This window comes from Musca autumnalis, unplaced genomic scaffold (genome assembly GCF_047663935.1).
Source record: "Musca autumnalis isolate F117 unplaced genomic scaffold, ASM4766393v1 scaffold_5, whole genome shotgun sequence".
Taxonomy (NCBI): Eukaryota; Metazoa; Arthropoda; class Insecta; order Diptera; family Muscidae; genus Musca; species Musca autumnalis.
The window spans coordinates 125,801,436-126,089,793 of record NW_027412088.1 but is presented as its reverse complement, the minus strand read 5'-3'; the positions used below and the strand labels follow the sequence as shown (position 1 = coordinate 126,089,793).

Genomic DNA, 288,358 nt, shown 5'->3' with positions numbered 1-288,358 from the left:
CTTTGGGAATTATCTTGTCAATATGAGGTGTGAAACATAACTTGTAATCAAAGATTACCCCTAAATCTTCAATTCAATTTACCTTTTGTTCGTTTATCATATTGTTCGTTAGTTTAACTGTTGACAACAAAATTTATTTTTATATTTTCACTATGTACACATAAAATACAACGGTGACTTGTTACAAATAGATATTGAATACAGTGTTTAAGTAAGTATATAATCCAGTATATAACATACTTTTATACTTGTTCTCTATAAGAAGTTATAATGTATTCTGTAAAAGGACCTGTCCGACTTCTAAGAAAGACTTTGTGGTACTATAAAAGATATCGTACTGAAGACCAATTGGACTTTTATAGAAGAGTATAGCAGTCTGGTATAGATTGTACAGGAAAACACAAGAGCATTGTTGTTGTTGACTGCCGGAGGAACACTTTGTCTCCTTGTGGCCTTATCTGATAGTCATAACATGTTAGAATGGAGATCACCCCTTATGATCTTATCTGACGCGTTAGATTGTAGATCAACAACTGAGCGGCTTACTTGAATTTTATTCTTCTTAGGTACTGGTTATGAGAATCGACAAATACGTCTACTACAGAGTTATCCATTCTAGTAGTAATGAGTAATAATTAGTTGCATTACAATATTAATAGTATAAACAATTTACATAGATGCATTTGGTCAGTTAACTTTCAAATTAAGTGGATCACTCTCAATAGAAAAGGGGAATAGTTACAAATGGACAATGAAAAACGTACAAAAATATTAAAAAAGATTTACTATTAAAATGTAGAGGGCTTAAAATTGTAATTATTGAAATATGGATTGCTTCTTCTTTTTCTAAACATGGTTCATGGTTTATTTTGCAGGAGTAAAGGTGGATAACTAACTGCAGTAGCGGATGCATGATTTTCCTCCCCTGGAGTAAAGCTATATCGTTTACCCTCACCGGGGATAACAATCTTGAAGCGATGTGAGGGCTTAAGTGAGCATTTTCTCTCTTTATCTAGGCGACGTATTTATAATGCATATTCTGCTTCCAAGTACATTGTCCTGACACCCCTAACACCGGGGTGTTAAGCGACCTCATACCCATCGGTGTTCCAAGGTTTGCAGTTAGGGTACCAACTGTATTAGAACAGAGCCTCGCTTGATACCTGACCGCCTCAGCGAGTAGTTCAGCCCTAGTCATGGTGGTGGAGGGCTATGCCATGATTGTCGTCAGCTTGCAACGGTCCTCACCAGACACTACTTCTTCTGACTATTGCTACCTTTAAATCGGCCGTGCTCAGGGCTTGACGGGTGTTCTTGTCAAAAGATGTATGTCCCAACTAGTTACAGAAAAATTTAATTTTTTTGGTAGCTATTTATTCTTACAAGAAAATCGCGATGGTTATTGTCAATATAAGGGTTTGTTTATATGGGTTGGAATCTAGGTGTTATAGATTCGTTGTCGGACGTCCCTCCCAACCATGCCGACTATAACCTTTGGTCGTTCCGTCAGCCCATAAACATTCTAAATGCCTACGTCTTCAATTTCGTGGAACTACTATATGTCCTAACAAGAGTAAGATGCCATTTTAATTTTTAATTATAGTATATTTAATAATGAATAAGAACAAATGACATTTATCAAAATTGGTACAAAAAGATTAGGTAAATGAGAAAATGAGATCTAAAAGATCGTGCTATATTTTACTTGTTCTATTATAGTTTATGTTATCGTAAGAAAAAGTAAAGGATATAGGTATGTCGCGGAAAAAGAATAATTGTATTAATATAATTTATAAACGATACTTATACGCTATATAGTGTTTGAATTATTATGTGTTACTTACAATCATTATTGGTCTTTGACGACAAGCGCTTGTTGATCTTGCTGCAACATTAACATCTTTTATAAATTAATAGTGTTTTTATAAAAATCGATATAAAGAAAAAAATTAAATCATGATCGTAATGTACGAACTGCAGAATGTTTATGAAGACTTCATATTCAAATTCAAACAAAATACATATATACCATCTGCTTTAATTGATTCGTTCGTAGATGTCATACTTCTTTGAGAATATTTACTTTTTATAAATTATTGTTTCTTGAACTGTCACACAAATTTATAGTTGCTTTTGGATTTTTATTTAGGAATTTAACTTGGATGGACCTTTCAAATATACGCTTCTTCAGATTAAATTTTCACAATTTAAAATTATCAGGAAATCAGCACACGCTCCCCCCTAAACTCTTTTTCTTATGAATGAAAACTTTAAAACCCCCCAATTCCGATTTAGCCTCGTTATCGACCTTGTGCTAGTACGACCCTATCCTTGTGCGGGGACGACAGCAAGACAACAATGGACGAAGTTAATGACGCCATACACCAGCAGAGCAGGGAGTTGCTCGACCTACTGAGGGATAGTGAGATCCTCCGACTGAGTCAGGAGAGCCCTCCTCCATGGGACTGGGAGAGCTGGGAGGACGACGAGATGAATATTACAATAATCCCATCTCAGTCGTCCAAAGAAGTTCCCTCATGTGCCCTGGAGAGCTCCAACCTTACGGTCGTGGATCCTGCTCCCTCAGGGGCTGAAGGGTCCGTCTGATCCGACAAGCCTTCCTTGTGCAGGCAAGATGCCTAGGTGGAAGAGGCCATACACCAGCAGAGCAGGGAGTTGCTCGACCTCCTGATGGATAGTGAGATCCTCCGACTGAGTCAGGAGAGCCCCCTCCATGGGACTGGGAGAGCTGGGAGGACAACGAGATGAATATTACAATAATCCCATCTCAGTTGTCCAAAGAAGTTCTCTCTGTGCCCTGGAGAGCTCCAACCTTACGGTCGTGGATCCTGCTCCCACAGGGACTGAAGCGTCTGTCTGATCCGACAAGCCTTCCTTGTGCAGGCAAGATGCCTTGGTGGAAGAGGCCGTGGACGACGACGACCTCTCCCATGTCCCCTTCAGCCAAGACAAAAACGGTCAGGCTAAGGAAGGATATACGAGTATATAACTACCGTAGAGCCGTATTTTACAGCACAAAATTTATTGGCAGGAACCCAACTGAGGTAACTCAGGCGGAATTCAAGGAAATTGGACTGAAGATTCAATTTGTGAGGCGTTTCGAACGGAAATATCCTCACATTGAGAAGCTCTTCCTGCTGCCGGACCTGTAGGGTAAAAGAAGGGTGGAGAGCGATCAAGGGCAAAGGACTGGTCAACAGACCATTGGAAAATCGTGTGCAACTGATAGATCTCACTCTTCTGGAGGCAAGGAGGATGAAGTGAGGAACAGGGATGGTACTGCGAAGAGTCATGTGGGTGGTTCGAGTGATGACCCATCGACCTCAAAGCAGAGCGGATATTCGAGGACATCTGCGCAGGAATGAGTTAAGAGGGTTAGGTCCTCTGAAGATCCGCATCCTGTCGCTAAGAGGGTGGTGGAATACCGTTCGAACAACCACATCAGAGGCCTGCGTTGAATCAACGCAACTATGTAGTGTATCGCATCATTTCGTAAACAAATCATTCATTTTACCAAAAATCAGCATACGCTAATGACTACCACAAGAATGCGTTTCTTATCTCAAACAATCGGTTTGATTCATTCATAAATGTGTGTGATCTACGAACTACTAATGTGTGATCGTTAATGTAGAAACAAACACCACATGAAGAGAGAGTAGTAATCCTACAAGGCATAAAGTATGAGAGAACTGAAAACAAAAACAACACAGTTGTCTAAACATAGCTGTCTACAAATATGGGGAATTAATGAGAGAGGTGTGTTGTTGTGGTATACAAAGGCTGTGTTAGCTAAACAGAGAATGCGTTTGTTTTGGTGATACGACAACGTACATAGGCGGACATAACTGTGATTCATTTGATGCGTTTAGATTTTTTATGTGGTTTCGATTGTTTTTCTTTTCGCTAGTTGCGTGCATAAAGTATACTCGAAACGAAGTTAACACGAACAATTCGAGCAAGAGGTAGTAATTTGTACGAAGCAGTAAAGTCTTTACATACAATGCGTTAAATATGAATCAGCAATGTTTGTGTTTGACTTTCAACAGAATATTGATTACATTCTAACGCAAAAAAGAGAGTGGTGGTGCGTACTAGTATCGCTTTTTCTTGTGTCTACCGCAATTCATAAAATTGGCACCGGTAGCAGGTCACTGAACCACATGTCGTCCGCAAAGGTAGCCGTTCAAAAGAAGGTAGAGAGGGCTCAACCGTGGAAGGCCAGCCAAGCCGACCAAGGTTTGAAACCTCCTCAGCCTTCTGTTGAACTGACAGCGATGTCAGCGGGTTCCGACGAGATGATCGCTCCGAGTGGCGATCATCAACAGAGCTGATCTGGAGGATCAGCGATACACACTGGCTCACGGTTGATCATCTTCTTAGGAAGTCCATCACTTCTGACGAGGTAAACGCCAGGAAGACCGGTCAGGATGAGGAGTCTAAGGACTTACTCATCCAGACGATTGAGGGCGCTGGTGAACTCTGGGAAGGCTGCAGGCTGGCCGCGGTTTCTGTGGAAGAGATACCTCTAAGGATTGTAGCCACAACATGGGTGCCTCCTCCAGACTCAGACGTAGAGGATGTGATGAAGATGATCAGAAAACAAAACAGAGGTCTCTTCATCGGCAGTTGGAGGTTGCTAAACTTCTTTAGGGAAGGAGAAGGTATGGTGATGAGAATCACCGTAGATAGCAAGAGCGCTAAATATATACTAACTTGGCCTGCGAGTGGTGCAGATCATTGCAAGGCTGCGGCTGCTGAACTCCTTCTCTCCTTCACAGTCTCTGAAATAGACATCGCTTTGGTCCAGGAACCCTATTTATATAAAAATAGGATTTCAGGACTAAACAATAAGCGTTTTTCACTATTCTTCGCAAACAATGGTGAGAAGGTAAGAACCTGTATTGTAGCCAAAAAAAGTCTAAATCTTATTTAAATCTACAAGTACAGTGATGGCGATACGACTGTAGTGAGGCTGGACGAAGATACGGGTAGGGCTTTGGTACTAGCCTCGGTCTATATGCCGTATGAAGCACCCGACCCACCAAACGGATTGGTGCGCAAACTAGTGGAGGAGACTACGGGTATTTGCATGCGAATGCTCATCACTTCCACTGGGGAAACATTGACAACCAATGCGAGAGGTGAGTATATTCGATTTTATTTTAGCTAATAATCTTCGAGTATGTAATAGGGGTAATACTGCCACCTTCCATAATAGGGTAAGGGAGGAAGTCATTGACTTAACCCTTACAAATATGGAAGATACATCCATAGTAGACTGGAGAGTATCGGAAAAGTGTTCCTTTTCGGACCACAGGGCGATGCACTTTCGAGTCTGCTATGAGTGTAAACGGCAACCGCCTCATCGCAACCCAAGGAGGACAAACTGGGAAAACTACAACTCCCTTGTTTCCTCGAAGGTTGTGGGAGTTCTCTGAACCACGCACAACGGAGGAATTAGATGCCCAAGTTATAGATCTCACGCGTGTCCTTCAGTGTTGCTATGAGAAGTCTTGCCCATTATCTTATCCTGGTAGGAGAACTCTACCATTTTGGTGGAACAAAGAGTTAGCCAAACTTAGGAAAAATAGCCGGGAAGCTTATAATAAAGCTAATAACACTAAACTTGATACCGATTGGGATCTATAGAAAGATCTTCAACGGGTATAAAAGTGAAATCAGGAAGGCTAAGAGAAATTCATGGATTAGCTTTAGTGGGTCTATAGAGGATATTAATGCAGCAGCTAAGTTTCGTAAGGTGATTTCAAAGGATCCTAAACCCATTGGGAGCATCAAGCGAGAAGACGGTACCTGGACTAACTCCGCTCTAGAGACTTTATATCTGCTGACAGGAGCCCACTTTCCTGGGAATGAGGATGCCAACTCACAACATGCTTACATTAAAGGGAACTCGACAAAACAGCGCTACATAGTGTCGTAGGGTACATAGAAAAGAATCTGGATGAATCGAATTTCACTCTGGCAGTCTTTCTGGATATAGAGGACGCCTTTAACAATGTGAACCTGAAACCAACCATTCTTTTCTATAATTACTGGGTGTCCCCTCTATCCTAATAAACTGGATTGATAGCATGCTTGGAAACAGGCTAATCAATTCTAATATTGGGGAGAGCACCATTAGGAGATCTGTTACCAGAGGCACTCCTCAGGGGGAGTTTTATCTGCCTTACTTTGGCTACTGGTGATAAATGGGATACTCACGGAATTCGACAAACTAGGAACTACGGATGACGTAGTTATCCTGATTAGTGGGAAATTTTTGTCTACATTGTGCGAACTAATGCAAGGAGCACTTGCCAAACTCTCACGCTGGGCTCAAATCAACGGACTTGGTGTTAATCCGGCCAAGAGCTGGTGCTATTTACCAGAAAAAGGAAAACCGCCGAGTTCGTACCGCCAATACTGGATGGAGTGCAGCTAAATCTCTCTACTGAGACGAAATACCTGGGAGTGGTTCTTGACCATCGTCTCAGACGGAAAAGGAACACAGAGGTGCGCAATAAGAGGGGTCTAGTTGCTCTATACTCCTGTAAGAACTCCATATGTAAGAGTTGGGGTCTGAGACTCAGAAGACCAAGGAGAATAATAATGCAACAAAATAAGGAAGTGTAGCTAACTGCATGATGATGAAGGCTTGTGGAGTGGATTAGTTGTGGCAAATGTTTTAGAGTTGATTCATTCAACTGTCTTTGTATATTATTTAATACTTCTAGATGGACCTTGTAAGAAGTAGTGTTAGTGCGTATTAAAACCTTTTCTATTTCTTGTGGTGGACTAATAGAATGTATGTCTTTTAGTCTCACATAAGAAGTATGCAGGCTGTTTGAGGCTTCAAAATCGTTTTTCATAAGGCAGTTGGAAGCAATATCCCCTTATTCCGCCGTTTTTAATGGTGATAAGATCAGTTTCCGTTCCGCATACAATGGAAGATTGCTCTATACTCCTGTAACAACTCCATATGTAAGAGTTGGGGTCTGAGACCGCATGTGATGCAGTGGTTGTATATGACAGTGGTCTGTCCCATTTTGACCTATGGATGTCTTGTTTGGTGGCAGGCCCTGAACAACAAGTCCAATTTGTATAGGTAACTTACTGTGCAAAGATCTGCTTTACTTCTTATTACAGGAGCAGTGTAACATCCAACCCCTGGATATTCTTGTTCAGTATCAAGCATTACGTAGTGCCTTGAGGCTCAAGGAGCTTAACCCGTGGCGCTCTTCAGGGTCTGGACATGCTAGCATTGTAAAGCAGTTAAGCAGTCAGATGGGACTTAGAAACGGGGGGAGTGAATCCGACTACATCTAGCCTTCACTGGACTTTGATGCAGCGAAGGTAATAATCCCTGACAGAAGTGAATGGGAGCATGGCAGACCACTATACGATAGCCTTTCCATCTTTACTGATGGTTCAAAGATGGATGAAGGTACTGGAGCGGGAGTGTACTGCGAAAAGCTAAACATCAAACGTACGTCCAAGCTTAGTGCAAATTGCAGTGTTTTTCAGGCGGAAGTCTTTGCAGTATTGAAGGCCCTAGAATTAGTGGTAGGTGTTACTCTAACTAGGATTTAGTTTTAGTCCATTCAAGCACATAAACTTGAATTGGCACTTGGAATCCACCTTTTAATTGTTCCTTACAAGCACATAAACTTGAAGGAAACCGTCGACTAATAATTAAGAACAAATGGTTGGTTGTAGTACTAAAAGACGACTGCTTTTCTTTATTGATTTCAATCTTTTATAACAATATTTTCATAAAATAAATTATGACATGCATAAAGTATAACTAGGTCATATGTTATGCATACAAGAAGTAAAGAAATGAAATTGATAAACATTGCAAAAAGTCAGTGAACTTAAATAAAATATATGTCACATTAACGATAAAATTATTGACTGTTACTTTGGTTAATGACTTACATTAAAATGCTGTATTAGCAATTTGGACAATTAAAATATAAATTGTAAATATGTGACAACTAAAATACAAATAGTAAATATGTGCATAGCTATGTGCGTAAATATGTATGTTTTAACATTATCCGCCGCGTTGACAGTGTACAAGTAGTAAGTGTAGCTGAAGCGGGTGTATGAGTGGATGAATCAGCTGGGACATTTATCTTTGATTGGTGAGTTCTTACGGCTGGAGTAAATGTAAATTGAGCCATTTTGCTTAACCTTGAATGGATTCTCCAACTCAGAAGACCAAGGAGAATAATAATGCAGCAAAATAAGGAAGTGTAGCTAACTGCATGATGATGAAGGCTTGTTGAGTGGATAAGTTGTGGTAAATGTTTTAGAGTTGATTCATTCAACTGTCTTTGTATATTATTTAATACTTCTAGATGGACCTTGTAAGAAATAGTGTTAGTGCGTATTAAAACTTTTTCTATTTCTTGTGGTGGACTTATAGAATGGATGTCTTTTAGTCTCACATAAGAAGTATGCAGGCTGTTTGAGGCTTCAAAATCGTTTTTCATAAGGCAGTTGGAACCAATCTCCATTATTCCGCCGTTTTTAATGGTGATAAGATCAGTTTTCGTTCCGCATACAATGGAAGATTGCTCTATACTCCTGTAAGAACTCCATATGTAAGAGTTGTGGTCTCGGACCGCATGTGATGCAGTGGTTGTATATGACAGTGGTCTGTCCCATTTTGACCTATAAATGTCTTGTTTGGTGGTAGGCCCTGAACAGCAAGTCCAATTTGTCTAGGTAACTTACTGTGCATAGATCTGCTTTACTTCTTATTACAGGAGCAGTGAGGAGCACCCCTCAGGCAGCATTGAAAGCGGTACTGAACATCCAACCACTGGATATTCTTGTTCAGTATCAAGCATCCCGTAGTGCCTTGAGGCTCAAGGAGCTTAACCCGTGGCGCTCTTCAGGGTCTGGACATGCTAGCATTGTAAAGCATTTAAGCAGTCATATGGGACTTAGATACGCGGGGAGTGAATCCGACTACATCTAGCCTTCACTGAACTTTGATGCAGCGAAGGTAATAATCCCTGACAGAAGTGAATGGGAGCATAACAGACACCTACACGATAGCCTTTCCATCTTTACTGATGGTTCAAAGATGGATGAAGGTACTGGAGCGGGAGTGTACTGCGAAAAGCTAAACATCAAACGTACGTCCAAGCTTAGTGCAAACTGCAGTGTTTTTCAGGCGGAAGTCTTTGCAGTATTGAAGGCCCTAGAATTAGTGGTAGGTGTTACTCTAACTAGGATTTAGTGTTAGTCCATTCAAGCACATAAACTTGAATTAGCACTTGGAATCCACCTTTTAATTGTTCCTTAAAAGCACATAAACTTGAAGGAAACCGTCACTAATAATTAAGAACAAATGGTTGGTTGTAGTACTAAAAGACGACTGCTTTTCTTTATTGATTTCATTCTTTTATAACAATATTTTCATAAAATAAATTATGACATGCATAAAGTATAACTAGGTCATATGTTATGCATACAAGAAGTAAAGAAATGAAATTGATAAACATTGCAAAAAGTCAGTGAACTTAAATAAAATATATGTCACATTAACGATAAAATTATTGACTGTTACTTTGGTTAATGACTTACATTAAAATGCTGTATTAGCAATTTGGACAATTAAAATACAAATTGTAAATATGTGACAACTAAAATACAAATAGTAAATATGTGCATAGCTATGTGCGTAAATATGTATGTTTTAACATTATCCGCCGCGTTGACAGTGTACAAGTAGTAAGTGTAGCTGAAGCGGGTGTATGAGTGGATGAATCAGCTGGGACATTTATCTTTGATTGGTGAGTTCTTACGGCTGGAGTAGGTTGAATTGAGCCATTTTGTTTAACCTTGAATGGATTCTCCAACTCAGAAGACCAAGGAGAATAATAATGCAACAAAATAAGGAAGTGTAGCTAACTGCATGATGATGAAGGCTTGTGGAGTGGATAAGTTGTGGTAAATGTTTTAGAGTTGATTCATTCAACTGTCTTTGTATATTATTTAATACTTCTAGATGGACCTTGTAAGAAATAGTGTTAGTGCGTATTAAAACTTTTTCTATTTCTTGTGGTGGACTTATAGAATGGATGTCTTTTAGTCTCACATAAGAAGTATGCAGGCTGTTTGAGGCTTCAAAATCGTTTTTCATAAGGCAGTTGGAACCAATCTCCATTATTCCGCCGTTTTTAATGGTGATAAGATCAGTTTCCGTTCCGCATACAATGGAAGATTGCTCTATACTCCTGTAAGAACTCCATATGTAAGAGTTGTGGTCTGGGACCGCCTGGGAATGAGGATGCCAACTCACAACATGCTTACATTAAAGGGAACTCGACAAAACAGCGCTACATAGTGTCGTAGGGTACATAGAAAAGAATCTGGATGAATCGAATTTCACTCTGGCAGTCTTTCTGGATATAGAGGACGCCTTTAACAATGTGAACCTGAAACCAACCATTCTTTTCTATAATTACTGGGTGTCCCCTCTATCCTAATAAACTGGATTGATAGCATGCTTGGAAACAGGCTAATCAATTCTAATATTGGGGAGAGCACCATTAGGAGATCTGTTACCAGAGGCACTCCTCAGGGGGAGTTTTATCTGCCTTACTTTGGCTACTGGTGATAAATGGGATACTCACGGAATTCGACAAACTAGGAACTACGGATGATATAGTTATCCTGATTAGTGGGAAATTTTTGTCTACATTGTGCGAACTAATGCAAGGAGCACTTGCCAAACTCTCACGCTGGGCTCAAATCAACGGACTTGGTGTTAATCCGGCCAAGAGCTGGTGCTATTTACCAGAAAAAGGAAAACCGCCGAGTTCGTACCGCCAATACTGGATGGAGTGCAGCTAAATCTCTCTACTGAGACGAAATACCTGGGAGTGGTTCTTGACCATCGTCTCAGACGGAAAAGGAACACAGAGGTGCGCAATAAGAGGGGTCTAGTTGCTCTATACTCCTGTAAGAAATCCATATGTAAGAGTTGGGGTCTGAGACTCAGAAGACCAAGGAGAATAATAATGCAACAAAATAAGGAAGTGTAGCTAACTGCATGATGATGAAGGCTTGTGGAGTGGATTAGTTGTGGCAAATGTTTTAGAGTTGATTCATTCAACTGTCTTTGTATATTATTTAATACTTCTAGATGGACCTTGTAAGAAGTAGTGTTAGTGCGTATTAAAACCTTTTCTATTTCTTGTGGTGGACTAATAGAATGTATGTCTTTTAGTCTCACATAAGAAGTATGCAGGCTGTTTGAGGCTTCAAAATCGTTTTTCATAAGGCAGTTGGAAGCAATATCCCCTTATTCCGCCGTTTTTAATGGTGATAAGATCAGTTTCCGTTCCGCATACAATGGAAGATTGCTCTATACTCCTGTAACAACTCCATATGTAAGAGTTGGGGTCTGAGACCGCATGTGATGCAGTGGTTGTATATGACAGTGGTCTGTCCCATTTTGACCTATGGATGTCTTGTTTGGTGGCAGGCCCTGAACAACAAGTCCAATTTGTATAGGTAACTTACTGTGCAAAGATCTGCTTTACTTCTTATTACAGGAGCAGTGTAACATCCAACCCCTGGATATTCTTGTTCAGTATCAAGCATCCCGTAGTGCCTTGAGGCTCAAGGAGCTTAACCCGTGGCGCTCTTCAGGGACTGTACATGCTAGCATTGTAAAGCATTTAAGCAGTCATATGGGACTTAGATACGCGGGGAGTGAATCCGACTACATCTAGCCTTCACTGAACTTTGATGCAGCGAAGGTAATAATCCCTGACAGAAGTGAATGGGAGCATAACAGACACCTACACGATAGCCTTTCCATCTTTACTGATGGTTCAAAGATGGATGAAGGTACTGGAGCGGGAGTGTACTGCGAAAAGCTAAACATCAAACGTACGTCCAAGCTTAGTGCAAACTGCAGTGTTTTTCAGGCGGAAGTCTTTGCAGTATTGAAGGCCCTAGAATTAGTGGTAGGTGTTACTCTAACTAGGATTTAGTGTTAGTCCATTCAAGCACATAAACTTGAATTAGCACTTGGAATCCACCTTTTAATTGTTCCTTAAAAGCACATAAACTTGAAGGAAACCGTCACTAATAATTAAGAACAAATGGTTGGTTGTAGTACTAAAAGACGACTGCTTTTCTTTATTGATTTCATTCTTTTATAACAATATTTTCATAAAATAAATTATGACATGCATAAAGTATAACTAGGTCATATGTTATGCATACAAGAAGTAAAGAAATGAAATTGATAAACATTGCAAAAAGTCAGTGAACTTAAATAAAATATATGTCACATTAACGATAAAATTATTGACTGTTACTTTGGTTAATGACTTACATTAAAATGCTGTATTAGCAATTTGGACAATTAAAATACAAATTGTAAATATGTGACAACTAAAATACAAATAGTAAATATGTGCATAGCTATGTGCGTAAATATGTATGTTTTAACATTATCCGCCGCGTTGACAGTGTACAAGTAGTAAGTGTAGCTGAAGCGGGTGTATGAGTGGATGAATCAGCTGGGACATTTATCTTTGATTGGTGAGTTCTTACGGCTGGAGTAGGTTGAATTGAGCCATTTTGTTTAACCTTGAATGGATTCTCCAACTCAGAAGACCAAGGAGAATAATAATGCAACAAAATAAGGAAGTGTAGCTAACTGCATGATGATGAAGGCTTGTGGAGTGGATAAGTTGTGGTAAATGTTTTAGAGTTGATTCATTCAACTGTCTTTGTATATTATTTAATACTTCTAGATGGACCTTGTAAGAAATAGTGTTAGTGCGTATTAAAACTTTTTCTATTTCTTGTGGTGGACTTATAGAATGGATGTCTTTTAGTCTCACATAAGAAGTATGCAGGCTGTTTGAGGCTTCAAAATCGTTTTTCATAAGGCAGTTGGAACCAATCTCCATTATTCCGCCGTTTTTAATGGTGATAAGATCAGTTTCCGTTCCGCATACAATGGAAGATTGCTCTATACTCCTGTAAGAACTCCATATGTAAGAGTTGTGGTCTGGGACCGCCTGGGAATGAGGATGCCAACTCACAACATGCTTACATTAAAGGGAACTCGACAAAACAGCGCTACATAGTGTCGTAGGGTACATAGAAAAGAATCTGGATGAATCGAATTTCACTCTGGCAGTCTTTCTGGATATAGAGGACGCCTTTAACAATGTGAACCTGAAACCAACCATTCTTTTCTATAATTACTGGGTGTCCCCTCTATCCTAATAAACTGGATTGATAGCATGCTTGGAAACAGGCTAATCAATTCTAATATTGGGGAGAGCACCATTAGGAGATCTGTTACCAGAGGCACTCCTCAGGGGGAGTTTTATCTGCCTTACTTTGGCTACTGGTGATAAATGGGATACTCACGGAATTCGACAAACTAGGAACTACGGATGACATAGTTATCCTGATTAGTGGGAAATTTTTGTCTACATTGTGCGAACTAATGCAAGGAGCACTTGCCAAACTCTCACGCTGGGCTCAAATCAACGGACTTGGTGTTAATCCGGCCAAGAGCTGGTGCTATTTACCAGAAAAAGGAAAACCGCCGAGTTCGTACCGCCAATACTGGATGGAGTGCAGCTAAATCTCTCTACTGAGACGAAATACCTGGGAGTGGTTCTTGACCATCGTCTCAGACGGAAAAGGAACACAGAGGTGCGCAATAAGAGGGGTCTAGTTGCTCTATACTCCTGTAAGAAATCCATATGTAAGAGTTGGGGTCTGAGACTCAGAAGACCAAGGAGAATAATAATGCAACAAAATAAGGAAGTGTAGCTAACTGCATGATGATGAAGGCTTGTGGAGTGGATTAGTTGTGGCAAATGTTTTAGAGTTGATTCATTCAACTGTCTTTGTATATTATTTAATACTTCTAGATGGACCTTGTAAGAAGTAGTGTTAGTGCGTATTAAAACCTTTTCTATTTCTTGTGGTGGACTAATAGAATGTATGTCTTTTAGTCTCACATAAGAAGTATGCAGGCTGTTTGAGGCTTCAAAATCGTTTTTCATAAGGCAGTTGGAAGCAATATCCCCTTATTCCGCCGTTTTTAATGGTGATAAGATCAGTTTCCGTTCCGCATACAATGGAAGATTGCTCTATACTCCTGTAACAACTCCATATGTAAGAGTTGGGGTCTGAGACCGCATGTGATGCAGTGGTTGTATATGACAGTGGTCTGTCCCATTTTGACCTATGGATGTCTTGTTTGGTGGCAGGCCCTGAACAACAAGTCCAATTTGTATAGGTAACTTACTGTGCAAAGATCTGCTTTACTTCTTATTACAGGAGCAGTGTAACATCCAACCCCTGGATATTCTTGTTCAGTATCAAGCATCCCGTAGTGCCTTGAGGCTCAAGGAGCTTAACCCGTGGCGCTCTTCAGGGACTGTACATGCTAGCATTGTAAAGCATTTAAGCAGTCATATGGGACTTAGATACGGGGGGAGTGAATCCGACTACATCTAGCCTTCACTGAACTTTGATGCAGCGAAGGTAATAATCCCTGACAGAAGTGAATGGGAGCATAACAGACACCTACACGATAGCCTTTCCATCTTTACTGATGGTTCAAAGATGGATGAAGGTACTGGAGCGGGAGTGTACTGCGAAAAGCTAAACATCAAACGTACGTCCAAGCTTAGTGCAAACTGCAGTGTTTTTCAGGCGGAAGTCTTTGCAGTATTGAAGGCCCTAGAATTAGTGGTAGGTGTTACTCTAACTAGGATTTAGTGTTAGTCCATTCAAGCACATAAACTTGAATTAGCACTTGGAATCCACCTTTTAATTGTTCCTTAAAAGCACATAAACTTGAAGGAAACCGTCACTAATAATTAAGAACAAATGGTTGGTTGTAGTACTAAAAGACGACTGCTTTTCTTTATTGATTTCATTCTTTTATAACAATATTTTCATAAAATAAATTATGACATGCATAAAGTATAACTAGGTCATATGTTATGCATACAAGAAGTAAAGAAATGAAATTGATAAACATTGCAAAAAGTAAGTGAACTTAAATAAAATATATGTCACATTAACGATAAAATTATTGACTGTTACTTTGGTTAATGACTTACATTAAAATGCTGTATTAGCAATTTGGACAATTAAAATACAAATTGTAAATATGTGACAACTAAAATACAAATAGTAAATATGTGCATAGCTATGTGCGTAAATATGTATGTTTTAACATTATCCGCCGCGTTGACAGTGTACAAGTAGTAAGTGTAGCTGAAGCGGGTGTTTGAGTGGATGAATCAGCTGGGCATTTATCTTTGATTGGTGAGTTCTTACGGCTGGAGTAGGTTAAATTGAGCCATTTTGTTTAACCTTGAATGGATTCTCCAACTCAGAAGACCAAGGAGAATAATAATGCAACAAAATAAGGAAGTGTAGCTAACTGCATGATGATGAAGGCTTGTGGAGTGGATAAGTTGTGGTAAATGTTTTAGAGTTGATTCATTCAACTGTCTTTGTATATTATTTAATACTTCTAGATGGACCTTGTAAGAAATAGTGTTAGTGCGTATTAAAACTTTTTCTATTTCTTGTGGTGGACTTATAGAATGGATGTCTTTTAGTCTCACATAAGAAGTATGCAGGCTGTTTGAGGCTTCAAAATCGTTTTTCATAAGGCAGTTGGAACCAATCTCCATTATTCCGCCGTTTTTAATGGCGATAAGATCAGTTTCCGTTCCGCATACAATGGAAGATTGCTCTATACTCCTGTAAGAACTCCATATGTAAGAGTTGTGGTCTGGGACCGCATGTGATGCAGTGGTTGTATATGACAGTGGTCTGTCCCATTTTGACCTATGGATGTCTTGTTTGGTGGTAGGCCCTGAACAGCAAGTCCAATTTGTCTAGGTAACTTACTGTGCAAAGATCTGCTTTACTTCTTATTACAGGAGCAGTGAGGAGCACCCCTCAGGCAGCATTGAAAGCGGTACTGAACATCCAACCACTGGATATTCTTGTTCAGTATCAAGCATTACGTAGTGCCTTGAGGCTCAAGGAGCTTAACCCGTGGCGCTCTTCAGGGTCTGGACATGCTAGCATTGTAAAGCAGTTAAGCAGTCAGATGGGACTTAGAAACGGGGGGAGTGAATCCGACTACATCTAGCCTTCACTGGACTTTGATGCAGCGAAGGTAATAATCCCTGACAGAAGTGAATGGGAGCATGGCAGACCACTATACGATAGCCTTTCCATCTTTACTGATGGTTCAAAGATGGATGAAGGTACTGGAGCGGGAGTGTACTGCGAAAAGCTAAACATCAAACGTACGTCCAAGCTTAGTGCAAATTGCAGTGTTTTTCAGGCGGAAGTCTTTGCAGTATTGAAGGCCCTAGAATTAGTGGTAGGTGTTACTCTAACTAGGATTTAGTGTTAGTCCATTCAAGCACATAAACTTGAATTAGCACTTGGAATCCACCTTTTAATTGTTCCTTAAAAGCACATAAACTTGAAGGAAACCGTCACTAATAATTAAGAACAAATGGTTGGTTGTAGTACTAAAAGACGACTGCTTTTCTTTATTGATTTCATTCTTTTATAACAATATTTTCATAAAATAAATTATGACATGCATAAAGTATAACTAGGTCATATGTTATGCATACAAGAAGTAAAGAAATGAAATTGATAAACATTGCAAAAAGTCAGTGAACTTAAATAAAATATATGTCACATTAACGATAAAATTATTGACTGTTACTTTGGTTAATGACTTACATTAAAATGCTGTATTAGCAATTTGGACAATTAAAATACAAATTGTAAATATGTGACAACTAAAATACAAATAGTAAATATGTGCATAGCTATGTGCGTAAATATGTATGTTTTAACATTATCCGCCGCGTTGACAGTGTACAAGTAGTAAGTGTAGCTGAAGCGGGTGTATGAGTGGATGAATCAGCTGGGACATTTATCTTTGATTGGTGAGTTCTTACGGCTGGAGTAGGTTAAATTGAGCCATTTTGTTTAACCTTGAATGGATTCTCCAACTCAGAAGACCAAGGAGAATAATAATGCAACAAAATAAGGAAGTGTAGCTAACTGCATGATGATGAAGGCTTGTGGAGTGGATAAGTTGTGGTAAATGTTTTAGAGTTGATTCATTCAACTGTCTTTGTATATTATTTAATACTTCTAGATGGACCTTGTAAGAAATAGTGTTAGTGCGTATTAAAACTTTTTCTATTTCTTGTGGTGGACTTATAGAATGGATGTCTTTTAGTCTCACATAAGAAGTATGCAGGCTGTTTGAGGCTTCAAAATCGTTTTTCATAAGGCAGTTGGAACCAATCTCCATTATTCCGCCGTTTTTAATGGTGATAAGATCAGTTTCCGTTCCGCATACAATGGAAGATTGCTCTATACTCCTGTAAGAACTCCATATGTAAGAGTTGTGGTCTGGGACCGCATGTGATGCATTGGTTGTATATGACAGTGGTCTGTCCCATTTTGACCTATGGATGTCTTGTTTGGTGGTAGGCCCTGAACAGCAAGTCCAATTTGTCTAGGTAACTTACTGTGCAAAGATCTGCTTTACTTCTTATTACAGGAGCAGTGAGGAGCACCCCTCAGGCAGCATTGAAAGCGGTACTGAACATCCAACCACTGGATATTCTTGTTCAGTATCAAGCATTACGTAGTGCCTTGAGACTCAAGGAGCTTAACCCGTGGCGCTCTTCAGGGTCTGGACATGCTAGCATTGTAAAGCAGTTAAGCAGTCAGATGGGACTTAGAAACGGGGGGAGTGAATCCGACTACATCTAGCCTTCACTGGACTTTGATGCAGCGAAGGTAATAATCCCTGACAGAAGTGAATGGGAGCATGGCAGACCACTATACGATAGCCTTTCCATCTTTACTGATGGTTCAAAGATGGATGAAGGTACTGAAGCGGGAGTGTACTGCGAAAAGCTAAACATCAAACGTACGTCCAAGCTTAGTGCAAATTGCAGTGTTTTTCAGGCGGAAGTCTTTGCATTATTGAATGCCCTAGAATTAGTGGTAGGTGTTACTCTAACTAGGATTTAGTTTTAGTCCATTCAAGCACATAAACTTGAATTGGCACTTGGAATCCACCTTTTAATTGTTCCTTACAAGCACATAAACTTGAAGGAAACCGTCGACTAATAATTAAGAACAAATGGTTGGTTGTAGTACTAAAAGAGGACTGCTTTTCTTTATTGATTTCATTCTTTTATAACAATATTTTCATAAAATAAATTATGACATGCATAAAGTATAACTAGGTCATATGTTATGCATACAAGAAGTAAAGAAATGAAATTGATAAACATTGCAAAAAGTCAGTGAACTTAAATAAAATATATGTCACATTAACGATAAAATTATTGACTGTTACTTTGGTTAATGACTTACATTAAAATGCTGTATTAGCAATTTGGACAATTAAAATATAAATTGTAAATATGTGACAACTAAAATACAAATAGTAAATATGTGCATAGCTATGTGCGTAAATATGTATGTTTTAACATTATCCGCCGCGTTGACAGTGTACAAGTAGTAAGTGTAGCTGAAGCGGGTGTATGAGTGGATGAATCAGCTGGGACATTTATCTTTGATTGGTGAGTTCTTACGGCTGGAGTAAATGTAAATTGAGCCATTTTGCTTAACCTTGAATGGATTCTCCAACTCAGAAGACCAAGGAGAATAATAATGCAGCAAAATAAGGAAGTGTAGCTAACTGCATGATGATGAAGGCTTGTTGAGTGGATAAGTTGTGGTAAATGTTTTAGAGTTGATTCATTCAACTGTCTTTGTACATTATTTAATACTTCTAGATGGACCTTGTAAGAAATAGTGTTAGTGCGTATTAAAACTTTTTCTATTTCTTGTGGTGGACTTATAGAATGGATGTCTTTTAGTCTCACATAAGAAGTATGCAGGCTGTTTGAGGCTTCAAAATCGTTTTTCATAAGGCAGTTGGAACCAATCTCCATTATTCCGCCGTTTTTAATGGTGATAAGATCAGTTTTCGTTCCGCATACAATGGAAGATTGCTCTATACTCCTGTAAGAACTCCATATGTAAGAGTTGTGGTCTGGGACCGCATGTGATGCAGTGGTTGTATATGACAGTGGTCTGTCCCATTTTGACCTATGGATGTCTTGTTTGGTGGTAGGCCCTGAACAGCAAGTCCAATTTGTCTAGGTAACTTACTGTGCAAAGATCTGCTTTACTTCTTATTACAGGAGCAGTGAGGAGCACCCCTCAGGCAGCATTGAAAGCGGTACTGAACATCCAACCACTGGATATTCTTGTTCAGTATCAAGCATTACGTAGTGCCTTGAGGCTCAAGGAGCTTAACCCGTGGCGCTCTTCAGGGTCTGGACATGCTAGCATTGTAAAGCAGTTAAGCAGTCAGATGGGACTTAGAAACGGGGGGAGTGAATCCGACTACATCTAGCCTTCACTGGACTTTGATGCAGCGAAGGTAATAATCCCTGACAGAAGTGAATGGGAGCATGGCAGACCACTATACGATAGCCTTTCCATCTTTACTGATGGTTCAAAGATGGATGAAGGTACTGGAGCGGGAGTGTACTGCGAAAAGCTAAACATCAAACGTACGTCCAAGCTTAGTGCAAATTGCAGTGTTTTTCAGGCGGAAGTCTTTGCAGTATTGAAGGCCCTAGAATTAGTGGTAGGTGTTACTCTAACTAGGATTTAGTTTTAGTCCATTCAAGCACATAAACTTGAATTGGCACTTGGAATCCACCTTTTAATTGTTCCTTACAAGCACATAAACTTGAAGGAAACCGTCGACTAATAATTAAGAACAAATGGTTGGTTGTAGTACTAAAAGACGACTGCTTTTCTTTATTGATTTCATTCTTTTATAACAATATTTTCATAAAATAAATTATGACATGCATAAAGTATAACTAGGTCATATGTTATGCATACAAGAAGTAAAGAAATGAAATTGATAAACATTGCAAAAAGTCAGTGAACTTAAATAAAATATATGTCACATTAACGATAAAATTATTGACTGTTACTTTGGTTAATGACTTACATTAAAATGCTGTATTAGCAATTTGGACAATTAAAATACAAATTGTAAATATGTGACAACTAAAATACAAATAGTAAATATGTGCATAGCTATGTGCGTAAATATGTATGTTTTAACATTATCCGCCGCGTTGACAGTGTACAAGTAGTAAGTGTAGCTGAAGCGGGTGTATGAGTGGATGAATCAGCTGGGACATTTATCTTTGATTGGTGAGTTCTTACGGCTGGAGTAGGTTAAATTGAGCCATTTTGTTTAACCTTGAATGGATTCTCCAACTCAGAAGACCAAGGAGAATAATAATGCAACAAAATAAGGAAGTGTAGCTAACTGCATGATGGTGAAGGCTTGTGGAGTGGATAAGTTGTGGTAAATGTTTTAGAGTTGATTCATTCAACTGTCTTTGTATATTATTTAATACTTCTAGATGGACCTTGTAAGAAATAGTGTTAGTGCGTATTAAAACTTTTTCTATTTCTTGTGGTGGACTTATAGAATGGATGTCTTTTAGTCTCACATAAGAAGTATGCAGGCTGTTTGAGGATTCAAAATCGTTTTTCATAAGGCAGTTGGAACCAATCTCCATTATTCCGCCGTTTTTAATGGTGATAAGATCAGTTTCCGTTCCGCATACAATGGAAGATTGCTCTATACTCCTGTAAGAACTCCATATGTAAGAGTTGTGGTCTGGGACCGCATGTGATGCAGTGGTTGTATATGACAGTGGTCTGTCCCATTTTGACCTATGGATGTCTTGTTTGGTGGTAGGCCCTGAACAGCAAGTCCAATTTGTCTAGGTAACTTACTGTGCAAAGATCTGCTTTACTTCTTATTACAGGAGCAGTGAGGAGCACCCCTCAGGCAGCATTGAAAGCGGTACTGAACATCCAACCACTGGATATTCTTGTTCAGTATCAAGCATCCCGTAGTGCCTTGAGGCTCAAGGAGCTTAACCCGTGGCGCTCTTCAGGGACTGTACATGCTAGCATTGTAAAGCATTTAAGCAGTCATATGGGACTTAGATACGGGGGGAGTGAATCCGACTACATCTAGCCTTCACTGAACTTTGATGCAGCGAAGGTAATAATCCCTGACAGAAGTGAATGGGAGCATAACAGACACCTACACGATAGCCTTTCCATCTTTACTGATGGTTCAAAGATGGATGAAGGTACTGGAGCGGGAGTGTACTGCGAAAAGCTAAACATCAAACGTACGTCCAAGCTTAGTGCAAACTGCAGTGTTTTTCAGGCGGAAGTCTTTGCAGTATTGAAGGCCCTAGAATTAGTGGTAGGTGTTACTCTAACTAGGATTTAGTGTTAGTCCATTCAAGCACATAAACTTGAATTAGCACTTGGAATCCACCTTTTAATTGTTCCTTAAAAGCACATAAACTTGAAGGAAACCGTCACTAATAATTAAGAACAAATGGTTGGTTGTAGTACTAAAAGACGACTGCTTTTCTTTATTGATTTCATTCTTTTATAACAATATTTTCATAAAATAAATTATGACATGCATAAAGTATAACTAGGTCATATGTTATGCATACAAGAAGTAAAGAAATGAAATTGATAAACATTGCAAAAAGTCAGTGAACTTAAATAAAATATATGTCACATTAACGATAAAATTATTGACTGTTACTTTGGTTAATGACTTACATTAAAATGCTGTATTAGCAATTTGGACAATTAAAATACAAATTGTAAATATGTGACAACTAAAATACAAATAGTAAATATGTGCATAGCTATGTGCGTAAATATGTATGTTTTAACATTATCCGCCGCGTTGACAGTGTACAAGTAGTAAGTGTAGCTGAAGCGGGTGTATGAGTGGATGAATCAGCTGGGACATTTATCTTTGATTGGTGAGTTCTTACGGCTGGAGTAGGTTAAATTGAGCCATTTTGTTTAACCTTGAATGGATTCTCCAACTCAGAAGACCAAGGAGAATAATAATGCAACAAAATAAGGAAGTGTAGCTAACTGCATGATGATGAAGGCTTGTGGAGTGGATAAGTTGTGGTAAATGTTTTAGAGTTGATTCATTCAACTGTCTTTGTATATTATTTAATACTTCTAGATGGACCTTGTAAGAAATAGTGTTAGTGCGTATTAAAACTTTTTCTATTTCTTGTGGTGGACTTATAGAATGGATGTCTTTTAGTCTCACATAAGAAGTATGCAGGCTGTTTGAGGCTTCAAAATCGTTTTTCATAAGGCAGTTGGAACCAATCTCCATTATTCCGCCGTTTTTAATGGTGATAAGATCAGTTTCCGTTCCGCATACAATGGAAGATTGCTCTATACTCCTGTAAGAACTCCATATGTAAGAGTTGTGGTCTGGGACCGCATGTGATGCAGTGGTTGTATATGACAGTGGTCTGTCCCATTTTGACCTATGGATGTCTTGTTTGGTGGTAGGCCCTGAACAGCAAGTCCAATTTGTCTAGGTAACTTACTGTGCAAAGATCTGCTTTACTTCTTATTACAGGAGCAGTGAGGAGCACCCCTCAGGCAGCATTGAAAGCGGTACTGAACATCCAACCACTGGATATTCTTGTTCAGTATCAAGCATTACGTAGTGCCTTGAGGCTCAAGGAGCTTAACCCGTGGCGCTCTTCAGGGTCTGGACATGCTAGCATTGTAAAGCAGTTAAGCAGTCAGATGGGACTTAGAAACGGGGGGAGTGAATCCGACTACATCTAGCCTTCACTGGACTTTGATGCAGCGAAGGTAATAATCCCTGACAGAAGTGAATGGGAGCATGGCAGACCACTATACGATAGCCTTTCCATCTTTACTGATGGTTCAAAGATGGATGAAGGTACTGGAGCGGGAGTGTACTGCGAAAAGCTAAACATCAAACGTACGTCCAAGCTTAGTGCAAATTGCAGTGTTTTTCAGGCGGAAGTCTTTGCAGTATTGAAGGCCCTAGAATTAGTGGTAGGTGTTACTCTAACTAGGATTTAGTGTTAGTCCATTCAAGCACATAAACTTGAATTAGCACTTGGAATCCACCTTTTAATTGTTCCTTAAAAGCACATAAACTTGAAGGAAACCGTCGACTAATAATTAAGAACAAATGGTTGGTTGTAGTACTAAAAGAGGACTGCTTTTCTTTATTGATTTCATTCTTTTATAACAATATTTTCATAAAATAAATTATGACATGCATAAAGTATAACTAGGTCATATGTTATGCATACAAGAAGTAAAGAAATGAAATTGATAAACATTGCAAAAAGTCAGTGAACTTAAATAAAATATATGTCACATTAACGATAAAATTATTGACTGTTACTTTGGTTAATGACTTACATTAAAATGCTGTATTAGCAATTTGGACAATTAAAATATAAATTGTAAATATGTGACAACTAAAATACAAATAGTAAATATGTGCATAGCTATGTGCGTAAATATGTATGTTTTAACATTATACGCCGCGTTGACAGTGTACAAGTAGTAAGTGTAGCTGAAGCGGGTGTATGAGTGGATGAATCAGCTGGGACATTTATCTTTGATTGGTGAGTTCTTACGGCTGGAGTAAATGTAAATTGAGCCATTTTGCTTAACCTTGAATGGATTCTCCAACTCAGAAGACCAAGGAGAATAATAATGCAGCAAAATAAGGAAGTGTAGCTAACTGCATGATGATGAAGGCTTGTTGAGTGGATAAGTTGTGGTAAATGTTTTAGAGTTGATTCATTCAACTGTCTTTGTATATTATTTAATACTTCTAGATGGACCTTGTAAGAAATAGTGTTAGTGCGTATTAAAACTTTTTCTATTTCTTGTGGTGGACTTATAGAATGGATGTCTTTTAGTCTCACATAAGAAGTATGCAGGCTGTTTGAGGCTTCAAAATCGTTTTTCATAAGGCAGTTGGAACCAATCTCCATTATTCCGCTGTTTTTAATGGTGATAAGATCAGTTTTCGTTCCGCATACAATGGAAGATTGCTCTATACTCCTGTAAGAACTCCATATGTAAGAGTTGTGGTCTGGGACCGCATGTGATGCAGTGGTTGTATATGACAGTGGTCTGTCCCATTTTGACCTATGGATGTCTTGTTTGGTGGTAGGCCCTGAACAGCAAGTCCAATTTGTCTAGGTAACTTACTGTGCAAAGATCTGCTTTACTTCTTATTACAGGAGCAGTGAGGAGCACCCCTCAGCAGCATTGAAAGCGGTACTGAACATCCAACCACTGGATATTCTTGTTCAGTATCAAGCATTACGTAGTGCCTTGAGGCTCAAGGAGCTTAACCCGTGGCGCTCTTCAGGGTCTGGACATGCTAGCATTGTAAAGCAGTTAAGCAGTCAGATGGGACTTAGAAACGGGGGGAGTGAATCCGACTACATCTAGCCTTCACTGGACTTTGATGCAGCGAAGGTAATAATCCCTGACAGAAGTGAATGGGAGCATGGCAGACCACTATACGATAGCCTTTCCATCTTTACTGATGGTTCAAAGATGGATGAAGGTACTGGAGCGGGAGTGTACTGCGAAAAGCTAAACATCAAACGTACGTCCAAGCTTAGTGCAAATTGCAGTGTTTTTCAGGCGGAAGTCTTTGCAGTATTGAAGGCCCTAGAATTAGTGGTAGGTGTTACTCTAACTAGGATTTAGTTTTAGTCCATTCAAGCACATAAACTTGAATTGGCACTTGGAATCCACCTTTTAATTGTTCCTTACAAGCACATAAACTTGAAGGAAACCGTCGACTAATAATTAAGAACAAATGGTTGGCTGTAGTACTAAAAGACGACTGCTTTTCTTTATTGATTTCATTCTTTTATAACAATATTTTCATAAAATAAATTATGACATGCATAAAGTATAACTAGGTCATATGTTATGCATACAAGAAGTAAAGAAATGAAATTGATAAACATTGCAAAAAGTCAGTGAACTTAAATAAAATATATGTCACATTAACGATAAAATTATTGACTGTTACTTTGGTTAATGACTTAGATAAAAATGCTGTATTAGCAATTTGGACAATTAAAATGAATGAATCAACTCTAAATATGTGTCAACTAAAATACAAATAGTAAATATGTGCATAGCTATGTGCGTAAATATGTATGTTTTAACATTCTTCGCCGCGTTGACACTATTCAAGTAGTAAGTGAAGCTGAAGCGGGTGTATGAGTGGATGAATCAGCTGGGACATTTATTGTTGATTGGTGAGTTCTTACGGCTGGAGTAGGTTAAATTGAGCCATTTTGTTTAACCTTGAATGGATTCTCCAACTCAGAAGACCAAGGAGAATAATAATGCAACAAAATAAGGAAGTGTAGCTAACTGCATGATGATGAAGGCTTGTGGAGTGGATTAGTTGTGGCAAGTGTTTTAGAGTTCATTCATTCAACTGTCTTTGTATATTATTTAATACTTCTAGATGGACCTTGTAAGAAATAGTGTTAGTGCGTATTAAAACTTTTTCTATTTCTTGTGGTGGACTTATTGAATGGATGTCTTTTAGTCTTACATAAGAAGTATGCAGGCTGTTTGAGGCTTCAAAATCGTTTTTCATAAGGCAGTTGGAACCAATCACCATTATTCCGCCGTTTTTAATGGTGATAAGATCAGTTTCCGTTCCGCATACAATGGAAGATTCAATATAGATAGTAGTAGAAAAAATCCAGCTATTTTGATGGTGCAATTGGCTCCAAACTGTCGTTTCAATAATTCTGTTGAGGTTGTAATTGGTAGTTGAATGGTTATTAAAGATATCGACCTCGCAGTGGTTGGCGACTGCGTTTGTCCGGAGTTTGGACTGCAGATTTTCGCAGATATATTCATCATCCTTCGGTTTGAGGCATCTTGATATGTCCTCAGATTGGAAAAGTATGTATTCATCTCTGTGTACATCTGTTGCCATTTATGATGTTTCTGGTTGAATGGCAATTAAAGTGTTATTTTTTTATATTTGGGACGGGTGCTACCTTGAATAGTTTATTGACTAAGGGTATCTTGACCTCGAAGATGACTTCATATTTTGTCACTGCTCCCTTGACTTATAGAGTTCAATCAATTTCTCACCGGCCGTTGGTAGAGCATGTGAAATTGGAACATTCGCCTTGATAACGTTAATTTCTTCTTTCAATTGATGAGGAGACAATAATAGTGGGCTTATATTGCCGTTATGTGTATCGGTAAGCACACTAATGATTTCGGAATCTATTTTCTGTAGGTTTATTGCGGATAATACCAGGTAAACTGACCAGAGTCCAACAAGCTGTGAGTTGCTTCCTTAGTAACATCGTTCTTGATTTTCTCAGCCATTTCTGAGATCTCTGGTATTTTTTGTTGATTGTTGATCTCATCCTATTTTATGACATTAATGGTTGAGTCAATTATTGATGTTTGATTTTTTAGTAAACTTGTCAAGTGATCGTGCTCAATTCTTGCCTTGTTGATAGTTTTGACATTTCTTCTGCATAATCTGCATCAAGGACACCAAAAAGTGAACGCGCAATGTTGCCAACTATGTTAAATGGAGATCTTTTAAAGCGTCGGTTGCTAAATAATTCCTTTTCTTGTAAGAGTTCATTTTTTATCTGTTTGAGATTGTTTACGAATATGTTGCACATCTCGTGCTGATGAATTACGGGGCACATTTGCTGCAGCGTTTGTAAGCCGTATGACAGCGATTTTATTTCTGATACAAAAGGCGTTAAATCATAATACACTAACATTTTCCATTCTGCCGTATTAAGCTTCCCTAATCCCTAAAAATACAGTCCCGGATCGTTCTGAAATTGTGCAACTTGCAGGTTGTTCCATAGGACCATAGGCATCAGGAATAAAGCTAACAGTACTGATAGTATTGTCGGGCTATACGCAATCTTCATTCTTTTTGTCGGAATGGTATCTCTTTCATCTCCATCTTCTAAGGATTGTTCCGCTGTAGAAATTGTCTCGTCTTGAATTCCTCTCCGTTGACACTTCATCTTGAGTTTCTGGAAATAGTCTGTGAATGGCCCGCTTGAATATTCCAGAGGGCGTTTTTACTTCATCAACTCTTACAGCTCCGTCCTGACCTGTAAACACATTAAAGATTCTTCCTAATGGCCACTTCATAGGAGCCCAGCAAAAAAAGTCCTCCCAAAATCATGGATATTGTAAGGGATTCTTGGCAGCCGTATCTACTCGCATTATTTTTACAAGGGCATGTCGCACTTGTAATGGACTTCGCTAGATCTATACTTTAAAATTAACGGTTGCCCCACTTTTATTTCTCTCATGCGATTTTTTTTGGATACGCAGTGTCTTAGCTATATTTCAAGGTAAAATGATAACAACCAGATTGTATAGATCGCTAAGAAAACACCTGTTTTGATGAAGTACTCATATGTGTGACAGTTCTATGATTGAAGCAAACGCTTCCTACATTAAGCAAATCACGAACACTTCCTTTTCCAAGTCAAGCATTCAAGCAGAGAAGATCGAAAATTGTGAAAAAAAAACTACATTAATCTTTAAAATCTACAAAGATTTGCAAAACCAAGCTTCATATCTTCAGTTAACATAATATTTAAATTGAAATAAAATCAAAGTTTCCTTGGTGGCATACGATTTATAAATATAAATCAAAAACTCCGAAAGGAGTATAAACTGGCTTGTCAATTTTTTGAGGTTACAGGTAATTAAATGCTTTCTAATATCCTTATACCTCGTTATCAAATTCCTTTGTCTTTATTAGACATTACATATTTCACCAACTGCCGTATTTTTATACTTTGGGCTGTTCCATTGATATGAAATACAGAGGTGGTAAAACACGTGGAACTTGGAAGAATTGGTTATTGCACTGAGTTCACAAAAACATATCACGAGCAAAGAAATCCAAGTACCTGACATTGATTAACAAAATTTCGTCTCCTGTAACAAGTCCCATAGTGTAAATTCTTCGTCTCTCATATTTACTTTGCATATATTTGTCCAGTATAGAAGGGCAATACCATAAAAGGAATACCAGCCAAAAAGCATTTCTATGATTGCAGACTACCGAAAAAGAGGACAAGATAAAAACAGAAATACTGTACATCTGCAAACTCAACAAGCAGTTATCAATCAGACCTCAACGATCTTCATCGAACACACATAACAGTCAATGACTAAAAATTGAAGCGTCGTCAGTTGAATGTCAACCGGTGTGGAAATTTCCATAATTATTTCATAGAACTTAAAAATAGTAGTCTTAAAGTCGTTAACAAAAGGAAAAAATGTGAAAATAAGTGAAAGTGCGCGGAAAATAATTACTTCAGTTCTATGCAACAATATAAGAGTTGAAACGTTGTAGAAATTGCTAAATAGATCCTAAAATTTCCGTGAAACAATATTAAACTTCCCTGCCGTTCGTGATGCTTCAAAATTATGAGAAAATATAAAAAGTGCAAATTGAAATAATAATATTAAACCGTATTTTCACGGCTTCATGTTTTTTTCTTTTGAATCGACAAATTTTTTCATGAGTGTATAATCACCATTTTGTTCATACCTAAAATAGTTACTTTAAAGAAATAGTTAACTAAAAGCAACAATAGCAAGCACGCTCAGTACCTAACGTGGATTTATAATAATTTACCTCCCCCCCCCCAAAGTAGCGGTAACCAACGAACCTGGGATAGATAAGGCCTTCTTGATCATCATTGTGTTGGTAAGTCTGCAAACAATATTACATGATTCTGTTAACAACTGAGTACTGAGCTAGTTACTGTTAAATTAATGATTTATTTTATAACATAATTCAGTCGATGCTAAGTGAGAGAATAATTCTCACCGCCACATATAATTTAGATTACCTAGCAAAAAGAAATCAGAAATCTGTTTTGTTTTGATTCACGATTCTCTTTGCCTTACATTATTTCTGTAGACTTTACTATTACTTGATTAATAGCAAACCCAAAATTACAATTTACATTTTTTGTTTTGATTCATAATTTCTTTTCATCCACAAATTGTCTTTACCATTGAATTAATTCTTTAAGAGCTTTACCCTTCTTCATTAGCGACAACAGATATAAACACTATTACTTCCAAATTATAATTTGATTTTTTTTTTTAACTATCACCCTACATGAGGCAATAGTCAACATGTATTTTTTTCCAGTTGATTAATTCAAATACAACAATAGTATATAAGAAATTTTATAGATAAATAAGAAATTAAAGAATGTACACTTATCCTGAAAAACTATTTACATTTTGAATGAATTGAAATTAAAAATGGATATGATATATTAAAAATCTACAAGAGTTTCTCTATGACGACGACGATCACGAGGAATTGAGGATGTGATTTAAGTACGTATAGGGGTCCTCAGAAACACTTACTGCCACGAGGACATTGGATAGGGTTGGGTTTAGAGGCAGGGCCCTCCGACTAATACCAGCGATTTTATTTCTGATACAAAAGGCGTTAAATCATAATACACTAACATTTTCCATTCTGCCGTATTAAGCTTCCCTAATCCCTAAAAATACAGTCCCGGATCGTTCTGAAATTGTGCAACTTGCAGGTTGTTCCATAGGACCATAGGCATCAGGAATAAAGCTAACAGTACTGATAGTATTGTCGGGCTATACGCAATCTTCATTCTTTTTGTCGGAATGGTATCTCTTTCATCTCCATCTTCTAAGGATTGTTCCGCTGTAGAAATTGTCTCGTCTTGAATTCCTCTCCGTTGACACTTCATCTTGAGTTTCTGGAAATAGTCTGTGAATGGCCCGCTTGAATATTCCAGAGGGCGTTTTTACTTCATCAACTCTTACAGCTCCGTCCTGACCTGTAAACACATTAAAGATTCTTCCTAATGGCCACTTCATAGGAGCCCAGCAAAAAAAGTCCTCCCAAAATCATGGATATTGTAAGGGATTCTTGGCAGCCGTATCTACTCGCATTATTTTTACAAGGGCATGTCGCACTTGTAATGGACTTCGCTAGATCTATACTTTAAAATTAACGGTTGCCCCACTTTTATTTCTCTCATGCGATTTTTTTTGGATACGCAGTGTCTTAGCTATATTTCAAGGTAAAATGATAACAACCAGATTGTATAGATCGCTAAGAAAACACCTGTTTTGATGAAGTACTCATATGTGTGACAGTTCTATGATTGAAGCAAACGCTTCCTACATTAAGCAAATCACGAACACTTCCTTTTCCAAGTCAAGCATTCAAGCTGAGAAGATCGAAAATTGTGAAAAAAAATCTACATTAATCTTTAAAATCTACAAAGATTTGCAAAACCAAGCTTCATATCTTCAGTTAACATAATATTTAAATTGAAATAAAATCAAAGTTTCCTTGGTGGCATACGATTTATAAATATAAATCAAAAACTCCGAAAGGAGTATAAACTGGCTTGTCAATTTTTTGAGGTTACAGGTAATTAAATGCTTTCTAATATCCTTATACCTCGTTATCAAATTCCTTTGTCTTTATTAGACATTACATATTTCACCAACTGCCGTATTTTTATACTTTGGGCTGTTCCATTGATATGAAATACAGAGGTGGTAAAACACGTGGAACTTGGAAGAATTGGTTATTGCACTGAGTTCACAAAAACATATCACGAGCAAAGAAATCCAAGTACCTGACATTGATTAACAAAATTTCGTCTCCTGTAACAAGTCCCATAGTGTAAATTCTTCGTCTCTCATATTTACTTTGCATATATTTGTCCAGTATAGAAGGGCAATACCATAAAAGGAATACCAGCCAAAAAGCATTTCTATGATTGCAGACTACCGAAAAAGAGGACAAGATAAAAACAGAAATACTGTACATCTGCAAACTCAACAAGCAGTTATCAATCAGACCTCAACGATCTTCATCGAACACACATAACAGTCAATGACTAAAAATTGAAGCGTCGTCAGTTGAATGTCAACCGGTGTGGAAATTTCCATAATTATTTCATAGAACTTAAAAATAGTAGTCTTAAAGTCGTTAACAAAAGGAAAAAATGTGAAAATAAGTGAAAGTGCGCGGAAAATAATTACTTCAGTTCTATGCAACAATATAAGAGTTGAAACGTTGTAGAAATTGCTAAATAGATCCTAAAATTTCCGTGAAACAATATTAAACTTCCCTGCCGTTCGTGATGCTTCAAAATTATGAGAAAATATAAAAAGTGCAAATTGAAATAATAATATTAAACCGTATTTTCACGGCTTCATGTTTTTTTCTTTTGAATCGACAAATTTTTGCATGAGTGTATAATCACCATTTTGTTCATACCTAAAATAGTTACTTTAAAGAAATAGTTAACTAAAAGCAACAATAGCAAGCACGCTCAGTACCTAACGTGGATTTATAATAATTTACCTCCCCCCCCCCCAAAGTAGCGGTAACCAACGAACCTGGGATAGATAAGGCCTTCTTGATCATCATTGTGTTGGTAAGTCTGCAAACAATATTACATGATTCTGTTAACAACTGAGTACTGAGCTAGTTACTGTTAAATTAATGATTTATTTTATAACATAATTCAGTCGATGCTAAGTGAGAGAATAATTCTCACCGCCACATATAATTTAGATTACCTAGCAAAAAGAAATCAGAAATCTGTTTTGTTTTGATTCACGATTCTCTTTGCCTTACATTATTTCTGTAGACTTTACTATTACTTGATTAATAGCAAACCCAAAATTACAATTTACATTTTTTGTTTTGATTCATAATTTCTTTTCATCCACAAATTGTCTTTACCATTGAATTAATTCTTTAAGAGCTTTACCCTTCTTCATTAGCGACAACAGATATAAACACTATTACTTCCAAATTATAATTTGATTTTTTTTTTAACTATCACCCTACATGAGGCAATAGTCAACATGTATTTTTTTCCAGTTGATTAATTCAAATACAACAATAGTATATAAGAAATTTTATAGATAAATAAGAAATTAAAGAATGTACACTTATCCTGAAAAACTATTTACATTTTGAATGAATTGAAATAAAAAATGGATATGATATATTAAAAATCTACAAGAGTTTCTCTATGACGACGACGATCACGAGGAATTGAGGATGTGATTTAAGTACGTATAGGGGTCCTCAGAAACACTTACTGCCACGAGGACATTGGATAGGGTTGGGTTTAGAGGCAGGGCCCTCCGACTAATACCATGGAGTGGCCCGAAGTAATCAAGACCAAACATTCGCCAATATAGTTTTTTTTCTCACATCAGCCCCCCTATTCAGTAACTTTTTAACAACTTTACTCATTGTTTATTTTACAACAATTTCATTTGTTTGTTTTGTAGTTGTTACAAAAACAAAAGAAATTTTAACAACTTTTCAATCGATAAAAGTTACAGAATAGGCCTACAGGTCGTTATAATCAGGGGTTTATTTAATGCATGTAGTTTTTCTATACGACTGTAACTTTTAATCATCCAAAACATTCACTTGTTCTTTAAATAAATAGGGAGTTATTTTATTGTTGTAATTATAAACAGGATATCTAAGGAAAGGACGCGAATCCCCCAGCCAACTGCTAAGCTAGCATATTCAAAACTCCCACTGTCCTACTCCCTTTGATTGACTAATTGTCTCTTCGAGAGAACAAAAACATAATTTCCAACGAAATTTTCCAATCTTTATGATGTTTGTTACAATAATTGGCGCCCAACGTGGGGCATTAAAGGATAATAACAACCTTTTCTGCTCATTTTTTTTAATTAGTAGAGTTCCTTTATACATACACCATAAAGTCAGAGATCACTGATATGGTGAAGTTGCCAGAAAAACTTATATTATCACTCTATCGGAATATTAGTTATTTGAGGTTTAACAGATCGAATAGGCTAGTTGCTAATATATGTTCTCTAGTAGTCCGATCCATATTTTTTGAGACCCTTACTTTATGGTAGCTTTTGGACCTATTTGTTAATTTTTATATCTCTTGGATTGAGGTATCAGCATCTACTTGAATTATGGAATACAGAAATAATGCTGTTTGCGAATTCCTGTCCTAATACAAGTAGAAACTTGAAAAAGCGTAATTAATAGCTGGTTGTTCGAGAGAGGTGAAATAGGCAAATAACTAAAGGCTCCATAGACTGGTTTTGTTAATATTATATATTATTATTTTGGTGAAATGGTCTTGAATCCTCTTCCCCTGTTCTGTCGTCGTAAAGAGAACTCTTATTTATGAAATTTTAGGATATATTTTATAATTGGTATAGTGTTGATTTTTCCACTTATTATATACCTTTAAATTTAGAATACATATTTTTTTCTGCGACAAAATGTCATTGGAAAAAACTCCCCAAAGGCATCAGCAGTCCCTCCGGTTGTTGATCCCGTGAACTTATTTTCAATTTGCCAAGAAAATCTTCTGGAGGACCAAAGTTGCTTGATTATCCAAGAATGCAACCATGTGTTCTATAAAGCTTGTATTGAAACATCCCTAGATGCAAGTTTTCAATGTCCTACATGTAAACGGTCGTGTCAGCTTTCCGATTTGCGAGAGTTTAATTTAACTTCCAATTCAAATCTAGCAAATGTAATCGATTCTCCTATGAATGCAATTTCGACTAATAGTCAAGCTCATAAACCTAGTGCGCGTGGTAAGCCAAGAGGTGCAAAAGCATATGTCACACGTAGCTATACCCGCAATTTATTTAATGATGGCCAGCAATCCTTGAATACAACCCAGGAAATCAATAATCCCAATCAATTTCCAAATTACAAAAATAACAAGCCACAGGTAGACTATGAATATATCAGCCGTATGATTGATGATAAGATGATACGCTTACTAAGTTCTATAAATATAAATCCCACTGCGGGATCAAACCAAAACAATAACCCATTACCTCAACTAGAAAATCCAGGGAGGAATTCACCCCTGGGTAACCAAAATATCCCCAATAATAATGATATTCCAATTGATTCCCAAAGGTCGAGAGACCTTGGTGCAATAGATCAAAATCATAACTCCAATACGTCATCTAATTTCCGCTTACCCTATACGGTGGACAAAATATCCTCCATTATACAAGGGTGGAACCTTCGTTTCGATGGTTCACAAAGTGGATTGAATGTCGAAGAGTTTTTGTATCGAGTAAAGTCTCTAACTTCCGATTATTTCGAAGGAGATATGTCACTAATTTGTAAAAATTTACAAATTTTACTTGCGGGTAGAGCAAGAGATTGGTTATGGCGATACAGAAAACAAGTCTACACAATCCAATGGGATGAATTCTGTAAAGCTCTTCGTTCCCAATATGCAGATTTCAACACCTCTTCAGACCTAAGAGAAGAAATCCGCAATAGAAAACAAAAACCAGGGGAAACTTTTGATGTTTTCTTTGACTCAATATCAGGTATAATAGACAGGCTAGATACACCCATGACAGAGACTGAAATAGTTGAGACCTTAACAAGAAATTTGCGGCCAGAGATCCGACAGGAACTCTTATATATTCAAATCCGCTCAGTTTCACACTTACGTCAATTGGTTCACAAACGAGAGAACTTTCTCAACGACGAGCATGTTCGCCGGAACATGGCAATTCGTCAAAACCAAAACCTGACAACAAGAAGGCAACTAGCTGAATTGGATGGTGATGAAGCGTCAGAGGATTTTGGATCGAAATTTGGAAGTGATACCACAGTCAACGCCTTACAAGGACCACCGTACGTAGCTCTTTGCTGGAACTGCGATGGTAAAGGTCATCACTGGCAGGACTGTGTTGAAGATCGCCAAATATTTTGTTACGGCTGTGGCGCAAAGAAAATATACAAGCCCAACTGTACAAAATGCAAACATAATTCGGCTAAAATGTCAAAAAACCAGCAAGCCTCTGTTCCACCAAAGGAACAGATGTAGATTTACCTTCTTGCACCAAAGAAACAGATGTAGATTCACCCTCTTCGGTATCCAACTCCCAAAAACAGAACGTAGAAGTTGAACTAAATACCAAACTCGTTATTTTAAAACGACCTCCAGACGCTGAAGTTTCCAATTCCCGAGAGGAACGCATTTTATTTCCACGTTTTCCTTATCATAAAAGGTTAGAAAGGTATATCCAAACTCGTAACGAAATTTTTAATGTTGATTGTCTCCAATCACAACTAAATCACAAACCAAAAAGGTCGACGTTACGACTTCGCCAATTTCATAAACTAAAGAAACTTTCCAAGAAATTTCTTATTTCAGCCATCATTTCTAACCCCAAAGACAAGCGGTTTTACGCCAAAATATCGTTTCTTAATTTTGTAGAATATGGGTTAATAGACACTGGGGCAAATATTAGTTGTCTTGGTTCAGATTTGGCTCTGGCCAAATTTCCCAGTTATACTAAATGCAAGTCATTAGTTCGGACGGCAGATGGGAATCCCCAAACTGTAATAGGGTGGATCGATGTGGAGGTAAAATTTAAAAGTCAATCTCAGAAAGTTAAATTTTTCCTAATACCATCCATATCCCAGAGACTTATATTGGGCGTTGATTTTTGTCAGAAATTCCATTTATTTGATAATATAATAGGCTCTGTGGACCTAATCAGTGTTGATAACTCGCCAGACTCATCCCCAAATATTGTCGATATTCCAGATTTCATTCCTGACGACAGTTCTAACGACGAAATTCAGTTTCCTCTAGACGAACAACAAAGATCTCATCTTGCCACTGTTATGTCATTATTTCCGAGTTTTGAGAAGCAAGGTATAGGTCGTACCAGCCTTATAAAACACCATATTGATGTGGGAGAAGCTTCACCCATCAAGCAACGGCATTACCCCGTTTCACCTGCCATTGAGAAGCTGATGTTCAAGGAAGTTGATCGGATGCTTTCTCTTGGTGTCATCGAGCCATCATCGTCACCTTGGAGTTCTCCAATGAGACTCGTTGTGAAACCCAATAAGGTACGGCTATGTCTCGATGCCAGAAAAATAAACGGGGTATCCAAAAAGGACGCTTATCCTCTTCCGTCAATCGAAGGGATATTTTCAAGGTTGCCTAAGGCCAACATTATTACCAAGTTGGATCTCAAGGATGCATATTGTCAAATTGCCCTTGACGAATCCTCTAAAGCCTTAACAGCATTCACCATTCCGGGGAGGCCACTTTACCAGTTCGTCGTGATGCCCTTCGGTTTATGCAATGCGCCATCTACGATGTGTAGATTAATGGACCAGATTATACCTCCTGATCTGCGTCATTGCGTATTCGGGTATCTCGACGATCTGGTAATTGTAACGGCCGACTTTGAGACACATGTGGGGGTGTTAATTCGAATTCCTTCACAATTCCGAAAGGCAAACTTGACTCTTAATATTAATAAGAGCAAGTTTTGTGTAACGAAAGTGAACTACCTCGGCTATGTAATAGGAAATGGTGGAATTCAAACAGATATGGAGAAAGTGAGCGCTATCAATAATTGGCCGGTACCCAAGAACCTTAAACAGGTTCGCGGTTTCTTAGGGTTAGCCGGATGGTACCGCCGATTTATTGATAACTTTGCGACTGTTGTCTTCCCCATAACCGAGGTAGTATCCACGAAAAAGAAATTCCACTGGACGGCAGAAGCGCAAGCGGCGTTTGAGAAAGTCAAACAGCTTCTTACTTCTGCCCCTGTCCTTATAAACCCCGACTTTGACAAAAAGTTCTTTCTCCATTGCGATGCCAGCGACTATGGCATAGGAGCCGTCCTGGTGCAATTGGATGATGAGAACCACGAAAGACCGGTAGCATTCATGAGTCGGAAACTTAATTCCGCTCAAAGGAATTATTCAGTTACTGAGCGTGAATGTCTAGCGGCTCTAGAAGGAATAAAACGTTTTCGGTGCTACTTAGAGATGCATGAATTCGAAGTCATAACCGACCATAATAGTTTAGTATGGCTGATGCGCCAACCTAACCTTACCGGTAGACTTGCACGATGGGCTTTACAGCTACAGGGCTATAAGTTTACTGTAAGTCACCGGAAAGGTAAGGATAACGTCGTTCCCGACGCGCTATCCCGAATTCCTGAGTCGGAGATTGCATCCCTAGACGAAATTGCCCCTGAAATTGACCTCGAATCTCCTCATTTCCAAGATAGTGACTACAAAGAACTGAAAGAAAAGATTGCCAGTGATCAAAGTAAATACATATCCGGATATAAAAATAGTCGATGGCTTCGTCTATATTCGAACAGAACCCTATTCCGGCAATGAGGTGCAAGAACAGCTAGCTTGGAAGCTGTGGGTACCAAGTAATCTTCGAACTCAAGTCCTATATCGGGCCCATGATTCCCCAACTTCAGCTCATGGCGGAATTTGTAAGACTTTAGAGTTAATAAGAAGAAATTTCTATTGGCCTGGTTTGGTACGCGATGTGAGGAATTATATTCAAAAATGTGACATCTGCAAGGCAACTAAAGCGCCAAATTTCATTATGAAACCCCCAATGGGTAACCAGAGCTTCTCCATACGTCCATTCCAGCGCCTATACATCGATCTTCTTGGGCCTTACCCCCGCAGTAAGAACGGTTATACGGGGTTATTAATCGTTCTTGATCATCTCACGAAATTTCACTGGGTGTGTCCCCTACGAAAATTTACTGCTAGCTCTGTTCAGAAGTTTCTAGAGAGCCAGATATTCCACGTATATGGAGTGCCGGAGATAGTGGTAAGTGACAATGGCAGTCAATTCAAGGCAAACGACTTCAACGCCTTCTTGACGAAGTATGGTATAACTCATACTTATACTGCCATTTACTCACCACAATCCAACGCCTCCGAAAGGGTGAATAGGTCACTCATTGCAGGAATGCGGGCTTATCTAAAAAATGATCACAAGATGTGGGACGAAAATCTTAGTAGCATATGTTGTGCTCTAAGAAATTCGTATCATCAGACTCTGAATGTTTCCCCGTATAGATCTCTGTTTGGGTTCAATATGATAACCCACGGTTCCTCATATTCACTCTTACGAAAACTACACCTGCTAGACGAACCAATTGCTACTGTGTCCAGAGAAGACCAGTTGCAAACGTTACGATATAACATTCGTAAACAAATAAAGGAGGCATATGAAAAAAATAAACAAACTTACAACCTACGTACTAGAGTACCTACCTTTAATGTCGGAGATGAAGTTTTTCGTCGAAATTTTGTCCAAAGCAATATGGAGAAGAACTTCAATGCTAAATTAGCACCTATATTCTTAAAGGCCACAATTTCACAAAAGCTTGGAAATCATTATTATATCTTGGTAGATACCGAAGGGAAAACTATCGGAACCTTTCATGCGAAGGATATCCGGAGATAAAGTCCTTTTTTCCAACTAATTCTTACGCTCATAGAGCAAGAATTATTTGGTTTTGTAATGGACTTCGCTAGATCTATACTTTAAAATTAACGGTTGCCCCACTTTTATTTCTCTCATGCGATTTTTTTTGGATACGCAGTGTCTTAGCTATATTTCAAGGTAAAATGATAACAACCAGATTGTATAGATCGCTAAGAAAACACCTGTTTTGATGAAGTACTCATATGTGTGACAGTTCTATGATTGAAGCAAACGCTTCCTACATTAAGCAAATCACGAACACTTCCTTTTCCAAGTCAAGCATTCAAGCTGAGAAGATCGAAAATTGTGAAAAAAAATCTTCAGTTAACATAATATTTAAATTGAAATAAAATCAAAGTTTCCTTGGTGGCATACGATTTATAAATATAAATCAAAAACTCCGAAAGGAGTATAAACTGGCTTGTCAATTTTTTGAGGTTACAGGTAATTAAATGCTTTCTAATATCCTTATACCTCGTTATCAAATTCCTTTGTCTTTATTAGACATTACATATTTCACCAACTGCCGTATTTTTATACTTTGGGCTGTTCCATTGATATGAAATACAGAGGTGGTAAAACACTTGGAACTTCGAAGAATTGGTTATTGCACTGAGTTCACAAAAACATATCACGAGCAAAGAAATCCAAGTACCTGATATTGATTAACAAAATTTCGTCTCCTGTAACAAGTCCCATAGTGTAAATTCTTCGTCTCTCATATTTACTCTGCATATATTTGTCCAGTATAGAAGGGCAATACCATAAAAGGAATACCAGCCAAAAAGCATTTCTATGATTGCAGACTACCGAAAAAGAGGACAAGATAAAAACAGAAATACTGTACATCTGCAAACTCAACAAGCAGTTATCCATCAGACCTCAACGATCTTCATCGAACACACATAACAGTCAATGACTAAAAATTGAAGCGTCGTCAGTTGAATGTCAACCGGAGTGGAAATTTCCATAATTATTTCATAGAACTTAAAAATAGTAGTCTTAAAGTCGTTACCAAAAGGAAAAAATGTGAAAATAAGTGAAAGTGCGCGGAAAATAATTACTTCAGTTCTATGCAACAATATAAGAGTTGAAACGTTGTAGAAAATGCTAAATAGATCCTAAAATTTCCTTGAAACAATATTAAACTTCCCTGCCGTTCGTGATGCTTCAAAATTATGAGAAAATATAAAAAGTGCAAATTGAAATAATAATATTAAACCGTATTTTCACGGCTTCATGTTTTTTTCTTCTGAATCGACAAATTTTTGCATGAGTGTATAATCACCATTTTGTTCATACCTAAAATAGTTACTTTAAAGAAATAGTTAACTAAAAACAACAATAGCAAGCAAGCTCAGTACCTAACGTGGATTTATAATAATTTTATTTCTGTAGACTTTACTATTTATTTCTGTAGACTTTACTATTACTTGATTAATAGCAAACCCAAAATTACAATTTACATGTATTGTTTTGATTCATAATTTCTTTTCATCCACAAATTGTCTTTACCATTGAATTAATTCTTTAAGAGCTTTACCCTTCTTCATTAGCGACAACAGATATAAACACTATTACTTCCAAATTATAATTTGATTTTTTTTTTAACTATCACCCTACATGAGGCAATAGTCAACATGTATTTTTTTCTATTTGATTAATTCAAATACAACAATAGTATATAAGAAATTTTATAGATAAATAAGAAATTAAAGAATGTACACTTATCCTGAAAAACTATTTACATTTTGAATGAATTGAAATTAAAAATGGATATGATATATTAAAAATCTACAAGAGTTTCTCTATGACGACGACGATCACGAGGAATTTAGGATGTGATTTAAGTACGTATAGGGGTCCTCAGAAACACTTACTGCCACGAGGACATTGGATAGGGTTGGGTTTAGAGGCAGGGCCCTCCGACTAATACCATGGAGTGGCCCGAAGTAATCAAGACCAAACATTCGCCAATATAGTTTTCTTTCTCACATCAGGTCGTTATAATCAGGGGTTTACTTAATGCATGTAGTTTTTCTATACGACTGTAACTTTTAATCATCCAAAACATTCACTTGTTCTTTAAATAAATAGGGAGTTATTTTATTGTTGTAATTATAAACAGGATATCTAAGGAAAGGACGCGAATCCCCCAGCCGACTGCTAAGCTAGCATATTCAAAACTCCCACTGTCCTACTCCCTTTGATTGACTAATTGTCTCTTCGAGAGAACAAAAACATCATTTCCAACGAAATTTTCCAATCTTTATGATGTTTGTTACACACTCAGTTTGTAGTTATTTTATGACCACTAGAATAACTAGTTATCCTGTATATGTATATGGTAAATAACAAAAATGTTTTGCAATCGATGAATCCGAGTTTCACCCTTTCAGAATTCGCGAACTGTTAACATATTCTATAAAGTATGACTACAATTCTTTAAACTGAAGTGTTTTAGGAGGGATCCCATAATGTCGACCATTAAAATTAATTTTCGTGGAAGCTGTGTTGGCATCAATGTAGAAAAATGGGTAAAAATGGGTAGAAGCCAACAAGTTTTTTTATGTTCCCAAGCGATTTCTGGCTTAGCCTTACATTTTATAGACCTATTCCCAAAGAATGAATCACAGAATACTCCGTGGGCAATAAGATAGCAGTGTATGATTATTCGATATATCCACCGCATCCACCTACAATTGATGCTGATATTTAGAAGCCGGAATTTTGGGGTTTTTTGAATTTTTTTAATAATCCGGACGCGCAAGAAGATTATATTCCAAACTCATAACACGATTATAGAACTCGTGATATTACGTCGTTTGGTGCATATCTCATGAGTGTGCTCTTTACAGCATCCTAGTAATTGGAGTCGAAAGGCCAAAATTTCATGCGTGAATTTTCTTACAAAACATATTTTTTGCGTGTAAAATTTACAACTGTCATTCAATTTCCTTTGAAACCCGCGTAAATTTATTTTTTTTTACGCGACGGTTCTAATGAAGCCTTCCGCGATCGAATTCATCTACTAAAACCGCGGATATAGATACCTTGAAAATCGGAAAATCAGCAAAAATATATTTTGACAAATCCGCGTACTAAACCGCGATTTCCATTAAAATTGTTTACATAAATGGAATCCTTTACTCGCGATTATAATATTTGCGAAAAAACGTGCCATAAAAAACAGAGATACGCGAGCAATGTGGGTATTTCGCCAAAAATTGAATGTGGAGGCACATCCGCGTTTTTGAAGAATCTATTTGAAATAGGTGTATATTGACGTATTTTTGATGGGCGCTGATGAAACCGGATGCGCATCAAAATCGTATGCACATTGCGCGACTTTTACAGTTGGATAACTCTCAAATATTTTTTTCTAATTTTTCGAAACAAACCAAAAAATATATTGGTAACAATATTTTCCAACAATGAGTTGTTTCTCTTTTGTTGTTATTATAATATGCAATTTATAAAGCCAATGTTTATAATTTTGGTTTCACATTTTTTACGCGTTGTCTAGTTTCTGTACGTATTTTTAATTTAGTTTTTAGAGGTTTATACGGACTCTGAGTTAGTATAATTTGAATTTATTGCTAGATTTTTTTAATTTTTTTGATTTTCCGCGAAAATAAAAACACATTTTGGAAATTTTGGTGCATCTACGGAAGGATATCAAATGCTGTTACTGATATATGCTTACATTTTCTCAATACAAAAAATAAGAAATTTTAAAATATTTTTTTCTTTATAAGAGGATAAAAACCCTGCCGTTCGTGATGCTTCAAAATTATGAGAAAATATAAAAAGTGCAAATTGAAATAATAATATTAAACCGTATTTTCACGGCTTCATGTTTTTTTCTTCTGAATCGACAAATTTTTGCATGAGTGTATAATCACCATTTTGTTCATACCTAAAATAGTTACTTTAAAGAAATAGTTAACTAAAAGCAACAATAGCAAGCAAGCTCAGTACCTAACGTGGATTTATAATAAAATTGTCTTTACCATTGAATTAATTCTTTAAGAGCTTTACCCTTCTTCATTAGCGACAACAGATATAAACACTATTACTTCCAAATTATAATTTGATTTTTTTTTTAACTATCACCCTACATGAGGCAATAGTCAACATGTATTTTTTTTTCTAGTTGATTAATTCAAATACAACAATAGTATATAAGAAATTTTATAGATAAATAAGAAATTAAAGAATGTACACTTATTCTGAAAAACTATTTACATTTTGAATGAATTGAAATTAAAAATGGATATGATATATTAAAAATCTACAAGAGTTTCTCTATGACGACGACGATCACGAGGAATTGAGGATGTGATTTAAGTACGTATAGGGGTCCTCAGAAACACTTACTGCCACGAGGACATTGGATAGGGTTGGGTTTAGAGGCAGGGCCCTCCGACTAATACCATGGAGTGGCCCGAAGTAATCAAGACCAAACATTCGCCAATATAGTTTTCTTTCTCACAACAGGTCGTTATAATCAGGGGTTTATTTAATGCATGTAGTTTTTCTATACGACTGTAACTTTTAATCATCCAAAACATTCACTTGTTCTTTAAATAAATAGGGAGTTATTTTATTGTTGTAATTATAAACAGGATATCTAAGGAAAGGACGCGAATCCCCCAGCCGACTGCTAAGCTAGCATATTCAAAACTCCCACTGTCCTACTCCCTTTGATTGACTAATTGTCTCTTCGAGAGAACAAAAACATAATTTCCAATGAAATTTTCCAATCTTTATGATGTTTGTTAAACACTCAGTTTGTAGTTATTTTATGACCACTAGAATAACTAGTTATCCTATATATGTATATGGTAAATAACAAAAATGTTTTGCAATCGATGAATCCGAGTTTCACCCTTTCAGAATTCGCGAACTGTTAACATATTCTATAAAGTATGACTACAATTCTTTAAACTCAAGTGTTTTAGGAGGGATCCCATAATGTCGACCATTAAAATTAATTTTCGTGGAAGCTGTGTTGGCATCAATGTAGAAAAATGGGTAAAAATGGGTTGAAGCCAACAAGTTTTTTTATGTTCCCATGCGATTTCTGGCTTAACCTTACATTTTATAGACCTATTCCCAAAGAATGAATCACAGAATACTCCGTGGGCAATAAGATAGCAGTGTATGATTATTCGATATATCCACCGCATCCACCTACAATTGATGCTGATATTTTGAAGCCGGAATTTCGGGGTTTTTTGAATTTTTTTAATAATCCGGACGCGCAAGAAGATTATATTCCAAACTCATAACACGATTATAGAACTCGTGATATTACGTCGTTTGGTGCATATCTCATGAGTGTGCTCTTTACAGCATCCTAGTAATTGGAGTCGAAAGGCCAAAATTTCATGCGTGAATTTTCTTACAAAACATATTTTTTGCGTGTAAAATTTACAACTGTCATTCAATTTCCTTTGAAACCCGCGTAAATTTATTTTTTTTACGCGACGGTTCTAATGAAGCCTTCCGCGATCGAATTCATCTACTAAAACCGCGGATATAGATAACTTGAAAATCGGAAAATCAGCAAAAATATATTTTGACAAATCCGCGTACTAAACCGCGATTTTCATTAAAATTTTTTACATAAATGGAATCCTTTACTCGCGATTATAATATTTGCGAAAAAACGTGCCATAAAAAACAGAGATACGCGAGCAATATGGGTATTTCGCCAAAAATTGAATGTGGAGGCACATCCGCGTTTTTGAAGAATCTATTTGAAATAGGTGTATATTGACGTATTTTTGATGGGCGCTGATGAAACCGGATGCGCATCAAAATCGTATGCACATTGCGCGACTTTTACAGTTGGATAACTCTCAAATATTTTTTTCTAATTTTTCGAAACAAACCAAAAAATATATTGGTAACAATATTTTCCAACAATGAGTTGTTTCTCTTTTGTTGTTATTATAATATGCAATTTATAAAGCCAATGTTTATAATTTTGGTTTCACATTTTTTTACGCGTTGTCTAGTTTCTGTACGTATTTTTAATTTAGTTTTTAGAGGTTTATACGGACTCTGAGTTAGTATAATTTGAATTTATTGCTAGATTTTTTTAATTTTTTTGATTTTCCGCGAAAATAAAAACACATTTTGGAAATTTTGGTGCATCTACGGAAGGATATCAAATGCTGTTACTGATATATGCTTACATTTTCTCAATACAAAAAATAAGAAATTTTAAAATATTTTTTTCTTTATAAGAGGATAAAAACCGCTATAACTTTTGCGCGCATCGGCCAATTTCGTGAAGATTTGAAAACAGATTTTTTTCCTTTAACTCTATACCAAAAATCGTAGATGTGCTTACGAAATTTTTTTTTAATTTTTTTCAAATGGAATTGCAATGGAATTTTGTTATTTGCCATATACATATATACATTATACATACTATGCCACGCACACGAACATTAAGGGTTACTTAAGAACTTAAATGTGCAGTGCACATGTGCACCACGAACTGTTATTTTTTAATTAAAAAAACTCGCGTGCCGACAGTGCGCGTTGAACACACAATCCTAGGATTTATAGTCGGACACACACTCACTGTGCCACCGTCCTCATTAATTAGTGAGGAACAAAGTAAGTAGTTTTGCCTTGTAATTTTTTAAGAAGTATTTCATTACTTTTCAGATTACTTGTTATGGGAAAAGAAGCTTGTTTACATTACTTTGAAATGGGTTACGTAATGACGAATTTTTGCTGGGAGGTAGATTGTCTTCTTTGATAATGACCATATCTCCTTTGTTAAGATTGTTTTTTTTTTCTCCATTTAATTCGCTGTTGAAGCTCTTGTAAGTACTCTTCTGACCACCTTTTCCAGAATTGCTGTTTGATATGAGAAATTAATTTTCAGTGTGATGTACTGGACGTCTTCAACGTATCTGCTCTGCTGGCTAATTGTGAATGCTTTAAGATTATCTGGGTCGTTTGATAGTGGCGTGAGAGAACGAGAATTTAAAATAGCTTCGATTTCTATGATAATTGGCTCTAATTCTTTAAATGTTAGTGTTTCTATTGAAACACTGCCTACCAAGAGACGTTTCGCAGACTTTACTGCAGCTTCCCACAAGCCACAGAAATGAGGAGCCCTTGGTGGGATAAAATGAAATTGTATGCTCTTAGCACTGGAGCTGACATTATTACTTATTTCGCCTTGGTAGCATATATGCGTTCAGATAATTCCGCAAAACCATTTTTAGCTCCCACAAAGTTTGTCGCATTGTCACAATATATATTCTGGCAGTGTCCACGACGAGAAATAAACGGCTTTAGGGCACTAATGAATGCTTCAGTGGATAAGTCGGATACTAGTTCTAAATGAACTGTTTTTGTTGCAAAACAGAAGAACACAGCTACATATGCCTTAGTTGGTCTTTTGCCCCTCACCTTGTAATGTATCCAAAATGGTCCACAATTGTCTACTCCAGAGTTTATGAACGGACGAACAGGAACTATCCTTGTTGCTGGCAGATTATCCATTATTTGCTGATATAGTTGTGGCCGCGCTCTAGTGCATCGTACGCATTTTTGAACAATTGATCTTGCTGTTATTTTGCCTTTGATTGGCCAAAATCGCTGTCTTATTGTGTTTAACAGTGCTTGAGGTCCACAGTGTTTGTTCTCTTCATGAGTCATCCTGAATAGCAATTTCACCAAAGGATCGTTATATAGCAATATTATCGAATGTTTTGCATCTGGTTGTAGCATGGAATGTTCCAATGTTGCTCCGACGCGAAGGATACCTTCATCATCCAAAAACGGTGATAGACTGCATATAGAACTATGTTTGCTTGATTGCTTTTCAGCTTTCAATTCTTTTATTGCAGCTGCGAATTCTGAAGATTGTATAGCATGAGTAATTAAGCGGTGAGATTGATCTAACTCTTTGGAATTAAGTGCTATGTTCGCAGGCCGGTCCGTTCTTTGTATTCGTGAGTTTCTTGTAAATTTAAGCACGTATGCAATAATTCTTTGCCATTTCCTGAAGGAATTTTTATGTTTGATTCCATATATGAAATGGATGTCAGCAGTTACTATTGCTGTAGTAGCTGCTCCTTTTTACTCCATGTTATTGGATATATCATTTTGAGAAGAGAGTTTAGCCGGCCAGAGTTCCTCTTTTCCATGAAAAAAAACAGGTCCATGGAACCATAATCGACATTTAGACAGTTCTGCTGGTTAAAGTCCTCGCGATAGAATGTCGGCAGTATTCTCTGTTTATGGTACGTGTTTTCATTGTTCTGGCAATGTGAATGTTTGGATAATTGATACCCTATTAACCACAAAAGTTTTATAAAAGTTGACTGCGGTTTTATCCAGGCCAGCACAATTTCAGAATCGGTCCATAGAAACATAGGATGGTTTTGAAGCCTTTAGTCAATCTTCACCCTGTTAGCTAGCTGAGCTGCTACTACTGAGGCACATAGTTCCAGTCGAGGCAATGTTTGCTGTTTCAAAGGAGCCACCCTGGATTTCAGACGCACAGCTACGCGCCCATCCTTTGTAAGAAATCGCATGTATACAGCTGCGCCAAAAGCTTTTCAGATGCATTGGCAAACACATGCGATTGTGTTTTTGTCGGAATTTCAAAGTACATGTGGTATTTTGAAGTTGTTGAGACCTTCCAATTCACTTCGAAATGTTTTCCAAGTAGCACAAAGTTTTTCGGGCAATGGCTCATCCCAATCTAATGTAAGCTGCCACAGCTGCTGAATAATTATCTTTGCTTTCACAACAACCGGAGCCAGTAGACCAAGAGGATCGAAGAGTTTCGCGAGTTCAGACGTAACTGAGCGTTTTGAGATTACTTGATGATGATCGATATTTGTCTTCACGCAAAATTGATCTGCTTGAAGCATCCAATATAATCCCAATGTTTTTATCGTTTTGCTTACACTTACATTCAAATCCAAGTTGACTTCTCGATCACTATGTGGTATATATTTCAGCAGTCTTGGAGAATTTGAAGACCACTTTCTCATGTTGAAACCATGTTGCTTCAAAATAGCTATCAACTCCTTTTGAGTTTCAAGGGCTGTACTTAAGCTATCGGCACCACTAGCCCGTCATCCATATAAAATTTTCCATGTTGTCGTCTGCAATTTTCTGCCAACATATTGTAGCAAGATACGGTGCTGTACGAGTGCCATATGTATTGAGCCTGTAATAGCTAACTGGATGCGATGTATCTTCTCTCCAAATAATCAGCTGATATTTTTGATCATTAGGATGTAGTAGTATTTGCCTATACATCTTCTCAATGTCTGTGGTAAAGACAAATGTTAGCAATCGAAAACACAGCAAGATAGAAAAAAGTTCACTTTGCACAGTTGGCCCAGTGTACCTCAAATCATTTAACGAATAACCTGATGAGGTTTTTGCGGATGCATCAAATACGACCCTTAGTTTTGTTGTGGTACTATCCGGTTTAACACTTTCGGTGATTCTATACCATATGGCATAGCAAGTTTTTGAAGCCCATTTTAAGACAAAATACCTATGGTTATCCTTTTTTAATAATTTTGTATTTTATCTAAAAATAAATCGACAAAAAATTTTGATTGGTGGACCCTATACATTGTTATGCCTCAAAGACCGAGCGAGTTATGAACCAGTTATGGTTTCCTTCTTCCAAGAATAAAAGATGGGTTTTTGGTTTTACCGATTTTTGACTTTATTTTACGATGTCACCTTTCAGAATAATTTTGTTACAATTTTTATTTCTTAAGCAAGTATAAAACAAAGTTACAATAGTGCAATATCATCATAAATGCTATTTTACAAATTATGCTTTTTTAGTCTAGATTGGTGGTGAAATATGGGCATGACGTTGTCGTTCTATTTTGGTTGACTGTAGGAAGTAAGTTTGAATGTATCTTTGTATGTTTATATTATTGTATTGGTCAGCTTTTTGGTGAAATGTAAGTAAGAGGTTGTTGTTCTAATTTAATGAACTGTGAGAAGTATATATGTATGAATGTATGTTTGTGTGTGTGTTTATATTTATTTATATGGCTAAATAAGAATGTTTTATTAAACAATGTACATGTATGTACAGGTGTTTATGTAACTCCTCCCCTCCTATACTGAGGCGTTTACCAAAGTGATCGGTTGGTATTAGACTCAGGTATTTGTTTAGTAATTTCTTGAATTTTTATGGTGACTTTTCTTTTGTGCGAAAACCAGAAAAAGCTTAGCAGGACAATTGCAACGAGAATAAATGTAATTGTTGATACACCTATAATGTTATTTGTTATTTTTAAAGTTTTAATTTGCTTAGTATTATTTAAATGCAATTCTTCTAATGCTTTCAGTGATAGAATTTTTATATTTTTGTTCCTCCCATGGAGTTGGTTGATATATTGCAGGTTTTGTTTGTAGATGTTTCGAAGTTTGAAAATTTCTGGTCTCTTATGTAGATAGTTTCATTGTTAAATTTTATTAGATAAGTGCCGTTCAAGTTTTTCTGTTCTCGATTTATAATTATTTTGTCGGAGAAGCCGTTAAGGAGGATGAGTCCAGGAGTAATTACTTCAATTTCAGGTATGTGATAAGCTGTAGTTATGTCGCAAGAAGGGTCTAGACTATTTAGAATTTTTGGAATACATGATGAATTACTTATATCTAGTAACAGGTTTTTCTCGTATATATTTATAGAATATCCGATTTTAGTCTTGCTTTTAATGCCATAGTATTCGTCTTTGTGCTTAATTATTTCATTAAATTGAATGTTTACAATTCTGTTGTCTCTTTTTATTGGTTTAATTAATATACTTTCATAAATTGTATTTGTTGTTATTGGAATTTTTATTATGTACAATAAGTTTAAATCGTTATATAATACGGATATTTCTGATAGTTCTAAAACTTCTTCTATTGAGTGATATGGTATATTATCGGATTTTATTATGTCGAGAGCTACCCTAAGTTCTTGTTTATTTAGTAACATCGAGTTTAATACATTTAATTTGGCATATTATAGGGCATATTTTATATTAACAATTTCTTCTTTGATTAATCTGATTTTAGTTTGTAAGTTTAACATAACTTCTATACGAATATCATCATTATTTTTAATGTGATTAGTTATGGTGTTAGTGATTTATATTAATTTATTGATTTGAGTGTTCAGTTTGCTATTGATAACTGTTTGTTGATTGTTATTGTTGTTGAGTGAGTTCAGATTTTGTGTCACAATTTCAAAGTCTTCTCGGTCGGGAGTACCGGCTACATATTTCCAAAGTTTACCAACGCATCTATTGATCTAGTTTTTCTTGTGTTTGGAACAATAGGTTTTATTGATTCAATTAGATCAGTGGTGAGTTCCAATTCGTGTTTTAACAAGGGTACCATAGTATTATTATTGGGTAAGATTTTATAGTCTGTTGAATGTGAGACAAGAACGCGTCATATTGTGTCATGTCTATGAAATGGATTATTCTGTGGGTACCTTCTTTAATTTTGGCTGGCTTTCCGTAAATTTGAATAAGATAAGTGGATGTGTAATCTATAATTTCCGTTTCCGTTTTATTTTAGATTTATGGATTTTCTTGTTGTCTGTGGTAATCACAGTCACTTTTTTATTGGTTTTGATTTTATGTTTACTAAAACGTGGAGTGAGCTTATTTCGCCTACACTCTTTTCTGTACATTTCCATGTTTTCTTCTAAATTTTCTGCATCTTCCCTATTTGCGTTTAGTTTAGTAATCCTCTTTTCAGTATCTTTCTTTAATTTGTCTTTTATTAAACCATACAATTCTGTCTGGAATGATTTAAGTTTTTCTAAATAGTCGTGTTGTGAGGTGTATTCTATGTTTCTATTGAATTTGTAAGTACGGCCATAGAATAGTTCGAAAGGGGTTAATTTGGTGGCGGAATGTATGGAATTGTTATATGTTGTTAGAATTCCTGAGAGGATGTCGTCATGGTTGGCATCTACGTTTGCCTTTTTATATTTTTGCTGTACTATTCTATATATTTCTGTCATTGTGGAGTGCAATCTCTCCACTGGGGCAATACTTGAACTTTGTTGGAAAGAGGTAATATGCAGTTCGATAGAGTATTGTTTACAAAAATCTTGAAAAATATTTGCTGTAAATTCGGCGCCCTGATCACATACAATTTTGTTTGGTAAACCGTGTATGCTCAAATAATGTCTCATACTTCTCAAAACGTTTATACTGTGTCTTGAGGGTAGGGTATATGCTGTTGCGTACTTTGAAAATTTGTCAATTATTGTCAAAATATTTCGTTTATTTATGGTGTATATATCTATGTGGATAATATCTAGAGGCTTTGAGGGAATTTCTGTGTTTTCGAATTTAGTTTTGTGTGGTCTTCTGTCGTATTTAAGTATGTGACAAGTGTCGCAATTATTTATTGTCTGTGTTATTTTGGATTTCATAAATGGGAAATAATAGTTTCTCTTTAAATGATAAAGTGTTTCTTGAATACCTCTATGGTTGTTTGAAATGTGGTAGTCGCGTATAATTTTCTGTTGATCGTCATCGTTCGTGATATCGTCTAACTGTTCCATGCATCGAATCAACTTGAATATTTTATTATGTGCAAAATATTTTGAATATGTCGATTGGACAATTCGAAAGATTTCGTCAGTTGTTTTGATAGCCAGTAACTTGTTTGGAGGGATGAAATTTTTGAATATATCTGTTATAATGGATTCATTAAATTCTGGACGTCTAAATGTACGTCTTTGTTTGCTTTTGAATATTGTTTCGACTCTCATGGGAGGCCCTCCTGTTGTCTGTATAAAAATAATTTGAATTGAAAATTCGTTTAGGGGTCTTTCTGATATTGGTATTCCGTCATTTGCATCCTCTTCTGCAGAATGTACAGTAGATCCTGATGTGGCTTGAATTGAATGGTCTTCTAAAGCGTTCAGTTCTACTTCTTTTTCTTCTACAATTTCACCCTTTTGATCGTCTATTTTTACCCTTCTCAATGCGTCGGCATTTGTGTTAGCTTTGCCCTTTTTATATACAACTTCGTAGTCGAATTCTTCCAATTTTAGTCTCCAACGAAGTAATTTTGAATTAGGTTCTTTTAAATTCATAACCCATGTTAGTGGCCTGTGATCTATAATAATTTTAAATTTCCGTCCGTAAAGATATGGTCTGAAATATTTGGTCGCCCACACGATTCCGAGGAGTTCATTTTCAATAGTAGAGTAATTGATTTCAGAACTAGACAAAGTTCTACTCGCGTAGCATATGGGTTTATCGCCTCCTATTGGACCTTGCTCCGATCGCAAAGTTGCTTGCATCTGTTGTTAAGTTAAAAGGTTTATTGAAATCGGGATATTGTAGAAGTGGGTTGTTTGTCAATATGTCTTTGCAAATTTCGAAAGTTTGAAGGTACCGCTCATTGAGTTCTATTGTTTTATATTTCTTTAGACATTCTGTGAAAGGTTTAGTCAGTCCAGCAAAGTTATTGATAAATTTGCGATAGTAACCCAATAGACCTAGAAAGGTTTTAATTTCCTTCCGAGTTTTCGGTATTGGAAAGTTTTTCACAGCAGAAATTTTTTCAGGGTTAGGTCTTATTCCATCAGTTGATACAATATGAACTAAAAATGCACAGGATTTGTGTAAAAATTCTGATTTGTCAAGTTGTATCTTCAGGTTGGATTCTCTATTCTATTGAACACTTTTCTTAAATTGATCATGTGTTCTTGTAAAATTTTTGAATAGACTATAATATCATCGAGGTATACCAAACAGACAGTACCTATTAGATCTTTCAAAACGTGGTCCATGACTCGCTGAAAAGTAGATGGGGCATTTTTTAAGCCAAAAGGCATCCTGATGAATTCAAAATGTCCACCTTCTACTGAAAATGCAGTCTTTTTCACGTCCCTCGGGTGCATTTCTATTTGGTGAAATCCACTTGCGAGGTCCAATATGGTGAAATATAAACTTTTTCCTAGCTTGTCCAGGATTTCGGTAATATTAGGTATGGGATAGCGGTCACAAATTGTTTTCTCGTTTAGTTTTCTATAATCTATGACTAAACGCCACTTTTGAACGTTACTAGCATCTTTTTCTTAGCCACCACCCAAAATGGTGCGCTCCAAGGAGAGAAACTCCGTCTTATTATACCCTAATCTAACATTTTGTTTATTTGTTTCCTAACCTCATCTTTATGAACGTACGGATATCTATAGGATTTATCATACACGGGCTGATCGTCGGTTGTGTTAATTTGGTGTTTAATTTCATTTGTGAAGCTTAGGTTCTGACCTTCTTGGAAGAATATGTCGTCGTAATTTCTGCCAAGGCCATGCAGAGCTTTTCTTTCTTCTGAATTTAAATGGTCCGTACGCAATAATGAAAAAATGTCCTTTGTAATTGGTTCTGTATTAGTCTCTATGTTAAAGTTATGAACTTCAACAAATTGTTGGTTGTTAAAAGGTTGAGTGTGGATTGGCTGTTCTATAAGTAGTGTTTTTGAATTAAAAGACTCATTTGTTATTTCTACTAGACTATACCAATCTTCAGCGCTATATAATCCTTCTGATATGTAAAGAAAAGGTTGTAAGTAGGTCTTTTGTACGAAAAGTCTCCATTTTTGGTGTCAACGGGAATTTTAACAATCAATTTTGAGGTTGGCGGAATTTCAATTTTGCCTGACGTAAGATTTGGTTTTGATAAAAGTGGAAGGATTGAATTATTAGTTAAAAGTGTTCTGTTACCTAGATCAATTTTAGCATTTCATTTTGAAAGGATGTCCAAACCTAGAAGGCCATCGAAATAGTCATGGAATTTTCAATTCATTTCTTTATTTTTATGACATTTCGGGTTTTATCAGATATATACATACATATAAAGAGTTTAGGAAATTTAATTTTCCTTTTCTACTTAATTATAATATTTGTTTGTAACAATATGATTTATGATTAAACATTTTGATATTAGATACATAAGGAAAAAAATTAAACCTTAAAATTGTTTGACTAGATGGGGGTTGGATTTTTACATCCATTTATGAAACAAGTTCATTTATGTGAGTATAGGACGAAGAAATACATCTTGTCTCAAAATTGGTCCTGAATGTTTCAAGTTTTTCCTTAACGAGCTGAAATCCGGATAGGGAGTGCAGTCTTTGCGTGGAATAATACATCGGAAGATTAAATATCATTTTCAGCAGCTTATTTTGAACAATTTGCAGTTTCTTTATATGGCTATTTGCGTTGGAAAATAATGGTGCACAATAATATATTATTGGCAAAAATATTGATTTAAGTATCAATTTTTTATTCTCTATATTTAATCCAGATTTTCTGTTTATAAATGGATACATAATCCTCGTTATTTGATTTGTTTTATTCACAACATAGGAAATGTGGTCACCAAAATTAAGTTTTTTGTCCAGTATGATTAAGTTTTTTATCCAGTATTTAACATTGTTTTCCCACTCTATATTGCAATTTAAAAATTGTAGTGGATTTTGGGGTAAAAAACATGTTTTCCTCTTCCTCGAGAAATAAATAGCTTGGGTTTTCTAAGGATTTACAATTATTTTCCATTTCTTGAAATAATCGTTTAATTTAACTAGTCCTTCTTGAAGATGCTCCAATATCGTATTGGAGTACAATCCAGTACTAGTTATTGAGGTGTCGTCAGCAAAAATTGAAATAACGCAGTTATTTATTGCTGGTATATCAGATGTATATATGTTATATAAGATTGGTGATAAACAAGAACCCTGTGGGCAGCCATTTGGTATATTTACGGTTTTGGATTTGGAAGCTCCAATGTGGACACAGAAAGACCTTCCCTTAATATAGCTGTTTATTATTTTAATAATTTGAAGGGGAAATCCAAATTTATTCATTTTGTAAATAAGTCCGTTGTGCCAGACTCCGTCGAATGCAGCTTTTATGTCTGGTAGTACCATTCCAGTAGATAAGGATTTGATAAAATTACTTTTCACCATATTGTTTATTTTTAAAAGTGGGTGACATGTGTTATGTTGCCTTCGAAAACCAAACTGTTGTTTTGGCAAAACATTATTGTTGTCTATGTGATCGATTAGTAGCTCCTGAATGACCTTTTCGTATATTTTGCTTATACTGGATAATAAGCTAATAGGTCTATATGATTTAGGATCGTCAAAAGGTTTGTTTATTTTATGAATTGGAACAGTTTTTGAAAGTTTCCATTCTCGTGGAAAATAGCACATACGTAAACAGGCATTTAGAATGTTTGTTAAGTATATAATACCATTTCTGGGCAACATTTTTAAGCACTTGTTGCTTATGCCATCGATGCCAGGTGCTTTTTTGTTTTTTAATTTTTTAATTAAACTTGAAACTTTTCCTACTGAAGTGAATTTCAGGCTAGACGGTTCTGGTCGAGAGGAGTTTATGTCTTCCACGGTATTGTTAACCTCGCTTATAGTATTGGCATCGCTCAGAGTTTCAGAAATGGTGTGATTACTGAGAAAGTTGTCCGCTAATATTTCACATTTTTCACCTTGAGTAAAATATGTTTGGTTGTTTGTCTTTAGTGCTGGTATGATATTAGACTTTTTTAATAACTTTTGATAATTTCCAAAAAGGAGATGGTGATTTTTCAAGTTCAGTCAGCGTTTTGTTCCATTTTTTATTTCGAAGATTTGTCAATTCGGCATTTATCCTTCTATTGAGTAAGTTCATTTGCTGTCTATCACTAGTATCTCTGAAACGCTTCCAATTTCTTTTGTATATGTTTCTAAACTGGATCAATTCTTTTATATGTTGAGGAATATCATTAGCTGGACTACGAACTCTATACATTGGAACACTAACATCAATGGCTTCTTTAATCATTTCTGTGAAATGATTTATGACGTGGTCGATATTTGATTCAGAAGTGTCTTCTATTTGCCTCAGATCAGCTTTTCTGTTGATAAATGATTTGTAACGATGCCACTTAGCTTTGTTGAAATTGTAGTACGAGTTATCTAATAAATCGACATTATAGTTAATCTCTATTTTAATTGGAAGATGATCGGAAGCCAAGTTATTTAGAGTTTTTACCGAGCTTATAAATGTTGGCATATCGGTCAATAAGATATCTAGGGTGGAAGATTGCCTCCTTGGATCTGCGGGAATATAAGTGCATTCCTGCGGGAACATAACATTGAAAGCATTTGTTTGTAGTTTATCATACAATATATTGCCCCAAACATTACTTCTTCGACAACCCCAATACTGATGCCTGCAGTTAAAGTCTCCAGCAAGAACAACATTCTTGACGCTGGTCAATTTATGGATATCCGACAGGAACTCTTGTTTTTTCTGGGTATCACGAACACCACCAGGGAAAAAACAAGAAAAAATATTGACAACATTGTTATTGTAATAAACTTAAATTCCAATATTTTCAATAAGGGAAGTATTTATAGGCCTTAACATCTTATGACGAATATTTTTCCTTATTAAAATAGCAACACCTCCTCCTCTTCTTTCTGCACGATCGTTGCGATAACACATGAAGGAATTGTGTCTTATTGAAATACTTGAATTTAACCAAGTTTCGCTTAGAAGACAAATATCAATTTCATTTATATTTAGGAAGCTATATAGTTCTTGATGTTTATTGCGAATGCCTCTGGCATTCCAGGAAACTATTTTCAATGGTTTGATCAATTTAAAAATTTGAAGGCAATATCAGTAACCACTTCAAATTGTTCTTGTTTTGATTTGCAATTTTTTAATTTTGAAATCAATTCAAAGGTGATATTTTTCAGTTCTTCAACTGAAAATAAATTGTTTGTTTCCGTCTGTCTCCAATTAGACGTGTTATTTGTGTTAGGATATTCCTGATGTAATTTATTCGGAAAATTTTGTGCAATGTTTTGAAAACGTGGGTAATTAGAATGCATTCGAGACTTTTTAGGCTTGAGACTCTCCCTAAGCTCCAAGTATTTCATTCTACTGGGGCATTCCAGGGAATTCGATTTATGTTCGCCTCCACAATTGGCACATTTTAAACGGGTTTCCTTACATTCAGCAGTTAAGTGGTTTCCTGCACAACTGGCACAAAAAGATTTAACTTTGCACCTACTGGATCCATGTCCCAACATCTGACAATTATGACATTGTGTTAGTTTATGTTGGTTCGGCTTTTGATACTCCCAATTAACATTTAAATATCCAATTTTTGAGTGGAGTTCTCTCAATTCCTTCATTGTAACGGACTTCCGTTCGGAATAAACAACATAAATAACCTGTTCCTCATTATTTACCTTTCTAATAATGATTTTAACATCCAGACATTTTAATCCTTGTTCAATCAAAAGCTTTTTGACTATTTCAGGATCCCTCTTATCATACTTTAGCAGTATGGCCTTATAAGGTTTATCGTATTTTGTACCATACGTAAAAAATTCAAATTCGAATTGCGTTGATGCTTTTTCGCATATCAATTTGAAATCATCTTCCTTGGCACATAATAATTTAAGCCCAATTGATATCTTTTTAATTGAAAAATCGATAACTTACAATACTCTGCACATTTCCAGTACTTGTTCAACTTTGCATTTAAGAAGAGTTATTGGTAGAACTCTCACCTCAGGTTTATTATCGTTATCGATAACAATTTCGTCACCTACATTGGTATCTTCATTCTCATCATCAACCGTTTGAAGCGGCTGAAAATAATTCTGATTTTCTCCTCTCGGAGAATTAGACGTTTTAGTCTTTTTACTCATGGTAGAACCATGAGTAACGGAGTCTGCAACGCGAGACCGTTTAATGTTGTTGTTTTATTTTGATGAAAAAGAATAAATGTGTGTGCTTTGTTTGTTACTGTCACTTGCTAATGCGAAAAAACACGTCTTTACTTGAGTAGCAAATGATCTAAACTGAGTCATGGAATTTAAATATGAAAAAATCGATTCTACCTTCTTCTCGAAATTCTACAAACATGGGAAGGTTTATTTTCTTATTTAATGTATGTTTGTTCAATGCAGTTATTATTGTAATAGAGTCACAATCTTGGTAAAATTTTGGGTCAATGAGATTTGGGTCGATGAAGAAGGACGATGCCCCGGTATCCATGAGAAACTTAAGGGGTCTACCATTTGATGATGAAATATTTATATATGGCAAAGTATTACCATGTAAATTTATATCTAAGTATCCTGTTGATTTTGCGAGGCTTCTAACGAAAAATTTGGTTGTTCTTCAATACAATTTAGAGTTTTGTCTTCATATTCATAGTATTGGTCAAGATTGGGTGTATAGTTGGTTCATTAATTTGTTGTGTATCTTCCCAAGAGTTTATGTTTCCCTCGGTTATTGGATACTGATAAACTTCAGAATATTCATAAGTATTTATATTGTGGAATTGTTGATTTCCTCGAAATGCATTTCGACGCGACTGGCCACTTTGGTTTGTCACTCTGTGGGAATTACCTGAGCTAGTATCCATGGGTTGGTAAGTTGTTTCTTTGTGGGAAATTATTTTGGTTTTGAGGTCTTTGAGGAAAAACATTTACGTTTTGAGGCGTTGGAATTGTAGCGTTTAAGTTTTGAAATCTTGGAGGTGTTGTGTTTAGATTTTGAAATCTCGCAGGAATAATGTTTTGGTATGTGGGTTTTGGTGGAATATATTGATAAAATGGTCTAGTTTGATATATTTGTGGGGTTTTTTGGACAAAATTCTGGTGTATATTTTGTTGTTGAGGGGTGTTTGCCTTCCTGTAAAACATATTCTGTTCCTGGATACAGAATGTAAAGGCTTCCGTTAAGGATTTTGGCCTCATGGCCCTAATGCTAGATCCCAATGGTTCTCTAAGGCCAGCTAAGAATGTATTAAGACACATTTCCCCAAATAGAAGTTTCTTTGCAGCAACCACATTTGAATCAGTTTCATGGATATAAAGGTTGTTATTGATGGTCGCTTGGACTTCGATAACGGAACTGTAGAACTGTTCAATAGTTTGGTTGTTCTGTCTTAAATTATGAAGATCCCTAATTAGGGTTGTTTCATTTCTTTTGTCTGAGTAGTGTGTTACTAAATTGTTTTTAATCTTGTCCCAATCTAGGGGTGTCCCGTACATGTTTAGTACTTCATTTGCAGGTCCAACAACTTTATTCCTTATAGCCCTAAGGACAACCTTAGCAAATGGTGTACTACTGTATCCCTGTAGAACTGTCAAATTTTCGTCTACATTATTTAAAAATTCGTGTAATAACGTGGATTGCCATCAAATTGAGGCACATCTTTAACTGCATCGGGAATTCGAAGCGATTCGAATACTTCTTTGGGAGGATATTGTGAAACATTTGGTGTGTCTGGCATGATGAGCGATATTTCTGAAATATTTTCTTGGTCTATGGTACGGTGTTCAGGGATACTTGAAAGGATGCTTCGGTAAGGACTATACCTAAACACTCTTCTCATTACTTTCTATGTGGGTTTATCTGAAATCACTTATTCACACATTCACTATTCACTTATTTAATTGAGTCAAATACATACAAGTAAAAAGGTGAGAGGAGGGTCAAGGTAAGAATCGCTGACCTTTAAGCTTGTATGGATGTGTTTTTATAGATAAGAAAGGTACTGCACAAAATAATTATTCTTTGCAAATATTATATTATACAGAAGCTGTTTGCGTAGCAATGAAATTAAAAGAAAATAAATGAAAACACAAAGGATTAGAATTTTTTCTCAAACAATATTGAGTTATGTTTTATTATGGATTGTTCGTGGAACAATCACTTATTTACCTTTTACAGAGTGTAATGGTTGTAGTGCTTATAGGACGATATCCAATGAGCGAGTGAGTTTAGAAAAGCTAGGATGTAACAAAGCGGAGCTTAGAAAAAAGTTACTCGTTAGATCTTGTTACTATCCTTGTATTTGTGTACGAGATACACAGAGTTGTATACAAAGGTAGGGGACAAAATCTAATGCAGGGGTGGAAAACCCATATGGAATATAAAATCATTTAAATTACTTAAAACAAGTTTTAAATTAAACATTGCCGCCCGCGTTGCAACATCCTGCTATGTTGCAAAATTAATAATAAATTTAAAATAAAAATATATTTACAAGTTGTTTTCATATTCTTTTTTTTAATTCTCTTTTTTCATTTTTTTTTTTTCAAAAAACATTATAAAGATATAAAAAGTTATTTGCTCGTGGAGCAGGACCGTTGTGTGACTCGTGGAGCCACAATCCTATAACCTTTTATAAAAAATAAAAACAAGTCGACTCGTGGAGTCGTGTGACAAGGACTCGTGGAGCCAAGGCAATTGAAGATTGCCCCTCACGTTTAACTTAAATACTACAGGGACCCGAGATTACCCAACCAAAAATGGTGAGTTGGGCCCATGGGAAACCAGGCCTCGAATAGCACTGAGGCTTCATTACCTTATTGTAGACTTCAGGACCCAGAACAAGGCTGACTGCAGCGGATTGATAAAACCGAGGATCGGCTAACTGCAGTCCAGCGAAATGTTCTCTATAGTCCTCGGACACTGACTCCGAAGGAGCGATGAGGTGACCCAAATCTATCACTCGCGCCGAAACCTTAATTTGTATGTTATCGTAACACGATGCGACGAGTACCTGGCAGAACCTTTCCGGACCCACCATTACCGGGCACAGATTAAGGCTGTTGGCCAATGATTGGCAGATTAAGCTGTGTCCTGCACAGGGATCCAAAAGGGCTCTGACTGGTATCCGACGATCAGATAACACGACCTGTGCCACCAGAGTAGGCCCGAGCGTAGCTGCAGGCTGAATGGCAGATATAGGCCGATATGTTGCCGAAGGCGGTGTGGGATGTCGGGGAGCGATAGAGGGACCTGGAAGTGGAGGTTGGTTGGTTTTAGCGGACGGACCTTTGGAAGATCTACCTTTGCGTAGTTTGCGTGTGGTTGAAATTTGTTTGGTTGGAGCAGGGTCGTTGGGAGAAGGCTGGTGGAGCAACGTATGATGCTCCTTGTTGCAGATCTTACAATGATACCGACTGGTACATTTGGACATATGGTGCGTGGTGGCCAAACAATTGCCACAGCACTTGTGAAGTGCTACCGCACGCAACCTTCTCTCAACGCGCATTGCTTTAAATTGTTTGCAATCACGTAACTGGTGATTGCCTTCGTAAACTACACACGCCTTTTTCGAGGCCTGGTTCTTTCGGACGGGTGCCGAAAGTGGTGGCGTTGCCACAGGTTCTCCTGAAGGAGCTTCAGGGACCGTCGTAGACGGATTTTTAGAAACATTGCTTTCCTCCGAAGGAGGGGCATCTTTATGAAGCTCTGAATCCGTAATGGGGACAGCCGAGGCATCAAGCTCCCGTTCCTCATCAGACATGGGGACGTCGTCCTCAATATCAGGCAGTGTCGCAGCCATCTTTCCTAAATCTTCCATCTTCTGTGAAAAATAGAGAGGATGCGACAATACAATGATGAGGAACATATTATTATTATTATTTGGCCAGAATGACCAATGTAAAAAACCGTAGGTCGTTTTGTAATTACCATAGCCCGAATATTCGCGACTCCTTCGCTACCATCAATAGTCATTTTTCATTTCGCGAAAAAGTATAGAGGACGCGAAAGCCGACACGAGATATGGACTATAATAATTATGGTAGCGCAATTAATTTAACGATTGGCCGTCTAATAGTGCCGTTTTCTGTATAAATGTCCGCGACGCGAACTCTAGAATCCGTACCCGGGTGCACCGCTATTATTCGACCTAATTTCCTCGAAGTGGGAGGTAGATTTTCGTGCCGTACTACTACCAAGTCACCCGTTTGTAAATCGCGTTGCGGAAACTTCCATTTATATCTTTTATGCAAGCTTTTTAAATACTCTTCTTTCCACCGAAGGCAGAATTGTTGAGTAAGAGCTTTCATTTTCCGGAAACGATTTACAAGGTGAAGAGGCGATTCATCTATTAATGGCTCCGGAGGAGCTAGGATCGGAGACCCAATAAGGAAGTGACCTGGTGTTAGCGCTACAGTATTTTGCGGATTGTCATTCATGGGACATAAAGGACGTGAATTTAAACAAGCTTCGATTCTGCTGAGAATCGTAGAAAGTTTTTCGAATGTAAATTTGAATTTTTTAGCTTGTTTGCGGAAATGTAATTTAAAACTTTTGACAGCGGCTTCCCAAAGACCACCCATGTGGGGAGCGCCGGCTGGTATGAATTCCCACGAAACTTCTTGATAGTGCAGCGTGGAACACAGACTATTTCGACTTTCGCGGACTACGGCTTTAAAGTCCTGCTCTAATTCCCTAGAAGCTCCAACGTAGTTGGTGCCGTTGTCAGAAAATATAGTTTTTGGACAACCTCGAATCGAAATGAAGCGTTGGAAGGCTGCTATAAATGTTGCCGTGGACAAATCTGAAGTAGCTTCCAAATGGATTGCTTTCGTAGAAAAGCAAACAAAAACACAGACGTACCCTTTAGTGATTTTAGTCAAGCGGCCTGTAAAGGATTTGAGGTCAAAAGGACCTGCAAAGTAGTGGTAGTGGTAAAAGGCCTTGAACAAGTTACTCTTTCCGGTGGAAGAGCAGCCATAATTTGGGTACACGTACGACTTTTAAATAAATGGCAAGTTTTGCATTTATTAATCGTTGTCCTAATTAATGAAGTGAGTCTTGGGATCCAGTAATCAATCCTGAGGATGCGTAGCATCAATTGATTCCCACCGTGGATGGAAATGGTATGAATAAAATTTACCAGAAGAAGTGCAAAGAGACTGTGGTAAGGGAGAAGTATGGGATATCTTTCTGAATAAGAAAGAGTGGGTGACCGTGATAGTCGTCCATTAAGTCTCACAACTCCTGTATCATCCAGAAATGGATTTAGTAGTAGAAGAGAGCTTTTTGGATTTAAGGGAACCTTATCTAACAAAGACTGATACTCATCCGCGAAGTGTGTTTTTTGAGCTAGAATAGCTAGACGTAATCTAGATGCTTTACGCTCCGAACTTGAGAGGTTGTCATCATTGTAACGACCTCTATATGCACGGTGAGTGTTATGGATAAACCGATACATATAAGATAGGACTCGTAAAGCCCTATCTAAAGATGAAAATCTCGCTAAAAAGTCCTCAGAGTTAGTAAAAAATGAAGCATGCGCCTTGACAGCACGTATTTCAATATCGGTGTCAAGTGAGGTTAAATTAGAAATATCCCACTGAGAACTATCTTGGCGAAGCCAATGTGGTCCATGCCACCATAGTTGGGATGAGGCCAGCTCAGAGGGCTAGACCCCCCGGCTGCCTAAATCAGCGGGATTATCTTCAGAGCGCACGTGATGCCAACTACCTCTGTCTGTAATCTCCTGAATCTTACTAACACGGTTGGCAACAAACGTAGTCCATGTAGATGGAGTTTTGTTTAGCCATGAAAGGACGATCGTAGAATCGGTCCAGCAATATATTATTTGGAATGAAATGTCAATTTCATTCTGAATATTTTTTAATAATTCGGAGGCCAGAACGGCTCCGCAAAGCTCCAACCGTGGTAAAGAAACTGACTTTAGGGGGGCTACCTTAGTTTTGCAGGTCAGGAGGTGAGTATAAATGGTTTTATTCGGAGTTACTATCCGAAAATATATCACCCCCGCGTATGCCTTTTCTGAGGCGTCAGAAAAGACATGAAGTTCGGCGGAACAATCTGGCGTATAATGAACCCACCGAGGAATATGAATGGAATTCACATCCTGGTAACAGTCCACGAAATTTTGCCAGTCACGTTCTGTCGTAGACAGAAGTGCATTATCCCATCCGATTTTATCTGTCCAGATCTTCTGCATAACTATTTTGGCAGTAACTATAATTGGGCCTAACCAACCTAAAGGATCAAATAATTTAGCAATAGTTGACAATGTTTCTCGTTTCGTGTAGTGATCTTTTGAGGGTAAAGCACTCACACTGAAATAAAACAAGTCAAGCTGAGCATTCCAACGTATTCCCAGATGTTTGGAACTGCTAGCTTCAATAAAGAAGAGAACCTTAGCATCGATTAAATCTTCCGTGGGAAGATTTTGCAAAATAGCACGGTCATTTGCTGTCCACTTCCTCAATTGAAATTTTGCAGAGGAAAAAGCTGCTATTAATTGGTCTCTAGAATCTCGGGCTGTACGTATGTCATGATATCCTGTTAGTACGTTGTCGACGTACATGCACCTACGAAGTATGTGTGCAGCGAGAGGATATCGATCGTTAGTATCGTCCGCTAATTGTAAAAGCGTCCGTATAGCTAAGTAGGGGGCGCAATTCAGAACCAAATGTCACCGTCTGCAATTCAAAATCCTGAACAGGTTTTTGTGGAGAATCCCGGAAAACTATTCGTTGAAGTGGAGTATGTGCCGGATCGACACGTATTTGGCGATACATCTGGGTGATGTCGCAATTAAAAACGAATTTAAATAGTCTCCACCTCAGAATACTACTTACTTACTTACTTAGCTGGCCCATTACAGAACATTTGTTCTATAGGCCGAACTAAGAAGAGATCTCCATTCCTCTCTATTTGTTGCTTTGCTCTCTGGAATACCGCGCCTTGTCATCTCATCGTCCACTTGTTTGCGCCATCTATTCCTTGGCCTGCCAATTCTGCGTGCACCGCCATGTGGCATGTATTCATACGCCTTTTTAGTGGGTTCATCATCGCTCATTCTTTTGATATGGCCTAGCCAACGCAATCGCTGCATCTCGATACGTTTAACAATATTGATGTCGTTGTATAGCAGATACAGCTCGTGGTTCATGCGACGTCGATATTCACCGTCAACGCAGATTGGTCCGTAGATCTTTCGAAGAATTTTTCTCTCAAACACACCAAGCACTGCCATGTCTGCTTGCGCAAGTACCCAGGCTTCGGAGCCATACATCAGCACGGGTAGTATCAGTGTTTTGTAGAGCGTTATTTTTGTTTGACGAGATGTGGCTTTGTTTTTAAACTGCTTACTTAATCCAAAGTAGCATCTGTTGGCCAATACAATTCTTCTTTTTATTTCACAACTGATGTCGTTTGTTGTGTTGACGGCACCTCGGCACCTCGAGGTAGACGAAGTCTTTTACTACCTCAATATTATAGGAACCAACTTCCACAGTCGGCCCGAGCTCAATGGACGCATTGCGCGTCGACACCATCAACTTGGTCTTCTCACCGTTTACCGCCAGACCCACTTTAGCAGATTCTCCTTCGACTTTTATAAAGGTATCAGTTACTTCTTTTACTGATCGACCCATGATGTCTATATCATCAGCATAAGCAAGTAACATGTGACTATTGGTGTAGATTGTGCCACTTCTTTTGACGTTTGCCTCTCGTATAACCTTTTCTAGCAGGATGTTGAAGAGGTCACACGAAAGGCTGTCTCCTTGTCTGAAACCTCTTTTGGTACCAAACTCTTCGGAGAGGTTCTTTCCTATTTTAACTGAGGACCTCGTGTCAGTTAAAGTCATTTTACAAAGCCGGATGAGCTTTGCGGGAATACCAAATTCAGACATGGCTTGGAATACCTTTGAGCGCAGCGGACTGTCGAAGGCTGCTTTATAATCGACAAAAAGGTGGTAGGTGTCGATCTGCATCTCTTGGGTCTTCTCCAGGATTTGCCGCAGGGTAAATATCTGGTCAATGGTGGACTTGCCAGGTCTAAAGCCGCATTGGTATGGTCCAATAATCTCGTTGACCATTGGCTTTAGTCGTTCGCACAATATCCCTGACACGATCTTGTAGGCAATAGGGAGTAGACTTATGCCCCTATAGTTAGAGCATACAGTCTTATCTCCCTTCTTGTGGACGGGGCACAGGATACTCAGGTTCCAATCGTCGGGTACTCGTTCTTCCTGCCAGATGGTGCTAACTAGCTGATGAATACACCTTATCAGCGTGTCGCCTCCGGTTTTGAACAGCTCGGCTGGTAAGCCATCGGCCCCTGCTGCCTTATTATTCTTCAGCCGATTTATTGCTGTCTTTACCTCATCTTGGCTGGGCGGTATACATTCAATACCATCTTCTGGGATTGGGACTGTGGTATCTTCGCCGTCTTCACTGCTATCGGATACCAACAGTTTGGAAAAATGTTCTTTCCATATCCTGAGCACACTATCTGTATCAGTTACCAAATTACCTTGTTGATCTCTACAGGAGGATATTCCTGTACCAAAGCCATCAGTTTGATGCTTCACTCTTTGGTAGAATTTTCGGACTTCGTTCTGTCTCCTGTACATCTCCATTTGTTCACACTCCCTCTTTTCCATTTCTCTCTTTTTCCTGCGGAAAAGACGTTTCTCCTCTCTCCTTTTCTCCCTGTATCTCTCTCGTGCGCTACGCGTTGCTACGGATTGTAAAGTAGCCTTATATGCCGCATTTTTCTCTTCGGTGGCAGCACGACACTCCTCATCATACCATGGATTCCTTGGTGGAAGTCTCTGGTATCCAAGTATGGATTTTGCGGCTGTTTGCATGGAGTGGGCAATGCTTTGCCATTGCGCTGATATGTTATCGGGATGAGGAGGGCTTTGATTAAGCAATTGGGCTAGTTGAGTGGAATATGCTGTGGCTATCTGTTGTGATTGCAGCTTACCGATGTCTAACTTTCGTGTTGTGTCTGTTCGTACTTTGTTTGCTACGTTTAAGCGGGTGCGTACCTTTGCTGCAACAAGGTAGTGGTCCGAATCAATGTTTGCGCCTCGGAACGATCGTACATCCAACACGCTCGATGAATGTCTTCCATCTATCACAACATGATCAATTTGGTTTCTTGTTTTCTGATCTGGAGACAGCCAGGTGCCCTTATGAATATCGAGATGATTAAATCTGGTACTGCTAACTACCATGTTTTTTGCAGCTGCAAAGTCTATCAGTCTCATACCATTGTCAGATGTTTCACTGTGGAGACTGAATTTCCCGACTGTTGGGCCAAAGATATTCTCCTTTCCAATTTTGGCATTAAAATCGCCTAGAATGATTTTAATGTCATGGGCAGGGCAACGGTCATATGTTTCTTCTAAGCGCTCGTAAAATATATCTTTGGTCTGTTCATCCTTTTCTTCAGTGGGAGCATGAGCGCAAATAAAGCTGATGTTGAAGAATTTAGCTTTTATTCGAATTGCAGCAAGTCTTTCATTCACTGGAGTGAAGCTGGATACAAGATGTTTTAGTCTCCGACTAACTACGAATCCACAACCAAACTCATGCTTTACGTCATGGCAGCTATAATACAGTGCGTCACCTTTAGGTGTTGTTGTGACGCCTTTCCCAATCCATCGTATTTCCTGTATGGCAGTAATATCGGTCTTGTACTTTTCAAGTACGTCTGCCAATGCGAAGACTGCACCTTCTCTATAAAGAGTGCGAACATTCCAGGTGCAGATTCGCAGATCATGGTCCTTAAAACGTTTGCGGGGTTCGTCAACTTTAGAGGGGTTTGTTTTTCTTTTCTTTCGTTTTTTCATAGTAGGCTGTTTTTTCTAGGGGAGGGTTACTAACCCGACGCCCAAACCCAAGTTTTTAACGTTCTTATGGGTGAACGCGCGGCACATGTTAGCTCACTACCTTTAACGGGTGTTAAAGGCAGTTCCCCAGGTGACACCACGGGGAGGTCAGTGTCCACTTGGGATGAAAGAGGGACCAAGATAAATCCTGGGCTTTGCCATGTTAAAACCGGTCAGGACCGTTCCTTGGTATCTTCCATCCCCTACGTCACCCCCACCTCAGAATAAGCAAAACTAAATCCAATTGCAGAGTAGGTCGCACATGTAAAATGTCGTTAAGACTTTTCCCGTTGGATGTTTTGTTCGAGGCGTTGAAAACCACTCGAAGTTTGGTAGTCTGTTTGTCGGGATTTATCACGGGATGATGTGGCAAGTAACAAACCGAAGAGTTTGTTGAAGCGGCGCCAACAGGCCTCATATGATCCAATGCTAAGTACTCATTAACAACTTGATCATAGACTACCTTTGCTTGTGGCTTTCGAAGGAGGGATGCCTCATTTCGAAGAAATTGTCGTAAACAATTTGCTCGGGAGAAGCCTAACTCCACCTGTCCAACTATCTCAGTCTTGAGGGGAAGGCTAACAACGTACCTACTATTTGAATCCCGACGTGTGGTACGCTTATAATAGTCTTCGCATAATTGGTCAGAGGGGGATAGAATTTTACGTTTGGGAATTTCCTCAAGTTCCCAAAAGCGAAGAAGAGTCTTATCAAGATTTTCCTCTTCTGAAAAGCTAACCTTTGTTGAAAATACCGGAATATTTGGAGGGGGAATAGGACCAGTAATGATCCAACCAAAGACCGTATTTTGTGCTATTAGCGACCCTAAGATATTGATGTGAGTACCCTGTTGTAGGATCTTTGGATAAAGATCTGCTCCCAGCAAAAGATCAACAGGTCGACACTTGAATAAATTGGGATCTGCCAAACGAAGATTTGGCAATTGAGAAACAATGTCAGCATTGACGGTAAAAGAGGGCAGATTGCCCGAAATAAGAGCTTTCTACGCAGGACCAAAGTTTTTGTGGGTTGGTGAAAACTTTGCCACAATTTCATGGGCGTCGCCACTGGTCTTTTTATTTAAATGTCATAGACGTTCAATATCACTAATGCCAGTATTATTAATATAATATAGATAAGATCTAAATGCAACCTCGTATTTGTCATCAACAGCAGTAACGTCGCTACCAGAACTTTCATCTTGTTTAAAGAAATTGAGACAATCGTCAAACGTAGTTTTTACCCTGTCCCATAATCTCTTGACCTCAACTTCTTGTAGCTCTAATATGTAAATATCGAGCTCCTCGTCCCGTTGGGCACTGAAGCTAGCGTCAAATTTAACCAAAGCGTCAGTAGCTCTGATAAATAAATCTAGTCGAGTGACAGACATTTTAAATCAAAAACTGAACGTAATCCAGAAAAATTTTAATTAGAAAATCAAAGTAAAGTTTCGTTGATGCAAGAAATTTGAAGATAGTGACACGTGATGTCAAAAACTGTATGCGAAAATCCAAAATATTAGCAAAAATAATTTTAAAACACGTGATGCTTTAAAATAAAATAATTTTATTGTTTAGAATACACTGAATTTATAAGTAGTCGTAGACTATTTCAATAATGTATCTTGAATGCGGCAATATATTTGAGGTTTAACGTGATTAAACCACCAAAAATTCTATAAATTTTAAGAAAAAATTCAAAACTCACTCTAAATTTCTTTCAGTGTATTCAAATTTCCACAAAATGCTTACAGTGTATCGTATAATACACGTAAACTATGGCAATGTATCGAAGATAGCACTTGCCGAAAATAAATTTCCAAAAATATTAAATAAAATCGAAAATTCGCAAAAAAATTTCGCAATTACCGACTGTAGGGTGCACGGACTGTAAAAATGCACGTTAGTAATCGCTAGCGAACAACAACAAATTATTCAAATAAATCAATTTAATTCAAAATATTTAAATAAAAGATTTGAAATAAATGTGTATGTAATATAATATATAAAAATAATAATTTTAGAAATATGACCGAATATAGGGTGCACGGTGTCGAAAACACGAATAAAATTTATTTTTAGTTGATATCCGAAAGATTCAACTCAACAAATACCCGAAAACGGCACTAAAATATTTTTATAAAATTGAAATGTAATTATTAGTTACACTTGGATACCCCTAATACAATTGATTAGGTGTAAATGATATATAAGTGCCAAATCTGCCACCCGTATTAATTAAAGGTGGAAACAATCAGCAGTAATGACAATTGAATGACATTTATTCTTTTATATTGGAATTGTTATTGTTGTGATGATTTTGTTGTTTTGGCGAACAAAAAGAAGCACAATAAAAGAAAAACACCACAATAACAATGAATTTATATTTAATGTAAATGAAATGTGCTAAAACACTGATAAAACTGAATGTGGAAATAAATAAAAATTAAGGAAAATCACTGTGATTGTTGTTGTTTCTTCTGTGAGGAAGTAGTGGACGATTTGACACTTAGTTTTGTTGATATTTTTAAATGAATTTTACCGACGGCAAATGGACGGACACTTATGCGCGTTTGTAAAACGACCGACGGCTTTTTTAATTATTTATCACAACACGGTAATCACTGTACAACACTTTTATTTGTAAAAATAAATTAGGCAGTGTACATACCTGTGTTGTTGATATTATATTATTTGGGTGAAATAAATGAAATGATGTGTGGGGATGATCGTGGATCGTTGTTGTTGTTCTCGACGTAGTCGAAATGCCTTGTAAAGGAGAAAAAGGAGAGCGTTAGTAGTTTTCGTTGAAAACAATCCGGCTCGAAGGACCAATGTTTGCGTAGCAATGAAATTAAAAGAAAATAAATGAAAACCCAAAGGATTAGGATTTTTTCTCAAACAATATTGAGTTATGTTTTATTATGGATTGTTCGTGGAACAATCACTTATTTACCTTTTACAGAGTGTAATGGTTGTAGTGCTTATAGGACGATATCCAATGAGCGAGTGAGTTTAGAAAAGCTAGGATGTAACAAAGCGGAGCTTAGAAAAAAGTTACTCGTTAGATCTTGTTACTATCCTTGTATTTGTGTACGAGATACACAAAGTTGTGTACAAAGGTAGGGGACAAAATCTAACACAGGGGTGGAAAACCCATATGGAATATAAAATCATTTAAATTACTTAAAATAAGTTTGAAATTAAACAGTAGCCTTTTTGTTCTAATTTGTTTACTTAAAATAAATCTTATCTAACACTTTCTTAGTCTAATTTCTTACAGTAAGATGTTCATTCTGGATACTGATGTTCTCTCAGTGGTGACCTGGGTGGCTTTGGTGTTATTCAGTCGTATGGGTTCCGATGGGGTTGTTTCCTTGAGCTGTCCTGATATTCCTTCATGTTTCTCGAATTGCTGTTTGCTGATGTTCTCTCAGCAATTTTTAGGTTAGTGCCGTTGACTGCGCCAGTTATGAACCCGTTATGGTTTCCTTCTTCCAAGAATAAAAGTGGATTTTTGGTTTTACCGATTTTTGACTTTATTTTACGATGTCACCTTTCAGAATAATTTTGTTACAATTTTTATTTCTTAAGCAAGTATAAAACAAAGTTACAATAGTGCAATATCATCATAAATGCTATTTTACATATTATGCTTTTTTAGTCTAGATTGGTGGTGAAATATGGGCATGAGGTTGTCGTTCTATTTTGGTTGACTGTAGGAAGTAAGTTTGAATGTATCTTTGTATGTTTATATTATTGTATTGGTCAGCTTTTTGGTGAAATGTAAGTAAGAGGTTGTTCTAATTTAATGAACTGTGAGAAGTATATATGTATGTTTGTGTGTGTGTTTATATTTATTTATATGGCTACATAAGAATGTTTTATTAAACAATGTACATGTATGCACAGGTGTTTATGTAACTAGCGCTCCTCGTTCGATTTAAAATTTGCATGAAAATACCATTATATAATTTTATATATTTTATTAACAAAAATTAATTTATTTTTTACTTTTTGTGATTAATTTAGTAGATAATCATTGCCTTAATAATTTAAACGAAAAAAAGATCCGAAGTATAGTGGGCTTAAGTATATATAAAATTGGAAAAATATATTTTTCAGATCAAAAACAAAAAATTAGCACCGAAAGGGTTAAGAACACAGTGATGGGGGGTAAAATATTTTGGGTTTGATACTGTACCCACGTCAATCTTTTGCATGTGTCCCAATTGCTTGTACTCATGCATAAACTTTATGTATTGAATTCGGATGTCTTCCTTCGGTATAAGTCGGCGTTCTATGCTCATAAATCGGTTATACGCCATTGCATGAGATTTCCCCAATGCTGCAGGAGATCCTCGAAAAGGGAGCCTAACAATGAAACGGCCGCACTCATCTGTCTGAACATGTTGATTGTAGTGAGATTCAAACAGGTTCTTAGTGAAGACATTACTTTTTCACTTGATTCTACTTCCTCGAGCTTCCATAGTTTCTCAATTGCTTGTTCTAGTGATGTTTCACTATCAAAAATTACACATGTCAAAGCTGCTAGCGTGACGTCCGTTGAGGTTTGTGCGATTAGCCGCCAACAATCTAGCCAAGCGCAGTATTTTGTAGTATGGGTTGATTGCCATTGAGTTTTATTGTGCCTGGTTGCATTAGGCTAAAGTAGAACTCTGCTTCAAGTAGAATATAAATTTTTCCTTGCGTGTTAAAATTGGGATCTGCTAATTTAATGTTCTTTGGAATTTGCCTCGCGATTTGGTTGTGCTGGTATAATTGTTGGCAAAACAAACGCCTCCAAATCAGTTGAACATTCAGAATTATTAGACAACATTTGCACATTTACGCAATGGTACGCTTTCCTTTGAATCTTTCCAACTCCGTCAATGGACAAAGTGGCATCCCTGGTTTTAAGTGATAACTTTCTTATCAGCCTTTCAGTCACAACGTTCACTTGTGAACCCGAGTCGAGTATAGCTCTAAATTCGCATGACATACCGTTTGCAGCCTTGATGATAACTTTAGCAGTAGCTAGAATTACGTTTTTCTGGTCTTCTACTGATGCCGACGAGGTTGCAGCTGTGTTGACTGGTGTAGAATCATTCCTTGTGGTTGGTGTTTGATTGGAAGCTATTGAAGATGTCTTAGATTTGTTTTGCAAATGTAGTAACGTATTGTGCTTATTACAACATAATAAAGCAACATCCATGCCCTTTAGTAGAAGGGATTCTCAACCAGCCAACAGGAACCTCATCTACCGCTTCAATGAAGGCTCTGCATGACACTACAAGAGAATGCATGCTAGCCCTGAACAACTTGGATATCGGCACTTCGTCGTGGGACGCTCTATTGATCCAATTGATCACGATGAAATTGGATCATACGCTGTACATACGATTCATGCAGTCCTTAACGAAGCCGAAGGAGGTTCCTACCATGAAAGAACTATTTGAATTATTGGAATTGCAATTTGAGTCGATGGAATCGATCGGAAAAGTGGCAACTACTCAAAAAGGTTCAAACAAAACTGTTTCCTCCATAGCATCAGTGGAGGATATCAGCAAGTGCAACTTATGCAAAACCGGCCACCATCCCATTTATCGTTGCAAACAATTTTTGGCAATGACGGAATCTGAGAGATTCAAATGGGTACTACTGCGTAAAATGTGTACAAACTGCTTTAAGTACAATCATGTAGCGAAAGCATGTACTTCTAGCAACTGCAAAATATGTAGTAATAAGCACAATACGTTACTACATTTGCAAAACAAATCTAAGACATCTTCAATAGCTTCCAATCAAACACCAACCACAAGGAATGATTCTACACCAGTCAACAAAGCTGCAACCTCGTCGGCATCAGTAGAAGACCAGAAAAACGTAATTCTAGCTACTGCTAAAGTTATCGTCAAGGCTGCAAACGGTATGTCATGCGAATTTAGAGCTATACTCGACTCGGGTTCACAAGTGAACATTGTGACTGAAAGGCTGATAAGAAAGTTATCACTTAAAACCAGGGATGCCACTTTGTCCATTGACGGAGTTGGAAAGATTCAAAGGAAAGCGTATCATTGCGTAAATGTGCAAATGTTGTCTAATAATTCTGAATGTTCAACTGATTTGGAGGCGTTTGTTTTGCCAACAATTATACCAGCACAACCAAATCGCGAGGCAAATTCCAAAGAACATTAAATTAGCAGATCCCAATTTTAACACGCAAGGAAAAATTTATATTCTACTTGAAGCAGAGTTCTACTTTAGCCTAATGCAACCAGGCACAATAAAACTCAATGGCAATCAACCCATACTACAAAATACTGCGCTTGGCTAGATTTTTGGCGGCTAATCGCACAAACCTCAACGGACGTCACGCCAGCAGCTTTGACATGTGTAATTTTTGATAGTGAAACATCACTAGAACAAGCAATTGAGAAACTATGGAAGCTCGAGGAAGTAGAATCAAGTGAAAAAGTAATGTCTTCACTAAGAACCTGTGTGAATCTCACTACAATCAACATGTTCAGACAGATGAGTGCGGCCGTTTCATGCAATGGCGTATAACCGATTTATGAGCATGGAAGGCCGACTTATACCGAAGGAAGACATCCGAATTCAATACATAAAGTTTATGCATGAGTACGAGCAATTGGGACACATGCAAAAGATTGACGTGGGTACAGAATCAAACCCAAAATATTTTACCCCGCATCACTGTGTTCTTAACCCTTTCGGTGCTAATTTTTTGTTTTTGATCTTAAAAAATATATTTTTCCAATTTTATATATACTTAATTTATATATATACTTAATTTTATATATATTTAATTGTCGACAAGAATTTGTCGAAATTATTGCCCCTTACTTTCTGCAGATCTATTAGTTCTTGCACAGTTGCCATTGATATTTTTTCCAATAACACTTCTGGGATTTTTACTGGATTTATATTTTTAAGAATTTCCGAAACCACTTGTGGGGTTGTTGGGATCTTCCCCTTGAAAGGTGAAGAACTGCCTTTTTTTAATAAATCCCAGGATGGGATATATACATATGTACATATATATATATATATATATATATATATATATATATATATATATATGTACATATGTATATATCCCATCCTGGGATTTATTAAAAAAAGGCAGTTCTTCACCTTTCAAGTGGAAGATCCCAACAACCCCACAAGTGGTTTCGGGCCAAAGTCACCGGTTCGTTTTCGCCCACACATACTTGAGCTGATGAATTGTTTTTTATTGAATTATTAATTGTTGTTTTTTTGTTAATAAATAACTTGAATTACATTAATAACCCCTTGCATTCCTCCGTAGCATGCGTCACTTAGCTCTCCCCAGCCTTATCGAATGGGACTCGTTTCCCACACTCATTGAATGGGCCTCGTTGTTGTTTACATCAACTAGAATTTCTTCAAAACAACATACCGTTGGGTCAATGCAGTCGCTGAACTCTTTTCTATTTCAATGTCAACAGGCAACAACAACATCCATGCGCGACAGAATCCAACGCACAGATTTGTGGTAAACATCTAACAACAACATGCGTGTCTAAGGCATGATCATATGTGAGTGATGATCTACCTGCCTGACGGAGGGTTCAACGACAAGCAACAACAACACCCATGCGCCGTGGAAGAGAAGTTATAGATTTGGTGTAAACAAGTAGCAACAACATGTGTTGCCAATGCATTTTGAATGGTACTGTGGTACTGTGCGAGAATAACAACATCGTTATGGAAAAGGGTTATGCGATGCTGGAAGTGAACAACAAATGCACAGGAGGGTTTTGTTGTTGTGAGTTGTCGATATTAGGATAGCGCAGCCGTGTTGACGTTGCTATAAAAGGGTCAGCGGAGCTGTAAAGGGTCTTAGTCGACAAGTGAAATTCTGAAGGTGTAGTACAGCAGTCCTAGGTGAGTAGAGTGAGGTGTGAAAGCGAATTCCAGGTTCATAGTGCATCGCCGTGTAGAGTGTGTTTTCGTACGCCACACTAATAAATTCATAGTGCATCGCCGTGTAGAGTGTGTGTTCGTACGCCACTCTAATAAATACATAGTGCATCGCCGTGTAGAGTGTGTTTTCGTACGCCACTCTAATTAATACATAGTGCATCGCCGTGTAGAGTGTGTTTTTCGTACGCCACTCTAATAAATTCATAGTGCATCGCCGTGTAGAGTGTGTTTTCGTACGCCACTCTAATAAATTCATAGTGCATCGCCGTGTAGAGTGTGTTTTCGTACGCCACTCTAATAAATACATAGTGCATCGCCGTGTAGAGTGTGTTTTCGTACGCCACTCTAATAAATTCATAGTGCATCGTCGTGTAGAGTGTGTTTTCGTACGCCACTCTAATAAATTCATAGTGCATCGCCGTGTAGAGTGTGTTTTCGTACGCCACTCTAATAAATACATAGTGCATCGCCGTGTAGAGTGTGTTTTCGTACGCCACTCTAATTAATACATAGTGCATCGCCGTGTAGAGTGTGTTTTCGTACGCCACTCTAATTAATACATAGTGCATCGCCGTGTAGAGTGTGTTTTCGTACGCCACTCTAATAAATTCATAGTGCATCGCCGTGTAGAGTGTGTTTTCGTACGCCACTCTAATAAATTCATAGTGCATCGTCGTGTAGAGTGTGTTTTCGTACGCCACTCTAATAAATACATAGTGCATCGCCGTGTAGAGTGTGTTTTCGTACGCCACTCTAATAAATACATAGTGCATCGCCGTGTAGAGTGTGTTTTCGTACGCCACTCTAATAAATACATAGTGCATCACCGTGTAGGGTGTGTTTTCGTACGCCACTCTAATAAATTCATAGTGCATCGTAGTGCAGAGTGTGTTTTCGTACGCCACTCTAATAAATTCATAGTGCATCGTCGTGTAGAGTGGGTTTTCGCACGCCACGCTAATAAACTCATAGTGTACCGCCGTGCGGAGTGTGTTTTCATACGCCACTCTCAGAAATACATAGTGCATCGCCGCGTAGAGTGTGTTGTCGCACGCCATTCTGATAAATCCTTAGTACAGCGCCGTGTAACAAGATCATAGCGTATCGCCGAGAAGAGGTTCTTGCTGTAAGCCGCCCAAAGGTACACCTAGTGTATAGCCGAGGGGAGTGTGTTTCCATAGGCCGCTCCCAGAACAAGCACCGATCACCGAGCGTGGAAAACCAGCCGTACGAGCGCTCACGATTGGACGAGCGCTCACGATTGGAGTGTGTTGCCCGAAGCCACTCATCCCGAGCGACGACGCCCGCAGGAATCGTGTGGATTTTGAGAAACACACATTGAACAAATCTAATTAAGACCCTAAATAAACGAAAATAGTCTCACCGAATACATCCTGTCGTTTTCCTTCACTCCTGTCACTATCACAAATAAATTTCTGTGACGTACCCTGGCCGCCGTGAGCCTACCTCAGCGGACGAGCGGAATAGTGTCGTTACAATATATACCAAAATTAATGTCTCATCTATGTGGCTATGTGCGTCCGTCCGTCTGTCCATTAATCCTTGTAATCACGCTACCAGTCGCAATTTTGATCGGATCGGCGCCAAATTTTGGTTGTGGATGGCGGTCCGAGAGGGGATGGTCGGATAATAATAACGGGTCGGAATGGGCAAAAACCATATGTGGGGAATTCAAAGTTTTATTCTTATGCTAATATCTCCGCTTTTAGTAGTCATTTTCCAAGAGGGAAGCCTGTGAATGGATGAGGAAAATATCACCTTTATTATGATGCAAAATATGTTGGCGCACATCCCACTTTCCCGTTTTTTTAATTGTGCTGACGATGTTCCCAATTTCTTTACCAAAATTGGTGAAATGCTTGCGATGTTGTAACAGACTCTGGGATATCCCAATTTCCAATTTATTCTATTTTATTTCCATGTCAGATTTTCTGCTTCTGCTAGACATATTGCAAGGAGAGAGCTTGATAATGAAACTGAACCATCTAAGCTTTAAATTAATTCAAAATGTGGCATTTATGGTAAAATATTATATTTTGAAGTTTTTACTTTAATGAAAAATACTTCTGTTTCTATTTGGTGTATTAAAGATTAATCAAGAAGACCAGCAAATCTTTTAATCCATACAAAGTAGATGTCGGTAGGGGACAAATAGTAAATTAAATATGAAGCGGATCAACTTTTATTATTAGAATTTATCTTATGTACATATTTTATTTTAATACTTTACGTATACGTTTTCAATAATTCAATTAATATAACGAAACATATGCTTAAATATTTGAATTTAACAGCTAAAAATGCGACCGTGTACATATTTTGTAAATAGTACTATTAATTACATCTTTGATCTTAATACCATTTTGTACAACTAATACTATTCGTGTCTCATCCTAAGCACTTAAGTCATTCGAAACTTCAATAAAATCGCTCTCATTCTGTAGCTAGAGTTGAAGGCTTAACATCAATACCACGCTTGCCCATGTTGATGGACTCAGATGTTTTGCTGGAAGTAATAGCTAAATGGAGAGTCAAGTAACATCTTAAATCAATTTTGTTGTTTTGTTCTTCTTTATTGACGCCCAACTCGTGGCCATGTAACACGACCACTCTATCATAAACAGCCGAGGACAACAACAACGAAGCGTACGTATCTGGTGAAGATCAGTTGGCACAGTTTACAAAACTTATGCAGGCAATGCGTTATGATGACAATCCCATGCGTTTTGTACTAGGCGATCCCAGAAACATAGAGATGTCTCTGTTGTGTATCAGTTTTGAACAACATCCATCGACAATCATCCGGATTACGCAGCAAATTTGTGGATTGGCATTGAGCAAAGGCATTGATCAAAAACACATTTACGTGCAAGTATGAATGCAAGCAGCAAAGACGACACAGGCACATTCATCTGTATGAAAATGAGGGTTGAATAACAACATTGTGATGATGTACTACAACAACCACACACAAAACATCAAGAAGAAAACGCACAATGGTGAACCGACGCACATCAAGCAAGAACAACAACGTCCGCACACATCAGCTCAAAATGTGCGTAACGTTCAGCCGAGAAAATCAACGCTTTCTGTGTTTGTCGTGCATATTGTGTTTGCAAGCAGAACATCAATAACGCGAATATTAGAAGATCCCAGCAGAAAGATGTTTATCCAGGCAATTTGTGACAATTGTAACTGAGTGCTTACTGTTGAAGAGATTATCGCTGTATTTGGACAACCTTAGCAGCCAGAAGATTCGCAGTTGTTATTCAAGATTCTGTTGACTGCCAACCGATGACCTTAACATATCATAGCTTTTTCCGACGAGTTTTACCAGGTTGTTTGGAGAATCAACAATTCGTGGAGCAAAATAACTCTAGAAGGAGATTATGAGGAGTTTTACCAGTTTGTTTGGAGAACCAACAAGACTTGCGCAGCTTTACTCCAGGGGGAGATTTCAATGACAGTCTGTTACATAGTTTGGACATGCAACAACAACGCCATCTACACACCACTATTGCAGTATTATTGAGGACATACCCGATTCAGCAACCCATAATAATAATGCAGTTTACCGCAGCAGATTCATTAACTCATTGTTTCTGATGCTTAATCGGGACGATTGGAGCATCAGAAGGGGGAGACTGAAGCGGATCAACTTTTATTTTTAGAATTTATCTTATGTACATATTTTATTTTAATACTTTACGTATACGTTTTCACTAATTCAATTAATATAACAAAACATATGCTTAAATATTTGAATTTAACAGCTAAAAATGCGACCATGTACATATTTTGTAAATAGTACTATTAATTACATCTTTGATCTTAATACCATTTTGTACAACTAATACTATTCGAGCACCAAGTACGAAATGGATTAATGCAAAACAAGTTCAATCAATTATTTTTCTATACCGTATATTCGTGGCCTAATGACATGATATACCCATCGAGCTGACAACACACAGAAAAAACAATCAAATATATTTTATACTTTTGCTTTATTGTATATTTACTTTATTGACAAATCACGTTTAATAAATGAGTTCACATATATTCTATTCAAATAAGACCTCTTTTCTTTTTGTAGTCTTCAAGATTCAAAGATCGCTTTGTTGTTGTTTCCGTTATTTTGGGAACAGGCTTCGGAAGATTGTAACGTAATATACCTTACAGGACCATTTTTTGCTCTAAAATCATAAAAATATTAACTTTATATGAGAACTTAAGTTCTCCCCATGATTTTGACGGTCAAGTTTAAATTTCCGTAAGAAATTGTCTTATTTACCTAAAGTGGCTCTGCCCTGCCTAATACAAGGTCAACCCCCAAATTGGACAAATGTTATCTGCATTTTATTTATGGGATAATGTTCCATTATTAAAATGCAATTTGCGCCATTAAACACTTTTCAGAAGTGATTTAGAAACGTTTAATGTGTTGTAACTTCTGTGGCTCAATTATTTCGCACACCAGTGTATATATATATTATAGTATAGTGTATTACTCTCTAAGTCATCTCTCACTCAATTGTTTGTTCATTAGTTTATTACTTTCTAGATTATCTTTCACTCACTGTTGTTATGTTGTTTGCTCTCATTAGAGCTGGCAAACCATCGATATTCTCAACATTAGATATTTTCGATATAATGTTTTAAAATATCGATTGCTATCGATAATATCGTTAAGTTGTCATCGCCATTAATTTGGAGATGAAAATGGCGGAAATGTCAATGATTTTCTTGAAATTATGCAAAGGTAGTTTACAGAAATGTAAAGGAGAATAAACAAATGCTTTTATTTTATAAAAAATTTAAAAAAATACATTTTATTTTGCCGAAAAATGTGTACGTGTGACTACGGGCTTACTTTCTTACACACACATAACCGAAAAGCAGCGAAATTTCTATACATTTCAATGGATTTCAGGTTAGGGGTTTTTATTCCGATAATATCGATAGGCAAAACTATCTATCGATATTGAATTTTTAAATAAAAATCGATATTATCGATAGTGCCATCGATTTTTTGCCAGCTCTAGCTCTCATACTCGAGTCATACGCATTGTGGCCTGCTGACAACGTAACGAGAACAGACTCGGACAATCTACAGACAACATCGGACATAGATGCAGAAAATAAATTAAATAACTAATAAAATGAAAAAGAAACTGCTGCCGAGTTTTATTTAGACAACCAGTACGGACATGGTTAGTCTCTGCTACTACATCAGAAGTGGGGTAAACGCCTACAAAGTAGGGGAAAACACATTTTTTTCTTCTTGCTGCTGCCTGACACCAATAAATCGGTTTTCCTACAAAATCAAATAAAATTTAAAGGAAAAACCTGTTTGCAGAAGATGTAAAAAATACAGTATCGTTGGATAGCGATGTGAAACAGAACAGATAATACAGAAACGCAAACGCAAAAATTTTAGACGAAGCTAGTAATCAAAAAGGTGGAGAAAAATACAAAAACTTATGTGAAAAATTTCAGTCGAATCCAGTGTACTGCAGGTGAAGAAAAATACAGAAATACAGAAATTTACAGCTTTCGCCACCAAAATCAACTACAACTCTCTTTACATCATGGACCAAGGAGGTCAGGAGGACACTGAATATCGAAGTCGGAGATCTGGAGATACCAACTGTCGGGAGTACAAAATTCTTGGTGTCGTCTTCGACAACCTCCTCACTTTCTCCAAACATGCAGCCGCCATAAAAAAAGGTACAAAAGAGGAACAAAGTGTTAAAAGCCATCTCTGGCACGTCCTGGGGTAAGGACAAGGAGGTTCTGCTACACTGCCCCAGTTTAGACATCGTTTTTATACAACACATAGTGGAGAACTCTGCGGACCACCCAGAACAACGCCATTCGCGCCGCTACCGGATGTGTCCAGAAGTCGATTGTGGGCCATCTTCATCAGGAGGCAAGGATGATGTCAGTGAAGCAGCATAATGTGTTGCTCTCTCGACAGTTCCTGCTGCAATGTCATCAGCCAACGCATCCCAACCACTATATAGTGGTTCAGGATTCACCCCTAGACGCATCCGGAAGGACATCCGACAATACAGCCCCGACATCCAGGATGTCATACCATCGGACATCGGCTGCACCGTTGAAGACCATTCATACCCGCGCAGTCCAGCAAGCCGTAGAAGGGTATGAACATAAGCGAGTCCTACAACAACATCCTCCAGCGGTTGCACAATCATAGAAGTCCTTACACTCATCATCCACTTCCCACACATAACAGCCATTACCAATCCAGAATTTAACATACTTATGTTGTACTCATCCATATTGTCATCTTATGAATTTTTCAGGGGAAACAAGAAAAATTGAAATTAGAAATGAAATAATTCGAATTACAAATGGATTAATTCGAATTACAGGTTGAATTATTCGAAAATAAAATATTGTGTCAGGAGTGAGTGATGATTTTCTGTAGCACGGATGAATGAACTTTTGCCTATTAATCACTAAAATAATGTTTATTCCATTGAAATATAAGAAATAACGCACAATTCGATTATAAAAAAATAATTTTTTGATAATATGTATGAAATGAAAAAAGTTTTTTCTCAAAAATGATTTTCTGTTGCACGAATCCATAAACCTAAGCCTACTAGTAACTGAAATAACGTTTATTCCATTCAAAAATTGAAAAAGGCCTAGCAAAAGCCACTGTGAAAAAACTTCAGATTTTTGTTGTCATAAAATTATATCTTCGAATAAAGCGTTTACGAAATTTTTATGATTCTCAGAATTAAATAAAATTAGTCAGAAACAAATGTTATGTCAGTTTGGTTATTTCATTTGATTCCAAAGTTTATTTTCAATAATATATCTGCATACAGTGACAAAACGTTCCCCATAATTCTGATAAATTCAAATTTTAAAATCATTTTGTGTGTGAGGTTTTTTCACCGAATCACCTTATAATTAAGATGTTATATAATGAGGTTGTACAAAAGTCATAACCCTAATGCACACCAGCCATACACGCTGAAGGTCAACTGTGGCAAATACCCCTCAGTAATGTTGGCGACATTTCCTGAGTATTTCAGCCATTTAAAGCTTTTCTACAAGTGGTTTCTTAAGACACGCCGTTCGGACTCGGCTAATATAAATCGGGGTGCACTCATTGATATGAGAGAAGTCTACCTAGTCCCGTCTGGGATGTTTGTGGAACAATTGTTGATACATAACGAGAGATCATTATCAATTACAAAATATATATGACATAAGATCAATGTTAAGAGGGGCAAGTGTAAAAGAGAAACATTTCAAACACCTTTTGATTGAAAAAATTTCTGAGATAATTTAGGAGTTTTAGAAGGAGTTTTAATTTTTGTCGATGATATTTTGGTATATGGTGAGACAGAAGAAATTTATAATAAGAAGTTAGCAAAAGTACTAGAGAGAGGGAGACAAATAAATTTAATACTTAATAAAGTAAATAAATGTACATTTTCGCTAAAAGAAGTAAAAAAAAGTGTCAAAGTTGATGATGAAAAAGTCAAAGCCATAAAAGAAATGCCAGTCCCAACAAATAAAAGTGATTTACAAAGATTCTTAGTACAAAATTCTTGGTGTCGGGAGTACAAAATTCTTGGTGTCGTCTTCGACAACCTCCTCACTTTCTCCAAACATGCAGCCGCCATAAAAAAAGGTACAAAAGAGGAACAAAGTGTTAAAAGCCATCTCTGGCACGTCCTGGGGTAAGGACAAGGAGGTTCTGCTACACTGCCCCAGTTTAGACATCGTTTTTATACAACACATAGTGGAGAACTCTGCGGACCACCCAGAACAACGCCATTCGCGCCGCTACCGGATGTGTCCAGAAGTCGATTGTGGGCCATCTTCATCAGGAGGCAAGGATGATGTCAGTGAAGCAGCATAATGTGTTGCTCTCTCGACAGTTCCTGCTGCAATGTCATCAGCCAACGCATCCCAACCACTATATAGTGGTTCAGGATTCACCCCTAGACGCATCCGGAAGGACATCCGACAATACAGCCCCGACATCCAGGATGTCATACCATCGGACATCGGCTGCACCGTTGAAGACCATTCATACCCGCGCAGTCCAGCAAGCCGTAGAAGGGTATGAACATAAGCGAGTCCTACAACAACATCCTCCAGCGGTTGCACAATCATAGAAGTCCTTACACTCATCATCCACTTCCCACACATAACAGCCATTACCAATCCAGAATTTAACATACTTATGTTGTACTCATCCATATTGTCATCTTATGAATTTTTCAGGGGAAACAAGAAAAATTGAAATTAGAAATGAAATAATTCGAATTACAAATGGATTAATTCGAATTACAGGTTGAATTATTCGAAAATAAAATATTGTGTCAGGAGTGAGTGATGATTTTCTGTAGCACGGATGAATGAACTTTTGCCTATTAATCACTAAAATAATGTTTATTCCATTGAAATATAAGAAATAACGCACAATTCGATTATAAAAAAATAATTTTTTGATAATATGTATGAAATGAAAAAAGTTTTTTCTCAAAAATGATTTTCTGTTGCACGAATCCATAAACCTAAGCCTACTAGTAACTGAAATAACGTTTATTCCATTCAAAAATTGAAAAAGGCCTAGCAAAAGCCACTGTGAAAAAACTTCAGATTTTTGTTGTCATAAAATTATATCTTCGAATAAAGCGTTTACGAAATTTTTATGATTCTCAGAATTAAATAAAATTAGTCAGAAACAAATGTTATGTCAGTTTGGTTATTTCATTTGATTCCAAAGTTTATTTTCAATAATATATCTGCATACAGTGACAAAACGTTCCCCATAATTCTGATAAATTCAAATTTTAAAATCATTTTGTGTGTGAGGTTTTTTCACCGAATCACCTTATAATTAAGATGTTATATAATGAGGTTGTACAAAAGTCATAACCCTAATGCACACCAGCCATACACGCTGAAGGTCAACTGTGGCAAATACCCCTCAGTAATGTTGGCGACATTTCCTGAGTATTTCAGCCATTTAAAGCTTTTCTACAAGTGGTTTCTTAAGACACGCCGTTCGGACTCGGCTAATATAAATCGGGGTGCACTCATTGATATGAGAGAAGTCTACCTAGTCCCGTCTGGGATGTTTGTGGAACAATTGTTGATACATAACGAGAGATCATTATCAATTACAAAATATATATGACATAAGATCAATGTTAAGAGGGGCAAGTGTAAAAGAGAAACATTTCAAACACATTTTGATTGAAAAAATTTCTGAGATAATTTAGGAGTTTTAGAAGGAGTTTTAATTTTTGTCGATGATATTTTGGTATATGGTGAGACAGAAGAAATTTATAATAAGAAGTTAGCAAAAGTACTAGAGAGAGGGAGACAAATAAATTTAATACTTAATAAAGTAAATAAATGTACATTTTCGCTAAAAGAAGTAAAAAAAAGTGTCAAAGTTGATGATGAAAAAGTCAAAGCCATAAAAGAAATGCCAGTCCCAACAAATAAAAGTGATTTACAAAGATTCTTAGTACAAAATTCTTGGTGTCGGGAGTACAAAATTCTTGGTGTCGTCTTCGACAACCTCCTCACTTTCTCCAAACATGCAGCCGCCATAAAAAAAGGTACAAAAGAGGAACAAAGTGTTAAAAGCCATCTCTGGCACGTCCTGGGGTAAGGACAAGGAGGTTCTGCTACACTGCCCCAGTTTAGACATCGTTTTTATACAACACATAGTGGAGAACTCTGCGGACCACCCAGAACAACGCCATTCGCGCCGCTACCGGATGTGTCCAGAAGTCGATTGTGGGCCATCTTCATCAGGAGGCAAGGATGATGTCAGTGAAGCAGCATAATGTGTTGCTCTCTCGACAGTTCCTGCTGCAATGTCATCAGCCAACGCATCCCAACCACTATATAGTGGTTCAGGATTCACCCCTAGACGCATCCGGAAGGACATCCGACAATACAGCCCCGACATCCAGGATGTCATACCATCGGACATCGGCTGCACCGTTGAAGACCATTCATACCCGCGCAGTCCAGCAAGCCGTAGAAGGGTATGAACATAAGCGAGTCCTACAACAACATCCTCCAGCGGTTGCACAATCATAGAAGTCCTTACACTCATCATCCACTTCCCACACATAACAGCCATTACCAATCCAGAATTTAACATACTTATGTTGTACTCATCCATATTGTCATCTTATGAATTTTTCAGGGGAAACAAGAAAAATTGAAATTAGAAATGAAATAATTCGAATTACAAATGGATTAATTCGAATTACAGGTTGAATTATTCGAAAATAAAATATTGTGTCAGGAGTGAGTGATGATTTTCTGTAGCACGGATGAATGAACTTTTGCCTATTAATCACTAAAATAATGTTTATTCCATTGAAATATAAGAAATAACGCACAATTCGATTATAAAAAAATAATTTTTTGATAATATGTATGAAATGAAAAAAGTTTTTTCTCAAAAATGATTTTCTGTTGCACGAATCCATAAACCTAAGCCTACTAGTAACTGAAATAACGTTTATTCCATTCAAAAATTGAAAAAGGCCTAGCAAAAGCCACTGTGAAAAAACTTCAGATTTTTGTTGTCATAAAATTATATCTTCGAATAAAGCGTTTACGAAATTTTTATGATTCTCAGAATTAAATAAAATTAGTCAGAAACAAATGTTATGTCAGTTTGGTTATTTCATTTGATTCCAAAGTTTATTTTCAATAATATATCTGCATACAGTGACAAAACGTTCCCCATAATTCTGATAAATTCAAATTTTAAAATCATTTTGTGTGTGAGGTTTTTTCACCGAATCACCTTATAATTAAGATGTTATATAATGAGGTTGTACAAAAGTCATAACCCTAATGCACACCAGCCATACACGCTGAAGGTCAACTGTGGCAAATACCCCTCAGTAATGTTGGCGACATTTCCTGAGTATTTCAGCCATTTAAAGCTTTTCTACAAGTGGTTTCTTAAGACACGCCGTTCGGACTCGGCTAATATAAATCGGGGTGCACTCATTGATATGAGAGAAGTCTACCTAGTCCCGTCTGGGATGTTTGTGGAACAATTGTTGATACATAACGAGAGATCATTATCAATTACAAAATATATATGACATAAGATCAATGTTAAGAGGGGCAAGTGTAAAAGAGAAACATTTCAAACACCTTTTGATTGAAAAAATTTCTGAGATAATTTAGGAGTTTTAGAAGGAGTTTTAATTTTTGTCGATGATATTTTGGTATATGGTGAGACAGAAGAAATTTATAATAAGAAGTTAGCAAAAGTACTAGAGAGAGGGAGACAAATAAATTTAATACTTAATAAAGTAAATAAATGTACATTTTCGCTAAAAGAAGTAAAAAAAAGTGTCAAAGTTGATGATGAAAAAGTCAAAGCCATAAAAGAAATGCCAGTCCCAACAAATAAAAGTGATTTACAAAGATTCTTAGTACAAAATTCTTGGTGTCGGGAGTACAAAATTCTTGGTGTCGTCTTCGACAACCTCCTCACTTTCTCCAAACATGCAGCCGCCATAAAAAAAGGTACAAAAGAGGAACAAAGTGTTAAAAGCCATCTCTGGCACGTCCTGGGGTAAGGACAAGGAGGTTCTGCTACACTGCCCCAGTTTAGACATCGTTTTTATACAACACATAGTGGAGAACTCTGCGGACCACCCAGAACAACGCCATTCGCGCCGCTACCGGATGTGTCCAGAAGTCGATTGTGGGCCATCTTCATCAGGAGGCAAGGATGATGTCAGTGAAGCAGCATAATGTGTTGCTCTCTCGACAGTTCCTGCTGCAATGTCATCAGCCAACGCATCCCAACCACTATATAGTGGTTCAGGATTCACCCCTAGACGCATCCGGAAGGACATCCGACAATACAGCCCCGACATCCAGGATGTCATACCATCGGACATCGGCTGCACCGTTGAAGACCATTCATACCCGCGCAGTCCAGCAAGCCGTAGAAGGGTATGAACATAAGCGAGTCCTACAACAACATCCTCCAGCGGTTGCACAATCATAGAAGTCCTTACACTCATCATCCACTTCCCACACATAACAGCCATTACCAATCCAGAATTTAACATACTTATGTTGTACTCATCCATATTGTCATCTTATGAATTTTTCAGGGGAAACAAGAAAAATTGAAATTAGAAATGAAATAATTCGAATTACAAATGGATTAATTCGAATTACAGGTTGAATTATTCGAAAATAAAATATTGTGTCAGGAGTGAGTGATGATTTTCTGTAGCACGGATGAATGAACTTTTGCCTATTAATCACTAAAATAATGTTTATTCCATTGAAATATAAGAAATAACGCACAATTCGATTATAAAAAAATAATTTTTTGATAATATGTATGAAATGAAAAAAGTTTTTTCTCAAAAATGATTTTCTGTTGCACGAATCCATAAACCTAAGCCTACTAGTAACTGAAATAACGTTTATTCCATTCAAAAATTGAAAAAGGCCTAGCAAAAGCCACTGTGAAAAAACTTCAGATTTTTGTTGTCATAAAATTATATCTTCGAATAAAGCGTTTACGAAATTTTTATGATTCTCAGAATTAAATAAAATTAGTCAGAAACAAATGTTATGTCAGTTTGGTTATTTCATTTGATTCCAAAGTTTATTTTCAATAATATATCTGCATACAGTGACAAAACGTTCCCCATAATTCTGATAAATTCAAATTTTAAAATCATTTTGTGTGTGAGGTTTTTTCACCGAATCACCTTATAATTAAGATGTTATATAATGAGGTTGTACAAAAGTCATAACCCTAATGCACACCAGCCATACACGCTGAAGGTCAACTGTGGCAAATACCCCTCAGTGATGTTGGCGACATTTCCTGAGTATTTCAGCCATTTAAAGCTTTTCTACAAGTGGTTTCTTAAGACACGCCGTTCGGACTCGGCTAATATAAATCGGGGTGCACTCATTGATATGAGAGAAGTCTACCTAGTCCCGTCTGGGATGTTTGTGGAACAATTGTTGATACATAACGAGAGATCATTATCAATTACAAAATATATATGACATAAGATCAATGTTAAGAGGGGCAAGTGTAAAAGAGAAACATTTCAAACACCTTTTGATTGAAAAAATTTCTGAGATAATTTAGGAGTTTTAGAAGGAGTTTTAATTTTTGTCGATGATATTTTGGTATATGGTGAGACAGAAGAAATTTATAATAAGAAGTTAGCAAAAGTACTAGAGAGAGGGAGACAAATAAATTTAATACTTAATAAAGTAAATAAATGTACATTTTCGCTAAAAGAAGTAAAAAAAAGTGTCAAAGTTGATGATGAAAAAGTCAAAGCCATAAAAGAAATGCCAGTCCCAACAAATAAAAGTGATTTACAAAGATTCTTAGTACAAAATTCTTGGTGTCGGGAGTACAAAATTCTTGGTGTCGTCTTCGACAACCTCCTCACTTTCTCCAAACATGCAGCCGCCATAAAAAAAGGTACAAAAGAGGAACAAAGTGTTAAAAGCCATCTCTGGCACGTCCTGGGGTAAGGACAAGGAGGTTCTGCTACACTGCCCCAGTTTAGACATCGTTTTTATACAACACATAGTGGAGAACTCTGCGGACCACCCAGAACAACGCCATTCGCGCCGCTACCGGATGTGTCCAGAAGTCGATTGTGGGCCATCTTCATCAGGAGGCAAGGATGATGTCAGTGAAGCAGCATAATGTGTTGCTCTCTCGACAGTTCCTGCTGCAATGTCATCAGCCAACGCATCCCAACCACTATATAGTGGTTCAGGATTCACCCCTAGACGCATCCGGAAGGACATCCGACAATACAGCCCCGACATCCAGGATGTCATACCATCGGACATCGGCTGCACCGTTGAAGACCATTCATACCCGCGCAGTCCAGCAAGCCGTAGAAGGGTATGAACATAAGCGAGTCCTACAACAACATCCTCCAGCGGTTGCACAATCATAGAAGTCCTTACACTCATCATCCACTTCCCACACATAACAGCCATTACCAATCCAGAATTTAACATACTTATGTTGTACTCATCCATATTGTCATCTTATGAATTTTTCAGGGGAAACAAGAAAAATTGAAATTAGAAATGAAATAATTCGAATTACAAATGGATTAATTCGAATTACAGGTTGAATTATTCGAAAATAAAATATTGTGTCAGGAGTGAGTGATGATTTTCTGTAGCACGGATGAATGAACTTTTGCCTATTAATCACTAAAATAATGTTTATTCCATTGAAATATAAGAAATAACGCACAATTCGATTATAAAAAAATAATTTTTTGATAATATGTATGAAATGAAAAAAGTTTTTTCTCAAAAATGATTTTCTGTTGCACGAATCCATAAACCTAAGCCTACTAGTAACTGAAATAACGTTTATTCCATTCAAAAATTGAAAAAGGCCTAGCAAAAGCCACTGTGAAAAAACTTCAGATTTTTGTTGTCATAAAATTATATCTTCGAATAAAGCGTTTACGAAATTTTTATGATTCTCAGAATTAAATAAAATTAGTCAGAAACAAATGTTATGTCAGTTTGGTTATTTCATTTGATTCCAAAGTTTATTTTCAATAATATATCTGCATACAGTGACAAAACGTTCCCCATAATTCTGATAAATTCAAATTTTAAAATCATTTTGTGTGTGAGGTTTTTTCACCGAATCACCTTATAATTAAGATGTTATATAATGAGGTTGTACAAAAGTCATAACCCTAATGCACACCAGCCATACACGCTGAAGGTCAACTGTGGCAAATACCCCTCAGTAATGTTGGCGACATTTCCTGAGTATTTCAGCCATTTAAAGCTTTTCTACAAGTGGTTTCTTAAGACACGCCGTTCGGACTCGGCTAATATAAATCGGGGTGCACTCATTGATATGAGAGAAGTCCCGTCTGGGATGTTTGTGGAACAATTGTTGATACATAACGAGAGATCATTATCAATTACAAAATATATATGACATAAGATCAATGTTAAGAGGGGCAAGTGTAAAAGAGAAACATTTCAAACACCTTTTGATTGAAAAAATTTCTGAGATAATTTAGGAGTTTTAGAAGGAGTTTTAATTTTTGTCGATGATATTTTGGTATATGGTGAGACAGAAGAAATTTATAATAAGAAGTTAGCAAAAGTACTAGAGAGAGGGAGACAAATAAATTTAATACTTAATAAAGTAAATAAATGTACATTTTCGCTAAAAGAAGTAAAAACAAGTAAGAAAAGCGTTAAGTTCGGTCGGGCCGAACTTTTTATACCCTCCACCACAAATTTCAGCCATTTCGGTGGATTAATGTGGCCACAACCTTCAAAATACCGAAATTCGGAAGATTCCGTTCTATGGGGGCTATATGATGGCGTGGACCTATACCTACAAATTTCTGGAGGAAAGTTTTATACGCCTAAAGAAGACTAAATACCAAATTTCAGCCATATCGGTGTGATAATGAGGCTAAAACGTTCAAAATATCGAAAATCGGGAGATATTGTATTATGGGGGCTATATCAACACGTGGACCTATATAAACATTTTATGGTAGAAATGTTTCTTAGCCTCTGGAAACACAAAATACAAAGTTGTAACCGATTCTTTGGTCAAATGGGTCTAATACATTCAAAATATATTAAAAAATGACGCGTACTTTATAAGGGGCCTTATGTGGGGCCTATACCAAAACGTGGACCTATATAACCCAACTTTGGTAGGAATGTTTTCTGGCCTCTGAAGACACAAAATACCAAATTACAACCAATTCTGTGGTCAAATGGGTCTGATACATTCAAAGTATATTAAAATGACGCGTACTTTATATGGGGCCTTATATGGGGGCTATACCAAAACGTGGACCTATATAACCCAACTTTGGTAGGAATATTTTTTGGCCTCTGGAGACACAAAGTACCAAATTACAACCAATTCGGTGGTAAAATGGGCCAAATATCTTAAAAATTCCTTAAAACGACGACGCGTCACGCGTCATTTTGTATGGGGGCTATACGAAAGCGTGGACCTACATAGCCCGCTTTCAATACCAAAAGTCCTACGTAAATATAACATATTTTCCCAAAATTTCATCAACCTACGTCAATCCGTTCGGACGCTAGAGTGATTTCCACAGACGGACAGACGGACGGACATGGCTATATCGATGTAGAATTGCACGCTGATCAAGAATATATATACTTTGTGGGGTCTACAATGATTATTTCGAGTAGTTACAAACGTAGTGACAAACTTAATATACCCCCATCCTATGGTGGAGGGTATAAAAAGTGTCAAAGTTGATGATGAAAAAGTCAAAGCCATAAAAGAAATGCCAGTCCCAACAAATAAAAGTGATTTACAAAGATTCTTAGACATGGTCAATTTTTTAGGTCCGTTTATTGAAAATATGTCACAAAAAACAAAAGTTTTAAGAAATTTATTGAAGAATGATTGTGATCAAGCTTATACAATTTCGATTACAACAATTTCTAATGTTCCAGTTTTGTCGAACTATAATTCAAAATTACCGATTGTATTGTCTGTAGATTCGTCAAAGTACGCAACAGGAGCAGTCTTAATGTAAAATAATAGACCTTATTGTCTATAGTTCGAGAAATCTAACTACGTCTCAGGAACGTTATGCTCGAAAAGGAGCTATTTGCAATCCAATTTGGATGTGATAAATTTCATCAGTATGTATATGGTAGAAAAGTTGTAGTTCATACAGATCACAAAACTTTAGTTTATTTAATTACATGAAGTCCCGGCTAGATTACAGCTTATGATGATAGATTTACAAGCCTATGATTTATAAGTGCCGGACAGATTGTCAAGAACAGCATTAAAAGAAAATTATATGTTTCATTAACAGTCAGATTTAAAATGTCATGTAAATGCAACATATTCATGTCTTGCAGCCAGCAAACCATATTTAGAAAAATTTGCTAAAGCCACAAATTCCGATGGGAATTTACAAATATGAAAAAGTTATTACCTTAATGGATGGCCAAGTCCCAAACATTTTAGTGACTCTACGGAATTTCCAAGGTGAAATACATGCATTAAATGATATTGTCTTTAAAATAACAATCAATTAAACGACCATTATTTAAATAAAACTCTTTTAATCTCTATGTTGGTTACAAAATGCATATCGGAAACGTTTTTGGGTCAATTGGTAGTTTATAATACACTCTAGAACAATGGTTTCATATCCCACATACTCTTGCGGAATTTCTCCTAGAAAATTTACTGGTCATCTCATAGAGTGCTCCTTTGGTTTTCTTTTAGAAGTCATTCTGTAAAAGGGCCTGTTGGACTTCTAAGAAAGACCTTGTGGTACTTTAAGAGAAATCGTACTGGAGACCAACTGGACTTTTATAGAAGTGACATTGATCCTACTAAACTTCTTGCTGAATTTGTACGCCATTTTCTAAAAGTCACCCTAACGCTATGAGGAAATTGAGGATAGGGATGTTACATATAATAGTTACAACATTGTATCATCATTGTTAAGTGTCATCACTATCAATATCAGTAATCGGTATCCGAATTATCATTTACTAGTTCAGTAGTTATAAACCAATTAATATTGACTAGAATTGGAACCCATATGAACGAATCATTCACTGTTAGAGTAGCAAGGCTATTTAATGTGCTTCCAAACGACCTTAAAGTTTTCTGCTATTCCAATGGTTTATATAAGAAAGCTCTTTACTCACTTTTCAGGAATCACAATGGATTGATATTCTCTTTGATTTTATGGCTCCGTAAGCTGTTTGGAGTTTCTTGTCAAAAAACTGGTTATTATTAAATTAAATAGCTAAATATATATAGCACATATATATCAGGAAAAATGTCTAAAATTGTCTTTTCCATTTAAAAAAAAATCAAAAAAATTTTTGACACTACATCAATGATTTTTGGTACATAGATTAAGAAAAAAATCTGCATTCCAAATCTGTTTTCCTTACTAACTTTGATCGTTGCGCGCAAAAGATATGACCGTTTTAATTATGATAATTAGAAAAAATTCTAAAAAAAATCGAGGCTTAATATAGTTAGCTGTTATATCCTATTATCGTTAACTGAATTCGTATCCTTTGCGATGATGCAAAAAATAATCGCAAAGTCTCAATGGATTCGCGAAAAATCAAATTTGTTAAATAATTTCACGTATTTACAAACATATTTTTGAAACAATAGCGCTCATACTTACGAAAAATATATAAAAAAATTATAACAGCATCCAGACATTTTGAGGAATAAAATGAAACCTAAGTTGTGAAGGTTGGAGCTATAGTATTCATGTTATTTGCAAAAATACGAAGGAAATATTAGGAAAAAATTAAAATCATATTATTCTAATTTTATTTTTTTATGGTTTTATAGGAAAAGTTGGAGAAAAAATGTTTGAGTTCTTCGGCATTTTCGTGAGAATTTCACGCAATAATGATGATATTCTGTTGTAACAAATTTTTCGCTTATAGTTTTCCTATTGGATAATATTATTAGAACTGGACAAATTTGAATAATTTGCCATTCACCATAAAATGAAATTTAATGAATTGTGAATTATGTAGTTATAGTTTTAAGTACATTGAATTATCACCCTAGCGTTAAGTATATGAATTATTATATTTAGCACTGAACTTTTGTTATTGAATAAGTATCCTAATTCTAAGCGGTTACTTTCGTCATTTCCCTATTTTGAATTGTTAAAACTTAACGAAGTAACCTAGGCTAAGCTTTAACCTTTTAGAAATTGCACACTCACTTTTACTTTCAAATCAACAAGCAAACGGTGAGCATCCTCTTCTCTACTCTCTTTTGTTTAGCTCTTCTCCTTTTTTCCAATAAAACAGAAACCTACGTTTTATAACGTTTTTCGAAATCTTTTCTTTTTATTTCATGCTATAAACATCATCATTAAAACAATATTATCTCCCTTTGGTTGAGAAATAATATTGTCACAACAACTACAATAATACAGTCCACTTAAAGGTTTTGGATTCCTCTTGGTTGTCTTTCCCTATCTTGGTTTGGAATCCCCCTCTCCACTCAGTCATTTTTATTCATGGTCCTTCGAGCCGGATTCATGAATAAAAATGACTGAGTGGAGAGGGGGATTCCAAACCAAGATAGGGAAAGACAACCAAGAGGAATCCAAAACCTTTAAGTGGACTGTATTATTGTAGTTGTTGTGACAATATTATTTCTCAACCAAAGGGAGATAATATTGTTTTAATGATGATGTTTATAGCATGAAATAAAAAGAAAAGATTTCGAAAAACGTTATAAAACGTAGGTTTCTGTTTTATTGGAAAAAAGGAGAAGAGCTAAACAAAAGAGAGTAGAGAAGAGGATGCTCACCGTTTGCTTGTTGATTTGAAAGTAAAAGTGAGTGTGCAATTTCTAAAAGGTTAAAGCTTAGCCTAGGTTACTTCGTTAAGTTTTAACAATTCAAAATAGGGAAATGACGAAAGTAACCGCTTAGAATTAGGATACTTATTCAATAACAATAGTTCAGTGCTAAATATAATAATTCATATACTTAACGCTAGGGTGATAATTCAATGTACTTAAAACTATAACTACATAATTCACAATTCATTAAATTTCATTTTATGGTGAATGGCAAATTATTCAAATTTGTCCATGGCGCCGGCCTTGCACTTGTGCAACTGATGAGGCGACGCACATGACTTCAGCCAAAACAAAGTCCGGTTATTCTTTAAATGATGTTCTCCATACCGGTCCCACTCTCCAAACAGATTTAACGTCTGTCATTTTGAATTGGAGAAAGTACCCTTATGTCTTCAGTGGGGACATCCAAAAAATGTACAGACAAATACTCGTACATCCTCATGATAGACCCTATCAGCGCATTTTATTCCGTCAAGGTGACAAAGGCCACATAAAAGATTATCAACTTAAGACTGTAACATTTGGTGTTAATTGTGCGCCGTTTTTGGCAATCCGCACACTTTTGCAATTGGCAAAAGACTCCGAAGATCAAATCCTGAGGTGGCAAAAATTTTAAGACAAGAAACTTATGTCGACGATATTTTATCTGGCAGTTTTTCCATAGAAGAAACAATTCAAATGCAAAACGATTTGATTGATGTTCTTAAAAGTGCTGGTTTCCTCTAAAAAAGCTTACCGCTAACGACCCAAAGATTCTCTCTAATATTGAAACCGAAGATTTATATGACTGCGATTTTCTCCGCTTACATGAATCAAGTTCGACCAAAACTTTAGGTATGAAATGGAATGCTTTCTCAGATCAGTTCTCATATTCCCTTGGCTCAATTTCGACAAAGTCCTCTATGACTAAGCGTATGGTTCTCTCAGCTGTTGCACAATTATTCGATCCCGCAGGGTGGATAGCACCAATTATTATTAGATCAAAGGTTTTAATGCAGCAGTTATGGTTAGAAGGTATTGATTGGGACGAAAACTTAAGTCCAGATTCTCAATCAAAATGGAACACGCTCGTCTCTGATTTCCAAAACATATCGTCAATTATGATTCCTAGGTGGATTCAGTATTATCCAACTGATTCTGTGGAAATCCATGGGTTCTCTGATGCGTCCCAAGCTGCATATTGCGCATGTGTCTATATCAGATGTCAAAACAAAAAGTCAGTTGTGTTCTCCAATTTGCTAGTTGCAAAAAGCAAGGTTGCTCCTCTTCAACCTGTCTGTTTACCAAGACTTGAGCTCAGTGGAGCAGTTCTTCTCGCAAAGTTGGTTAATTATGTGATTTCTACTTTCGATTTTAACTTCACAAGTATAACTTTATGGACAGACTCAACAATTGTTTTAGGTTGGATGTCAAAACCTCCTTGGTCATGGGAAACTTTTGTTGCCAATCGCACGGCTCAGATTCTGGAATTAGTTCCAAATGGTGTGTGGCGTCATGTACCCACGCATGACAATCCAGCCGATCTTGGCACCAGAGGATGTAGACCTCAAGATTTAGTGACAAATTCTTTATGGTTTAATGGTCCCAAATGGCTAACAAACCCCCATTCTGAATGGCCCAAGAAAAATCCAATAGCTATCCCAGATATGGGAAAACGTGCAAACCTACAAGCTATGGTAGCAGTTGAAGAAGATACCGATTTATTGAAACCATTTTCCACTTATCATAGAGCTCTGAGAGTATTCTCATATGTATATCGGTTCTACAACAACTGTTTAAGCAGGAGTAGAAATTCCCCCAAAATTATTTCCCCGCAGTTTTCACACTCTGAAACTTTTTCGGCCAAATATGGACTGATATATTTTTATCAGCGCAAATTTTATGAGCAAGAATGTAAGGATTTGGAAGACGGCAAAGATATTTCACTCAAAAGCCCTTTAAAATCCCTTAATCCGTTTTTAGATCACAACAACATTTTGCGTGTTAATGGTAGATTGGCCAACGCAGATCTTCCCTATAATGAACGACATCCCATGATAGTTTCTGGAAATTCTCGCTTCTCTCGGTTGTATTTATTACATTTACACTTATGTCTTGCTCATGCAGAGTGTAATCAAATGTGCAGGATGGTCCAAAACGAATTTTATATATCTCGTCTCAAACCTAGAGTGAAAAGCATCATTCATAAGTGCAAAACATGCATAATTTTCAAAAAGAGACCTTGTACCCAGATTATGGCCCCATTACCTCCAGAAAGATGCGCTTTGACTCCCCCTTTTCATATAACTGGTATTGATTTTGCAGGCCCCTTTGAAATTAAGAGTTCCACTTTGAGAAATGCTCCCATTCTAAAAGGTTACGTTTGCTTATTTGTGTGTTTTGCAACCAAAGCTATCCACTTAGAGCCATGCACTGAACTCTCATCTGTGGCTTTCGAGGCGTCCTTTGCTCGATTCGTTGGGAGGCGAGGACTACCCTTTCGGATAGTATCTGATAATGGGAAGAATTTCATTGGTGCTAGCAGAAAGTTGCTTAGAGAATTTTCGCATTTTATTAAAGCTGTTCCCAGTGAGATTGCTGGCAAATATTCTACTCACGGGTTTGAATGGCGTTTTATTCCACCACATGCACCTCATATGGGTGGCTTGTGGGAATCAGCTGTAAAAAGCTTTAAGCACCATTTTAAACGGATAGCAGGAGCACACAGATTTACGTTTGAACAATTTGTGACTGTTTTAGCTCGTATCGAAGGTGTTCTCAATTCTCGCCCCATTTCTGCTGTCTCTGAAGATCCTTCTGACATTACCGCCTTAACTCCAGGACATTTTCTTAGAGGTTCCCCAATTATGGCACTACCCGAACCAATATCAGAAAATCTATCTCTTGTAAATAGGTGGATTAAACTAAAAGCTATTCATCAGCAATTCGCAAGAAGATGGAAAGAGGATTACTTAAAATCTCTACATAAACGCTACAAATGGAAAAACTCCACTCCCAATTTAAAACCTGACGATCTAGTTGTCGTAATGGATGATTTACTACCACCGAGCGAATGGCGGTTAGGTAGAATCGTAACAACACATTCTGGTAGTGATAGTCACGTGAGAGTGGCTGAAATTAAAACAGCTTCTGGTATAATTAAAAGACCAATTGTCAAACTTTGCTACTTACCTCTTCTCGATTCAGATACGTAATGTTATAGTGCTCATTTCATATACCACCCTTCTCATCTCTACTCAAACTCGTGTCGTTCTCTACTCAAGTTGTCTCATTCTCTAACTCTTCTCACTTGCTACTCTAAAATACTTTTCTCAAGCTCGTCTCATACGTCACTTTGAAGAACGAGTAATATATGCGCTCAATGAATTATCTCGACTTATACTCGTTTACTACACATGCACATTATCATTTCCATTTCCACCATGCCATTACACTTTACTAACAATGTTTTACATTGTAGGTCTCGTCGCAACTCTAGCACTCGGGAACTGTACCAGTGTGTCATATGTGATAGAAGCCATGCCTTGCGCTTCTGTCCAGAGTTCGTTCTGATGCGAGTGGAAGACCGAAGGAAGGTAGTCCGAGACAATGATTATTGTATGAACTGCCTCGCCCGAAGCCATCAGGTGCGAAGATGCCACTCTAAAGTTGTTTGCAAGAAGTGTGGCAGCCAGCACCACTCAATGCTGCACCCAGAGCCCTCTTCCACTGCCATCGTTCGCCATGAAGACTCCCAAGAGCTGTCACGAGCAACGATACACGAGCGAGTCGTACCGCCCAACTCCCCAAGCCGACACAGAAGGCAAACCCGCTCAGGACATCAACCTAGGCAGCAACATAGACCAAGACAGCGCCAAAATTATCAACAACAACACCATCGGTCGAAACGCCAGCAACAACAACGCCACCGTCAGCAACCGAAACGTGAACAAACACAGCGTCAACAATCCCAACCGCAACATCATCCACGCTCAAGCGGCCGCCAGCAAAATTACCGTCACCACAATCCACAGCCCAATCGCCCACAAAACAACCACCAGCAGCGCCCACGTAACAATCGTCAAGCTCACCAGTCTCAATCACGCAACATGCAGCTAAAGGCGCCAAGAAGCAGTGTCCTTATGCCAGATCAGTTGGTGTTATCCCAGGCAATCAAATCGTTGGCTGAAGTCATGTGCGTCGCCTCATCAGATGCACAAGTGCAAGGCCGGCGCCATGGACAAATTTGAATAATTTGCCATTCACCATAAAATGAAATTTAATGAATTGTGAATTATGTAGTTATAGTTTTAAGTACATTGAATTATCACCCTAGCGTTAAGTATATGAATTATTATATTTAGCACTGAACTATTGTTATTGAATAAGTATCCTAATTCTAAGCGGTTACTTTCGTCATTTCCCTATTTTGAATTGTTAAAACTTAACGAAGTAACCTAGGCTAAGCTTTAACCTTTTAGAAATTGCACACTCACTTTTACTTTCAAATCAACAAGCAAACGGTGAGCATCCTCTTCTCTACTCTCTTTTGTTTAGCTCTTCTCCTTTTTTCCGATAAAACAGAAACCTACGTTTTATAACGTTTTTCGAAATCTTTTCTTTTTATTTCATGCTATAAACATCATCATTAAAACAATATTATCTCCCTTTGGTTGAGAAATAATATTGTCACAACAACTACAATAATACAGTCCACTTAAAGGTTTTGGATTCCTCTTGGTTGTCTTTCCCTATCTTGGTTTGGAATCCCCCTCTCCACTCAGTCATTTTTATTCAAGAACCTTATATTAAATCACAAGGAATTCCAATTGTGGCATAACGTTAAAATAATATTATATTGAATATTATAACATTTGAGATGCATATAAACCGCGTAATTATGAAAATGACATGATGCGCATCCGATTTTCCAACACAGCGAATCAATCCCTCTTATTTGATGTACAGTTTGTCAAATTCTATTTGGCGGCCACGATGTATCATCTGCTGCATATTAGGGTGCAAAATACTGTAAAATGGTCATAATTTCCGCGAAGTTCATTTACATTTTATGCGCATCCGATTTCAATAATCACCATTAAAAAATACATCATTCTATGCCGTTTCAATGCGATCCATCAAGAACCGTGGATGTAGCATCGCACTCAATTTTTAGAAAAAATCTATTATATCTCTGGATTTACGAGAGTTTTTAAATAACTGTTTTCGCACAGTTTAAACACGCGTATCGATCTATTTATTTAAGTAGAACTGACACATCCAAAACGCGTTTTAATATGCGATATTTTCAAAATAATTTTTTGCAAATTTTCGAAATTTGAGGGGTATCACATCCGCCGATCTAGTGGATGGATTTTTACGCGTCGTGGCTTGTTAGATTCAGAACGTAAAAAAACTAAATTTACGCGGGTTTCCACGGAAATCGAATGACGTTTGTAAATTGTAAACCAAAAAAATAGGTTTTTGAGAAAAATTTACGCACAAAAATTTCGTGTTTGGGCGCAGATTACTGTGATCCTGTGAGGGCTACACCCTCATGTTATACATTAAAAAATGCGAAATCGCGAGTACTACAATCAAATAATAAGCTTTTAGGGAAATCCAGTTGCGCGTCCCGATTAGAGCAAAAATTCAAAAAACCCCACTTTTCAGGTTTCAAAATGTCAGCATCCGTTTGAGGTAGATACAGTGGATATATTAAAAAATCATACATTAGAAACTTCAACTCTGAAGTGTACTCTTTAACTTCTCCTTTGAGCATTAAGCTCTACATTGTGTTGTAAAACCACTAATTGGAAAATAAGATAATGAAACTCGTTTAATTCAACGATTTTTTCCGATTTTTTTACATTAGTACGACCACAGCTTCCGCTCAAATTATTATTTTAAGAAAGCCCTCGGTGAATCGGGCTAAAACATTTTATTTTACCGAAATGCGGTCAAAAGTTATGGTATAGTAAAACTGATCGCAAGTTACAATACCCCATACCTCAGTTTCAAAATAAGTTAATTTTCTACAAAAAGCTTGATATATTAATTGTTATTAATCTTCATAGTAAACAAAGGCAAAAAAACATAACTATTATTCGAGTAGCTATGGCATAAAGAAGAAAGTATTGGTTGTACCGATGATATTTTTGAAAATTCTATATTAATTCTTGGAATCTTCTAGGCTATCGTAGCTATCTTGGTTTAGCCCGATTCTTGAAGGATCCTCGATCTGCTGCCAAATTACGTCGTACAGATCTGTGATTTGACTCCACAACTTTTGATCGTCTATTCTTTGATTCCATAAAATTGATTTGATTTCGCGCTTCGATATTGTCCAAGCTCTGCAGATGGCGCATAAGGGCAGTCATTCTAGCTTTTATCCTTTGGGCCAGTCCCTCAACTTGGGCAGATGCAGGTTCATCAACCTGGGCCGATGCTTGGCTATCTGAACCAGTTTATGGCGATTTTGCTTTTGCGGTTTGACCTGGCTTGATCTTGACAGACTTTAGCTTTTCCAATTCCGCCTCGATATAGTCCATTGTTGAACTAAACTTTTCTCCAATAGTTTTGTGTTGGTTCTAGGCTATGAATGGATCATCCTCTGGCAAAGACGGATCATTGCGCATCTGGTTTTCCGCTTTTCCAAACGTCTGCCAGAGCACCGATAGCTCACTACGCTTGCCTATGTAGAACTCTTCCGTTCTTCTGTCAAGCGGAGCCTTCTTAATTGTCGACAAGAATTTGTCGAAATTATTGCCCCTTACTTTCTGCAGAGCTATTAGTTCTTGCACAGTTGCCATTGATATTTTTCCAAAAACACTTCTGGGATTTTTACTGCATTTATATTTTTAAGAATTTCCGAAACCACTTGTGGGGTTGTTGGGATCTTCCACTTGAAAGGTGAAGAACTGCCATTTTTAATAAATCCCAGGATGGGATATATATATATACACATATAGTCTCGATAATCCGGACACCACATGATTCGGCGATGTCCGGATTATCGAGTAGTCACAAAAACACATAATTGTGCAAGCTAAATTCATTAATATCGGAGGTTTACTAGATAATAACCTGACATCTAAGTTAACCGAATTCATATTATGCAAATATCACGGGTTGCGACCATTTTAAGCAGCTTTCCTGGCTACCAAATTTACTTCTTAATTTTACTCCTAGCGTAATATAGGTGACATTTCCTGTGTATTTTTGTAGTCTAAAACTTCTTTACAATCGGTGTATATTTATTCATAGTTTTTTTTTTTTCAAGCATATAAACTTCGTAGCCCATGTACACATATTGATTTTCAGTGTCCATGGAACATGAGTCTCTTACGACTTGAGATATAACTTCAGAATTCAAATGCACTCATCTCATTATGGTTAATATATTTTAGTAATTTCTATGAACATCTGCAACTGGCTTTACCTTGTCGTCGAAACTAAAAAAAGGATTGTTTAATACAAAATTTTATATAAATTTTGGAATAAGGCAGCGGAATATAAATTTATTGGTTGTATAATTACGATAATACAATACAATAATCCGTAGTTGCGGGTGATTTTGTATATCAAAGGATAAAAATAAAAAGAGTGATGCGTTTTTAAATAATTTATTGCAATTTCTATACAAGAAGTACTATTCTCCAACTCATTTTTGCGGTACCAAAAAAATCGGCAAAATTAAATTGTTTATAATTTCGGTAATTAACGATATTTATCAATAAGTTAGTGATCAAAAAGTAGTCGTTAAGTTCTGCCTATAGCAAAAGTACTGTTAACTTTTATTTAAACTTTTCATTCATAATTTTGCGTTTTAATTTTACCGATTTTTGTTGGTAACTCGAAACATGAGTTGAGAATCTAAAAGATTTAAAAACTATGCTATAAATCCCAACGCTTTAAATGTTTTAAACATTTCTAGATAAAACATCATTGGAATACATTACACAGTTACAAGGGACTTTCTCACTAATCGGAGGCCTTAGGAACTAATTCCTTCAGAGGAAAGGAACACCCATTGTTTGGGGGGTTATACTTCCTTTTTTCCTTTTTTAGTTAAAACACTTTTATTTAACTTCTGTGATATTAATTTGGTTAGTTTTTATTCAAGGGTTTTTATTTTTAGGCTAGGTTTTAGAATAGACAATTTTTAGGTTAATTCAATTTTAGGTAATCTTCTAGGTTTAGGTATTTGAATTCACAGGCTTTATATAACAGGTAGATTTTATGTTTGGTTTTAGGTTATATACATATGTACAAGATTTAGCACAATTGTTGTAGTTTTAAGTAGTCCGTTTTTTATCGGTTTTACATAGGCAAATTAAGGTAAGTTTTACTTAGGTAAGTTTTTAATTCAATTTTAATCTTTAAGCGGGCAAATTTTCAGGTAAGGTTTCACACATATAGCAGGTAAGTTTTAGATAGATTTAGATCTAGTATGTAGGATAGATTTAAGTAGATTAATTTATGCAAAAAGTTTCGAATTCACATAATTTAGGTTATGGTATATTTAGTTTGCTGTGTAGTATATGTACAAGGTAAGTATTTTTAGCTTTCAGGTAAATATTTTAACCCTTTAGTTTGTAAGTATTTTAGCACTCTAGATTGTAAGTTTTAATGTGTTAACTTATTTGTTCTTTTAACTTTGTGTTTGTTTATATGTACAATGTTTTCTATTTATTTTGTGTTGTAATTAATTCTTTGTAAATTTGTAATTTGTATGTTCACTGAGGGGGAGAAAAAGTTCCGGCGTTTTTCAAGTTAACTCGACGAATGAAAAAATTCCAAATTGCAATCCAACTGCAAACCTGTTTGCCGGTCTGCAGTTGGAAGTGTTTATATATTTACTTTCGTAAATAGATCAAAAAACGGTTGTTCGGTGGTAGTGTGTGCGTGAGAAAACATAAATGACAAACTTACACCCCACCGCCACCACCAACAATTTCAACGACGTTCACGCAACAGTCTCGTAACGCAGGTTCACACCAGGGTATTAAACCCTGAATGTGTTTACATTGTCGTAAACATGTTCTGCCCCCGCAGTGACGTGTGTATATCCCTTAGTAAGGACTATTGAGCGGCAGGTTTCGGGTGGGCCCCGCTAGAACATAGCCTAACTCCGTCTGGTAGCCGTACACTCCTCCTACACCAGAGAACGTCCGACCCTCCTGATAAATGGCCGAGTAGGTGTCAGCCCCCAGCTCAAGTTCAATGGGCGTGTTGCTTCTTGGGTCGACATCAGCTAAGCTGCCACCGGTGAAGTCCCGGGTCGGATCTTCTATTATGGGGTCGCAGTATGGATTGTAGGGCAGTTCATCAGTTATGAAAGCATGAACCTTAAACGTCCAGGTGGCATTCAGGTTACGGGCCTTTATTTTGAATGTTGTGAACCGCCTTCCAAGAAACGTAAATGATCGAAGCCCCATCCTTTGGAACGACGAGTAGGATATCCTGGACATGGACGCACCCTTGTTTATCAGCGCCCGTAACGTCGCCCAGGAATAAGGATCATCGCCTACGACCCTTATTGTAGCTGTCGGGACAAACACTAAATTCCATTTGAGGACAGTGGCTGGTGCTGGGGGCTGAATTGAATTGTCCAACTGTGGGGCCCCATGGATCAGCGTGTGGTGCCTATAGTCGCAACGTCGACATGCGGTGAGGGAGGGACAATCCGGTGCCAACAGTCTCGTAGCGCTGGTAGGGTGTGAGCTGAAGGAAACGATCACACGAGCTGAGCGGATGGTCCTCTTGGCATAAACCGCAAGAGTAGTGCCAGTGTCCCGGCCGGTCTTTCCTCTCCTCTCTTTGGCCTCGTCGTTGATTTGATCGACTGCGATCATTTTGACGCCTTCGATTTGGCTCTGCCCGGGCCTGGCGATTCGGGTTGGCAATGGGGGCCCCACCAACGGCTCCTTCTTCCAGTCTCCAGTCCTGATTGGGTAGGTAGGCGGCCATAACTGCAAAAAACAAGATGGGAGTACTAAATTCTTTCATTAAAAATAACCCGACTAGTCAGTCGGAAAACAATTTGACAAGTTTTGTAATGGGTCTGCTTATTGAACCACTAGCCGTCCGAACGTCAACTACCCTTGTGTTCTGGTCGCTACCTGGATAAGTTTTATCAACGCTTCCCATTTTCCATTCATTTGGCGCGAGTCGGTCATCTTTTATAACTACTAAGTCTCCCTCTTTAATGTTCTCCCGAGTATACTTCCACTTTGTTCTTCGATGAAGTTCGTGGAGATATTCTAGTTTCCAGCGATTACAAAAATATTGTGAAATGACTTTGAATCGTTTCCAACGATTAACAAGACTGATATCAGTGTCAGAAATATCGGGCTCAGCTAGTGTAATAGCTGTGCCGATTAAGAAATGGCCAGGGGTTAAAGGAGCGAAATCATTTGGGTCGTCGCTTGCCGGACTGAGGGGTCGCGAATTATGTGAAGTATTGTGAATTCTTCGAAGGTAAAGTTCATTTTGGGAATACTTTTTTTCAAATGGGTCTTGAAAGATTTAACTCCGGCCTCCCACAAGCCGCCCATGTGAGGAGCTCCGGGTGGAATGAACTTCCAATTAAGATCTTGGTGAAAGTTGTTTTGAAGAACACTGTTCTGAAAGTTTTTCACTAAAGCTATTCTATCTCTTTTTAAAAGATCAACTGCCCCTACAAAGTTTGTACCGTTGTCGGAATAGATACTAGCCGGGCAGCCGCGCCGGCTGACAAACCTTGAGAAGGCGGCCAAAAAAGCGTATGTCGACAAGTCGCTGGTTGGCTCTAAGTGTATGGCCTTTGTAGCAAAGCACATGAATAATACATGGTAAGAAAACAGGCCCTGCCAGAATAGCTTTTAATATTGAAGGGTCCCGCAAAATCAACACCTGTGTTTGTAAAGGGTCTAGAAAGGAATGTTCTTTCTGGCGGCAGAGATGCCATTAGTTGATCCTGGGTCTGTTTCTTATGGATGATACACACTTTGCAATTCCGTATGGTTTTCTTAAGGCCGAATATCCAGAATTCTGACCTTATCACTCTTAACATCAATAAATTGTCACCGTGTAAAGTGATTTTATGAATAAAATCAACCAGTAGTTGACTGAGGATCGCTCCATGTGGAAGAATTATAGGATGCCGCTCACTATACGGGGTTGTTGACTGCTGTTGACTGCACCAATCTCCCATTGGCTCTCATGATTCCTTTAGGGTCTAAAAATGGATTCAGAGTTAGGAGTGAGCTGGTTGGAGAAATTCTCGCCTTTTTCTCCAAAGCCTCGTACTCGTCTAAGTAGAAGAATTTTTGGGTCTGTATAATACTGGATCGTTTTCCATCTTGAATCTCGTTGGCCGTGAGATCTAATGTTGAGGTTCTAAGATGCTGCCTGCTGATTCCTGTGTTTTTCCAGAGTCGTAAGGCATATGCGTATGCTCGATAAACTTTAGATAACGACGAGAAATTTTTCAAGGGGTCATCTTTTTGATCGAAAAGCGTTAGGGATTTGACCGCCTTGGCTTCTAGGTCTGTTTCGTCATGAAATTGATTCGATGGCCAACGCTCTTTGGGCAATGTGAGCCAATGAGGTCCATTCCACCAGAGTTTATGAGCTTTAAGTTCTGTGGGTGAGCATCCTCGGCTGGCTATATCAGCAGGATTGTTTTCTGAGTCTACATGTCGCCAGTTCTCTTGGCCAACATTTTCAGAGATCTCCGAAACTCGATTTCCCACGAAAGTGCTCCAGTGTGAAGGAGGCTTTTTCAACCAGGCTAAAACAATGGTGGAATCTGTCCAAAATTGGGTCGTATAATCCGATATCTGAAGATTCCTCATTGTGCTGGCGGCTAGTTTTGAAAGCAAAACCGCACCGCATAATTCCAGTCGTGGTATTGACAATTTTTTGATTGGTGCCATTCGGGTCTTTGCGGCTAACGAAAAGGTCTGAACACTGTTACCAGGGGTCTCTACTCGAATGTACAACGTTGCCCCGTACGCGCTTTCCGACGCGTCGCAGAATCCATGTATTTCCACAGAACTATTCAATGTAAATGTTATCCATCTTGGAACTTTCAGTAACTCAATATCTTTGCTGTTTCTCACAAAGTTTTCCCAATTTATAAGAGTAAGGGGCTTTAAAGTGTCATCCCAATCGATTTTATCCAACCATATCTGTTGCATCACGAGTTTGGCTACAATTATGATCGGTGCTAGCCACCCGCATGGGTCAAACAGCTTGGCTATAGTAGACAGTACTTCTCGCTTTGTATATACATCTCTATCTTCCATCGCTGGGGGCGTAAATGAGAAAAAATCGCCTGAAATGTTCCATCTAATTCCCAATGTCTTTGTGGATGCATCTTCAGCGATGTCCAGCCAGTTAAGCGGCAATAAATTCTCTTGAGGGATATCTTTTATGATGGTATGATGATTTGAAGCCCATTTCATAAGTTTGTAACCTGCAGAATCTAAGGCTGTAACCAATTCCTTTCGAGCTTGAATTGTTTCTTCAACTGTGTGTCCTCCAGCAAGAACATCATCCACATATAGATTTTGCAAAATAATATTGGCTGCTTTTGGATATGTCTCTTGTACATCTTCTGCCAATTTTATAAGAGTCCTCAAAGCCAGGAACGGCGCACAATTTACTCCAAATGTCACGGTTAACAATTCATAATCCTCAATTGGGTCTTGTGGTGATTTTCTGAAGAGAATTCGTTGAAATTTAGCTTGTCTCGGGTCCAAAAGTATCTGCCTATACACCTTTGTGATGTCAGCATTAAAGGCGTACTTAAAAAATCTCCATTTTAAGATTTGTATCACCAAATCCTGTTGTAAAATGGGTCCAGGAAACAATGTGTCATTGAGACTAGTTTTGTTCGAGGTGGGGCAAGAGGCGTTAAACACAACTCTTAATTTCGTTGTGAGCCTATCAGGTTTAATTACTACGTGATGTGGTAAATAATAGTTGGGTGTGTCATTGATTTCCTCAGGCTTAATCTTTCTCATATGACGAAGTTCCAAATACTCGATAATTGACTTATCATATTCCTCTTTTATTTCGGGTGTTCTCATAAGTTTTTTCTCCATTCGAAAGAATTGGGCTAAAGCAATGTTCCGGGAATTTCCCAATTCCTCGCACTTTTTGAATGGGAGAGTCACAACATATCTTCCTTCCTTGCTACGTAATGTTGTATCAATTTAATTTCTTTCGCAAAATTGGTCTTCTTCTGACCGTAAAACTTTTTTAGGGGTCTCTTCTCTTGTGAGTATCTTTTCAATCGATGTTGTGTTGAGCAAAGCAATTTGTTTTCGTTGAATATTGTTCCCAGGTATGGGTGCTTTAACAATCTATACAAATTTAGTTTTTTGGGTTAAAATTGATCTAAATGTTCTCATCGGAGTTCCAAGCGAAAATATCAAGGGTCCTATGTCCTTACCTATGAGTAAATCGATAGGCTGACTGATATGAAACTTCGGATCGGCTAATTCCAACGATGTAATATCTTGTAGCTGAGATTGGTCTAAGTTTTGTGGCGGTAAATTCGAAGGTAGGGTCTTTAAAACTGGAGCCCACACATCCAGTTTAAAATCTGGGTCAAACTTGGATCGCATTGTAAATAAGCAAGATTTTGTAGATGTCTCCGAGGCAAACTGACTTAAGCCAGTGACATTCCTTGCTACGTAATGTTGTATCAATTTAATTTCTTTCGCAAAATTGGTCTTCTTCTGACCGTAAAACTTTTTTAGGGGTCTCTTCTCTTGTGAGTATCTTTTCAATCGATGTTGTGTTGAGCAAAGCAATTTGTTTTCGTTGAATATTGTTCCCAGGTATGGGTGCTTTAACAATCTATCCAAATTTAGTTTTTTGGGTTAAAATTGATCTAAATGTTCTCATCGGAGTTCCAAGCGAAAATATCAAGGGTCCTATGTCCTTACCTATGAGTAAATCGATAGGCTGACTGATATGAAACTTCGGATCGGCTAATTCCAACGATGTAATATCTTGTAGCTGAGATTGGTCTAAGTTTTGTGGCGGTAAATTCGAAGGTAGGGTCTTTAAAACTGGAGCCCACACATCCAGTTTAAAATCTGGGTCAAACTTGGATCGCATTGTAAATAAGCAAGATTTTGTAGATGTCTCCGAGGCAAACTGACTTAAGCCAGTGACATGAACTAGGTTGCTTCTTGTTGGTAATTTCAAAAGATTTTTCAGTTTTTTCGAAATGAATGTTGATTGTGATCCAGAATCTATCAGAGCTCTGGCATCATACAGCTGTCCTTTTGTTTCTATTTGTACAATGGCAGTGAATAGTAATGTACCTCCAGATTGTTTCTCACCGACATGTTTATCTTGGAGGGTCAAAGTTGTAACAGTTGCTGGCTCTAAGTTTGTTGTGGACTGTATTTGTTGTGTATGAGTGGCGGCACTGTTTCTAGGTTGTGTCTCCACCCGAGCTAGGTATGCATTTGTTGACTGGGTTTCCGTTCCCGAAGTCTTTACTAGGTGAATCCGATCGTTGATACTCTTCTTTAAAAACTCTGAACAATCTCTGATAAAGTGGCTCGACTTGCAAAGTTGACAAGTTTGAAAACTCAGTTTCTTGTTTTGTTGAGTTTGGCTCGTTTTGGGTCTATCTCTAAATTTATTTGTGGGTTTTGTAATATTTGTTTGAAATGTGTTCAAAAATCTAGGTTTGTTGTAAGTGGATTGTTTCAGCTGAGCAATTTTCGAAATCGTAGGCTTGATATTTCACACCGATTCCATGGTTTTGAATTTGTTGGTTAAAAATGTGTTAAATTGTTCCCATGTTGGGAGTAGTTTACAATTGCTGAGTGAGTTCTCAAATTCTTCCAAAAAATTCCTCGGTAACTTTGAACAGCAAATGTATATTAGAAGAGGGTCCCATCCTTTGACATCGACTTCCAACAATTCCAACGTTTATATGCAACTATTTACAGTTCTTTGTAACTTCTGTAGTGAATGACTTGAGTCGGCCGAAACTCCTGGCAGATTAAAAAGGGTCTTTATCTCCTCATTTACTTGCATTCCCTTATTTTCGTATCTATCAGTAAGATTTTTCCAGGCTAATTCGAAACCATCATTTGTTAATGGAACGTGGCTGATAATCTTCTTTGCTTCCCCCGTGGTTTTTTGTTTTAAATGGAATAATTTTTCGACATTGCTTAATTTTGATCCTGTGATGTAAATCGCCGTAAATAAGTCTCGAAATGTTGGCCATTCTTGATATCCTCCTTTAAATATATTTGTGTCGCATGGTGGTAAGCGGGATACGGAAGTAAATTCCTTTTCCTTTCCTTGTTGGGTCACTAATGATTCTCTTTTTGTTTGTTCCAACATCCGTTTATCACGAGCATTTTGCAACTGTATATTAATGGCACTTAACGCCTTTTTGTACGAGTCCATCGCCTCCATATAATTCTTCCTTAATTTATTTTTGTCAATATCTTTTCCTCCTTCCTCTGCTTTATGTTCTCTGCATTCAACATACGCTCTCTTGACTACACTCCAATGCGAATCTAACTCCATACGGGTTGTCTCCAATGTGTCCGCAGTATCTTCTGGGTTGGTGATTGAAAAAATTGAAATATAATCCAACGGGTCGTTGACGCTGTTCGCGTATTTATCGCATAATGTCCATCTTCCCTTTGTGCGTATAACTTTTCACAAATTTTGTTTATTTTCCAAAATCCGAAAGAAGCCCAACGAGAAGGACCTTTTGGTTAGGAGTTCCACTTTTCTCTTTCTTTTGATGCTCAAAAGTAAGAAAGTGTTTCCTTTTAGGTAGTTGACAACGAATAATTGGGTCCAATTTTCCAAAAACTACCAAACTCTTTGAAAGTAACAAATTATCTTCCAAATGTTCAACCCTGTCCGACCTCGGCACAGGTTTTCGATCGCTAAATATTTCTTCGAAAAACGTATGCGAATATATTTGGGTAAGCGAGAAGGTCAACTGAGAAAAATGTATTTTGAAGAGCAATGAGAAAACGTGAATGACGTGAAAAAAACGATTGAAAAGAACAAATAAAACTTTGAACTAGTAATCAAAAGTGTCGCCAAATCAAGAGAAATTAGTGAAATTATCCGAAGTACTAGTCAGAAAAGTTTGTAATAATTTTTGGGATACTTTTCTATCCACCAAACGAGAGTCGAAAAATTGTTTGCTGAGTTGTCAAACTTCCAAAAGACGAATATCAACGATTTTTACGAATGAATAATCCAAATTTGCATAAAATCTCTTACAATATCCTTGACTAGGAGGACTTTATGCACTTTTGATAAAAATTTTTCCTTCAAAAAGTATTATTTTTAAAAGAGGAGTCTTAGTTTTTGCTTAAGACGACAACAAGGGAGAAATCGACCAAAAAGCAGTACAAACCGATAAAATTTTGGATCAAAAAATCAGATATGGTTTCCAGAAAAGTTTCTCAAAACAAAGAAAAATACAAAAAAATCCGACAATATTCCGAAAAATGAAAAAAATATTGGGTCAAAACAACATAATTTATAAAATATTTCAAAAAGTCGTATAATTCCCATACTATTTCACATGTAAACCTATTTAAAGAGCCGACGAACAAAGAATTTCACAAAAAAGAGACCAACTGAAACCACAATCAAAATGTGTGCTGGGTTGCACGTACCAAACTGCAGAAAAATACATTTTCACCGCCGAGAGTGTATAAAATCTCTTATTGTCCTATTGAAGGTGGATTTTATTAATTGTGTGAAGGTAAATTTTTCCTCTAAACGTTGTTTATATGGGTCTAATATCTGTCAAAATCAACAAATATTAATGAAATCGATCAAAAAGTGTCACCGAAGTTATTATTTTGGGTCGAAACGCAAAGAAGGATTCCAAGAGGTCTCCAAATGACAAAAAGTTCACAAAATTCAAAAGAGTATATAATTTACCGCAAAAATTTACCAGCAAAAATTTCTGCAATAAATCACAGAAATATTTTGGGTCACAGAAAGTTGCTGAAAGTTATAGAAGTTTATACAAGCGTAAAATATTATAGCAATGGGTTAGACTAACTACTTTGGCAAAAAAATCCTTTTTGAAAATATTTCGTTGTAATTGTGTGCTGGGTTATTAAGCCGTCTGTCCAACGGACGCTTGTTATATTTCGCATGAAATTTATATTGTTTATAGCTTTTGTATTTTGTAGGTCTGTGCACCAGACGTTTAAGCTTTTTCCAAAAGATTTCCAAAAATGTTTTCAGGTCTGTATCTTTCCAACAGACAACTTATTTTCAAAAAAAACCACAAAGATGTTCATAAGTTATGTATGAGTGTTTCATCGCTGTGTCTGTCCACCAGACGGCAATGTTTTTTCCAAAAATTTCCACAAAAATAATCATTAGGTTATGTATGGTTGGATAATCGATGTGTCTGTCCAGCAGACGTAAAATATTTTTGCCAAAAAATGCTTTCTAGGTTAGTATTTTAAGGTTATATACGATTAAATAATCAGGTATGTGATGGAAAACGATTCGACTCGTTTTGCCATAAATCGAAATCGTGTAACTCCAATTTCGGTGAATATTTTAATGAAATTGAAAATGGATTTTAAAAATATTATTCAAATAAGGGGCGTTTGCGAAGCAAAACTATATATCTCATCAACGGCATTCCGATTATATACCATTTCTATTCTGCAAATCGAGTCGATTCGGTTTTCATCACATACCCGAATATGTCTGTCCGCCAGTCATCTATTACATAAGGTATATAATCGTATTTATGTATTCCAGGTTGCATGTACGACAAGTATTTTGAGAGATAGAAAAAAACTTGTTTTTCCTTTCCCGCACCAATATGGCGCTTATGTATGTTGGGTATGCAAACTTTCCATTAACTTTCCCAATATTGTATGTGCTTGTATATATGTGTCAATATGGCGCTTATGTACTTATTGGAACTCCACGTTTCGCAATTTCCACTATGTACTTCTACTTATGTATGTGTTTCCAGTAAATACATGCATATCTCGTTAAATGTCCGTCCAAAATAACGGTTTAAACAACTGTTTTTATCGAGTCAGTTTCAACAATTTTTGAGTCTTGTGGCAATAGGCAGTGTTACAAGGGTCAAAACTGTTTTTGGGTCACAATGAGGATATGGGTCAAAGCAAATATTGAGGATTTGCCTGCTCCCGATATTCTCCTTTTGTCAAAATGAAAAAATCCAACAAGTACTCACTTTGTTCGCTGGGTGTAAATAGTTTGTGGTTGTAGTTTGTGTCAGTGTCCTAGTTCCAGTTGCTCCTTGTTGTTGTTGCTTGTTGATTAGATTTGTGTTTTGTTGCTCGCGACCCGAACCGTTTTTTGTTGTATTTGTGAAAAAATTAACTGTTCTTTTTGTTGAAACCTTTTAAAATGTCCACTCTCACTATGTTCACTTTGTATGTTTATGTTGTTAAAAAACGATCTTGTACTTATATGTACTCACGTTGTCTTTGTATTTCGTTTGTTTTGTTTTTGTGAATAATTTTTGTTGTTTTTAAATTTCTAAAAACCTTTTTTGTTCACTTTGTATTTTTGTATTGAACCCACTGTTTTCACTTTGTCTTGTTCACACTGTATTTGTTTTATAAAACACTCTTATATGTTTGTCACTTTGTATTTTTCTGTTTCGTATTGTTTTAAACTATTTGTACTGTTAAATTGATCTTGTTTTGTCCAACTCACAATGTTTTGTACTTTCTGTTTCGTTTTTAATTATTTAAAAAACCTCACTTTTTTCTAATCCGGTTCCGGAGGATCTTTTTTAGTTAAAACACTTTTATTTAACTTCTGTGATATTAATTTGGTTAGGTTTTATTCAAGGGTTTTTATTTTTAGGCTAGGTTTTAGAATAGACAATTTTTAGGTTAATTCAATTTTAGGTAATCTTCTAGGTTTAGGTATTTGAATTCACAGGCTTTATATAACAGGTAGATTTTATGTTTGGTTTTAGGTTATATACATATGTACAAGATTTAGCACAATTGTTGTAGTTTTAAGTAGTCCGTTTTTTATCGGTTTTACATAGGCAAATTAAGGTAAGTTTTACTTAGGTAAGTTTTTAATTCAATTTTAATCTTTAAGCGGGCAATTTTTCAGGTAAGGTTTCACACATATAGCAGGTAAGTTTTAGATAGATTTAGATCTAGTATGTAGGATAGATTTATGTAGATTAATTTATGCAAAAAGTTTCGAATTCGCATAATTTAGGTTATGGTATATTTAGTTTGCTGGGTAGTATATGTACAAGGTAAGTATTTTTAGCTTTCAGGTAAATATTTTAACCCTTTAGTTTGTAAGTATTTTAGCACTCTAGATTGTAAGTTTTAATGTGTTAACTTATTTGTTCTTTTAACTTTGTGTTAGTTTATAGGTACAATGTTTTCTATTTATTTTGTGTTGTAATTAATTCTTTGTAAATTTGTAATTTGTATGTTCACTGAGGGGGAGAAAAAGTTCCGGCGTTTTTCAAGTTAACTCGACGAATGAAAAAATTCCAAATTGCAATCCAACTGCAAACCTGTTTGCCGGTCTGCAGTTGGAAGTGTTTATATATTTACTTTCGTAAATAGATCAAAAAACCGTTGTTCGGTGGTAGTGTGTGCGTGAGAAAACATAAATGACAAACTTACACCCCACCGCCACCACCAACAATTTCAACGGCGTTCACGCATAAATTCTTAACGCAGGTTCACACCAGGGTATTAAACCCTGAATGTGTTTACATTGTCGTAAACACCTATCATCGATTTTTAAGGAACTAGGCTACCCAACACAGGGTTGAAAATACTGTTGCTTATCATATTTAGACATCAATGGTCGAAGAGTAGAAAAATCATTCGACAGATTCCAATAGTTAATTCCATATTGACTGTATAACTGTGTCAACAGTGGCTAGCCGGAAAAACGAGATGTGGACCGAAAACTTTGCAAAACTTAATTTTTCTTATTTATACACCAATTGCTACAACCAAGAACGAAAACTTCAATGAACTAAATAAGAATCGAATGCTCAAGATAGGAAAAAATATTGATGTCCGGATTATCGAGGTACGAAAAATATGAAATGTCGTCCGGATTACCGAGTCTGTAATGTAAAAAATTCTAGTGTCCGGATTACCGCTTTGTCCGGATTATCGAGACTATACTGTATATGTATATACCAAAATTAATGTCTCATCGATCTGGCTATGTGTGTCCGTCCGTCTGTCCATCTAATCCTTGTAATCACGCTACCAGTCGCAATTTTGATCGGATCGGCACCAAATTTTGGGAGTGGATGGTCGGATAATAATAACGGGTCGGAATGGGCAAAAAAACTTATGTGGGCAATTCAAAGCGTTATTCTTATGCGAATATCTCCGCTTTTAGTAGTCCTTTTCCAAGAGGGAAGCCCGTCAATGGATGAGGAAAATATCACCTTTATTATGATGCAAAATAGGTTGGCGCACATCCCACTTTCCCGTTTTTTTTTAAATTGTGCTGACGATGTTCCCAATTTCTTTACCAAAATTGGTGAAATGCTTGCGATGTTGTAGCAGACTCTGTGATATCCCAATTTCCAATTTATTCTATTTTATTTCCATGTCAGATATTCTGCTTCTGTTAGACATATTGCAAGGAGAGAGCTTTATAATGAAACTGAACCATCTAAGCTTTAAATTAATTAAAAATGTGTCATTTATGGTAAAATATTATATTTTGAAGTTTTTACTTTAATGACAAATACTTCTGTTTCTATTTGGTGTATTAAAGATTAATCAAGAAGGCCAGCAAAGCTTTAAATCCATACCAAGTAGATGTCGGCAGAAGACAAATAGTAAATTAAATATTAATTATTTTGGTTCAGTTCGCCATAAGTCATTTGGAATAAAAGCCAGATAGGTAAAAACTTTAGTAACTTTAGTGTTTAAATTTCATTTTTTTAATAATTTTAATTTTATATTTAATTTTAAAATTAATTAAAATGTGGGAGGGTAGTTTTCGAGAAAAGAATTTTTTTATTTGCTGACAGATGACACTTAATATATATACTAAAACCTGTTTAAATTTTTACCTTTTTCAACCGTAAATATTTTTTTGAAAAAGTGATTTTATTGTTCGGAAAATTGAACACCAAGTACGAAATGGATTAATGCAAAACAAGTTCAATCCATTATTTTTCTATACCGTATATTCGTAGCCTAATGACATGATATACCCATCGAGCTGACAACACACAGAAAAAAAAAACGATCAAATATATTTTATACTTTTGCTTTATTACGTTTTGGGATATATAATTTCCATTTTAGCAATTATGTTTTATTGACAAATCACGTTTAATAAATGAGTTCACAAATATTCTATTCAAATAAGTCCTCTTTTCTTTTTGTAGTCTTCAAGATTCAAAGATCGCTTTGTTGTTGTTTCCGTTATTTTGGGAACAGGCTTCGGAAGATTGGTGACTGCATTTGCTAAAAATAAAACAAATTTATTTTAAAAAATATCTTTAGTTGAAATCATTTATAAATATATATATATATATATATCACTGTTCTAAATCGCTGTTCTTAAATAACACCTAAGATCTGTTAGAGTTGATAATAATCCATTATTTACTCGTTTACTGGAGCAGAGGAGCTACAAAGCGTAATATACCTTACAGGACCTCCCATTTTTTGCTCTAAAATCATAAAAATATTAACTTTATTCGAACGGTTTTTGATGTTTTCTTATTTTTGAAAGTAGTTTAGCACATTTTCTTCACAATCACAAATATTATTGATATTTGAAATATATTGGATGTCCTTATGGGGCATTATCTTTGATTCTGGGTCCATATGGGTTTTCAGCCCCATTAACTCTACAAGGGGAATTACAATTTTAATTTCTGATATATATATACATATATATATATATATATATATATATATATGGCAAATAACAAAATTCCTTTGCAATTCCATTTGAAAAAAATTAAAAAAATTTTTCGCGAGCATATCTACGATTTTTGGTATAGAGTTAAAGGGAAAAAATCTGGTTTCAAATCTGCTCGCGTTCACGAAATTGGCCGATGCGCGCAAAAGTTATAGCGGTTTTTATCCTCTTATAAAGAAAAAATATTTTAAAATTTCTTATTTTTTGTATTGAGAAAATGTAAGCATATATCAGTAACAGCATTTGATATCCATCCGTAGATGCACCAAAGTTTCCAAAATGTGTTTTTATTTTCGCGGAAAATCAAAAAAATTAAAAAAAAACTGGCAATAAATTCAAATTATACTAACTCAGAGTCCGTATAAACCGCTAAAAACTAAATTAAAAATACGTACAGAAACTAGACAACGCGTAAAAAAATGGGAAACCAAAATTATAAACATTGGCTTTATAAATTACATATTATAACAACAACAAAAGAGAAACAACTCATTGTTGGAAAATATTGCTACAAATATATTTTTTGGTTTGTTTCGAAAAATTAGAAAAAAATATTTGATAGTTATCCAACAATTTCGCTAAAATCTAATACATAAATTAAAGTATTCTGCTAAAACTTTATCAAAATGTATGGTTTACCATCGTGAAAGCTTAACTGCTTACTGTGATTACTTATAAGGATAGGAAATTAAGAGTAATATTGAAATTACTATCATTTAAACGATATGAAAATTAAAAAGCCTGTAACTCGCAATTAGTTAAAGTCGGTTGATGCGCATCCGATTTTGGATAAAGCGAATCAATCTCTTTCAATATTTATGCATATTTCGATGTTTCAGTCAGCGGCCGTTGTGTGCCGCCAGTTGCATCATGCACTGCAAAAAACCTTAAAGTTGGTAAAAGTCGCGCAATGTGCATACGATTTTGATGCGCATCCGGTTTCATCAGCGCCCATCAAAAATACGTCAATATACACCTATTTCAAATAGATTCTTCAAAAACCTCGGATGTGCCTCCACATTCAATTTTTGGCGAAATACCCATAATATTACTCGCGTATCTCTGTTTTTTATGACACGTGTTTTCGCATATATAATTGCGAGTAAAGGATTCCATTTATGTAAAAAGAAAGAAAAGAAAATCGCGGTTTAGTACGCGGATTTGTCAAAATATATTTTTGCTGATTTACCGATTTTCAAGGTATCTATATCCGCGGTTTTAGTAGATGAATTCGATCGCGGAAGGCTTAATTAGAACCGTCGCGTAAAAAAACTAAATTCACGCGGGTTTCAAAGGAAATTGAATGACAGTTGTAAATTTTACACGCAAAAAATATGTTTTGTAAGAAAATTCACGCATGAAATTTTGGCCTTTCGACTCCAATTACTAGGATGCTGTAAGGAGCACACTCATGAGATATGCACCAAACGACGTAAAATCACGAGTTCTATAATCGTGTTATGAGTTTGGAATATTATCTTCTTGCGCGTCCGGATTATTAAAAAAATTAAAAAAAACCCCGAAATTCCGGCTTCAAAATGTCAGCATCAATTTTAGGTGGATGCAGTGGATATATCGAAAAGTCATACACTGCTATCTTATTGCCCATGGAGTATTCTGTGATTCATTCTTTGGGAATAGGTCTATAAAATGTAAGGTTAAGCTAGAAATCGCATGGGAACATAAAAATACTTGTTGGCTTCAACCCATTTTTACCCATTTTTCTACATTGATGCCAACACAGCTTCCACGAAAATTAATTTTAATGGTCGACATTATGGGATCCCTCCTAAAACACTTCATTTTAAAGAATTGTAGTCATACTTTATAGAATATGTTAACAGTCCGCGAAGTCTGAAAGGGTGAAACTACGATTCATCGATTGCAAAACATTTTTGTTATTTACCATATATATATATATATATATATATATAAGTTAACACATAATATGTTGTTTTACCTAATAAAACTAAAGCTCAGCAACAATAAAGTTGCATACTCTGTTAAACTCAATTCCAATTAAACTACATTGCAGACATTCATCTGCCCCAAATATTAAATTCCAATTAATTATTTTAATAAATCAGAAAATACACTTCCGTTGCAAAAGCACATTGCAGACATTCATCTGCCCCAAATATTAAATTCCAATTAATTATTTTAATAAATCAGAAAATACACTTCCGTTGCAAAAGCAGCCAACTCAATGAAACTGCTTTGCAGAACATTTCGTCTGTCCGATTTCAATAAACCCAAGAAATGCAATTTCCGGTCAATCAATGCAACGCTCGACGCGTGCAGACAAATTTAATAGAATTTGGTAACAACAAATTATTAAAAGCTAAGTGACATGATTTCATGGAAAATCATAATGTCAAATAAGCAAATATTTGTAATCTAGTTTATGATTGTAACACAACATTAACTTCACTCTTTTACCAACTGTCAGTGAATAAAGTCGTCTTAAATCAACAAACGGTTTTTTTAATTCGGGAGCGGCGAAACTTTTGATAAGTGTCACTTAAGTTCAATTTTGATAATTGAACTCCGGGTTTAAAAGGGTCCGCGTTCCTTTTCGACAAAGTAACGCGTACAAGATCTAGAAGATCTTAATTAGGATCTAGACGATCTTAATTTTTTTTTCAGACCTAAGCTCTCGTAGGTCTAACTGGCGCCCGAGCAAAATTAAAAAAAAAGTGTGAAGAAAGAGGCCCCCGAGTACTTAAGGAAAGGGACGCGTTGAACGCAAGCCGCTTCACCAGTGAAAATAAATGATAGTGAACATTAAAAAGAAAACATCTAATAATTAGAAAAAAACTTTGAAAAAGCAAAACCTTCACTAAAAAGTACAAAAAGTGCAAAAAAAGTGAACACTTAAAAAAAAAACATCTAATAAATAAACACATTGAAAAAAAGCAAAACCTTTATTAAAAAGTAAAAATAAATAAAGTGCAAAACAGTAAATGTTTTAAAGAACAAAAACATTGAAAACAAAAACCTAAACTAAAAAGTAAAAAGTGTGAAAAGTGGAAACAAATCTAAAGTGCCACAATAATCGAAATATTAAAAAAGCCGAGACATTGAAGCGAGGCAGTGCCACAATAAGCCAACTATTAAAAAGTGAAAAGAAATCTAATAAGCCGAGATATTAAAACGAGGCAGTGCCACAATAAGCCAAATATTGAAGGAAGGGAAGAAATCTAAGAAGCCGAGATATTGAAGCGAAACCCACTATATACCCACAGTCCCAAGATGACAACTTTGCTGTTATTATCGTAAGATATAATTACTATTTACAATAATAGATATAGAAATAGAAACCATATATATTTGAATTAATACAATCTCAAGTCCTCTCTGAAAAAATAAGAAAAAGAAAATAGTCGATTCATCTTAAAATAAACAATAAAAATCTCTGTGAAATATCCTAAATTTGTACTTGGCAAAATTAGCTTCTTATTAAGATGGCAAATCCCAATAATTTAGTGCGACCACCCATCCTAAATGTCCCCCACCCCAAATCCTTCACATCCCCCAACACAACCTAACAGGAAAGAAGGACAAATAAACTTGACAGACCTTAAAAATCTTATTCTCGAAATTGTTAATAACCAGATACAGGCTGCGTTAAACCCGCACGCCATTCATACAAGCACGGTAGACCAATCTATCGACGCGGAACATTTAGGCAATATAGGAGATTTAGACAAAATCCCTGACATTGTTAAATGTCTAAGGGAATTCTCGGGAAAACCAGGAGAGTTCAACTCCTGGAGAAAAAGTGTGGAAAGAATTTTAAAAATCTATGAAAATCTGAAAGGTACTCCGAAATACTATGGTATTTTGAACGTAATTAGGAATAAAATTGTAGGTAATGCAGACATAGCACTAGAGTCGTACAACACTCCTTTAGATTGGCCAGCAATTTCCAAGTGCCTTACCTTACACTACGCCGACAAACGAGATGTATCAACGTTAGAATACCAAATGACAGGTCTAATTCAAGGAAACTCAACGGTTCAAGAATTTTATCAGGCAGTTTATTCACATTTATCTTTGATACTAAACAAACTAGGAGGATTAGAGGCTGGAAATGAGGCTCTAAGTCTACTAACACAAACTTATCGAAACAAAGCCCTCGATACATTTGTAAGAGGATTAAATGGGGATCTACCAAGATTGCTAGGAATGAGAGAACCTGCGGATTTACCCCAGGCTCTTCATTTGTGCCTCAAACTGGAAAACCAGAAATTCCGCACTAATCATGCCCAAAATCAAAATATTCAGCCAATTAAAAAAAGCCATCATCAAACATCTCCGACCCAGAAATATAATTTTCAAAAGAACAAACAAGAGTTCCACCCAAGCATAGCCTACATACCTAACCCACATAATCTTCCTAAAATGAACAATAATTACAATATTGGTACACCAAGTTTCGGCCACCCGAAACAGCCTCCACCACGCCCAACGGCACCAAAGCCAGCGGAACCAATGGATGTCGATCGTAGTATTCGTTCACAGCAAATCAATTATTCAAATAGACCACATCAACATCAATTCCTCGGTAAAAGACCCCCTAATCCATCGTCAAACCATAACGTTAGTCCACCGAAGGCACAACGAACATTCCATATAAATACAGATACACCAGATACGTTCGAGCCCGACAACACTAGTTATGAGGATTATTTTACAGAACAAGAAACGTCACAAAATTACGACCAAGATCGGGAAAACTATTCCTATGACCCTTATTCTGAAAGTAATATACCAGACAATGAAACAGATTCGGAGCTTGATGACATTCATTTTTTAGAATGACAAGCTCTTCGCTTCCATATTTTGAATGTCGAACGGAGAGCGGAAAAATCTTAAAAATTTTAATTGACACAGGATCTAGTAAAAATTACATCCAACCGGACTTAGTAAAAAAAATAATCCCAAACAAAATTCCGTTTTTCGCAAAATCTGTAGCAGGCGATGTAAAAATTATATCACACACGTACATAAACCTTTTCAAATTAGATGATAAACTTAAATTCTACTTAATGCCTAGTCTAAAATCTTTCCATGGCATTCTAGGTAATGACAGTCTAAAAGCCTTAGACGCAGTCATTTACACAAATAAAAATTATATGATCGTTCGCCAGCATACCAAGGTTCGACTTAAACAACATGTTAGCCAAAGTGTAAATGCTATAAAATTACTTGACGACCATATGAACCCTAGGCAAATGGAAGCCATGAATCTCTTAATAGATAAATTCTCTAAGCTCTTCGCAGAGCCAGACGAGAAATTAACCTACACAACTAAGGTAGTTGGAGAGATCCGTACATCAAATGATTCTCCAGTGTATACCAAATTTTACCCTTATCCGGCTTCATTAAAACGTGAAGTCGAGATGCAAGTGGAAAAGTTGCTAAACGATGGAATCATACAACCATCAAGATCACCATACAATTCACCTGTATGGATAGTTGATAAAAAGCCTGACTCCCAAGGGAATAAACAATACAGGATGGTAATAGACTATAGGAAACTAAATTCTGTCACAATCTCAGATAGATATCCGATTCCTGAAATATCCGATATTTTAGGGAAGTTAGGAAATAGCAAATTCTTTTCTGTGTTGGATTTAAAAAGCGGCTTCCATCAAATTCCGTTAAAAGACTCTGATGTGGAAAAAACTGCATTTTCTATTAATAATGGCAAATACGAGTTCACTCGCTTACCATTTGGTTTAAAAAATGCCCCGTCGATATTTCAACGAGCTCTCGATGATATTCTCCGCGAACATATAGGGAGAATATGCTACGTATATATCGATGACATAGTTATATACAGCAAATCCGAAGAGGACCATATTCGTGATATTCATAATGTTTTCAAAACATTAGAAGAAGCAAATATGAAAGTCCAATTGGACAAGTGTCATTTTTTTAAACAAGAAGTGGAATTTCTCGGATTTATAATATCCGAGGCAGGTATAAAAACAAACCCAAAAAAAGTTGAAGCCATTGCAAACTTTCCCCAACCCAGAACTATTAAAGAACTTCGATCCTTCCTAGGCCTTGCGGGATATTATCGCCGTTTTATAAGAGATTTTGCAAAATTGGCAAAACCACTGACGTCACTTTTGAGAGGTGAAGAGGGTCGAATATCAAAAAAACAGTCGTCTAAAATTTCTATAAAATTTAATACCGAAGAGGAGGAAGCATTTACAAAGATAAAAAATTCTCTACTATCAAGAGATACGTTGTTGTACTATCCAAATTATGACAATCCCTTCGAGCTAACAACTGATGCGTCAGATTATGCTCTCGGAGCAGTTTTGTCTCAAGGAGACAAGCCCATTGCCTTTGTATCAAGAACTCTGCATAAGGCAGAAGAGCATTACGCGGCGAACGAAAAGGAAATGCTTGCTATCGTCTGGGCCCTTGACAGTCTTAGGAATTTTTTATATGGAACAGCAAAAGTAAAAATATACACAGACCACCAGCCACTCACCTACGCTCTCAGTAATAAAAATAATAATAACAAGATGAAGCGATGGAAAGCCATATTGGAAGAATACGACTACGAGCTTTTTTATAAACCAGGAAAAAGTAACGTAGTGGCAGATGCCCTATCCAGAGTGCCTGAAGTATCGCAAGTTAATTCTATGTCGGAAATGACACATAGTGACGATAGTTCCTCACATAACCTTATTTATAGTGTCGAAGCACCAATTAACGTTTTTAAGAATCAGATAATCTTTGACCCTAGTGCAACAAACTCCTATCAGTTCGATATAGTATTCCCAACCATCCACAGGCATATACTTCCAGGAATAGATTATGCCCCTGATCAGTTAATCCAATTTCTGAAAAATTACTTAAATCCCTCTGTAATCAATGGCATCAAAGCACCCGAGACATTAATGGGAAAAATTCAAGAAATTTTCCCACAGCACTTTGCAAAATATCGCATTAGATTTACGAACCTCCAAGTTGAAGATATTAAAGATAGTAACCAACAGGATGAAATAATTATAAGCACACACAAAAGAGCTCATAGAAATGCCAGAGAAAATAAAATACAGATTCTCGAAAAATATTATTTTCCCAGTATGAACAATAAAATTAACAAGATCGTAAAGCAATGTACTGTTTGCAAAGAAAACAAATACGACAGGCATCCACCGAAGCCTGAACTAAGGGAAACACCAATACCTTCATATCCTGGAGAAATCCTTCACATTGATATTTTCAAAACGGAGAATAAACTTGTCCTCACAGCATTGGATAAATTTTCAAAATACGCGCAGGGTAGAATTATTAAGTCAAGAGCCATTGAAGATATAAGAGAACCTTTACGAGAATTAGTATTTTTATTCGGTGTTCCAAAAATTATAGTTTTTGACAATGAGAAATCCTTTAATTCGGCATCAATAATTTTTATGTTACAAGACCAATTGGAAATAGAAATCTACAAAGCTCCACCATACGCGAGCGTCGTGAACGGTCAGGTTGAGCGATTTCACTCAACCCTAGCTGAAATTATGCGTTGCCTTCGAACTGAACGGACATACCCTACGTTTCTTGAACTATTGGACAGAGCAATTTACGAATACAATTATACTATACATAGCACAACAGGACAAAGACCACTCGAGGTATTTTTCGGACGACGAGTTAGCATAGACCCCGAAATGTATGATAAAGCAAGACAAGATAATATCCAAAGATTACGAGACAAACAGGTAGCTGACCTTAAAACCCATAATAAAAATCGGGAACCAATCAAACAATTTGACCCAGGTGACGAAATTTATGTAAAAATCCATAAGCGTCTAGGGACCAAATTGTCTCCAAGATTTAAAAAAGAGATAGTAAAAGAAAACCATTCTAAAACTATTCTTACAGAATCAGGAAAAGTAGTACATAAAAGCAACATTAAAAACTGAGACCTTCTTTATATTTCTTTTTACAGAACCCTAGCATTTCTTTGCACCTCTTCAGAAATCAACATGCATGTTTTTAACTTCACACAGTCATATCTTGTACCAATTCACAATGGTCCAGCTAAAGTACAGGATGGAACATTTAACATTATCCACATCATAGACATAGACAGATACAGGAACCTCGTTAATGACATACAATGGAAAATAACACAAGCCATACCTAAATCCAATCCTTTTTTCCCACTCCTTACGCACGAAATATCACAAATACACGGTATCCTCGAATCCATAGAGCCAGTAGAAGCATACAGGAAAAAAAGAGCCATTAATATGATAGGCACAGCCTGGAAATATATCGCGGGATCTCCAGATCACGACGATTTTGAATTGATTAAAAATGATTTAGACCAAACAATCCGAAATAATAATCAACAAATAATCATAAATGATATTTTCACAGAGAGATTACAAAACCTTACCCAAATTACAAATCAAATATCAAAAGTAGTAAAACAAGATACTAACTATGTAAATGAAGCTGCACTCAGCATGCAGATAAAACTTAGATTCACAAAAGAGGAACTAACTAATATTAAATTCGCAATGCAATGGGCAAAACAAAATATTGTAAACTCATTTTTGTTAAATAAAGAAGAAATGAAAATTGCATTCGAAAAAATAAAAGAAGATAACATTATTATTACATCAATAGAAGAAGCCCTAGAATTTGCAAAAATTAAAGTATTGTACAATCAGAAAAACTTTTATATATTATTGTAATCCCTCTAACTAGCAAAGAAATATTCCATAATTTTTTAATCAGACCTGTAAAAAGAAATAATAGACTTATAAGTACTAAGTTTAATGAAATTATAAAAAATAATAACAGTATATTTGGCGTAAAAAGCAAATGCGTTGTAACAAAACATGTAAAATTTTGTCAAAATGACCAATTGGTAAATATTTCCAACGATACTTGCATCCCACCGTTACTACACGGATCGAATTCATCCTGTCCAACAACTAACGCGTATCATATTCCTCCGATAGAAAATATTTCACCCGGTGTCATTTTTCTTAATGATTTCAGTGGAACAGTAAATAACAAGACTTTAAATGGAACATTTTTGATAGAATTCCACAATGCAACGTTACGCATTAATGACAAATTGTACAAAAATTTAGAAGCTCCATTATCAAGAATTAATCCACCAGCAATACAACAAACGCCTGTCGAAGATGAATTTATAAATCTTTTATCATTGGAAATGTTAAACCATTTGCATATTAATAATACTAAGTCCATCCATGAACTCAAGTCAGAAGCAGTTGTTACCAAATATACAATTTTCTCTCTATTTTCAATGTTTGCTATATGTCTATTGATAACTGGGTTTTTCATGAAAAAACGACAAAACGTAGTCTTTCATACAATTGCCCCTAGTCACGGGTTAACACAGATCCTCCCAATCACTCAAAACAAAGTTCAAGTACCAGGGCCACAAAAAGTGGATGACCTACCATATTTCTAACGATTGAGGACAATCGTTTTTAAAGGGGGAGGAGTTAACACATAATATGTTGTTTTACCTAATAAAACTAAAGCTCAGCAACAATAAAGTTGCATACTCTGTTAAACTCAATTCCAATTAAACTACATTGCAGACATTCATCTGCCCCAAATATTAAATTCCAATTAATTATTTTAATAAATCAGAAAATACACTTCCGTTGCAAAAGCACATTGCAGACATTCATCTGCCCCAAATATTAAATTCCAATTAATTATTTTAATAAATCAGAAAATACACTTCCGTTGCAAAAGCAGCCAACTCAATGAAACTGCTTTGCAGAACATTTCGTCTGTCCGATTTCAATAAACCCAAGAAATGCAATTTCCGGTCAATCAATGCAACGCTCGACGCGTGCAGACAAATTTAATAGAATTTGGTAACAACAAATTATTAAAAGCTAAGTGACATGATTTCATGGAAAATCATAATGTCAAATAAGCAAATATTTGTAATCTAGTTTATGATTGTAACACAACATTAACTTCACTCTTTTACCAACTGTCAGTGAATAAAGTCGTCTTAAATCAACAAACGGTTTTTTTAATTCGGGAGCGGCGAAACTTTTGATAAGTGTCACTTAAGTTCAATTTTGATAATTGAACTCCGGGTTTAAAAGGGTCCGCGTTCCTTTTCGACAAAGTAACGCGTACAAGATCTAGAAGATCTTAATTAGGATCTAGACGATCTTAATTTTTTTTTTCAGACCTAAGCTCTCGTAGGTCTAACTTATATATATATATATATATATATCACCAATATTTTTGAAAATTTAACATAGCTGAAGCCAAGGTTTACCCTTTTAGAACACGCGACTCGTGATTGTATATTATACAAATTAAATACTTTTGGATAAAATGAAATGTTTTTGGACGTGGCAAAAAATATTGGCCTTAAAAGATAATATGCGAGGAAGCTGTGGCTATATTTATGTTAAAAAATTTGTGAAAATGGGTTGAAGCCACCATGTCTTTTTTTGTTATCTCTCTATTTGTGAGTAGACCACACTTCTCTCGAGTTTCCTGTCAAAGTAAAAGCAGAAGCAAACTAAATAAGGATCATCTCACTAATGTATTACTTTTCAAAATTTCGCCTGCTTCTACCATTAAATGATGCTGACATTTTGAAGCCAGATTTACAGTGTTTTTTGAAATTTTCTTCTAATTTCATTCCGCAAACAGGTTTTTATAAAAACCATATATAGGATTGTAGTAGTCGCGATTCTGAGTTATTTGATAGGAATATTGTGAATGTAGTCTGCACAGCTCCATAGAAATCTGCATCCAAATGCGAAAATTTTGTGCGAACATTTTTCTAAAAATCATATTTTTCGGGCCTAATTTTAACAATTGTTATTCGATTTCTTCGTACTTGATTGCACATTTTAGTTTTTTACGTTCCTGATCCAATAAATCATTCCCCGTGAAAATCCATCTACTAAAACGCGAGTTACAAGAAATTCCAAAGTAGAAAAATCGTCTAAAATTGTTTTTGGAAATATCGCGTGTTTTATCGCGTTTTCTGCGGTTCGTTTCTACTGCAATGAAATAACTAGTACAGCATCTTCGTTTTAGCGGAAACAGAGATTTGAAAACTTCACTTATAAGGAAGCTACATTCATTTTATCTCAAAAAATAGTGTGTGATGCTACATCCACGGCTCTTGATTGATCGCCTTGAAATAGATATATATCGAAATAGATTTTCATGGTGAACACTGAAATCGGATGCGGACAAAAATTGTATGCACTTTGCGCAAATTAGAGATATTTTATAGGTTTTTTAATGCTAGGATGCAGCCGATGCTACATCTTAGCCTCCAATGTAAATTTCGAAAAATATATATAAATTAAAAGATATAGTCTTGCTGTACATGAAAATCACATGCGGACAAAATGATCTTAATAATTACGCGATTTACACGTATTTTAAAATGCATGTAAATTAAAATGGGTTATTTGACCTCTGTTACCATTTCAGAAGCTTTGAGATATATCCTCATCAACCCAATTACCTTCCCTAATGGGAAAGCTTTAATATGAATGTCAATAAAGCAAAAGCCGTCTATTTTATTGGGAGGTTTAAGCAAAACAAAGGAAATATTCCTATAGATTTTTCCAATGTTTTCTACTACATAATGCATGTGAAAAAATATTTTGTCAAATAAAAAATTCTTTTTTGACCAAAATATGTGCTTATTTTGGCTGTAACATCAAAACTATAACACCACTCTGTACGATTGTAATCTCATTTGATTCGCCGTGAAGTTTGGATCCACAACAATTTTTTATGTAATTATATGACCACTAAATGGGCCTTAATTTTGAAAAAAGTAGACTTATATTCAATAATTTATCAATTTTATGTACATTCCGCGAATTCTGTGTAACATTTTGCAGGTATTATGCAATCTACTCGCTGAAGTCACTTCGAGAGAACTTTTTTGTAACAATGGTGCTCATTAAAATAATTAGCGTTTTTATATTATTTTCTTTCTTAAAAAGCGAAATAAAAGCGCCATAACTTTTGTCCGCAACAACCAAATACCAAATACAATCTACAGACAACATCGGACATAGATGCACAAAATAAATTAAATAAATAATAAAATGTCTTTTTCATCTTTTTCAACTGCTGCTGAGTTTTATTTAGACAACCAGTACGGACATGGTTAGTCTCTGCTACTACATCAGAAGTGGGGTAAACGCCTACAAAGTAGGGGGAAAACAATTTTTTTTCTTCTTGTTGCTGCCTGACACCAATAAATCGGTTTTCCTACAAAATAAAATAAAATTTAAAGGAAAAACCTGTTTTGATACAACAACAAAAATGGTGAAGAAACGGGAACTCAGTGCTAGTGACGAAATACAGAAACACGAATTTGCAGAAGATGTAAAAAATACAGTATCGTTGGATAGCGATGTGAAACAGAACAGATAATACAGAAACGCAAACGCAAAAATTTTAGACGAAGTTAGTAATCAAAAATGTGGAGAAAAATACAAAAACTTATGTGAAAAATTTCAGTCGAATCCAGTGTACTGCAGGTGAAGAAAAATACAGAAATACAATTTATGGCGAGAAATTTACAGCTTTCGCCACCAAAATCAACTACAACTCTCTTTACATCATGGACCAAGGAGGTCAGGAGGACGCTGAATATCGAAGTCGGAGATCTGGAGATACCAACTGTCGGGAGTCCAAGAATTCTTGGTGTCGTCTTCGACAACCTCCTCACTTTCTCCAAACATGCAGCCTCCATAAAAAGAAGGTACAAAAGAGGAACAAAGTGTTAAAAGCCATCTCTGGCACGTCCTGGGGTAAGGACAAGGAGGTTCTGCTGACTACATATAAAGCAGTCAGTCGCTAAGTTCTAAACTAAGCTGCCCCAGTTTAGACATCGTTTTTATGCAACACATAGTGGAGAACTCTGCGGACCACCCAGAACAACGCCATTCGCGCCGCTACCGGATGTGTCCAGAGGTCGATTGTGGGCCATCTTCATCAGGAGGCAAGGATGATGTCAGTGAAGCAGCATAATGTGTTGCTCTCTCGACAGTTCCTGCTGCAATGTCATCAGCCAACGCATCCCAACCACTATATAGTGGTTCAGGATTCACCCCTAGACGCATCCGGAAGGACATCCGACAATACAGCCCCGACATCCAGGATGTCATACCATCGGACATCGGCTGCACCGTTGAAGACCATTCATACCCGCGCAGTCCAGCAAGCCGTAGAAGGGTATGAACATAAGCGAGTCCTACAACAACATCCTCCAGCGGTTGCAGAATCAGAGAAGTCCTTACACTCATCATCCACTTCCCACACATAACAGCCATTACCAATCCAGAATTTAACATACTTATGTTGTACTCATCCATATTGTCATCTTATGGATTTTTCAGGTGAAACAAGAAAAATTTAAATTAGAAATGAAATAATTCGAATTTCAAATGGACTAATTCGAATTACAAGTTGAATTTTTCGAAAATAAAATATTGTGTCAGGAGTGAGTGATGATTTCCTGTAGCACGGATGAATGAACTTTTGCCTATTAATCACTAAAATAATGTTGATACACAACGAGAGATCATTATCAATTACAAAATATAGATGACATAAGATCAATGTTAAGAGGGGCAAGTGTGAAAGAGAAACATTTCAAACACCTTTTGATTGAAAAAATTTCTGAGATAATTTAGGAGTTTTAGAAGGAGTTTAAATTTTTGTCGATGATATTTTGGTATATGGTGAGACAGAAGAAATTTATAATAAGAAGTTAGCAAAAGTACTAGAGAGAGGGAGACAAATAAACTTAGTACTTAATAAAGTAAGTAAATGTAAATTTTCGCTAAAAGAAGTAAAAAAAGGTGTCAAAGTTGATGATGAAAATGTCAAAGCCATAAAAGAAATGCCAGTCACAACAAATAAAAGTGATTTACAAAGATTTTTAGACATGGTCAATTTTTTAGGTCCGTTTGTTGAAAATATGTCACAAAAAACAAGTTTTAAGAAATTTATTGAAGAATGATTGTGATCAAGCTTATACAATTTCGATTACAACAATTTCTAATGTTCCAGTTTTGTCGAACTATAATTCAAAATTACCGCTTGTATAGTCTGTAGATTAGTCAAAGTACGCAACAGGAGCAGTCTTAATGTAAAATAATAGACCTTATTGTCTATAGTTCGAGAAATCTAACTACGTCTCAGGAACGTTATGCTCGAAAAGGAGCTATTTGCAATCCAATTTGGATGTGATAAATTTCATCAGTATGTATATGGTAGAAAAGTTGTAGTTCATACAGATCACAAAACTTTAGTTTATTTAAGAAATCATTACATGAAGTCCCGGCTAGATTACAGCGTATGATGATAGCTTTACAAGCCTATGATTTATAAGTGCCGGTCAGATTGTCAAGAACAGCATTAAAAGAAAATTATATGTTTAATTATCAGTCAGATTTAAAATGTCATGAAAATGCAATATATTCAAGTCTTGCAGCCAACCATATTTAGAAAAATTTGCTAAAGCCACAAATTCCGATGGGAATTTACAAATATGAAAAAGTTATTACCTTAATGGATGGCCAAGTCCCAAACATTTTAGTGACTCTACGGAATTTCCAAGGTGAAATACATGCATTAAATGATATTGTCTTTAAAATAACAATCAATTAAACGACCATTATTTAAATACAACCCTTTTAATCTCTATGTTGGTTACAAAATGCATATCGGAAACGTTTTTGGGTCAATTGGTAATTTATAATACACTCTAGAACAATGGTTTCATATCCCACATACTCTTGCGGAATTTCTTCTGCGGAATTTGCTGGTCATCTCATAGAGTGCTCCTTTGGTTTTCTTTTAGAAGTCATTCTGTAAAAGGGCCTGTTGGACTTCTAAGAAAGACCTTGTGGTACTATAAGAGAAATCGTACTGGAGACACCCTGGACTTTTATAGAAGTGACATTGATCCTACTAAACTTCTTGCTGAATTTGTACGCCGTTTTCTAAAAGTCACCCTAACGCTATGAGAAAATTGAGGATACACGCAAAAAAAATCGGCCTCTCTAACATATGTCCCAAACATATTTTGCAGCAAACATATATATGTTTGCAACAGTCCCAAACATAATATATGTTTGGGTCTGCGAACATATATATGTTTGGGTGGAAACAAATATATGTTTGGGTGCAAACATATATATGTTTGGGTGCAAAGATATTTATGTTTGTGTGCAAAGATATATATGTTTGGGTGCAAACAAAGATATGTTTGGGTGGAAACAATTTTATGTTTGGGTGCAAACATTTTATATGTTTGGGTGCAAAAAAATACAAACCCAAAAGGCACAAAAAAAAACAAACACATGCACCAGTGGGCGCTTACTGAGAGCAAGGGAGCGTAAAATTCAATGTAAAACACTTTAAAATGTGTGCTCACTTGCTCTCAGTAAGAGCTCACTGGCTATCTCTATAGTATACACACAAATGTTGTGGTTTTTTATTAAAAGGGAAAAGAACAACAAACACATAGGTACATACAAAATTCCAAAGAAATACATAACACACTTTAATAAAAGAAAAACTGATTGAAATAATTTGTAGTCACACTTTTAAAAAGGAAAAATATATAGAAACGTAGTTGAGCGCTTCTCCTTAGTTGTGAAATAAAACAAATTGTCCTCTTAGTTGAAATCATCAGCGGGGAATCGGCATCTAGAACCTAATGATTATGTAATGTAATAAATAAATATGGATATGCCATATTCCAAATATACATAAGTATGTATGTAATTACCAATATTAAATGCGATTTCTTCCTTGTCCAATAAAATAATTCCATTCAACTTTCCGATTCAATTATAAAATGTATTGGGCATTTAATTTACTAAAAACACAATTTCTTTAAGAAAACACAAAACACTGCTTTATTCACTCACTTTACCGTCTTGACTCTACAAAGGCAACTAAAACACTGAAGAAAGAAAAAAATATAATTCATATCATTTTTCTTTTCTTCTTCGTTGGTTAACAACAACAAAACAAGAAACACACGAGTTTGACGCATACATGCCACGAAAGCCCCCTTCTTCGCTTCTGCGTCTTCTATTATACAATACACACAACTCTTTATTATAAAGCAGCATTCCACAGCCGCGAGAGCACTGTTACTACTCTCGTTGACAAACATCCTCTCTCCACCCATGAAAAAAATGTTCTAACATAAAAAGTATGTTTTACCCAAACATATCAAATTGAGATATGTTACAAAATGTTGCAAACATATATTTGTTTGCAACCGGTCCCTAACATATATTTGTTTGGATCCAAACATATTTCTAACATAAATTTTTCTGCGTGTAGGGATGTTACATATAATAGTTACAACATTGTATCATCACTATCAATATCAGTAATCGGTATCCGAATTATCATTTACTAGTTCAGTAGTTATAAACCAATTAATATTGCCTAGAATTGGAACCCATATGAACGAATCATTCACTGTTAGAGTAGCAAGGCTATTTAATGTGCTTCCAAACGACCTTAAAGTTTTCTGCTATTCCAATGGTTTATATAAAAAAGCTCTTTACTCACTTTTCAGGAATCACAATGGATTGATATTCCTCTGATTTTATGGCTCAGTAAGCTGTTTGGAGTTTCTTGTCAAAAAACTGGTTATTATTAAATTAAATAGCTAAATTTTTATAGCATATATATTCATTGTTATTAATCTTCATAGTAAACAAATGCAAAAGAAAACATAACTTTTATTCGTGTAGCTATGGCATAAAGAAGAAAATATTGGTTGTACCTTCTTATCTTATACCTTCTTATCTATTTTATAATATTTTGATAATATACATATGAGTAGTTATGATGTAAAGGAGATAACTTATAATCAATGGAATTATTTTTTTTTTTTTAATTTTTTTATGTATAGTTTGTAAGAACATTAATGTTTAATATTTTATTTATAGAGTAGCTATGAAGTAAGGTGGAATCTTTGTAATTATATCTGAATTGGCCATTGAATTAACCATATGACGATTGCAAAGTAATGAAATAAATAAATAAAATAAGTCTACTCGTCATTGTCTATTCTCATCTTGTATTATAAACATTGAATTAATAAATCACTCTTTACTTTAATTATAACTTTGCCTTACAATGTAAATAAAACATAAACGTTCATGTATTTACACCCTACGCCATAATGTGGAAATGACATTACAGTCGAACTTATCTATAACGGCCTTCCCTATAACGAATTTTAGCCTCTCTATAGCAAATACTTCTCTATAACGAAGTTTATATTGCCAAAGTGGGAATTCTCACCAGTGCACAGTGCGAAATATGGGAACTTTAGTGGAACTTTACTCAAAAATTTAAGTACATAAAACTAATGAGATTCTTGTTGGATTCTATTGCTAAGTATCCCATGACTAATGCCTCATATTCAGTTTTGCGATTTATCCCGCGAAACATCTAGAAATGCACTTAAAAGTTGCACTTTTGTTTTACAATATTTATTTTCTTAAAAAATTGATTCTATCTTTGCTTATGTAATATAGTGATACAAACAAATTGTACGTTAGTGAACTATAGTTTTTGTTGCTGTTATAATTCTCGACAATTTTTTGATTTGGCGTTTATAGATTTGTAATATCTAATTTAATTTGGTAGCTATTCGTTACCCAAAGATGTGCTTTTTTAAAAGTCTACTACATTATTTTTTTATAAGTTTTGGAGGTTTTTCTATGTATTGTGGTGAATTGCAGAATAGATCGCACATTTTCTGAGATGTAGGATATTTTTCTATAGACAAATCAAAAATTAGCTGCAGGTTTGCGAGATATGCGACTTATTCAGAAAGTCATTGGAATATTCGTATATCTATATTTTTGAAAATTTGATAGAAGAACCGGCATTTGACGTTAATGTTAGTTTCGTTTATCCCAAAGTGGGTTCACCAATACTAAGAAATGTTGCTTTTAATATCTTTATAACTATTCTTGCGAATTTCATTCACATTTTATAAAAAACAAATGGTCAAATTTGAGTAGTTTTCTAAGGACATCGTTAAGTACCTAAAACAAAGCATAGTTGCACCAGATAAACATATCTCATTCGAAACGTTCAATTTGTAAAATTTATGTTATATCAATGACACTATACTAAAAATAAAAAATCTCATAATTTTTTTTCTTTTACTAACGTATGTGGATGCTTGGGGGGAGGGGACAAAGCAAGGATCTATGCGTTGAACTTTTTTTAGAACATTTTCTTTTATTATTATTTATTTTATTTATTCATTATCATCTGTAATAACAAGATCTAATGACCATATATAAGTATTGCACAGCTCTTCAAATCTGAGTAGTAATAAAATCTTACAAACTAAATTAAACACTCATTGTAAAATATTCCTTGGCTCCTCAGCCATCAATATATTTGCAAATGATTATAATTGTTATTAAAACACGTCCCGGTTAGCAATAATCCAAAAAATAATAATAAAAACACTTCAAAAGAGACAAAAGAAGAAAATATCAGTCAAATAAGAACTATAACTGAGCAAAATGTCGGAGAAGTTTAAGCCTAAACACATTATTGGAATGAGAAAACACTTTTAATCCATATGGCAATATGTTCCAACGCCGTGCAACACGGACTAAAAATGATTTAGCATAACAATCCTTATAGATTCTCGGTATAATGATTTGTGGGTTTCTTGTTGAATGCGAGAAAGTAAATATTCTCCTCAAAGGCGCAGGTCTACCACTCTTAATTATACTATAAAATAACAAAAGGGTTCGATAGGAGATAAAACTATCAAAAGAGCAGCCAATAAATTGCTTCACATAATTCGAGATATGATCCCTTCTTCGGACATTATAAACAAATCGCACAATTGAGTTTACTATCCTTTTTAGTCGCGTGATGTTTACTCCAGCTGATCCTGAAACTATCTCAATACCATATAATACCATGGACATCAATAAATCATGGGCAAGTTTTTTCCTGATATTGAGAGGGATATATAAGTTTGCTGAATGTATTCTTCGGAGAGAAGACCATACCTTACCAGATAAAATATCCATATGGTTTTAAAAGATAGTTAATTATCAATAATAAGAACTAAGCTCATATGGTGTGTAACAAATTCTACATCATTATTAAGTAGAACCATATTTATGGGTGGATAAATTATCTTAGAAATCCCAAACATCATAGCTTTTGTCTTATTGGTATTAATAGTTAATGAATTAGCGGACGACCAACATGAAAATCGAGACAGGCATGCATTTATACTGTTTTCCAACAATAAAGGATATTCGCTGTCCCCATTAAAAAGTAAAAAAAGATGTCGTCTGCAAATTGAAGGGTCATGGAATTTACACTCTGAGTGGAGTTCGTGAGATCGTTCACATAAAGTACAAACATCACAGAAAAAAAGCCACCCAGTAAATTTTGATTAAAAGCTTTATCACCATATTTTTGTTGAATGGCGATAAAATATTACGAATATATAGGGAAAATGTTTATCCAACATGAAAATGTTACTAAAAAGCGATCAATAAACGATTTCAAACAAATAATTTATTGAAATTTGTTTATGGTTATTAATAAATTTCTGTAGTTAAAATGGTTTTCAACGTTTGTCGCATGTTCTCGCTCTCAAGAGCGAGAGAAACAACATTTTTAGGGCATAAAGAAAGCGCTACAACAATGTGCTGTGTTTTTTTCTTGAGATGTGAGTGTCGTTACTATGTATATTTCAAAGCATGGTCATGGAATTTTTGCGGCATGAAGGGATGGAGCGTTTGTGTGGCATTTGGCTTGTTTATTTATTTGTGCTCGGGTGAAGGCTTGTATGTAAGTTTGTTACTGTTTTTTGTTGTTGATTTTTATGAACCTAACAAACGAAGAGGGAAAGAAAAAAACGGTACGAGTTCTCATGTTTTTTTCTGCCTGGTGGTTTAGGATGGCAGATAACATTTTTTAACCATCAGTTTGGTTTATTTTGGCAGTCTCTTTAAAGCAGTCGTTCTGTGTGGATCGGTAGATCAGAAATAAATCAATGTTTGTGTGTTTTCTTAAAATAAAGGTGCTTTTGAAGTAAATTAAATGGCCAATACATTTTATAATTGAATTCACGAATATGAAAAAGGATAATAAGAATATTTTATTGGACAAAGATGCAACCGCATGTGATATTGGTAATAACATCAAAACATTTTATATATTTGAAATTTATATAGATGTACTATTTCTCACATTACAGATACCCATTTTCCTCTGATGATTTTCAATGTGGCAGAAGAATGTGTTTTATTTCACAACGTTTAATGATGTTCCCTGTATTTTATATTTAAAAGTGATTTATTTGTTTTCTTATATTAAAATTAATGTGTGGCACTAAATAATTATGTACTTCTGTTATTAATTATTCCATTCCGTTTTTCTTTCTTTCATCTGTTATTTTTTATGTACCTATGCGTCTGGTGTTGCTTTTGTTCTTGACATTTCAAATACTAAAAAAAAAATAACCACCACCATTTCGACACCTCCAAATAATAGTATGCTAAGTCTAAAAAGTGAGTTTTGCAGGAGAACCTCTCAAAGTGTGGAAATTTTTTTGAACTTCAGTACTATGCTAAGTCAATATTTGTTTATAACTTCTGTTCGGATTGACCGATCATTACCAAAATTTGACAGAATTTAAGTTAAAGGACGTTCGACACCTCCAAATAATAGTTTGCTAATTGCAGGACAAGCTCTAAAAGTTTGGAAATTTCTTTGACCTTCAGTACTATGCTAAGTAAATATTTGTTTATAACTTCTGTTCGGATTGTCCGATTATTACCAAAATTTGACAGAATTTAAGTTAAAGGACGTTAAATATAAAAATGTAAAGAACTTGAAAACATGCTAAGTCGACTTAGCATACTATTGTTTGGAGGCGTCGATTTATAAATGTGTTTATGTATCTTTATTTGTGGCGTTTGGGTTTGTATTTAACAAAAAAAAAAAAAAAAAAAAAAAAACAACAAAATAATTGTAAATATGAATATTTTTTATTGATTGGAAAAAATGCATTCAACAATTTTTTAATCAAGAAAATATTTTGTTTTTATCAAGCAAAATGTGGAACATTTTGATAAATATTTTTGTCAATATGTGAAATGTTTTATCAGTTCAAAATAAAAAAAATCGATAAATATTTTAATCAATATTACAATTTTATTTTATCAACATGTATTTTTACTTTGTGATCACAAAATTTTATCGAATTTTGTCAATATGACAATTTTTTTTATTGCCGGAAAATCGATAAATTTTTGGTTGAATCTTTGAATTTCTTTATCAAATGGCTACAATTTTTTTTTTCTGTGATCAGTGGTCTTAAAACCGACCCTTGTGGTTTGCCCACATAAAGTGAAACTGTGTTCGACTGACAACCATTAACCACCACATACTGAGACCTATCACAAAGATATGAATAAATAAGTCTACATGCGGTTTTTGAAAAATTGAATTCGCCCCTGAGCTTACCTATCATACGTGCATAATTTATGGAGTTGAAAGCCTTCGAAAGGTCCAGGCTACCATAACACTCAATTTCCTTTCATTTATCATTTGGCGAATATACTAAGTTGCTTCAATGAGCAATTGTGTGGTGTTGTAACCTTTTGTGCATATTGGCTCTCACATATAAGGCTAGATGCATGCTCTAGTATCTGATTCTTCATGACATTTTCTACAATTTTAGATACGACTGGAAGTATGGAAATCGGCCGGAGATCTTCCGGGCTACGAATATAATTCGATTTTGGGATAGGGACAATACGCGCTGTTTTCCAAGACTTTGGAAACACGGAGCTTGTTAAAATAAAATTGATCAGGTGTAATAAAATATCTGAGACATAAGGGTAAATAAGCTTAATAAAATTTATCGGTATCTTATGCAAACCTGCCGATTTAGATTTGATTTTGCTTAAGGCCTCAAAAACCTCAAATTCTGCAACACACCGAAATGAAAAAGATGAGTTGGAATCAATGTACTCCGAGAAATCAATTTCATCTTCCGATTCAACATCACTATTCGCAAAAAAAATTGTTAATATCATTAACATCTACATCAAAATCAATATCATCATCAGAAACACATCCCGCACTTTTTAGGACTTTCCAAATGCCATCTGTATTCATTTTACTAAAAAGAGTAGAAAAATATTTTCTCTTTTCCCGACGAATAATTGTCTTTGCTCTGTTTCGATATTTGCGATATGTTTCCCAATTCCTCGGACATCTATCTTTTTGAAAAGCAGCAAAAGCCAAGTCCCGAAGCGACCTTGCAAGTGTTACTTCTCTCGCCTCAATCCAACATTCCTTCTGAAGTTTTACTTGCTTCCTTACAATAGGAACACAAGTAAATAAATAATGAAGTATTCGACTTATGTAGGCACATTTTAAATCTATGCCACATTCAACTAATAGTGTATTCAAGTCGAAATCATGCAAGATTGAAAACAAGTTTGCCCAATGAATATTGTTATAATCTCTATATTCCGTAAAGCGCTTGGTAAAATTTAAACGAAGAGATGCAAATATGAGTGCCTGGTCTGAGATGGATGGACATTGGACCTGATCGCAATGACCAATAAGAGATACATTGCTAACCAACATATAATCGATAAGTGAAGTCGATCGTCTAGCAAGATCGAAATGCGTCGGTTTAGAATTGTGTATAATAGACAAATTATATCGTGTACACAAGGAGCGAAAAGCATTTGCCTTAGTAGTTTCAAAAAAATTATAGTTGAAATCTCCCAATATAATAATGAATTATCAATAGATAATTCAACAAAAAGCGATTCACATGCAGGTCGAGAGATTTGCGAGACAGTTTTGTAAGCAGCATTACATATAAAAATACCTACACCGCCACCTCCACAGGCAATACGTCTAACATTCCGGCATAATCTATAGCCAGGAATGGAAACAGCTTTTTTACATATCAGGTCTGTTAACCACGTTTCGGAGACAGCAAATAGCTGAAAAGTACTGTCTGTGATATGTCTTTGTTCATCTAGTTTATGTTTGGGTTTGATGCTCCTACAATTTAAATGAGCGATTTTAATGTTATTATGGTAAGGCAACAAAACCGATTGCTAACGACGGGACCTAGATTTTCTCTAGGGGACAGGATAAAACAGGGCCTACCAAATCATTTAAACCTGCTGGTAATCCGTTAATTAAAAAGTCGCTGCGATTAATTCTGCGGTGCAATACATTTATTTCCGCTTGAAGTTGTGATATTTTGGAAGATGTGTCAGTTTCCAAATTGTTTACTCGTTGGTGCTGTCTGGCAACTCTATTTGTTTAGTAGTGTTTTTATTTTGTGCTTTCCAAGTATAAAATTTATTTTAAATTTTCACGGTTTATAGTGGTTAAATTGGTGTAAAGTTGTGTAAAATTGATCTAGTGAAAAAAAATCGCATTTGAAGTGTATGAAAGTTTGTTGTATTTAACAATTTTTAAGTGATTTTTGTAAGTCTGCAAATGTTCCCTCCTAAAAGTTTTTTTGCTTTTGACGTTTTTGCTTTTTCTTTATTATCTCTATTGTTCTTTATAAAAATTAGAGCATACTTTTAGGCAGTAATTTTTAAGTTGCCACTTTCTTTATTTTAATATTATTTAAAATTTTGTAGTATTTAATCATTTACATTGTCTAGCATACTTTCAGGCTGTTTTGTTATATCTATTAATTATTACAATGGCATGCTTGTATAAAGAGTGTAATGTTAGAAACTTTAATGAACGATTAATTACTTGCTGGTTATGCGATAACAATGCGCACTTTAAACGTGCCGGTTTTAATGGGAAACAATATGACCACATCACGGATACAACTAAAGGTCTTCGTTGGTCTTGTCCGGATTGTAGAGATCTTGAAATAAATTATCATCGTCTATTTAAAGAAACTAAAACTGAATTTTTAAACCTAAAAAATATTTTAATGCTGTGTTAAGAATTTTGATAAAATTAAAAAACTGGTAAATAAGTTTGAATTCTCTAATGATTCTCCAAAGAGGAAGAAGTTGTCGGCCATTGTTGTTGATAATTCCGGCGTAAGTTCGGAAAATTTGATTAGTTTAAATTCTCCGTCTGCCTTATCTTCTCCTGCTATGGCCCATAAATCTACCGATTTGAACAATCATAAAACCGCATCTCCTGTTTTAAAAGCGAAGGAAAGGTCTGTTGATGCAGATAACAATCCTATCGCTTTTGTAAATAAACCAACCTCATCCTGCTATTAATAAATATGTTACTGCAGATAATAAAAAATGTCTAGCAATATAGAATCTGTTCCTGCAGATACTATCACCCATTCAAATTCCGGTAACCGAACTTCTCTTGTTGTTAATGAAATTTCTTTTCCTGCAGAAAGTAATAACTTAACTGAATCTGCTATACCTTCGTTTACCGATCAACTTATTGTTGTCGCGCCGCGTAAGACCATATTTATTTCCAGGTTACATGCTGCTACCACGACCGAAAGCATTCGATCGCATTTAAAGTCAAAAACACCAAATCTTCCTGATAATGATATACAAATTTTTAATTTTAATTCCTCTCAACCTCGCGATATCTCCTCCTTTAGAATTGTTATTCCTGGTAAATAGTTCAGTACATTGATCGATAATACTTTTTGGCCTGATGATCTTGTAGTAAGAGAGTACGTATTTAGAGAAAGAGTGAATCGTGCAAATCCTATTACAATTTCATCGAGTTCAAAAAACTAGATGATAATATTAACCTGTCTTTTTCTATATCAAAATGTTAGAGGCTTAAATACTAAACTTAGAAATTTATATATAAACAGTTTTCATTTTGATTTCAAAGTTATAGTTTTCACAGAAACTTGGCTAAAACCAGATATTAATGATTCTGAAATCTTTTCCGATAAATATCAAGTTTATAGGAAAGACAGGTTGAATAAAACTGGTGGTGTCGTTTTGATTGCTAGTCATAACTCTATCTCTTCTGAACTTGTTGATGCTCAAAGTAACTCAAACGATGAATTCATTTGCGTAAAAATAAAGCATCTCGGTAATTGTATTCTTATAACCTGCTCCTAATTCGGATATTGAAATTTATACTAGGCACGCTGATCTGATAGATAACGTCTCGAAAACACTCTCTGAATCTTGTACATGTTTCATGGGTAACGGGTGATAATAAATTAGATTTCATACCTGCATTAAGTAATACCGGATTTGATATTTTTTGGGATAAGATTTATGATAAATGTTTATATCAAATTAATAATATTGTAAATGTCAAAGAACGGATTTTGGATTTAGTTTTTTCAACCCCTTTAAACATTTCGTTAAATATATGTTCTCCACTTGTACTACCTGAGGACAAGTATCATCCTACACTTTCAATCGACCTTGAAGTAAAAAATTGTTCAAATGAACTAAAGCCTCTGATTAACTCGACTCCTACATACAACTTCGCTAAAGTCAATCTTACTCAACTGAAACCCATGCTACGTAATACTGTATGGGATTTTAATGATGATTTAGACTTACGTGTGTCAAGATTCTATAGTCAACTTGACACTGCGTTTTCCACAGCATTTGACCACGGTCCTGCCTGGTTTACGCCGAAGCTAAAACGTTTACGTAACATTAAGAAAAGACTCTTCAAGAAGTTAAAGAAATGCAACAGCTCAATCAATTACTCAAAATACTTAATTGCTAGAAATGAATATAATATTGAAAACTCAAAATCGTATTCGATTTATCTCACCAAAATCAAATATGATTTAGAAAAGAATCCTAAATGTTTTTATAAATTTGTGAACTCTAAACGTAAAGTTCAAACGTTTCCCAGTTGCATGAGATATGGTTGTAGAGAATGTTCTGATAGTGTAGACATCTAAAAATATGTTTGCTGATTTCTTTGAATCATCTTATTCCTCTATAGGATTTAATGGTCAATATAACTTTTCTATTGAAACATTTAACAATTTTCCCTGTATTACTTTAACTGAGAAAGAGGTTTTAGCGGCTTTAAATACATTACGTATTTCAAATAAACCTGGACCGGATGGGGTTCCCACATCCATTCTTAAATCTTGTGCGAATGAATTTTGTTTACCATTTACTAGGATTTTTAACGAATCTTTACGCCAAGGATATTTTCCACTCCAGTGGCGGTCTAGCTATATTATTCCACTTCATAAGTCTGGTAACAGATCTTTGGTTGATAATTATAGATGCTTAGCAAAATTAAGCGCCATTCCTAAATTATTGGAACTATTAATATCTCGCAGATTAAAACATTTCATGAAATCAATAATTTCACCTCTTCAACACGGTTTTATTCAAGGAAGATCAACAACCACAAATCTCTTAGAATTGGTTACGCATGTGCATAAGGCATTTAGTAATAAGAATCAAATTGATGTTATTTATACTGACTTTAGTAAAGCCTTCGATACGGTTGTACATAAACTGTTGCTTTACAAACTTAACGTAATGGGGTTTCCTTGCATTTTCTTAAACTGGATATCCACCATCTTAGAAGGTCGTACACAGAATGTGTTATTTAACAGTTGTTTATCGAAAAATGTTACTGTCTCGTCTGGTGTTCCACAAGGTAGTCACTTAGGAACTCTTCTGTTCGTACTATACCTTAATGATCTCCCTTCTGTTATACGTTTTTCTAAAATGTTAATGTACGCTGACGACGTTAAATTGTTCCATCAAATAAAAACTTCAAGCCATTCACTTCAATAACAATTTGATTTACATTCTTTAGCTAACTGGTGTGGCGTCAATGGAATGTCCTTAAATCTTAAAAAATTTAAAAAGCTTTCACTATTTAGGACTCAACATATCTGTACTGGTTCATACAAATTAGAAAATGTTTTGTCATTCATTGATCTTGGTGTAATATTGGGTAATAAACTAAGATTTCATCTTCATATTGATTCCATCTTAGAAGGTCGTACACAGAATGTGTTATTTAACAGTTGTTTATCGAAAAATGTTACTGTCTCGTCTGGTGTTCCACAAGGTAGTCACTTAGGAACTCTTCTGTTCGTACTATACCTTAATGATCTCCCTTCTGTTATACGTTTTTCTAAAATGTTAATGTACGCTGACGACGTTAAATTGTTCCATCAAATAAAAACTTCAAGCCATTCACTTCAATAACAATTTGATTTACATTCTTTAGCTAACTGGTGTGGCGTCAATGGAATGTCCTTAAATCTTAAAAAATGTAAAAAGCTTTCACTATTTAGGACTCAACATATCTGCACTGGTTCATACAAATTAGAAAATGTTTTGTCATTCATTGATCTTGGTGTAATATTGGGTAATAAACTAAGATTTCATCTTCATATTGATTCCTGTGTTAATAAAGCCAAGTCATTATTGGGATTTATTAAGCGATGGTCCAAAGAATTTTAGGATCCTTACGTGACCAAACGTCTATTCGTTAGCTTGGTTCGTCCGGTCTTAGAATATGGCTGTATTATATGGAGTCCTTCTTATAAGTGTTATTCAGATCAAATTGAATCTGTTCAAAGTCAATTCCTTTTGTTTGCTCTCCGCGGCATAAATTGGAATACATCTGTACCGCTCCCACCTTATGAAAGTCGTCTTATGTTAATTGACCTGCCTACACTCGAGAGAAGACGTTTCATGTTGAAATTAATGTTTATTATAAAACTGACTCGTTGATGAATTGATTCTGCATTTTTATTAGGCGAAATAAATTTTAATTTCCCGTCTCGTTTAACTCGTAATTGTATCCCAATAAATTTGCCACTCGTTAGAACCAATTATGAGCTTCATTAAAGAGCTTTATGTGAATCCTTTAATAATATATATAATAGTATATCGTTTACTGACCCTTTAAACATGATAAAAAATGCTATTAGTCGTATGTAGTGAGTGCCAGACACGTATGCATGATTTGTGAATTAGTACTTCTTCATCTAATATTATTATAATTAGTTTTATTGTATATATACTTGTTTACTGTTACTGTATGCCGGCTGATTTAATATGTAGCCGGTCATCCCATCTTTCTACTAACCCTCCATAGTCCGGTCTATTGGGTGTACGCGTTCCCTACGATATAGGGAGGTGGCCCCCTCGGACGGGTGGGGCGGGTAAGCGTGGCGTGGGACCGAACGATAAAAAAATACTTATGTCGAATTTTAGTTCAGACAAGCAAGAATGCATTTGACCTTTAATTTCATCTAGAGCACTTTTAATGTTGTTCTGCTCTGTCTGATTGCTCAATATAAAGTTATCAAATTTAGCATTGAGGCTACGAATCTCACCAGCTATACCACCATTACGAGCGTTTGGAAGATTGTCCACACATGAAGAACAAATAAAATTGCTGGTTTTTAAAGCAAACAATACAGCCAATTCCTTTTCGCTAATTTTGGTACAAGAAGCGTAACTCAATTTGGAACAGACTCTGCACAAAATGCTTCCTTTTGATTTTGTTACGGATTCCTTACAGATGCCACACTTTTCCTTCGACATCTTCGGCAATACAATAGCAATCAAAAACAACGTAGGAATAAACAGTTATCGAAAGAGAACAGTCGCAAAGTCGGTAACTATGCAAACAACAACAGCATACAAGGCCACAAATTATGCAATACCCTCAGATCGGGAAAATCATAATTAATCATCTATTTGTGATTCATCGATTAAAATTCCATTTGTCACTTATTTATTATTTGCAAATGTACAAAAAGCGGCCAAAAGAACAATAGTTTGAACGCCGTTGGTATGTAAATAAATTAAATTAGATGACGATCAGCTGCGTTGAATAAAAACACGTCTACTCAGACATAGCGTTGCCAGACTTCAGACTTTTCTAATAATTACCTAACACCATTTAAATATCCCAAATGCGGTGCCCCCTCATATGGGGGCTATAGCAAAACGAGAATATACGTTACTAATATTTCGCAAAACGGTTTTCTACCTACACTCAAAGAAAAATGCTTTATTGTATCAATGAACGGGTTTCATTGATTATTTTTCATTGATGCTATGAAACGTTCCATTAAAATAATGAAATGTTTCATTCATGCAATGAAACTTTACGTTATTTAAAATTCAATGATTTTTTGGATTCATTGTATAAACGAATCGGATTTCATTGATGCAATGAAACTTTTAAATTCTATAAATTTAAGAAAAATATGTATGTTTTGAATTCAAACTAAATAGAATGGGCTAAAAACACTAGTGCGCAAACATCTTTTTAAAAAATGGCGAAAAATGCATATATTCTATGTTTTTGGTTTGCTTTAAAAATGAATGAAACAGTTTCATTAAATAAATGAAAAAGTTTCATTAGATAAATGAAAGAGTTTCATTACATAAATGAAACATTTTTGATATTCCTTTTTTTGTCTTGTATTCTTTGTAAATCTGTTAAGTTATAAAATTTGTCTTCTAATTATTTTGTCTTTATTAAACAAATTAAATTTTTGACAATCATAAAAAGAACACATTTATATATTGGCTAAATACATATGTATAGAATCACATACATAAATATGTATGCATGAATATTTGCCAAAACTAGCAGAAACGTCATCAACTGTACAAAAATTCCAACGAAGCATCTCTCACTTAAAAAAAGAAAATGTTGTATAGTTTTCTGTCCACCGGCGAATATTAAAGGTAAGTTAATGTTTAGAAAGAAAACCAGATAAATTACTAAAAATTGTTTTATGGTTTTCAATTTTGCTTACAGATGACAACATTCAAAAGTATAATTAACTTCGCTGAAAGTAAGTATGAAGTGTTTAATAATGTGAAATGAAAATTCAAATATTGTTTAAATTATTTTTGTAGTTTTTATGTGTTCGTTTATTTACTTTTTCATTTATATTTGCAATGGAGGTAAAAAATAGAAAATCCAATGATCAGTGGAATTACGGAGACTGTCCGTGGCCAATGAAGCACTACTCCCTTAAGGAGGTTTAGAAAACCAGTCAAGTTGTTAGCAATTTGTTTATTGTTTCAATTTTACTTACAGATGACAACGCCCAATACTATCATTAATGTACTTAATACCTGAGGTATTAAATATGACTTGTTGTATTAATGGTCAAAACTAATTGCAATAAAATGAAATAACCGTATTTAGCATTGACTTCATTTTTGTGCATTACGAAACTCAATGAAACTTATTCAATGAAGCTCTACGTTGACAAATTTCATTGATACAACGTAGGATTTCATTCATATTACGTATATTTATTTATCCACATACGACCCTCAACTATAAGAAACATTTTTGGAAAATTTTAGTAACCTACGTTCTTCACATTAAAAGCTATGAGTAAAGTTCAACTAAAGTGTCCATATTTCGCACTGTGCAGTGTTGGCGTTCGAAAAATTTTTTTCGGACCAAAATTTTCCTAAATTTCTGCCCAAAACGGCCGAAAATTTCAATTTCAAATAAAACATATATCGTCTGGATAGCAAGAAAACGTCGTAAGTCCACTCTTTGTTGAATGATAGTACAAGTTCAAACACATCATATGATTCATAGAAAATGGTATTACGTCGCGTATATTAAGAAGAAACTTTGATTTATCTATCAACAGGTCAGATCATGTTTAAAGGTTCTGATGTGTTGTGAGATAAATCAAAGTTTCTTCTTAATATATAACTATATATTTTGACAATGAAGCTTGCTTTTAAGGACAACAGCGTTCTCCTCATATTAGTTCACGTGGATTTTTCCTGAGGATGCACTTCAATATTGGAAATTATGAATAAATAAACAACATTAAGACCTCAAGTTCAAATAACATTTATTATTTTATAAATAAATAAAAATGTTGAATAGCAAATGTTTTGTAGTTTTTGGAACTCCTCTTGGTCCTATGGGCTAGGTTCTACTAAATAAATAAAAACTTTAAAATATTAAAATTGTGATAAATTAGCGCCTTTAGTAATAACTCTGATATTTGACCATAAATGACAAATTTTGTATTAAATTAAAGCTTAGATGATTTAGTTTCATTATTAATATCTTTCCTTGGAATATGTCCAACAGAAGCATTAATATCTGATATGAAAATCAAATTTCATAAATTGGGATATCCCAGCGTCTTTTTCAACATAACAACTACATATTTCACAAATTTTGGTAACGCAATTGGGATATTTTTAAAGCTCAGAATGTATTCATTATTGAAACGCATCCTAAGATACTCGTTAGTACAAGTCAAACAAAAAATGGATACGTTGGATGTATTCCAACCTATTTTGCATCATAATTGTAGTAGAATAACACAATGAACACACCTATTATAAGTAAAACACACATCGATAATAGTTAATACGATAACACAAAATCATGTATTTATAAGTAATCGATAACAACATTGTTAGACGATAAGGGTTGAATGAATAAATCAAACAAAAAATGGGTACGTTGGATGTATTCCAACTTATTTTGCATCATAATTGTAGTAGAATAACACAATGAACACACCTATTATAATTAAAACACACATCGATAATAGTTAATACGATAACACAAAATCATGTATTTATAAGTAATCGATAACAACATTGTTAGACGATAAGGGTTGAATGAATAAATCGCGTCATTCGTTAGAGTGACAGCCAAACTGATAAGACGTGTACAACTCAGGTGCGGAAGAACACACGCGACATTATGAAATTCAACCACGCCAAGATTGTGAAATTCGTGCCAACAAGCGAATAGTGGATTTTTTTAATTAAAATAAAATATATTAGAAAAGAAAAAAAAACTGAAGAACTGAGGAAAATAAACCAAATTAAAAAATAACGCTGTGAAACTTAAAGAAAAAATCAATCGAAAAAATAAAAAACTAACAGTGTTAACGAAAAGAACTGTGTGTGAAAAAACGCAACAGATACATAAAAGAAATTGGTACGTGAGATTTAATTGCTCACCTGAAGCTGGCGGGGGTTGATTTCGCATCAACAGCGACCATTGAACAATTACGTCATCTGGTAGCAGAAGTGGTAGGGGCAAATTCAACATCGGCGAATGTGTTGCCTTTGTCGCCACGAATAGACATAACAGACGATAGCCCACCACCATCGCAACAAGAAGCAAACGTAGAACAGCAACAACAAGCCAATGCATCACCATCAACGGCTCAGCAATAAGCAAATACTTTGCCAACACCACCAAAGCGGTCTGTAGATATGCCAGCAACAACAACCACGACAGCAAAAGAGGCAGCGAGCAAACTAGAACATGCACAGGCAGCACATAACGAAATGGAACAGCTGCAGAAACAATTGAAAATTTTGGAGTTGAGAAAAGAAATCAGGAACTGGAAGAAAAGAACGAGAAGAAGAAAAGTGTTGCCACATTCGCTGACTTGGAAGGGACATTGCCCAAGTTTTCTGGGGATAATGACTACACCGTCTCCAAGTGGGTGCAAGAATTTGATAGAGTTACAGATGTTATAAATTGCACTGAAGGAGAAAAGAAATACTCCGAAAACTTGATGCCCGGAAGTGGAACAAGACCAGTGAAAGTTTGCATCGGTATGCCTTGACGATGCAAGAGATGGCAGAAGGCGCGCCAATCCTAGAACATGAGCTGGTGGAATACATAGTGGATGACATGCAGGCTGGACGGTGGCTGCGTCGATTTTCTTCAATGTCTCTACGGTGGCGGAGTTTAAGCGCTTGATACCAAAATATTAGAAGATGGTGTTGGAGCGCCAGCAGAAACTGCTCAAGAGTGGCCAAGTGGACCAGGCGCTAGATGAGGTCCGCTGTTTCAACTGTCAAAAGCTAGGCCACTACGCAACGAGTTGCAGAGCACAGAAACGGCCCGTGGGGGCCTGCTTTAAATGTGGCAAGTCAGGACATCTAAAAGCGAATTGTCCTATCCGAGCGGTAGCAGCGGTGGCAGACCAGGAGGAAGTAGATTCGAATATACAGGTAAGAGTAGCTTTGAGTCCTAGTATATCCGGCTCTAATGATCATTTTATTTCTTCCTTGCTTGACACCGGTAGCCCATGTAGCTTTATTAATCAATCTGTGATTCGGTCCGTGTTCCCACAACTCAAGATGAAAAAAGAGAGTTTCCAAACTTAAGGCACTAGACGGAAGAAAGTTGTAAGTATGTGGACAACTTCCAGCATTTTTAGAATTCGGAGGTGTTAAAAAGAAAATGAATTTTATTGTTTTACCAGATAATGCCCCGTGCACCCTGGTGCTCGGGCAGAACTTTTTGAAGTTATTTAATATTATTTTGTGTTTACAGAATGGGAACCCGAACCCGATTGAATTGTGTGACAAATTCGGAAAAAATGTATTAATTTGTTTCTAAAAGCAGACCCTCAACCGGAATTAAATCCACGGCTGCTAAAAATAAATGAAAAAATGAAACTGGAAACAGGGACAGACGGCCTACAGGAAGAGGGGCTTAACCCTGTAGGGACCGTAGAACATGGTAAGAATGTAAAAGAAAATGCGAAGACTGGTTCTAGGGAAATAATCAGTAATGAAATGAAAACAATAGACAAGAAAATTATGTATGGGAAGAGTACATGCATAATAGAAGAAATAAAAGAGGAACAAGGAAATAATCAGTCGCAAACAGTAGGTAGTATTGAAACTGAGGACACTGAGGAAAACTGGGATATTAACCCGAAACTAAATGCAAGCGAAAAATATAAGATGAGTAAGCTAATTCGAGAAAATTATTACGGGAAACTTGAAGACGAGTAGGAATACGCAGTGAATTGCATTAATCGGTTTTTCGATTATTCGGTTTTTGTGAAAAACTTATAACTCGATTTTCGGTTAGTCGATTATTTGAGAGTGTTCTAAAGGTCGACTTTCAATTAATCGTTAACCGCCGAAAATCGATTATAATCGACCATTTTCGTTGTTGCGACCCGTGATGGTTATATGTATAAAAAAAGTACCGTCAATTATGCGGTTTTAGCACACCCGATAGTCAACTACGACTAATAGTCGACCACGATTAATAGCCGACTACGAATAATAATAGGCTACGACTAATCGTTGACTACGAATAAAGGTGTGAACAGAATGAAATACGCCGCTTTTTTCACGCTCAGTTTTATGTAAACGATTAAAGGCTAAGTACTACCTAATTCAAATGCTGCTGCAAGAATTTGATAGAGTTACAGATGTTATAAATTGCACTGAAGGAGAAAAGAAATACTCCGAAAACTTGATGCCCGGAAGTGGAACAAGACCAGTGAAAGTTTGCATCGGTATGCCTTGACGATGCAAGAGATGGCAGAAGGCGCGCCAATCCTAGAACATGAGCTGGTGGAATACATAGTGGATGACATGCAGGCTGGACGGTGGCTGCGTCGATTTTCTTCAATGTCTCTACGGTGGCGGAGTTTAAGCGCTTGATACCAAAATATTAGAAGATGGTGTTGGAGCGCCAGCAGAAACTGCTCAAGAGTGGCCAAGTGGACCAGGCGCTAGATGAGGTCCGCTGTTTCAACTGTCAAAAGCTAGGCCACTACGCAACGAGTTGCAGAGCACAGAAACGGCCCGTGGGGGCCTGCTTTAAATGTGGCAAGTCAGGACATCTAAAAGCGAATTGTCCTATCCGAGCGGTGGCAGACCAGGAGGAAGTAGATTCGAATATACAGGTAAGAGTAGCTTTGAGTCCTAGTATATCCGGCTCTAATGATCATTTTATTTCTTCCTTGCTTGACACCGGTAGCCCATGTAGCTTTATTAATCAATCTGTGATTCGGTCCGTGTTCCCACAACTCAAGATGAAAAAAGAGAGTTTCCAAACTTAAGGCACTAGACGGAAGAAAGTTGTAAGTATGTGGACAACTTCCAGCATTTTTAGAATTCGGAGGTGTTAAAAAGAAAATGAATTTTTATGTTTTACCAGATAATGCCCCGTGCACCCTGGTGCTCGGGCAGAACTTTTTGAAGTTATTTAATATTATTTTGTGTTTACAGAATGGGAACCCGAACCCGATTGAATTGTGTGACAAATTCGGAAAAAATGTATTAATTTGTTTCTAAAAGCAGACCCTCAACCGGAATTAAATCCACGGCTGCTAAAAATAAATGAAAAAATGAAACTGGAAACAGGGACAGACGGCCTACAGGAAGAGGGGCTTAACCCTGTAGGGACCGTAGAACATGGTAAGAATGTAAAAGAAAATGCGAAGACTGGTTCTAGGGAAATAATCAGTAATGAAATGAAAACAATAGACAAGAAAATTATGTATGGGAAGAGTACATGCATAATAGAAGACGAGTAGGAATACGCAGTGAATTGCATTAATCGGTTTTTCGATTATTCGGTTTTTGTGAAAAACTTATAACTCGATTTTCGGTTAGTCGATTATTTGAGAGTGTTCTAAAGGTCGACTTTCAATTAATCGTTAACCGCCGAAAATCGATTATAATCGACCATTTTCGTTGTTGCGACCCGTGATGGTTATATGTATAAAAAAAGTACCGTCAATTATGCGGTTTTAGCACACCCGATAGTCAACTACGACTAATAGTCGACCACGATTAATAGCCGACTACGAATAATAATAGGCTACGACTAATCGTTGACTACGAATAAAGGTGTGAACAGAATGAAATACGCCGCTTTTTTCACGCTCAGTTTTATGTAAACGATTAAAGGCTAAGTACTACCTAATTCAAATGCTGCCTAATTCATTTGAATTAGGTAGTGCTTGGCCTTTAGTCTTTTACATGAAACTGAGCGTGAAAAAGCGGCGTATTTAATTGTGTTTCTACATTAATAGTTGACTCCGTCTTCCGAAGATCGACTAAGAATAATCGATTTTTCGGTTTTCGCACAGTCAATAGTCGACTACGACTTTTGGAAATTTTACGGTTAATAATCGATTAACCGATATCGATTTTACGTATCCCTAAAGACGAGCCAAAAACATCAGATTTCAAAGCATCAATCTTAAGTGGGGTACACACGATCAGTTTTGACTGCCAGTTTTGCTCAAATAATCGGTTGCTTGCCAGTGTGGTCGTTCACTTTTGTCAGTCATCAGGCAACCCCAAATATTTTGTGGTTGCTGGACGGTTGGACATTTATCGATAATTCCGAAAAATCGACAGTCAAAACTGATCGTGTGTACCCCGCTTTAGTGACCTCAGGAAATGCGACCAATTGTTCGCCTAGAAGACTGTCCTTCGTGGAGAAGCAGGAAGTAGGGAAAATTATAACGGACTTGCTAGAAAAGCGAATCATACGACCGAGTAATTCTTCTTACGCTTCGCCCATAGTAATAACCAAGAAGAGAAGTGGTGAGGTAAGGATGTGTGTGGACTAAAGAGCCCTGAATAAAATTATAGTACGAGACAATTACCCCCTCCCACTAATTGAAGTCTGCTTGGAGTATCTCGAAGGGAAATCATGGTTTACCATAATGGACCTCAAGTCGGGCTTCTATCACGTTAGGTTAGAAGAGGAATCAGTGAAATACACATCGTTTGTGGTACCAAATGCAAGGCTTTCCCAGGTTTATGTTCATATTTTAGAAAATTCGTAAAAGGATTTCCCTATAGCCAAACCATTATACGAATTAACAAAAGATGGAGTTAAATATGAAATAACCGATGAGTGTAGGGAAGCGTTCGCAACACTAAAGCAAAGGATGACCCCAATCCTAGCGATTTATAATCCAAATAGGGAAACAGAACTGCACTGCGATGCAAGTGCAATAGGATTTGGATCCATATGATGATGGCGTGTTCCACCGTGTAGCTTACTTTTCAAAAAGAACAACAGACGCAGAGACGAGGTACCATAGCTTCGAATTAGAAACCTTAGCCATAATTTATTCCCTGAGGAGGTTTAGAGCGTATTTAGAGGGGATCAAGTTCAAAATAATGACGCATTGTAACTCGTTGGCTCTGACTTTGGCGAAACGAAACATTAACAACCGCATTGCGCGTTTGGCCCTAGAATTGGGAAATTATAATTACACCATTGTTCATAGACCGGGAGAAAAAATGGCTCATGTCGATGCACTATCCACAATCGAGCAGGAAAATAGTGATAAGGTGGGTGGTAGCAACAATTGAGGTAGAAGATATAGATTCCCAATTGTGTGCGGCCCAGTCTAGGGATAAAGACATCAGCGAACTGAAGTCAAAGCTAGAAGAGGGAACTGTAAACGGGTATGACATGGTGAACGGTGTTGTGTATAAAAAAGTTAATGACGTTTTGCGATTTTTTGTCCCGAAAAGCATGGAAACCATGCACGAAAAATTAGGCCATTTGCGGGTTTATAAATGCTATTTGAAAATGAAAGATCACTATTGGTCTCCAGAAATGAAACAAAAAATAGAAGGTCAGAAAAAGAATTGCATAAAGTGTATTACGTATTCAGCCCCTCATAAGCCGAATGCGAGGGCATTACATAGCATCCCAAAGGAATCCAGACCTTTTCACACTATTCATTTGGGCCCATTACCATCATACAGTCGAAGATAAAGCATATTTTAGTCGTAATTGATGCTTTCACGAAACTTGTTCGACTTTACCCGGTTTTAACGACGAGCACCAAGGAAGTTAAGGCAGCGCTTCTGAAGTATTTTGACTACTATAGCAGACCGGTTAGGTGTATAACGGACAGGGGGAGTTGTTTCACATCAAAGGAATTCGCTAGAAGAGAAAAATATGGATCATATAAAAGTAGCAGTGCATTCGCCTCAGGCGAATGAACAGGTTGAGCGGGTAAATAGGACTTTGGTAGGAATGCTAGCAAAACTCAGCGAACCTGTAGCACATGCCGATTGGGTAAAACAACTCAGCAAAATAGAGTTTGCATTTAATAATACTGTAAACAGGTCTATTGGTGTTACCCCTAGTAAGGTTTTGTTTGGGGTTAACCAAAGGCGGGAAATAGTAGAGAAACTGTCAGAATACCTAGAAGGGAACTTTTTGGACCCCGGGGGTATCAAAGAGATTAGGGATAAACCAGCAGCTGCTATTCCGAGGGCGCAAAAATATAATGCGCAGAGGTCTGAGGAAAAGGGTCATACGGTGAGTTCGTTCAAGGTAGGCGATTTCGTGGTAATCAAAAATGTAGACACCACAGTAGGAGTTAATAAGAAACTGATTCCGAAATTTAAAGGTCCTTATACCGCGCGTAAAGTATTACCGAACGACAGATACGTCGTCGGTGACATAGAGAATTGTCAAATCACTCAGATTCCTTATGATTGAGTGATAGAAGCATGTAACATGCGACTATGGAAGATGAATGATCCGGATAACGGGTCTCAGTGTTGCTCTGACCCGTAGTGTATATAGTAGTAGTTAAATTGTACATAGTATTAGGTTAAGTAGAATAAGTATCTAGTCCATTAGCTTAAGTACACCATACACTAACTAGTCCATTTTAAATTAACCCCGTGTGACCGTCAGGTTAGCCGAGCTGTAGTAGAATAACACAATGAACACATCTATTATTATTATATAAATAAAAATAAGAACAGTACAATGTTTTAAATTGAGCTGTATACCGCGTAAAAATTAAGAAAATCGTCATAAGTTGGGAAGGAGGTGAATGCACAACTATATCTACTGCAGGGGATAATCAAATAATGATGCGAATTATTAAGCAGATCTCTCAGATGTCATCAATAAATGTTAAATAAAGGCTTTACATAGATAAATCTATACAATATCCTCCGACACACACCATAGATACCGGTGTACCAATATGGGCAAATTTAAGGAAAACTGTAATTTCCAGGAAAAAATCAATTTTTCACCTAAATTTTGCAAAAAAAAAAAAATTGTTGGAATTGTTTTTGGAGTTGTAAAATCGAGTACTTTTCGTGGACTTAAATCAATATTTGAGTTATATGACTTGAAAAAATGTACTTGATCACCAGGTCGAATGAATATCGAATATGTCCCCTTATACAAAAAATTTGACCCAAAACGAAGATGGGGTTTTATATTGACCTGGAGGTATTTTTGTGGCAGGAGATGGTACGGGAGGCATGACGTCGAGATATTTATTGGATTTAAAAACTAACCGAAATCGCACAACGTACACACCACAGATGTCGTATAAGAGGGTGTTTTGGCATAATACCGCCACTAAACGTATATATAAAAAACTAAAAACTAGTAATTTTTTGAAAATATTTTTTGTGTTCTTATCGGCTCCGATCATATAGGAGGTTCCGGGGCCTTAAAATAGACTCTACACTATTAAATATCGTATAAAACCTTAGTATTTTAGAATTATCCTAGAAACGGGATTCCAAAGGATATATTTATTATAGTTAGTTAACTGGACACCTTTATGATGTGTCCAGATAATAAATAAAATGTTTAACTCACAATATATTATCAAAACAGAAATAATATCTTCAAATTTTGAATCAAATTTTCTCAGTTGCAAATGTTTTGAGCAGGACCAAGAGTGAGTCCGAGCTTTGTTTTGTATATTTTTTATAGAATAATTGCAATGATTACCAATTATTTTTTCAATCTTTAAGAAGGGGTCAATAAACAATGAACCTAGTAAAATATTTGCATTTCAAATCCATAAATTACCCCAGAACTATATAAAAAGTGAATTGGTCATTCCAGTTGCAAATGTCTTGAGCAGCATTGTATGCATTCATGCAGAGCATTACACAAGTTGGCGAATAAGTCGTTTATAGAATGTGCTAGAGATAATGCTAAAATTCTTGAGTGCAGAAGACAGCATGTTGTACAACCGTGCCACACGAACCAGAAACGAAACATCTATCAGATGGTGTACAACTGGGATAAGAATTTGGTTGCGCCTAGATAACGAGCCAAACACAAATCCGTTTACTAAAAATAAGGGACATTGAAACCTTAGAAATTAAAAAAAACTCAGAAGCAAACGCGAATCAATATAGGACTGAAAAGAACAGCAAAAACTTAACCGCATAAGGTGCCATATGAACACGGGGATTCAGCCTACATACAAAACGCAAAACTCGGTTGATTGCTAAATGAATCAGATCCAGGTTACCCGAAGAAGTTCCAGAATACACCTCAATACAGTATAGGAACACTGGCAAAGCTAAGACATGAGCGAAACGCTTCCTAACAAAAAACGGCAGGGCCAAATCCGTGGCATAAAGTGAACGCAGAGAAATATTAACCCGGGATATAACCATATTAATATGACTGGAGAAGCAAAGTTTGTCATCAAGCAGTACACCCAGGCGCAACAACTCCGAAACAAAATCAATTCTCGCATTATTGTAAACGATATACACACAGCAATCAGGAAACGATGCGAAAAACAATGCCAATCGTACAACGCTCGCATTACACAATCAATCCTAGACTGAAGCACAGACGCTTAGCGACAATCTCCTTTAAAAAGCAGCTGAACATCATCAGCAAATGCATAAGGTTAGCACCAAAACTGCAATACTGGAAAAAGGTCATTCAAAAAAAGTATGAAGAGAATCGGCCCCAAAACCGAGCCCTGCGGCACGCCACTTCTAACCGATAAGACCGAACTATATCTGTTGTCAGCACAGACGATTTGGCTTCTATCTAAAAAGTAGGACAGCATCAGGGTTCACGCACTACGCGAAAACCCATACAAGGAATGTAATTTATGCACCACCTTAATATCGAACGCCTTCTCCAAGTCAAGCGATAACAGTACACAACATTTGAACCGAAACTGGAACGAATTGAGTCGGTCAGCCCCAACAACAATGACGCGGTACTCCTATTCCTCCTGAACCCACACTGGGCATCATTCAGCAATCTGTTCTCCTGCAAATACGATGTTATCTGCGCTTTCAAGATATGTTCAACAACCTTGGGGCAGAATAGAAATGGGCCGACATTTCTGCAACGAACCAGGAACATTATTCTTCTTCACAGGAACAATATTAGCCAATTTCCAGCCAACAGGAAAGACAGATGTGGTTAATATAGTGTTATAAAATGTGAACAAAGAAAAAGCATCACAATCTTTAAAAATTTTAGAGAATACCCATCCAAACCAGCCGCAGTGGATTTAATCGCAGCAAACGCGCTCTCCGGCTCCGAACAATCCACACACCAAAAAGAGAAACCACTTTCGCTGGAAACAACACCACTCAAGTCACTTAAGACGCTCTGACCAACAAGCTGGTTCTGAGCAAAATTAACATTCAAGTCATCAACACTTCCGGCAAACTCGTAAGATTTATCTGAGGAGAACCCATTGGATTTAAGAACATTCCACAACTCCTTATTACTCCGCTGACCTTCAAACAGCGATGAATGGCTAAAAATCTTGCCTTCCTGACCACCGACTTTGCTTTATTCCTTGCTTTGCAAAAACTCTTCCAACCCCCGACACTTCTTGTATGCAAATATTGTCTAAACGCCAAATCCCTAATTGAATTGTAATACGATATCACAGGTGCTCCATGCCAATCATTAGCAGAACTCCTCCTTTTGACTGGGAACTTTGAAAGCAACAAGCTAAGCTAAAAAATCAAAGGAAGAAGCAACAGCATTTAAAACGTCCCTGCTGACCGCATTATAATCAACAAACTCGATAAACTGATCCATACCTGAAACTGAGATGTCAAGAGACAAAAAATGAAAGCATGGTCCGAAATTCCAGGGCAGAAAGTTTTTTCTGACTAGAAAAAACAACAGACCCCACAGAGAAAAATAGTCAAGAAGTGACGTAGAATTACGAGCCACACAAAAATGAGTAGGAAGCAAGTTATGCCTAATGGAAACACCAAGTCTTCTACAATAATCCCTTACTCTAACTGATGAATCGAGGCAAAACAGGTCATTATTAAAGTCGCCCATTATTACAACCTCTGAATACCGCACAAGCAATCACCCACATCATCCTCAAAAACCCCGAAATCCCCATTCGGGAGATATACAGCACCTACAAGAATCTTTCGCCTACCAACCACTAACTCAGCAAACAAGCTCTCAGCAACTCAGCAACCACAGCTTAGAGCATTGCGATGGTTACAATGTTCTGAGGAAAGATCGCACCAGAAGTGGGGGTGGGGGATTGGCTTTCCTATTGCACCAGTCTGTCCAATACAGACCTATCTCGCTTGAGCCTGTCTCTAATGACCCATACATGGAATGTATGGGGGTAGCAGTCAGGTGTGGAGCTGCCGAGATAGAGTTGCTGAATGTATACATCCCGCCGAGAAATAGCTGTATCCATGATTATAGGCCTGACATTAGCCCGCTCTTGCAAGGTCATAATCGTCTGGTCCTGGGGGATTTTAATGCGCATCATGAGATGTGGCATTCGGCCCTCGGAAACGACCAGAGAGGTACAGCGCTGGCTGAGCAGATTGATAGCTCTACGTTTTGCACGGTCAATGAGGACGCCCCTACCAGAATTAGAGGAGAGTGTCACAGTTCGCCTGACATAACCATCGTGTCACCTGGGCCCTATTCCACGAAACAACTTATCAACTTTTCATTTTGCACTTATCAATATTTTTGACAATGCTCAAAGTTAAGTGTTCCACAGAACCATTATTTTTTGATAAGTGATAAGTTGCTAATTATAAAGTGAGTTTGCTTACTTTTCAAAATAATGTAGCTCTTTTTTTGATTTCTGTTCCACAAACGTTATTTCTGCTAAGTGAAAAGTTGTAACGGCAAAGCGTATTTTGCTAAGATTTTGCAAAAAAATTTGCTCTTTCGTTCCACAAAAAACTCTGCATTTTGATTTTGCAGATCAAATTTTGATAAGTTTGCCTTAAATTTGCGAGGTAAACGTTCTCTTTGCCAATGTACATTGTTAAAGCGAGATTTTGTTCGGAAATACTGAAAACACGGTTATGACAAGAAATTGTAAAGATTTTTCCGAACTTCTACCCTCTGAATCAACCATCCTACTTCGAACTCTCACTATCCGAAATTCCACCCTACGAACAACCCCATTCCGAACTTCCACCCTGCGAACAACCTCACAAATCGATGTTTCTCGATTTTACATTTAGACTAAACTCTATTTGAGAGATTTGTATTTATTACTATACCCTCCACCATAATATTTCATTTGTAATTCATCGAAATAATCATTTGCGACCCTATAAGGTATATACATATATTTTTGAACAGCGTAAAATTCTTAGTTGATTTAACCACATCCGTCCGTCTGTTGTAATCACGCTATCTTCCGAACGAGTTGAGATAGGGGGATGAAATGCTATTCACACGTGTCTTAAATCAAGTTGGAAGTTGAGCTTTGTTATAGCCCCCATATAGCAGTGCCGTCGATTTCAGCTATTTTAAGGCTTTTAGCTACGTTTTCAGAACGAATTAGTTTTAATATGCTTCCAAAACTTACCGACTTAGGCCCATCTTTTATTATAGCCCCCATATTCCGCCCTATTTCAGCTGATTTGTGGTTATTAGCTACATTTTCAGGCCGAATTTGGTATAATTCAGTCAATCACCAACAAACGTCTCCACAAAAAATTATGGATATATGTCTACGTTTTTATAGCCTCCATATAGCAGTACCGTTCGATTTCAGCTATTTTAAGGTTTTTAGATACATTTCTAGAACGAATTAGTTATAATTTGACAAGTAACTTCTCCACTTTGTGGAGAAAGAAAACTAATTACTCTATGCCGAACGTAACGCTTTTTACTTGTTTGCTTTCGCTTAGTTTTATTGTATTTTATTTGTATTTCCCTTAATTTTATTTTAGATTATTTTATTTCACTTAATTTTATTTTACATTATTTTATTTATTTTTTAACTTTACTTTATTTCACTTAATTTTATTTTATTTCACTTCATTTTATATTGTTTTATTTTTTTATTTTATTTCATTTTATTTTTTAATTTATTTTTCTTACATTTGATTTATTTTGATCTTATTTTAATTTATTTCGTTTAATTATTATTTAATCTTTATTAAAATTATTTTATTTTATTTTTATTTCATATTAATTTATTTTGTTTTATTTTATTTTATTTTATTTTATTTTATTTCATTTTATTTTATTTTATTTTATTTTATTTTATTTTATTTTATTTTATTTTATTTTATTTTATTTTATTTTATTTTATTTTATTTTATTTTATTTTATTTTATTTTATTTTATTTTATTTTATTTTATTTTATTTTATTTTATTTTATTTTATTTTATTTTATTTTATTTTATTTTATTTTATTTTATTTTGTTTTATTTTATTTTATTTTATTTTATTTTATTTTATTTTATTTTATTTTACTTTATTTCATTTTATTTTACTTTATTTCACGTAATTTTATTTTATATTATTTATTTTATTTTATATTATTTCATTTCATTTCATTTTATTTTTTTATTTTATTTTATTTACTTTTAATAATATCAGTTTCATTTCATTTTTCCGCTCGTCTCAATTTTACATGTCTTATTTATTATTGCCAAGTAAAAAATAATGCAAAGATGATAAAACGTTCTGTGGAACAAATATCATTCACACTTTGCAAGAGAACTGAGAGACTTACCAATATGGCGGAAAAATTGAGCAAGAGAGCACAACAACTGTGCTAAAAGAGCAGTGACAGACAAATTTGCTAAGTGCAAGGGAAATTGAAAAGTAATTTTGTGGAACAAAAAAAGGTTATCACTTTTCAAAATAACTACTTTTTGATAAATGCAAAATGAAAAGCGATAAGTTGTTTCGAGGAATAGGGCCCTGGTCTGACAAATGACGTTACCTGGCAACCCGTCATTTCCCTTGGATCAGACCATCTCCCCATAATTGTCTCCATTAGCGGACCACCCGACTTCATCACCTCTGAACGCCGCACGTTCGTCAATCATAAAAAAGCTGATTGGCCGAGTTTCAGAGAGTTCACCAATCACCGCTTCAGAGAATTGCCCAATCCTTCTGATGTTCGGGTAGCGGAAAGGACGTTCCGGGACATCATCACTGCTGCAGCCGCTCGCCATATCCCTGCTGGTCGAATACGCCATATCCCTGCTGGTCGAATTCCCAGCAGAGGCGACGGGATTAGCAAACGAGCGTGATGAGCTTCGTCGTATCAACCCCAATGACCCCAGAGTCAGGGAGCTGACACTGGAAGTTAACAGGCTGGTCGGCGAGCATAAGCGGAACAAATGGTTAAATCATCTGAAGAGCTGCAACATTGGAGCCGGTATAGGTGAATTGTGGGCAACGGTTAAGTCACTCTCGAACCCTGGAAGAAGGGAAGATAGGACCTCAGTCACGTTTGGCGACGTTACGTTGACTGACCCGAAGAGGTGCGCAAGTAATTTCAATCGACAGTTTGTCGAGCATCCCGAGAGTGACAGGGCGAAGAGAAGAGTATTACGTCGCATCAGATCTCTTCCTGCCGAGGATGAACCACCACAATTTACAATGGATGATGTTGCCAATGCCATCAGGAACGCTAAATCATCCAAAGCGTTGGGCCCTGATGGAATCTCCATGGTAATGTTGAAGCAGCTGGATGAGCCGGGAGTCGAGTATCTCACCAAATTCTTCAACTTGTCGCTAGCCACCCTCGTTGTTCCCGAAGTCTGGAAAATGGGCAGGGTGGTCCCACTACGGAAGCCAGGCAAGGATGCCAGCAAAAGTGAATCGTACAGACCGATTTCGCTTTTGTCGCCCGTAGCAAAGACACTTGAGGCCTTGATCCTCCCCAGTATCAGAAATAGCTATGAAGTTGCCGATCATCAACATGGATTCCGTAAGCAGCACAGCACGACAACAGCGCTGCACGCCATTACCACATATATCTGTAAAGGACTCAACCAGAGACGGCCGTGCGATAGAACAGTGATGGTGGCTCTTGACTTATCAAAAGCCTTTGATACAGTCAGGCACTCCACGCTGTTTGAGGACATTGAGCAGACAACCCTCCGGCCAAGCTTGAAACGTTGGATAGTCAACTATATGTGTGGACGCCAGTCGTACGTGGAATTCAGGAATAAGAAGTCCAAACCCCGTAGAGTGAAACAGGGAGTTCCCCAAGGTGGGGTGATATCTCCGGAACTGTTTAACCTCTACCTCTCCTGTATTCCACCCCCTCCAGACGGCATTGAGATCGTGACGTATGCGGATGATTGCACGATCTTGGCGTCGGGTACCTATCCTGATGACATCTGTGAGAGACTGAACAACTATTTAACTGATCTTACCACCTTTTTCCATTCGAGGAATATGCAGATTTCCCCCACAAAATCTACAGCCACTCTGTTCACCACATGGACAGCGCAGTTTGGACGTGAGTTGAATGTTGTGGTCGACGGTAGCAGAATTCCGACCACAAACTGCCCTAAAATTTTAGGGGTCACATTCGACACTACATTCACGTCGTGCGCACACGCCACAGCTATCTGCGACAAGTTGAAAAGTAGGAACAAGGTCCTCAAGTCCCTGGCCGGCAGCACTTGGGGTGCAGATAAAGAAACCTTGTTGACCACATATAACGCGATAGGTCGGTCTGTGGTAAGCTATGCGGCTCCAGTCTGGTCCCCGAGATTGTGTGATTCGAACTGGAAAAAGATTCAAACTTGCCAAAATGCAGCCCTGAGAACAGCGACAGGGTGCCTCCTCAAATCTTCAGTGGACCATCTACATGAGGAGGCAAAAAATTCTTCCTGTAAAGCAACACAATGAGATGCTTTCGTTGCAGTACCTGCTTGGATGTTATCGTGTGAGCCATCCCAATCACCATCTTGTGGGTAGGCCCGGCCCACAGTGGAAAAAAGTACCGATTTTGCGCGCCAAAAGTAAATGTCTATGTTTTATTGTATGTTTGTCCATAAATTCGATATGAACAGCTATAAATTGACAATTTTTCTTCATTTATTAATACATTTGGTAAATTTGTATTTTTACCGTAGAATGGTACCTATCGATTTTCGGTATTTTAAAGATTTCTACCACATTATCCAACCGAAACGGCTAGGATTTGATATTTAGTCTCCGTGGGGGTTATGCATACACTCCTATAAACATTTTCGGTATAGGACCATGTTTCCATATAGCCCCCATAGACCGGTACCACCGATTTCGGTAATTTTGGAGGTTTTAGCCATATTATCCAACCGATATAGCTGAAAGTTGACATTTAGTCTTCGTTGGTGGTATAAAATATTCCGACGGAGAATTTTCGGCACAGGTACACGCAATGATATGGCCCTCATAGAAAGGCACCGCTCTAATTTCAGCATTTTTACATAAAAAATGATATTTATAAAAATAGTAATAAAATAAAATGTTGCAGTTTGTTGCAGCTAAAATTTTACAAATTAGTTAAGAACGATGTGTACTAAAAATAAAATAAAAAATTTACGCGCCATCCCGCGACACTCCTTAGTAATTGCTTTAACAAAGTGCTCAATTTGGAAAAAAATCGGATGTCACATGTTTTAAGTGTAAAATCCGAGTTGCAATAAATAACATCTTATATTCAACATTTTTTAAATCACCTGCTTCACGATATGTTAAATTCAATAAAGCTTTAAAATTACTTTGTAGGAAGAGTGCATGCGACCATCACAAATTTACTACTAAACTATATTATGAAAACTAGTTAAAAAAATGTCATCCAAAAACGGACCGTCATTCCGCTTAGACTGATGCAAAACAAATTATTTTAAATGCCGTTGCATTCTGTGGACACCTTAGATTAATACTGCAACAATCATTTTTAAATTGGCGTATGTGACTTTTGGCGCGCTAGATCGGTATTTTTTTCCACTGTGCGGCCCATTCAGGGAGATCAGGAAGGATATCCATGCTCTAGAGGGAGAGGTCCAACGATACAGGAGAGAACCCCTAGATCAACAAGCATATCAAGCAGGATTGAATAGCATTCACACGGACGCAGTTGCCAAGGCCTTAAGCAATTATAGTGTGAATAAAGTACTTGGAGCACATCCTCCATCTATCGCAGCTGAGGAGCGTCAGCTGCCACGACAAACTAGAGTAGTTTTGGCCCAACTACGCTCGGGATATTGCAGTCGCCTAAATTCTTATTGGGCGGAAATCGATCGCACCGTGCAAGACATCTGCCCAGTATGCGGCATGGGCCCGCACGACACACAACACCTTTTTAACTGCCCCGCCAAACCTACCCATCTAACTCCAGTGGATCTATGGCTACATCCCATCGAAGCAGCCACTTTTCTTGAACTGGAGATAGACCCAGAGCCAGATTGAACAGAGGAACGAACAAATAAACATAACAAAAACACTGTTACAACAACAACAACAACAAGCTCTCAGCAACACCAAATTTACTACTTTTAAAAACAACATTAAATTTAATCGATTGGGAAATGTATAAGGCCACTCCACCACCCCTCTGCACAGGTCGATCATTACGGCAAAATGTATAACCCGGGATCGTAATCCTATTAGAGTAAATTGACATGCAAAAAAAACTACCCTCCACCACATTTCTTGTTTCAGAAAGCTTATATTAATTGCCAGAAATGCAGAAACTACGGCAGTTAAAATGCCCAACATTCAAATTATCCTTCAGTGCACTTAAAGATGAACGCAAAAACACATTATCGCTAGCAGTGACGCCTAAATCACTAGTAATCATTAAAAAATATATATGACATTAAAAACCGCAAAAAGATAAAAAATAAAGAAATACAATATATACATATACAATAATGAACCTAACATTCCAAATGGCAACACTCAAATGGAGACAAAGTAAAACTAGAAGATCGTCGCTTGCACTGCATTCATGTAAATTTGAAGTTTTTATCCGCATTGACATTCTCAGCATCGACGTTAACGCATTTTGCATGAAAATAACTGGGACAAACAATGCATCCCACACGATATACTCCCTTAGTAAGAGCCTTCATGCAAATAGGACATTGATAAATCTTAGCCGGTGCCATGACAAGATGGTAAAAATGAAATGGTAAAAACAAAAACAATGCAGCACTACACCAGAATGAACAGCAACAGCAGCAAGACAGCAATAAAATTCACCAAAAAACGCCAGCTCAACCAACGACATCCATGAATTGAAAACAGCAGCAACCAAAATATATAAACTTATCCCAAAAAAATATATAATTTGAGATAAAAAAATACAACATTTCTTTAAATTAAAACTTTTATTGCGGTGCTAAACAAAATAATCAGCTGCTCGTTGCAGTATTGCCAACAAACTGAATATATTATCTGTTCTTTATGATAAATAGGAATACTTTTTTGTTATAAACTCAAATTAGCATTAAAATTTCACCGATCGTACAGACCCACAGAGCAGCTACCAAATCAGGTAAAAATTTAATTTTGATCTACTTCATTGCTTAAATATTTAACGATCATGACTAATAACTAATGATGTCTCTTCCGGTCGGAACATGACCTCCATACACAATTTCGTGATGATTAGTCCGTAATTTTGATTAAATTTTTAATGGACGGATCGAATATGTAGTAGCTACATCGCTTTATCTCGTCCTGATACGACGAATATTTCGTGATGTTACATTCCTATTGGGCAAAACAAACTTATAATATCATTTCCACATTGTGGTGTAGGGTATAAATAATCGACAAAAAAACAGTACATAGAAGTAGTCGTAAGTCCAAAGACATTAAATTTTATTATTAAATTATTTTGAACGTCGCTAATAATGAATTGCCGACTGCGGAATGTATCTTAAGATTCCGTTGCCACCAAATTATTTTGAACTTTGGTGGTAGGTTTTAAACGGTGGTCACAATGCATTAATCATTACCAAATACTTAAGCACCATGAACAATTTATTTCATGAATTTAGCATGAAAACGGCCCAAAATGGATTTGGGCCGACCATCGCACAGTACGAAATATGAGCCCTATAGCGGATCTTTACTAATAACTTTTAAAGGAAAGGGCGTAGATTCCTAATATTTTGCATAAATGTCTCTTATATTAGTGGATAGTGTGGGGCTCAAACTGGGCCACATAGGCCCGCGATTTCCCATAGCGTTCATGTAACGCCGGCTGCCGTTTTTACGTTTTACATTCATTTTTCAATATATTTTGCTGCAAATTGGTATATTCAGTTTTCAGCGGATAGAAAACTTATGTACAAAATATTTCAATATACAGTGCATCCAAGCGAAAGTCGTACAGCTAATGAAATTTTTTTAATTGACTTATATCTCCGACACTAAAAGGGATATGAAGAAAGCATTTACGCAGCTTTTTAGTGTATTCGGTCGACAATTTAGAAACACGATATAAGAAAATTATTAACCCGTTTACATAGTTAAAAAATTAAATTAGCTAAAATACTAAGAATTTTAGCACCAACCGAAAGTCGTACAGCAATTATAAAGACAAAGTATTTGCTAATATAATTAATTCTAGCACATGTTCTTGTTTTTTACGATCGATTAAGTGTAACATCAGTGCTTCTTTACAATTGATAACGTCAATTTTGGAAACTTGTATCAGCTCAAATGGGAAAGAAGCGTAAAAATAAAATAAAAATTATTTTTATGAAACCACATGAGAACATAATTTATTCAACTTCACAAAAACAATTTTTTTCGATTCAGCATATATCGAAAATTAAAACTGCAACGCTATCCAATACTTTGATGTCTACTAATAAGAAAAAAACAAATATGAAATGTTTAAAATAATTCAAAAATTAAATTAATAATATTTTCTTGTGTATAGTTTAATACACGAAGCGTAAAATGAGTTGATTTTTGACATTACATTGTGAAAAATCCCACAAATCGCTTCTTGTCTAATACACGAATAATAGAACATAACTCATCATTGTATCGGTGAGGGTGTGGGGCTTATAATTCAGTAGTGCGATTCTGTAAATTTTTTAAATAACGAACCGACATCGGTGGTTAACAAATATATTCGGTTGAATTAACGATTGTGCTATTCTGTAACTTTATGTTTATGATTTTAGAAATCGTTAACTAATACCGACGAATATCAATTTGAAGAAAAATGTCAATTATAATATTTTAATATTAATTAAAATATATTTTGAAGCTGAAAACATTATTTCGTCGCGAATACTAAACATAAAGCGTTTAAAAAGGAAACAATTCAGATTTTTGAATGACTGTGGCTCAAATGTGTGTCTTTTGGATGACTACGGATGCAGTAAAGAAGCATTTCTTAAGATGTTTTTATTGTGTTGTGATTTAAAAGTAACAAAAGTGATAAAACCATCATTAATCTTTTTTAAAAGCGCAGTTGTATTTTTTAATTAAAAGTTGGGATCATATTTCGGGCTGTGGTTCTCTGCATGGAAATTCAGAACAGTGTAAAAAGAGTTAGTTTCGCCATATGATGATTGAGCTTTGATATTTGACATGACTTAAGCCCTTTAAGTGATCGTGGATCCACGTTACCGTCATTTGAGTTTATATATTCACATATTCAATTCACGCCCACATTAAATGAAATTTCTCATAGCGGAGAGTATGAAAAGTTCAAAGATCCAAGCTTATTCGCTATTTTAGCATACTGATTGGTAGTGATGCTAAGCTTAAATCTATAAGATTATCACAGAACAAAGTAGGTTATAGTAATACTATTCACGTGTTGGTCTCAATGCTAAATTAAAGTCAACGAAAGCTTCCTAGAAAAATAGTTTTAAGGACATTGGTATAGGTCTTACATAGCAGTACCACACTTGAGTTCTTTTGAAACATTAGCTAACGTTTTTCCTCTTTAATAAGTAAAACAAAGGTTAACGCAGTCTTCATACGTAGGGTAGCATGGGGCAGCTTCTCCACTGTTGCGCCTTCGCCAGCGCCGATTTAATTGATGCTACATAAAGGTGGTCCAAGGGAAAGTTATGAGTTAATCGAAGATCTACAAGTTCTATTTGATGATCTTTATGCAGCTTCAATAAAATCGGCGCTGTCGAAAGCACATCAGTGGCGAAGCTGCCCCATGTTATTCTACACATTTACATAGCATTAAGAAGATTTTTTCTCAATAAGGCGGAATTTACCTTGTGTACCCTCCTTATTAACATAACATATGTTCATATAAAAACGCCGTTGTTAAAAGAAATCAGCGAAATCTTGTAATAATGTTCTGTCGTTAAGACTTAACGACTAAATTTTTTGGTTGGTAATTTAACTATCATTTACGGTAATTAACGACAAAATTTACCGACAAAAATCGTTAAAATTGGTATACAGAATAGCACTTACCGAAAATTGTCGTTAACTACCGACATTTGTCGTTAATTCTGTCGTTAAGGAGTTACAGAATCGCACTACAGATTTGAATCTTTGTTTTAAAATTTTTTTTTGGCGAATAATGTATTGGTCAAGTTATGCGTTCTTCTTTCTGCCCAAAACTCTGACTTCAACCATAAAAGCATAATTTTTGCGCTCACTGGTATTAAATAATGGTTTCAATATATAGTGGTTGTATTGCTGGAAAATGTGTCCAGTAATGCGATTCTGTAACTCCTTAACGACAGAATTAACGGCGAATGTCGGTAGTTAACGATAATTTTCGGTAAGTGCTATTCTGTATACAAATTTTAACGATTTTTGTCGGTAAATTTTGTCGTTAATCACCGAAAATTATTGTTAAGTTAACAACCAAAAGAAGTAGTCGTTAAGTCTTAACGACAGTACATTATTGCAATATTTTGCTGATTTCTGTTAACAACGGCGTTTTTTATGAACATATCGCTCATTTACTCAAAGAGTGGCATAACTCAAAAATCGCGTTTTTTGAGATAATGATGCAGGATAATAGTTTATGATGTACTCTGATTTTACTGTTGTGTAAAATTTTGGTATTGATATGTTGGAAACTCTATGAGTGAGATTAGCATGTGCCGTTATTTTGATTTATCTATTCTATTTATGTTTACCCGCAAGAGTGACACATCTTAGTAAAGCCGTGATTGTTATTGAGTAATCATCTCGTAGTTCTCTCAAAGAAAGACTTAATTTGTGTTGTGACGCTGTAAGTGCTAAAGGTTACATATTTGTGATGAAATTTTTTAGCAAGAATAGTGAATTATTTTTATTTACTACTGTGTTTTTGTTAAAATAATCCCTATATTTTATTTTTAACATTTTGTGCAAATCGATATGTGACGTTATTTTAGTAAAGAGTGTTTTAAGTTAATGTATTTAGTGTATTCGGTCGACAATTTAGAAACACGATATAAGAAAATAATTAACCCGTTTACATAGTTAAAAAATTAAATTAGCTAAAATACTAAGAATTTTAGCACCAACCGAAAGTCGTACAGCAATTATAAAGACAAAGTATTTGCTAATATAATTAATTCTAGCACATGTTCTTGTTTTTTACGATCGATTAAGTGTAACATCAGTGCTTCTTTACAATTGATAACGTCAATTTTGGAAACTTGTATCAGCTCAAATGGGAAAGAAGCGTAAAAATAAAATAAAAATTATTTTTATGAAACCACATGAGAACATAATTTATTCAACTTCACAAAAACAATTTTTTTCGATTCAGCATATATCGAAAATTAAAACTGCAACGCTATCCAATACTTTGATGTCTACTAATAAGAAAAAAAACAAATATGAAATGTTTAAAATAATTCAAAAATTAAATTAATAATATTTTCTTGTGTATAGTTTAATACACGAAGCGTAAAATGAGTTGATTTTTGACATTACATTGTGAAAAATCCCACAAATCGCTTCTTGTCTAATACACGAATAATAGAACATAACTCATCATTGTATCGGTGAGGGTGTGGGGCTTATAATTCAGTAGTGCGATTCTGTAAATTTTTTAAATAACGAACCGACATCGGTGGTTAACAAATATATTCTGTTGAATTAACGATTGTGCTATTCTGTAACTTTATGTTTATGATTTTAGAAATCGTTAACTAATACCGACGAATATCAATTTGAAGAAAAATGTCAATTATAATATTTTAATATTAATTAAAATATATTTTGAAGCTGAAAACATTATTTCGTCGCGAATACTAAACATAAAGCGTTTAAAAAGCAAACAATTCAGATTTTTGAATGATTGTGGCTCAAATGTGTGTCTTTTGGTTGACTACGGATGCAGTAAAGAAGCATTTCTTAAGATGTTTTTATTGTGTTGTGATTTAAAAGTAATAAAAGTGATAAAACCATCATTAATCTTTTTTAAAAGCGCAGTTGTATTTTTTAATTAAAAGTTGGGATCATATTTCGGGCTGTGGTTCTCTGCATGGAAATTCAGAACAGTGTAAAAAGAGTTAGTTTCGCCATATGATGATTGAGCTTTGATATTTGACATGACTTAAGCCCTTTAAGTGATCGTGGATCCACGTTACCGTCATTTGAGTTTATATATTCACATATTCAATTCACGCCCACATTAAATGAAATTTCTCATAGCGGAGAGTATGAAAGGTTCAAAGATCCAAGCTTATTCGCTATTTTAGCATACTGATTGGTAGTGATGCTGAGCTTAAATCTATAAGATTATCACAGAACAAAGTAGGTTATAGTAATACTATTCACGTGTTGGCCTCAATGCTAAATTAAAGTCAACGAAAGCTTCCTAGAAAAATAGTTTTAAGGACATTGGTATAGGTCTTACATAGCAGTACCACACTTGAGTTCTTTTGAAACATTAGCTAACGTTTTTCCTCTTTAATAAGTAAAACAAAGGTTAACGCAGTCTTCATACGTAGGGTAGCATGGGGCAGATTCTCCACTGTTGCGCCTTCGCCAGCGCCGATTTAATTGATGCTACATAAAGGTGGTCCAAGGGAAAGTTATGAGTTAATCGAAGATCTACAAGTTCTATTTGATGATCTTTATGCAGCTTCAATAAAATCGGCGCTGTCGAAAGCACATCAGTGGCGAAGCTGCCCCATGTTATTCTACACATTTACATAGCATTAAGAAGATTTTTTCTCAATAAGGCGGAATTTACCTTGTGTACCCTCCTTATTAACATAACATATGTTCATATAAAAACGGCGTTGTTAAAAGAAATCAGCGAAATCTGGTAATAATGTTCTGTCGTTAAGACTTAACGACTAAATTTTTTGGTTGGTAATTTAACTATCATTTACGGTAATTAACGACAAAATTTACCGACAAAAATCGCTGCAGTATCCTTGTTTCCTAGTTCGTTTCTTTCATTTTTCTAAATCACTGAGAAACCCCCAACTAATTATTCCAAGATTAACTCCGATTTTAGAGCATTCTTTTCATGTTAGGGTGGCCAGGATATATAATTCCTTGCCACTTTCTTTAAGACTTTCTATACGATTTTTTAATGTAACGCAACGTACATTTCGTGAAAATCTCCTGCGGCACCTTCAATAGCCTGAGTAAACATATGCATGTATATGCTTGTATATATGTATACATATTGCATCTTTTTAGCAATCTTGTGTTTTTATTTTTCTCCATGTTTTATTCTGCCTATGTTCACTTATGTCCAAAAATTTCACTTTCATTATAAAATATGGATGTTGCCACTCGGTCGTTATTTACTTGATTTGTTTAAGTACATCACGTTTTGGGTGGCTTGATTCAAATTCATATGTTAATGCAGTTTTCATTTTAGTAGTTAAAAATTCATCGTGTGCTTGCACAAAATGCCCTTTCTTCATAATCTTTGTTTTCTTGCTAAATTTAAATTTCAAAAATTATAGTTTTTTTTACCAATTAGTTATGTGTATAATATATCATTGTATATTTTTGTTAAACGAGTAGTTGAACATCCCATCCATTTCCTGGAGTACTTTAAATCTCTATTAGTCGAAATGTTATAAGTTTATATCGTTTTTTTATAATTACTACCCCTACTTTTACAGATAGTAATTATTTTTGTTTGAGTAGTTTAAATATTCCTTACTTATTACTTTATTTTATATTAATTTTGTTATATAAACATTATAATGTAGTATACAGCTTAAGGTCGAAAGACTAGGCAAATATGAATTGAAATAAATAAAAAAAAAAAAAAAAAAAAAAATAAAAAAAAAATAGAAATACTAATGTTATTAGTCAGTATGAATAAAAATAGACTTGTAATAAGTAATATGATATCGTTAGACAAGTTGTGCTACTATCTATTTTACAAGCGAAATTCAACTCTCTAAAATTTTATGCGCAAAATTTAAAGGTCTTATCGAAATGGATGAATCTAACGCCATAAACTCGCCATCAATATGTTCATCTACATTTTCTGAAGATCATGATGATTCCATTCAAGATGTAACATATTCCCCACATTCGGAACAAGATTCTGACGAAGAAATGTCTCAAAGTTCAACACGACAAACGGCCATATTACGGCCATTTTTCGCTCAGTCTCCAAAAGCCCTAATTTGAGAAGTTCTGAAAACCAATCATCTGACATTGATTTACAACATGGCCCATCAACCTCAAGTTCTCCATTAATTTTAACAAGTCCAGTTAGAAAAGGAAAGAAAAGACAGAGACATCCAGAAAAATGGAAGCATAACATTAAGAAAAAGGATAGAAATAGTGGAAAAGCTTACGTAATGAACACATTGAATAAAAAAATTAGACCTGAAAGGAATATTAAAACCCCTTGTTCTGAAACATGTAAGTACGAATGCTTTAAAAACTTTACGGAGGAAGAGAGAAAGCAATTGTTCGAATCATTTTGTAATCTCGGTGATATAGAAAGCAATTGCATGAAAGTAGTGGAACCGAGATACCGATATGTTCGTATTGGAGGTATTAGAAATGCCCGACAACCAAATAAATCTTACTTTTTTACGAAAGGAGAAGACGCAATTCGCGTATGTAAAACTTTTTTAAAAATACCTTGGATATCAACGATCGTCCCATTAGAACCGTAGTAGAGAAAGGGGAAAAAATTGTAAATCAGATATTGGAGCCCGACCAAAGAGGTAAACACAAAAAACACAAGAAACTTGATCCTAAGTTAAAAGCTACAATTAAATGTTTTATAGACGGTATACCTAAAATTGAAAGTCATTACACGCGAGCAAACACCTCAAAAATATTTATTGAAGGTAGTAAAAATGTTGCGAGCTTATATAGAGACTACGTTGATATGTGCAAAGAAAAAAGGGAAAACTTTTGCACATACATTACGTTTTATAGATGTTTCACAGAGGAATTCAACATCTCATTTTTTATTCCTAAAAAAAGATTTGTGTGAAGAATGTGAAGCATTTAATAACATGGATGAAATTGCAAAAGCGAATAGGAAAGAAATATATGAAAAACACTTGCGGGAGAAAGACACATCGAGAAATGAAAAGAAAATGGACAAGGAAACCCAGAACGTTTCTGTAGCAGTCTATGATTTACAAGCAGTCATGGAATTGCCCAAAGGCGACATCTCTGCATTTTACTACAAATCTAAATTAAATGTTTTTAATTTCACTATTTACGATATACAAACCAACAAATGCCAATGTTTTGTGTGGGGCGAAGCCAACGGACACCGCGGAGTTAATGAACTGGGAACATGTGTTCTCCAATATATTAAAACGTGTTCCGACGCTGGAAAAACAAATTTAATATTTTATTCAGATAACTGTGCTGTTCAACAAAAAAACAAATTTATGATTGCTTTGTATTTGTACGCCGTTCGATATTTGGGAATAAACTCAATCACACACAAGTATCTAATTAAAGGACACACCCAAAACGAAGGTGATTCTGCGCATTCTCTAATTGAGAGAGAAACAAAACGAATGCTCAAAAGTGTCCCTATTTATACTACTGAATCATTTGTTTCAATAATTTGATCAGCCAAGAAAACAAAGGAACCATTCAATGTTACCGAGCTTTGCTTTGATGATTTCTTTGATTTAAAATCACTAGCAAATGAAATTGGATCATTAAATATGACAGAATTGAAATTGACAACTGTCAAATTACTTAAATTACAACAAGATTTCCCAAATTCAATATTCATTAAAACGTCGTATTCTGATGAAGAATTCCAAGAGATAAATAGCATAAAAAAAAGAAACAGCCAACAGAAATTAATTTGCAAAAAGCATTTGCGGCCAAACCCGGTATACCCCAAAAGATAAATGATTTGATCAAGAAAAATTTGATCCCACGTTTTTACAAAAATTTTTACGATAATTTGTAAAATCGCTCTATATATCACATATGTATGAATTATATTTAGTTAAACTAAAAGCAAATAATTCTCCGAGTTAAATAAGTTTCGATGCTCAAAGATTTTTAATAAATAATAATAATGTGTACTTTACACGGTATGTTTTTTACATATGAGTTGTCACTTCTCCCATACATAATGTATATGCAAAGTGACAGCTCATATGTAAAAAACATATCGTGTAAAGTACACATTATTGAGAAAAATATTCATAACATGGTTCAGCGTCCCCACTGTTATGATTTTGCCAGCGCCGATTTTATGGAAGCTGCATACAGATCACCAAGGAGAAAGTTGTCGATCTTTTCATTCCCTTGGACGATCTTTATGTAGCATCAATTAAATCTGCGATGGTGAAGGCGCAACAGTGGCGAAGCTGCCTCTTGCTACCCTACATTTGAAGGCTGCGCTTTCTTTGTTTATTTACTAAAGTGTTTTTCCATTTTAGCTAATTCAAAAGAACTCAAGTGTGGTACTGCTATGTTAGACCTATACCAATGCCCTTAACGCTATCTTTCTAGGAGGCTTTCGTTGGATTTAATGCCGTATTGAGGCCAGAATTGTATAGTATTCCTATAATCTACTTCTTTCTGTGATAATCTTATAGATTTAAGATCGATTGTTAGTGATAATTAAATTGTTAAAAATGGAGTATAAAATCGGATTTCCGAACTTTTCATACCCACGGTTATGAGAGATTCTATTTAATGAAATAATCGAATATGTGAATACATAAACTCAAATGACGGTAACCTGTATCAACGAAAATACAACAGCGGATTTTGTGACATATATACATTGTATGCAGAAATACAATTCACTGTCTTGAATGACCTTGATTACATACATTTATTAAATATTTTTGCCAGTAATGCATTGAACATATAAATGTATGGTAAACATATATAATGCAGCTTCTTCCTTAGATTGCAGACTTCAGTTCAAACACATAAATTGGAGATATTCTATGTTTTGCCTATCCACAAGGCATTACGTGGAGAATAATTACATGTTTATTAATTTTCTGGAATAAAACCACCAAAATCTATGAAATGTTTGCATTGGTCTTTTACCTCCTTGAAGTACTTACATACATATAAACTTGACTTTTAGAAGTTGATGTTACCCTTGGGTTACGCATTGTTGGGACACTCGCAGTAACTAATTTTAGGTACATTCCTTCAAAAGCAGATATTTTTTCGTCCTTTACGCATTTTATCTTCTGTAGTTACGAAAAACTATATTTTCAAATTAAAAATACATTAACAAATATTAAAATATAATATTTGACAATTTGTCTTTCTATCGATATTCGTCGATATGTGCTAACGATTTCTACAATCGTTAACATAAAGTTACAGAATAGCAGATTCGTTAACTCAACCGAATATTTTCGTTAACTACCGATGTCGGTTCGTTATTAAAAAAAGGTACAGAATCGCACTACAGACGACTTAAACTTCCAAGCATCCTTATATGAGAGATTTTCAAAACAAACGGCGACATATTTTACACAACAGTTGTACAAAACTAGTCAAAAATATTCTAAATCGATTGCAGAATTCAACTGACCCCAGAAATAGGCGGAAGGATTCATTATATTAATAAATATTTTGTCTTTATAATTGCTGTACTACTTTCGTTTGGTCCTAAAATTCTTAGTATTTTAGCTAATTTAATTTTTTAACAATGTAAACGTGTTAATTGTTTTCTTATATCGTGTTTCAAAATTGTCGACCGAATACACTAAAATCTGCGAAAATACTTTCTTCATATCCCTTTTTGTGTCGGAGATATAAGTCAATTAAAAAAATTTCATTAGCTGTACGACTTTCGCTTGGAGGCACTGTAGGTTCGCGTTTAGGTCTAGCCCCCATTGAACGGTACCGGTAGATGGGACATATTTTAAATGTTACAGATACATTTTCCAATGTATTTGGCTGTATTTTGGCATTTTATGTTCTTCGTAGATAGAAAACCACTGTGCGAAATATTAGCATCGTAGATACGCGTTTTTGGTATAGCCTCCATATGTCGGGGGTTCCCTCATGTTAGGTATTTTAAATGTTGAAGACAAAAATTGCAACCGATTTTGATGCAAATGTAAATTTTAAGATATTAGCGAATAAACATCCTCTTCACATAAAATCTGTCAACATAGGCCCACAACCCTCCACATTCATTAAGGAGTAAAATGTCAATAATTTTTTGTTTTCATTTGTATCTATAATGTTTATATGTCTATTGAGCAGGTCTGTACAATTAATTTTATTAGCAATTGGTCCGTTCCAGAACTGCAAGAATCTACTAATTTTTACTATTTTTTCCGATAACATAAAGGAAAAATTGTTATCGTAGTAAAAATTTGTATATTCTTGCAGGTTCTGGAACAGACATAATGTGTCTCAGATCAAGTTCATGTTGGAACTGCATTAAAATTTTTAACGTATATTGGTACTTGCATCCCAGCATCCAAAAATGTTGCACTTTATATAAATCACCAATATTTACAGGTCAAAACTATGAAAAATTGCGAGAGGATTCTTAATTTAACAGAAATCATCATTTGTTAGAATTAGCAAGTACATTTCTTCAAAACACAGTCAACAATGCCGCGTTTACCTTCCACTTTGGAAAATGCAATTAAATGAAATTTCCGAAGTCATTTAAAAACACTTGAATTTCTCCGAAGACCGCACGTTTCCGCAGCTGTTTTATGGAAAATAAAAAATAATTTTGAATACTTCAAAAAATCACTTCTTTTCTATCAAAATTGCACGAACACGACAAAAGTTTTTTAAATTTTTTAAAGAGTAAAATATCGTAATTGTTTTGTAAAATATTAAGAGAAATAAATCATGGCATATTGACTTACCATTTGTCCGCGCCACGCTATTTATACCCTACACCATCTTGTGGTAAGGGGTATTATGTCTTTGTGCATTAGTTTGTAACATGCAAAAGGAAACGAGATAGACCCATAGTTTCTTTTAGGGATATACAGTTAGTCAACTATATTATTGCAAACGATGAATTGTTAAACATTTTGATTTTTAATTAGGAATTACTACAAGAAATTCTTTCAATAATGTTGGGTTTTTTGTACATATCTGTTGATTTACCTGTTAATGACAACATCCAGCCAAAAAATGCAGAAATCGGTCGTAAATTACAAAAACAACGGGCAAAAAGTACAGGTACCTGGTTTTTGTGATGTCAACTAAATAATTGCAAAATGAATGAATGTGCAATAAAATCGTGGGATTTTCCCAGCGATTTTTTTTCAATTAAGGATTTTTATGATTTTATGGTATGTGAACATATAAACCCATAATTTTTGATCATAAATTAATTGTTATGTGTGTAACATAGGCGGTATATTCAGAAAAAGTGAAACTCAGGTAAACGGATTTCGAAAAATATGCTACATTTGGTCTATTCCAATTATAATAATGGTAAATCCGCAAGAGAAATCGCTAAAATCACCTCTCATAAGCTGATAACTATATGCAACATCATATACCGCACCGAGAGAGAAGGCAGGTTCAAACTAAAGACGTCACATTGTAGACCCAAAGTAGTAAATCCACGAATTGGCAGGAGACTGATTAAAGAAATTGACGAAAGACCCCAAAGCAGCACCAGATAATTGCTTTTTCTAATCAAAATAGAATTCGGAGTAAGTATTTCACATGGAAAGGTCAGAAAAGTGCTACATAATAACAAGCATTCATCATGAGTGACTAGGTAAAAACTATTGCCCTCCCAGCACAACATATAGAAACTATTCAGACTTGTTACAGACAACTTTTCATGCCATCTTAAGTATTGGGATGACGTTATATTTTCTGATAAGACTTAAATTATGTTGTACTATCGCGATGGGCCTCAAAAAGTACTGCGGAACCCCTTTATAGCCATGGAAAACAAGAATTTAATACATACCGCAAAGTTCGGAAAACTGTCAATTATGGTATTGGGTTGTATACCATGCAGTGACGTTGGTGACATCCAGATTTTGAAGGAAACAATGACAGAGTACGTTTATTTTCGTGTTTTAAAAATTATTTAACCAAAAACGTCAAGAAATTTGGACCTGTTGACCCTGAAAATGCAAAAAATTGCAATATGAATACTACCAAAACAACGACCCTTCCTCATAAATCGTATTTATGGAGGACTTGGTTGTTATACAAGTGCACAAAAGTCATTGACACCCGAGTCCAAAGCCTAAATATTAACCCAACATCGACAATTCATGGGTACACCTAAAGAAAAAAAGTCGGGAATAGGTCGCCCACTAACCTAGGGTACTAAATAAAATGCAATAAAGAAAAATTGCTAAAAAATACCATTGGAATATGACATACCGAAACTTATTTATTAAATTCAGATACGTTTACAAGCTATTTTTGATGCCAAATGTGGGCATAGGAAATATTAAAACCAACTTTTCGAAAAATACCGTGAAAAACTGAAAAGTTGTGAATTTTGCAATTCTTTAGTTGACAGTGCAAATAATGAGTTGTACTCATTTTTGTTAATTTTAAGAAAATGTTTAGTGAAATTTAGCTACTTTTTATTTTATTATATTAATAAACATGTGTAAGAATTGTATTGTAAACAAAAATATTAATAATGATAATTATTTATACCAATAAAATGATGTTCTATTTAAAATTTTGTAATAATTTTGGTTTTGCAATAATTTAGTTGACTAACTGTACATAGAATCACTTTCTGAGTCGATTTACGCATGTCCATCTGTCTGTCCGTATGTCCATGTATTTTTGTAAACAAAGTACAGGTCGCATTTATTGTCCGATTCGCGTGAAAATTGGGGAAGATAGTTTTTTTGGCCAAAGGACGAACGCTATTTATTTTGGTAAAAATCGGTTCAGATTTGGATATAGCCCCCATATATATTGTTAATGTGAAAGTCCTATGTCATCGATGCCCTTTTTGGCTTCTGGCAACTCAGGCTTTCTGACATTCTATGTAATTATTTTTCTTCGCACTACCGCTCACCTACACATACATGTATGTATTCTGTCGTCTGTGCTTTCTCGGACTTTCTTACTTTCTTTTTGTTCAACACAAATCACTTCTAATTCAACCATTGTTACGTTCGGTAAGATCGATTTCCGACAAACTTTCTTTCTTTTCAATAAAAGAAGAACAACTTTCTGTTCAAATTCAAACATTGATTCTGCCTGTGTTTTTATTTTCTTTTATCTTTTCACGAAATCTATCTGGGAGAAATATTGTGTTCCAAACAATATTTCTTTGGTTCGGGTATTAAGCTTTTCTACGGGAAAACATCCAACGCACAAACTTGGTGTTTTCATTTGGTCCTAGCGATCCGGATATTACTGCCCTGATTTTTCTTTAATTTTTGTTCCATCAAAATCTCAGGTAAGTTTGTGCTTCGTTCTTATTTAAAAAAGTGCAAATTTTTCTACATACAAAAAGTGCCGTCGGCAAAACATAATTTCATTTCCTTCAATACCCGAGTTCGGTGGAAGAGTGTCGGTTTTCATCCTATTTTTCTAAGAGAAAAGTGCAATTGTGTTTTTCCTAAATTGACAACTGCTAAAATTGACAACTAATAATTTCTCTTCAATTCAATCAAATTCTGTCAAACTAAAAAAAGATAAGTTGTTTGCTCTTTTTTTTCATTAAAACATAATAGCATCATTTCTCATTCCCTTTGTGCTATATTCCTGCATAAATTCGAAGTTTCCCGCCGCATTCATCCGTGTGACAACAACAATTTCATTTTTCATTATTCTGTCATTACACTCGTTCCCGCTGTGTTCTAGTGATATTTCAGTATTTATTATTGTTGTTGATTGCTTTGATTATATTTCGTTCGATCATATGCCGAAGGGTTCTACACATTGATTTTCGACTCCTAGAATTCAGTTCTCAGGTTCTCCAAATCGACTAAATTCGACTTTTGTATTTTAGAATTCGACTTTCCTACAGGGTTCTCGAATTCGGCTTTTTTTTTTTTCTTCCGAATAATATTGATTATTGACATTCTTTCGATATTATATGATATTTTGGGTACAAACAATAAAATTTATTTAATTTTAAATTTGATTTGGTGCCTTCGAATATTTTTCTTAACATTATTCTGGCTTTTTTGAAAATATTTTGATATTTTTCGTATACATTTTCTGTCATATAATTATTAATACGGTTTTGGGTACAAGTATATTTATTTTGAATAAATATAAATATTTGTTTAAAAAATTATATACTTAAATTGTGCAATTTCAGCATTTTCCTGACCTGCAGTATTTATTTCATATACATTCTTCCTGAGTTTTCGTTCATTTCCTAAAAACAATCGCAATTTCTAGGTTTCTTTGGGTTAAATATCATTTCGAAACACATTTTGTGGAACCCTGCTGAACCGAAGGTAAACTTTTTTGGTGTTTCTAGAGCACCTTCTATTTCAAACTTGTTTTTATCTCAATCTTTCACGGAAATTCCAAATCCCTTCTATTTGGACTTACATTCTCTGGATTTTGGTCCATTCTTTTTTCGATTCCAGGTTATTTTAAAAATGTCGCTTGATTCTTTCATTCGTCTCGCCGACACCCTTGTAGGTTTTGATGCAGATATTACCAATAATCTTCTTCCGGCCAGCTCCATTCATTCAATTAAGATTCTTACTGAAGAAATAAAGTCCAAATGGACTAGAATTAAATCGGAATATGAGACTTATGTAAAAGAGTATGTTGCCGAGGCCAATGGCGAAGACAAATCAGCTAACGAGGATGACACATCTGAGCTAGACACAATTCGTGCTAAATTCAAGACGACCTACATAACTTACTGTAAGTGTATATCCCGGCTGTCTGAAATTTCAGACGAGCTACAGGCAGCTTCCGTTCCTAAGAATTATCCGGCCCCGTCTAGTCCAGCTCCTCAATCCCATTCGTCCAACATTCCATCAGGGCATTCTTTCAACTAGCCTCCTTGCGATACTGAAGTTTTTTCAGGGAACTATATGGCATGGCCCACATTCCGGGACACGTTCACGGCTATTTTAATTAATTCCCGTCTCAGGCCTGTGAAAAAACTGTTTCATTTAGTTCAGAAGACCCAAGGCGAAGCAAAAAAGAGCCCTGTTACCAACAGTGGCTTCTCTCAAGCTTGGTCCAATCTAAGCGATCGCTATGAAAACAAGCGAGTCCTCGTTAACGGCCAGCTTAAAGTTCTTTTCAATTTACCCATTGTTCATTCCGAGTCTTCGCAGGATTTGAAACGCCTTCAACGCAATATAAACTCTTGCATTTCCATTCTGAAGACTTATGATATTGATGTCAAGAGTTGGGATCCTTATTCGTCTCCTTGTATTCAAACAGGCTTCCTGATTCCACACTCACGCTTTGGGTACATACACTTTCTGACAAGTCCAGTATTCCACAGTGGGCGGAATTGGACACATTCCTCACCAATAGGTTTCGTACTTTAGAGTCTGTTTCCGAGATGCGCAGAGGAGTTCCTGGTTCTAGTCATAAGGAAAGTTCGTCCGACGGGAAATCTAAGCCGTCAAAAATATTCAATTCTTTTCAGAGTAAAGTCTCCGATCCAAAGTGTCCCTTGTGTCCAAATGAGGTTCACATTATTCGAAAATGTCCAAATTTCCTACGCATGAATCCTGAGGCTCGCAGTTCTGAGATTAAACGACAAAGTTTATGTTTCAATTGTTTTTCGAAAACACACTCCCTTAAGAATTGTCCAAGCAAGCATAATTGTTATACTTGCAATAATCGACACAATACTCTTCTTCACAAGAGTCTATTCAATTCCGCTTCCTCCGTACCATCAACTGTGTCTGACTTAGCTTCAAATCTCAATCCCAACTCCGCTTCCTTCTCTCATTCAGCTATACAGTCCACTAGCAGCGGAGCCGGGAATGTGCAAAATTACTTTTCTTCCAACACTCAGGGAGTTTTGTTGGGTACAGCTATGGTACAAATTGTACATAAGGGAGTTACTTATTCAGCCCGTGCCTTGTTTGATTCTGGTTCTGAAGGCACATTCATCACAGAACGTTTATTCAATAAACTTAAGTTACCATAGAAGCGCACAAATCTCAGGTTTGAATAATTCCAATTCTGCCAGTGTACGCGATTTTGAGTTGACAATGTCCGCTTTTGTTCTTCCAAAGCTGTCAGGTAATCTTCCCATCAATTCTCTTCCGACATCGTCCTTCAAAGACCTTCCTAATATAGCGTTGGATGATCCACATTTTTTCAACAGCACTCAAGTCGATTTGCTTTTTGGAAGCGACGTTCTACCGTCTCTGATGCTTTCAAATTCAATGTCTGGGGTTTGGGGCTCTCTTCTTGCTCAAGAGACTATCTTCGGATGGATCTTGACAGGTCCAATTGGCAATATTTCGTCCAGGTCAGTCAACATTGTTTAAAATTTCTGCAAAATCTCTTCGCATAAAGAGGTTTCACGTTCCCTATCTCCTTCCGATCATTGTTGTGAAGATCTTTTCAAATCCACTATTACCAATCCACTTCCATTTCCTCCAGATGATTTCAAGAGTTCAGTTCCCGACGTGGAAGTTCATGATGTCCAGTTGACAAAACTCGGTGTAAATTCAGCACCTTACCTTACTCGTTGAGAAAGACCTAAAGCTATTCAAAGAACTTTCGGTTCTCGATGGCAGAACGAAACTTCCGAGCCCCACGTCAGCGTTGATTCTATAGTAGCCGTCACCGATGAAAATCTTCCACCGAACGTGTGGCGCCTTAGGCGCATTTCAAAAGTATACATGGGTTCAGACGGACGAGTACGAGTCGCGGATGTAGTTACCCAACGGGGAATTTTAACCCGGCCCATCACGAAACTCGTCGTAATATCCGCCCAAAAAATAGTACTTCTTTCTAGTACTATTCATTCGTTCTGATATCCAAGCTATAACAATTCGTTATATTCGTTCTGATGTCCAATCTATAACAATCCGTTATATTCTTTCTGATGCCCAATATATAACAATCCGTCATATGTCCAGCAGATCTAGCCACACCGTGCTATATCCATCGCCCGCTCCAGAGAACCAGAATCCGGCGTATTCTTGCCGCATCTACCAAAGCTGTCATCCGTTGGTCCTGATCGTCGCTTTGAAGATTCCTGCCATCCTTCTATATTGCAATGACGATTCCAGATGCTTTAAACTCTTCTTCGTGGATATTATATTCCAAGGCACCACATTCAGTGAAGTTACAGTCCTGCTTTTACTATAGTTACTTCTATTCTGAAGTAACTCATTTCTATTCTGAAAGATTATTATTTCTATTATGAAATAATACGTCTTTATTCTGAGACTGAACATTCTGAATTCTAAAGAAAAATTTGCACTGATCTGTTCTTATTCCTATTTCTATGGACGAAACACAAACTTTCCTTTTCTGCTACATTTACATCATACATTCCAAATTTTTCTTTCAATAACTTCAGCTACATTCATATTATATTGTAATCCGCAAAAGTGCACACGTCATGAAATTTCTGTCTTTTCTTTCATTGCAGCCAGACTGCAAGGTGGGCCGTGATGTTAATGTCAAAGTCCTGTGTCATAGATGCCCCTTTTAGCTTCTGACAACTCAGGCTTTCTGACATTCTATGTAATTATTTTTCTTCGCACTACCGCTCACTTACACATACATGTATGCGTTCTGTTGTCTGTGCTTTCTCTGACTTTCTTACTTTCTTTTTGTTCAACACAAATCACTTCTAATTCAACCATTGTTACGTTCGGTAAGATCGATTTCCGTCAAACTTTCTTTCTATTCAATAAAAGAAGAACAACTTTCTGTTCTAATTCATACATTGATTCTGCCAGTGTTTTTATTTTCTTTTATCTTTTCACGAAATCCATCTGGGAGAAATATTGTGTTCCAAACAATATTTCGTTGGTTCGGGTATTAAGCTTTTCCCAATACAAAAGTTCCAACGCTCAAACTTGGTGTTTTCATTTGGTCCTAGCGATCCGGATATTACTGCCCTGAAGTTTCTGTTCCAGTTTGGATTTACTTTACAACAACTTATTTTTCTTTAATTTTTGTTCCATCAAAATCTCAGGTAAGTTTGTGCTTCGTTCTTATTTAAAAAAAGTGCAAATTTTTCTACATACAAAAAGTGCCGTCGGCAAAACATAGTTTCATTTCCTTTAATACCCGAGTTCGGTGGAAGAGTGTCGGTTTTTCATCCTATTTTTCTAAGAGAAAAGTGCAATTGTGTTTTTCCTGCTAAAATCACCTAATCAGTGGATATTTCATTGATTTTATTGACAACTAATAATTCTCTTCAATTCAATCAAATTCTGTGCTGTTGTTTTTGCATTCAAACTAAAAAAAAGAGAAGTTGTTTGCTCCTTTTCATCCATTAAAACATAATTGCATTATTTCTCATTCCTTTTGTGCTATATTCCTGCATAAATTCGAAGTTTCGCGCCGCATTCATCCGTGTGACAACAACAATTCCATTTTTCATTATTCTGTCATTACACTCGTTCCCGCTGTGTTCTGGTGATATTTCAATATTTATTGTTGTTGTTGATTGCTTTCTATTCTATTTCGTTCGATCATATGCCGAAGGGTTCTACACATTGATTTTCGACTCCTAGAATTCAGTTTAAATACAGGGTTCCCCAAATCGTCTAAATTCGACTTTTGTATTTTAGAATTCGACTTTCCTACAGGGTTCTCGAATTCGGTTTTTTTTCTTCCGAATAATATTGATTATTGACATTCTTTCGATATTATATGATATTTTGGGTACAAAAAATTAAATTTATTTAATTTTAAATTTGATTTGTTGCCTTCGAATATTTTTCTTAACATTATTCTAGCTTTTTTGAAAATATTTTGATATTTTTCGTATTGGGTTATAATAATATAATTGTTCCACAAACATCCCAGGCGGGACAGGGGAGGCTTCTCTCATATGAATGAATGCATCCCGATTCATATTAGCTCAATGATATGGGACCTACTGTTTATCGCCGAGTCCGAACGGCGTGTCCTAAGACACCACTTGTAGAGAAATTGTACAAGGCTGAAATACTCAGAAAATGTCGCCAACATTACTGAGCGCTATTTTGCCACCGTTGAAAAGTGTGATGATGTTGACTGGCCGGGGAATCGAACCCACGACCTTTAGTGTGCAAGGCGGGTGTGCATACCATTGCACCACGGTGGCACCCTTTTTGGGTACAAGTATATTTATTTTGAATAAATATATTTGTTTAAAAAATCGTGATTATACTTAAAATGTGCAAATTCAGCATTTTCCTGACCTCCAGTATTTATTTCATATACATTCTTCCTGAGTTTTCGTTCATTTCCTAAAAACAATCGCAATTTCTAGGTTTCTTTGGGTTAAATATCATTTCGAAACACATTTTGTGGAACCCTGCTGAACCGAAGGTAAACTTTTTTGGTGTTTCTAGAGCAGCTTCTATTTCAAACTTGTTTTTATCTCAATTTTTCACGGAAATTCCAAATCCCTTCTATTTGGACATACATTCTCTGGATTTTGGTCCATTCTTTTTTCGATTCCAGGTTATTTTAAAAATGTCGCTTGATTCTTTCATTCGTCTCGCCGACACCCTTTTAGGTTTTGATGCAGATATTACCAATAATCTTCTTCCGGCCAGCTCCATTCATTCAATTAAGATTCATACTGAAGAAATAAAGTCCAAATGGACTAGAATTAAGTCGGAATATGAGACTTTTGTAAAGGAGTATGTTGCCGAGGCCAATGGCGAAGACAAATCAGCTAACGAGGATGAGACATCTGAGTTAGACACAATTCGGGCTAAATTCAAGACGACCTACATAACTTACTGTAAGTGTATATCCCGGCTGTCTGAAATTTCAGACGAGCTACAGGCAGCTTCCGTTCCTAAGAATTATCCGGCCCCGTCTAGTCCAGCTCCTCAATCCCATTCGTCCAACATTCCATCAGGGCATTCTTTCAACTTGCCTCCTTGCGATACTGAAGTTTTTTCAGGGGACTATATGGCATGGCCCACATTCCGGGACATGTTCACGGCTATGTACATAAATTCCCGTCTCAGTCCTGTGGAAAAACTGTTTCATTTAGTTCAGAAGACCCAAGGCGAAGCAAAAGAGATCGCTATGAAAACAAGCGAGTCCTCGTTAACGGCCAGCTTAAAGTTCTTTTCAATTTACCCATTGTTCATTCCGAGTCTTCGCAGGATTTGAAACGCCTTCAACGCGATATAAACTCTTGCATTTCCGTTCTGGAGACTTATGATATTGATGTCAAGAGTTGGGATCCTATATTCGTCTTCTTGTGTTCAAACAGGCTTCCTGATTCCACACTCACGCTTTGGGAACAGACACTTTCTGACAAGTCCAGTATTCCACGGTGGGCGGAATTGGACACATTCCTCGCCAATATGTTTCTTACTTTAGAGTCTGTTTCCGAGATGCGCAGAGGAGTTCCTGGTTCTAGTCATAAGGAAAGTTCGTCCGACGGGAAATCTAAGCCGTCAAAAATATTCAATTCGTTTCAGAGCAAAGTCTCCGATCCAAAGTGTCCCTTGTGTCCAAATGAGGTTCACATTATTCGAAAATGTCTTAATTTCCTACGCATGAATCCTGAGGCTCGCAGTTCTGAGATTAAACGACAAGGTTTATGTTTCAGCTGTTTTTCGAAAACACACTCCCTTAAGAATTGTCCAAGCAAGCATAATTGTTATACTTGCAATAAGCGACACAATACTCTTCTTCACAAGAGTCTATTCAATTCCGCTTCCTCCGTACCGTCAACTGTGTCTGACATAGCTTCAAATCTCAATCCCAATCCCGCTTCCTTCTCTCGTTCAGCTATACAGTCCACTAGCAGCGGAGCCGCGAATGTGCAAAATTACTTTTCTTCCAACATTCAGGGAGTTTTGTTGGGTACAGCTATGATACAAATTGTACATAAGGGAGTTACTTATTCAGCCCGCTCCTTGTTTGATTCTGGTTCTGAAGGCACATTCATCACAGAACGTTTATTCAATAAACTTAAGTTACCATAGAAGCGCACAAATGCACAAATCTCAGGTTTGAATAATTCCAATTCTGCCTGTGTACGTAAGCAGTGCACTTTCATTCTTTCTTCCAAACTTGACCGCGATTTTGAGTTGACAATGTCCGCTTTTGTTCTTCCAAAGCTGTCAGGTAATCTTCCCATCAATTCTCTTCCGACATCCTCCTTCAAAGACCTTCCTAATATAGCGTTGGCTGATCCACATTTCTTCAACAGCACTCAAGTCGATTTGCTTTTTGGAAGCGACGTTCTACCGTCTCTGATGCTTTCAAATTCAATGTCTGGGGTTTGGGGCTCTCATCTTGCTCAAGAGACTATCTTCGGATGGATCTTGGCAGGTCCAATTGGCAATATTTCGTCCAGTGCCTCGATTCACTATCACAATTTATCGACACACAAGTTGTTTAAATTTTTTAACCATATTTTTATCGACTTTGGTATTCTGAAACATTTTAAACAACTTTACTCATTGTTATTTAAAATTTTGTCGATAAATAAACGGCAATAAATTTTGTGTTGTTAAATTGTCGCCGATTTGTTGTTATTGAAAATGACATTTGAATAAGTTATATATGATTGATCTCTTAGGAACAATTTTATGAGAGAACCGGCAATAAGCAGGACGTTATTTCGCGACTTGGACAATCGCTTATAACGACATACTGATAACGGCGAAATTGAAACATCAAAATTTCTGTCCGCCTTATATAATTTAAACGAATATCAACTACAGAGATTATCGCTTATACCGACCGAATTTCGTGGATTTTTGACCGTTATTATAGACGAAGTCTACTGTAGGTTAAAAACCAAAATGAAACAGAAACATGTTTTTCGTCTTAAAATGTATATTTATTAATGCCATCATTCTGGTGCTTTCATCGCAACTTTAGGTTCAACCAACATCTACATATGTATGTGAATATGTATATTGCAATTAACATGAAACAGATGCTATCTGCAATTAACCATTAACGTATCAGCGTGAATTTGGCCTTTTCTAATAACTTTGACCGTAACTCTCCTATTCCTTCATGACGCCATTACTTCTGAAAATTTTCTCCTTTCGCCAATTCGGTACCAATAAGATGGGCCATTCTACAATAAGACGTTTGTACGTAAGCAGTTCTTGTTTCATTGTAACGCATTTACACTTACTTGAAATACACTGGACATTCACTCGAACAGTTTATTCAACTTAGTTTTATAAAAACGGCGTAATTTTCGTGGGATATACGTTTTTTATATTTTTCATGTCTTCGTTTTTATATTTTCTTTATTTTTGACAACAACAATTTCCAGAGATACCATTTTAAAATATTTATTTTCGATTATATTTTAACATAAGTTACAGAATAACACTATCGTTAGTGCAAACCCCAAAACCTGGCGATAAAAATAACAACTCGACTGTCGTTAAAAAGTTACAGAATAGGCCCACAGGTCAGTCAACATTGTTTCAAATTTCTGCAAAATCTCTTCGCATAAAGAGGTTTCACGTTCCCTATCTCCTTCCGATCATTGCTGTGAAGATCTTTTCAAATCCACTATTACCAAACCACTTCCATTTCATCCAGATGATTTCAAGAGTTCAGTTCCCGACGTGGAAGTTCATGATGTCCAGTTGACAAAACTCGGTGTAAATTCAGCACCTTACCTTACTCGTTGAGAAAGACCTAAAGCTATTCAAAGAACTTTCGGTTCTCGATGGCAGAACGAAACTTCCGAGCCCCACGTCAGCGTCGATTCTATAGTAGCAGTCACCGATGACAATCTTCCAGCGAACGCGTGGCGCCTTGGGCGCATTTCAAAAGTATACATGGGTTCAGACGGACGTGTACGAGTCGCGGATGTGGTTACCCAACGGGGAACTATAACCCGGCCCATCACGAAACTCGTCGTAATATCCGCCCAAAACAAGTACTTCTTTCTAGTACTATTCATTCGTTCGATTGAATTAAATTTTTGTTGTTAAACCGTACGTACGCCTTTTGTGTGAGCTCCGGAAAAGTAGATCCTCACGGCGGGAAGAGGACGAATCAGGCATCAAAATATATCACATTCACTTCATCATTATAAAACACAAACTGGATAGTGAAAACTGCAGTGTATTTTACATTAAATTTACTAATAAATAAACAAAAAATAATTAAAATCCAGCAACATTTTCAATAAAATTGCGCAACAAAACTTTGTATCTTAACCGGTGTCCGAAATAGATAAATAAACATCAACATCAATAAAAAACAGCTGACAGCTGTCATATGTGTCATAGCCAAAAGAGGCCGTTTTTACACCCCTCTTGGGCGATCAGCACTTTTCAACCCTACAAATCTCCTGGCCCAGATGGTGTCATTCCGGCGATGCTTCAGAACGCACCACCGGTATTGATCACCATACTTTTAGGGCTTGTCTATTGCTGTCGCACGTACCGGCACTGTGGAAAGAGGTAACAGTGACTTATATCCCCAAGGCTGGGAAGCCAAGCCACGCGTTGCCGAAGGACTACAGACCGATAAGTCTTTCCTCCTTTCTATTAAAAACCTTAGAAAGGCTGCTCGACTTGGAGATCAGATCGTACATAAATTGTGACCTTATAAGCAGCTCTTAGCATGCTTATATGAAAGGGAAATCGACGGAAACAGCGCTACATGAGGTAGTGAGTTATATAGAGAAGAACATGGATAACTTGGATCACACATTGGCCGCTTTTCTAGACATAGAGGGAGCGTTCAATAATGTGAAGCTTGAATCCATTCATTCTTCTCTAGAGCTTCTGAGAGTCCCCTCTATCTTAATCAACTGGATTGACAGAATGCTGGAAAGCAGACTGATCAATTCCAGTATTGGAGAGAGTTCCGTAAGGAAGTCAGTCACTAGGGGCACCCCACAAGGTGGAGTCTTATCTCCACTGCTGTGGCTTCTAGTGGTGAATGGGATACTCAAAGAGTTTGATAGACTAGGGACTAAAGTTGTAGCATACGCTGACGACGTTGTCCTTCTAATCAGTGGAAAATTCTTGTCGACGCTGTCGGAACTGATGCAGGGTGCGCTGGTTAAGCTCTCTCGCTGGGCTCACCACAATGGTCTTGGGGTGAACCCTGCGAAGACTGAGCTGGTACTATTCACCAGAAAAAGAAATATTGCCGAATTTGTGCCGCCAGCGCTGGATGGAGTGCGATTGGATCTCTCTACGGAGGCGAAATACCTGGGAGTGATCGTGAACCATCGGCTAAGATGAAATAGGAACACAGAGGAGCGCACCAAGAGGGGTTTAATCGCGCTTTATTCCTGCAAGAACTCCATAGGCAAGAGCTGGGGCCTCAGACCACATGTAATACATTGGCTGTATAGGACAGTGGTCAGTCCCATTCTGACCTATGGTCGTCTCGTTTGGTGGCATGCCCTAGGCAATAATTCCAATCTGTCCAAATTAGCTACTGTGCAAAGAGCTGCGTCAGTACTCGTTACTGGAGCAGCAAGAAGCACCCCTCAGGCCGCATTGAATGCCATACTGAACGTCCAACCTTTGGACATACTTGTACAGTATCGAGCTTCACGATCTGCCTTGAGGCTTAAAGAGCTAAATCTGTGGCGTGGTTCACATCTTGGACATGCTAGTGTTCTACAGCGGATTTGTAGCCAGATTGGACTAAGAGCCAGGGGAGATGAGACTGACTACATCTCATCAAGCCTGGACTTTGACACAGCCGACGTATTAATCCCCGACAGGAGTGAGTGGACACGAGGCAGACCACTTCCCGACAGCCTGTCGATCTTCACCGATGGGTCGAAGATGGAGGAAGGCACGGGTTCTGGTGTGTTCTGTGAAGAATTAGACATCAGGAACTCATATAAGCTTAATGACAACTGTAGTGTTTTTCAGGCAGAAGTTTTTGCGGTTTTGAAAGCCTTGGAATTAATAGTGGGAATGACGGACCTTATAGATAAGGCAGTCACTGTTTACGTGGACAGTCAGGCTGCCCTAAAAGCGTTAGGGTCATACAGTATTAAATCCAGGATTGTTCAAAGATGCAGGTCTCTCTTAAAAACATGTAACATAGTTGTTAGGTTTTGTTGGGTTCCAGGGCATTGCAATGTTGAGGGAAACGAGATAGTTGATGAACTGGCTAGAAGAGGATCCCAATCCTCGGACCTCACGGTAGAGGATAGTGTCAAGCCACCTCTCTGCTTCTTCCTCGACAAACTCAGTAAGCTCTACGCAGAGGAAACCGTTAAAGTTTGGCAGGATGTGCCTGGTTGTAAGGTATCTAAGTCAATCTGGCCGGTTATCTCACGGCGTAGAACTTCGTCCCTCCTCTCGCTGTGCAAATCAGAAATCAGAACCGCTGTGGGGGTAATAACCGGTCATTGCGGAATAAGATCCATGACTTGCAAGTGGGATGGCAATAACATTGAGTACTGTAGGTTATGTGAGGATGAGGAGGAAACGGAGACAATCGAGCACCTTCTATGTAGATGTCCTAGACTGATGGTCAAAAGACATAGACTATTTGGTGAACATGTGATTGAATCTCTTTCCTACTTCGCCTCTATTGACCCCACAGTGTTGGTGGTTTACTGCAAGAGCCTTAAGATGCTCTGGGGCAGGCCAACACAGACCTAAAACCATTAGTAATTAAATCGTAGTTAGCTACTAAACCATCTTCCCTCTTTAAATAACCTGACTTCTCCAATACAGTCACTAATCATTCTAATTATTCTTACTCTTCTCTCTTGTCATACCAACTTCCGCTTCCCTTCCTGTCCAACCTTTCCAACCTAATCACTTTCCTCCCACACAGCACATCACATCAACAGACATATATCATCATCCACAGGCACACAGCACCACACAGCTCTATCCACAACAGGCACCACATCACTTGTCCTCCACATCACCAATACCTTCACATACACTATCATCATCTAAATAGCCACGTATCATCATCTACAGATATATAACATATCTCCTTGTCATCACCTGAATGCACAAAATCACCATATAGCCATCAGTTACACATCATCACCATCTAGAAGCACAGCACATCAACAGACTTATATCATCACCCACAGTCACACAGCACCACATAGCTCTATCCACAACAGGCAGCACATCACTTGTCTTCCACACCACCATTATCTTCACATCAGTTACATATCATCACCATCTACAACTTAACCAACATCAACACACATAGCCATATCCAGCATCTACAATCAAATAGCCCAAACCACACATCAATACAACATCTTTCACCTCTACAACACACATAATTTAATAGTTTGGATGATCACAATGGACCTCAAGGTCTCCGAGTGGAGTAGCTGCCAACATGGCAGCTGCGCATCCTGAACCTAACCTAACCTACACCCCTACTAAATATTGTTGATTCACAATAGAGTAGTTTTGCCGTTAACTCAAAACAATACAGTGGCTCTAAGTAACTAATATATATTTTTATACAAGCTGGAAAAGAGAAAAGCAAATAATTTATCTCCAGAAGGAGAATCAAAAAATAGACCAAAATTGTTCAAAATGAATAACGAACAGAATGTTTCGGACATAAGTGTGGTCAATTTGAAGGCAATTATAAAAGAATGCAATGAGGAAGTTTTGGGGCGAATTAATACGCTCACAGAAGAAGTGTCACATTTAAAGGTGATTAATGATGGCTTGATACACGAGATGGAGCTTCTCAAAAAAGAAAATGGCATGATCAAGAAACGCTTAACTGACTTGGAAAATGGTTTAAGAGGAAAAAACCTGGTTATAAGAGGACTTAACACGCAACAAGCAAACATATATGAAATAAGAATAATGTGCCAGGATGTGCTCAAAGTAAATATGGATACAAGAATCAGAACAGTTAGATCTTTGTATCAAAAAAATGGATTAGGCGCAGTTCTTGTAGAATTTGAAGCAGAAAGCGAAATGATGACTTGACTGACTGAAATGATACTTGGTAAGACTGGCAACTTAAAAGGAACCAATATCTTCATAGAGCGCGACTTGAATGCAGAGCGAAGAATGGATAAGGTTGTTTTGATAAAGATGAGACGGCAATTAATAGCATTCAGCAAGAAACATGCGGTGAAAGTTAGAGATGACAGAATAAGGATTGGAAATAAATGGTTCAAATGGAACGCGGAGAAAAGATTGGTGTGCGGTACTTCCAATGCTCGTGATGTTTTGTTACAATTGTATGGAGAAGAATTTAATCTAAATTTGAAACACAACATTATAAAAAACTCATTATATACAAAAAACTAGAAAATATAAACAATTTTGCAACAAAGAAGAATGATCTAGCTTTAAGTAAATTTTCAAATAAACGGTTTAAAATACTCTCATATAACGTACATGGTTTAAAAAGCAAATGTCTGTACCCCGAGTTCTTTGAATATGTGAAAGGCTTTGAAGTGTTTGCATTAATCGAAACATATGTAGTAGAAGGCGAAACAACTGGATGGACAAAATATTTCAGCGAGTTCTATCTATATTGGCAAAATGCTCAACGGATTCATTCCTATGGAAGAGCATCTGGAGGTATATTGTGTGGAGTAAAAAGAGATTTACATAGATGTGGAATAAAACATGAATACCAGAGGGGATATAATATTGATATAATAAAAATACTTACAAAGGAAACAAGTTTTGTGTTCGTTCCTGTCTATATAAGAGGTGAAAATTGGTCAAGAGAATTTGAAAACGTAAAGGAGGCTGTTAAAGATTTAAACGACAGTCGACTAGTATTGTCAGGAGACATGAATAGCCGAATCGGAAATCTCCAACAAAACATCGGAAGCTTTTTACAGGCGGAATTCAAGGCAGGTCATCAAAAGACACCGTAATAAACGCAAAAGGAAGACAGTTTATAGAATTTTGCGAAGATAATGGGTTGATAGTTTTAAATGGCAGGACCGACGGATATGAAAATGGACATCATACATTTGTAAGCGCCACAGGAAGTTCAGTGAATGACATCGCTGCAGTGTCCTTTGAAGGTCTGAAACTTATAAAATGCTTTGAAGTTGAAGAGAAAATATGGTCAGATCACTTACCTCTGAAATTAGAAGTAGAAGTAGAACAAACTCCACTGAATAAGGAAAAGTTAAATTTACTACCAAAATTGCAATGGAAAATACAGGAGAAAATTATAGGAAGAAGTTGAATAAAAACCTACTGGCAGCGAAAAACAACGCAAAAGTGAGGGGTTTAAAGGATATATCCAGCATTATAACACAGTCGGCAGCAAAAATTAAGATTCCTAAGAACATGGCACAAATAAGTCGAACTGGTTTAATAAAAAATGTGAAATAGCACGCAAAAATTCATTCAACTTCTTAAATATATACAGAAAAACAAATAAGCAAGACGATAAAAGGAACTACATAGCAGCTGTGAGTGCATACAAAAAAACATGTAATGAAAGCAAGAAAGAGTATATAAGAGAACTTCAGGAAAAACTCTCCTATACTTCAGATAGCAAACAATGGTGGAAAATTACAAGGCAGTTACAAGGCCAAAATGTACACATCGGTCAAAATATATCAGCCAAAGAGTTCAGAACATATTTTGATAAGTTTTTAAATGAGTGACAATTCGCGGAAGATTTTCAATATGCAGTCTTCTATCGTGCTGACCATGATTTAGACAGAGACATCGATGTACTTGAAATAAGAGACATTTTAAAAAGCACAAAGGAAAATAAGGCCCCAGGAATGGACATGGTGCCATATGAGTTTTTCAAGAATGCATCTCATGAACTCTTGTCAGAGCTGGCACTGCAGTATAACAAAATTGTCAATTCAGGACAGATAGACAATATAATAGAAGAATCTGTAATTTTTCCAATACACAAAAAAGGAGACATAAACGAACCAGGTAATTACAGAGGAATATCCTTCATGAATTCATCAGCCAAAATACTTATGGGGATTCTAAACAAACGTATAAAGCTCTGGGTAGAAAAGAACAATATTTTGAATGAGTTCCAAGCTGGCTTCAGACCAGGCTACTCAACTGTGGATAATATATTCAACCTGGCTTCTATTGTACATCTGAAATTAAATCAAAAGAAAAAGGTGTATGCCTTTTTTGCTGATTTCTCGGCCGCGTTCGACATGATCTCCAGAAAACTTATGATATATAAACTGCACACTATGGGAATGTCAACAAAAATGGTCAGTCTCATAGAAAATGTATACAAAAACACAAAGTCTGTTGTATGGATAGGAAATTAATTATCGGAACATTTCAACACGTACACAGGAGTTCGTCAAGGATGTTTACTATCGCCACTACTGTTTACTCTTTATATAAACGATATTCATGATTGGTTGGAGGGAGTCTTATTGATAGATACCTTGAATATCCGAGTTTTGCTTTACGCTGATGACATTGTCATATTAGCGGATGATAAAAAGGTACTGCAAAGTATGATACTGAAGTTAGAAGATTACTGTCAGAAATGGAACATGGTAGTAAATTTGGCAAAATCTAAGACCATGGTATTCCGAAATGGTGGCCGTTTATCGGTAGATGATAAGTGGCAGTATCATAACCAAGACATCGAATTCGTTAATGAATTTTGTTACCTAGGGGTTATTTTAACTCCAAAAATGACATTCACCAAGCATGTTTTAAACAGAAATATGAAATCGAAAATATGTGTTAACGCAACGTGGAAGGACATTCTAAAGAAACCAGAGATATCGCTGGTAGTTATTGTCAAAATAAGAATATATACTTTTGTTATCTTTAAGATATTAATTACAATTAATTAATGTTACTTTTTATAAATTGAATTTAAAGAAGCAAAATAAAAATCTAATCATCTAAATCATCATCATCAAAATCATCTATTCATTCGTTCTGATGTCCAAGCTAAAACAATCCGTTATATTCGTTCTGATGTCCAATCTATAACAATCCGTTATATTCTTTCTGATGCCCAATATATAACAATCCGTCATATTCGTTCCTGCTACGTATACTAGAGCTAGCCACCCCGTGATATATCCATCGCCCGCTCGAGAGAACCAGAATCCGGCGTATTCTTGCTGAAAACTTTGAAGGGTAATATCTCTCTTGATGCAAATTATATCAATGTAGCGGTTAAATAACGGAACTACTGTCTGACATACAAGTGGGATCCTTTATTGTTTTGGTTTGTTTGTAAATAAACACATTTACATTTCATGCTTCAAAATGTTCACAATCATGATAGAGAAATTCCCATTTTTTAAAAAAACTCATGCAAATTACAATGCTGCCCATTAAAAAATAAAGAAAATAACACTTAATGATTCGTAATCATAAAACATAAATTCTATGAAACAAGTAAAAAAGTATCAGTCGGCTTTGCCGACAGAGATATAACCTCAGCATATGTGAATTGGAACTTTCATCTATGGACAGATCGAATGTATTTAGGGTATTTTCAGAATTTTTTGTTTTTTTTTTTTTTTTTTTGACATTTGAACTTGCCTACAAAAATGTGGATTAGGATTAAAGTTCGAAAGTTTTGTGGAGAAGGGAATTGACCGGCATAGTGCATAACGGGAGTGGATCTTATTTTGAGAGTCATATCTTTTCGATAGATATCGCGCCCACTAGTCATTTCAGTGGGTTATCGTACAGCTGCTGGACCATGGACTTGTCATATATGGCTGTAAACAAGACCACAAAACATTATCTGTAGGAAATTTTGTGTGGGAGGTACCCGAAGGAATGGGCAAATATAGTCCATATTCAAACCTGCTCTATATCTGGTAGATATATTAGGGTGCGTAAAGTATGGACCAAATCGGTCCTTCACTTCAAGAGTTATAGTGTGCACAATTTTCCCGAACATTTTTGAACTTTTGTGGGGGAGGTAGCTAAAGGAATGAACACATATGGCTTATCTTCGAACTTTAACTAAGTTCGGACAAAATATTATCAAGGCCAAATTTTGGATCGAATCGGCAGATCCGTTCGAGAGTTATCTTGCGCTCCAACAACTACACACGGTGTCATAGAGGTTTTTGAACCTTTCAGGCTATTTCCTCAGGAAGTATGGTTTTGCCCCTGATGAAACTTGTACCACCGTATGGGGGGCCGTGAGTACAAGTTGTTACAACAAAAATCAAAACGATTCGAGAGCAGACCCTAAACTGAACTTTTCCGAAATTTTGTGTGGGAGGTACCCGAAGGCGTGGACCGATTACGAATTACAAATGGAATAATTCGAATTACAAACGGAATTCTAAAATTACAAATCAAATGTTACGAATTACAAATAGAATTCTCGAATTACAATTAAAATAATTCGAATTACATCTTAAAAAGGTGTAGATATACAATGCCACTTTGCTAAAATTTGTGAAAGCCTCAAAAGTATGCTTTCTTCTCTACAGTTACGATTTTGAGTTCTAACATTTACCAAGTAAAGGAGAAGCAAATAAACTCGATTAAATTATAATTTTGGAATAGTCATAGAAATTACCTGGAACCGTGACGTCCAAGTCAATATCGAAATCATGCAGAGAGTACAGATTATAATTCTTCTTGTCCTTTGGGGTACTGACATTTTCCGCTGGTGTGTTAACTTGCTTTGACACTCCAATTGACATCTTTTCCTTCACTACATCGTCTGCGTCTTTTTCATTTGTCTGTTTGAAGCCCATTCTTGGCTGTGTTATTCTTCTGGTAAATGGGTCAGATATTCGTAAGCCTTTATTTGCACGTGCTTCTTCCATAATGGCCTTTTCAGCATCTTCGACGTTTCGTTTTCTATTACGATCGTTAATATAGGAAATTAGACTGATACTGCTGGATCTTCGTTTATCAAGTTCAGAAGCTCGGCTTTCTAGCTCCTCTATTTGTTGGCTTAATTCTTGCGATAATTCGTAATCCCCACGTAGAAGTGCCGCGTCACGCTCCTTCATTAAACAAGTTTTTTTCATAGCATAATTTGTTGGTCGGTTTCTAAATCGATTTTTTTCTTCTATAATTTTATCAACGTCTTCGTCTTTAAACTCATAATTTAATGCTACCTTTATGTCAGCAAGTTTTTGTTCGATCGAACTAAGTGAAGGCATTTGTACATTCTGCAAGGAGCATATTTCGCGCCACTTTGTAAATTCACTTTCTGTAAACTCCTGATTAGAAATAAATTCCAGTCTAAATACCCTTTCCTGGGTTCCATGCTTTAGACGGAGGCCTTTGTTTGTTCTTGTTTTCCCCAAGTTGTAAATTTTAGCTGTTTCTACAACTCCAACTATTTCAGCAACTCTGTAGACGGCTTTTTGACCATTATTTCCAATACTTATACGAACAAAACAATTCATAACAGTTTGTTCAAATATTGGCAAATTTATAAACCGTTCCATTTTAAATCTTGACAATCTTATCTTATTTAGTTCTTCCCTTGTAGTTACATACTTCGTTTGTTTATCATCATGTTCCTCTTCTTCGCTCTCACTTGAATGTTTGCTGCTATTTGTTCGGGAATGTTTATCAGATGGTTTCTCGTCCTCTTCCCAATCACTACTACCAGAATCATCCGAATAAATTTCGGATGCTTTCAATTTAACTGACGATTTTCCTCCAGTTACACTTTCCAATTCATCTTTTTCATCGTCTTTTTCTTTCTGGGCTTGTCGTTTGGCTTCCTCTTCCTCTGAAATTATAGAATAAAAGCATTATAAACGATTGGCAGCAATTTTGTCGCAAAAACAGCAAATTTGTACTGTTTTTACAGCTTGTTATTGTAAATATGTTTTTCAAACGAATCGTTCGTACTCAAACGTATTCATTTTTCTTATAAAGAAAGAAAAGCATTCGTCTGTTTCCGAAAAGCTTGTGTATGTCAGTATTTTCTTTTGAACATTTTTTGAACTGCTCTCATACAAAATTTTATGGATTGTGGCAATCCCAAAAATGCTCAAAACATGCACAACTTTTAAAAACAGTTTCCCTATGCCTCTTCACATATATGACTATCAGAAAATATCAGCATTCTGTTTTCAGCTCAAAACATTGGGTCTCTTGTAATCGTTTCGTTCGCACATTTTTGTTATAAAAACCAAAAATATGAGGAAAGTTTCGTTTCTTCGCCACACACAAACAACATTTGCATCAAAAACTAAAATGTGTTTTTGTGAAATAAACATAGTTTCGTAGAAATATTAACGAGTATACCTATTGCAAATAAAACTATTACCCATTACACAACATGTCTTTGTAAGAGATATACTAGATAGAGAACAAAAGATGAGGAAATAAAACAAGAAGCCAACCATAGTTTGGCACGAAAACCACAACAAATTATAAAATTCAACCCAACCAGATAAAGTACTGAAAGTTTACTGAAGAAATAGAAAATTGAAAATCTAAACTAAAAAAAGAAGCCAACAAAAGTAAAACGAAAAACATAACGTAATAATTTATTTTATTATTTTTTTAATTATGTATATAAATCAAATATTTATATATAAAATAAAATATTTATATTTATAAAGTTTGCTAATACAGCATTTATAATCATTAAATATATTTTGATTTAAAATTATTATTTGTTTTTATTTTTATATTTCTTAGATTTTGTAATTATTTGGCGATATTATTTTTATATTGGAAACATTTATTATTACTAATAAAAATATTTAAAAAAACTTTTTATTGTTTTTAAGTTTCATACATTCACATATGTATGTATTTATCCTTTTTATAAAATACAGTATTTTACTAATTTCATTTCATTTTTAGTAAATTCAGAATTTGTAAAAAGGGCATATAAATTTGGTCGATCTGAGATAGCTCGTAAGGATATGAATCTTGAAATTGATACGTTTAATTAGAATATATATTTATTCCTTTAAGCTCCTATGAGGAGCATAGGGCCACGAATTAGAATAGGTTGTGGCAAAAAAAATTTGCAAAAACATTCTGCAATATCAGAGTTATTGACAAGTTATTCATTTTGAAATTTCAATATAGAAGGTTTGGACTATGTTTTTCTTTTTAAATTGGTAAAATCATAAAAAGATTTAGGATTGCATTTAAAATTATCCTTAATATTATTAACGTAAGCATTGTATAACCTACGAGATTCCAAAGTATAGTTAGACCTAGCAACGGAATAATTAGCACAGTAACTTCATTTAAGGGGAAAACGGCGAATTTTCATCGATGGTTACAAACTAATCTCCGACGACAGCCCAGTGGGCGTAGCAGTATTAATCAAGGACAACATGTTTTTTAAACGTATAACATTGGAGGATCTGGAATTTAACTCGACATTCTTAGAAATAAATCTTAAACACAATGGAGTGCAGAAAAGGTACTTGATTGGTTCTTTATACATCCCTTCAAATTTTCCCAGGTCGGACTTAATTTCAGGTCTAGATAAAATTCTCAACCTAAGCAACAATTATGATGGTATGATTGTCGGCGGGGACTTAAATTCTAAAAATACTCATTGGGGAGATGTTGTCCATAATCCAAATGGAATTTCTCTGTTTAATTGGCTTCAGGATAATATAAGTGACGTATACAGAATCTGTGATGTGACCCCATCTTTTCCTAATGGAAATTCGTTACTCGACCATTTCTTGATCAGCAGACATCTAATTTGTACCAACACACCAAACTTTAAAACATCAACGCTAGCATCTTTCTCTGATCATTACCCAATAAAATTGTTGTTGCATCTGGAAGACTTCGAGTTTAAATTATTTATTTATTTTCAATTTTCATATGCCCAGTCTTTCGACCTTAAGACTGTATACTACAGTGGAGGAATATTAGAACTACTCAAAAAAAAAAAACAATCACTATGTATAAAAAAGGGGGCAGTAATTATAAAATAAAAAATGTAAATATAAAACATTCTGATTAATTGAATTTTGATACTCCAAGAATGGAAACGATTTTAAACTACTCCAAAAGAAATACAGCATTTATAATAAGAGCAATATAAATATGTATAAATAATATTAATTTTTTGATTAATGAGTATTTCAAAAACAATTATTTTATGAAAAGATCATTAAATGCAAAGTAAGAATTTGAACTACTCCAAAAAAATCTGGTACCACCTAATACGTACAAGTCATTTAAAAACACAAATTGGTCACACTTTAAGAGAGATATGGATGCAGCCACTTCACCTTTAATGCCACCGATTAACAGGAATCTGAGCAACAACGAATTTGATGACATTACTGAGAATTTTTCACAAATTTTCATCCAAACAGTTGATCGTCACTCCACTAAAATTAGATTGAACAACAGTAATCAGCATCTTCCTGACAACATCAAAAAATTCCTGCATTTAAAACAAGCAAACAGATTCAAGAACTTTTTGCAACAAGTCAAACCTGGGCCAACAGCCTTTAAACAGATTAACAGAGTTGTTGGTAGAAGACAATCCTTATATAGTCACTGTATCTCATATAATAATGTCACTGTATCTCATATAATAATGTTTCTGCTACAAATGATGAAGATAAATGTAATCTTTTACACAATTATTATGGATCTGTCTTCAGCGAACATGTCCCAGAATGTCCAGTGGAAATCATTGATTCTCGTATTGACATGTGTCTAGAAAATATTCAAACTTGGAGTCGATCAAAAATGTAATTTCTGCATCCAAGAACAAAAAGTCTAGTGGTTTGGATAACATCTCAAACTAAAAAAAACTTCCAGACACTCCTCTAAAACTCTTGACTGTCGTGTTCAATAACTGCTTAAATAATGGGTACTTCCCTATATCTTGGAAGATGTCTAAAATAATCCCTATAAAAAAGAAGATCCACTCAGAAAATGTTGTCGATTTCCGCCCAATCTCATTGCTTTCAAATATTGGCAAAAATTTTTGAAGCTATTTTAAAATCAAAATTAGAGAATGAATTTGTAATAAACCCTCTTTTACCTTACCAATTCGGATTCAGGCCCGGAAACTCGACGCAATACGCCCTTCTTAAACTACATTCGGATATAGTTGGCAATCTAAGGATGCAACAGTACCTGTGTCATAGGACATACAAAAAGCCTTCGATTCGACTTGGCATTTATTATTACTAATAAAAATATTTAAAAAAACTTTTTATTGTTTTTAAGTTTCATACATTCACATATGTATGTATTTATCCTTTTTATAAAATACAGTATTTTACTAATTTCATTTCATTTTTAGTAAATTCAGAATTTGTAAAAAGGGCATATAAATTTGGTCGATCTGAGATAGCTCGTAAGGATATGAATCTTGAAATTGATACGTTTAATTAGAATATATATTTATTCCTTTAAGCTCCTATGAGGAGCATAGGGCCACGAATTAGAATAGGTTGTGGCAAAAAAAATTTGCAAAAACATTCTGCAATATCAGAGTTATTGACAAGTTATTCATTTTGAAATTTCAATATAGAAGGTTTGGACTATGTTTTTCTTTTTAAATTGGTAAAATCATAAAAAGATTTAGGATTGCATTTAAAATTATCCTTAATATTATTAACGTAAGCATTGTATAACCTACGAGATTCCAAAGTATAGTTAGACCTAGCAACGGAATAATTAGCACAGTAACTTCATTTAAGGGGAAAACGGCGAATTTTCATCGATGGTTACAAACTAATCTCCGACGACAGCCCAGTGGGCGTAGCAGTATTAATCAAGGACAACATGTTTTTTAAACGTATAACATTGGAGGATCTGGAATTTAACTCGACATTCTTAGAAATAAATCTTAAACACAATGGAGTGCAGAAAAGGTACTTGATTGGTTCTTTATACATCCCTTCAAATTTTCCCAGGTCGGACTTAATTTCAGGTCTAGATAAAATTCTCAACCTAAGCAACAATTATGATGGTATGATTGTCGGCGGGGACTTAAATTCTAAAAATACTCATTGGGGAGATGTTGTCCATAATCCAAATGGAATTTCTCTGTTTAATTGGCTTCAGGATAATATAAGTGACGTATACAGAATCTGTGATGTGACCCCATCTTTTCCTAATGGAAATTCGTTACTCGACCATTTCTTGATCAGCAGACATCTAATTTGTACCAACACACCAAACTTTAAAACATCAACGCTAGCATCTTTCTCTGATCATTACCCAATAAAATTGTTGTTGCATCTGGAAGACTTCGAGTTTAAATTATTTATTTATTTTCAATTTTCATATGCCCAGTCTTTCGACCTTAAGACTGTATACTACAGTGGAGGAATATTAGAACTACTCAAAAAAAAAACAATCACTATGTATAAAAAAGGGGGCAGTAATTATAAAATAAAAAATGTAAATATAAAACATTCTGATTAATTGAATTTTGATACTCCAAGAATGGAAACGATTTTAAACTACTCCAAAAGAAATACAGCATTTATAATAAGAGCAATATAAATATGTATAAATAATATTAATTTTTTGATTAATGAGTATTTCAAAAACAATTATTTTATGAAAAGATCATTAAATGCAAAGTAAGAATTTGAACTACTCCAAAAAAATCTGGTACCACCTAATACGTACAAGTCATTTAAAAACACAAATTGGTCACACTTTAAGAGAGATATGGATGCAGCCACTTCACCTTTAATGCCACCGATTAACAGGAATCTGAGCAACAACGAATTTGATGACATTACTGAGAATTTTTCACAAATTTTCATCCAAACAGTTGATCGTCACTCCACTAAAATTAGATTGAACAACAGTAATCAGCATCTTCCTGACAACATCAAAAAATTCCTGCATTTAAAACAAGCAAACAGATTCAAGAACTTTTTGCAACAAGTCAAACCTGGGCCAACAGCCTTTAAACAGATTAACAGAGTTGTTGGTAGAAGACAATCCTTATATAGTCACTGTATCTCATATAATAATGTCACTGTATCTCATATAATAATGTTTCTGCTACAAATGATGAAGATAAATGTAATCTTTTACACAATTATTATGGATCTGTCTTCAGCGAACATGTCCCAGAATGTCCAGTGGAAATCATTGATTCTCGTATTGACATGTGTCTAGAAAATATTCAAACTTGGAGTCGATCAAAAATGTAATTTCTGCATCCAAGAACAAAAAGTCTAGTGGTTTGGATAACATCTCAAACTACCTTTTAAAAAAAACTTCCAGACACTCCTCTAAAACTCTTGACTGTCGTGTTCAATAACTGCTTAAATAATGGGTACTTCCCTATATCTTGGAAGATGTCTAAAATAATCCCTATAAAAAAGAAGATCCACTCAGAAAATGTTGTCGATTTCCGCCCAATCTCATTGCTTTCAAATATTGGCAAAAATTTTTGAAGCTATTTTAAAATCAAAATTAGAGAATGAATTTGTAATAAACCCTCTTTTACCTTACCAATTCGGATTCAGGCCCGGAAACTCGACGCAATACGCCCTTCTTAAACTACATTCGGATATAGTTGGCAATCTAAGGATGCAACAGTACCTGTGTCATAGGACATACAAAAAGCCTTCGATTCGACTTGGCATAGAGGTATAATCTATAAATTAATTGAACTCGATGTCGACCCATTCCTCATTAAGCTGTTTAACAACTACTTCCAGGATCGCAAATTTTGTGTTCAAGTACGTAACTCAATATCTGACTTTGGAGAAGTAAAGAGTGGTGTCCCGCAAGGGAGTATCCTTGCGCCTCTTTTGTTCAATTTATACCTGTAGGATTTCCCTAACTGCTACGCAAACACTTAATCGCACAATAAATTTCCTAATGAAGCGCTTAATAACGTTGCCGCATATCTTAATACTATAAATTCTTTCTACAAAAAATGGGGCATCAGAATAAATCCATCGAAATGCGAAGCCATTTGCATCCGCAACGCTAGTGGAAAATGTTATAGAATGGTGGTACCGCAAAGCAAAAATCTCTCTCCCCTGGTTGCATTCAAATCCCATTCAAAACATCACTAAAGTATTTGGGAGTTAATTTCAACAACACCTACCAATTCAGACAAAACTTCTTCTTTATAAAGTGGCGATAAGACCAGTTCTCCTCTACGTCTTCCCTATTTGGTTTTCCATTTCTCCTGTGGTTGCCAACAGCATGGAAATATTTGAAAGGAAACGATACTCCAACGAATTTATTTACAACAAAGCCTCTATCAAGTCATTATATTATACGCAATGCAGCTTCGTAGAAAAATGGAGCAACACGACAATCCTCTAATGATTGAATCTTTCGAAGCAGAGCGTAACATCACCTGGAATTCGTCATCATATCTCTCTCCAATTGGAATTTTACACGAAGATCTCAATAACAATAATCTAACCTCTCTACCTCAATTCTATATTAAGGCTGTGCCTTACTCGCATCGAGGATAAACAGGTTTTTTACATTCATGTATTATTTTATTAATTATAATGTTATATGTTTACATTTATTGCATAAATGTATAAACTTTAGAAATATCTATTCACAACTGCAAATAATTGTTACTGTTTATATTTGCGTACGTACATATGTATATGTTTCCGTACTTTCGATTTTCTACATTAATTGTTAAAAACACTTACTGTTAATCACATGTTATTATATTTAACAGGACCCATTTATCCAGTTTTCATTTTGTATTGTTATATCCTATTGTTATTAATCAGACTGAGCTATGACGACTATTGTAAATGCCGGGAGCAAGCATTGTTTTTTTATCTTGTCACTACCATACCCTAAAGCAGGGTCGAGCTTCTTTGCTTAGACCGTATAGTGAGGGCGCCCACTGAGTTGTTTTTGCATTTGCTTCTCTCTCTCACGTACAGTGTAAATGAATGAAAAGAAACAAAAACATAATGTGGTTGTTGCATTTTTCACTCATACGTTCATACATGTCTTCGCTTTGCCTGTATTTCTGTGGTCGTCGCTGCCCTAAAGGTATTTTATTAACAGCGTGTTTTTGTAAAAAGTTTTGGCCATTCGTTTGTCGATTTCATGAACGAAGACACAATTTGGTTTTCATAGCGGTTGACGTTTGTATTCGTGTGACAAACAAATGAGAGCTTTTTACAGCGTGTTTTTGTAAAAATGCTTGCCTGTCACACGAACCGTTCGTATTAAAACGTATACGTTCAAAATTTGGTTCTTGTAAAATTTTACGAACCATTCGTTTTTATATGAAAGCTTTCGTCTATTTTATAAAAGCTTTTATATTTCAGGGTTTCCATGATACTTATTTTGTGAATTTTGCATAGGCATCTGCACGTAAAATGTGTTACTTGGTGGCAACCCCGATAAACAGATGACAAACAAAAAATAAGAAAAAAATTTAATCAAATTTGTCCAAAAATAATTGTGATAATATGAAGAAACGGATGTACATATACGGGTGTGCTAATGGAAATAAATAAAATTGCATTCCATTCCAGTTTTCGTGTGGTTTGTTCCATTTATTACTCAAATTATTTAATTTTCATTCAAAACGATGGCTATTTTCCGTTCGTTTATTTTTTGACGTATTCGTTCGTCTGATTTGGTTACGAAAACCAAAAAAATTACGAAAATAAAAAGCTCTCATTTGTTTGTCACACGAATACAAACGTCAACCGCTATGAAAACCAAACTGTGTCTTCGTTCATGAAATCGACGAACGAATGGGCAAAAACACGCTGTTATTTTCGTAATTTTTTTGGTTTTCGTAACCAAATCAGACGAACGAATACGTCAAAAATAAATGAACGGGAAGGGAATGCAATTTTATTTATTTCCATAAGCACACGCGTATATGTACATCCGTTTCTTCATATTATCACAATTATTTTTGGACAAATTTGATTAAATTTTTTTCTTATTTTTGTTTGTCATCTGTTTATCGGGGTTGCCATCAAGTAACACATTTTACGTGCAGATTCCTATGCAAAATTCACAAAATAAGTATCATGGAAACCCTGAAATATAAAAGCTTTTATAAAATAGACGAAAGCTTTCATATAAAAACGAATGGTTCGTAAAATTTCACAAGAACCAAATTTTGAACGTATACGTTTTAATACGAACGGTTCGTGTGACAGGAAAGCATTTTTACAAAAACACGCTGTAAATCTACTAATTCGTATCGAATGAAGATGTCATCATTGTTAGCGTGTATTAGTTCCACACGTTTACAGAACCAAAATAAATGTAAATACACTATTATTTACATATTAAATATTATCATTGTAATATCTGAAAAAAAATCTCAAATAAATAAATTCAAATTCAAGACAAATTTAAAATAAAAGTACAGCTAATAGAAACAAATAACATAACAATTTTTAACAATATTCTATTGTTGCTTTTGTTTTGCAATCCCCATTCTCGATGATTAGTCAATATTGTTGTGATTATTATCCCATCCAGCTACAAAGTACAGAAACAACTTGGTGAAAGCTCTCTATACATAACAAGGAACAACTGAACACAAAATATTACATTTTAAAAAATTGAAACGGATCCAAAAATTGATTTCATGCAAAATACTGGATTTGTTGCTTTTGATATGCACAACACTGTAAGTGTTTTACAATTTTTAACACATTGGCAACGATCAACCAGGCAAAATCCTTGGTGTAAATAACACGGCCGATTTTGGCCCGGCAACGTTACATATGGATTGAAATTATGATATTTTGCTTACACGGTGGATATCTATGAACTCATAGATAACTACTGGTAGAAATTACGGGTGTCATAAGTCCCAAGAAAGTTTTGATCTACTTCAAAATTATCTAAATTGCTTCGCTCTGTGGTGTGATTTTAACAACATGTATTTTAATTTTTTTGAATGTAATTTTTATTTGACAAACACAGTAACCTAGCCCATAGGGACGGACATGAGCGGTTCCAAAAACAGCTGTACAAAAACTACTCTGTTACTTATATCTAACAATATTTCTTAGCTTATCATAAATAGAATTAAACATAAATAAAAGCAAAAGCATGTAAATTAAGAAATGAAAATACAGTATAATCTCGATAATCCGGACACCACACGTTTCGGCCGTCTCCGGATTATCGAATTGTCCTGATTACCGAGTAATAACAAAAACATATAATTTTGTACTTTTAAATCATTAATAATGGTCTTCTACAAGTAATAACCTGATATTTAAGGCAAATAAATTCATATTAAGCAAATATTATGGTTTGCGACCATTTTAAGACCGGAAACAGCTTCCCTGGCTACCAAATTTACGTCTTATATTCCTCCAACGTAATTTAGGTGAATTTTGCTGATTATGAACGTTGTAGCCCATGTACATGCATATATTGATTTCCCTGGTCCACGGGACATGAGCCTCTTATGACTCGCGACAGAACTTCAGAATTCAAATACACTCAGCTCATTATGGGGTATATTTCTATGAACATCACCCAATGACTTCATCTCGTCGACGTAATCAAAAAGTAACATTGTTTTATATAAATGTTATAGCTTACGAATAAGACATACTGTAATTTAAATCTATTGGTTGCATAATTATGAGAATGCAATACAACAATCCTTAGTTACCGGTGATTTTGAATGTCAAATAATGAACATAAAAGCGGTCATACTACTTAGAGGTAGTTTACACTATCTATCAATGTCATATGACACGAAATAAAAACATTCCATATTTACTCACGGAGGCAATGTGGAGACGTAGTTTTTTTACATGTTTGCTGGTGTGGACGCACAGAGTAAATGGCGTAAGGAAAATATTACACATATTAGCGAAGATATAACGATGGAAAATTTCATGTCATATGACAATTACATATAGTGTAAACTACCCTTTAGTTTTAAATTTATTGAAATTCCTATATAAGAACTCTACTCGCTCTTCGTTTAGCTATAAATCCCAAAGAAAACTAACCTATTACTCCCAACGCTTTCAACGATTTAAACACTTTTATCTGTTTGTTCCTCTCAGAACGAGAAAACGTGAACAGACTCAACATACATAAAGGGATCTTCAACTTAAAAACCTTATAGAAGAATAACATAGACCGCAAACTCAAAAAATTTTCAAACGTGCAGCCAAGAAACTCTTTCACATAAGGAGAAATATGATCACGACGTTTAACACAGAAAACATATCGCAAAACACTATGGAACAAAAGTTTCAACTTACGCAAAACATAACCCGAACTACCCCTAAAAATCTCAACACAATACAAAAAGTGAGGCATAATCAGTGCATGGACCAACTGAATTCTACTGCTCTTAGGCAGAGCTAAGCCCAAACAGTACAACTTCCTTAGAATAAAGTTCACCTTGGACACCAAAGAATTCACATGCATCCCAGCAAAATAAATTGGAAGCAGTGCAATGTAGACTACTTCTATCACGGCATGTTTTGATGCAGTTCAAACGGAGTCATGAAAAAGGCACTCCATTCCTCACATTTTAACCGCTTTTGGATGCAATCCAAAGAATCACATCCATTTGCAGTTAAAATGCAGTGCCAAGGGTCAGTTAAAATGCAGTGCCAAAGGGTTAGTTAAAATGCAGTGCTATGGAGTGCAATCTTTCATTAGTCACGCTCTTGTAAAAATCATGAGTGAAAATGCATAATTGGATGCACTTCCAGATTACTTGTACATATAATTTAACTGCATCTTTGGAGGCAAACATTTTGCTGGGATATCAAACACCAAACCACTATCAGGAAACAAACCAAGACATGTCATAGAGCTTGCAACATTTATAGGAGTACTATAGATGGTAACACTTATTGAATACTCATGCATGTTTCCGAAAAACATAACTTTAGTTTTCTGAGTATTGATTGAGAGTCCGTTGCAAGACAACCAAGTAACCAGCATATTCACAGTAAAATCAATCGACGACTGCAAAACATCCAAAAACACATATTCTCCTTAAAACAAAATTTGCACATCATCAGCAAAAGCAAACGACATAAAATTCCTACTATTAATACAACTCAACAAATCATTGACATACATTACAAACATATATGTCACGTTTTTCGGAAGGTGGAGACGTTCTTTGAAGAACAAGCCAAAGAACTATGGCATAATGAACCAAGGTGCAACGTCTCAAGGGCCATTTGGCCGACTCTATCAGCAAACAGAACAACAACAGGATTGCAATAAACTAACGATAACAGTTCTGTGATATAGTATAAGTTCAACTTTTAATTATTGGTGCAATTATTTTTTATATTAATTTATGTGAGTGAAGTCCCGTTTTTTAATATTTAAGTAAAAAAGATAATATCTAAATAATATTTCCCCAAATAAAATACAACACTTGAAAAAGTTGGAAAAAGCCAACGAAACGTCGGGTAAAAAATTAAATAAAACTTGTTTTTATTTTCACAAAATTATCAACTGACCATAAAAAGCCCAACAAAAAACATCCAAAAATAGAACAACTTCACTTTTAAATTTGAATAAGTCAGAAATCAGGGTATTGACGGGAGTCATCACCGGTCATTGCAACATCCGAGCTTTTATCGGCAAATGGCAGGATGGTGGCGTGGACTATTGCAGGCTCTGTGAAGATGAGGAGGAAACGGAGAATATTAAGCATATTTTATGTCGTTGCCCGATATTAACTCGAAAGCGATATAGTTTAACAGGAATGTGCTTTCCTCCAAGCTTAACCTTCTACTCAAACATGGAACCAACAATCATAAACAACATTATCAAAAATTTGAATTGGCTGGGACGGCGCGACCCATAAGCGTAACTACTTCTCTGACAGTTTTCTACCATCACCAAATAAACCACCCTCTTTTCTTTATTACATCTTCATCTTTAATAATCCATTTATTATTACTTTCCCAACCACACCCTCTTTTCTTTATTCTTCTCTCTTTTCTCTTCTCTTGTCTTTTCAGGTACTTCTGAACCTTTTTTATGGATGATCACAATGGACCGAAAGGTCTCCGGGTGGCGTATATATTGACTACACATCCCCAAACCTAACCTAACCTACATTACAAACAACAGCGGGCCATGAACAGACTCCTGAGGAACACCACTACTCACTGGAAGCATACGAGAAACATTATTTTTACAACAGACGTACTGACGTCTATTGAACAAAATAACTTGCAAGCCGAGGACGAAAAGTTTTTCATTTCATTTATTATTTATACATTACAATGCCAGTAAGTCTTTCAGACCAAATTCAGCATTACATAGAATACAAAAATTCAGCATATGTACATGACCAAATATAATTCTAAATATAACATTGAAAAAACTTTGGCTCCCCAGCCAATAAGATATATACGAAAAAAAAAAATAAAAAGACCTATACTTAAAATGCTGACCCTAAAATTTAATTTCAAGAACCCGAGTGATGTCGACGAAGGTACAAGGTTTAAATGTATAAGGAAAACTGGCGAAATTACGCAGATTGATAGGAAGATAATTCCACACCCTAGCCACTCTTACGACGAATGATCGATCACACATTACAGATCCAAAACGAGAAAGCCGCACTTGTGGTTTGCGTATATACCGAGAAAAAGAGAATTTCTCACAAAGCATTTCAGGAGTTCCATTTTTTATAATTTTATAGAAAGAAGTCATAATACGAGCATTAACATACGATTGAAAGGAGACACGCAAAAACTCCATCGAAACATGATCACGATAGTTCAATCCATAAACAAAACTAACTACAAACTATGTAGTTTGCTAATTTAGTTTGTCAAAGGCCTTTTCCAAATCCAGTGACAGTAAAACACCACACCCTCCAGCACTAACTGTATTCCTTATATTGTCGGTCAAGCCAAGAAGGAGTGATGTCGTGCTACGATTACTCCTAAATCCATATTGACTCTCATGTAGCAACGAATTCTGATTAACGAAGCCAAGCATTTGATCTTTCATAATATATTCAACCATTTTTGAAAGAATTGGCATTATTGATATAGGCCTGTATTCACCAGTATCGCCACTTTTGTGAATAGGCACTATCTTGGCTATTTTCCACACCTCTGGAAAAACAGACATTGTTAACATTGTATTGACAACATGTAACAAAAATTGACCAACAACGGGAAACACAAGCTTAAGAAACTTAAGCTGAGTTGCTTAAGCTCTGGTATTTAACCTAAAAAAAGTAAACATATGTGCTGTACCAGGAATTCTCCCATTTCATGTTATTATAATATTAATGGACAGTTATGATGTCCTTAGAATCGTTTATTGACGATTGGCTAAGGAATTTTCAGACCCATATGTTACTAAGCAATTATTTGTTTCTCTTGTTATTGGAATAGTGACTTTGTCCTTCCTTCATACACTAGCAGGCTAAAATTAATTCGATTACCCACATTAAAAAGCAGACTCGTAATGATCAACACTATTTTTGTATTTAAAATTTTAAATGGCGATATACCTTCAGACTTCCATATTTCTTCTATTAGATTAAATGTTCCTATTGGACCTAGTAGAAACTATCAAATATTATATACTGATTTTCATCGTACAAATTATTTGTCATGCGAACCTGTAAGTAGAATGTGTATAGTAACATAGACTTTGGCACGAACACTAACATCATTAAGTCCAGAATAATTTCTTTCTTGAACCCATAAGTTTTTAATCTTAGAACGTTTTCACACGATAAGGTTTGCCTGCTCAAAAACGTGGTTTCCGTTTTGACTCTCATTCGTAATTTTCACATCTAGTGTTGCGTTTTTGAAGTCATTGTATACAAGCGTACTTTTTGAACAAAAAGAAGTACGGTTTTACATAAATGTAAAAAATTGACCAACAACGGGAAACACAAGCTTAAGAAACTTAAGCTGAGTTGCTTAAGCTCTGGTATTTAACCTAAAAAAAGTAAACATATGTGCTGTACCAGGAATTCTCCCATTTCATGTTATTATAATATTAATGGACAGTTATGATGTCCTTAGAATCGTTTATTGACGATTGGCTAAGGAATTTTCAGACCCATATGTTACTAAGCAATTATTTGTTTCTCTTGTTATTGGAATAGTGACTTTGTCCTTCCTTCATACACTAGCAGGCTAAAATTAATTCGATTACCCACATTAAAAAGCAGACTCGTAATGATCAACACTATTTTTGTATTTAAAATTTTAAATGGCGATATACCTTCAGACTTCCATATTTCTTCTATTAGATTAAATGTTCCTATTGGACCTAGTAGAAACTATCAAATATTATATACTGATTTTCATCGTACAAATTATTTGTCATGCGAACCTGTAAGTAGAATGTGTATAGTAACATAGACTTTGGCACGAACACTAACATCATTAAGTCCAGAATAATTTCTTTCTTGAACCCATAAGTTTTTAATCTTAGAACGTTTTCACACGATAAGGTTTGCCTGCTCAAAAACGTGGTTTCCGTTTTGACTCTCATTCGTAATTTTCACATCTAGTGTTGCGTTTTTGAAGTCATTGTATACAAGCGTACTTTTTGAACAAAAAGAAGTACGGTTTTACATAAATGTACCAAAAAGGTTTATGTGTGTATTGTATTTGAAAATTAAAAAAGTAATTCTTGTGAACCCCATAAAATTGGGTAAAATGTATGCGTTGTTAAAATTGTTGCCTCATGCGCGCATGCCATGTAAAAAATAATGTAATAATTCTTACCACCTGAAGGTAAGATGATACCTGCGTTACCAGCGTAAATTTGTCAAGAAAGATTTTTATGAAATAGGGAAATACCTTTGTTATTAACAGGTACATAGAAGTGATGTTTTGAAGAACACCTTTATTTGTAAAAAATATGATGAAACAGGTAGATAATATCTTACATGCTAGTGTTGTATGTACAGTTTGACAAGTAATTGTTTTCAAACTGACAAAACGAACACTTTTCATGCATTAATTACTAAAAAATTACAAATAGTTGTGATAGAAATGTCGGGTTTTTTGCAAAAATTAGTTGGCCGACTTATTTAAGACCAAATTGAGCGAATAAATAAAAAATTAACCCGCTTAGTTCAACAATAATAACCAAAAGTAAAATTAACATGTAATGCAAGGTGCCAAGAAAATGTTTTCAAAATGTAATTAAGGTTCCAAAATACCCCATGTTTTCGGTAAATGCTTAAAAATCATGACATTTTATGAATTTCATTCTTAACAAGGATTAGTTGCTAACAAGTATCAGCAATATTAGGCATGGGATATCCCCACTAAGAGGGTTACCATATGGACCAAGGGGGTATCAGATCATATTGCATGTAAACAATGTCCTATAGGTCTCAAGCCGGGAATATCTAAAATCTAAGACGTTTTATGAGTATTTTGGTTTACCAAGATGGTATGACATCAATTACAATGAATATTACCTACAGCAGAACTCGATCAGGAGGGTTGCCAGATCGACAAAAAATGTACCAGGTCTTAATAACAGTAAACTGGACCTCCTAGGCCCACAATTAGATCTTAAAAGTAGTTTATTTAACTGAAATTTAATTTAGGGATAAGAATATTCACTAAAACAAACCAAAATATAACCAAGAAGTACAAAAATCGGTTAGAAATGCATATGGAAGATATTGCTAAATTATACTGAGCTTGCTATAGACATCCAATTTTATCTATTAACAGCCAGATTGAGGAATTCCCGTAAGTTTTTTGGCTTTGATGGTATACCATGGTAACACTGTAGCATTATTTCCCCGTCACTTAGAAATTTTTGTCACAGTATTACTTCACAGTACACAAAATGTCTCCAGTAGGTCATAGTAAGCATTTGCGAAAATTGTAGAAATCTGTACCCCACAAATTTCTATGGAATATCAGTCTCCAAATGTGTTATTTTCGACAGTTTCATGAAATATTCTTATCTCTTAATAAATTTTGTGTTGAATGAACTACTTGTAGACTGTGGTTGTGGGCCTAGTTGGTCCCTTTTACTGTTAAGAAGACCTGGTACTATTTTAGTCGATCTGGCAACCCTCCTGATCGAGCTATTCTGTAGACAATATTTATTGTAATTGATGGAAGTCCATCCTGGTGAACTAAAAATACTCATAAAATGTCTTAGTTTCAGATACTCCCGGTTTGAGACCTATAGGACATCTTTTACATGTAATACCATCTGGTACCCCCTTGGTCCATATGGTAACCCTCTTATTGGGGATATTCCATGCCTAATATTGTTGATAACTGTTAGCAACTAATCCTTGTTAAGAATAAAATTCATAGAATGTCATGATTTTTAAGTATTTACCGAAAAAATGGGATATTTTGGAACCTCAATTACATTTTGAAAACATTTTCTTGGCACCTTGCATTACATGTTAATTATTCTTTTGGTTATTATTGTTGAACTAAGCGGGTTAATTTTTTATTTATCCATTCATTTTGGTCTTAAATAAGTCGGCCAATTAATTTTTGCAAAAAACTCGACATTTTTATAACAACTATTTGTCATTTTTTAGTAATTAATGCATGAAAAGTGTTCGTTTTCTCAGTTTGAAAACAATTACTTGTCAAACTGTATGGCATATTGATATTTCTTAAACGAATTTATCAAAAAAGTACTTTAAGTACGTTTTCGTTCACTTACTTCCACATTTTGTTTCAACACTGACACAATTTACGAACGAGATCCAAAACGGACAACGCATTTTTGAGCAGGCAAACCTTATCGTGTGAAAACGTTCTTAGTATATAAATAAGTTAACCGGCTGTTGAAAGAAGTTGGCAACCCTGGTGTTAAGCACACGCAATTTTGACGGCGTCTGATAAGCAAAAAAAAAAACAAATTAAATAGTAGTTTGATCGAGTTTATCTCTAGAAATTGGTGTATCTGTGATTCAAAGTATTCTCCATTTGCAACTGTTGAAATATGCCTAAAGCAAGTCGCAGAAGTCTCAGATATAAAAAAATATTTTGTGCGCAATGCAAAATTGAGATAAATGAAGAAGAAGATGCATTTATAGAGTGCGATAATTGCTACAAACCTCTCCACTCTCAGTGTACTAAATTGAGTGAACTTGAATTTGGGCGCATGATAAACAACAAAAACATTCTGTTTACCTGTCACTTTTGTGGTGGCGATAACGAAGAGGGTGAAGGAGAACTGAAGAAAGAACTGAGAGAGATAAAGGCTAAGTTATTTAAATTGGATCAGCTGACAGCAATCCAAGAAACAAATAAAAACATACGGGAAACAATAAAGTTTATGTCTCAGCAGTACGATGAGATGTTAAAGGGAGTAACAGAAAATAAGAAAAAACTAAGAGAAATTGAAAGAGAGAATTTAAATTTAAAAAAAGAGGTTGAAAGTTTAAAAGCTTCTGTTAAATATTTAAATGATGATCGCGTTAGAAATAATTGCATTGTGAGTGGTTTAAGCAATACAGGAAATTTGTCAGCTGTCGAATGCGTTCTTAATTTTACTAAGAACATTGTTCCTGATATTAAACCTGAAAATATCGAGGAAGCTTACTTTGTTGGTGGTAGAAAAAATAAAAATTCGGAAAAGAAGATTGCTATTGTTAAGTTTGCTGACAGAGCTAGCAAAAATAAACTAATGGATGTAAAGCCAATGTTGAAAGAAAATGAATCAACCAAGAGCGTATATGTGAATGATTGCCTTGGTAAAGAATCTTTGGCCCTGTTCAATTATGCCAAAACTGCTAAGGAAATTGGTTACAAATTTGTTTTTGTCAGTAATGGAAGAATTCTGTGTAAGAAAAACGAAGAATCGAAACCTCAAGTAGTTCGTTCAGCTGATGATGTTGATAGATTAATCCTCAATGCAACTGTATCCAAGCGTTGGTCGAACAGTACTCGTGCACCACGTAGGATAATCCCAGTTGATGATGACGATAATGAAGAAGGCAGTGCAGATGATGGGGAACAGTTGTATGCATCCCCTACTAATAAATGAATTTTTGGGATATAATATTGTATTTTGCTATTTTTATAATTTTCAAAAATGTATACAAATCATTACTTTTATAATTTTTCTACTTTCCATAGTCACCTTTTGAATTTGAAATATAAATTTCTGAACATCATTAGTGTAAATATTAGAAGCATTTCGTCTATGGTAAAATTTAATAAATTCAAAAATATTATTGCTAATTTCAAAGGTCCCAGATGTAATTGCTGTCCAAGAGACCTGGTTGTCTGAAAACCTAGTTCAATTATATTCCATTCCTGGATACACTAATGTTCACTGCTGTAGATCTGATAATTATGGTGGTACGTCGCTCTATATTAGCAATAAATTAGTATTTTCGGTGGATAGATGTTCCAGTTCAAATTTTTTGGATTATATAGAAATAACATTTGATAATCTAAAAATTGCCAAGAAACCTTTAAAGATTGTATCTTTTTATCGTTCACAAAAATGTTCAGTGCAACAATTTCTTTCAGCATTTGAGGACATTTTATCCCGGTTTAACAATAAATCGGTGATGTTTCTAGGTGATAGTAATATTGATCAACTAAGATGTAGTGTATTTGATGACCTTAAAAACATTTGTCTGAATTATGATATCCACAATTGTCACGAATTAATAACCAGGCCGAAGTCAAATTCTTCTATCGACCATGTCTTTAGTAATATCTTTAATGGTATTTGTATTAAAATTATCCATTATCCGATATAAACTTAGAAAACTGTAGTGATTACGCAGCAGAGTGTTTGACTAAAATATCAAGGGCAATATCATATGGATCTACAGAAACTAAATATAATAAGCTATTAAGATTTGATGTTACCCCATGGGTTAACATTCATCTCCATAGATTAATTCTATTCAAAGAAAAGTTACTCATGAAAAGAAGAAGGTCTAAGAATAACCGCCTGTTCATGTATGTCGCACGGAAACCTGTACGAAAGGAAAGCAGTAACTCACTTCCGTCTAAAAATGCGTTCATGTATTTCGCAAACTATCGTGCGACTGCCGTTACGTATCCTATGCGAAATACTACTAATTTGAATGTACATTTGTACAACTATGTTCCATAAATGAGAGCCGAATGAGCAATGAAAACAAAATCCACATATACATACAAACATTGGAATATGTGTGATTTGTTTTGTTTGAAAAATAAAATGTGTCGGTATTTTGAATTATTTTATTTTATTGATTTCTTCAAAATAATGAATGAAACCTCCATTAGAATGTGTCTATAAAATGTTTATTTGTTTCACGAATGTGTTGCATAAATTTGTTTTAAGATTTTCGGCGTTATTCGCGAGTTTACGTTCTACTCGGCAGCTATAAAGCAAGTGAGTGATTTTGACATTCTCTTTCTATAAGAGACAGTCCTTTCGAAATACGTAAACCCAAATTGAATGGAAAAGTGTACGTTTACGTGTTATTTCGTATGGCTTGTCGGTCGCATAGATTTTCGTTTCGAAGCCATATACATGAACAGAAAATGATTTTTTTCCACTTCCGAAACGCAAGAAACCTTTCGGTCGACATACATGAACAGGCTGTTAATCTTATAATGAACTACTAAAGCGAGTTAGTAAAGTTATACGAATAGCATCTAGGAAGTCGAGAACGGAGCACTATCGCGATAATCTTTTAAAAGCTAATGGTGATACAAAGAAGACGTGGAGTTTTATAAACTCGGTTTTAGGGCGTAAGGAAAAGAAAGATATTAACATAAGGACTCACTCAGGAAACGTAATCTCTAATCAAAAAGTCAAAGCTCAAATTCTTAATGATTATTCTGGTGTTTTTTGGGAAAGCCGAAAAGTGAGCATCATTCTCATTAACATGAGAATACTCGATGCTTAAAGAGTTCAGGTTTTCACTAAAAAATCATCATTTCAAAAACTGAAAAGCCAATTGATAATTCCCTTCGCCGGGATGAAATCATGATATTGGTAGCGATCAGTAAATTTTGCAAGCTGTCAGTGCGTTTTGTAAACATTTTTCTCTGCAAAGAGCAAAGTGATGAAGTTAAGCCAATGGGGGAAACTCCAGACTTAGACAATCATATGATTGAATCTTCCACTAAAACAAAACAAACAAAAAACAGCGAAGGCTCGCGCAAAACGGAATTTTGTAAATAAAATTCCAACGACATACTCACAGGTAACTGTGTTGATGTTATTTCAACTTAACTGAAATCGATGATTTCTTAGTTGAATCGTGCTGTCAGCTTGCAAATATTTTGTTCTGCTGTTTTTTGGGAAAGCCGAAAAGTGAGCATCATTCTCATTAACATGAGAATACTCGATGCTTAAAGAGTTCAGGTTTTCACTAAAAAATCATCATTTCAAAAACTGAAAAGCCAATTGATAATTCCCTTCGCCGGGATGAAATCATGATATTGGTAGCGATCAGTAAATTTTGCAAGCTGTCAGTGCGTTTTGTAAACATTTTTCTCTGCAAAGAGGAAAGTGATGAAGTTAAGCCAATGGGGGAAACTCCAGACTTAGACAATTCGGCATTTAAAATTCGTAATGAAATAGTAAGTTATCCTACTGATTCCTGCAATAGCTTGCTCACATTGTGTCAAACACAGAGTAGATTCATGCTTAACCCTGTAGATGAGTCTAAAGTGAGAGAGATATTAATGGCATTGAAACGTAATTCATCTCCTGGGTATGATAGTATAAGCACACATATGTTGATCGAACTTGACAGTTTTGTAACACCAACTTTAGTACAAATTTACAATAAAATCATTCAAATGTCTTTATATCCTTATAGCCTAAAAATCAGCAAAGTTGTTCCCATTCCAAAAGTTACACATGCATCGTCTGTGGAACACTATCGTCCTATTTCGCTTTTGTCAATAGTTGACAAAATATTTGAGAAGATTATACAGCAAAAGTTGTGTAAATACTTCGATGATAATAATTTTATGTATAAATATCAATTTGGCTTTAAGCGAGGATGTGGGACGGAAGAGGCCGTTATGAATGTTGTGAATTTTGTATGTAGTAATTTGTATCAGGGCTACAATGGAGTTGCTGGTCTGATTTTGGACTTTTCGAAAGCTTTTGATATTATCGACCATGATATTTTATTATAGAAACTTTTGTATTATGGTATATGTGTTAAAGAATATTCTCTCTTTAAGAGTTATTTAGCTAACAGGAAGCAATACGTCGAAGTCTCAGGGGAAAAAAGCAGTATGACTAGTATTGATTGCGGTGTACCCCAAGGTAGTTGCCTTGGACCCTTATTATTTTCGATATATATAAATGACATAGTGAATTTAAATTTGTCAGGACGTTTGTTTATGTTCGCTGATGACCTATGTATTTTTTATCCCTATAAACTTGAACTTCCATTAAAGATTGCAATTGAACGTGATATGTCATTGATTATAGAATTCATACGAATCAACAAGTTATGTCTCAACGTAAGCAAAACTAAATTAATACGTTTTAGACCTCAATCATATCATAATAACAATTCGTTCAGTATTAATCTTGATGGTAATGTGGTAAAAGAGGAAAATAGTGTAACATACTTAGGTGTTATATTGCAAAGTAACCTCTCTTGGGATATGCACATAAATGTTATAAAAAGTAAAATAGCTCCAGCCATAGGTATACTATATGAAATGAGGTACGTTCTTGATACAAATACAAAGTTGCTAATATACCAAGCGCTCGTGCAAAGTCATCTAAATTATTTAGCTGTTATTTATGGTTCAAAGAAGTCAAATGCTTTGAAATCGTTGCAACATATGCAAAATAAAGCTTTGAAAATTGTTTTTAATCTGCCGCTTTCTTACTCCACCATCAGTCTATATAGTGAAATTTGTAGACCTATTCTTCCAATACATGCCTTATATCAATATCAAGCATTAATATATGTCTTTAAATCGCTCAATAACGTTGGATATCGCACAATACAATTTCCGCGGAATACAACTATTTTTAATACCAGGAATCGAAATAATCTAAAAATTACTAGATGCAGACTAGAAGTAACAAAACAGCGTATTACGTACCTGGGAAGTTCCTTGTTTAATTCTTTGCCTCTCCACGTGAAAGGTACAAACTCGTTGTCATTATTCAAGAAAAATGTTAAAATATATTTGGAATCCAAACTACAAATGCTTCTAAACTAGTATCTGAAATCCGTAGTACTTGATTTATCAATTATATTATATATATTATTTTGAAATAAGTTCATATTAAATGTATATCTTGTGAAATGTATTTATTGCCAGCATGCCTCAATTATTTCTTTATGGCGCTGGGGCCACATTAAAAGTATTATGTAATTTCACAGTATTATAAATAAAATAAAAAAAATATATAATCTGTAGCAGGTATTCAACGATCACTTAGCATCCACCATTACCCGGATCATGGTGTGTACGCGATCCCTACGTTCAAAGGGAGGTCGCCCCCTCGGTCGGTAGGGTTGGAAATGAGTGGCGTTGGGAACGTTCGATATAAATACAAAAAAAATAAAAAATGAGATTTTTATAACTTCGAGGCCCCAGTGGCACGTGTTAACATATTCCAATATTACTCAAACGTCGACTGTCTTAAAATCTGACCAAACTAAACACTTTGGGGGTGTGCCGCCAAAGTAGACCCTAACTTAAAATAAAATAACAAAGCAAAGCTCCAAACTAATTAATCAGCTCACTGCTACTCACTAAAATTAAATATTGCGAGGAAGAATGAGAAGAGGTAGCGGGGATCAGACCAAACTCTATCGCTATTACCTACTCCTCATAAAAAGAGCATGGTTAGTGCCTACCAGAATGAAGAAGCAAACAACAAATAATACGTTAATAATGCCTAAACTTATGCAACAATGCAACCGCACAACAATGACTTGTTTAAACAAGTAAAAAAGTATCAGTCGGCTTTGCCGACAGAGATATACCCTCAGCCTGAGCAAATTGAAACACTTTCTCAAAAAAAAAAAAAAAAACTTATTTACTTATGATGTTTTTAAAATTATGGACGTATGAACCGACAAAAATGTGGATTAGGAATAACGTTGATATGTTTTGCGGAGGACGTACTTAAAGAAATGGACCGACATAGTCCATTACGGAAGTGGATCTTATTTTGGGAGTCATATATTTTCGATAGAGTCATATCTTTTCGACCAGAATGTCAGGAAGCATGGAATTGTCCACGGAAAATATAATATCGCTGTAAACAGGACCAGGACAAATAACAGCATCGGCATGCATTTCAAAAGGATGTTCGAACCGACCCTAAACTGCACTTAAACAAAAATGTTGAACTTTTGCAGGGAAGGTACTTTAAGTAGAGGACCAATATAGGCCATTTTTGGAAGTTAAACTATATTTCGACAAAATGTTAGAAAATCCAAAGTTTGGACCATATTGGTTACCCCGTTCAAGAGATATCTTCTCTTGTCTTTTCAGGTACTTCTGAGCCTTTTTTATGGATGATCACAATGGACCAGGGACGTAGCCAGGATTTCATTTCGGGGGGGGCCCACCTGACCAAAATTTTAAAAGTTCATGTTATCGAAAATGCCATATTTAGCAAAGACGCAAACCTTATTTTAGACTTATTCTACTGATGAAATAATTTTCAATACTATTTTTTAGTTCATATGGCTCAAGACTTCTTGGCCAATTTTATCTTTTAGACCTTTTTTGACAATATCTCACAGTTAATATATGGTCAAAACAATGAATATATTAATAATGCCATATATTTTTCGGCGGATCATTTATCAAATAATTCACAACTACAGTGAATGTTATGAAATTCAGTGATATCACTTCGGTAAGGCCAAAAGAAAGCGAATACAATGGAAAACCTTAGAAATATAATAACATTTAAATTTCAAATATCTTAACATTACAATTTTCAAAAATATGCAAAATTCCGATGTCTACATATCGCAAAGAATTTCTGAAGGGCGAGAACTAATGCGGAGCAATAGCTAATCTATCCATCAAGAAGTATACATTCTTTTAGCAGAAATCCATAAACACAATTTTTCCCAATCTACATTTTTTATACTCTCAGCCTTTAGCCAAAATGTGCCTCATCGGATGTGGATTTAGGGCCAAAAGATGTTTAGAAGAAATCTGTTTCAGAAAACTTGGAGTCGACTTAGCTATGACCGTTCGTCTGGGTAGCCGCCTTGGGAGCATCATAATTCTCAAACAGATCAACCGATTCGGTCCATAATTTGGCCTTCGTGATATTTTGATCTATCTACTTTTTTGGCAAACTTCCGCAGAGTATTTCAAAAAATTTCAGCGAAGTGCATTTTAAGACCTCTATGGATAACCTGTGTAAGCTTAAGACTTCAATGGTCATGGCTTGACTTCCTTTATGCTAATAATTAGTTATAAGTAAATATAAAATAAACTCTCTGGAAACGCTTTGCTTTTTTGCAACAAGTGTTCTCGGGGCTCCTATTACTACCGTACAAGTTTTTCAGAGGCAAGTCTATACTTCCAGGGGAAATGGCCCGAAAGCTGTAAAGAACACCTAAGGTCATCATGTGTAGTGGCTAGTCCACACGACAACTTTCGAACCGGATACTGCGTTGGTCCAAACCTTGTTTATCGCAATATTTCAGCAAGCCTTATATATACAAAATTCGAAGATGGTGCTTTTCGGTCTACTTCTTCTGGTATTTTCCCCCCAAATTTCAAGAATTTTAGCTAAAGTGGTATGCGCGAGTTTTCTTGAACGGAGCAACAGATTTGGTCTAAACTTTGGATTTAGTAATATTTTTTCCAAACTTTGTTTTTGCTCGAAAATGGGCCATGGTACCTCCCTCACAAACCTTCAAAATAGTTGTATAAGTGCAATTTAGAGCGGTATTACGATTTTCGTGGGCAAGTCCATATTTCCTGACATAAGAGTCAAAAGTTGAAAGTTATACTGTGGCGAACTGAAATGACTGGTGGGCGCTATATCTTTTAAAAGGAATGACTCCCAAAATAAGATCTACTCCAAAAATGAACTATGTCGGTCCGGTCCATTTCTCCATACCTCCTCCGCAACACTTGTGATCAATGATACAAATCCCTATTTTGTTTGCAAGTTCATACGTCCGAAATGGCTACAAATTTCTGAAAAGCTCCTAATGCATAGTTTTTGGGTTTAAGGATTTTGGCTGTGTAGTGGCTATTCGATCTGTCTACAGATGAAAGTTTCAATTCACACAGGCTCAGGGTATATTCCTGTCCGCAAAATCGAGTGGTACTTGTTGAGATGTTGACGAAGAAGAACCTGTTTCCGATCAGTTTTTAGATTTCGTTTGCCGTCACAAGGTCCTTTACCGAAGCAGGAAAAATTAACATTTCTAGAAATGTGCATCCATTGAAAGTACTTCCCAAAATACAATTGCTGTGGGTTTCTACGACGTTTTCTTCTGGTTTTATTCAAAGAGTAATCGACAGAAAAATCTCTGAAGATGAAATTCATTGTAATTTTGAAATATTGGAATTAATATGTAATAAATCAAAATTTTTGTACGTTTGTTTGTTTGAAGTTTATGGACTCAAAAACCGCTGAACTGATCTTCCTGAAATTTTCAGAGTACTCGTATATCACTACATGGCCTGAAAGTAACATAGGCTATAAAAATTTCTGAAATTCAGCGTTGATCCGGAGATATAGCAGAATCGGAGGTACCTCCAAAAAATTTAGATTTTTTATGCAAATATCTATAGAACGGTAACAGATAATGTCTCCCAATTTTGGATGTGTGCAGGAATTTGGTTTAGAAATAAATCGGTCTAAAATGGTCTAGAATTGAATTTGAATATAGTGCCTATATATATTTTCGGCCGATTTCATGTATTTTATGCATTAAACACGCTATGTATGTCCAATATCAATGAAATTTGGAATGTGTGACGGAATTGGATCTGGAAATAAAATTTTCAAATTATATTGAAATCGGTTCAGATTTGGATATAGCTCCCATATATATTTTCCTCCGATTAATGTATTTGATGCACCAAACACGCTTTATATACCCGATTTTAATGAAAGTTGCAATGAGTGACGAAAATTGGCCTACAAATAAATTTGTCAAAATATATTTTTCCTTATTCGGGGTAGCGAAGTACACCAGGGTCAGCTAATAAAATATAAACATTGACCTCAAGCTCAATAATCTTGATTTTATTAACATTCGAAAGGTCGAACAAAACATAAAAATTCGACAGAAAAATCCTTTTGTCCAATATACATTTACGACACTGCGGTGGAACAGAAATTATATCATAAAAAATGGTTGATATACATAGTTTTTTTATTGCAAATTTCAAACATAATAAAGAATTTGTAATTGTTTTGAATTTCAAAATAGTTCATTATAAAAACGTGTTAGAGAAAATAGACAAACAATTAAAACCACAAAGATTAAGCAATAGTTTTACATTTTATTGTTGAATTGCTCTTATAAAAAATTTCAAAAACAAAATGTCGCAAAAATTTTTTTTCTGGAAGTTGCCAAGCCAATGTATTCGACCTACAAACAAACGTTCAATAAATACAAATAAACGTATTGTTCTGAACTCAGTAACACCGTCAACCTAAAATTCCGATTAAACGCTTAAACAACACCTTAAAACTTAACAAGAACTATGCATAAAATTGCTCAAAAAGCCTAACTTGTTCATTATTTTTATATTTTCAAATATGTTGAACAATAAGTATACCAATGTAGTTAAATAATTTTCTGTAATGCTTCCAACTACGTTACATATTTTTTGAACAATTTAAAACAGCTTAAAATTTTACTCAAAAATTAAAAAAATTGTAACATAAGCTAATATCCTATGGGAACTAAAATCATTTCGGGGGGGCCCGGGCCCCCCGGGCCCCCCCCCTGGCTACGTCGGTGCAATGGACCGAAAGGTCTCCGGGTGGCGTAGTCAATATATATATTGACTACACATCCCCAAACCTAACCTAACCTACATTACAAACAACAGCGGGCCAAGAACAGACTCCTGAGGAACACCACTACTCACTGGAAGCATACGAGAAACATTATTTTTACAACAGACGTACTGACGTCTATTGAACAAAATAACTTGCAAGCCGAGGACGAAAAGTTTTTCATTTCATTTATTATTTATACATTACAATGCCAGTAAGTCTTTCAGATCAAATTCAGCATTACATAGAATACAAAAATTCTGCATATGTACATGACCAAATATAATTCTAAATATAACATTGGAAAAACTTTGGCTCCCCAGCCAATAAGATATATACAGTATGCAAAGTTCATATTCGTAAACACCTAAAAAATGAATAAAATCGTTATTAATTCCATATTTTATGTGCCAATATGAAATAATTGATAGGAGTTACCATAACGAAGGAAGATTTAAGAATAACAAAACAAATTTTTAATTTATTCCGTCATTTAGGTATAGATGGCGCCTGTGTGGGTGGCAAAATTCGTATTCGTACACCTATAAGCACTATATATTTGGAGTTTTTAAGAATTTTCAAAGCAAAATTTCGCAATTTTTTGTTCTTTTCTTCTTTTGGAATGCCTCTGCTATAGTAATATGTAAAAATAACGGTAATTTTATTAAAAATTTTGCATGAATAAAAAGTCGGACGAATATTTTAAATACTTAAGAAAAATTTGCTAGATATGAGTAACTATTGCAATTTATTCTAGAATTTTGGACGAAAATAGCTAATAGCAGTCCTTTTGTAACAATATTCGAGGTCTAATACGAAAATAAATGTTGTCAGCGTTTGGAAATGCAAAGAAACGTAATCCGAGCTTAGGTAAAGTAAACACACTTTTGGTTTTTACTTGGTGAAAATCGCAAGTTTCGTTTTATATTTGACATTAAATGTATTGAAGTCTATTGAACAAAATAACTTGCAAGCCGAGGACGAAAAGTTTTTCATTTCATTTATTATTTATACATTACAATGCCAGTAAGTCTTTCAGACCAAATTCAGCATTACATAGAATACAAAAATTCAGCATATGTACATGACCAAATATAATTCTAAATATAACATTGAAAAAACTTTGGCTCCCCAGCCAATAAGATATATACGAAAAAAAATAAAAAGACCTATACTTAAAATGCTGACCCTAAAATTTAATTTCAAGAACCAGAGTGATGTCGACGAAGGTACAAGGTTTAAATGTATAAGGAGAACTGGCGAAATTACGCAGATTGATAGGAAGATAATTCCACACCCTAGCCACTCTTACGACGAATGATCGATCACACATTACAGATCCAAAACGAGAAAGCCGGACTTGTGGTTTGCGTATATACCGAGAAAAAGAGAATTTCTCACAAAGCATTTCAGGAGTTCCATTTTTTATAATTTTTGTTGAGACAGTCTGAACTCCATTGTTAAATAACATTGTAATTTTTTAAATATTTTTTCAATCACATACGTTTGAATTTTCTGTTTAATACATATTTTCTGTAACCATATTTTTTCTTCACTTCAAATTGTTTTCTCCTTCGTGTATATACATTTTGTTCTCTCATTAATAAACTTTTATAAAAAATAAATATCCACCGCGATTTATCTCTGCAAAAAAGATTATAAGAATTTTATAGAAAGAAGTCATAATACGAGCATTAACATACGATTGAAAGGAGACACCCAAAAACTCCATCGAAACATGATCACGATAGTTCAATCCATAAACAAAACGAACTACAAACTATGTAGTTTGCTAATTTAGTTTGTCAAAGGCCTTTTCCAAATCCAGTGACAGTAAAACACCACACCCTCCAGCACTAACTGTATTCCTTATATTGTCGGTCAAGCCAAGAAGGAGTGATGTCGTGCTACGATTACTCCTAAATCCATATTGACTCTCATGTAGCAACGAATTCTGATTAACGAAGCCAAGCATTTGATCTTTCATAATATATTCAACCATTTTTGAAAGAATTGGCATTATTGATATAGGCCTGTATTCACCAGTATCGCCACTTTTGTGAATAGGCACTATCTTGGCTATTTTCCACACCTCTGGAAAAACAGACATTGTTAACATTGTATTGACAACATGTAACAAAAATTGACCAACAACGGGAAACACAAGCTTAAGAAACTTAAGCTGAGTAGCTTAAGCTCTGGTATTTAACCTAAAAAAAAAGTAAACATATGTGCTGTACCAGGAATTCTCCCATTTCAGGTTATTATAATATTAATGGGACAGTTATGATGTCCTTAGAATCGTTTATTGACGATTGGCTAAGGAATTTTCAGACCCATATGTTACTAAGCAATTATTTGTTTCTCTTGTTATTGGAATAGTGACTTTGTCCTTCCTTCATAAACTAGCAGGCTAAAATTAATTCGATTACCCACATTAAAAAGCAGACTCGTAATGATCAACACTATTTTTGTATTTAAAATTTTAAATGGCGATATACCTTCAGACTTCCATATTTCTTCTATTAGATTAAATGTTCCTATTAGACCTAGTAGAAACTATCAAATATTATATACTGATTTTCATCGTACAAATTATTTGTCATGCGAACCTGTAAGTAGAATGTGTAATGATTTCAATTCCTTGTATAGTAACATAGACTTTGGCACGAACACTAGCATCATTAAGTCCAGAATAATTTCTTTCTTGAACCCATAAGTTTTTAATCTGAGTATATAAATAAGTTAACCGGCTGTTGGAAATATATAATCTGTAGCTGGTATTCAAAGATCACTTAGCATCCACAATTACCCGGATCATGGTGTGTACGTGATCCCTACGTTGAAAGGGAGGTCGCCCCCTCGGTCGGTAGGGTTGGAAATGAGTGGCGTTGGGAACGTTGAATATAAATACAAAAAAAAAAAATAAAAAATGAGATTTTTATAACTTCATATTCCAATATTACTCAAACGTCGACTGTCTTAAAATCTGACCAAACTAAACACTTTGGGGTGTGCCGCCAAAGTAGACCCTAACTTAAAATAAAATAACAAAGCAAAGCTCCAAACTAATTAATCAGCTCACTGCTACTCACTAAAATTAAATATTGCGAGGAAGAATCAGAAGAGGTAGCGGGGATCAGACCAAACTCTATCGCTATTACCTACTCCTCATAAAAAGAGCATGGTTAGTGCCTACCAGAATGAAGAAGCAAACAACAAATAATACGTTAATAATGCCTAAACTTATGCAACAATGCAACCGCACAACAATGACTTGTTTAAACAAGTAAAAAAGTATCAGTCGGCTTTGCCGACAGAGATATACCCTCAGCCTGAGCAAATTGAAACACTTTCTCAAAAAAAACTTATTTACTTATGATGTTTCTAAAATTATGGACGTATGAACCGACAAAAATGTGGATTAGGATTAAAGTTGATATGTTTTGCGGAGGACGTACTTAAAGAAATGGACCGACATAGTCCATTATGGAAGTGGATCTTATTTTGGGAGTCATATCTTTTCGATAGAGTCATATCTTTTCGACCAGAATGTCAGGAAGCATGGAATTGTCCACGGAAAATATAATATCGCTGTAAACAGGACCAGGACAAATAACAGCATCGGTATGCAATTCAAAAGGATGTTTGAACCGACCCTAAACTGCACTTAAACAAAAATGTTGAACTTTTGCAGGGAAGGTACTTTAAGTAGAGGACCAATATAGGCCATTTTTGGAAGTTAAACTAAATTTCGACAAAATGTTAGAAAATCCAAAGTTTGGACCATATTGGTTACCCCGTTCAAGAGATATCGTGCATACCATTTTAGTGACATCTTCTAAATATTGGGGAAGTACCGGAAATTGGGAACCGATTTTGCCCATCTTCGAACTGAAACTAAGTTTCGACAAAATATGACGAAGGTCAAATTTTGGACCAAATCGGTTGATCAGTTCGAGAGTTTTCGTGCTCTCCAGCCACCACATATGGTACCATGCTAGGTTTCTACACCGTTCGGTCTGTTTTTTCAAGAAGTATGGACTTGACACTGAAAAAAAATTACCGTCGTATTTGAAGCAGCGAATGCAAAATGTTTCAACAAAAATCAAAGTGATCCGAGAGCAGGTCTTAAAGTGAACTTATCCGAAATTTTGTGTGGGAGTTACCCGAAGGAGTGGACAAATATTTTTTTTTTCATACTAGAGTTTTTATGTAAGGAAAAAAAATAAAAACCTTAAATTTAGTTGACTAGAAGGGTGTATATAGATCCATTTATGAAACAAGTTCATTTATATGGGCATAGCACGAAGAAATACATCGGGTATCAAAGTTGTTTCTGTATATTTCGATTTTGTCTTTTACGAGATGAAATCCAGACAGTGCATGGAGCCGTTGTGTTGAATAATGCCATGGGAGATTAAAAATTAATTTCAACAACTTGTTTTGAATCACTTGTAATTTCTTTATGTGGTTATTTGCCGCTGGTGAGAAAAGAGGCGCGCAATAGTAAATTATTGACAAAAAGATTGATTTCAGAATAAGTTTTTTGTTTTCAATATTCAGAACTGATTTTCGATTTATTAATGGATACATAATCCTTGTGATTTTATTTATTTTATTAACGATAAATGATATATGATCGCCAAAGGTCAGTTTACTGTCGAGAATGACTCCCAAATATTTCACATTGGCTTTCCATTCTATGTTGTGACCGAGGAAAAGAAGTGGTGATTGTGGCAAAAAGCATGATTTTCGTTTGCGGGAAAAGTAAATGGCCTGTGTTTTTTCTGTATTAACCATGATTTTCCATTTTTTAAAATGGTCGTTTAATTTATTTAGTCCTTTTTGGAGATGAAGAGATACGATGTTAGAATAAAGCCCAGCACTTAATAATGAAGTGTCATCAGCAAATACAGAAACAGTGCAGTTTTCTATTAGAGGTATATTGGCAGTAAATATCTATATATATAAAAATGGTGTAAAAAATGTATAGTAATTCATAAAATGAGAACGGCTAGGCCGATTTCTGTAAAATTTTTTGTCAGTTATTCGTATTTTCGAGGAGAAGGTCTTTACGGAAGAAAATTTTGGAAAATCTCTCTGGAAAAGTCGGAAAATTGGAAAAATCGAAAATTGAGTTTTTGTATAAAATTTTATTCCTTAATAGCGGGACGAAGTTCGCCGGGTCCGCTAGTATTATATAAAATTGAGGATATAAAGGAACCTTGCGGGCAACCATCTGGAATATTAACAATTCTAGATTTAGAGTTTCCAATATGTACGCAAAATGTTCGTTGATCAAGGTAACTGCGTATAATTTTAATAAGTTGAAGAGGAAACCAAAATTTCCTCATCTTGTATATAAGGCCGTCATGCCACACTCCGTCAAACACAGCTTTTATATCTAATAGTACCATGCCTGTAGACAATGACTCATTAAAATTGCTTTTTACCATGTTCCTGATTTTTACAAGTGGGTGGCAAGTGTTATGCTGCTTTCGAAAACCACATCATTTCTTTCGATAAATTCATTCAGGATTTCCTGGATAATTCTTTCGGATATCTTACTGACGGATGACAGCAAACTAATTTCGGATCGTCGCACGATTTGTTTACTTTTCGTATTGGGATAACTTTAGAAAGTTTCCATTCGAGCGGGAAATAACATAGTCTCAAACAAGCTTTAAGAACTTTTGTCAGATAAATTGCATTTTTAGGAAGCATTTTTAATAATTTATTGCTGATTTCGTCAACTCCTGGAGCTTTATTGTTCTTCAGCTTTTTGATTAATTTTGAAACTATTTCTGTTGTTGTGTACATTATGCTTACATTACTCTACTGAAATATTTACATCCTGTACAACTTCGTTCACCTCTCCGATAGTAATGCTATCACTAAGAGATGTGGATATTGTATGGTTTTTGAGAAACGATTCTGCTAAAACTTCACATTTTCCTCCTGAGTAAAAAATACTCTTTTATCCATTTCAAGTGCTGGAATAACATTCGTCTTTTTCTTCAGCACCTTAGATATCTTCCAAAAGGGCGAAGATTCTTCATCCAAATTAGTGGACAAATATAGTCCATATTCGAACCTTATCTATATCTGGTAGAAATATAAGCGTGTGTAAAGTATGGACCAAATCGGTCACTCCCTTCAAGAGTTATCATGCGCACAATTTTTCCGAAAATATATGAACTTTTGTGGAGTAGGTACCTGAAGGAGTGGACCGATATGGCACAACATCGAACTTAAACTAAGGACCAAATCAGATCAGCCGTTCGAGAGTTATCTTGCGCTCCAACCACTACACACGGTGTCATAGGGTTTTTTCTGGCTATTTTCTTAGGAAGTATGGACTTGCCCCTGATGAAACTTATACCGTCGTATGAAGGGCAGTAAATTCATGTTGCTACAACAAAAATCGAAGCGATTCGAGAGCAGATCCTAATCTGAACTTTTCCGAAATTTTGTGTGGGAGGTACCCGAAGGAGTGGACCGATTGAGTCCATATTGAAACCTCATCTAAGTCCGGTAGACATTTCACGATGTGCAAAGTATGGACGAAATCAGTTACTTCGTTCAAGAGTTATCGTATGCACAAATTTTCCGAACTTTTGTGGGGCAGGTACCGGAAGGAGTGGACCGATATAACCCATCTTCGAACTTAAACTAAGTTTGGACAAAATAAGTTTGTTCTAAATTTTGGACCGAATCGGTTAATCCTTTTGAGAGGTATCGTGCGCTCCAGGCAGACAGACGGATAGACATGGCTAAATCGACTACAAATTGTCTGAAACGGATTTCGTCCAAACATACTTGGGGTCTAAAACCATTATTTCGAAGAGCCACATTTTGCCCATATGAAAGTGTATGTATATACCCTCGTTAGCATAAATGCTGAGGGTATAAAAAGAGCACTGTAAAAAGTAACTCCCACAACCAAATAAGTAACTACAGATCACAAATTCTGCTGCAAACATTCTGAACATTTACTCTTTTACGAGTTAACCGAGTATGTAAAGTTTCGCAAGGTCAAATTAAGCTGGTTCCACAATCTTAAAGCTCTTACCACAACGATCTTTCACCACTCAAAGGCGCAAACCTGGGATGCAACAATTGGGGATTACGAGATGATCTACAATATTTAAATTTAACACAAAGCGGTAAGCTAACATTCTTCATAACATTGTAGTGGCAAAGAAGAAGGCGGAATTCTACATATTTATATTTCCGTTTTCCGGTAGAGACGATGTTTTTAATACGTATTCAGATTTAATCTGTTTCTCTTGCTCATATTTGATTCATCTCGCAGTACCATCATCATTTGTGGTCGTTGTTTAACTGCGTCGTAAGAATCCAGTGATCGCTATCCATATTCATTACGAACCCTGCTAGTTCAACTTTCGTTGGTGGTTGAGAGCAGTAACGTTAGCCATACGTGGTCCTTGTCTTTGTACATACTGACAATCAAATTCAAGTAATTTAATCAGTCATCGTGCTACTCGTGATTGTAATTCCTGTGTTGTATTTAACTTGATAATTGCGGCACAATCAGTTATGATGCGGAATGGCTTTCCAGTATGTATGTATATACGGAAATGTTCCAACGTTTCAACCACAGCTAAGACCTTCATGTCGTTACTGTGATATTTCTATTCCGATTCAGAACAGTGATGACTAAAATAAAGCACTGGTTGCCAATTACTTTTACCATCGGACTAATAATACTCCAGCTAATCCCAAAGTGCTTGCCATAATAAAATTTATTCGCTTCACTCTTTTTGTTAACATCGTGAGTGGTTTCGTTATAACTGCATAAACCTTTACAAATTTTCGGAACAAGTTCGTTAGGCCAAGGAAACCTTGAACTTTTGTTTCATTATTTGGTATCTTTCAGCACGAGTCCTATTTTGTTGTTTTCAAATATTTGAAAAACAACAAAATGTTTTACAGTGGAGCTGTCACCAAACAACTTCATCAGTTCCCTTTGCCACCGACTCTGCATCGATAAACAGGCCATAAGCCCATCCAGCAAATGAGAAATTTGCTGTATGGCCCCAAAACTGCTTACCTTCTTTTTTATGTCACCATCTTTGCTTTGCAAAGAATGCGAACATAGATTGTTGGTTGCAATAAGTGGGGGTAAACAACGAGAAAGTTGTTTTTTTTTTTGCTTGACGCGTTGATCAACAAGGCCGTGCTGATTCCTTGTATTGTTTTTGGCGTTTTTTATTGTTGGACTACAGAATTTTACATCTTTGTGTTTATTTCAGCTTGAATCCATATTTATTTATTTTATTTATCGAAACATTTTGTAAAGTAAGTCTTAAGGCCAATTAGTTTTACAATATTGATAAGAAGATTTCCTACTCCAAAATAAAGTACAGTCGAACCTCGATTATCCGTGATGGTCGGGACCGGAGGCATTACGGATAATCGATTTTCACGGATAATGGAGTCGACGTTTTTTATGCTGTTTTTAACGATATTTTTAAGTAAAAATGGCATAATATTGTATACATTTATACAATAATATTTAACTGCCTCATTTTTATATTTGAAATGACATAAAATAAAAACTTATCTTGTTCTGTAGCGCGATTCTCTAACTCATGTTTTGAGTTACCGACAAAAATCGGTAAAATTAAAACGCAAAATTTTAAATGAAAAGTTCAAATAAAAGTTGACAACACTCTTGTTATCGGTAGAACTTTACGACTGCTTTTTATTCATCGCTAACTTACCGAAAAACATCGGTAATTACCGAAATTATAAGCATTTTACCGACAATTGTCGGTAACTCAAAAAATGAGTTGGAGAATCGCACTACTGAAATAAATGGTCAGCCATGAAGTCCACAAGAATGTATTGATTCTTTTAAAAGCTGATTTTGTATGAATTATATCATCGTCATCAGATTCATCTGAACTAAATTCGTGCCATGTTGTCATCCCATACATACACAAATTGTTTGATTAATCAAATTAATTGGAAGGTGTGTTTTTACTCCCGGATAATGGAGTTTATTACGAATAATAGAGGTAATGGAAAAAAGACCAACAATTCTATCCTATCCCGGATAATGGAGATTCCCGGATAATCGAGGATCGACTGTAATATAAATAGTGTATACAAATTCATATATAAATACAAGTTATTTATAAGCTAAATTCATGAAGCTAAAACTATAATTTAAAGTTATAAATATGTAGTTGTTTTTTCTGTTTATCATAACACATTAATACAACAGGATATGTGAGATATTACTCATATGTTGATCTACTGTATAGAAGAAAGCGCTTTCAAAAAGTAGAAATAGAGAAATTGAACATTTTTAGATTATTGGGAAGGGAATTGAAGAGACGAGAAACTCTAACTTGAAACGATTTATCCATTCGTCCATCCAAGCGAGGGATTTTGAGGCTAGTAGATCGTGTAAATCGAGAAAATGTAAAGGAAGTCGCAAGGAAACAAGGACACTGGAATTTGCAAATCTTATAAAAAAGACGGAGGCACCGACGATTAATCAGATCATCAAAAGTGCATCCTAAAAAATGTATTGCGAAAGGCGTTATGTGTGAAAAGCGTTTGGTGGAATATAGATAACGCATAGCATTGTTGAAGGCTTTTTAACAAGTTTCAGTCTGGATGAGCTAGTTCCGGAATACAGCTCAAGACAATATAGTATGTTAGGCATGACTAAAGCGTGAATTAAAGTCTTTTTAATGTCACGAGGTAAAACCAAGTCGCAATTGTAAAGTTGGCGTAAAGCAAAGTTAGTACGCGAGACTACTCGATCAATGTGATAAGTGATCTCCAAATTATTGTCCAAAATGACACCGAGACATTCCCTTCTGTCTACAAAAGAGAAAGTGTGCGAGGAAAAGAGCATTGCTTTGGTTTTGGAAGGGTTAACCGATAGTTTGTTAAGGCCCATCCATTGCTCAACCGAAGAAAGAGTATAATTAATCTTTGCTTGTAAAACATCAGCCGAGTCTATGTTACTCGTGAATAAAATTTGAACATCATCTGCAATCAGATATGGTGAGCAATAAAGGTTCAATGAGGAAAAGAGAGATATACAGCATAAACAGTATTGGCCCAATCACCGAACCTTGGGACACACCACTTTTTTCAGGGAGTACACTGGAAGCAACACCATTAACGTATACATACTGTTTTCTATTTCTTAGATATGAGGCAATCAAACGACAAGCGCTACCTTGAAGCCGATACTGCAAATTCAGTTTATTTAAAAGTGTGCCATAGTCCAATCGGTCAAAGGCTTTTTCCATATCAATAGAGATAATGACACATTGACTATGATCATTAAACGACCTTCTAATGGAGTCGGTGAGACCAAGAAGCAAGGTTGCAGTACTTCTATGCCCACGAAAGGCGCACTGAAAATCGGTGAAAAGGCTTTATGTTTCAATGTGTTGCGAAAGTTGACGTTTTAAGACATGCTCTACTAACTTACCTAGTATGGGTAATATAGATATTGGTCTAACGTTACGAGGATGACCGAACTAGTTTTCTTAGCAATAGGGATTATCTTTGCCACCTTCCATTCGGAAGGAAACAACACTAATAAGAGGCAAAACTGTTTTTAAAAACTTTAGCGAGTATCCATCATTGCCGGCCACGTTAGACTTGATTGAGGAGAGAGCCAAAAACAATTTAATTCAGAATTTTAATTGGGTTAACTAACCTTTGTATCTTTCCACATTCATTGTGTTTGAAAAAAGCGTCTTTAATTCTATCCTCGTTACAATCTGCATACTCCTATTTTATTGCAACTGAACTGTCAAAATGCAGATTCGAATTACCGCCAACGCCACCTTTCAATGATATTATTGTTGTCACTTATCTCTCGCCTACCAACGAAACCAGGTAATCTAACTTCTCAATCTCTCCCTATTTCTCTTGTAAATATACATATTTTTACTTATTTCCCAAATAAAGCAACTGCTTTTATTTTGAATTTAATATCTAAAACGTTCGTGTTTTATTTTACTTTTATTTTCACGCAATTTCGGCGTAAACATTGGTCCAATCGAGCCTGAATAAGAGCGTTGGATACTCTTTTCTAATTGGTTTTTTGGTTTTTCGTTTCTCGCAGCTATCATCATCATCATCATTAACCTCATCAACAACACCATTATCATCATCTCTATTTATTTACATCAAAAGACAGGTAGGTCAGTGCAGTGACTTTTTTTAATTTGTGAGCTCGCGGAAAAAAATAACAACAACAAACAATATCGACCGCTTTACAACGCGTCGCGTATCCCTTTTTTGTGCCTCCGTCTATCGTTCTAATGTATACTAATCGCGGACGGACATAATAGTGATCAGTGAAAAAAGAAAAAAATCTAAAAATTATTTGCAAAATTAATATTTCAAAAAGTGCATTTTTTACTGTTGAGTGGAATAAAATATCTTAATAATTTATTTAAATTGATTTGGTGGGATAATAATAAATATTTCATTTATTGCCACTCTAGTGTTCCATAATTGTTCTAATAAGAAAACAGAAAAAAACACCACAAAAATACCCAAAATAATTTTTCGCATATTCCCTTTTTTCTCTGGTCAATAATACACAATTATATTTACATATTTACGCGTAAACATACGTACGCTTGGCGGTCAATAGTTAGTCTATCGTTTAGCCATACACACACGCTAGCTACATACATACCATTGGTATAGGCAACCATACATACGTTTTGTTATTTCGTTTCTCTTTTATTACGTGTGCGCTACACCAATCGGTTCGGTCGATTGTGGTTAGTTAATACCCCTGCCAACATTTTTTAAATTTTTGGAAGATTGTTCGCTTAGATTAATCTTCTGTGATTCCCCACGGCGATCATTGGGTGATTGTTTACATTTTTTTCTTACATTTTTCAAATGATCGCCGTTGGGAATCACAGAAGACTCTTCTGGAAGAGCAACAGGTGATTGTTACTAACATTTTTGATTTTGTTGCATATAATTCTTTCTACAGAATTTTGATATAAATGGCACGTATAGTATCATGAGTATTGACAAACCACACATGTCCAGGTTTTGCCAAGTTTAACCAAAAGACAACATAGTGACTGAGGAAACAGTACTGAGTACAGTGCCTATAACAAATAACCACAACATAAAGGAATAATTAAAAACCATAACAAAGCAGAAAAGAAAACAAAAGCAGAAAACTAAACAACAAATAAAAGAAACAAAAAACAATTGTTCTATTCTTTTTTTAATTTTTCTTTACATGTTGATCTTCTGAAGATCTTCCAGATGATTAATCTGCGATTCTTCCTCGCGATTCGCACCCCGGACACAGTTACTTTATGTCGGCGATTCGCAGGTTATCATTAGGCGCGCTCTTCCGCGATTGAATTGATCTTCCCCGCGAATCGCAGATTATCTTTAAGCGATTAAAATTTTGAAAAAATGTTTGCAGGGACGTTTGTTATAAAAGAGAAATATTTTTGCTAATTATATTAGTAGTGTGTGTGTAGTGAACGAATATTGGAAAATAATTAAATATCGTGCACCCTACAGTCCACATTGGTCGACATTTTATTCGGTTCGTATAAATAATAATACATATTTCGTATTATTTTATACTAAATTGAATTTTTGTTTGGAAAATTATTGATATTTTCGCTATTTTTTGATATATATAAAATTTTTTATTGATCTTTTTATATATTATTATGCACAAATATTTTAAAATTTCGTACTATTTGGCAAATTTTGGTCCTTTTTTTTATTTTTCGTGGGAAATAGTTTTTTTTTTCGAAATTTTGGTGACATTTCGGTCATTTTTGTTGAAAATTTTGTAATTAATTGTCGTTTTTATTAACTCTGGTGATTTCTTTGGAAAATTTTGAACGTTTTTTGCAGATAATTTCGGGTTTTGGTTGAAAGTTGGTGCCATTCCGATAATTTTGTTGAATTTCTTGAAATTTTAGTTAACATTTGTGCTATTTCGAGCAATTTGTTGATATTTTGTTGGAATTTCGGAAAATTTGTGCCATTTGTAGCAATTCTTTGAAAGTTTCGCTAGTAATCGGAATATTTTTGTCGATTTTTTGTCGATTAGGTGGTTTTTCGTGTAAAATTTTAATCTTTTCGAGATTTTGGTTTATTATAAATCATTTTTGGTCTTTGATTTTTTTTTTTGTTTTTTTTTTTTTTTGGAGAATTTCTAATTTTTCTTGTGCGTGTGTATAAATAAAATTTACAAATATGCCATTCAGTCCCTTGGAAAGTTTTATCAGAGTTTCTGATGCCTTCGTTAGATTTAGAAAATATTAGATTCGTGGAAAATATTCGGGCAATGAAACCTGAGGAAATTAATCTTTGTGCATTAGAAGTTCGTAGCGTCGAACTAGAAAAGGTTTGGAGCGATACTCAGGATAAGTTTAATTTGTGTATGCTCTATTTGGAAACGTCTGAGGATACAACTAAAGATATGATTGAGTCCGCCGATCACAAATATGAGGTCGTGCATCAGGAATATATGAAATGTTTAACAAATTTAAATGTTCAACTGTCTGAATTACGAGGTTCTAGGAAATCTGTGTACTCTTCTCGTTGTAGTTCAGTAGTTTCGCTAGCTTCGCAGCATCCCTGTAATACTCCAAAAGTATTACAGTCTAACGATGCAGCAGCAGGTAAACCGAGCTCTTCTACTCATACTTCTAAGGAAGTAAGTGTCACTAGCTCCCCAATATCGAGTATTGGGTATCCTAGTGGTCGTCAGAGTTTTATGGATCCTCATAATAATGACAATGTTCATAATTTCGCACTACCTCCATGTGATATAGATTTTCGAAAGAGAATTTCAATCGTGGCCCCATGTATATAAAAAATTCGCGTTTGAGCGATATAGAGCGCCTTTGCCATCTCGTGCGCAAAACTAGTGGAGAAGCTCGAGAAATTGTCTCGAAATTTCCATTGACACACCGCAGTTTCGATCTAGCGTGGAATGCTTTAAAGGATAATATTGATAATCCTCGGTTACTCGTCCATAACCAATTGAAAACACTTTTCGCTTTGCCAGTCCTCCAGAATGAGTCTAGTTCGCGGAATTAATGGTTGTTTGTCAGCGATGTCAATTTACGACATCCCTACAGAAAATTGGGATCCATTTTTGGTATTTATTTGTCTTCAGCGGTTAGCAAAAAATTACGCAAACCCTGTGGGAACAAAGCGTTAAAGATAAATCGGCTATTTCACTTTGGGAAGATTTAGATAGCTTCTTAACGGAACGAATTCGAACTCTAATGTGTCTACATGATGTAAGGGGTAGTGAACAGGCAACAAAATATAACGTAAGGAAGGTCCAAACGCACTTAACTAAATCGGAGTCTTCGAATAATCCCAAGTCTCCACAAAAACCCGATTGTATTCTGTGCCCAAAACATAGTCATCAACTTTTTGAATGTCCTCGGTTCAAAAATATGTCGATCTCCAGCCGGTTTTCTTTTGTTAAACGTCGTCACTTATGTGTCAATTGTTTGCGAAAGGACCACGAGGTTAAAACTTGCATAAGTAAGTTTCGGTGATCTAAATGTAGTGGTACACATCATACGTTACTACACAGGAATGATTCTTCTTCCAACCAATCGACTTCTGTTACAAATGTCGTTAACAGAAATCCAAACAACGTCGAAAATAGGCCTTCTAATTCCTCAATCGAACCTTCTCTTCCTTCCACTTCGGCAGGTAACCCCCGACAAGTCTTCCACGCAGCTCAAAATAAATCTGTGCTTTTAGGAACAACGATGGTAAATTTGATTCATTGTGGTATCTCGTACCCAGCTAGGGCTCTGATAGATTCCGCTTCGGAATCTTCGTTTTCGTCTGAGCGGCTTCAGAATCGCCTAAAACTTCCAGTTTCTTCCACGAATGTTAGCATTTCGGGCGTTAATTGTGCAATTTCGTCAAATTCTCGCAAAGTTTGTTCTATTCAAATTGGAAGTCCATGCGATCCTTCGGTTTTGTTATCAACGAACGCATTAGTACTGCCACTAATTTCGGGAAGTTTACCATCCTTTACTGTCTCTTTAGATTTTAGGTCTCAAATACCAAATATTCGTTTGGCGGACGTCAATTTATTTTATTCTCGTCCAGTAGATCTGCTGCTCGGTGCAGATTTATATCCGAAGATCTTGTTACAGGGATATCGTTCCATTATATCGGGAACTTTGCTAGCACAAAATACTGTTTTCGGTTAGCTTGTCACTGGGCCAATTCCATCGTCGGAAATTAGAACCTTTGCTACGACAATTAATATTGAGAAAGAGGACTCTCTTAATAATTAATAAAACTTTGTAGCGATTCTGGGAATTGAAAGAAACTCCTAAATGGAAAATGTTATTCCCATCTGACCGCATTTGTGGGGAAAATTTTGTTCGAACCACTCGTAGATCCTCTGACGGTAGATTTATCGTAACCCTGCCCTTGCGAACTGAGTTAGGAGTAAACGGGTATTTGGGGGAATCTCGTGGTAATGTCCTCAAGCAATTCCTTCGGAATGAGGCGTCGTTATTGAAAAAATCGATGTAGAAGTCACATATGATAAGGTTCTGACTGAATATTTAGAGCTCGACCATATGAAGTCAGTTTCTGCTGACAATACTAGCACCCTTTCGTGTTATTTGCCTCACCATCCGGTCATAAACCTCGAAAAACAGACAACAAAATTGCGGGTCGTATTTAAAACTTCTAACTGGAACAGTCTGAACGACATTCTACATGTCGGGCCCACTTTGCAGCTGGACCTTGTACTTTTGATACTTCGTTGGAGAGTATTTCGATTCGTTTTCAATTCAGACATAACCCAAATGTATCGGCAGATTCGCGTTGACCCTCAGCACGCTTCGCTTCAAAGAATCCTCTTTCGGGACTCGCCAACTAAACCCGTTCAAGATTTCGAATTAGAAACAGTGACTTTCGGTTTGAATTGCGCCCCTTATCTAGCGATTAGGACATTATTGCAACTGGCGGATGAAACAGAAACTCAGTGTCCCCTAGCGGCGCACATATTGCGAAAATCCATGTATGTGGATGATGTATTGGCAGGAGCTCATGACCTTGAGACCGCGGTGACAGCTAGGGATCAACTTATTTCGGCACTTTCTTCGGCAAAGTTTGAGCTTAGAAAGTGGACGGCCAATGATAAGACTATTTTGAATCGTTTCCCTCCAGAACATTTGGTAGTTGCGCAATTATTGTCATTCGTGGAAGATAGTAGTTCGAAACCTCTTGGTATCAGGTGAAATGCTAGGTTGGATTCTTTTTATTTCGATATCAAACCCATAGAAAAGAAGGCTAGTTACACTAAACGGGAAGTTCTGTCCTCAATAGCTAAGTTGGTTGACCCTGTTGGTTGGTTAGGGCCAGTTATTGTCACGGCAGAAATTATTATGCAAAAGGTTTCGCTAGATCAAATCGGTTGGGACGATCCCCTTGTAGAAGTCACTTATTTGGAGTGGCGTAAATTCGTAGAGTCGTATCACAAAGTAAATACGATACAAATTCCTCGTTGGGTTCAAATACTCCACAGGGTTCGGCGGAGTTACACGTGTTTTCGGATGCCTCGATTAAGGCATACGCGGGGTAGTATATATTCGAACTGGGGTCCCAGGTAAGAATGCGTTCGTGCATTTGTTGTCTAGTAAGACAAAAGTGGCCCCAATTAAATCAATTTCGCTCCCTCGTCTAGAGCTTTGTGGTGCTGTGTTAGCGTCTGAACTTTTAAAAGTTATCGTCAAGGAGATCGACTTTGAATTTCGTCAGGTGTATTGTTGGACGGATTCAACTATTGTTTTGTCGTGGCTTCGGAAAACCCCCTCTACCTGGATCACTTTTGTTGCAAATCGAGTCTGTAGGTTTCAAGAAAATGTTGGAAACCATAATTGGTATCATGTTCGGTCGGAAGATAATCCTGCGGACCTAGGAACTCGTGGTGTACCTCCATCAGACTTAGCTACTAGTTCCCTTTGGTGGCATGGGCCATGCTGGCACAGCCAAGATAAATCGAGTTGGGATATTCGTGACCTAACTCCGCTTGAGACTGACATGGAAAAGCGTTCGGTGCAGTGTCATTTCTCATTTTTTACGTCGACTTGATATTCTGGATAGGTATTCGTCTTCTACAACGGGGATTCGTGCTGTAGCTTATATTTTTGGTTCGTTCGTCAGACCAATTCTCGTTACCGAGGTAGATATTGTTATTCTACAAAAGGAATTACCACGTCGGAATTCAATGAGGTTCGGATGCTCTTAATAATAATTACTCAAAAAGTTAACTTCGCAAATGAGTACAAAAGTTTGGTGGATAATAAACCGGTGTCAACATCGAGTTGTTTAGCTCCTCTAAATCCCGTCCTTGATGAACATGGTGTCATGCGTATGAATGGTCGTTTAGCGCAGTCACCCACTCTTTCGAATTCGGAAAGCTGTCCGATTATTCTCCCATATAGGAGTAGGTTCGTTAGACTTCTGGTGGAATATATTCACATTAAGTGCGTTCATGGCGGACTGCAACTGATGTTGCGCATTTTGCGAACGGAAAATTGGATTCCGAGAGTTTAAAATTTGATACGTGCGGTTGTTCGTAACTGCAAGGTATGTCTTGTCGATAAAAAGAGACATTGTAGTCAAATTATAGCAGCTCTTCCGCCGGAAAGAACTATCATCGATAGGGCGTTTACTACTACTGGTGTCGACTTTGCTGGCCCTTTTGGGGTCAAATCATTTACTGGGCGCGCTTGTAAAATTACGAAAGGATACGTTTGTGTATTCGTTTGCTTCGCACTAAGGCTATTCATTTGGAGGCAGTGTCCGATTTGTCGACTGCCAATTTCATGGCCGCATTACATAGGTTTATAGCTCGTCGAGGTTGTCCACGAACTATATTTTCCGATAATGGCACAAATTTCGTAGGCGCTTCGCGTGAGCTTAGGAAAGATTTTATTCGAGATAGCTGTGATTCGGCCTCTGATGCTCTTATCACCGCAAGCAACACCAAAATCTCCAAACAATTTAAGCACGCCATCTCCAAATCCATTGAATTTAAGAGTAGTTACACCAAAACGTGCTATTTTCGCTGCTCGATTTGCTGCTGAAACGACTACTAAAGATATAAGTGCTTATATTATGGCCAAACTAAAAGCTAACATTGAAATTAATGTCGTTAAATTTAAGTACGCTCAAAGGAGACGCAAGACTTCATTCCAAATAATAGTTCCTGAGGATGTATATGAAACAATTATTAATCCATCATTTTGGCCTGAAAAAGCAATCATAACCGAATACATTTACAAAGACGAACCTAAAACAGACATTGTACGTCTACCAAAAAATCCATAAAAACTAGACATTTTACCTTCTACTAACAAATTATCTTTAACTTCTGCTAACAATATAAACTTTGCATACCAAAATGTAAGAGGATTAAACACTAAATTATCATCCTTATTTATAGATAGCTTTGATTTTAGTTATGATATTATTGCATTCACAGAAACATGGCTTCATAACGGTGTATATGATACTGAAATTTTTTGTAATCAATTTCAAATATTCAGACGTGATCGAAAAGATTGTGGTAAAAATAGAGGTGGCGGTGTTTTAATAGCTGTAGCTTCGAAATTTCCGACAGAAGAGATAGACTTTCCTTTATCATTAGATATTGAAATTATTGCAGTAAAAATCCGCTTGGGAATGTTATCGATGTATATCACGTGATCGTATATACCGCCTTCTCCCAGTGTTGATCTATATTTGAAGCATACTTCATCTATTATTCATGCTTTTCAAGCAGCCAAACCGAATGATGTTCTTGTAACTCTTGGAGATTTTAATTTGCCTGAAATAAAGTGGTCTCAAAGTTCTGATAGTAATGAACTTCTTCCACATACAACTTGCGAACGTATAAACCAAAGCATTAACCCTTTACTCAGCATTGGTCTACCACAAATTAATAATGTTTACAATAACTACGGTAAATTGCTTGATCTAGTATTTGTAAGCCATCCCTGCGATATTTTACTCTTCCCATGTAATCCTCTTGTCTGTCCCGAAGATAAATATCACCCCACATTAACTTTACAGTTTTCCTTGCCGTTTCACTGTAATAAATCCACTTCCGTTAATACAAAAAATAATAACTACTGCTTCTCCCGTACAGATTACAATAAGCTAAATTCATATCTGAGCTCTGTCGACTGGACTTCACTACAATCATTAAATTCCTTAGACGAAATGTTAAAAAAGTTTTATTCTATCTTAGAAAGTGGTTTATCACAAGCTGTTCCCAAAAGAAAAATAGTAATAAATACTGGACCCCCATGGAATTCTGCTTCATTGTCAAAAACAAAAAACAAAAAGAACAAACTATATAAAAAGTTCAAAAGAAGTGGTAATCTTTCAGAATTTGCAAATTACTCCATTGCAAGATCAAAATACACTACCTTAAACAGACAGCTATATAATATGTATATAAATAAAATAAAAAACCAATTGGTATCTAATCCCAAATCATTTTATAGTTTCATTAACGACAAGCGTCGGTCTAAAGTGTTCCCCAAGATTGTAAAATACGGTTCGGTTTCTGTCGATGATGATATTGGTATCTCAAACGCATTTGCATCATTTTTTAAATCAACTTATTCTGATAAGTCGCTTATTTATGATTTCCTATACCCATATACAATACCTGAGTCTACTTCAATAAGCCTTCCTTTATTAAACGTCACAACAATACTAAAAAACATAAAAAGTTTGAAAAATAATACTACCCCTGGACCGGATGGAGTCCCTGCGTGTATTCTAAAACACTGTGCAGATAATCTTGCTTTTCCATTATACATACTATTTAATAAATCTATGTCAACAGGACACTTCCCTCTAATGTGGAAGGAATCTTTTATTGTTCCATTATTCAAATCAGGAAATAGATCAGAAGTATCTAATTACGGAGGCATAGCCAAGTTGAATGCGATTCCAAAATTGTTTGAAAAAATAGTAACAGATTCACTATCTTTTCAAGTTTCATTTATTTTGTCAAATTATCAGCGCGGTTTCCGAAAGAATCGATCTACTGTCACAAACCTTTTGGAACTTACTACCACTGTAAACGAAGCTTTCAGATTTCGCTATCAGACAGATTGCATATATACTGACTTTAGTAAGGCATTCGATAAAGTTAACCACAATTGGTGAAGTGAATAAAATCTTACCTATCAGGGAGAGTTCAAATGGTTAAATTTGGAAATGCTATTTCCCACAAAATTTCTGTACAATCCGGAGTTCCGCAGGGAAGCCATCTAGGACCTGTCTTATTCACGTTATTCATAAACGATTTACCAAGTGTTATAAATCATTCAAATATTTTAATGTATGCAGATGATGTCAAGATTTATTATTCGTTTAATAATTCTACAAGCCACATTTTTCCTACAATCTGACTTAAACAGATTTTATGAATGGTGTCAAACTAATTTATTAGAATTAAACTTACTGAAATGCAAACATATGTCATACTATAGGCTAAAAAAGATAAACACAACTTATTACCTACATGCTCGTAAAGTTCAATACGTAGAGTCTTTTAACGATTTGGGAATACATCTAGATCACCGATTGGATTTTAGAGAGAATATCTCTTTAATTACTAACAAAGCTTATAAACAATTTGGGATATATTAAGCGTTATAGCAAGGAATTCGCCGACCCTTTAGTAACAAAGCAATTATATATATCGTTTGTACGTTGTACTTTAGAGTATGGGGGTGACGTAGGGGATGGAAGATACCAAGGAACGGTCCTGACCGGTTTTAACATGGCAAAGCCCAGGATTTATCTTGGTCCCTCTTTCATCTCAAGTGGACACTGACCTCCCCGTGGTGTCACCTGGGGAACTGCCTTTAACACCCGTTAAAGGTAGTGAGCTAACATGTGCCGCGCGTTCACCCATAAGAACGTTAAAAACTTGGGTTTGGGCGTCGGGTTAGTAACCCTCCCCTAGAAAAAACAGCCTACTATGAAAAAACGAAAGAAAAGAAAAACAAACCCCTCTAAAGTTGACGAACCCCGCAAACGTTTTAAGGACCATGATCTGCGAATCTGCACCTGGAATGTTCGCACTCTTTATAGAGAAGGTGCAGTCTTCGCATTGACAGACGTACTTGGAAAGTACAAAGCCGATATTACTGCCATACAGGAAATACGATGGACTGGGAAAGATGTCACAACAACACCTAAAGGTGACGCACTGTATTATAGCTGCCATGACACAAAGCATGAGTTTGGCTGCGGTTTTGTAGTTGGTCGGAGGTTAAAACATCTGGTCTCCAGCTTCACCCCAGTAAATGAAAGACTTGCTACAATTCGATTTAAAGCAAAATTCTTCAACATCAGCTTTATCTGCGCTCATGCCCCAACCGAAGACAAGGACGAACAGACCAAAGATATATTCTACGAGAGCTTAGAAGAAACATATGACCGTTGTCCTGCCCATGACATTAAAATTGTTCTAGGCGATTTTAATGCCAAAATTGGAAAGGAGAATATCTTTGGACAAACAGTTGGGAAATTCAGCCTACATAGTGAAACATCAGACAATGGAATGAGGCTGATAGACTTCGCAGCGGCGAAAAACATGGTAGTTAGCAGTACCAGATTTAAGCATCTCGATATTCATAAGGGCACTTGGCTGTCTCCAGACCAAAGAACAATAAATCAAATTGATCACGTTGTGATAGATGGAAGACATTCATCGAGCGTGTTGGATGTACGATCGTTCCGAGGAGCAAACATAGATTCGGACCATTACCTCGTTGCAGCAAAGGTACGTACCCGTCTAAACGTTGCAAATAAAGCACGGACAGACACAACACGAAAGTTGGACATCGCCAAGCTGCAAACACAACAGATAGCCACAGCATATTCCACTCAACTGACCCAATTGCTTAATGATAGCGCTTCTCGTCCCGATAACATATCAGCACAATGGCAAAATATTGCCCACTCCATGCAAACAGCCGCAAAATCAGTACTTGGATACCAGAGACCTCCACCAAAGAATCCGTGGTATGACCAGGAGTGCCGTGCTGCTACCGAAGAAAAAAATGCGGCATATAGGGCTACTTTACAATCAGTAGCAACGCGTAGCGCACGAGAGAGGTATCGGGAGAAAAGGAGAGAGGAGAAACGTCTTTTCCGCAGGAAAAAGAGAGAAATGGAAAAGAGGGAGTGTGAACAAATGGAGATGTACAGGAGACAGAACGAAGTCCGAAAATTCTACCAAAGAGTGAAGCATCAAACTGATGGCTTTGGTACAGGAATATCCTCCTGTAGAGATCAACAAGGTAATTTGGTAACTGATACAGATAGTGTGCTCAGGATATGGAAAGAACATTTTTCCAAACTGTTGGTATCCGATAGCAGTGAAGACGGCGAAGATACCACAGATCCAATCCCAGATGATGGTATTGAATGTATACCGCCCAGCCAAGATGAGGTAAGGACAGCAATAAACCGGCTGAAGAATAATAAGGCGGCAGGAGCAGATGGCCTACCAGCCGAGCTGTTCAAAACCGGAGGCGACACGCTGATAAGGTGTATGCATCAGCTAGTTAGCACCATCTGGCAGGAAGAACGCGTACCCGACGATTGGAACGTGAGCATCCTATGTCCAGTCCACAAGAAGGGTGATAAGACTGTGTGCTCCAATTATAGGGGCATAAGTCTGCTCCCTATTGCATATAAGATAGTATCTGGCATATTGTGTGAGAGACTAAAGCCTATGCTCAATGAAATTATTGGACCCTATCAGTGCGGCTTTAGACCTGGCAAATCCACCATTGACCAGATATTTACCTTGAGACAAATCCTGGAAAAGACCCAAGAAATGCAGATCGACACCTTCCATCTTTTCGTCGATTATAAAGCAGCATTCGACAGCCCTATACGTTCAAAGGTGTTCCAAGCCATGTCTGATTTTGGTATTCCTGCAAAGCTCATTCGACTTTGTAGAATGACACTAACTGAGACGAGATCCTCAGTTAAAATTGGAAAGAACCTCTCCGAAGAGTTTACTACCAAAAGAGGTTTCAGACAAGGAGACGGCCTGTCGTGTGATCTATTCAACATCCTGCTGGAAAAGGTCATACGAGACGCGAAGGTCAAAAGAAATGGAACGATATACACGAACAGCCACATGTTACTGGCTTATGCCGACGACATTGACATCATGGGTCGATCGGTAAAGGAAGTAACTGACACCTTTGCAAAAGTCGAAAGAGAATCTGCTAAAGTTGGTCTGGCAGTAAACGGCGTAAAAACCAAGTTGATGGTATCGACGCGTAATATGTCCATAAACACCGCACCATCTGTGAATGTTGGTACCTATAATTTTGAGGTAGTAAAGGACTTCGTCTACCTCGGCACCGCCATAAACACAACAAATAACATCAGTTGTGAAATACGAAGAAGAATAGTGTTGGCTAACAGATGCTACTTTGGGCTGAATAAGCAGTTTAGGAATAAAGCCACCTCTCGTCAAACAAAAATAACACTGTACAAAACACTGATACTACCCGTGCTAATGTATGGTTCCGAAGCATGGGTACTTGCTCAAGCAGATAAGGCAGTGCTTTGTGTGTTTGAGAGAAAAATTCTTCGAAAGATCTACGGGCCAATCTGTGTTGACGGCGAATATCGGCGTCGTATGAACATCGAGCTGTATCAACTATACAATGACATCAATATAGTTGAACGAATCGAGATACAACGATTGCGATGGCTAGGCCATGTTATAAGAATGAGTGATGATGAACCCGCTAAAAAGGCGTATAAATACGGGCCGCATGGAGGTTCTCGCAGATCTGGAAGGCCAAAGCTTCGTTGGAGCGAACAAGTGAAACGAGATATCACAAAGCTACATATCCCAGATTGGGAAAATACAGCAGCAAACAGAGAGGATTGGAGATTTTTTCTTAGTTCGGCTTATGGAACAAATGTTCTGTAAAAGGCCAGCTAAGTAAGTAAGTACTTTAGAGTATGGATCGATTATATGGGACCCACCCTATATCATTCATTCAAATGCAATTGAATCAGTACAGAAGCAATTCCTTCTATTTTGCCTCAAAGGTCAAGGTTGGAATCCACAATCTCTACCCTCCTACGAAGATAGACTGAGCATAATTAAATTACCTACACTAAAAAGTCGCCGTGTTATGCTGAATGTAACATTCCTTTTAAATATTCTACAAGGAAAAATAATTTCGGATTTTATCTTAAACAAAATCTTTATAAATGTCCCTTTCAGACCATCACGAAGCTACCAGCTATTGCAAATAAATTATTTTAGATCAAACTATGCAAATAACGACCCTCTACGTCGAATTTTTGTTAATTTTAATAAATTATACGATCTTTTCGATATTTCAGATAATCGCAATACAGTAAAAAGAAAAATTATATTACATTTAAATACCTAATGAAACATATATTTATTGTAAATATTTAGTTGTAACTTAGTCTGTAAGGATTATATAATCTATAGACTTAATAAAAAAAACATCAAGGTTTATCGTGGAAATTCATTCCAGCTGGTGCACCACATATGGGTTGTCTCTGGGAAGCTGGAGTTAAAAGCTTCAAACTGCATTTTCGGAAGCATTGTCGAAATCTTCGTTTCACTTTTGAGGAGTTAGCGACAGTTTTAGCTCGAATAGAGGCTTGCCTTAACTCGCGTCCACTTTGTCCTATGTCTGACGATCCGCAAGAATTAGTTTCCTTAACACCCGGTAATTTCTTAATTGGCGCGCCGTTACTTTCTCCTCCTGAACCCTTCATATCTGAACAACCGATATCGCTCGTGAATCGGTATAGAAAACTTCAAGCGCTCGCTCATTTGTTTTGTGATAGGTGGAAGGAGGAATATCTTAAAAATTTGCATATGAGGTACAAATGGAAGTTCCCAGAAAGAGAAGTACAAAGCGATGATTTAGTCGTGGTTCGGCACGAGAATCTCCCTCCGACCTCGTGGAAGTTAGGTCGTGTTGACAAAGTTTATCCGGGAGTCGACGGTCACGTTAGAGTCGTGGACGTAAGTACGACAACCGGCGTTGTAAAGCGGCCGGTTACTAAGTTGGTCATTCTGACCGACCAATCTTCGAAGGAAGACAATTAAAAACTTTTTTTTTTTTTTAGTAATATGGACGCCACAAATATGTACGGAAATTGACAATGTCCTGGAGACGATGGACGGGAATGACAATACTTCATATGCCAATACTAAAGCCGTCGATGAATTAGCGCAGCCTATAGCGGCAGTCAAATTAACGGAATCGGAGACAGTATCCGTAACTGCGGATTCGCACGTATTGCCGATGTCCACCTCAGAATCCGTCACTGCGGGTTCGACCACCTCTTCGGAACAGAATTCTAATGGGAAAGAGTCCGTCACTGCGGGTTCAACAGCACCTCGTTCTGAATCGATCGCCGATCTAAATCGCCCGGAATCCGTAACTGCGGGTTCGTCGGTTCGGCCGGAATCCATATCTGTGGGTTCAACCGCGAGTTTAACACCTCCCACTCCGTCATTGAACGTCGGTACTGTACCTCATCGTTACAGCTGCCGTGTTTGTAATCGCCGGCACTCATTGAGAGAGTGCAAACAATTTAAAGAGATGTCGTTGGAGGATCGGGTCAAGACTGCTGCGAACCATCGGGACTGCATGCGTTGCTTGGGCAAATGGCACCAAGCCAGAGACTGCTATAGTCGAAAAGTTTGTTTGACTTCTGGTGGTGGTCACCATACTCTACTGCATGAAGATCGGTCAAATGTTGGATCAGTCAGTAAGCCATTATTTCATACACGCCAATACTCAAGGTTGAGTCCGTACCCAAGCTATACCTATCGTCAGAATTACAGGTCTGAGTCACGTTCGTCTGTCGATCACCTTAGTGTATCACAAACAGTAGGTAGTCCAATCAGCTTACTGTCCCTACAATCGGTATCGACGCTATCCCCCAGTCTGATAGTACGACTACATTGTGTCGGATCAACGTATCCACTCCGTGCTGTTCTGGACCCTTGTGCCACCCAAAGCCAAGTATGTGCCTCAATGGTAGATCATTTGAAACTACCAATATCCAATTTAGATGGTGTGCAATTTTGTAGGTTTGCTGTCACGTCAATGTATGATCCAACACAATCGATCACGATCACTGCCAGGGTAACAGACCTTAAGTTCGTGTTCACGCCAAAAGAAGCAGTCTCTGAAAAACTTAAGGATGCGTTTCTGGGACTGCCCTTAGCAGATCCATCATTTTATAAACCCAGTCGGGTAGCATTAGTTCTTGGTCCCGATGTGTACGCAAAGGTCGTGACTAATCGGTTGCAGGTATCGTCTGGATTACCTATTGCTCACTACACCATATTCGGATGGGTTCTATCGGGGGCATGCTAATATTAATCGGTTGTATGTCTATATACTGAACTATTTGGAAAAAAGTTAAATAAATTGAATTAATACGAATTGCTCACAAAACCTGCACTGTCCACCTTATTTATTATCGTCCATTTAACATGTAGTCTTAAGTAGTTCATAATGTTACGACATTAATAATGTTGCAAGGCGGCCGCCAATGTTTAATTCAGAATTTTAATTGGGTTAATTTACCTTTGTAGCTTTCCACATTCATTGTGTTTGAAAAAAGCGTCTTTAATTCTATACTCGTTACAATCTGCATACTCCTATTTTATTACAACCGAACTGTCAAAATGCAGATTCTAACGAGTATCGAATTACCGCCAACGCCACCTTTTAATGTTATTATTGTTGTCACTTATCTCTTGCCTACCAACGAAACCAGGTAATATAACTTCTCAATCTCTCCCTATTTCTCTTGTAAATATATTTTTACTTATTTCCCAAATAAAGCAACTGCTTTTATTTTGAATTTAATATCTAAAACGTTCGTGTTTTATTTTACTTTTATTTTCACGCAATTTCGGCGTAAACACAATTCATCAAGAGATATAGTCCGAAAGGAGAAACCATTAATATCAGAAAATGATAATCAGAAAATGACTGAATGTTACTGCATAATGCATCATCCAATTGGTTAGAAACAAAAGTGTTATTCAATTGATCAGCGTCAACATCCAAAGATGTACATATATCTGGAGTATTATCCAGTAAACCATTTCTCCTAATTTTTTGCCATAGAGATTTTCCATTACCCGTCTCCATAAAGGATGCTACATGAGCTTCTCTTTTATATTTCCTCACAACCGTTTTTGCTCTGTTCCCAGCTTTACAGTAGATCTTCCAGTTCTCTTCCGTACTATTTTCTTGAAAAGCTTTGAACGCTAAGTCTCTAAGAGAAGTGTAATAATCAATATTAGGGCAGTTATACCAGTTATCAGAAATTGACTGAACTCTTCGCCTTTTCAAAGGGACGGCAGAAGGAAAGTGAGACAAACCAGACATGAATATAGTAAGCTGAGCGTTAACATTTAACGTACGCCACATGCCAGAAAAGTCAAAGGAATTTATTTTCGTTTGTAATGAGTCAATACTCACACTACAATAGTCATAGAACTCATAACCCCATTATTACAAGTCTTCTTTTGTTATAATTTAGATTTACCGAATAGATTTATAGCGTTCCGGTTAACTTAAAGTTAAAAGTGATGATTGAATTCCAAGGGGCAGCTTCTTGGTATTAACTTTGCGTTTTCAAATTCATCAGATAGTAAAAGAACACATATGGCGAAAACCAAAAATGAATCCGAGTTTCACCCATTCAGAATTCGCGAACTGTTAACATATTCTATATAATATGATATACATTCTTTGAAATGAAGTGTTTTAGGAGGAATCCCATAAGGCCGACCATTAAAATTAATTTACGTGGAAGCTGTGTTGGCATGGGTTGAAGCCAACAAGTTTTTTTTATGCTCCCTTCCGATTTCTGGCTTCACCTTACATTTTATAGACATATGCCCAAAGAAAGACTCAAATAATACTTCATGGGCAATATGATGCTAGTGTATCATTTTTCGATATATCCACTGCATCCACCTAAAATTGATGCTGACATTTTGAAGCCGGAATTTCGGGGGTTTCGGACGCGCAACAAGATAATATTCAAAACTCATAATATGATTATAGAACTCGTGATTTTACGTCGTTTAATGCATATCTCATGAGTGTGCTCCTTACAGCATCCTAGTAATTGGAGTCTAAAGACCAATATTTGATGCGTGAATTTTTTTAAAAAAAACTATTTTTTGCTTTTAAAATTTACAAGTGCCATCCAATTTCCTTTGTACCCCGCGTGAATTTAGTTTTTTACGCGACGGATCTAATGAGTCCATCCGCGATCGAATCCATCCACTAAAACCACGGATATAGATACCCTGAAAATAGGAAAATCAGCAAAAATCCTACTAAACCGCGATTTTCTTTAAAATTTTTTACGTAAATGGAATCCTTAATAGGCGATTATATTTGCGAAAACGCGTGTCATAAATTACAGAAGCGGTATTCACTCATTGTGGTAGATTTACAACTCTTGTTAATGTACTATATGTACCAGGGTTTTTTACAACGAAGTGTGAATGTCTTTTTTGTGAATATCGTAAACAAATCAAAGCATCTTAACGTCGTCGTAAGTCTATCTTTTAGTTTCAGTTTTATTACACTTTTTTAATAAAAAATTGTTTTTTTTCTTGGCCTCCATTCTTTTATTATTCTTTTTATTTTTCCCATTTTTCTACCAAAAAAACAAAACTCCGACATAAATAAAACTCACAACAAAGTGACGACACAACAATCAGCTGTTCTAACCCTTGTAAAAGTACAATGGAATGTTTACAATACTTTTAGGTCGAGTAAATTAACAACCCTGTGGTAAATCAAACTTTCATGTATTTTGTTGTTGTGGTATTGTAAACACTTGTAGATCTACAATATTAACAAGATATACAAGATCTACAATGCCACTTTACTAACATGAGTGAATACCGCTAGAGATTCGCGAGTAATATGGGTTTTTTTACCAAAAATAGAATGTGGAGGCACATCCGCGGTTCTTGAAGAATCTGTTTGAAATATGTGTATATAGACGTATTTTTGATGGGTGATACTGAAACCGGATGCGCATCAAAATCGTATGCAAATTGCGCGATTTTTACCCACTTTAAGGTTTTTTGCATTGTGTGATGCAACTGGCGGCACACTTTGACCGCTGAGTGAAACATCGAAATATGTATACATATTGAAAGAAATTGATTCGCTGTATCCAAAAATGGATGCGCATCAACTGATTTTAACTAATTCGCGAATAATAGGCTTTTTAATTTCCACATTTTTTGAATGATTGTAATTTCAATATTACTCTTAATTTCCTATCCTTATAAGTTATCACAGTAAGCAAATAAGCTTTCACGATGGTAAACCACATTTCTTGATGAAGTTTTAGCAGTACACATTAATTATTGTATGGGATTTTAGCGAAATAGTTGGAGAACTCCCGAATATTTTTTCGAATTTTTCGAATCAAACAAAAAAATATATTTGCAACAATATTTTCCAACCAGGGTTTAAAAGCCAGCATCTAAAAACATTAGCATTAGCTGTACACTTCAACTGCTACACAATATTGACACACACGGCTAAATAAGCAACCGAACGCATATTTATTTTTGTACATTTTTGCTTATTTCGTTTTTTACGCCTAATCTTTTTTGTGTTAGGCATAATCGAGAACCACGCTACATATTTAGCAGTCGGCTGACCATTCGTAAGAATGAATTAGAATCCGAGGGTGGTTTTTTGATTAGAGTTGCCAACGCAGTAATAAAAAAGGTGTCATTTAATGTCAAAATGCCTCCATCATATGGTAGAACCTAATGAATACTAATTATTATTGTTTAAAAATAAAAAAATATATATTGAACAGCTTCCCCAAAAATTCACATGGCCTTTGAACGAAAAAGTGGAATTAATTCTATTGTGATTTTTAATGCATTACACTGATAACCCTGATCTCAAAAACAATTGTTGGCTGAAAACATGGCTAAGCCGTTGAAACTTTGTTGCTTATTCACTTTTCTGATATTTGTTGATCATGTGTGCTGCAAAATATGAGTATGCGAGCCCGAGGCTTTTTTATTAAAGCGACAATATCAAATAGTATCAGCATCGCTAGCAATATTTTTGTGAAATTTGTTGCTATATGTTGCTGTTGTTCATTGTTGCTTAGAACGCTAAGACGCCGGCAACCTTGACACTCAGTTGTCGGAGACCCAGGTTCGAATTCTCGAAAGAGAATTAATTAAATATCACTATAAATGGCCTTCGCCTTAATAAGGCAAAAATAAAAAATAATTTCAGCATGAGCCAGGCTGGGATTCGAACCTGGGTCTCCGACAACTGAGTGTCAAGGTTGCCGGCGTCTTAGCGTTCTAAGCCACCATCAACTTGTCAAAACTTTAGTAGACAATAATTGATGATCAAATCAAAAATAAAATCTTCTGATATAGAAGAGCAATTACTAATGATGTAGGAATTAAAACTTACCATAGTATTTGTGAACATTGAAAAATGGGATTACCAAGCAGGACTATAGGAAAAGTTTGGAGTTTCAATTAACTGACATAATTTCGCATATATGTACATTTAGCTAATGAAGTGCGATATATATACCAGTTTCCAAGCTTTGCCTTCGTCTGCCACAGCAACAACATCCTAATACACCTGAAGATCGGCTTAACCACCCGTGAAACGTAGTGTAATGGTTGGATGGGTGGGACTTCGGTAGACTCCTAATTTTTCAATGTATCTCTAAAGGCCTAACAGCTCAACTCGAAAGAGAATTAATTAAATATCACTATAAATGGCCTTCGCCTTAATAAGGCAAAAATAAAAAATAATTTCAGCATGAGCCAGGCTGGGATTCGAACCTGGGTCTCCTACAACTGAGTGTCAAGGTTGCCGGCGTCTTAGCGTTCTAAGCCACCATCAACTTGTCAAAACTTTAGTAGACAATAATTAGTGATCAAACCAAAAATAAAATCTTCTGATATAGAAGAGCAATTACTCATGGTGTAGGAATTAAAACTTACCATAGTATTTGTGAACATTGAAAAATGGGATTACCAAGCAGGACTATAGGAAAAGTTTGGAGTTTCAATTAACTGACATAATTTCGCATATACATTTAGCTAATGAAGTGCGATATATATACCAGTTTCCAAGCTTTGCCTTCGTCTGCCACAGCAACAACATCCTAATACACCTGAAGATCGGCTTAACCACCCGTGAAACGTAGTGTAATGGTTGGATGCGTGGGACTTCGGTAGACTCCTAATTTTTCAATGTATCTCTAAAGGCCTAACAGCTCAACTCGAAAGAGAATTAATTAAATAACTTTTTTTCTTTTGTTGTTGCTATAATATGCAATTTGTGTACGCAATCTCTATAAATTTGGTATCATATTTTTCTACGCATTGTCTAGATTCCGCATATATTTTTTAATTTATTTGGATTAGGATAATTTGGATTTAATTCAATTTTTTTGTCTTATTTGTTGATTTTCCGCGAAAATAATATAATAATAATAAATTTAATAACTATTTAAACATCTACGAATAGATATGGAATGCTGTTAACGATTTATGTTTATTTACATTTTCTCATAACAACAAATAAGATATTTTTAAATATTTTTTCTTTATATGAGAATAAAAACCGCTATAACTTTTGCGCGCATCGTCCAATTTTGTGAACGCGAAAAGATTTGAAACCAGAATTTTTTTCTTAACCTCTATGCCAAAAATTGTAGATGTGCTCGCAAAAAAATTTTTTAATTTTTTTTTTTCAAATGGAATTGCAAAGGATTTTTGTTTTTCGCCATTAATATAATAATGGCCCATAATATTTGAATAATAACAAAATGAATGCTTAAGTCTGTAGTATTCCCCCATTGGCTTAACTGCTTACAAAATGCACTGACAGCCTGATTTACTGATCGCTACCAATGTCATGATTTCATCCCGGCGAAGGGAAATATATATTGGCTTTCAGTTTTTGAAATGATTATTTTTCTAGTGAAAATGACGCTCACTTTTCAGCTTTCCAAAAAAAAAAAAATATTTGCAAAATATTTGACATTTATCTCATGATAGAATCTCTCAAATAAACCGCTTGCCGTTTAAATTTGCCACCATTCATAATTTAAATGCAAGCGTTTTATTTGAGATATTCCATCATGAGAAAGAATATTTTTATTGAGACTAAGCGACAAATTATTTTCTAGTTTTAAGTGCATTTCTAAATAAAACACTGAAACTTAATTTTTTTAAATTATATTTTATTTTTAACTTTTTAGTAAATATATTTTTTGAACCACGAGGAACAAAATAATAGTCAATTTAGGTCGAAAAGTCAGACAAAAACTTTAAAATGCCTGAAATCGTGTAGTACCGTTATATAAAGGCTATACCAAAACCTGGACTTATGTCCATAATTTTTGGTGGGGAAGTTTCTGTACCAATGGGGGCTCCAAATGCCAAATTACAGCCAATCCTGGCTAAAAATGGAGATAAAATCCTTAAAACACTTGAAATCGGGTGGTACCACTATATGGGGGCTATACCAAAACCTGGACCTATGTCAACAATTTTTGGTGGAGAAGTTTCTTTACCATTGGGGACAAATGCCAAGTTACACGCAATTCGGTATAAAAATGAAGATAAAATCCTCATAGTACTTGAAATCGGGTGGTACCACTATAAGGGATCTATACCAAAACCTGGACCTATGTTCACAATTTTTGGTGGGGAAATGTTTGTATCATTGGAAATCCCAAATGCCAAATGACATCTAATTCGGGCAGAAATGAAGATAAAATCCTTAAAATACCTGAAATCGGGTGTTACCGCTGTATGGGGGCTGTAGGAAAAATTGGGCCCATATTCATGTATTGTCATCCCAATCTGAAAAGTGTGCAAAGTTTTAGTTCGATTGTTCAACTGCAACTGTGTCAAAATTGAGTTACCAGATTTGAAATGCAATTTAAATAAAACACCGTTAAAAACTGTAAAATGGACCAATCTTTTAATTTCATATTCATGTATTGTCATCCAAATCTGAAAAGTGTGCAAAGTTTTAGTCCGATTGGTCAACTGCAACTGTGTCAAAATTGAGTTACCAGATTTGAAATGCAATTTAAATAAAACACCGTTAAAGCACTATATAATGGATCAAGATTGGTTTTGATTACATATTCATGTATTGTCATCTAAATCTGAAAAGTGTGCAAAGTTTCAGTTCGATTGGTCAACTGCAACTGTGTTAAAAATGAGTTACCAGATTTGAACTAAACGAACCAAAGATAGTTAAATAAAACAATTGATATCGGGTGGAGCCGTAATATGGGGGCTATACAAACACCTGGACCTATGTCACAATTTTTGGTGGAGAAATTTCTGTACCACTGGGATCTCCAAATGATAAGTTACACGCAATTCGGTATAAAAATGAAGATAAAACCCTTAAAACACTTGAAATCGGGCGGTACCGCTATATGGGGGCTATACCAAAATCTGGACCTATGTCCATAATTTTTAATGGGTACGTTTCTGTACCAATGGAAACCCTAGTTGTCAAAACAGCCAATACGGGCTTAAAATGACGATAAAATACCGCTGGATGGGAGCTACAGGAAAAAATTGACCCATATTGGTTTTGGTTTCATATTCATGTATTGTCATCCAACTCTGAAAAGTGTACAAAGTTTCAGTTCGATTGGTCAACTACAACTGTGTGAAAAATGAGTTACCAGATTTGAAAAGCAAATTAGATAAAAAACTGTAAAACAGTGTAAAATGGACCAATATTGGTTTTGATTTCATATTCATGTATTGTCAACCATATCTGAAAAGTGTGCAAAGTTTTAATTCGCTTAGTCAATTACAACTGTGTTAAAAATGAGTTACCACATTTCGACGCCTTCAAACAATAGTATGCTAAGTCGACTTAGCATGTTTTCATGTTTCATTCTGTCAAATTTTGGTAATAATCGGACAATCCGAACAGAAGTTATAAACAAATATTTACTTAGCATAGTACTGAAGGTCAAAGAAATTTGCAAACTTTTTGAGCTTGTCCTGCAAAACTCACTGTTCAGAATTAGCAAGGTGTCGAACGTCCTTTAACTTAAATTCTGTCAAATTTTGGTAATGATCGGTCAATCCGAACAGAAGTTATAAACAAATATTGACTTAGCATAGTACTGAAGTTCAAAAAAATCCACACTTTGAGAGCTTCTCCTGCAAAACTCACTTTTTAGACTTAGCATACTATTATTTGGAGGTGTCGATTTGAAAAGCATGTAAAATTGAACACTGTACAACACTGTAAAAATGGACCAACATTGGTTTTGATGTCATATTCATGTATTGTCATCCAAATCTGACACAAAATACCGGAAATCAGGTGGTACCGTTGACCCATATTGATTTTGGTTTCATATTCACGTATTGTCAAGCTAAATCTGAAAAGTGTGCAAAGTTTTGCTTCGATTGGTCAACTGTAACCGTTTTAAAAATCAGTTACCAGATTTGAAAAGGGGGTTAAGTTAGACACCGTAAAAACACTGTAAGAATGGACCCATATTGGTTTTGGTTTCATATTCATGTAAGTTAAGTTAAGTTAAAGTTTATTGAGACTAAAAAAATAAATAAATTTAAAACATTTACAAGAGGACTTAAAACTATAATGTATTATTTTAATTTTAGTAATTTGGGTGAATTAACAAATTGAAATTGTGGTAAAAGTAATATTTTAGTTATTAATTATCATAACAAATGCTAAATTATGCTTGCTCCCGGCATCCACCATATTTTGTAGAGCTCTTGGTCTACAGATAAAATCCTTAAAAACTACATTTAAATTTTTACCTTACAAACTATCTTACAAACTAAAAACAACAAAAAAAAAACTAACCTCTGTGTGTACCAGGAATAGTGGATGCATAAAAGGAACTGCCAGGAATGTTGTTTTGATCCACCAAAATACCAATGGGTGACAAATAATTTGTATTTGTCCAACTTAAATTTTGTTCTGCACTTAAAATATTTATTTTATTTATTTTAATTCCCCAATCCAAATAAAAATTATTCACTTGCTCAAGGTGAGAATATACCTGACGGAGAGCTTCGACGGGCGATTCATGGTGTGCGTAAAGTAACGAATCATCGGCATATAATATTCCCTTCGAATCACCAAATTCGTGAGGAAAATCAGATAAAAAAAATATTAAACAAATAAGGGGAAAGTATTGAACCTTGTGGGACTCCACAGGTTATATCCCCCATAGATGACAATTCATTGTTATGCAAAACACAGAATTTCCTATTTTTAAAAAAACTTTGGACAAGCTTGTTCAAAGAATTTGGAAAACCTATTCTTATCATTTTATACAATATGCCCTTATGATCGGCCCTATCAAATGCTTTTTCAACATCAAGTGAAACCGCAATTGTACACTTACGTTCCCTCAAATGTTGAACAACATCGCTTGTAAATTTAGGAAGAGGATGTAGTGTTGAATTTCCTTTCTTAAACCCAAATTGACATTCTGGAATAAAACTACTGGTAACACTTAAGTCCAATTTTATTTTAATAATTTTTTCAAGTAATTTTCCTAAATTTTGAAGCAGAGAAATGGGTCTCAATGCAGTTATGTCATTGTTACCACGTTGTTTCTGAATTGGTAGTATTTTAGCAATTTTCCATGAATTTGGAAAATAGGAGTTATTAAAACAGTTATTATAAATAATAGCTAAAAATTCATACGCCTCTTCTGGAAATTTTTTAATTACAAAATTTGAAATGTTGTCTATACCTGCAGATTTTTTTATTGTTCATAGAATTAACTATGCCCATAACTTCACTTTTGGAAGTGAACAAGGAACTATCAAGGTCGTTTGCCACGTCACACTCATCGTTAAATGTTGCAATTGAAAGTGGAATATTTGACAAGACTTGATTAATAGTATCGTCAACACCATCAGCATTTATGACGCGAGATGGAGAATTAAAAACGGCTTGAAAATGGTATTTTAAAACAACTAGCTGACGATCAGTACCTTCGATTTCTAACAACAAAAACATTGTTCCACAACATCCCATACGGGACAAGGGAGACTTCTCTCATATCAATGAGTGCACCCCGATTCATATTTAGCTCAATGATATGGGACCTACTGTTTATCGCCGAGTCCGAACGGCGTGTCTTAAGACACCACTTGTGGAGAAGTTTTTCAAGGCTGAAATACTCAGGAAATGTCGCCAACATTACTGAGGGGTATTTTGCCACCGTTGAAAAATGTTTGATGTTGCTTGGCCGAGGAATCAAACCCCCGACCTTCTGCGTGCAAGGCGGGCGTGCATACCATTGCACCACGGTGGCACCCGCGATTAGAACGACCAATAATATTGTAAATGTCTTTGTATGTCGAGGGACCAGGTTTAATTTTAGCAAGGCGGCTATTAAACGCTTTGGCTTGCTCTATATTTATTTGCTCTTTTATTATTTTTTTTTTTTTATTTATTTATTTAACGTTATAGTAACAAAGCACATTTTGCCATCTAGTTACACAAAACAACAGAAATTATACTACTCTGAGATCAAAATTACCGAAATAAGTTCAATTTGTTTTGAAGTAAGTAGATAATCAGGATGCCTGCGATTAAGGGTACGAGAATAAATATTTTTCAAGTCCTTTTGCCACCTATATTTAGTTTTTAAGAGTTTTTTAACTTTCTCCGATGAAACAAATTTTTTATTGGAAATTTCAATTTGTTCGGAGTGGCGGGAAGAAACTAAATTTACTGATGTCTCAAATTTTTCTATATAATAATCAATCTCCTGGTTAGACAAATTTCGATTTTTCGGAGGCATGATCGCTGAAATTGCGCTACTAACATCATTTTTGAAAACTACCCAGTTGGTGTTCATAAAAGAAGTAAACGTTCTTGGATTTTTATATATAAAATCAAAGTCTGGTAAGACAATGTTAATACTCAATGGGAGATGATCCGAAAAAGTAGGCAATGTTGACGTTTTATAGTTTATACTCAAACTGTCAATAATGATATTACTTATTACGAAATGATCTAAGTGCGAAGAACCAGAGGGAAAAGAAGGATGCAAATCACAAATCCTTGAAACAGAAAGGGATTCGTTCTGCAACCAATTCAACAGAATGCAGCCATTGTAATTGTTATCAGCATCACCCCAGGAAATATTTTTCGCATTTAGGTCTCCTCCTAAGATTAGACCGTCAAAACTCTCGGCATATCGTAAAATTGCATTCAAACCATTTACAATTTCTAAACGATTATAATTGCTGGGGAAGTAAAGAGAACCTACAACAAATTTCTTATTGGCTCCATTGTATTTGACATCCACAACTGCAAAAACGCATAAGAAGTTATGTCCCGGGATACAAATTCTTCTAAAAGAAAGGGATTTTTTAAATGCGATCGCAACTCCTAAAGGGCTTTTATCGTAAATTACTGAGTAATTATCTAAGAGTGAAAAAGTGTTATTACGCAAGTGTAGTTCTTGCAAAAAAGCTATATCTACTTTGTAGTTAGTAGTTATCTGTTGCTCCAAAGTAGGTTCCTCAGGCTCAAGGAACTGTTTAGCAATACTCATAAAATCCGAAATTAGTGACGAATTGAGATTTTTGGACTGAGACTGGTTAGAGTCAGATTTTTTAAAAAAACTTGCATATGATTGACCTACAGCATTTTGACAAGCCTTATCTACAATATTAGTTGCTGCCAGGTTACGCGACTTTTGCTCATTTATATGTTTATTACGCATAGCACAGAAATTTTCATAGGCTTTACAACCTCTGTAATTAGAAGGATGCCCTCGTTCTTTACAATTAACACAGAATGGTTGAAGACCGCCATCAGATTTAAATGAGCATTCACCAGGGGCGTGTGATTGATCACACTTAAGGCAAGCAAAAGGCCTGTTACAATTTTTAGAAAAATGACCCCATTGTTGGCACCTCCAACATTGGGGAATTTTCGAATTTACTTTAGGTTTCTCAAAAGTAACCGTTTGACCCAAAATTTCCTTAATGCTTGTGATATTAGTAAGCAATGCTCCTGCTTTTAAGGTGATCAAGAAAAGGCCCGTGTCAAACCCTTTTTTCCTTGAATAATCGGTAGAAAATTTCGTAACTGACTCTGCAGTGTTAGGAGAAATTTCGTCGATATCTTGTTTAATATCTATAGGGTTCGATTTATAATATAAACCCCTACAAATAACAGTTTGGCGTTTTAACTCGTTAGGAGTGTAAGAATATGAATCAAAGCCCTTTTCCTTAAGCAATTGCATCATTTCAGTGTGCGCATTGGTATCAGTTAAATATAGTTTACTTCTACCTCCTGATTTATTCTTAATCCTAAAGACAACGTTCTTGGCTTTTAAGTTAGCAATTATTCATGTATTGTCATCCAAATCTGAAAAGTGTGCAAATTTTAAGTTCGATTGGTCAACTTCAACTGTGTGAAAAATTAGTTACCAAATTTGAAAAGCAAATTAGATAAAACACTGTAAAACAGTGTATAAATGGACAAATATTGGTTTTGATTTCATATTCGTGTATTGTCATCCAAATCTGAAAAGTATGCAAACTTTTAGTTCGATTGGTCAACTGCAACCGTGTTAAAAATGAGTTACCAGATTTGAACTAAACACATACCAAAGCAAGTTTGCCGTTCTCCTACCAGGCGCGTCTTCCCGGGTGGCGGATGGGAAGGGGGTCACTGCAATGTGCGAAAACGAAATCGTCCTAGGGCAACCAAAGACGGGGCCGTTTCCGCACATTGTGGGGACTCTGGGGGTCTTTGGACCCCCCCTGGACCAAAAACTGGATCGGGGTAGTCCCCTTAAATAATTAACTAAACATGGGTAGAAGAAAAAGAAGGAATAAAGTTACGGTGCAGGGAGTTAATAACCCAGTACCGGCGGCAAGTGTTGGTGTGACCACAAGCCATGTGTCGTCGAGATCAAGTGATTGTGATCCGGCTGTTTTAGGTGTGGATGCCTTGGCACCTACAGCTGTACCTGCTACAAGTGCATCAGTTTCTAACCCCAAAGTTGACGACTCGGTTTTTCGTAAGGATCATGATTTGACCAGGGCTGGTGAAAGCCAGTCCAAGGCAGACAGGACTGCAAGTTTGGGCGGGGACGACCCTAGGACGAATCTCAAAAAAACTATCGACGACAGTTTAGAGAGACAGAGTAGGGAACTCCTCGACCAGCTGGAAAGGCTTGTGCCGGAAGAAACCACTGAGGACATGCTCCCGGAGGAACTGCTGCACAATCTTACTCTGACTGACGATGAGCTGGACACCACGGTGATCCCGGCCAAGTCTACACGGGTAGATTGTTGCAGCCCTGACGAAGGGGGTATAAGCCTGGTGACTCAACCGGAGGCAAGTCGTATTCCGACTGGTCCTGTGTCGGCACATGCCGACAAAAAGCTTGAAAGGCAGGAGGCGACGGAAATGATGTCCGACGACGGGGAATCGGTAGATGACTCGAAAACGGACAGCGGCTCAAAGTCTGCCTCGGCCCGCAAAGCATCGGATGCGAGACACTACAAGCGTGCCGTATCCTATCTCCGCAGGTTTGTAGGGAGAGATGCAAACTTGCATTCGGAGAGGGAGGTCCACCTCATCAAGGGCAAGTTGAAATTTATGAGGAAGTTCGAAAGAATGTACCCTCGTAAATTTCATCGCGAATTCCCGGTGGAGAGGATCTTCCTCCCGGAAGACGTAGTAGAGAAGGCAAAGCCTGCTACCTCCGGTAAATGTGCTGCGCCAAAATCTTCTTCGAAGCCTAACCCGAACCGAGAGGTAAAGAAAAAGGCTATTGAGAGCACCCCTAAGCCAACAGTCACCCCTAGTGGTGATCGAGCGGTAAAGGACTCTGCCTCAAAGCCCGATTCTGCTCCAAAAGGCAAGGGTGACGCAATCGGAGATGCTGGTCTCAACAGGGAGAAGGTTGGACCAGCTAAGGAAATATCGTCTTCGGGTGGGGAGAACAGCGCCTCGCAGAGCAAATCTGTGAAGCGTGTGCGCTCCTCTGAGGGTCCGCAGCCTTCAGCCAAGAAGACGATGACTTCTCAGCTGATCGAACCATCTACCTCGTATGCAGCGGCCGCTGAGCGTGTGACCAAAGAGAAGCAACTGAGTACGGAGAAGGTTTCCGCCTCTTCTGGAAAAGTTAAATCCAAGGTACGCGGTCAAAGGCGCAATAAGCCATACGGTAGACCAACTGCTGTGACAGACGATGGCCTGCAAATAGCAATCATCGACAGAGCTGATCCAAATGGAAAAATCAGCGACAGTCACTGGTTGCTATTTGAAACTGGTCTTCGGGCTGCGATAGTTTTCTGGACCGGAAGATCCGGAAGACCGTCAGCTTGGCAGCGCCTTCTTGCGTAAGGGTGTCAAGGTCATCAACTGTATGAATGAAAGGTCGCGAGACTTTCTCGTTCAGACAGTGAGTGGTCTTGGTGCTCTGTGGGAAGGAGCTGATCTGGCGGCGGTCTCCCTATCGGACATCCCGTCCAGAAAGGTACTCTCAGCGTGGATTCCCCCGCCTACGGTAAGCAAGGAAATCCTGCTGAGAATGCTGAGGTTGCAGAATCCCAATCTTGTTACAGCGGGCTGGACTGTTATTAGTCTAGTCCCCTGTAGCGAGTTGGGTGGCTTAGTGGCCAGAGTGGCGGTCGACCCCCCTGGGGAGTTATACTTAAGAGAACGTGAGGGAAAGCTGAATTTCGGTTCAGGATGGGTTCGGTTTCGACTGAGTCCACCTCACGAAAAACAGTAAGGGTAGGGAAGCGGCAAAGGCTGCGCATACTGCAGATTAATCTGCACCATTGCAAGGCCGCTGCCGCTGAACTGCTCTTGTCCCTCACGAACTCTGAAGTAGACATTGTCTTAGTCCAGGAGCCTTATATCTATAAAAATAAGGTTTCTGGACTAAACAATGCCAACTTCGACGTCTTTGCCGCGTCCGAGGGGGACAAGGTAAGGACTTGTATAGTAGGTAAAAAGAGTTTAAATCTAATCTTTCTATCTAATTACAGTAACGGTGACATATGCACGGTCAGGATGGAGCATGGAGAAAGCAAGGCCACGCTGCTGTCATCGATATATATGCCTTTTGAGGCCCCAGACCCACCCAACCAGTGTGTCCGACGTCTGCTTGACGAGATGATGGGTACCTGTAACGTAATCCTGGGTTGCGACGCAAACGCTCACCATTTCCAGTGGGGCAGCAAGGACACCAACAAGAGGGGTGAGTCCATATTCGATTTTATTTTATCTTATAATTTACGGATATGTAATAGGGGTAGTGATCCAACGTTTAAAATTAGGAACAGGGAAGAAGTCATTGACCTAACCCTTTCTAATTTAGATGACTCTGTCCTGAGGAATTGGAGGGTATCTAAAGAATGTTCCTTTTCGGACCATATGAAGATATTCTTTGATGTCTCTCTGGACAGAGGTCGCCAAATTCCTTATAGGAACCCACGAAGGACAAACTGGGACAAATACACGGAACTAACGAACTCGCAACTAACTCCTAATATTAGTACGGAAACTGTTGATGACCTCAATGGAACCGTAAATAATCTCACTGATGTTCTTCTTCGTTGCCATAAGGAGTCCTGTCCACTAACATATCCTGGGAGGAAATCTCAGCCGGTGTGGTGGAGCAAGGAGCTTGGCGAACTTAGGAAAAACACTAGACGACTGTATAACAGGGCGCATGAGACTAAACTCGATATTGATTGGGACTCCTATAAAGTGAGTTTCAATAAATATAAGAGTGAAATCAAGCGGGCAAAGAAAACATCTTGGGTTAACTTCTGTGAGTCGGTAGAAGGAGTTAACGACGCAGCTAGGTTTCGACGACTACTCTCCAAGGACCCCAAATCCATTGGAAGTATCAAGAAACAAGATGGTGCGTGGACAGACTCCGCTACTGAGACTCTTGATCTCCTTGCGGAGACCCACTTCCCAGGCTGCAAGGATGAGGATACTGTCAACAATGAGCGTGACGACTTCCGAGTTCAGGAGCCTTTGGATTTGGTACTCATTGACAGGGTGGTCAACAGAAGTAGAATTAAGTGGGCGGTCAGCACTTTCAAGCCTTACAAATCTCCTGGGCCGGTGGCATAACGCCGGCGATGCTACAATTTGCATCACCGACCTTATACCAAATCCTGGAGGAGATTTTTAGGGCGTGCTTGACTTTCTCATTTATACCGGGGCTGTGGAAGGAGGTAAAGGTAACTTACATTCCAAAGCGGGAAAACCTAGTCACTCTGCACCTAAAGACTACAGACCCATAAGTTTATCATCCTTTCTCCTTAAGACACTCGAAAGACTGATCGACCTGGAGATAAGGAGTCAGGTAGACACCGTCTCTATAAGCAACTCACAGCACGCCTATGTTAAAGGTAAATCTGTTGAGTCTGCCTTGCATGAGGTGGTCGGCTTCATTGAGAAAAACATGGAAGACTCAAACTTTACCTTGGCTGCCTTTCTAGACATAGAAGGAGCTTTTAACAATGTAAAGCTTGAGTCCATCAATCTCTCACTGAAGAAAGTTAATGCACCTGAACCCCTAACGTGCTGGATTAATAATATGCTTCAAAGCAGAATTATAAATTCTAGCATTGGGGAGGTAAAAATAAGGAAAACAGTGACTAGAGGTACCCCTCAAGGAGGTGTGCTCTCGCCATTACTGTGGCTCCTTGTTATAAACAATATTTTGATGGAACTGGACAATCAAGGTATCAAAGTTGTTGCTTATGCTGATGACGTGGTACTGCTGGTTTCCGGTAAATTTCCGTCAACCATTTCGGAGCTTATGCAGGGAGCATTATCGACTCTATCACGCTGGGCCAAGGCTAATGGTCTTGGGGTTAACCCAACGAAGACGGAACTGGTAATGTTCACAAGAAAGCGTAAGCTCGGCGCCTTTGTTCCACCAACACTGGATGGGGTGCAGCTCCAACTCTCCCCCGAAGCAAAGTACCTTGGCACAATCCTTGACTGTCAATTGCGATGGAATAGGAATGCTGAGGAGCGGGCGAAGAAGGGAATGATTGCACTTTATTCATGTAAGAATTCCATCGGGAAAAGCTGGGGACTAACTCCTTCGATTATACACTGGCTGTATAATACAGTGGTTAGACCCATCCTATCCTATGGTTCTCTCGTTTGGTGGCACTCATTGCGTCAAAAGTCAACATCCACTAAGCTTGATAAGGTACAAAGAGCCGCCGCAACTCTTATTACTGGAACTACCAGGAGCACGCCACAGGCTGCACTGAACGCAATGCTGAACTTAAGACCACTGAGTATCAGCATTAAGTGTCAGGCAACCAGGAGTGCCCTGCGGCTTCATGAACAGGGTCTTTGGCGGGGTCGTACCTATGGGCATGGGTGTATCCTGAATGAATCGGGTATTTTTGTGAACCATTGTGGCAAAATAAGTGACTATATATCACCAGTCTTGAGATTTGACGATATAGAAGTCATTATACCTAGTAGAGACGACTGGAACCGCAGTAACCCCCCTCTGGGCGGTCTGGCTATATATACAGACGGCTCCAAGATGGAGGAAGGTACCGGTGCCGGTGTCTACTGTGAAAGTTTATCACTTGAACGCACATACAGGCTAGACAGCAACTGTAGTGTGTTCCAGGCTGAAATCTTCGCGATTTGGAAGGCGGCGGAATTGATTAAAAATCTGGATGCAGAAATCTTTGAACCGGTGACTATATATGTGGATAGTCAAGCGGCTCTTAAAGCCATCAAATCCTGCAACATCAAATCCGACGTCGTCCTCAAGTGTAGAACAGCTCTGGATGCGCTAACTAACGGCTTTCGGCTATGTTGGGTACCTGGACATCGTGACTACCAGGGTAATGAAAAAGCAGATGAATTAGCTAGACGAGGATCACAGTCCGCTGATCTAGCTATCACTGACTCTATCAAACCACCCATCTGTCACTTTTTCCAAAAAGTCGAAGCGTTCTCTGACGAAAGAGCCAGTGAATTGTGGCACAATGAACCTAGGTGCATTGTGGCAAGATCCATATGGCCGTCTCTGTCAGCCAAAAGAACGAATTCGCTGTTGAACCTGAGCAAAGCGGAAGTGAAGGTAACGACGGGAGTCAACACTGGACACTGCTATGTCAGGGCCTTTACCATTAAATGGGATAGTGATGTTAATGACTACTGCAGACTCTGTGAGGATGAGGAGGAGTCGGAGTCGATCGAACACCTTCTGTGTCGTTGTCCAGCCCTTGCTCGTAGACGACACAGACTGGTGGGTGTTCGTTTTCCGCCGTCTCTAACCTTCTACTCAACTGTGGAACCTACTGTAATCTGCAACATCGTTAAAAATCTAAAGTGGCTGGGACAGCGCAACCTAAACGCGTAACGCTTTGTTTTTTCGATTATTCTGCCTACCTTGTTTCTTATCTGTTTCTTAATTCTTTTAATTCTTTTTATTCCTATTTATCTATTTACTCTATTATTTCTATTCTATCTCTCTTATCTATATTTATCTCTCTCCACTTTTCTAAAGGATGATCACAATGGACCGTAAGGTCTCCGAGTGGCGCAGTCACATTTAGTGGCTGCACATCCTCTAACCTAAGTTAAATAAAACACTGTAAAAACATAAAGAAATGGCGGAATTGCTGTATGTAGAACATAATAAATTTATTCTCAATATAAACCGAATTATAAAAATTTAAAGAAATGTGTGCGTTCAAAAATGTAGTAACATGTCTACAAAAAGACATACGGCATTTATCACATTGTATTGTCACGAGACGAATCATGTTGCATTTATGAAGTCAGCAGAACGTTTTGCCAATCGTACCGTAAGACCACATTTCTTTAGAATATCCAAAAATCTTTTTAGTCGGTCCAGACCTTCTTCGACTGTTTTACTGGGAATTATCACTTCATCCAGATACACTAAAACTTATTTTCGCGAACCAGATTTCGCATACTTTTTTGTTTGATAAAGAATATCCTACCCAAAAATTTGATATTCCAGCTTTTTCCATATTTGATGGGTTTTACTGGATTTTTCACACTTTTTGTGATTTATTATAATAGTATAGGATAATATCTATCTATTTTGTAAAAATGAAGTCTTTCCAATACTATTGAGAAAGTAAATAGAGCTCTGTTGTTGGTCGTTTCAAAATACTGCACTGAGGTCTATTTTTTCCCTATACTTTCCAGAGGTATATTGATGTTTTCAAAGCCAAAATCGGACTGTATTGGTCCATTATACGACAATACATATTGAGTCAAATATTCATTCTTTGAATAGTTGTCTGTGGCAGCTTCGTCATTGTTTACTGTTAACCCAGATATGCCCAACGTCCTATATATAGGACACACAAAATTCTTGCTAATTTGATATGTTATGTTTATCAAAGTACCGTTTATTTTGGTGATATACTCAGTACATATCTGTAGCTCTTGGGATATTATGTGATTCCATTATTTTGAGCTACTATTTTTGAGTTTTGAGGTCTAGTTCGTCGAAGTTGCCACCTATCGCTTAGTTTTTACAATGATTTGCATTATGACCGATTAATTATTGGGTAGTTTTATAACGAAAACATACACGATGTGCAGCCTACTACGAAAAAATGTTAACTAGATGCCGAAAAAGTGTCTTTGGACTATATGTCAAAGGCTTTGTGTCCCATAACTCCCAGTTATATGATAAAACCTTGTGTCCAAAAATGGCCTCAAAAACCACTTTTTTCAAAAAATTTTTAAAAAACATATAAACATATTGTTATTATCTCACATTTGCTTCTAAAATAATATAAAAATAATTTAAAAATGATCACGATCAAGCAATGGGCATATCTGGGTTAATATAGTCTCAAGCGTTTTTACCTGTATGAAGACCCTCCATGATGTTTTTTTTTTATCACTGAACTTTATCGCACTCAATACTGTTAGTCCATTATTAGCCGTAAAAGTCAAAAAATAAATAACTACAAAAATTTGCAAAAAATTATTAGTTTTATAGTACTGTTTTTCCCTTTGCAATACATTTATTGTCACCTAAAGGTAGTAGGTAACTCTTATTTTAGTCCGAATTGTTCTAAATTGCAAATTATTGTTGTATATTTTTACGGAATATTGTTTAAGGTCTAATAGCAAGAGATTTACGCAAAAACCCGTACTGTTTTAACATAATTTGTTGTCATAAACGAACAATTATTATGAAATTTGTTACAATTTTGGTCTGTGCAATACATTTGTTGTCAAACTGTATATGTATCCCCTTCCCCACCTTAACACCCGCCATTGCAAAAAAGTTGAAAATGTTTACTAAATTGTAGTTAACGAAATTTAAGCAAAACTCTTATTCAATAATTTTGTACATTCTATAAGAAAATAATACAAGTAGTTACCTCGTTTTGCCTTTCCCTCTCTTTTTGCTTTCAGCAGTGCCATTGCATTGCTTCGTTTGTCGTCAGTTCGATTCATTTCTACATTTTTCTTCCTCTCCTTTGATCTTTCTTTATGGTCGAAGTATTCACCATTGTTACTTGAAGCATCGTCATTACCCGTATTACAAGAAGCATCTTCAGTTATTTCGGGAATATTCTGTGGTTCAGCAGTTGCAGGAGAAAAATCATTATCATTTTTTGTTGCAATGTCTGCCTCTTTTCTCACTTCTATATCAGTATTTTGAGGCGCTGTACTTTTCTGTTTTTTCTTCTTTCCAGCTTTAACTTTAGGTTCTTTTTTTGATATAGCCTTTTCACCCCTTCTAGCTAACTTCAATTTACGCTCAATCTCCCATCTTGTACGCATTATATCACGCTGTTCAATTCTTTTAAATATCTCAGTTTCTCTTTCCTTTTCTGAAAGACAGGACAAACGCTTCCTATCTTCTTCATCTCCCATTAAATTTTCGTCGTAACCATCATCGAATTCAGAGTCTGAGCTGGATTCGGAAGAGGAAGTAGATCCTGTACTGTCATCTGAAGCATCAGCATTATGCTCTTCATTGTCTGTATCAGATACTTCGCCATCCTCGTGTTCGCCTGTATTTCCCATGCTTTTTTCTTTTTCCTCATTTCCGATCATTGCTTCATTAGACGATGTGGGAATTCCTTTTGTATTGCTTAATTCCTCGTCGTCTGAATTAGATGAAGCTGATAATGCTGACAACTGTTTTGCATTGCTTAATTTTCTTTTCCTTCTTTTCCCCAGCTTCAAAAACTCCTGACAACGAGATTAAAATTAATATAAATGCGTAATGTAATTTTGTCACAGAAACTTGGTATTTACCGACTCAATATTTGATCCTGATTCACTATCACTCGAATCCAATTCCACCAGAGCATTTTTTCTCCTTTTTCCCATATTTCTAAAATGTTTTACTTTTTTAGAATAAAAATTTATAGTATCCGTATTTCTTAGAGCTGGCAAACCATCGATGGGAATATCGATATTATCGATATGACAGACTAGGGATAAGTACGTCGACTTTCGATTAATCACTATGTCGATTTTTTTAGTTTAATGTCATGTTCACACGAGCGTTTCAATTACGTTGTTCGCCTGTCGAACGACGTACACGAATTAACCCGTTTCCACGACACCATTCGTAATTAACAGAAACATAAACAAAATTTCCTTCATTTTTGTTTCCTTGTTTTCACGAAAATTTGAACCGAAAACACATAAAATATAGATTAAATGAATAGGAAAAGCAATAGACTTTGCTTCAAATGTATCTTCAATATTTAACTACACAGATTTCATACACTTTTTCCATAAATTCTGAATAATTTTATATTTTCAATATAATTTTATATGTTTCTATTTTCATAATTAAAGAGAGAGAGACATGTCAAAACAATGTTTGTGTATACAGACTTTCAGTTATTTGTTTCTGATTTTTTACGCGATTTCGAACTAATGGACAAGAAATGTGTGTGGAATTAAGAAGGAAACACAACCATCTTCCTTCTGCATCTATATAAAATGTTTAGTTCATTAATTTTTATTCATCTTTTTCATTTTTCCTAAAAATGTTTGTGTTTTCAACAAATTTTTCAATTTTCAATTTAAACATGTCATAATTAATTTTTTCGATAAATTCTCTCATTTGTTAGGGATGGGACATACTTATTCGTCGTTCAGAGAGTATTTCTAATCGAACAACGTAGAAAAATCGTCGTTCGTTCATAGAATTTTGTGTGGGGAAATAAGTAATTTATTCGTAGTTATGGGTCGAACAACGAATAGAGAACGAACGACGTACCGTGGAAACGGGCTATAAAAAGTCGGCTGCGGGAAGTTATGTCATGTTCATAACGAGCGTTTGAAGTACGTTGTTCGCCTCTCGAATTAACCCGTTTCCACGACATCACTCGTAATTAAGAGAAACATAAGCTTCGTTCCCGTACCTTTTAATAGTAAAACTCGTAAAAGAGAGAACTGCAAAAAATTTGTTCTCACACACAAGTTTTTTGAAATAGTTCGGGAACGAAAAAATGGAAAATACGTCAAAAAAAAAACTGGAACAAATGTCAAAGTCGGCGTATCAGCCAATCAGACGCCGGCAACCATGTTACTATTTTTTTACTCGCTCAATTTTGTCGTGTAAAAAGTTTTTAAAGAGAGCGTAATGCTTGGTTTACATTCGGCCTCGTTTCGTGATTTCGAAGGCGTTTCGTGATTTCGTGCGGAATCAAGCAAAATTTATCATGATTTCGCATACAAAAATGAAATCATCTCATTTCGTGATTTCAGCGAAAACAACATCGAAATCACAGTACACATGATATACAACCTTGCTTTTGCCTAAAAAAGTACCAAAAGTTGCAACACTTTTCACGTATGACAATAAACAAGGTAGATGTGCGAACTGCTGCAACAAAAAATGTTAGTATCAAAATTTGTAAACAATATGTGTGTTCGTTTACTCAACATTTGCACAAATTGTTACTGGATGTTGTTCGTTTACTCTCCAGTACAATGTAAAAGACCTTAGTCGATTACAAGAAGTTACTGGATTTCTACAAACTTGTGCAAATTATCGAGTAAACGAACACACCTAATGTGAAAAAATATTAAATTACTTTGTTACAATGCTATTTTTCATTGTGTTCCCGTACTTTTTTAATGGTAATTTTAGAAAATAGAGCGAATTGTCAAAAATTTGTTCCCCATACAAATTTCCTAAAAAAATAAGGGAACGGAAAAATGACGGAAATTGCAAAAACTCCAGCAGAAATGTCAAAATCAACGTATCAAAATCAACGTATCAGTTATAATATTAGATACCAATGAACATATGAACATGTTTGCTGCTGGTTTCTACTAGGCCAAAATTTTATGGCAGAAAACAGGAGAAGAGGGTGTTATTCGTCGCTATTTTTGTTTAAAGAGAATTGCAAGTCTTGCTAGATTTCGGTGTACAGGAACGCATTTTTAGCACTAAACGGTAAAACTATTGCAAGTACTAATATTTTGCAGGTGCTGAGCAAAATTTTTATTTATCAAAATTTATTAGTATGATTTCTTAACGATAATCAATTATTATTTTTTTTTTATTTTTTGGTACTATACACAACTAATACGATATATAGATAATTTTACGATAATTTTCGAAATAAAGTTTTAAAGTTCTATATTGTCGTATATTTTTAAAGTTTAATTCAATTTACAACAACTTGTTTGGATAATTCATGTTCGATCAGCTGCGCATATGCATCTACCTTGATCATTGTGATATGTTTGAAATCAAGAAAAAAATAAGTGTAAACACCGGGGTGTATTTCAGGATTTCGTGAAATCCAGTGGATTTTGGAGCGCAAGTGTAAACTTGGCATTATTATTCAGCGCCATTTTTGTTTACAGAGAAGTGAACATTTTACAACTTTTTTGTGTACGGAAACGCTTTTTCGAGTAAAATGTGCAAAAGACGTAAAAATTGTAAAAACTTTTTAGTTCTGGAACACATCTATAATTTATTTTTCCTTACTTTTGATCTGTTCCAGAACCTGCAAGAAGCTACTATTTTTTACTACGATAACATTTTTTCCTTTATGTTATCGGAAAAAAATAGAAAAAATTAGTAGATTCTTGCAGTACTGGAACAGACCAAAATGTTTCCTCGTTTTCATGAGAATTTGAACACATAACACGTGTAACATATATACAGGCATGTCACAGAAACCAATTCCGATCGAAGGTGGAATTGATTCAGTATTTCTACAGAAACCGAAAAACGAAAACTTCTTTCGGAATGAAACCACTTTTGTTTTATCAAGTGGAATTGTACTTTTATGGTAACATGTCGCTTTTAATTACTCCAAAAGCTCTTACAAATAATAAAAATGTTGTTTTATTAACAAAATCACATTTAATTTCATATTTTTTTATCATTTTATTGAAAAATGCCCAAATTTCCATTATTTCTCAATCAACAAAACCAATTATTAACAAAGTGTTGCCACATAATTATTTTCGAACAAAGATTTATCGTTTCTAAAAACTAAACAATCTGGCATTACGAATAACTTAAAGCAAACATAAAAAAGAAAAATAAGACAGAACTCAAACACGGTATTTTTCAATGTTATGTTGATTTTTTTGCGCCTCAAACTTATTATCCAATAAAAATTAACATTCTTTTCGCACAAAACAAGCTTTCTTTAAACACAATATTTTCACAATTCTCACTTTTATAGTGTTTCCTAGTAATATGTTTTTCTTTTGTTTCTTTTGATTCCTCTAATGTTGCCATATTTATACTAAATAATAAGATTTTCGGAATTCACCAAATCGATCGGAATCTGAAGAAGCTAAGTCCCGGTCCACACTAGCGTGAATTTCATTAAAAAATATCATGAAATTAGGCGTTCTTAAATCGAATTCCCCACTACAGCAACTTTATGATTTTTCTCTACTATGGAAGTCGATCTAGAGACGCATAATTTCATGCAATTTTTTCAATGAAATCACTCTAGTGTGGACCGGGACTAAAACAAAAACGATCGAAATGAAATTACGGAATTGAAACCATTCCGATCGGAATCTGTGACATGCCTGATAAAATGAGCAGGAAAAACACTAACCTTTCCTGCGAATGTATATATTTTACATTTAATTGCACACTTTTCATTCATATTTTCAATTAATTCTGAAAATTTTGGTATTTTCTGTACATTTTTATATGTTTCTATTTTCATAATTAATGAGAGAGAGACATGTCAAAACAATAGCCCTGTTCCTTTACGTGCAAGAATCTTCAATTATTACCACGTTTTACTCGAAAAGCGTTCCTTTACTTCAGCGACAATATAATTCATATTGGGAGCAGTTTACAACTTTTGCTACTTTTGCCGGTTTTACCATTTTCAAAAGTAAAGGAACAGACCAAATATTTGTGTATACAGACTTTCAGACAGGTATTTGACTTTTGTTTCTAGATTTAGCTGTGTTCTTTTACTTACCTGAGGTTACCATTTGTTACCATTTTTAACATGCAAAGCGTTCCTTAACCCCAAAAAGTGGTAAAACTGGCAGCAATTTTTAAGAGAGTGAGAGAGGAGAGGGGGCACATATGCCCTTCACTTCTACCACAGGCTACCGCACAAATTTCTGCAGGTAAAAAATAGTAGAAGTGATTTTTCGACTTTTGTTTGACGATTATTTCACAATGAAGAAAAAATGAACGAAAAAAGATGTAAAAGTCGAACGCTGTTTCTTTTTGACATTAGGTGTGTACGATAACTTCGCAAGTAAAAAGTACTCAGCAAGTTCTCAGTAACGTCTCTCCACCATTTTTACTCTCTCGAAGCAAAAAATTTGTAGATTGTTATCGAACAGCAATTTGTAAAAACTTGCAAGAAGTCAGCTGATTTGATAAACAAGAAGAAGTTGGCGGAAAAAGATTAAATAAAATAAATAATAAAATAGTCACCACAAGCTACAAAATAAGTTATTTTACTTACATTATCGTTTTCCAAAATTTATTTAATATTTGTTCCCTTTTTTTATATATATATTTATTTTAATAGCCAAACGTTTGTTTATGTTTTTGCCAAGACGTCCGCCACAAAACATTCGAATTTAAATCAGCTGATCAAACTTGCAAGTTCTTACAAGAAAAATTTCCCTTGCAAAAACTTGTAAACAAAAGTCTCCAAAACTCTCCAATATTCTCTCACAATTGTCTCCAAATTCTCTCTCTTTTACTTTGCAAGTTTGTTATCGAACAGCATTTTGTAAAAGTTTGTGCAAATTTGCACAAACTTTTGGGTTATCGTACAGACCTATTGCTACGAGATCTACCATTTTTCCATTCCTTTACTTTTCTGGTAAAAATGTTCATGAGAGAATATACTAAATACCATATCGTGGATATTAAACAGGAAAAAAAAAACAAAAATTAAAAGTTTACAATTTACAATTTAAAGTGAGTAAACGAACACACCTCATCAAATTTGATGGTATGTGCCCTGATATAGCAGTGTCCGGTAATGATTCCCGTCGTTACTTTAACTTCAGCTTTACTCAGGTTCAACAGAAAGTTCGTTCTTTTGACTGACAGAGACGGCCATATGGATCTTGCCACAATGCACCTAGGTTCATTATGCCACAATTCACTGGCTCTTTCGTCAGAGAACGTTTTAATTTTTTGAACGAAATGACAAATGGGTGGTTTGATAGAGTCAGCGATAGCTAGATCTGTAGACTGCGATCCTCGTCTAGCTAATTCGTCTGCTCTTTCATTACCCAAATAGTCGCGGTGTCCTGGTACCTGTTTTATAGAAATGTAGTAGGCATAGATATGTATACCTGTTTTATGTGAAAAATATTTTCAATATTTTCCACTCCATTCTAAAACTTCAATAAAGAAACTTTATCAATATATAACCACTGCGTGTTTCAAACTTTCCAATAGGTTATTGGCCCAGCGCTTACGTGGTATATATCGGGAATTTTAATTCGCTTTGCAACAATTAATTTAAATCAGTAATTTGTGTTTTTACGGGCAAAAATGAATGGATCAAATGTGCAATTTCCAAAACTTTCCAATTCTAACTATCATAATTGCAAATTCAATATGGAGCTGCTGTTGCTGGTTAATTCGTGACGGAAAAGCTAGGGCAACTATCGGTTAAGCGGTGGAAGAATCTCAAAAATTCCATATCAAGAAGCTTAAGGCTAAGGAATTTTGGAATGTTTTGAAGAAGCACCATGAGAAGTCAAATTTTACAAATAAAGTAAGTCTTCTACGCCACGCAAATGTTGCGGAGAATAAAGAAAATAAAAATCATTGCTTCGGAGTTACGTCAAAAAGATAGGAACATAATTGGTTCATAGATTCGGCTGCAACATGTCATATGAGCTGAGATGAAGGATCATTTTACAGGTTGAACAGGAAACAAAATGATTCATGGTGCATATTGATTCGGATAGCTGTTTAATACCCAGCAAGAAGTTTGCCTCCAAAGAGGCAGTTAAATGATATGTACAAGTGATCTGGAAGTGCATCAAATTATGCATTTTCACTCATGATTTTTACAAGAGCGTGACTACTGAAAGAGGCACTCCACTGCACTGTATTTTAACTGACCCTTTGGCACTGCATTTAAACTGACCATCTGGCACTGCATTTTAACTGACCCTTTGGCATAGCATTTGAATTAACCCTTTGGGGTAGAATAGGAGGCAGTTCAAAGCACGTGTTTTGATACAGGCATTCTGCGGAAATTGTGCAAGCCATTACAAAATATCCCAGAACAAAAAAAAATGCATATATTATTTGTGTAAAACAAAAATATTCCGCCCAATCATGAATATTCTTGCGGAATACAACTCTCGCGGAATGGATTTTTCTCGAGAGAACATTCCTCCTATCATGAATAATGTAAGAAAAATAATCATTGAATTTGGCAGCACTGAAGGGTCTTTTTAATACCTTGTGTGCCCTAATTGTTGTGAAAACAAACAGACAATTTTAAGTGTTTGTGTTTTTAGACAAAATCAACAAATTTAATCAAATAAATAACACTTTTATACATCAAAGACATTCAGAAGATGTTACTAATTATGAAAAACATCGGATGTGATTGGAAATTTCTAAGAAGACAGTGCAATTGATTCCATTGTGCTATGGAACTGCCACTATCATGAATGTGTTTTTAATTAAATAATGGCACAAATTTAAAAATACGAATTCTGAAATAAAAATAATTGAAAATATGCTTTTATCCAGTGTTTTTTCAATAACTGTTGTGCAACAATTTTGTATGTCCAAAATTCTGCCATCCCATCGTTGATCGGTACAAAAAGTTGAGAGTGACTGAGTTCGCAAAGTGATGTTATTTTGTAAAATTTGTTCAATTTTTAATAAATTTCCAACCACAAGTAAAAGATTTTAGTATAAAATCCCAACAAAAGTGTTTATTCTGCATGTTTTGTACAAAGTTTGTGGGAAATACTAAGATTTTTTGTAAACTCCCTTCGGTTTTGCAAGGGAGATTTTCTTGGAGGAAAACACATGTTTGAGAGCATTTATGATACCTACTTTTTCTCCGTCGGAATTTTTTTCCGTGCGGATTTTTTGTTTGTGATAGCAAAGAAGGGAAAATAGAGAAATTCCGCACGCAATTTTCATTCATGATTGGGCTGATTAAGAAATTTATTACATTAACACAAATTATGAAAATTTTCCATTGAATTCAATCGCAAACATGCGTGTTTCCTCCGCTCTCCATTTAATCCAAGCTGAACTGTTTTTGTTTCATCTGCTAAATGGGTTGTCTTCCCATCACCAGTTAAGTTTTCGACATGTACTCCAACAGCACTCCATTCGGAAATTTTCTTCTCGTGAGTTACCGGAAGAATGTCCACAAATTAAATATTATTTAGTTTGTATTAACAAATGTTTGGAAATGTTAACACGCTTATCTCTTTTTGTAAACTGTATCTGCTGCCTGTAGAGATGTACAAACTGATTTATGTACATGTAGGGATCTCTAACAACTGCTAATAAAATGTAGCGAACGGAGTGCCTTTTTCACGACTCCGTTTGAACTGCATCCGGATGCTGTTAAATTGTGAGGAATTGGAGTGCCTTTTTCACGACTCCGCTTAACTGCATCCGGATGTTGTTAAAATGTGACAAGTGGATGTGATTCTTTGGATTGCATCCAAATGATGTTAAAATGTGAGGACTGGAGTGCCTTTTTCACGACTCCGTTTGAAAACCCCCACCATTAGCTTTGCACACACACAAGCAAGAGTTGCAGTGTTGTGTCGTTCTTTTACATCGTACGTTTAATTTTTGAGCTGAATCATCTCGTTCAGTTGGCTCCGCTCGTTCTTTTTACTGTTCTCGTTCTTAAAGCGCTTGTTTTTTTCGCTCTATCTATCCCTTACGATGAAAATATTTTGTTTTTTTCATTTTTTTCTTGTTAACATCATTTCGCGTTGGTGAATTAAAAAATAAATAGCTTGTGTGTCGAATGTGTTTTTTTAATTTATAGGTATAAATTAAAAATATATCGAATTTATTGGTCTGTTCCAGTACTGCAAGAATCTACTAATTTTTACTATTTTTTTTCGATATCATAAAGGAGAAAAAATTATCGTAGTAAAAAATAGTAGCTTCTTGCAGGTTCTGGAATAGAGCATACATATATTCAAATAAAAATTAGTTTTTCTATATTGAATGGAAAGAAACATTTTTGGCTTATTTTTAAGACTGATAAAACGACTAATGAATATTGATGCAGATAACTAACGATATTCATTTTTTTTATTGAACGAAAAAGAGCCAAAGAACGAAGTGAAAGATTCGGATCTTTTTGGTGAGCGGAATGAAAAAGATCGATCCGCTCAACGAACGAGATTGCCCAACACTATTCTGTTCATGCAGCCGTAGGGCACTACGAGTTGCCTGACACTTAATGCTGAGACTCAGTGGTTTTATGTTCAGCATTGCGTTCAGAGCAGCCTGTGGTGTGCTCCTGGTGGCTCCAGTTATGAGAATCGAGGCAGCTTTTTGTACCTTGTCAAGCCTACCGGATGTCGATTTTTGGCGCAGTAAGTGTCACGAAACAAGAGAACCATAGGATAAAATGGGTCTAACCATGGTGTTATACAACCAGTGTATAATCGATGGGTTTAGGCTCCAACTTTTCCCAATGGAATTCTTACATGAATAAAGTGCAATCAATCCTTTCTTCGCCCTTTCCTCAGCATTCTTGTTCCATCGCAATTGACACTCCAGGATAGTGCCAAGGTACTTTGCCTCGGGCGAGAGCTGAAGCTGCACTCCATCCAGTGTTGGTGGTACAAATACGCCGAGCTTACTCTTTCTCGTGAATATTACCAGTCTTGGTTGGGTTTACTCCAAGGCCATTGGCCTTAGCCCAGCGCGACAGCGCCGATAATGCTCCTTGCATAACCTCCGAAATGGTTGACGGAAACTTACCGGAAATCAGTAGTACAACGTCGTCCGCATAGGCAACAACTTTTATACCTTGATTGTCGAGATCAGTCAAAATATTGCTTATAACAAGTAGCCACAGTAACGGTGAGAGCACCCCCCCCTTGGGGGGTGCCTCTAGTTACTGTTTTCCTAATTTTTGTCTCCCCAATGCTGGAGTTTATAATTCTGCTTTGTAGCATATTATTTATCCAGCAAGTTAGAGGTTCAGGTGTGTTAACTTTCTTAAATGAGAGTTTTATGGACTCACGTTCTACGTTGTTAAAAGCTCCTTCTATATCCAGAAAGGCAGCCAAGGTAAAGTTTGAGTTTTCCATATTCCTCTCAATGAAGCCAACCACCTCATGCAAGGCAGACTCCACAGATTTGCCTTTAATATAGGAGTGTTGTGAGTTGCTTATAGAGGCGGTGTCTACATGGCTCCTTATCGCCAGATCGATCAGTCTTTCGAGAGTCTTAAGGAGAAAGGATGATAATAGTGACTAGGTTTTCCCGCTTTGGGAATGTAAGTAACTTTTACCTCTCTCCACAGACCCGGTACATATGAGAGAGTCAAACACGCCCTATAGATCTCCTCCAGGATTTGATATAAGCGTGGCGATGCAAATTGAAGCATCGCCGGCGTTATACCATCCGGTCCAGGTGACTTATATGGCTTGAAAGAGTTGACAGCCCATTTAATCTTATTTCTGTTAACCACCGAATCCATAGGCTCTTGAATTTGGAGGTCTTCACATTCATTATTGACGGTGTCCGCATCCTTACAGCCTGGGAAGTGGGTCTCTGCCTAGAGGCTAAGAGTCTCGGTAGCAGAGTCTGTCCACGCACCATCTTGCTTCTTAATACTTCCGATGGATTTAGGGTCCTTGGAAAGTATCCTTCGAAACCTAGCTGCATCGTTGACTCCTTCTACTGACTCACAGAAATTAACCCAAGATTTTTTCTTAGCTCGCTTGATCTCACTCTTGTATTTATTGAAACTCACCTTGTAGGAGTCCCAATCAATGTCGAGTTTAGTCTCATGCGCCCTGTTATTCAGTCGTCTGGTGGTTTTTCTAAGCTCGCCAAGTTCCTTGTTCCACCACACAGGCTGAGATCTCTTCCCAGGATAGGTTAGTGGACAGGATTCCTCATGGCAACGGAGAAGAACGTCTGTAAGATTTTTTACGGTCCCATTAAGATCCTCAACTGTTTCTACATTAGTATTAAGAGCCAGTTAAGAACTCGTCAGTTCCGTGTACTTATCCCAGTTTGTTCTTCGCGGGTTCCTATAAGGAATTTGGCGACCTCCGCCCAAAAAGACATCAAAGGATATCTTCATATGATCCGAGAAGGAACATTCTTTAGATACCCTCCAATTCCTTAGGACGGAGTCATCTATATTAGAGGGGGTTAGGTCGATGTCCTCCTCCCTATCCCTAATTTTGAAGGTTGGATCATTACCCCTGTTACATATTCGTAAATTATATGATAAAATAAAATCGAATATAGACTCACCCCTTTTGTTGGTGTCCTTTCTGTCCCATTGGAAATGGTGAGCGTTTGCATCGCATCCCAGGATCACGTTGCAGGTACCCATCATATCACCGAGCAACCGTCGGACATCCAGGTTTGGTGGGTCTGGGGCCTCAAAAAGCATGTATACGGATGACAGCCATCCCCGTACCATGCTCCAGCCTAACCGTGCACATGTCACCGTTGCTGTAATTAGATAGAAAGATTAGATTTAAGCTCTTTTTACCTATTATACAAGTCCTCACCTTGTCCCCCTCGGACGCGGCGAAGATGTCGAAATTGGCATTGCTTAGTCCAGAAACCTTATTCTTATAGATATAAGGCTCCTGGACTAAGACAATGTCCACTTCAGAGGTCGTGAGGGACAAGAATACTTCGGCGGCGGCGGCTTTGCAATGATGCAGATTACTGAGTTTCGTGGGGTGGACTCAGTCGAAACCGAACCCATCCTGAACCGACATTCAGTTTTCCCCCACGTTCTCTAAGATATAACTCCCCAGGGGGGTCAACCGCCACTCTTGCAACCAAACCACCATCCTCGTTACAGGGTGCTAGACTTATTACAGTCCAGCCCGAAGTAGTGAGGTTGGGATTTTGTAATCTCAGCATTTTCAGCAGGAGCTCCTTATCCACAGTAGGAGGGGGAATCCACGCTGAAAGAATTTTCCTGGAAGGAATATCGGATAGGGAGACCGCCGCAAGATCAGCTCCTTCCCACAGAGCGCCAAAGCCCTCAACTATCCGAACAAGAAAATCTCGTGACTTCTTGTTCAGACAGTTAATAACCTTGACATCCTTTCGTAAGAAGGCGCTGCCAAATTGTCGGTCTTCCTGATCTTCCGGTCCAGAAACTATGGTAGACCGAAGACCAGTTTCAAAAAGCAACCAGTGACTGTCGCTGATTCTACCATTTGGGTCAGCTCTGTCGATGATTGCCAAATGAAGGTCTTTATCATCTACCACTGCAACCGGTCTACTGTATGGCTTCTTGCGTCCTTGACCGTGTGCCTTAGGGTTAACTTTTCCAGAGGAGGTGGATGCCTTTTCTGTACTCAGTTGCTTCCCCTTGGTTGTACGCTCAATAGCCTTCTCAACCAGCTGAGAAGTCATTGTCTTCTTTGGTGAAGGCTGTGGACCCGAATGGAATAAAACTATGTAAAACAGTTGCAGAACCTGCAGAAATCTACTAATTTGTACTACGATAACAGTTTTTCCTATATGATATCGAAAAAAAATTTTAAAAACAAGTAAATTCTTACAGTTCTGGAACAGACCATATATTATTCCGCAAGTAAATCATTGTAGTCCTTGAGTCCATCGGCAAAGAATGATATATTTTCCATGATACCAATGAAAGAAACTAGGTTAAATAAATCGAAATTTATTCGGTCAAAACGACCAATTTAGTTATAGGCCGCCTTACAACGGTATTCTCAATGCGAATGTCGGCGACGCGAACATGCCCATCGGGGCCGGGAAACACGTTTTCGACCCTACCTAGTTTCCACGACGTTGGAGGAAGAGTTTCATGCCTAATGACGACGATATCATCTTTTTGAAGGTCACGTTGCGGAAATTTCTATTTATACCGCATGTGAAGACTCTTTAAGTACTCCTCCTTCCATCTCAAACAAAATTGATGAACCAAAACCTGAACTTTTCTAAACCTGTTCACGATAGACGAAGGCTGTTCAGTGATTAGGGGTTCTGGAGGAGCGAGCAAAGGGGCACCGATCAAGAAGTGTCCTGCAGTCAAGGCAACGATGTCAGTAGAACTATCTGACATAGGACAAAGCGGCCGAGAATTCAGGCAAGCTTCGATTCTCGCTAAGACCGTAGCTAACTCTTCGAAAGTGTAGCGTAGAGTACGAGCCTGTTTTCGAAAATGCAATTTGAAAATTTTTACTGCAGCTTCCCAGAGCCCAACCATGTGTGGAGCTCCAGCTGGAATAAATTGCCACGATAGGCCTTGAACTGCATAATTAGAAGAAACAGTTCCTGAACATTCTCTAAGAAACGACCTAAAATCTCTTTCTATTTCTCTGGAAGCCCCGACAAAATTCGTACCATTGTCCGACAATACGGACCGAGGACAACCACGACGTGCAACAAACCTATAAAATGCTGCCAGAAAATTTGCAGTCGATAAATCTGATACTGCTTCCAAATGAATCGCTTTCGTCGAGAAGCACACGAAAACGCAAACGTAACCTTTAGTATTTTTACAGGCACGACCAGTGAATGATTTGACATCGTAAAGCCCAGCGAAATCTACACCAGTTGTAGTAAAAGTCCTACTAATTACGGTTCGTTCCGGCGGAAGCGCAGCCATAACTTGACTTCTAGAACGCTTCTTTTCTAACTAGGCGTTTATACCAGACAGTTTGTCTTCAAATACAACTCTGATTTACTAACACATACATACATTTGTCGTTTGTCTCCCAGCTGTCCATCATTTTTTCACAGACAGAAAGGAAGACAAATTTTTGGCATTTTTGTAAAAATAGGTGAAATAATAATTGAAATGTGTTGAAAACAAAAGAACATTTACATAAACAAAATATGTGAACGGAAAATAAAAAGAAATCGATGATTTTCATTAAAAATTTTAAAACTATTTTTGCAGTTGTCGGGACGCCTACGTCACACAGGCAAGTTGTGCGATTTTGACAATCAATACATGAACTCAACTGTCCTGTCATTTGTAAACGCAGGGTAGTATCCAAACTCTGCACCGATTAATTACCGAACTAATCATACTTTTCAATCGAGGAACCCAATATTCAATTCTAAGAATCCTCAACATCAACTGATTTCCTCCATGAACGGAAATCTTGTGGACCAATTCCACTAAAAGTTTTACGAACCGACAATGGTAGGGTAGAATAATAGGATGTCTTTCCGTATACGCAAGAGTAGGAGAGTTAACTAATCTTCCATTCATACGAATTATACCATAATCATCCAAGTAGGGGTTAAGAGGAACCAAAGGACTTTTACTATTAAGCGGATTTCTTTCTAATAAATCCCTATATTCGTCCACATAGTACATTTTTTGTACGAAAATTATCAATCTAGTACGGGCGAAACGAAGCAATAGTGGTGTCGGTGTAAACAAAATTACATCTATGTCTTGGATGTGTACAATGGAAGAATCTAAATATATACGAGACAACACGAAGAGCTCTACCCAAATAAGAGAACCTAGCAAGAAAGTCCTCAGAGCTCGTAAGGAAAGAGGCTTGTCTTTTCGCTCTTTTCATTATCGGTTTCAAGTGCCGACAGATCACGAATTGACCATTTAGATTTTTGATCACTAAGCCAATGTGGCCCATGCCACTAAAGAGAGGAATCCATATTAGCAACGACAATAACTGGTCTTAACCAGCCCACAGGATCAAACAATTTTGCTATGGCTGAAAGAACTTCCCGTTTAGTATACGAAGCCTTTTTCGCAATTGGAGCTACCTCAAAGTAAAATGTGTCCAACTGTGAATTCCACCTTATTCCTAACGGCTTAGATCCGCTAGATTCTACAAAGGACAATATTTTCTCGTCTAACAAAT

General features: G+C 36.2%; 3 protein-coding genes across 4 annotated transcripts; 1 reads left to right on the top strand and 2 right to left on the bottom strand.

Annotated features, from left to right (window-relative positions):
* Window positions 1-102,532: 102,532 nt before the first annotated feature.
* On the bottom strand, window positions 102,533-112,839 carry LOC141405252 (uncharacterized). Its single transcript, XM_073989363.1, has 2 exons — window positions 112,690-112,839; window positions 102,533-104,428 (listed from the first exon to the last, which is right to left on the bottom strand). The coding sequence occupies exon 2, from the start codon at window positions 104,309-104,311 to the stop codon at window positions 103,529-103,531; it is 783 nt and encodes a 260-aa protein (XP_073845464.1). The 5' UTR covers window positions 104,312-104,428; window positions 112,690-112,839; the 3' UTR covers window positions 102,533-103,528.
* Window positions 112,840-115,732: 2,893 nt separating this feature from the next.
* Rtf1 (RNA polymerase-associated protein Rtf1) lies at window positions 115,733-274,304 on the bottom strand. Its single transcript, XM_073989360.1, has 4 exons — window positions 274,091-274,304; window positions 273,205-274,024; window positions 198,259-199,434; window positions 115,733-115,948 (listed from the first exon to the last, which is right to left on the bottom strand). Exons 1-4 carry the CDS (start codon window positions 274,163-274,165, stop codon window positions 115,842-115,844), a joined length of 2,178 nt encoding a protein of 725 aa, XP_073845461.1. The 5' UTR covers window positions 274,166-274,304; the 3' UTR covers window positions 115,733-115,841.
* LOC141405251 (uncharacterized) lies at window positions 258,358-271,377 on the top strand. Of its 2 annotated transcripts, XM_073989362.1 has the most exons (3): window positions 258,358-267,757; window positions 267,817-268,028; window positions 271,338-271,377. In XM_073989362.1, the coding sequence occupies exon 1, from the start codon at window positions 265,622-265,624 to the stop codon at window positions 267,164-267,166; it is 1,545 nt and encodes a 514-aa protein (XP_073845463.1). In that variant the 5' UTR covers window positions 258,358-265,621; the 3' UTR covers window positions 267,167-267,757; window positions 267,817-268,028; window positions 271,338-271,377. The 2 variants fall into 2 exon arrangements, with proteins under 2 accessions (XP_073845463.1, XP_073845462.1); XM_073989361.1 differs by lacking the exon at window positions 271,338-271,377 and having other exon boundaries at window positions 267,817-268,204.
* Window positions 274,305-288,358: the final 14,054 nt, after the last annotated feature.

Bases quoted from the DNA above. Each gene is read 5' to 3' on its own strand.
- LOC141405252 (XM_073989363.1), bottom strand. From the start codon at position 104,311: ATGATCGCAGTCGATCAAATCAACGACGAGGCCAAAGAGAGGAGAGGA.
- LOC141405251 (XM_073989362.1), top strand. From the start codon at position 265,622: ATGGGTAGAAGAAAAAGAAGGAATAAAGTTACGGTGCAGGGAGTTAAT.
- Rtf1 (XM_073989360.1), bottom strand. From the start codon at position 274,165: ATGGGAAAAAGGAGAAAAAATGCTCTGGTGGAATTGGATTCGAGTGAT. The intron at 199,435-273,204 runs GTAACTACTTGT...CTATAATTTCAG, and splicing joins AGAGGGAAAGGCAAAACGAG to AGGAAGAGGAAGCCAAACGA. The intron at 115,949-198,258 runs GTAATTTCTATG...TTTTATTTTTAG, and splicing joins CTTGGACGTCACGGTTCCAG to CAAATGCAGTCACCAATCTT.